Source organism: Lissotriton helveticus, chromosome 1_1 (genome assembly GCF_964261635.1).
Source record: "Lissotriton helveticus chromosome 1_1, aLisHel1.1, whole genome shotgun sequence".
Taxonomy (NCBI): domain Eukaryota; kingdom Metazoa; phylum Chordata; class Amphibia; order Caudata; family Salamandridae; genus Lissotriton; species Lissotriton helveticus.
In genome coordinates, this window is record NC_136057.1 from 1,328,652,716 (window position 1) to 1,328,941,073 (window position 288,358).

At 44.8% G+C, this 288,358-nt stretch overlaps 1 protein-coding gene across 2 annotated transcripts; it reads right to left on the reverse strand.

Moving 5' to 3' along the window:
- Window positions 1-2,762: 2,762 nt before the first annotated feature.
- Window positions 2,763-140,093, reverse strand: LOC144823680 (E3 ubiquitin-protein ligase TRIM39-like). 2 transcript variants are annotated; one of them, XM_078682416.1, is made up of 8 exons: window positions 139,594-140,093; window positions 116,085-116,180; window positions 79,792-80,013; window positions 64,700-64,722; window positions 50,599-50,714; window positions 47,835-47,855; window positions 47,664-47,745; window positions 2,763-4,305 (listed from the first exon to the last, which is right to left on the reverse strand). In XM_078682416.1, the coding sequence occupies exons 1-8, from the start codon at window positions 140,011-140,013 to the stop codon at window positions 4,302-4,304; spliced, it is 984 nt and encodes a 327-aa protein (XP_078538542.1). In that variant the 5' UTR covers window positions 140,014-140,093; the 3' UTR covers window positions 2,763-4,301. The 2 variants fall into 2 exon arrangements, with proteins under 2 accessions (XP_078538542.1, XP_078538532.1); XM_078682406.1 differs by having other exon boundaries at window positions 47,719-47,745; window positions 139,594-140,091.
- Window positions 140,094-288,358: the final 148,265 nt, after the last annotated feature.

Below are 288,358 nucleotides of genomic sequence, written 5' to 3' on the forward strand. Positions count from 1 at the left end.
ACGGAAGATATCAGGGGTGTCATGGATGTAGGTGAAGTGGCAGCCGTGATTTTGTTAGATCTATCAGTGGCCTTTGACACCGTTCTATTCCTGAGTCTGGTGGCAGCCGGGTTATCAGGCAAAGTCCATGAGTGGTTCTTCTCCTTCCTGCATGACTGGACTTAAACCGTTGACCTATTTAACTACAGGTTCTCCAATCAGTCTATTGCCACAGAGGTCCCCTAGGCTCTATTTAAGCCCTACCCTTCTCAGTCTCTATGTGGCATCTCTGCCCGCCTGCCTCAATGAGTCATTTGGTATTCTGTTTCCTACCTACAACGATGACATACAGTTGACTGTAAGATTGAGTGAAACTCCCATGATTTATTTTAACCTCTAGTCAGTATGATTAAAAATAGGGGGAGTTTTATGATAAGAGATTATAATGGATCAATTCTAAATGGTCGACATATTTCAAGTTGCGCCCCTGATGGGCTCTTCTTCAGGACCTGGGGAACCTAGTTCCCTGGTACTATTCCTGTCAAATCACACTGGAAGCTTACTCATGCAGGGAAGAAAAAATTGGAAAAGTATAGAGTTACCATCTATTACCCGCAACGGGCCCCCAAACACCAAAGACCACATGCTTTTCCACGGCAGAAAAGCCGCCGCGGAAAAGCATGTTTTCTGCCCCATCCTAATATGGCTGGCGGTGTCTGATAGACACTGCCACCATATTAGAGCTTTTCCGCCACGTTCGGAAGGCGACTGCGGCGGAAAAGCGGCGGACGGGCTTCCCGTCCGCCGATGACCCCCAGCCATCCTAATCTGGCGGGGGGTCTTTGTAGGCACCGCAGCGGTGAATCCGCATTCTCCGGGCCGGCGGTGGCTTCCGCCGGCCCGGAGGATGCGGATTCACCACAATCCTAATCGGCCCCTTAGTTTGTGAAGTGCAATTTGTAGTACGTAGTACTACAAAACACACTACCAAGTACAATTTGTTAGTCAGGCACTGAGTTTCATTTGGCTAGGTATATATCTGTTTTTTTTAACGTATAAAGCTTTTGTTTCTTCTGCCATGAGAGTAGAATGAAGCCTCTCAACTAAACTACATTGGTGACTTGCATGAGAAGTCCTATGCAATTGTTTCTATTTCGAAAAGATCACCCTAACTATTAAATGGCACCTTGTGACTGGGATGAAGCTTTTCCAGTTGTGGCCTATGCTTTTACAGCTGACCCAGAAATACTAATTTCAGAATGCACTTATTGGTTGCATAAAATAGCAGGGCAGAAAAAGTGGTGTTCTTATAACGTGGAGTCTTCTGCTGACCCTATGGCCTTGGTACATTTTAATATTTTGGGTAAAAGTAAGTATATAGCTATGGAACAATAGTCACTAAGTCTTGCAAAGAATCTAACCATTTTTATAAAAATGAACGTGGAAACATTCATGCATTCTCTTTGATGGCTGCTAGGTCCTTCAGTCCTAGCAGTAGGTGCTGGTCAGATGCAAATTAAATTTGACATTTTTAGTGCGAATTTGCATAAACAGATGGGTCCCAATTATGTTCATTCTTTGTTTGCATTTTTCCTGGTGGCAAGTGGCTGCTGAAATATTTGCTAGGCATAATAATACATAAGGTCAGCTGTTTAGACAGTAGCCAGTCCAATAGGGAAGTTCCTCTGCTATTTACATGGATACTGGCCAAATCGTGCGAACTATCTACTGTTTAGCCATTAGCCCAGTGAATAATGACGTTTCTTTGATATTTAAATGGCTGCTGAACAAATAGTGCATATTATTTGCTATTTAGCTTATGGTGAAAAGGGAAATTTCTTTGCTAAACATGACTTTCAGCCAAATACTGCTTAATCGGGCAGATGTACGACCATAGTATTTTGCGACTCACAAATTGTGAGTCGCACTGTGCGAGTCGCAAAATGCTATGTACAACAGTGTTTGAGACACTGTTTGGGATGCCCAATGGGATCGCAAATTGCATGCCTCATGAATATTAATGAGGCAGGCGCAGTTTGCGACCCCATTGGTAATGGATAGCACTCCCAGGGATGGTGCCCTGCTGGGGTCAGCAGACTACCATGTCTGGAACTGCTTTTAAATAAAAAAATTTTTTTTAAAGGTAGTCCGTTTTCCTGAAAGGAAACTGGATGCATTTAAAAAATAAAAATGAAACTTTTCAGTTTCTTTTTTTAAGGGCAGGCAGTGGTCCCTGGGATCACTGCCCGCCCTTCCCAAAGGGGAAAGGGTCCCCTAGGTACCCCTTACCATCTGGGAGAGCCTTACCACCCTTCTGAGAAGGGTGGTAAACTGCAAGTGTTTTTCTACTGCAATTGCGATTGCAAAACATTCATACATAGATTTTGGAGTCGCTATTAGGAAGGGGCGCCCTTGGAACGCCCCTGCCTAATAGCGAGTCGCTAACCCTATTTTGCAAGTCGCTAATTGATTAGCGACTCACAAAATAGGGTTGGTACATGGGCCACACTTTTTTTTAATAAAACCTTTGGTCTGCAAAAAACTTTCGTACATCTGCTCGAATGTCTACTATTTAGCACTAGGCTTGGTAAATCGCAAAGGCTTTTTACTATTTGCGTAGCTGACAGTCAGGGACAGCCATAGTGATCGAAGAAATGCCCCTTATTATATGCATTTACTCTAAGCATGGTGCAGAGAACCAGAAAGTACACGAGAACAGCAATTCACAAGAACATCTCACTCAGCAGTGACTTAGGATAAGCACAAGCTCCAAACCATGAATCTGAACACGAGCTAAATATTTATTTAACAGTACGTATTTCCCTTTATTTGATAAATAAGATTTTATTTCCTGAAAATCAATATTCTTGGAGGTTAGTCATTGGTTCATTTCATATCCTATACCATAACCCATTACTTACAAACAGCCCTCGTTTATTGTTAATCAATGAAACCATTTGATGAAGAAAAAAATGGAGAGGTCTGCTAAACAAGCAGATAAAACAAGAAAACAGTACTTCAAGAATGTGCTGCGCATGGGACTTCTAAATTCAGTGGCATGTTGCCCCTCACATATAGAACCTCGTGATAACTCAAGGTTCTGACTTGTGTTACATAATGGTGCTATTTCACCCAGTCAGGGAGGAAGGGAATTCTTTATCTCAAACCTTGCAAGATAGGTTGCCTTGCGAACACCAGGCAGAAAGCTTTCTAATGGGATTGAGAAAATATGCATCCCTGCCCAAAATCATTTATACATCCAGTCCGTGAAAGGATCACACGCAAGAGCAGTCAAGGAGATTCCTTTCAGTAAACGGATAACCTTAGATTTGCCATCATTTACAAATATCAACAGAAAACAAGATTCTTGCAGAGATGAGTCTTACAAGATGTTGTACCAAAATATCGAGGCCTAGATATCAACATTTCTGTATTGCCCAGAAGGAGTTAGTAAAAGCAAATCTACGCCTGATGGAACATATGTGTATAATATTTTGGCCACAATACTTTTTAAAGCGACATTTTTGTTATTGATATTCTGATATACAAGTGTCCAAAGGGATTGGATTGTTAGGATGCAAGGGCATTACCATGTTGTAGATTTTATGTGCATTTAGTCTGCACCGGCAATTGCCGGCTAGTTTTAGCGACTCAGGGCAGCATACCAAAAGGCCTTGAAAATAGACTGTTTTCCTTCGATATTTACATATATAAAGCGCCAAAAAGACAAATGTGACCCTTAAATACAATACAATGGACCCTTGCCTAGTATGGAGCGCGTGCTGCTCTGGAGTCACACTGGCAGGATCCGCAAAGGGTCAAGATTCCTACCACCATCCCTGATGCTAGGGCTGAAGCATGCTCTCAGTGTGCGTGGGAAGGTGGCTTGAATGAAAGAGTAGAGCTCAGACTGGTCCTTGACGTTGTAAAATGATAGTGTGCCAGCTTTGTAGTCCAGGTAAACACCCACTACGATGGGGCGGACACGAGGTGTCAAAGGAGTGCATGGGGTGGTGTTAGCCTGGTAACAATTATCTATGAGACGTATCACCCAGTATCCCCTCTGAGGCTCTAGAATTAAGCTGCCCTTTCTGCTCCGAGACTCATCACAAACCCCCAAAGTCCAGCTTGTCTTGTTTCCAACTTCCACCTCCCAGTAGTGTTTTCCTGAGGTCAGACTCTCTCGCCCCAGGACAAAGGCATAGGAATCATATCTCTCTGGATTCTTGGGAAGGTCCTGTGCTCTTACTCCATAGCCAACAGTCTTCCCGTTGTCTGACAAAATGAGCCAGGGGTTTGCGGTGTGTGGATCAAGAGTGATGTCACCTGAAAAACAAAGACGTGACACCTCAGAAAGCACAGTGACAAATACTTTACCCAATCATATTTTGTGACAAGACAGCAAAACACAGAATCGTCACCCACCGAAAGCCACCCCTCCTACAAGTCAAGCCATGCACAGTAACTACTTTTTATCCAATCCTGCCTCTGGTGCAGTACAAAAACACGAAAAACAACATCTGTTCCCACGGTAGCTTTAAGAGTTTCAAGGGCAAACAGAATAAGTGATGGTCATTAGGAAAAGACGGTTTTAAAAGGAAATGGGATAAATATTATAATGAATATTGTTAACGATTTTGGTTTGGTAACTTACAGTGGTGCACAGTTGTAATCTTATGTGAATCAGAAATATTCTGAGCTAGTGTTAAAAGAATTAAAGAGAAAAATCTGTTTTATGATCACTGCAAGGTTAATCAGAAACAAGTTGGTTCTGAATGTAACATTGCAACCTGGCGGCATTTGTGTAGTGTACATTTGTAATGCATATAATAGCTCCTTTAAATTTGTATATATTTTTGCTTATCTAGCATGTTGACTGGCGCACTTTATTTACAGGGGCTAGTGAGGCTGAAACAATATGAATGATACAAAGGTGTCAACATTTAAAATAGAGTGAGTTGATATAGGTTTCAGCCGAGGAAAAAAAAACTGTGAAGGCAACTGAGAGAAGGGGTATCAGAGCGCTTTACATAGCACCAGTTGCGTTACAAGAGGACATATTAATTTTTTGTTAGGCACGGGGAGATTAAGTGATTTTCTAAGTTTGCGCTTTATAAAACTCTGTTTTCTTTGTAATATAAGTTCGATTGGTAAGAGTTTGAATTGACAGAAATAGCAAGGAACTCTACCATTCATGCTTTTGAGCAGCTGTTGCCTCACTCTCAGTGCAAGGGAGACTTTCACTGAAATACAATTCTCAACTCATCCTCCTTGAAGACGGGCCTCAATGAGATAACTGCCTTATTCAGGGGCAGATTTACAAGCCCCTTACGACACTTTTGCGTCACTGTTGCTTTACTTTTGTGGCGCAGCCCCGGCGTTAACAATGTAACCAATTTACAACGTGACACATCTACAGAGATGCATCACGTTGTAAAGCCCCGCGTCACAGTATACCTGCGTCAGGTATAATGTATGCAGGGTGGGCGTTCCCACGCAGGAAAGCCTCGTAGAAATGACGCAGTGAAATCTACAATGTTTCACTGCGCCACTTCTAGATTGCCACTGTGTCAAAACCTTAAGCCTGCTTGAAGCAGGCGTAAGGAGTGACGTAGTACAATGAGTTTAGGCCTCCCCATGCATTGCTGGGGTTGCGTCGTGCTTGCGACATGACTCCAGCAACGCGTGACTTTTGGGCCAACAGATGCGTCAGAAAATCCACAAAAGTTATTGTGCGTTTTTAGTCCCCTTCATCAAATGTCACTCCTTTTGTTTGTGCCTTTATTTTTCTTGCTATTTTGATACATAGCTTGCGACCTCATCGTCGTCTGGTGTTCCTGCCTGGTATTCTGACGTGCCCGTAGCAGCACATTCTGCCACTGAAACGGGTATGCCTCATTCTACCCATCTGCCTAGCTGTCAGGCATCCAATATCATATTCCTGACTCCCAACTGTTGTATTCTATTTACCCCATAGCAGGTCCATAAACCCTCAAAGTCCCTGAGGTTAACTGGTAAAAATCATTAAAAGACACTAGCAAGTGAGACAGATTCAACTAAAGAGTGAATCCAGGCTTGTTTTTTCACGAACTAAGTTCCCTGTTTCCCATTGATGGGCATATCAGCTATCTGATACCTCTGCACAGGGGGTTAGGGACTTCAGGAGCTCTCAACGGGTCTGACTCCTCAGAACATAAAAGTTTGCAAAGCCAATGAATTCTTCCAAAAAACAACTTCAGGCAATGGCTCAAGTAAAAAAAAAAAATCTGGAAAAAAAGAGATAACGTCTTTTCCTGTAAACTTGTATAAATCAGGTGATCGCTTTACAAACTATCAATACTAGCATACTGGGACTACTGACAATGCCCCTAAGGCAAGGAGTGATCCGTCAGACAACAGCAACATTTGCAGGAACAGGGAGTGCATCTCTGGCTAGTTTTTTGTCTTTAGCTCCACCACAGAACTTTGGGGCTGATCACCTTATGTTTTAACACTTTTTAGTGCAGTCTCAACCACAATCCTGTGCTCTATGTTCGGCCAAAGTAACATTTGTAGTCTCTAATCTAGCCAAAGACGCCATGACATAGGTTATCTGCTTGATCCTGAGCCAGAGCCCTTAGCGTGCTAATTGGAACTGGTTAATTTCAGTTAAGAAATTGGCTTACGTAACAGGCTGCGAACATGGTGTTATTAAACCTGGAACAAGGAAATAAAGTAGTTGTTACTTATATATCAGTTGTTTCCTAATTGTCATGTAGCTTTGGTAAACCAGGCAGAGATAGCTGCCTTTTGCCAAAGGCTACGAGATGTGTTAGAAGACACCTTGTCTTTAGTTTTCAATAGACTAGGGTGACCAGGCGTCCCCGTTTTACCAGGACAGTCCCAGTTTTCACCTGCTGTCCCAGCAGATTTCCAGAAATTTAGCTCATGTCCCGGTTTTTAGAGAGGGTCGACTGAAAACTGTGGGAGGTGTTTTTTAGGTTTTACAAAACAGGGATAGTTGGGAGTTGTTTCAAGAAAGCAATTTAATTAACAGGCAAGCTACTTGATTTAAAAATTGCATTTTATGTATGTTCTTACTGCCTGTTCTGTAATTCTCTGCTGAGGCGCGCTCTCATCGCTTGAAGTAAAATTGTAGTCCTTCTTCTATTTTTGTGAAATGTCCCAGTTTTTAGCTTTAAAATTCTGGTCATACTACAATAGACCCACTATACTGACAGCCTTAATGCATCTAGCACTGCATATAGATGCCTAGTAGAAAGTCTACTGTGGCGAATGCAAAGGTTATTCTTGAAGTCCTTTGAAAGACCATGTAATGGAAAAGCCTAAACGTTTGCATACACCAGAAAAAGCCATGCACATTGATTGATTGATTGATTGTGGGTTTCTAAAGCGCTAGAATCGACTCCCGAAGGAGTATCTCTGCGCCGTAGACCACTGGGGAACCCGTCCTGCCTTTCCCTGTGAGATGGTCCCTACTGGGTATCTCCAAGGTGAACATTGAAGGGTTGTAAAAAAAAAAAAACATCTCCCTGGAGATGCAAGCGAGGCGGCCACTGGCGGGCTATGCATAACTTTCAGCAAGATACGGCATTACATACGATCCTAACCCCAGCTGTAAGAAAACGAATGGCTAGTTCTCAGGAAAAAGACAAGGAATGAGCCAGATAATTACTGAAGTGTCAGTTAATAAGAAAGTTCATTACTATCACAAGCGTTGATCACAAAGTTTGGAGGTCTACTCACAGTCTGCCTTAGTAGATTCCGGGACCTCAGGACATTCTATGGCTATGTTTTCCAGGATACAATACAGAAGACGGTTCCTCTTTTTGTGTACACCCAGTAAAACATGGGGAACAGACTAAGTTTAAGATTACAGATGTTTTGCCTTCTTGCGTTGGCCTCTACCTGGCTAAGGATCCACAATCCTGAGTAGGGGTGTAGCTTAGTCAATAATGTTGGGGGGGGGTTGAGTCTGAAATATCCCAAAAAGAAATAAAGTGTACCCGACTAAAAAGGATAGAGTGGGACTGGACTGTTGTAATTGACAGTGTTAACGATATAGTTTGGATTATGTTGTCCACCCCAGTCCATTTCCAGCATTGTAGGGCAGAGGGGCCCAGGAGAGCACGCCAGCATATGGCCATACTCAATATCACCAAACCAGGACTTGGAAGGGCAGTGAGAATAGACCTTTTAAAAGCCCAGGCCCAGCAGCAGACCACGCTTGGAAGAAAAAGAGGACTTAGTCATGGCACACTGGGTGAAAACTGCAAATTAGTACACAATGGTGCAGTATACCTAGCAGTGTGCAATGACATATGGCTCCTACAACTTCATCAAAAGAAAGTTGACCAAAATACCCTTGTACACTTCGGTGATCTACACGGTAAGGAACCAGTGATCCCTATTTTTTTCTCCCTTTGAGTAAAAAACATAGAAATGGTATCAGAAATGTAAAGATATTAGGACTGTGTGCTTTGATTCGTGTCCAAAGGACAGTGCACTTTTTTCATTCTGCTGGTGTGTACACTTGTCCTCTGCTTCAAGTGGCTGTTAAGACGTGAGCTTATATTTCTAATATGTAGCCTAATATGTAGCCTTGATGCCATTCGAATTGTCTGAGGATGTAGATTTATTCAAAAAGTTTCACAACAGATTTGTTCATTAATGAACCGCAACGCAGTGCAAAGTTGTCTGCACCGTGTCTGGCATAGGTTTTGTACTGACAAGGTATCCTTCCAGTACCAAATACTATGCTCAGACTAACTTTATAACTTTTGGCACTTTGGATGTGTGCGGTCCAGTGCAAAGTGGGAAACGTTAGCAGGACTAAAAATGTTCTTTGTTTTTACGGCACCCTTTAACGAAACTTCATTTTTTGTCAAAGAGCCCTGTCTAATATTGTTAATAGGTGAGGGGCTGCTTGGGAATGCCCATGTTATACCCATGTAATGCCCCCTTGAGGCAAAGTAAAGCAAAATCCTTGGGAATAACTCTGGACAGCAATCTCACCATGCAGAAACACGTTAGCAACGCCACAAAGGGAGCAAACTTCCAGTTAAACATTCTAAGGAAGTTGAAGCCATTCTTGCTAGTCAACGACTTCAAACAGGCTGTACAAGCGCTAGTTATCCCCCGTGTGGATTATGGTAGTGTCTCTTTATGCGGCCTCCCAAAAGCGACTACAGCCCCCCTCAGAGCATCAATAAACTCTGCAGCAAGACTCATCACTGGCTCGAAAAGAAGGGTCCACATCTCCCCTGACCTAAAATCCTTGAACTGGCTCCCGTTTGAAGCAAAAATGTATCTAAAAATTGCTTGCATAACACATATGACCTTACACCACAAGGCACCCATTTACCTTGCACAGAAATTGACAATCTCTGATGGCTCAAAGTCCTCTAGGGGTGCAGATAACCTACTACTGAAACCTCAAAGATTAAATAAAAAAAACATATAAACGATCCTTCTCTGGGATGGCACCTAGGATTTGGAATACTCTTCCCCCTGAAACCGGATTGAATTCTTCTATCGTATCTTTCAAAAAGGAAGTAAAAGCGATTCTCATGGCAAAATTTACTTGACCACTCTACCCGGCCCTGAACCTTTTTCATTTGAGACGCGCCGCTTATGTTCTTGTGATCCCATGCTTCGGTTCTTTACGACTTTTTTGTGTGTATTACTTTATTTATCCCATGCTTGTTCTCTATATTGTGTCTTGCTATTCATTATGTATAATCCACTTTGTTCATTGTAAAGCGCTCTGATATCCGCAAGGATCTTGATCGCGCTCTATAAAACCTTCTAAATAAAAATAAAATAAATAAATACATCGTTCCTTTATGTTTTGTAAAGGAAAGTAAATCCAAAATGAACATTTTACTCAGGTTTGTGCTGCTTTTGTGTTGCAAACTCAGCACAACATATTTTTAATTCTGTGCCAGAGAGTTTTAGACAAGTACCATTATCTACGTCCTTCCATAATCTGCTTCCAATACACATATAAGTTGTTTTATTTTTCTCTTAGTAATGTTTCAACAATTCCTGCAGGTCTTCAAAGAAGACGGAGAATCATGGTTAGAACCCACATCCAGATGCACCCTAATTGCATGAACAGGCAGGTACACAACAGTGTGCGTTATGAATGCATTCGAAACATGAGAATACAAGCTTCCCTCACTCACAGAACAGATACATCAGACCAGCTGTAGTGTAGCTGCCACTCACAGAACAGGCACACTTAGCCATTAGCAGTGCAAGTCTTCCTCTTTTACAGAGCAGATACACCATGTGCATCAGTTGGCAAACTTACCATCTTCACAGAAAAAGTACACCAAACAATAACTCCCACCAAAAGGTACAGCTCAGCATCAACAGTGCAGACTCCCATTCCTCATGGAACAGGCACAGCATGGCCAGAAGTACAAGCTTCCTCCTTCAGGGAAAGGGTACATTTTTGTACCTCCCCAACACTAAAGCAGGAGTACAAGCTTGCTACTGTCGCAGACTCCCATTCCTCATGGAACAGGCACAGCATGGCCAGAAGTACAGGCATCCTCCTTCAGGGAAAGGGTACATTTTTGTACCTCCCCAACACTAAAGCAGGAGCACAAGCTTGCTACTGTCACACAAAAGGTACAAGTCAGAAAGTATTAGTAAAGCCTCCTCTCTCAAATAAGAGGTACAGTAAAGTCTACAACAAACACTCTACCTGTTTGATACATATGTGTCAAGGATGTTTAATGGTTAGTTTGTGGGCATAGGTGAATTAAAGGTCACCTTGTAGATGTGGTATATGTGTATGCCTGAGGCATGAGCATGTATGTGTGCAGGTATGTGTGATAATTTGGGTGCATTATATGATATGGCTGTAGAGCATTATCGTGTAATACCCTGCTGTCAAATTGGCAATGAAGCCAGTATAAAAGACCACCGGCTTGATGGTCTTCCGTGTATCGCGTACGCATCTAAATATGGTGGGTGGTAACCTGTCAGCCTGATGGAGTACTCAGGCCCGCTGTCATGGCGGGCCAGCGGCAAGACCGCCAAAATCAAAATCAGGCCCTGAGTCTTTAAAGGTTCCCAGGGCAGAATTGTTTGAATTCGGGTTTGAGGCTGGTACATGGCCTCCACCTACTTGGTAACCCAAGTACACTGCAGACCCTTGCCCTATCTGGCACTTGCCTCGATAGTCAGGCTTACGTGTTGAGTCTTGAAGCACTTCCTTGAGGTATACCAGGTGATGCTCACAGGTGGAACTACAAACAGCGATATAATCCAGATATGTACTCTATTCACAAAGCTATGGAAGTTGCGGGTGCATTTTACAACCCAAAGGACATCACTTTGAACTGAAAGTAGCCTTCTGTGGTTGAAAAGCCAGACCTCTCCTTGGTACTTTGTGTGAGGGCTATCTGCCAATAACCTGAAGTGAGGCCAAAGGTGTTAGGATATTTTGCATCCCCCAACTTATCAATGAGTTCATCAGCTCTGGGTATGGGGTGAGGCTCAGTCTTGGGGACTGTAATAAGCCTCTGTAGTCCACACAGAATCTAAATCTGGTTTTCATCCTCTTGGATTTTGTTTGGGCACCAGAACTACTGGGCTTGCCCAATGACTACTAGAGTGCTCAACCATCCCCAACTCTAGCATCTTTGCAACTTCTGTTTTAATGATAACCCTGACTTGGCCTGACAACCTGTATATCTTACCTTTGACAGGAAACGGTCATATGTGTCCACATCATGGGTACACCATGCAGTCAAGGAAAATAAGTCAGCAAACTGCCCAAGCAAGTTGTAACAGTCCTTTTGCTGCTGACTGGTCAAAGTGGTAGAAAGTACTACTCTCTCAACTGAGCCATATTTGACATTAGTTGACATCAGGTCCGGAGAGGGTCACTTTCTTCCTCTTCTCCACCATCTGTCACCATGAACATTGTAATGTCAGATCTGTCATGATGCAACTTGAGCCTATTCACATGGATCACCATATGGGGGTTCCTTGGGGTACCTAAGTCCACCAAATATGTGACTTCACCCTTCTTTTCCAAGCTAAGGTAAGGCCCAGTCCATTTGTATTGTAGTGCTCTGGGTGCTACAGCCTCTAGCATCCAAACCAATTGCCCAGCCTGGTATTCCACCAGGGAAGCTTTTTGGTCATGCCAGTGCTTGACAAGCTCCTGGCTGGCCTCCAAGTTACTGTTTGCCTTTTTCATTTACTCTGCCATTCTGAAGTGAAGGCCTAGTACATAATCTAGGCTGTCCTGTTTGAGCTCCATAAGAGGTCTCTCCCAACCGTCTGTAACCAAACCTAAGGGACCCCTCACAGGGTGTCCAAAGAGCAGTTCAAAGGGACTGAATCCCACTCCTTTTTGTGGAACTTTCCCAGAGGCAAACAATAGACATGGCAGAAAAATATCCATCTCCTCATGAGTTTCTCTGATAAACCCATAATCATGAGTTTAATGGTTTTGTTAATAATAATAATAATAAGTACTTGTATTTAATTTCTTTAAAATTATAAAAGGGGGAACAGACAACCTTGGTAGGTGAGACATCAGAACAATTGATCAAGTTAAAATTATAATAAACACATGAATTAAAACTATATTTGTACGAGTAGAGTTAACTTTTTTTTGGTAAGTTGATTAGAACTATACACATATTCACATGCTTCTCCAAAGTGTAAGAAAGTGCTAGTGCTGAGAGGATATGGACTACGGGGTTTAAAATAGATGAACAAGGCAATGCTGTATGGTCTGGTTCAGTTCATCAGTCATTCTTGTCGAGTTCTTTTGCCACTAGATACCAATATTTTATTGCTTTGCAGTACAGTTGGATGGACAAGCCTTCAAGACGTTTTATAATGGCTGCTCTGCAGGTCCTTAATTGTTTACTCTTCAGTGTTTCTTGAAGGAGGATTTTCCGAGTGTTAAGTAGCTCGGGACAAATGCAAAAGAGATGTAGTAATGACTCATCTCCGGGACTCCAAAAAGGCAGCACTCCTTTGTTATCCAGGTCCGTTTCCATTTTGGAGTAAGGTCTTTTGAGGGGTATGATCGCAGCCTCAATAGGGTCAAGGTCCGCTTGTGTTGATTTGAAAAGTGTTCTAACCGATAAGGTTGAGGTTGCAGCGATTTATAAGATGACAGCACAGCCCATGTGTGCGATTTGTGGGCCAAGGCGGCTTTGTCTGTTAACAGCGATTGTTGCTTGATGACTTTGTTTACTACGTGTTTCAACTCGGAATAGGTTGTTATTGTGAGCCAGGCCATGTCTAGCCTTAGTGCGGAAAGCAATTCTTTCAAGACTGGAAGTACGGACTTGTTTAACCTGGATTGTAGTCTAATCTCCTGCCAACAGTGATGGGCTAGAGTGTTTTTGTCTGCTGCCCACATTCTCCAATAATATTTAACCAGTGCTTCTTGTCTTGCTGGTATCTGGTTTTGTAATCCATACTCCAGTCTTACGTGTGCTTGTGAAATGGTTGAGTCCTTTATGTTTATCATTTCCGACCCATAGGAAATGGATGGCAGGAATTCTGCTGCTATGACCTCTAGTAGGTGGTTTGTTGAGCACCTGCTGAGTTTTGTCTGCAAGGTTTTGAATGCGAATAGAAGCTGTTTGGCTTTAGCTTGCGCCCTAGGTCCAGGTGTTGATTGTAGTTGAGCTGGCAATCAAAATGTGTGCCCCCAAGTATTTATGTGTCCATCGGGGTCACTGGGTTGTTGTTTAGTGCCAGATGAATTGAGGTCGTTTTTTGTGGGGGCTGGAGAAGCACACAACCTTCGATTTTTGACGGTTGATTGCTAATTCACCATAGGTGGTGTATGCTGCTAGTTGGGAAATCAGCCGCTGCAGGCCTCGAGTCGTTTGAGAGAGTAGGACGATATCGTCTGCATATTGAAGACTTGCTATGGGAGCATTACCCAGTTTTGGAGGGTCGCATTGTGTTGAGCGAAGATTTTCCTCCAAGTCAGCTGTGTAGATGTTGAATAAACAGGGTGCCAGCAAGCACCTCTGTTTTAAGCTGTTGCTGGTTGGAACTTTATTGGTTAGACTTCGCCCGTCCCCTTTTTTTTATTTGGACCCATGCTACCAAGTGGGAGAGCAGGGGGTTATCTTAGTAGTGTGACTCCCTTATCCTGACTAGAGAGAGGCTCCCTATTTTGACAGGGTGCAAACCACTGCCAACTACAGACCCCATTTCTAACAATTCTTTTTCTGATAACCCCTACCCTTCGATTGAGATGTGGCTCTGGGCCTTCCCCCTTTGGCTTCTTATGGGGTCTATTTAGGCTTATCTGACTTATCCCCATCTTTCCCCTGAGAGGGCCATTGCCCTCCTATCTCAGGTTCACCACTGTGGGACTTTTTGGGCACCCTACTGCGTACCCACTCATCTGCTATCTCCCCCAGCTCTCTAGGGCTAGATACCCTGGAATCTACCAGATGCTAGTGTAATGACTTTGAGGTAAAATATGTAAGTATGTGAACCTTCACCACTTAATTGTATAAGTTTTCATATGTTTAATTTTGTTACCCTCAATCCGGCCCTATAGTGACTTCAGAGAGGCATCTACAGAGTCCACCCATGTCTGTGTTGCCCCCTTGTGAATGCTCCTAAACCTTTATCTGTACTCCTCAGGTGAAAGACAACCTCAATGAGTGCCTCCTTCATGAGGGTGTAAGACTCTGCTACCTCATCCTCAAGTGTAAGCAGTCTAGCTCTCCCTACTGTTGGTACCAGTTCCCAAAGTAAGGACTCCCAATGTTGTGCACCCACCCTTCTCATCCTTAGAGCTCTCTCAAAGGATACCAACCATTTGTCTTTGTCATCCCCGTCTGTCTTTTTAGGAACAATAACCTTGGGTAACCTGGGGTCAAAGGCACCACCTGTGATTACCTCTGCTTTTCTTTGATTGCTGCCATAATTTCCTGGGGTCTCAACCCCAGCTTGGCCGTCTTCTTCGCTAGGGCCCGTTTCTTCTCCTCCGGTGACAACTTCCTCTCCTAGATGTCTAGGAGGCCCAGCGGTGCTGCTAGGTTTGGTGGTTTTCTATTTCTCACTGAAGATGAGCTATTCTCACACCCAGACAGCAGTGGTGGATGACTGCTTTAGAAAGTGGTATGGCGATCAGGCGGGCACTCCACGAATGCCCTTAGGCGCAACCCCAAAGCTCGCAATTGTGGTCTGTTATAAACAGCGTTTATAACAGGCCACAATTAAGAGCTCTGAAGTGGAGGCTAAATTTAGTGTGAGTTTTAGTATCAACATCCTTAATCATGCAGGACATTCCTCTTGAAAAGGGTTCCCATTTACACTTCTTTGTCAATGTCCCTTTTAAATATGCCCAACTTTTATAATCCCACTTAAAGATTATCATGTGATCTGATTTGCGCAAAGTGTTGCAGCTTCACACCCCTCTGAGCCCTTTTGTGTGTGCTTGGACTCTTGGGATACAGTGCTTCAGAAATTGAAGTTGGATCATACCTTGTTTTCCAGCCTGTAGCATTGGTTGTCTCTATGAGAACCTGCTGATGTATGTGAGAAATATCAGACATAGGATTCAAATTCTAGTGAAATTTATCTGGCACTTTCGGGTCCTAAGAAAATCCAGGTTTTTTGACATCCCCAAGCACTGCTTTCCTGCTTCCCCTAGGGTCTGTCTAGACTGTCACCTATCTGTATGTGCAGTGTGACAGTCGATCACTGCTTCACTGTTTATGGTGTTTCCATATCTACTCATACAATAGGTCAATATTTTTTATTGTTTAGTTAATTAAAACCATAACAATTTTTTACTGTTTATGACACCGGTGAGTAAAAGAAAATGTTTTAAAATCAATTCATTAATCCAATGCATCACCAATAAATATGTCACAGGTTAATATCTTCTGTTGGCAGTAAATACTCTCTAAAATCCAGTATGATGGTGCCTAAACATATACTATACTGCTTAATTTATGGCGGGCAGGAGTGAATTGGCAATTAACAGGTGGCACTGGTATTTGCTTCATTTCCAGCAAAGGTTCATGATAATTAAGGAAAGATGTCTCTAAGTCCCAGCTGATCATGTCTACTTGCTACCAGCTTAGTATATCGTCCTCAAGATGGCTGTTTGAACAGTTCAGTTTTTGCTGGTGTTAATCCCTCTGTGGGTATACTCTATAGTTGAAGCTTTGACTTAATTGTTGATCCTGTGTACGGAGGAACTTAACCAATTTGCAGTTCATATGAGGATCAGATGGATCAAGCCCTTTGATAATAGACGCCCGGCCCGGCATGTTCATATTGGTCTGCCCAGGAAAGCTTTCCTTTGTAAAGTGACTCTTGTTGGCTAAAGTTTCTTGCAGATGCATATCAGGTGGATAAGATCTTCTTTTGGGCTTCCACATAGGCAACACATTTTTCATTCAATGTTTTTCCACCTTGGAGCATCTGCCAATAAAGGATATTTTCCAAATCGCAGAGCCATTAGCTGTTTTTTTAAGTGGGCCGAAAATGTTAAATCTAAGTAAGCTGCCGGTTTAAGAACTTTGTACTTGTTGAGTACTGTACAGGAATGTGATTTCTGGCTAAAAATACTTTTGTCTAGCAAAAGAGAGTGACGCTTTGCGGCCTGGTTTAGTGTTGACTTAAATGTTGCAAATGTCAAATTTTTGTTTCAGAGATCTAAGGTGTAAGTGGATTCAAGCGCATTGTGCAAAAACCGCGTACATGATACTCTGCACTTTCTCTAGTTCTAGCCACAAAGCCCGTTCAGTCTCGAGTCCACCGAAATTTGGCGGTACCAAACTTTAATTGATGAATATAACCTGCCCACTCTTTCATTCATTACACCAAATTCCAGACGCAATTGTGCCGGGGATGCCGCCTGAAGGAGCTGAAAGATCTTTTTGAAGATGCTGGTTGTTAGGTTATTAAGTAAAGTTGTGTCTTTTCCTTGCAAGGCTGCGCTGGCATATATTTAAGTTGGAAGAGTTTTCACCGTTATTACTGTGATTAGTGGTGTAAGTGAATGGCCTTCCAATTCTAATGCCAATGTCTTATAGGCAAAAGTTAATGCACTTGCCTGTTGAGCCATGTAGTTTTTCTGTTCTCGATGATTTATTTTATTATCAAGGTAGAATCCCAGGTATTTATAGCTAGACACATTCTCCAGGGCTCTACCTTCGAGCCAGATGCTATACGGACGAGTTGGCCGGTTGCTGATAAGCATTGTTTTTGTTATATTAATTTCTAGCTTATTTACGGCTAAGAATTCTACGAGACCCGTTATTAGCTTCGTGAGACCACTCCTGGTCAAACTGAGTAAGACAATGTCGTTGGTGTAGGAAAAGTGTGAAAGAGCTAATGATCCCAAATGCGGGGAGTGTGAGTTGATTGTATTAAGTTTTACCGAAATTTCGGCTAAAAATAGATTAAATAGATGGGGAGCCAGCACGCAACCCTGCTTCAGGCCCTTATCCGTGTTCCATTTTCTTGACACTCTTGATCCATCTCAAATTTCACTCTACCCCATGTATTACTGTAAAATAGCAGTAAACTTTTTAACATTCTTTCCGGAATGTTCCAGGATCTTAGTTCCGATCCACGCTGTCAAAAGAGGCTTTTAAATAGATAACGCAGAGATGCAAGCTCTGTTTGTTTATTTTGCATTTCTTTGCTATTAGGGTGATAGATAATATGTTAGAGATTGTACCAATCCCTTTTCTAAAGCCCGTCTGATTTTTAGGGATCAGATTAGATCCTTGGACCATTTGACCATGTCTTCCAAGATCAAGGAGGCTAGGTATTTTGATTCCACGTCCATCAAAGCAATACGTCTGTAGTTCTATGGATTCGATCTATCACCCCTTTATAAATTGGTGCCATGAATGAGCCTTGCCAGCTGTCAGGTATTTGATTTAAAAGCTCAACTTCGGCACAAAGATTCTCTAGCTGGGAGCTCCAGAAAGCTGGATCATGTTTAAAAACGGTTCGAGGGACACTGTTGGGCCCAGGAGCACCATCTTTTTTACTTTTATTTATTATACTTTTTATAGCATCTGCTAGATAACAAGAGTTATTTGACCTGGAATCTTTTAGTAAATTGAGGTTATCAGTCATGACTTTAACATAGGTGAATTGGTTGCTAGCACCTTGTTTTGAAGAATGGCTTGAAAAATCCTGCATGGTCAGCGCCTGGTCAGAAGTGTGATGCCGTGTTTTAAATTTCAGGGCTATGTAGTTAGCCCAGCCCTGTTCCTGTATGTTGGATGATAAGATGTTCCTTGGCCGGTTCAGCTGGTTTATTGTTAGCCAGAATTTATTAGAGTTACAACGTCTCGCGTTGTATATTAATTTAACCCAGAAAGTGTCTGCACTTGATCTTTTACTCTCCCATAGCTTCTTTTGTAAAGTTTTCTCTGATGCCGGACTTCCCATGAGTCATCAGTGCTGTTGTTCAATATTTTCCTAGCATATCTTATATGTTCCTTCTTAATTTTTGTACCTCACTTGAAAGTCCAGTGTATGGGTTAGAACATAGTGCCTTGTGCCGTGGTTTTGTCCTTACAGTTGGAAGATCTGCAAGAAAATAAGACCATGCTTTTACTCAGTGTTCACTAATACAGACTCTGCAAGATGCTCTTTCATTGTAACAAATTGTTGCGGAGTCAATCTGTTTGACCAATTTAGATCTTTTGAGTTTGTTGTGTTCAAATTGCCTTCATGTACTGTTGACTGGCATATGATGACCACTAGTTCTAGTGGACACCTTGCACCAGTCTAATCGACCCTTATTGATGATGGTTGTAAAGTCAACCTTATAGAAAGCTATCCTAGTGGTAGCATGAAACAGCAGTCTTCAGGCTAAGACTTCAGCAGGAAAGTTAAGCAAGTTGTTTTACCATAATTAATCCCTTGAATACCAAATGAAAGGACACCACACAAGGTATATATCAAATATATATGTATTTAATCTAAACACAACCCCAGGGGGCGTGGCCAAGATGGCGACCTGATCGGACGCTGGTCTCCGTGGCTCCCTGCCCTGGTCCCTCCTGAAGCCCCTTACACTATAGCCTAACCCCCCCGAACGCCACAAACCTTGGCTGCCAGGCGACTGCGATCGATTGTCATCCCCGAGGTATCGTCGTCTGGCCTGAGCGTCCCCCGAAACTGCTTTGGCGCCGGACGACCGTTCGGCTGCGACTCCCGTAATGGCGGCTGCCCTGCAGTGGTGATCGGCTTCGTGCCTGCCCTTCTCCGCCTCCAGTTATCGACTGACCCGGGCAGCAGCCTGTAAAGCCTGCGACTGAACTCCGACATCTACGGCTCCAGGCGGGAGGGTGTAGTGAAGCGCCAGCTGCCACCACCGAGACTCGGCCGGCGGAGTGCGGAGGGGCCGACCGAGCGTCACGAAAATTGAGGCCCCGGTCCCGGGCCTAGCGGAGACGTGCGGCCATCGCCCACGCTGCGGACTTGCCTGGCTGTCCCCGGAGAACAGGGGCGGCCCCGGGGCACATCGTATACGTCGCGCTACCCCTGGCAGCGTAGGTCGAGCCGGTCCGGGGGTGCGAGACTATGAGACCCCAGCTTCGGGACTAAGCAACTGCGGGTCAGGAAGATCTTTTGCGCAATGCCCGGGGCGGCTCCGGTGAGACAGTGAAGAGAGCCGGCTACCGCTACCGTCAGGAAGGGAGTGGCGGGGTCGGCCCGAGAAATCGGCGGGCATAGCCGGGGGGGTCGGAGCCGAGGCGGTGTGCGGCCTGAACGCCCTCGGGAGTGAAACGCCGCGGCGAAACAACGGACGGAGGTGAGGAGTGCGGCGGAGGGTCTCTAGAGAGGAGCCTCGGGGGGCAAATTCGAGCTCCCGGTGCGGGATCCGGCCGAGCCAGAGGGCCACGCTAGACTGCTGAGGTTGTGGTAGGGCCGCGTGCGCTCTGGTGGGGCCCCTGGATGCTGAGGTCCTGCCCTGCGCTTACCCTCTGTGCAGTTGACCACCCGGGGTCCGCCTGACAGCGAGAGTTGGCACCTGGCAGGGGGGCATATCCCAGTGCCTGGGCCTGGCCGGCCGCCCCTACCTGCTAACTGAGTTTCATCGTAGACCGGAGAGGAACCGCCTGGTCCCCGGTACAGCCTTCCATTGCCTTACTGCCCCTTGGTGTCCCCGTGGCTGTGGCGGCAGACCCGTGATCTCTCCCCTGCGCCACCGCCCGCACCGGCGTGGATCGTGGCTGCGCTCTCCCGCTGCGGGCTGCTTCGGGCCTCTCCGGGCTCCCTGCCCGCCACCATAACGGACAAATAGGAGGCTAAAACGCGCCACGATAAACCCCAGGGTGGGACCTGGACGCTCCCTGATCGGCTAACGGTGGCCCCTGGCTCCCTGTTGCAGACTTCTGGGACCGCGTGGACGGAGCTGCCTCCTTGCATCATAAGTTGCCTCCACCCTTGCAACCCCCGGGCCTCTATGTTCTTTCCCGATCTCCTGGAGTCTACGAGCAAGCCCGCTCCGGCGGTTGGACACAACATGGCTAACCCCAAGGGGAAAAAAACGAATCAGACACTCCCGGAGTTGCTGGCGAAACCCCAACGCAAACCTAGCAAAGAACCACCCTCTCCTGAGGCCGCACGACCGCCCCCGGAGTCATCTGAGGACCACGTGCCTATCACCAGGTCTTTCCTGGAGACTTTGTTCAATTCCCTCAGAGATGATTTCAAGTCCCTGAAACAAGAGGTGGCCGGAGAGGTACGGGAGCTCCGGAGAGACGTGGAGGGTCTTAGGGAACGCGTAGTCACCATCGACGAAGCTGACCAGACCAGGAGCAGCAAAATCGAACAGCTCCAGCAGGAAGTCCTGAGACTTACAGATCAGCAACTCAACCTCCAGGCCCATGCGGAGGACCTTGAAAACCGCTCCCGTCGCAACAACATACGGGTCCGGGTGGTCCCTCAGAAAGCAGAGGGGGCGGATGTCACTGGCTACCTACAGGACCTCTTTCGACACATCTTGGGGGAACCTGCTGACTTTATCATTCGAATCGACAGGGCACACAGAGTGGGGCTTCCCAGGCGCGCTGCCGCCCCGCCGCCGGACATTTTGGCTTTTCTTCCTGATTTCCCGCTCAAGGAGAGGATTCTTCGGGAGGCCAGACGGGCACAGCCTCTTCAATTTAAAGGTCACCCTGTCGCCCTATACCAGGATCTCTCAGCTATCACATTACAAAAGAGAAAAACATTTAAAGTGGCAACGGATTTTCTGCTGCAACAGGAGGTTCCGTATTCATGGGGCCACCCGTTCCGGCTGATATTTAAATGGAATGGAGCCCTACATCAAATGCGCTCGCTCAAAGACACGTGTGCTCTACTGGGACTTGACTGGGAGGTAGATGCGCCGCTGGTGAGAGCCTCGCAAGGGCCCTCTAGAGGTGGCTGGCAAACAGTGGGCGGCAGAGGGTCCCCGTCTTAACGTTTGAAACCCGAGGCCCACATCAGTACACAGGAGAGGGCGATTGCAGTGGCGGAGGTGGCCAGGGAAACATCACCCTCTAAATGATCTATATACCCAGTGGGGGGTTGTTTATAACGCATACCATGCTCGCGGGCCCGGGGGGTGCCGGGCGGGGGGCCACGATGGACGCCGCTGGACATGACCCCAATATGTAACTTTACCACGGCCCTGTGTGGACTGACAGGACTGGGACTATGTGTTCTTGTGGTTTGGGTGGTGGGGAGTGGGTGGTGGGTGGGGGGGATGGATGGTTGGGGCTGGGAACTGGGGTTCGCGTTTTGAGCTCCTGGGGTTGGAACGGGGAGGGGGAGGGCGGACATGGGTTCAGTTGTGGTCGGTTGGGGACAGCGGGTGGGATTGCGGGTGGGAACCAGTGTGCCAAAAGGGATTTGTCACTGATGGATTTGCTATACTTTTCATTTGCCTCTCATTGCTTCGTTCGCTTCTTCAACTGACGCCTCCTCTCCGCCCACTTCTAGATGTGTCTTTAACCACACACGATGCTTCATGCACAATCTCCTCCGGAGCCGGGGTACCCGGGGGGTCCCCTCAAGTTGCCTAGTTCATTGCATTCCTATCAGCCACGGACACAAGCCTCTGATTTTGAAATATCCCGCATGCCCTCCCTACCATGGCTTATTCTACTTTGAAGGTGCTAACCCTAAATGTGAAAGGGTTGAATAATCCTATCAAAAGAAGGGCTCTCCTTTCCTACTTAGAACACTCAGGGGCGACATTTGTTTACTACAAGAAACTCACCTTTTACCCAAAGACTGGCATAGAATGCGCTCCCGTGCCTTCCCACGGCAATTCTTTTCTTCTCTCTCTACAAAGAGAGCTGGAGTGGCTGTCTTAGTATCTAGGCACTTCCGGGGAGAGGTGGGGGATAAGGCAGGGGAGGTCAAGAGTCGCCTTTTAGCCTATACCTTTCTGATAGGTGACAGACGCCTGACAATCGGCTCCATCTATGCCCCAAATACGGGGCAGGAGGCGTTTTTAAGAGGCGCTGTTTCAGAGTCACTTCAACCCTCTGGCTCGCTCCTGCTTATGGGTGGGGACCTCAACTTGGTTATGGACACGAACAAAGATAGGTCAGGGCATCGTTATGGAGACTCGGGCGCTATCTCGGCTACCGGAGTAGAGTGGTTGCAGGAGAGAGGCCTAGTGGACCTCTGGAGGGCCATACACCCTAACGCAACGCAATTCACCTTCTACTCCCACGTGCACCGCACATATGCCAGGCTAGAACATTACTTGGGCTCCTCTGAGCTGCTTACAATCCTCGACGAGGTTTGCAAGTGTCCGCGGCCATCTCAGACCATGACGCGGTGGAGCTGTCGCTTAAAATCCCTGCGTCTCCTCACCCCCGAGGGTCGTGGCGCCTACGCGAAACCCTCCTACAAAGGCCGGAGGTCACCAAACGGCTTCATAAGTGCATTGTTGACTACTTAACCATTAATGATACACCGGAGATATCGATGTCGGCTCTGTGGGGGGCCCTGAAATCGGTGGCCCGCGGTGAACTCATCGTGATAGCCGCAGCAGAGACCAAGGACTGGAGGGCGAAGAGAGACGACCTCACCGCCCAGGTTTCTGAACTGGAGAGGGTTCACAGCCGCACCTGCGCTCCACGAGTCTGGAATTTGGAATTTGGAATTTGGAGGGGTATTTATAAAGCGCAGCGTTCGCTCCGGAGGGAGCATCATGGCGCTATGAATCCCAAAGCCCAAATCACAGAGTGAAAGGAGGGTGGGAGCTAGATAGCCGCTTTAGCCCAGTCGTCGGGAAGATTGAAAATCCAGGTTTTAAGGAGTTTTCTAAAGGGTTTCTCAAGGGTCTGAAGTCTGAGATGTCCTGGCATGCTGTTCCAGGCTTTGATAGCCAGGGTGCTAAGGGTTTTACCGCCTTTAGACTTCAGGTTGAAATTGGTGGGGGTCATAAAGTTTTCTTGTGAGGATCGAAGGGAACGACATGGATTATAGTGGGGGAAGCGCCTGATGAGATAAGCAGGACCTGTTTGGTTGAAGGCTCGAAAAGCAACAATGAGAATTTTAAAGAGTATTCTCTTGTGCAAGGGGAGCCAGTGTAAGGTCTTGAGGGCTGTGGATATTGATGATTTGCGTGGGAGTTTTAGAACAAGGCGGGCAGCGGTGTGTAAAACACTTTGAAGTTTCGAAAGAGTGGATTTTTTAGTCCCTGCCAGAAGACCATTACAGTAGTCCACACGTGAAAGTATGAGGGCTACTGTAACTGTCTTTCTAGATTCAAGGGGGAGAAAATCAAAGAACTTCCTCAAAGATTTAATTATGCCGAAGCATTTTCCTGCAATAGACGTGGCATGATGATCGAACGAGAGGTCAGAATCAAAGGTGACCCCAAGGTTTCTGGCAGAGGAGACCGTCTGAGGGGGGGCTACCGAGTTGTCAGGCCACCACAGGGCAGGGCAGAAGGAGGCATTCTTTCCAATGGGGAGGATCTCGGTTTTATTTGAGTTGCAGCGAAGATGGTTCGCGTCCATCCATTGGAAAACTGCCGTTAGGCAGTGTTTGAGGTTAAGCTCAGCTTTATTGGAATTGTCGTCGAGGGGGATGATCAGCTGAGTATCATCGGCATAAGAAGTTACGGTTATGCCGAATGATTCTATCAGACTGAGAAGAGGGATGAGGTAAATGTTGAAGAGGAGGGGGCTTAGGATGGATCCTTGGGGGACTCCAGAGGAAACCTTCTTCTCATTAGATTTAAAAGAGCCAAGGGTGACAATTTGGGACCTATTGCTGAGGAAGGATCTGATCCATGATAGGGCTGAGTTGGTGATGCCGATATCGATAAGTCTATTGATGAGGATGGAGTGAGATATGGTATCGAAAGCTGCCGTAAGGTCGAGAAGGATTAGAATAGCCTTCTTCCTTTGATCTTGTATGGATTTTATGGTATCGGTCAGTTCGATTAAAGCGGTTTCAGTTGAGTGATTGGCCCGGAACCCGGATTGCTGGGGATGGAGTAGATTGTGTGAGTCGAGAAAGGTCTTAAGCTCTTTGTGTACGAGCTGTTCTGTTATTTTACCCAAAGCGGGTAGCAGGGTGATGGGACGGAGGTTGGTCAAGTCCATTGGGGATTTGTTTGCCTTTTTCATAAGTGGCTTAACCATGCCTTTTTTCCATACGGAAGGGACAGAACCGGAGCTAAGGGACAGGTTAACTATTTCGTTGATAAGAGGATTGACCTCGTTAATGATGAGGTGGAGAATCTTGGGGGGGCAGGGGTCAGAGGGGGAACCAGATTTGCACGCAAGAATGGCTTCTCTGGTCTGAGTCAAAGTTACAGGGGTGAAGTTTTTGAAACTATTCACGGTCCGGCACGGTTGGTCCGAGTCGGGGATTTTATGAATTGGAGGGGGTGGGGGGAAATCTTTTTGAATGGAGGTGATTTCATCATCAAAATAATCGGAGATCCTGTCACATAGCTCTTGGGATAGGGGGATTTCAGGCTGTAGAGCTTTGGGGTGGGTAAAAGTTTTTACTATAGTGAACAGAGTTTTTTGCTTTTGGCTGGCTTCGTTAATGGCGTTTACGTAGTACGTTTTTTTAGCCAATTTGATGGAGGAGAGATAGTTTTTTCTCTGTAGAATATAGGTGCTACGGTCGCCATTATCGTAGGTTCTGCGCCATATGCGTTCAGCTTTCCTGCAGAGTAGATGTGCAGAGGCTAGAGACAGAGACAGAGCTGGAGACAGCTAAAGGCAGCTAGGGCTCAATTAGCCAGCCTAGACACTGACAGGGCGAATTGGCCACGCTCCGCCTTCGCCATACGTACTACGTCGGAGGTAACAAAACTGGCCACTTACTTGCTAGTGCTCTGAAAGCTAAGACCCAACGCTCCAAAATCTCCGGCCTCACAGACGACTCTGGCGTCACCCTCACTGAGGAGTCTCAGATAGCGGAGGCGTTTCGGACCTATTATGCCTCACTATACGGGGCCGAGGCTGTGTCCCTTGCGGAGGTCGATGCATATTTGGATACAGCGGCGATTACCGAACTGTCTCAGGCAAATGCAGATGCTTTAGACGCCCCCATCCGTTTGGATGAAGTGCTGGCCGCTATATCCCGCCTCCGTCCGCTTAAATCCCCGGAACCGGACGGCTTCTCGGCTGGGTTTTACAAAACCTTCAGCCAGCTGCTAGCTCCTATCCTCACCCGGCTCTTCAACTCCTTTGAAGGCCCAAGTTCCATTCCCCCGGATATGTTAGCAGCCGAAGTGGTGGTGCTGCCCAAACCGGGTAAGAAACCCACGCACTGCTCTGCGTTCCGCCCTATTTCGTCGCTAAACCTGGACCTGAAACTCTTCACCGGAATTTTAGCTGCTCGCCTTGGTCCATGCCTGCCTGGGATCTTAGAACCTGACCAGTCGGGCTTTGTGCCTAACCGTCAATGCAGCGATAACACCAAACGGGTACTCCACCTGATAGACAAGGCCCATTTTCAAGACTCGGACTCCACACTGCTGGCCATCGACGCTGAGAAGGCATTCGACCATGTCGACTGGACCTATCTACAGTGAGTCCTGACGCGTTTCCGGCTGGGAGATCGCTTCCAGTCTTGGATCGCCTGCTGTTACCACCGCCCCCAGGCTCGGGTCCGCTTAGGTGGCCTGCGATCGGACCCGTTTGAAATACAACGGGTCACGAGACAGGGGTGTCCCCTTTTCCCCCCTCCTGTTTGCCCTCAACATAGAACCCCTGGTGCAGAAGATCCGGGACAACCCTGACATCCGGGGCATCACCTTTGGCCGAGAACCCCACACGATCAGCCTTTATGCTGACGATATCCTAGCCGCTCTCGATCATCCAGCCTGCTCTGTACCCGCCTTTTTGGAGGAACTAGACTCCTTCGGTGCGGTCTAGGGCTTTAGAATCAACAGGGGGAAATCCCTAATATTACCTCTGGGCAAAAACGCCCATCTCAATGGGTCCACCTCTACATATGGGAGCGATCTCCAGTTTACCACACAACTCCCGTATCTGGGAGTCACCCTCACTTCCTCGACAGAGTCGACGATAGCACTTAATTACAAGACCCTCGCTGCCCAGATCCGGACGGATCTCGCACGTTGCTCAAAGCAACCCCTCTCCCTACTAGGGAGAGTTGCAGCGGTGAAGATGTCAGTCCTACCTAAGGTCTTGTATCTCTTTCAGACCCTCTCGGTTGCGCCCCCCATAGGTGTCCTCACGGACCTACAGGCCGGCCTCCACCATTTCATCTGGGGGGGGAAACGAGCGCGCTTACATAAGCAGCTGGCATACAGGAGCATGGATGAAGGGGGTCTCGGAGTCCCCAACCTACTGCAATATTCCAAGCCTCTCAGCTCCGCTATTTGGTGGAGTGGTATAGGCCGGAATCCGAGAAGAGATGGCTCTTCCAGGATAGGGCTATGGCTCAGATGCCCCTCTGGAGGGTTCCTTTCCTCACCCGACAACACTGGCCGCGATACCTCTTGAACTCACCTATTACCCGTATCGTCATGCGGGTTTGGGATATGGTCGCTGTTAAGAAGGGCTTGACAACCTTTCCCTCCCCGTTTACCCCTATCCTGGACAACCCGGAGTTCCCACCAGGCAATGATCCTCATGCCTTTTCGCAATGGCGTGGCACCGCCTGCCGTTCCGCCGGTGACCTTTTTGACCTACGGGGCTTTCTTCCCCTCTCAGACATTAAGCAGGGCTATGAGGTGGCGAATCCTCACCTTTTCAAGTACTTCCACTCCAACACTGGCTCACCAACCCGGTCACCGCTACTCTAGTGGGTCGACCGATGACAGTTTTTGAGAAATGGCTGCTGACTAAAGACACGGATAGACATCTTATCTCGGACATCTACAAAATGCTCACACCCCCACCCTTCCCAGGTAAAACGGCGGGTCAAAGACGTTGGGAGGCTGAACTTGGCAGGGCACTAAAACCTCAAGAATGGAGCTACATATACTACAGTGCCTCCCACACCACACGTAACACAGCGGGCAGGGAGGCTGCGGTGAAGCTGGCAATATATTGGCACCTTACACCAGCCCGGCTCCATCAAGGGAACCCTTCGGGGGGGCCACATCCTCAATCCGCTCTTCACTAACCTCTCGGAAACCTGTATCTCCAGCTATACACCATTGGCATGGACTGATCATTATTTGATACAGATCCATTGCCCTACACCGGCTATACAATCTAAGTCGGTGGCGTGTTCCATCCCGAGACGACGATGGAACAAATTAAAGCTGGATGAGTTTTTTCATCTTTTATCAGCTGACCCATTCGACATCACTGGGTCAGTCGATCAGGTATATGATAGGTTCTGTAACTGGGTCACCAGGGCTTTAGACACCCTTATTCCAATTGTATGCTGCAAAGGGGGGACTGGTAAATCCAGCCCTTGGTACGATGACTCGCTGCGGGTATTGAAGGTCTCCTGTAGGCGTGCTGAGCGGGCCTGGCGAAAATCTTACAACAGCGGGAAGAAAATCTTGTACCTGTCTACGGTGAAATGTTATCACCGGGCAGTGTGCAGAACCCGCGCCGCCTTCTATGCCGCACAATTCAGGATGAGTTCCAACCCGTCTAAGGCTATCTTCAAGGTGCTGAAAGATCTTACGGCTAAAAAGGTAACGACGAACCTCCGGAGCTCTGTTGAGCACTGCGAAAAACTAGCTGGTTTCTTCTTGGAAAAGGTCAACGCCATTTATCGGGCCTTTCCTTTAGCAACTCCCTTGGCCATTTCATCTCTTAAGCCATTAACATCTGAGGAGTTGCATTCCTTTCCTGCTCTAACACCAGAAAGCCTTGATACATTGGCCCACCAAGTGAAGTCGGGGTCCCCTGCGGATCCGCTTTGCTCTGCGGTGTTCAAAGACTTAGCGGTACATGACATCTCACCGCTATGTTCTTTGATTAATACATCGCTCACTTCTGGTGTAGTTCCATCAAAGTGGAAACAAGCTGTGGTTCGTCCTATCCTCAAAAAACCTAATTTGGATGGCAGCAAGCCTGAGAGTTATCGGCCAATCTCACTTTTACCATGGCCTGCCAAGGTGACTGAGGCGTATGTCAACACGATCCTCTCGGAACATCTTCTTCGTGCGTGCATCCTCGATGTGACGCAGAATGGGTTCAGGGCCGGTCATAGCACGGAGACGGCTCTGCTGTATATGGTGGAGCATCTTCGCTCCGTGCTTGATGCGGGTCAAACGGCGGCGCTGGTGCTATTAGATCTGAGCGCCGCCTTTGACACCGTATCGCACCCGATCCTTCTGCGTCGCTTAGAGGAAGCCGGTGTCACCGGCAGCGCTCTCCAGTGGTTCCGGTCGTTTTTAGCCAATCGGGCCTTTAGCGTGACCGTCCCGCCTTACCAGTCCAAATACCATCCTTTGGACCTGGGGGTCCCTCAAGGCTCCTCGCTGAGTCCTACGCTATTTAATATCTACGTAGGGCCACTGGCTGAGGTTGTCAGGCAATGGGGGATGACAATGGTGTCATATGCCGATGACACCCAGCTAGCGGTTACGATCAGCGGGGATGCCGATGTTGATGCCCCCAGATTCCAACAAGGGCTGCGGGCGGTCGCTGGCTGGATGACGTCCAACTGTCTCCAGTTGAACACTAGTAAGACCGAGGTCATGATTTTTGGCAAACAACCGGAACGCTGGGGAGAGAGATGGTGGCCAGGGGATTTGGGTCCGATTCCCATCCCAGTTGCCGAGCTTAAAAACCTCGGGGTCTGGCTGGACCCGTCCCTTTCGTTCGCTTGTCATACCAAGCGTACGGCGGCTTGCTGCTTTGGTATCTTGCGCGGGTTACGTCCAGTGCTCAAGTTCTTTGACGCCCCCACCAGGCAGCTCATGATCCAAGCTACTGTCATCTCCAGGCTGGATTATGCGAGCTCCCTATTGGTAGGCCTGAATCAGGCTGAGATTGGACGTCTGCAACGGATCCAGAACGCCGCAGCAAGATCGGTGGTAGGATTACCCAGATCTTGCCCCACTTCCAGTACCCTGCGTGCATTGCATTGGCTTCCGGTGGCCCAGCGGATCCAGTTTAAGGTCCTCTGTGTCGCCTATAAGATTCTGAAGGGGTCCCCAGCTGTAATTCTGTCAACTCTTCTGGCCCGCTACATTCCAGCCCGAGCTTTAAGATCTGCGGATCTAGAACTGGCAGTTGTCCCACGTTTTAAGCGGAGCAGAGCGGGTGGGCGCTCCTTCAAAGTTCGGGCAGCGGTGCTCTGGAACTCCCTCCCCCCGGAGATTCGTGCCCTTGGGGACTTGCTTGCTTTTCGCCGTGCGGTGAAAACTTTTTTATTTCCCTAGTTGATTTGGTTTGATTTTTCGTTTCGTTGTGTTGTGCAGCTGCCTTGTCGGGCGCCAGGACGCTCCTTGGCTGGAGCATCTGTGCGCCTAATAAAAACGCATAACATAACATAAAAACGCATAACAACTCGCAGCGCATTGTGCTGGAGGGGATGTGGGGAGCGAGGCACATTAACCCATCTCCTTTGGGACTGTCGTGAGGTCCGGAGCTATTGGGAGAGGGTGCTGGATGACATTGATTCCACCTTTGACACTGAAATCCCGAGATTCCCAGCCTACACTGTCCTGGGTCTCCCTAACGCACTTACCTTTCCCTTGAAATCTACCCGGGGTCGCCAAATGGGAATCGCCATGCAAGCAGCTACCCAATATGTCTTATCGCTCTGGGGCTCGACCACCAAGCCCACGCATACGGGATGGCTACACAAACTCTCGTGTTCACTTTGGGAAGGGAACTCATTCAGGCTACACTTTCACATACCACTGCTGCATTTCAAAAGGTTTGGCTTCCGTTGCTATCTCTCCTGTCCAAAGAATTTAATGAGGTCACATGCCCCAGATATCTTCGCATTCTGCGCCTTACTGAAGCTACGCATGAACCTCCGTGATCTCATGTATGATCGCATTGTCCAATATGTGAATACTTCTGTCACTGTTTCTGGCACATGGCACACTGGTTGGGGTGGGGGAGGAATGGGTGGGTTGGGAACGGGAGGGGGGTTTTGGTTTTTGTTATTACGGTTCTGCTCTCCTACACTACTTATGTGTCTCCTTAGTATCATACCTCTGCTTTGGCATATGTATCTCATCTTCTGCTCAATTTCCAGAGAAGACGCGCCTGTCTGTCTCGTTCGCCTTCTGTGCCCAATGCCTTTTCCATGCCTCGTGATGCCTATTTTTGCTCTTAAAATCAATAAAACACATTTGAAATTAAACACAACCCCAGGGCACTTTTTATGAGGTCAGAGGCAAAAGTACAATACAAGTCACACAGTTAATACACGATAAGTTGCACAGTATACGTTATGCCCTGGGGGCCTCGCTAACCATATACTAAGAAAGTGGTATAAGTACCACGTGAGAGTTAGAAAGCAGGCTTAGGGCCTGTAGAATCGCTGGGGCTACACTAAGCAACCAAAGGTTAAGAAGTAGGAGACCCATGGGAGCCGCGTGCAGTGTCTAAACACAGGCGCGGTATCCCGTTGACTTTCTATGGAGTTCGTAAAAGTTACAAAGTTACAAGTTAAGGACACTTCCGGATGGACTTGGACGGAACCCTTTCAGGCTTAGACACTAGGAGGGCCAATACCCTCGAGACTACCAGAGTACTCGTATTACCTCACCCACGGAAGCCGGGTGCATAGGTGTCTTTTGATGTCGGGTTTCGTCATCGTTTTCCATGGAGAGCTGCAAAGAAGTGCTGCAGGCGACCAGGGAAAAAGTGTCCGGGTGGATCGGTGATGTGAAGAACCTGAAAGCAGAGGGGACAGAGTCTGTGTCACTAGACAGTGACCAGGAAGGAACCAGGCGATGTCGGGTGCTTTAAGGTGAAGAAGGTGAGTTTGTCTCTTCAGCCATGAGGTCCAGGAGGCATCGACGATGACCAGGAGCTGGATTCGAGCTGGCCCAAGATGGATCTAGATGACTGCAGCGTCGGTATCCGGATTTGACCCAACAAGCCTTGGCAACCGCAACCCACGCAGGATGTCGAGATTGGCTCTGTTGCAGACCAGCAAGGTCTGTGGCGCTTCTTTGTAGGGAAGCTGGGGCGAGCCTGCAGCAACCAGGATCGCAAGTCAGATTCAAGATGGCGACTTCAGGGGCCTCACTAGCCAATGGGCAAGGAGCCGGGAAGACGCTTTGAGCACAAATGTAAAGGCAGGGCCCACGGGACACTCGCGGAGTGTGGGGGCCTGGGCTTCAGGTCAAATGATGCTCGGGCTGGAGCTTCTTGTACCCCAATGCACAACTTACTGAGGCTTCAGGAAAGGAGTGCAGGTAGCAAAATGCAGGATGTCCAAGATGTTCGGTCCCACGTATCTCGTGTCCACCACGGGTCTCAGCTTTGCTGTGGACGTGGGTCGGGGTCAGAGAAGTGTGGAAGTCCAGTTCTTGAGTCCCAGAGTCTTCAGGTTCCGGCGGGAGCCTTGAAACTGCAGACCGGCAAAGTTGCTGTTGGTGTCTGTTTGAACAGGGTGGTCACTCCTTGACCACAAGGGAGATGTCTTCCGTCTTCTAGTCAGAATAGAATGTCAAAGGTCCAAGAGTTCTGTATCAACGTTTCGTTCCAGGATAATCTAAAGTCCTGGGGACACAGCTCCTATACTTATACTAAGGATGGGGGCTGGATTACCTGCCTAGGTCCCTCCTATGGGTGGACCTGAGAAGGAGGTGGTTACACCCCTTTCCCTTTTTCCAGTTTCGCGCTGGGGCTGGAGTGCCCCAGAAACTGGTTTGAACCGGGCTATGCATGGAGCACCTTGTGTGCCCCAGGCAGTGTCTAGATGCATTCAATGAATGCAGCCCCCCCTACCCCAATACACAAAACCCTTGTCTGGGGAGGTCCTGGCACCTTCCTGGACGGGAAACCTATTGTCCAGGCCGCCCCTGCTGGAGTTTCCCCTGGCACCAAGTGGTCAGACTCGTGTCTGTGGCAGCAGCATCCATTTTGTGATGCTGAGGCTCTGTTTAACTTTAACCGGGTAAATCAGTAACTTACAAGTCTTTTCCCTCTAGAAGGGTGGAATGCTACCCCCGCCGCCAGAATTGGCGGGGGGGGGTAGTATTCCAAAGTGTTTGACACCTTACACAACATGTTTTGATAAAGCCAAACCAAAGTTAGCATTAACCGCGAGGATTATAATGCACTTAAGAGTATATGGTATGGCTATATCATAGAACAGCTATACGGAGATGGTTCCGAAAGCTGCAGAGGGGCTCAGCTCATGCTAGGGCACCCTCTCACATGAAACCAAGCACTCTGCCTCCAGGATTGTCGAGGTCTACCATAGGAGTGGCTTATAGGTGTATATGTGTCTATATGTAAAGGTAGATATAGGTATACTATATCTAAGTAAGGGGTGATTACACCACCTTACCCAGGCTGTGTGAACCGACCTGTGGTGTCAGTTTGGAAGGCAAACCAGGGGTGGGACAATACATGCTGCAGCCCCTGGTAGGCCTAGGGTACACCCATGCCCTGGGTACCTATGGTACACTACACAGGGGCTCACAAGAGTGACCCAGTAACCAATCTGGTATGCACCTAAAGTGCATGGTTTCAAGTTAGAGAGAGAACAGCTGGGCTGTGGGTCTGATTAGCAGGCCCATAGCCACATTAAAGTCGAAAAACCAGAGAATCACAGCAAAAAGTGGGGGTGACCATAGGAAGCAGACCCTACTCTCCTACACAACCCCCCCCCCCCAAACGCAGGGACATTAAACTAACCTTGACCAGTTGAGTCTTCATGTTCTAAGTGGAAATATCTGGAGAGTCCATCTGCATTGGCATGTTCAGTCACAGGTCTATGTTCCACTGTAAAGTCCAACACTTGTAGGGAAATGGACCACCTAAGCAGTTTGGGATTTTCACCCTTCATCTGATTTAGCCACAAGAGGGGCTTATGGTCTGCCTGAATCCTGAAGTGAGTACCAAACAAGTATGGCCTCAGCTTCTTCAGTGCCCAAACCACAGCAAAGGCCTCCCTCTCAATAGCTGACCAACGTTTCTCTCTAGGGGTCAGCCTACTGCTAATAAAATATACTGGCTGGTCTTGACCATCTTTATTCAGTTGTGAAAGAACAGGACCTACGCCCAACTCAGAAGAATCTGTATGAACAATGAATTCTTTGGAGTAGTCTGGACTTTGCAGAATAGGAGAAGTGCACATGGCCTGCTTCAGGTCATCAAATGCCTTTTGACAGCTTACTGTCCACTGAACTTTCTTTGGCATTTTCTTGGAAGTTAAGTCATTAAGGGGTGTCACTATGGAACCAAACCCCTTGACAGATTTCCTGTAGTACCCAGTCAGGCCCATGAAAGCTCTGACATGTGTCTGGGTGGTGGGAGCAGTCCAGTCCTTTATGGTCTGGACCTTGCTCTCTAATGGTTGAACATGACCTCCACCTACAAGGTGGCCCAGGTATACAACCTGACTCTGCCCTATCTGGCACTTGGTAGCCTTGATAGTTAGACCTGCCTTTTGCAGGACCTCCAAAACATTCTTCAGGTGGATCAGGTGATCTTCCCAAGTGGAGCTAAAGACAGCAATATCATCAAGATAAGCTGCACAGTAGTCATCCAAACCTGAGAGGACTTGGTTCACCAACCTTTGGAATGTGGCAGGTGCATTCTTCAAACCACAAACTGATAATGTCTTCCTGGGGTTGAAAATGCTGTTTTGGCTTTTGCATCATCAGCTAGTCTGATCTGTCAGTAGCCAGCTGTCAAGTCAAATGTACTCAAAAACTTGGCAGATGCCAATCTGTCAATGAGTTCATCTGCCCTTGGTATTGGGTGGGCATCTGCCCTAGTGACAGCATTGAGGCCTCTGTAGTCCACACAAAACCTCATCTCTCTCTTACCATCTTGGGTGTGAGGTTTAGGCACCAGGACTACTGGACTGGCCCAAGGGCTGTCTGATGGCTCAATGACTCCCAATTCCTACATCCTTGGACCTCTGTCCTGATACAGTCCCTGACATGATCAGGTTGCCTGTAGATTTTACTTTTAACAGGCACACAGTCCCCAGTGTCCACTTCATGAGTGCCCAGGTGGTCTGACTTGGAGTCAGAGAAAACATATGTCTGTAGGACTGTAGAACTTGTCTGCAGTCCTGTTGCTGTTGGTTAGTGAGGCTGCCTGCCAAGGCTACACCATCCTGAGAAAGCAGGCCTGGGAGAGGGTCACTCTCCTCCTCCTGTTCCTCATCTGTAGCCATGAGCAAGCCCATGTCTGCACTGTCAACATATGGTTTCAATCTGTTGACATGAAGCACCCTTTGGGGGCTCCTGGGAGTTCCAAGGTCATCCAAACAGGTGACATCTCCCTTCTGCTCAACAATAGTGTGGGCTCCACTCCACTTGTCTTGGAGAGCTGCTGGGGCCACAGGCTCCAACACCCACACTTTCCGTCCTGGCTGGTAACAGTCAGCACAGCCTTTTGGTCATGCCAGGCCTTTTGCAATTCCTGGGTAGCCTCAAGGTTTTTGGATGCCTTTTTCATGTACTCGGCCATCCTGGAGCGGAGACCAAGTACATAATCCACAATGTCCTGTTTGGGAGGTTTGAGAGGTAACTCCCATCCCTCCTTAACCAGACACAGGGGTCCTCTTACAGGATGCCCAAATAGAAGTTCAAAAGGGCTGTAGCCAACTCCCTTCTGTGGGACCTCTCTGTAGGCAAACAAAAGGCAGGGCAGTATGGTGTCCCATCTTCGCCTAAGCTTTTCAGGTAAACCCTTAATCATGCCCTTTAAGGTCTTGTTGAATCTCTCAACTAGACCATTGCACTGTGGATGGTAGGGTGTGGTGAACTTGTAGTTCACTCCACACTCTTTCCACATAGCAGTCAAATATCCAGACATAAAGTTTGCACCTCTGTCTGAGACAACCTCCTTCGGAAAACCCACTCTTGAGAAAACTCCCAGGAGGGCTCTTGCCACAACAGATGCTGTTGTGGTCCTTAGGGGAATAGCTTCTGGGTATCTGGTGGCATGATCCACTACCACCAGAATAAACCTGTGCCCAGAGGCTGTTTGGGGATCCATTGGTCCAACAATGTCAAACCCTACACGTTCAAAGGGAACCCCCACCACAGGTAGTGGTATTAGGGGGGCCTTTGTGGTGCCACCTGATTTGCCACTGGCTTGGCAGGTGACACGGTAGCGACAAAACTCCGTGGTATCCTCTGAGATATGAGGCCAGTGAAAGTGAGGGACAAGCCTGTCCCAAGTCTTGTTCTGGCCAAGATGTCCTGCAAGGGGAATATCATGGGTTAGTGTGAGAAGGAAGCCCCTGAATGCCAACGGTATGACCAACTCCTGGAAGCACCAGGCTTGGGGTCTCTAGCCTCTGAATACAGGAGCCCATCATCCCAATAGACTTTGTGGGTCCCAATAGCATTCCCTGCAGCCTCAGCAGCAGCTTGCTGTCTGAGGGGTTCAAGAGAAGGGCAGTCTAACTGCGCCTGCCTCAGATCTGCCCTGGAGTGTCCCCCTGTCCCAAGAAACTCAACCTGATCAGGCTCAAGCTCTTCTAGGACAGTTTCCTCCTGGGTCTCACAATCAGCTTCCTGTGAAATCTGACTCTCTTCCTGAGGCAAGGGGGAAGGCACTGATTCTCCTCCCGGTAGGCAACTGGTCCATTGTTTCAGAATTCAGTGCCAGTTCAGTGCTGCTATTTCTGACCTGTGACCTAGTCACAGCAAGGACATGTGCTGATATTCCTAACATCTCTACATGGGTCCTATACTCCACTTCAGCCCAGGCTGAAGTCTCCAAGTCATTGCCAAGCAAGCATTCCACAGGGAGGTCTGAGCTAACCACAACCTTTTTGAGGCCAGTTACCCCTCCCCAAGAGAAATTAACAATTGCCATACTGTGAGTGGCAGTGACATTGCTAGCATTGGTCACTAGGTAATTTTCACCTAGTATGATCTGTCCAGGGTCCACAAAGCCAGGCGTCACCATTATGACACTAGCATATGTGTCCCTGTAGGCCTGAGCCATTTTGTCATTAATTAAAGGAGTCGGTCTGTACTTGCCCAAGTTACTGGGACTCACACTAGAGGACATAGCCATGTCCACATCACAGACAAGAACAGCTTGAGTTGGTATTCTGACTAGGCCAGAACCCATCTCAGTTCCCAGGGTTAACCCTACTACACCCTTCTGTTGAGAACCACCACTATTAGCTGTACTAGGGGGAACAGTTGCCTTAGGGGCAATGGTGGCTGGAGCTGCCTCCTTCTTGGTGCAATCACTGGTTCAGTGAGTATTTACCTTACATACGTTGCACCATGGTTTCTTAGGACCTTCTTTCTTTTTTGATTGTTGGGGACCCCCACAATTAGAAGGTTTTTGGGGACCTTGAGAAGACTTCTGGTCTTTTGCTTTCTCCCCACCCTTTTGGTGTTGCTTCTTCTGATCACCACCATGGTTCTGCACCTTCTGCTTCACCCTGGTTCTGACCCATTTGTCTGCCTTCTTTCCCAATTCTTGGGGAGAGATCAGAGTCAACCAGGTGCTGATGTAATAACTGGTTCTGACAGTTGTTAAGAATTTGTTCTCTCATGATCAAATTATACAATCCTGTATAGTCATTAACCTTACTGTCCAGTAACCAGCCTTCCAGAGTCTTAGTAGCACAATCTACAAAGGCAGTCCAATCCTGAGTCTGTGTCTTCTGGGTATCTCTGAACAGCAAACTGTACTGCTCAGTGGTTAAGCCAAACCCATCTATCAGAGCACTCTTCAGGACATTGTAGTTGTCAGCATCCTGTTCACTAACTGTCAGGAGCTTATCTCTGTCTTTGTCTGCAAAGGAGAGCCACAAAATTGCTGCCCATTGACTCTGGTGTACCTGCTGTACTTTGCAGGCCCTCTCCAAAGCAGTTATCCACTTGTGGATGTCACCCCCACACTTGTAGGGAGGGACAATTTTGTTCAGGTTTTTATGGTCGTAAGACCTTTCCCTATCACTAGGTACTGTGCTGCCACCAGTGGGCTCTAGCCCACACAACCTTTTCTCTCTTTCAAGAGCCAAGGTCTCTTTTGCAAGGGCAACTTCTTGCCTCTTGATCCTAAGCTTGACTTCCTTCATCCTAGCTTTGTGCTCTCTCCTCTGAGGGGAAGACATCCTCCTCAGAGCAGAGGCACTGGAACCTACTGAGGAATCAGAATGATCAGAACCACTGGACAGTGATCTGGGCCTTCTGGTTTCATTGCTAGGCCTATTTGGAAGGTTAGAGGGGTGCCTACCATGGCCCTCTCCACCTGCAGATAGTCCTGTGTTGCCCAGGGGAGCTTCATCCGCTGCATCCTGGTCATCATCCTCATCAGAGACCAATGGATCATCTCCAGTGGTATTTTCCTCTGTTGAAAGATGGCCCCCTGTCTACTTCCTTGGTTACCTGGGTCTGATGCATTCTCTACATCATGAGCCACTAAGATATCTACCAGGTGGTTAAAGGTTGCACTCTGTCCTTTTCTAAACTTTCTGACTGCACACAGGCTTCTCAATTCATGAAAAGTGAATGAGTCATACTTAGAAGGCACCCTCTGGGTTTCTTCTTGAAGAGGTCCACTAGGGCCTGCTTCCAATGACATTTTCTAGTGAGGTGTGGTGTGTGCACCTACCTACACTAAATGGTTTCCTACTAGAACCTCTCTAGGAGTTGTAGTCAGGGTGTGCTAGGCCCTTACCACCTACAACTACTAGGTTCAGTTGAACTTATGTATATATCTAAGACTTGATTTATATGTACCTACAGGTACCTTGATATGATCTTTCAGATGATATTACAAGATTATTTGATAAAACAAATTGCAAGCTCTCATCCCAACCGCTGCACACCAATGTGAGAAGTTAGCCTGGCATATAATGTCCACTAGTTCTAGTGGGCACCTTGCACCAGTCTAATCGACCCTTATTGATGATGGTTGTAAAGTCAACCTTATAGAAAGCTATCCTAGTGGTAGCATGAACCAGCAGTCTTCAGGCTAAGACTTCAGCAGGCGAGTTAAGCAAGTTGTTTTACCATATATAATCCCTTGAATACCAAATGAAAGGACACCACACAAGGTATATATCAAATATATGTATATTTAATCTAAACACAACCCCTCGGCACTCTTTGTGAGGTAAGAGGCAAAAATACAATACAAGTCGCACAGTTAATACACGATAAGTTGCACAGTATACGTTAAGCCCTAGGGGCCTCACTAACCATATACTAAGAAAGTGGTATAAGTACCACGTGAGAGTTAGAAAGCAGGCCTAGGACCAGTAGAATCGCTGGGGCTACACTAAGCAACCAAAGGTTAAGAAGTAGGAGACCCACGAGAGCTGTGTGCAGTGTCTAAACACAGGTGCGGGTTTCCATTTACTTTCAATGGAGTTCGTAAAAGTTACAAAGTTCCAAGTTAAGGACAATTCCGGATGGACTAGGACGGAACCCTTTCAGACTTAGACACTAGGAGGGCCAATACCCTTAAGACTACCAGAGTACTCGTGTTACCTCACCCACGGAAGCCGGGTGCATAGGTGTCTTTTGATGTCGGGTTTCGTCGTCGTTTTCTATGGAGAGATGCAAAGAAGTGCTGCAGGCTACCAGAGGAAAAGAGTCCGGGTGGATCCAAGGGTGGGATCTGTGATGTGAAGAACCTGAAAGCAGAGAGGACAGAGTCTGGGTAACTAGCCAGTGACCAGGAAGGAACCAGGAAGGAACCAGGCGATGTTGGGTGCTTTAAGGTGAAGAAGGTGAGTTTGTCTCTTCAGCCACGAGGTTCAGGAGGCATCGACAATGATCAGGAGCTGGATTCGAGCTGTCCCACAATGGATCTAGATGACTGCGGTGTCGGTATCCGGATTGGACCCAACATGCCTTGGCAACCGCAACCCACGCAGGATGTCGAGATTGACTCTGTTGCAGACCAGCAATGTCTGTGGCGCTTCTCCTTTGTAGGGAAGCTGGAGCAACCAGGATCGCAAGTCAGATTCAAGATGGCGACTTCAGGGGGCTCACTAGCCAACAGGCAAGGAGCCGGGAAGACGCGTCGAGCACAAATGTAAAGGCGGGGCCCACGGGACACTCGCGGAGTGTGGGGGCCTGGGCTTCAGGTCAAATGACGCTAGGGGCTGGGGCTTCTCGTACCCCAATGCACAACTTACTGAGGCTTCAGGAAAGGAGTGTAGGAAGCAAAAAGCAGGATGTCCAAAATGTCCGGTCTCTCGTGTCCGCCACGGGTCTCAGCTTTGCTGTGGATGTGGGTCGGGGTCAGAGAAGTCTGGAAGTCCAGTTCTTGAGTCGCAGAGTCTAAAGGTTCCGGCGGGAGCCGCGAAACTGCAGACCAGTAAAGTTGCTGTTGGTGCCTGTTTGAACAGGGTGGTCACTCCTTGACCACAAGGGAGATGTCTTCCGTCTTCTAGTCAGAATAGAATGTCGAAGGTCCAAGAGTTCTGAATAAAAGTTTCGTTCCTGGGGACACAGCTCCTATACTTATACTAAGGATGGGGGCTGGATTACCTGCCTAGGTCCCTCCTATGGGTGGACCTGAGAAGGGAGTGGTTACACCCCTTTCCCTTTGTCCAGTTTCGCGCTGGGGCTGGAGTGCCCCAGAAACTGGTTTGAACCGGGCTATGCATGGAGCACCGTGTGTGCCCCAGGCAGTGTCTAGATGCATTCACTGAATGCATCCCTCTCTGCCCCAATACACAAAACCCCTGTCTGGGGAGGGGCTGGCACCTCCCAGGACAGGAAACCTATTGTCCAGGCCGCCCTTGCTGGAGTTCCCCCAACACCAGGTGGTCAGACTCGTGTCTGTGGCAGCAGCATCCATCTTGTGATGCTGAGGCTCTGTTTAACTTTAACCGGGTAAAGCAGTAACATACATGTCTTTTCCCTCTAGAAGGGTGGAATGCTACCCCCGCCGCCAGAATTGGCGGGGGGGGGTATTCCACAGTGTTTGACACCGTACACAACATGTTTTGATAAAGCCAAAACAAAGTTAGCATTAACCGCGAGGATTATAATGCACTTAAGAGTATATGGTATGGCTATGTCATAGAACAGCTATAAGGAGATGGTTCCGAAAGCTGCAGAGGGGCTCAGCTCATGCTAGGGCACCCTCTCACATAAAACCAAGCACTCTGCCTCCAGGATTGTCGAGGCCTACCATAAGAGTGGCTTATAGGTGTATATGTGTCTATATGTAAAGGTAGATATAGGTATACTATATCTAAGTAAGGGGTGATTACACCACCTTACCCAGGCTGTGTGAACAGACCTGTGGTGTCAGTTTGGAAGGCAAACCAGGGGTGGCACAATACATGCTGCAGCCCTTGGCAGGCATATGGTACACTCATGCCCTGGGTACCTATGGTACACTTTACAGGGGCTCACACGAATAACCCAGTAACTAATCTGGTATGCACCTAAAGTGCATGGTATCAAGTTAGAGAGAGAACAGCTGGGCTGTGGGTCTGTTTAGCAGGCCCTCAGCCACATTAAAGTCGAAAAACCAGAGAATCACAGCAAAAAGTGGGGGTGACCATAGGAAGCAGATCCTACTCTCCTACACAGATTATAAACAAAATGTTGTATTGAATTATCGCTTAATGGGGTGTTCTCTATATAAAAATGAGCGAGGTGCAGCATTAATGGGAGCGTTATGATAGTATAATCAAGTGTTGCTTGAGACCGTGATACATGTATTTAGGTGAGTTGTCTTCTTCGGATCTTCTGTTAATCACCCGCATTCCCTGATATTCTAAGGCTGTTACTAGCTGTTGGCCGATGGGATCTGTGCGTGTCTGCTTGTTCAAAGACTGTTGTTTTATGCTCCAAAAAGTATTATCGGCTGTCAAGATTTTGTCTTCATCAGGAGTACGAAGTAGGTTCACATTAAAGTCTCCGGTCAGGACAATATTCCATGCTGGTTCTGCACAATGTAAATATGAAATTGTTTTAATTAGAAGAGCATTGTTGTTACTTTTGTTTGGACCGTTGGTTGTGTATAATAATTCATCAGTATTACTGTTGTGCTGATTCCCTGACGCTAATATGAGAGTTTGATAAGTTGAATACAAGGATCTGGAGAAGTTAGCTGCTCTGATGTGATTTTTAGGGCTACTGCAACGTAAACTGCCAGGCCACCCTTTGCTCGGTCTTCCAAAGCCCATGTCTCTTGCAAGGCAATTATGTCACAGTTGTTCGACTCTTGAAGGGAAAGACCTTCTTCAGGAAGCTTTTTTGCACCGGCTATATTCCTGGATAGCATATGGATCGCGTTTCCATGCGTATTACTACTTTTGGCTGTTCTTTGTCAAACAATCTTCTTGTTAGCGAGGAGACCAGGAAGCCAGTTCCATTGATTAAAGCTTGACTTGGTTACTGCTTGCCAGTCTGTAATTGATCTGTAGAGAATCACATCTGCCCTGCTGCTACCCTTAGCATTCTGTAGTATGAATAGACTTGTTGGTTTGCCTGTGGATTATTAGAGTCTCATTTTGCTTGATCAGGTTGGGGTTCCGTCAGTGGCGAGGGGCAACTAGGAACTGTTGGTGTAGATAATTTTATACCCCAAGCTATATTGTTTGGAACTATTTAATATTAACGGTGTTGCCTCAGCCGACTGCCAGGTGGTTAGTGTTTGTTCTTTGGCATCTTTTTGGCTTGGGGTAAGGAACTGGACTGCCAACAAGTCGGCCGTGCTTATCAGAGTTAGATCTGGGATTTCCGTCATGAGCCATAGTATGTTACTTCTGTTGAAGATATCATGTCTTCCGTGCGATTCGTATTCCGGAGTACAAATTATCTGCTGCTAAGTGCAGTTGGACTTTGGTGCATATCTTAAGTGTTCCCTGGCAGTGCAGTCCATTGAAACAGAGTTTGTCTGGTTTATAATGTGGAATCTTAATTGGGGTTGTAGTTGCCTGTCATTTTTACCCGGATTCTGGAGGGCTGCGTGAATTATGGAAGCCTCCAGAAGTCCTGAACAGTTACTCTCTTTTATTTTGTGCAGCTGAGAGCCCAGAATGTGGTCTGGGCTAGTTAGATCTTCTGCTATTGTTAACTGTATTTTTACATTCTTAACTGACATAGTACGTTCTATTAGTCCGGTCCAGCTTTTTTGAACTAGAAGCAATGGTTGATGGGTTGGTGAGTAATGTGAGCCTGAAGGGGCCTGGATGAGCCATTTCTTATTTCCTCCATGCCAGTATGCGTTTTGATGTCTTGTGTAAGCAAGCTCACTATGTTTGCCGACTTATATGTTTCCATTTCAGCTTGGGTGTTGTCACGGGCCGTATCATTAGTGTCGCTGGCTTGTTATTTATGAAGTCTTGATACTTCTGTGTTTGTTCCTACGAACCCCTAGTTTATGTCAGTTTGGGAGGCAAGCTGAGTAGAAGGTGTTGGCGAGGAAGAACACTTCTCTGTGAGTTTCGTATTGTGTGGTGAAAATTGGGTATAGTTTGGGTATACCATCATTCTTGTGCTCCCTAATTTTATTTCTTGCTTTTCTTTCACTCTTCTTTTGTCTTCTAGATTGCAACTATGATTTTGGTTGCCCTGGAGGGACCTTCAGTTTAACCATTTGCTCTGCATCTGTTTGATCGACCGTTTCTGTGAAAGATGACTGGCTGGAGTTGTTCATTCCTGACGCGTTGGTTGGTGCTGCTGTTAAAAGCTGCTCTTTTAAAGTTGGGCCGGTATGGATTTTGTCCATGAGCTGACTCACAAAGGGTTTGTTAAGGCGGAGTATCTGTTTCAGCAAGTTTGGGAAAAAGCTTAGCTTGTCTAATATTGGGCCGAATGTGCATGCGGGTACCTCTGGGGAGTATGTGGATTGCGGTCCTGTTATTAGATTGGTTAGATTGTCCATTTTTGATTTTTTTCCGGCAATATGCTGCTCTGTAAGAGTGCTTACAGAACAGCACTAACAAAATTCAATAAACTCAAACGCCACACTTTTAGGGCCTTTGTTGCTGATCAAATTATATCTTCCAACAACTCTTCAAAAGAAGGTTTTAGGATTGTTCAGGGCTTCATCAAACTAGAGGCCTTGAAAAAAAACATAGCGCCTTCAGCCACCCTGTGTGAGGATCTTTCCAGCTTCTTTCAGGAAAAAATTCAGGCAATATACTCTGCGTTCACTCCGTCAGGTGCTCTAACCCTGCCCCCACCTGGCTTTCACTGCTCAGACGCCTTGTCTGAATTTCCTCAGTTCAGCTCTGAAGCGTCCCTTAAAGAAATGATCAAAGTCAAATCCGGATCTCCGATCGACCCATGCCCAGAAAAATGTTTAACTCTACTCGCCCCGTTACTCAATCCCTCACTCAACCAGATCTGGAATGCATCCTTAAAAGGCATCTATCCGTCTATTTGGAAAACCGCATTGGTCCAGCCAATTCTTAGGAAAGAAGATGCGGACCCAGCAGAATTAAAAAATGTCAGGTCTCTCTCCCTCTTGCCAGCGCTGGGCAAGATCCTGGAGAAGGAAGTGCAGAGACAACTGTTTGCAAATCTTGAATCTTACAACTTCCTCTATGACTATCAATCAGGATTTAGGTCAGGTTACAGCACAGAGACCGCTCTGCTTGAGGTGGCAGAAATGATACGTGGAACCTTGGATGATGGCAACTGTGCAATTTTAGTGCTGTTGAACTTGTCCGCAGCATTTGCCACAATATCACACAAGATCCTCCTGGAGAGACTTGAGCAGATGGGAGCAAGGGATACAGTCTTAACCTGGTTCCGCTCCTTTCTTGAGGGTCACTTCCAGAAAATCCTTCTACGCCCATATGTCTCCTCTGCTCACTCTCTTATCTGCGGAGTCCCTCAGAGATCTGCCCTAAGCCTGATCCTTTTTAGGTCTAGCTAGAGCCAGTGCATGTGCTACTCTGGCGTGAAATTTAGTAGCTGGTTTTAAAAGTGCTACCCATGCCGGCCACCAGCTTGCTATTACGTGCACAAGCGCTGCCATCTGGCTTGCTCTAATGGCTCATTAAGCCTGACAGTGCGCGCGTGATTCCCCTCCCCTCCCCTACCCCCTCCCAGTCAGCTCTTCATTTTCCTTTCAATTTTGTGCCCCCTCCCCTACCTCCTCCCACTTCCTCCTCGTCAGCTCTTCACGCGGCCATTGCTTGTTTTTCTTTCAACGCAGGTTTGTATTTGCCCCTCAAAGCAAAGACTCGTCTACTGAGAGCAGCAGGCAACACCGACTACCGATTACAAATGACAGTCACCCATTGCCCGAGCTGTGAACTCCCTCTACCGGTATTTTAAACGTCCCGTTTTTTTCCTTAAAGCGTACAAAGCTCATTGTCTTTTTTCTGCTCAGTTTCAGTGTACGTACTTTCTCGCTAAGCCGTTCCAGATGCTGCTTCGGTATCATTACGAAGTGCTATTTCATGGTCCCCATCTGCTCTTTATTTGAAGACGTTGTTCGCTTTTATTTCATGGCACTCTTCTGCTTGCTCTCTTAGTTTTACATGCAAAATATTTCCTTCAGTGCCAGGGACTAGTATGGTAATGTGTGCTATGTGAAACAATACTTTTGCTTTCAGTCAATGTTATTTTTAAATTGTGGCCAACCTGCAACCCCCACCCCCACACCCTCCCCCCGCCAGTCCATCCAAAAACGTTCTATTAAAACCTTAATGGTTACCAAATGGGCACTAACAGTAAACAAGCATTGGCATAGCCAATAGGTCTTGCTTTTGAGACCTTATAAGTATTTAGTTATGCAGCACAATATCATGGTGCAACAACAAAACAATTGCCAATACTGAGAATAACTCCTAGAAATTCTTTTCAAAAGACTTTACGAACAAAACATAAAAGTCTGCTTTTTAAATTGCACCATCCAATGATTTATTCAACTTTTTTTGCCTTCATTATTTTTGCAAAAAACGTTATTTTTTTGTGCATAACAATACATACAAAATATTTGAAACAGACTATATACAAAAAGATAAATACATTACAATCAAAACGTCATTCAATCGTCACACCCACACAACTATCCTCTTCCACAAATTTGGCTAGAACCATCCAAACCTCATTCATACATCAACCAACCATACTACATGAAGGTCCCAGTGGCAACACAAAAGAAGAGTAAAACATAAACTCAAGAACAACAAATTTCTCAAGTTTGTATGTCTTCCAACATGATCGAAATCAAAGATTTGCCCTTCTATTTACAAACTTAGGTCTTCAGGGTCAATACCCTCTTGCGTAACTGAAGTGTGTCAGTGTCCCCATACCGGCAGAAGTCCGAGACCGGCAGTGTTTAGGAGGACGCGTTTGTACCATCGCTTTCAAGCGCTTGTATTAGAACAACACGCAACGTAAGCTGCACAGCTTGGAGGCAGGAGGAAGCGTTCCGGGGATCCTGTTGCCCACCCAGATATGACACAAGCAAACTGAGGACACTGACACACTTCAGTTCCGCAAGAGGGTATTGACCCTGAAGACCTAAGAGTCTTTTTGGTCCTGAGGAGAACCCCATTAATTCTCGGGTTCGAAACGCGTCGACCTGGTCCCAGGTCACATAGAATAAGTTTGTAAAAGAATTTCTAGGAGTTATTCTCAGTATTGGCACTTGTTTTGTTCTATAAACACTTATAAGGTCCCAAAGGCGAGACCTATTGGCTATGACAATGCCTGTTAATATTTATCTTGCCCCACTTGCCTCATTAGTCGAGCAATGCTGTGGTCTTGTATGCGGACGACACCCAGCTGGTGTTCTCTTTTAGGGATCACTCTGAGGCTGCTTTCACCAACTTCAAACAGTGTCTGATTAACAGGTCATCCAGGATTACTGACAACTGTTTAAAGCTAAATACGGATAAAACAGAAGTTCTGTTTTTTAATCAGCCATCTCCTCCTAGAGCTGACCTCTGGTGGCCAATTAACTCAATCCTCCTCCTCTTCCAGTCCCATGGGCTAGAAATCTAGGGTTTAAATTTGACTACATCCTATCAGGGAAAGCCCAAATATGCCTAGTTTCATCCCCATGCTTCTGGAATCTGAAAACCCCGAGGAGATTCCTTCATCTCCAACCAATGGATTGTAGGAAAACAGTGGTTTATGCACTGATCACCTCACAGCTAGATTATGCCAAGTGTCTATATTTAGGTCTCCCAGCCTACCTGATTAGAAAATTGCAGGTCATTCAGAATGCGGCCGCCTGGCTCATCGGAAATGTGCCACTCCGCCACCACATTTCTCCACACTTGCGCAGCCTGCATTGGCTGCCTGTTAAAAGGAGAATTGAGTTTAAGGCTCTGACCCTTGCTTACAGTGCTACCAGAGATACTGGTCCCCAATACTTGAAGCTCAGACTTCCCAAATACATTTAGATTAGGACTCTGAGGTCGAATCACCAGGAACTCTTAGCCATTCCCTGCTTCAGAAAAGCCAGGCTGGGTGGTCGATCGTTTGTTCTTAAAACCGTCTCTCTCGGAACTCCATGCTGGAGCCCCTACGAAAGGCCAACTCAGAGCCAGTATTTCGAAAGACTCTAAAGACCTGGCTTTTCGGCTTACCTTAGAACTACCCCCATCAGGTACTACCACTCTGCACCCGTTGTCAGCACCAGGACACCCCTGTTGGAGGTAGCCATGCGCTCTACAAGATGGAATAATAATGTACCCTTGCTACCGAACTGCGGGACCGGAGAGGACTAGATTAGGTAAGTATGTTTTTATTTTTTTTATTTATGGTACTTTTTTATTTATTTCTACAAACTGGGAGGCAGTGTGAAAAATAGTTATCAGGCAGACACCCAATGTTTTCACTGCAGAGGTGCTCTGTTATGATGAAGGCTGCTGCCAGTATGCTGAACACTGCTGACAGTGTACAACAATCTGAGATCAGACATTTCGTACTTATCCTCAGTGACATTCACATTATTGAGGCTTTATGATATCAGCATAGGAAATAAATGTTCAATTTTTTCACTACATAGGTCCTTTGGTATGCGCACAAAACTGACAATGTCTAATAATAAGGTTAGGTTGATATCATTTGCTTTCCTCACAGAGATGCTATGATAGGTAGGCTGCACATTGCTGAAAGCATGTCATATGAGAAGAGGTATGGCACTCTGTACCTCACAGTATGGATGCTCCGACATCTGCCTTTGCATAGAGTATATATTAACTCACCAGCAAATCTCTGTGCTTTTCTCCATTCTGAAAGAAAGAGACAAAAATACAGTCAATAAATGAAACAAAATGAACACACAGAAATGTGTAAAATAATCACTAGTAGGTTAACTTACCCAGTTCTGTTATAAAGGATTCTGGTATAAAAATAAACAAATATGTTAGCACATATATTATGTAATGTGATGCAATCCTAATCTATGTAATCATAAAATATATTTTCTAGTTACATCTCCACATTTATTGTTCTTTGACACCCTTTTTTCGATAGTTGTGCCTTTGAGGACATCATAAAATAGGCGCTTTAATTGTAGGCTCATAAAAGTAGAATACATATATCCTTTTATACTGGTACATATAGAGGGGTTAGATGTGCTATCATATGGCGCCTGGATACCCTCTCAAGTACATGGACACCCTCGTGGGTGATTTTTGGGCTCTACAAATCAACATAAAGTAACTTAACATAAATTAACAAGTTTACTATGAATACTAGATATTTCTTACAAGATGCATGCATTTCCACAAAAGGTAAATATTTGCATAGGGTTTCACTATTGTCTCATACAATGGAGGGCTTTTTAAAGATTCTGATATAACTTAACTGAAAAGAAGATTTTATACAGGCTGCATATATAGCTTCCTGGGGGCCTAGAGCATGACTGCAGTGCCTCTTCAGTTGTTTATTAAGGTGCACAACTAAGTCCCTGGCTAGATGGAAAAGGCCACTACTGGCTGAGTTAAGGAAGGTCGAGCAATCGAACAAAGACATTGTTTGGTATGTGATGCCAATCTGTCAGGTTCTTCCTACATGAGGGGCGCCTTATTAAATGCCTACGATAGAGAACCGCTAGTGGATCTCTACAAGGGAAAATCAATGCTGCTTCAATGTGACCCTTTGTGTATAACCTAGACTAGTTCTAAGGAGAAGTCAAATGAGCATTAACTAATCATTGTGCCATGTCTTAGAATGAATCTATGGATTTCAATCTTGTATGTAAACTCGCTGGAAGCAAGACCTTAGTCTTTTTTTACGGTTTCACCTGCACTATGGCTCTAAGGCATGGATGCCCAACAGTGACACAAGAACACAGGATGATATAAGTACTGACAATGAAAATGTGTCCTATTTACCTCAATCATTTTAAATTAATTTCACATGGTTCTTTTGAACTTCAAACATTGATGCAGCCCTCTGAGACCAGTGTTGGGCACAATGTTCTCGGGAAGAGGTGTCCAGCATAGGTTCAGAAGGGCCAGATCCAAGGCAGGTGATATGTAAATACATTCTACTGAGATTCATCGTATTTAAATGTTTTTACGTGGTTATTCCGAAAATTTGCACCTTCTGGACCTACATTTCACCCCAATGTTCTAGGATATATTAGCATATGGACTGATGACAAAATAGAGTTTAGTTGGTTGACTCAGTTTATACTAAGTCCAGCTAAAGAAGTACTTTTTAACCCCTTGCATGCTCATGACGGAACGGTTCCGTCATCAGCGTCGGTGCTCCGGTGCTGATGACGGAACATTTCCGTCATGAGCCAATACGGTTTTAAACCCTTCAGCACTGCAGCGAAATTCGCGCAGCGCTGAAGGGGTTAATCTACCCAACAGCTATAAGCTGGGAATTTAGAGACCCCCACCTTCCCATAAAAGGTCAAGTGATGTCAACCTAACCAGAGTGTGGGCCAAGATACTGCTCCAACTTTGGTACCTATCAAGGGATGCAAGCATGAGGTCTTCAGATCTAGACATCCATCTGATGATTGCTTAGAAAAGAAACAGCCTATTGGATCAGCCAGTGATCATTCGGTACATGAGGGTTTGTCAGACTGTGGAGATATGGAGTTTATCGCTCTGTTGATAAGGTGATATTCGCATGTGAGTCATGTAGCCTAGTTCAAATCAATGGTCAATCTGCACACAGATGCAAATCATGACTCAGAGAAATATAGATTATTCTCTATCCTCACACACCTTACTCTTATATTGAGGATGTAATGGACTTGGTACTAAAACCTCAATGTTCCTTTATAATACATCTGAACAATTGCTGATGGTTGCTGGAGGCTATGACTAGAAGTTGGTGACAAACGTTCATTAGTGTGCCAACTCATGAAGAGATGTCCTGATGTTTATGCACTTGTCCTCTATGATCCTATATCCAACTTCACATTTTTAGTCAAAGTACTGAAGAAGGAGATTTTCACCAAGTAAGACGGTTATTACTTCACAACTACCTTGTCTATTTTAGGAGATGGCCATGAAGCAGAGTCGGCCTTAATCTGTGTGGTAGATTTGTTCCCCAGTCTATCAATGTCTGCTGTATTTAGTTGTTTTTATTTGAACCTATCAACATCCTTTGATACTATCGATAATCAGGTGCAGTTCTGATAGCAGTGAAATCTAAAAGGCATCAAGGAAACTATCTTTTCATGTGTCTCCAAACTTCATTAGGGTTAGAACACAATCACTGTCTAGAAATCCTGTATATTGCATAGGGGAACACTCTGTTTCAGTCCCACAGAATATGTTGCTTTTGCCCATGAGATTTACAGTCATTGTTTGACTTCTGGGTTATCTTAATTAAGAGTACCATCTATCTTGGCATCCCCATGCTAATGACAGTCATGGTCTTTCAAAGTCAGACCTGCCCTTGTCTGTCAAACAAATGTGCAACAAGTCAATTTTAACATGACAGAGCTGATGATCAGAGGTTCAATTAATTGTTAAAGATTAAAATAAGGAAAATCTGATACCAGTAAGAGTATCATTAAGATAGGCAGGTAGGCCATCAAGTCTTTGTTTTGTAAACAAGAGAGACATCATTACTGATTCGTGTGTGCCTTTGCACACAAAAAACGACCATTTTACCTCTGGCCCTTAACAATGTCTTCTTTAGGTTGGGATAGTGCTGGTAGAAGCTCTTCAGATTCTTTTCCTGTTCAGGAGAATCTTCTTCTGACCTCAGAGTTCTGAAATGTTCACACCTGGAGAAGAATCAGTGAAGTTTAGGCACTCATTCTAAGTAATGTGAGCACAATGCATCAGTAATCCTGCACCTGAAATTACTAATACCATGGGTTACAGTAATCCAAGATGCATGAGTAGTGCAGTATTTCAAATAGTTCTATTAGGAATGTGGAATAAGTGTAGAAATTAGTGTTTGGAATCTGCAGTCTGATAAATTGTTCCTTCACATATCTCTGCACAAGGAAGTAATCTCTAGTTATGGTATTTCCAGAAAACGGTTTAAGTTGGAGTAGGATGTTTCTTTGGGTGGTGCGTGCTGCAGCGTCAAGTTCTAAGAGAGGAACTGACACAGTCATTGGAAAATTGGTTGGGGACAAGGCTGACTGTAATATTAATGGATAGCTTTGGACTTCCAAAGAAGGCAATGGCCTCTACTGTGAAAAGAAGGAGATACCATTGAGGTAAAAATGGAAAAAAGACATCTGCTGCTGGAAAAATGCAAAAATTAAGGTGAATAGTTTCCTGTCAGAGAAAATAGAGACATCTGGGGAAAAATAATTGCACAGAAGGCTCTCCTTGCGGAGACACTATATAACTCCATGAGTTACAGGTGGACAGGCTGGGTATTTGGTTGCTAAAATGAGAGCGCACTGAGGTTAAATATTTGAAAGGAAGGGATTTATGTTGTATGCCTGAAAATCATTGCAATGGAGATGACTAAATTGTGAGTATTCAGAATGGGAGTTACAGAGCAATTCATGAGGTCAGTCCTTAATTATTGCTTGTGAAGACGTTGGTTTTTAACTCTCTGCATTCTCCGTATACCCGCATGCCTGGACGCTAAAATTTTAACCATTGGAACCTTGTTCCTCCCCCGTTTCTAAAATTTTAAAAATTGTGCTGTGCTTTTGGCAACATTTTTATTTTTGCGATTCTCTCTGTAATGAGGGTGGACTGCACCCTTTAAACATGGCGCCCTCCTTTTCTTGCTCCTAAACGCGGGTTAGAGGAAGGATTCTGCCGGCTTCCAGGAACCCCCTCCCGCGCTGACCGGCCGCTATTTAAACGACTGGATGCAAGCACGCAGCGAGGTCAGTCCTTAATTATTGCTTGTGAAGATGTTTGTTTTTAACTCTCTGCATTCTCCGTATACCCGCATACCTGCACGTTAAAATCTTAACCATTGGAACCTTGTTCCTCCCCCGTTTCGAAAATTGTAAAAATTGTGCTGTGCTTTTGGCAACATTTTTATTTTTGCGATTCTCTCTGTAATCAGGGTGGACTGCACCCTTTAAACATGGCGCCCTCCTCTTCTCGCTCCTAAACGCGGGTTAGAGGAAGGACTCTGCCGACTTCCAGGACGCCCCTCCCGCGCTGACCGGCCGCTATTTAAACGATCGGATGCAAGCGCGCAGCGCGCGCGCCAGAGGCAAGCCAGTCTGCGCCCTGGAGTGCCCAGCGGCCAGAAACTCTGCTCAAGGTGAGGCCGAAATATACAAACCACTCTCATATTCAGCTAATGACTTATGCCAGATTAGAGGTAATCCTTCTACTTGTTTGCCTCTTGACCTTTTAGCCACAGACTCGGTGAAATGTTTATTTTGTAATTTTGCATTTAGCCATGACATTGTTAAATGTCATACGGATCCCCTTATACATAATGTGCCTTCTGTGCTACCAATTCCATCCTACAAGTTCTGGAGCATCAACTGCCGCTCTTTGTAAAAAAATAGAGATCACATCTTTGATCTACTAAACTCCGCTCAGCCAGATGCTCTGTTTCTAACAGAAACCTGGCTTCACACTAGTTCTGGGCAGGATGTTGCTAGTGCTCTGCCACCTGGCTATGTTATTGCCAGAAGATATAGAGACACTGGGGAAGGCGGCGGGATTGCGATCATTTTTAAGGTCACTTATTTCTGTCAATTGGAAGCCCTTCCATTTCCTGATTGTGAAGCCGCCTTGTTCAAACTAGCGGTCTCTCCCCAACTGACACTATCGGGAATGCTTATTTACCGCCCCCCCCCGACAAACCCACCCAGTGGCTATCATCGTTTGCTGAGCGAGTAGCTCCATTTGCCTTGAAGTCAGCCAATTTTACTATCTTGGGGATTTGAACCTCCATTTAGAAGACACCCAAAATAGTTTAAGTAAAATGTTTTTATCTGACTGTGAGGCCATTAATTTAACCTTACGCAATCAAGGTCCTACACAACAGGCTGGTCACTTACTTGATCCTATTATTTGTAATATCTCGCTTGATTGCAGTGTCCCTGCTCTTCCCCTTGACTGGTCAGATCATTTTGCCATTCATTTTAGTCTGGTTGCAGAAAGCGCTAAGGAATCGACTTTTCCTGGCGCTATGGGTAGCTATAGAGCATGGACCAAGCTGAATATCCCTGCGTTTAATGCCTCACTTTCTGCTAATCGTCCAGACACTAAACTTATGTGTTCTTCTTTGAACCTGGAAGTATCCCGCTGGCTGACCTCTAATATTAATCATCACCTGCCTTTATGTTCTAGACGATACAATACACATCTTCCTCCAGCTCCATGGTACTCGGACGATCTGAAAAGACTGAAGTCCGAATGTAAACATCAGGAGAGATCCTGGAGAAAAACATATGCCTTAAGCGACAAATTGATTTACAGATCAGCGCTCAGGCAGTACCATCGTGCCTGTAGAAAGGCGAAAGCCATCTATGTTTCGGAATCCATTAACAGCGCCACAAACAGGCCGAGAGCTCCTTTTTCAATGGTGAAGAAATTAGCAGGCTCTAATACCTCTCCCACCCCTCCTATTCTGGGGGAAATCCAATGCAACGAAATCGCTGACTTTTTTATATCTAAAGTCGAAACGATCTATAACTCTCTCTCTCTCATCCGCTCATTCTTGGACACATCCTGAGCCTCCCTCTTTGGGAGAACATGGATCCCCATCTCCTGTGGTACAGATCTCTGAGTGGCCCTTGTTAGATCAGAGTTCGTTCTTCGATTGCTTGGCTAAGGTGAACTCAGGCTCTCCTCTGGACCCAATTCCTATTGATATTCTCTGACAGTTATCTCCCGACCTACTCTTGGTCATTCAAGAGCTCCTGAATTCTTCATTACGGGAATCTACTGTCCCTGAAGAGTGGGAGAGAGCTATGGTGGTCTCACTTTTTAAACAAGCATTGGCATAGCCAATAGGTCTCGCATTTGGGACCTTAAAAGTGTTTAGCCATGCAACAGTTGGTGTTGTTGCACCAAGGATATTCTGCTGCATAACTAAATACTTATAGGGTCCAAAAAGCGAGACCTATTGGCTATGCCAATGCTTGTTTACTTTTATGTTAGCGAATACAATACCTAACCAAAAGTGTGAACGCACACAGTGCTCCAAAATGATAATCATGGAAAAGCCCAACTGCAAAGCTGGAGTTTGGAACCACAATCCAAAACTCACCACTGCCTTTTCTTTTCACAAGGCCCCTGTGGGCTTCCCGTTCATTGGTGAAGGGGGTGTGATATTATAGCGCCACTGGTGTGTGCAGAGCTTGCCTTTGTGTCGGCCTGCTCCAATTAAAGGGAGAAGGTGTTGGCTTCCCCCAGTCACACCCAAGGGCACTTTTGGTGGCCCTGCGATAAAAGTGACAGCACTTTGAAGGAGCACTTTAGCAGGCTGGTGAGACTTCTTCCTAATTCATTTGCCCCCACCCCTCCCCTCCCCCCTTAATTGCTGATCACCCTCTAAGCTTCGGCGCTTCCTTACCGGGGGAGGCTGGTAATGCTGATCTCAGGGGTCCCAGCTGGGAATCCTAGCCTTGTTTGTGGAAGGAAGCGCCGCCTGCGCTTATCTGATGCTTCGAGGCCCCTGCGTCTGTCTAGGCGGCCGATAGCGTTCTACGTCTCCGAGGCCCCTTCGGAGATGTTGCTGGCAACATTAAAGTTTAAGAAGCAAAGAAAGACACGCAATCCTTCCCTAAACACCGGCCCCCTCCCCATGCCCCCACCGACCCCTCCCCCGTCGTTTCACTATCGGTCATGTTTTTATTTATTTATTTATTTATGCATTTTTATATAGCGCGGACTTTACCCGAAGGTGTCAGAGCGCTTCACAAAAGGAACAGAAATGAAACATAATGAGAAACATTACAAAAGAACAGATTACAAAAGCATACGTTACGTTACATAAGGTAATAGTGACAATTGTGAGCAAACAAAATACATGAGGTAGTAAAAATTGTGAGCAACCATATGAGCATCTTGACTACAAGTGCCAGAATTCATTGCAGAGTTAAATAAAATCCCATGACTACAACACGGTGTCCTTGATGACAGGGGGTCATCTGGTTAGTGGCCCTTTCTTCTAATGACAGACATGTTCTTTAAACAACCCAATGTGACCTTTCCCCAAAAAACCTAATTATGTGTCCAATTGTCGGAACAGGATTTGGAATGCTCTGGCGCTGGCTGCATTAAGGGGGCAGGGAGGCGGAGTTCCCGGAGTCAGCAGGGGTGCGAATCTGTTTGCAATCTGAGGTACAATGTCTGCTGCATTCGGACAGCCAATCAGCAAATGATGCAAGGGAGGAGTAAGTATTGAAGAGGCATTGTCGCCTTATTAAGGGAAATAAATAGGTTGGGTGCAAAAAAACACTATTGTAGTGAAAGTAAATAAAGAGCGTTCTGGGCGAAGCACTAATGCGATTTAAAAGTAACGCTTTTGCGGGAAATAAATAGGTTGGGTGCAAAAAAACACTATTGTAGTGAAAGTAAATAAAGAGCGTTCTGGGCGAAGCACTAATGCGATTTAAAAGTAACGCTTTTGCTGCACTGTATTATCCGAGCTTCAACATAGCATCCGTCAATGGCTTGAATGCGACTTCCATTACCATTACATTCTCTCTTTTTTGTTTGCTGATATCATACATATTAATAAGGAATGCGTGTTTTACGTTGGATTGGCAAAAAAGTATGTCATTTGGAAGAAAAAGTAAAGCGTGAGCAGGAGGGGGCAAAGGGAGAGAAAGAGAGAGAGAGCAGAGAGAGAGAAAAGTAAAGCGCGAGCCAGAGAGAGACAAGGGCGTGAACAGGGATGTAATTAGGGGGGAGGAGGGACGGAACTGAAGTGCTGGTGGGCAGAAAGGACGGCCGTGGGAGGCGGATTAGGGAGATGCGCGTGCTTGTGTGGTCACGTGACCCGCTTTTGTGGCCACGTGACCTCACATGCACTGTGAAGAAACGAAGGTGTCAGAGCGCTTCACAAAAGGAACAGAAATGAAACATAATGAGAAACATTACAAAAGAACAGATTACAAAAGCATACGTTACGTTACATAAGGTAATAGTGACAATTGTGAGCAAACAAAATACATGAGGTAGTAAAAATTGTGAGCAACCATATGAGCATCTTGACTACAAGTCCCAGAATTCATTGCAGAGTTAAATAAAATCCCATGACTACAACACGGTGTCCTTGATGACAGGGAGTCATCTAGTTAGTGGCCCTTTCTTCTAATGACAGACATGTTCTTTAAACAACCCAATGTGACCTTTCCCCAAAAAACCGAGTGTTTCTCTAATTATGTGTCCTATTGTCGGAACAGGATTTGGAATGCTCTGGCGCTGGCTGCATTAAGGGGGCAGGGAGGCGGAGTTCCCGGAGTCAGCAGAGGTGCGAATCTGTTTGCAATCTGAGGTACAATGTCTGCTGCATTCGGACAGCCAATCAGCAAATGATGCAAGGGAGGAGTAAGTATTGAAGAGGCATTGTCGCCTTATTAAGGGAAATAAATAGGTTGGGTGCAAAAAAACACTATTGTAGTGAAAGTAAATAAAGAGCGTTCTGGGCGAAGCACTAATGCGATTTAAAAGTAACGCTTTTGCGGGAAATAAATAGGTTGGGTGCAAAAAAACACTATTGTAGTGAAAGTAAATAAAGAGCGTTCTGGGCGAAGCACTAATGCGATTTAAAAGTAACGCTTTTGCTGCACTGTATTATCCGAGCTTCAACATAGCATCCGTCAATGGCTTGAATGGGACTTCCATTACCATTACATTCTCTCTTTTTTGTTTGCTGATATCATACATATTAATAAGGAATGCGTGTTTTACGTTGGATTGGCAAAAAAGTATGTCATTTGGAAGAAAAAGTAAAGCGTGAGCAGGAGGGGGCAAAGGGAGAGAAAGAGAGCAGAGAGAGAGAAAAGTAAAGCGCGAGCCAGAGAGAGACAAGGGCGTGAACAGGGATGTAATTAGGGGGGAGGAGGGACGGAACTGAAGTGCTGGTGGGCAGAAAGGACGGCCGTGGGAGGCGGATTAGGTGTAGTGAAAGTAAATAAAGAGCGTTCTGGGCGAAGCACTAATGCGATTTAAAAGTAACGCTTTTGCGGGAAATAAATAGGTTGGGTGCAAAAAAACACTATTGTAGTGAAAGTAAATAAAGAGCGTTCTGGGCGAAGCACTAATGCGATTTAAAAGTAACGCTTTTGCTGCACTGTATTATCCGAGCTTCAACATAGCATCCGTCAATGGCTTGAATGCGACTTCCATTACCATTACATTCTCTCTTTTTTGTTTGCTGATATCATACATATTAATAAGGAATGCGTGTTTTACGTTGGATTGGCAAAAAAGTATGTCATTTGGAAGAAAAAGTAAAGCGTGAGCAGGAGGGGGCAAAGGGAGAGAGAGCAGAGAGAGAGAGCAGAGAGAGAGAAAAGTAAAGCGCGAGCCAGAGAGAGACAAGGGCGTGAACAGGGATGTAATTAGGGGGGAGGAGGGACGGAACTGAAGTGCTGGTGGGCAGAAAGGACGGCCGTGGGAGGCGGATTAGGGAGATGCGCGTGCTTGTGTGGTCACGTGACCCGCTTTTGTGGCCACGTGACCTCACATGCACTGTGAAGAAACGCCAGTGGTTTCACGAGTCGGATCAAGCACTTGAATTCGATCCTATCCATTCCTGCGGAATGGGACAAGCTCGACCTAAAAACCTGGCGCAGACCCCAAGACGCTTTCGAATTTTCGGCCTATATCTTTGCTGCCTATGTTTTCAAAGATCTTGGAGAGGCACATCAACATACATCTTACCTCTCATTTGGAGACTACAGGATTCTTACACCAGTCCCAGTCGGAGTTTCGCACCCATTTCGCCACTGAGACCACCCTCTTGGGGGTTACCGAGAACTTGCGTTCTTGCCTTGATCAGGGCGAAACCACGGCGCTTATTCTTCTAGATTTAGGCGCCGCATTTGATACAGTTTCGCACCCTGCACTTCTGAAAGCACTGAAGGCGGCTGGGGTGGCCGGACCTGCATTGGCTTGGTTGGCCTCTTTTCTGAGTTTTCGATCACTTCAGGTTGTTTCTTCCAACTTTTCTTCTTGCGTCCGATCGGCTGCGCATGGGGTGCCTCAGGGTTCCTCACTGAGCCCTATGCTCTTTAATATCTATGTGAGGCCCCTGGCTACCATCGTGGAAAATGCTGGTCTTTCCCTTTACTCATACGCAGATGATACTCAAATTATCTTCTCTCTTTCTTCGGCCAAGCTGTGTTCCCCGTCCGCTCTCAAACAGGGTCTTAGTCGAGTGGCGGAGTGGATGCAGACAAACCTCTTAAAACTGAATGGGGACAAGACGGAGGTGGTTATTTTGGGCAAGCATAAACATCTCTGGGGCCCCCAACATTGGCCCTCTACCCCTTCCTGTTGCGCAGGTACGAAACCTTGGTTTTGTTTTGGATGATTCGCTCTCCATGCGGCAACAAGTGGTTAGAGTGGCAGCCACCTGTTTTACCATCTTAGGGTGGCTTCGGAAAAACCTCTGGATGCTTCCTGACTCTACCAAGCGCACTGTAGTCCAGGCCCTGGTCATCTCTCGCCTGGACTATGGCAATGTGCTTTACCTTGGAGGAACTCAGGAGATCCAGAGGAAACTCCAGCTTGTTCAAAATTCTGCTGCCCGTCTCTTATGCAAGGTCCCATGGAGATCCTCCATCTCTCCATATCTCAAAGACTTACACTGGCTCCGCATTGAAAGCCGAGTCAAATTTAAGGCCCTTTGCTTTATGTATAAGATTAAGCAGGGGTCAGCACCGGCCTATCTCCAGTCTCTCGTCCAACAATATGTTCCTTCCCGTCCTCTCAGATCTTCATCTCAAGGGAATTATTTGATTCCACATTTTAAATTGATGCGAATGGGCGGACGCTCCTTCTCCTGTCTGGCTCCAAAACTGTCGAATTCTCTTCCAGCTGCATTGAAATTTGAACCATCCTTGACGAAATTTTGCAGAGACCTGAAGACCTGGCTCTTACCTCAATGATAACTTTGGACTCACTTTTGCGTTACCTCTTGCGGCGCCGGGAGACCCCATTGTGGGTAGCTGTGCTCCTTATAAATGCAATTATAAATAAATAAAATAAATAAATGAGAAATCTCATCTGAAATATAAGTGAGTGGTTTGGTAAATACGGAAAGTATTGACTAAGGAAATGAATGGAAAGTAATTTATTGGGAAAACATTTTGGTAGAGGTTCAGCAAATACTTTAGGAGTTGAAGTCATAAAATCAGATAAATAAAGTAGAAGACATCAGATTTTGGAAAATCTAATTAAAACTTTATATGGTCTCTGTTAAAAAATAACCATGTGTTGTGTAGCATTGCCCCAGATTTTTACCATCTGTAGCTGAACCTGTTCTTTTGGACACAGGACTCAGTGCACTTTACTCTTGCTAACCTGTAATAAAGTTCTTGTGTTCTTCCTTTTTAAACATTATTAAATTAGTATTTACCTAATTGGCACATTTAATTGTAAGTCCCTAGTATAAAGTAAAGCATGTAGCCAGGGCCTGTAATTTAAATGCCAGTAGTCGGCTACAGCACTCACTGTGCCACCCTTTAAGGTAGTGCTGTCAACATGTCTACAGGTCTGCAATTGTAGCCTAGGTAGGCAGATTTTGACACAATTTCGACCTTGCAAATAAATATTTTGCCAGGCCTAAACCTTTCTTTTTAAAACTTACGAGTCACCCCAAGGTAGGCTCCATAGGATGCGGTGCTTGGTATTTAAGAAGTAAGACATGTAAATTTAAGGTTTTACGTGTCTTGGCAGTGAAAAACCTCCAAAGTTGTTTTCACTGTCACAAGTATCTCTTTCCCATAGGGAAAAACTGGGTTTCATTATTACAACTTATAATGCTGGAATATGGCGTGGGAGCAGCTAGAAAAAGGTTCAAATACTTATTTTAATGGTCATTAAAAATCCAATTATGGGGCAGATTCTGATCTAGCTAGGAAAGCCCTTCGTACGACTCCGTTCCGGAGGGCTTTCCTAGTGAATCGCGCTGTGAGAGTCCGACCAAGCGAGTACGATGCATCCATATGTTGACGCTCTCGGTTTGCTCTGATTCAGTTTGAACTCTATGGGAACCTGTATACTGAACGCGTTCACAGGCTCCCATTGCAAAAAGGGGGGAGTGGGAGGGAGGGACCCTGTGGCCGGCACCCCATGGTGCCCACCACACTGTGCATGCTTAGATCGTGGAGACCCATGGGCACTCCCCCGCAACAGATTCGGAGGGCCCCGGGTGAAGGGGGGCCTGCTATGGCCCCCTCAAAAGTCCAATTCCCACAGCCGTTTCGTCTCACTGAGACCGAGTTGATAGGGCTGTCCGAATTGTGCATCATAGTTGCTCGTTCAGAAGCCGGGTTCATTGCACAGTACGATTCGGCTGTAAACCAGTTAGACTGACAGGATCGGGTTCAGAAACGATTCGGTCAAGGCGAACGAGATCTTCGCATCTTCATGGTTGTTCAGAATGGGGGACGACTCGGTCGGAAACATAGGCTCTGAATCAGAGTTGTTCACTCTGGAACCTGTTTGGAGGCCACCCTAGCGGGATCGGAATCGGCCCCTTAGTGACAAAGTTGGATCTTAATTTACTATTTTCAAAATTACACCTTTTAAAAGTTGTCATTTTGCTGCCTAAGCCGAATGTACCTTTCTGCCAGTTTCTATGGTCATCTGACTGGTGAACGGCTCCCCTGTGGCGAGATGTAGATTGCTCCCTGACAATGGACAAAAGATTTGTGTGTGGAGAGGTGTTTACTTTCTTTGACAATGATGTCCTGGCATTATGCCTAGCCCCTTTCTGGGCTTCACAGGATGCCTACCCTGTCACTGGCAGAAGTAGCTCACACCGAGGCCTGCCTCCCTTTGTCGTCCTAGTCAGCTTGCCTCCAAACCCAGTGGGAGTGGGGAGCTGCCCAGAATTGGTTTGGAATGCACACAAAGGAGTGTTTGCCCATGATCATGGCCACACCTGGGGAAGAAGGGTTCTACCATATCAGATTTAGGTAGAGAAGGGCAATTTTGGATAGCTTACAGTTAAATGCACAGGAAGTGGTGCAAAAGTTTCCCCCCCAGGAACGTTCACCCCATTGGTTTTACCCCATTGAACAGGAACTTTCCCTAAGAACAGATGGACACTAAGCATAAAAGTGGCATCCCCACTACCTCTCTCAGAACACTCTTGGACCTGTGAATAATTAGAAGAAGGGCACTCAGCTGGCTGAAGAACCTGAAGGAAGAATTGGACCTGCTTGCAGTGAATCCAGGCCCCCAAAAGGGACTTGGAGGGTTAATTTTCTCACCTACTGTTGAGCTACTGGGACACAAGAAGCTTCCAGAGATCCTTCCAGCAACTACCCAGCTGACCAAGTCCACTTGGACCTGCTCTGGATCCTGCTACTGACCTATGCTAGAGTGAGTCTTGAACCCCAAGTGCTTTCCTGAAGGACCTGAACCCTCTGTTAGGATGAAAGTGAGCTCCTCCTATGGATTCCTGAAACATGGGGCTTCGAAAGTTTTTCCAGCTTTTTGCTTTGAGAACCGATGGGTGACTGGGACCAAACTACCATGCCAAAACTGGCGAAGGTGCATTGCAGCTGGGCCAAAGACTGAGGTGACTCCCTTTACGCACTTTTTTGCAGCAGCAAATCTGATCCAGCAGGACTTTGCAGAGAAGGTGTTAGGGATTTGTTGTAACTTGAATCTTCCTGCTGCTCAGCTAGAGTGCTTGTGAAATAGAATGCTGAGCAGCAGAACAGCTGCTCCTGATGGGGTTACATCATAACTTAATATCTTAATTAATAAAGCTACTTAAGAATCTACAGTTCCAGCTTCGTTTGATTACTTCAGGATTCTATAGTCTTGCCCAGCTGGAAGAACCGAAGCTCCAATAAAGTGACTAAGTCCAAAGATCGAAATCATCACTGGGCAAAGGCGTGAAAAGTATGTGGCCGGCGAGGGACCGCCTCTGGGCACAATATTCTAATTCCTCCTGCTCAGAGTTTTCCCACTAAAAGTTAACAGTTTCACAGAGACCTGGTCCAGCAGCTATCCGATGACTTGGAGCCCTCTTTGGTAACAGCCGGATGCCATGCCCTGATGAGGATTTTTAGACTTCCATCCCAGAGACTTAGGGGCCTATTTATAACCCAGTATGTGTTGGGTTTGCATCACGCTATGTGGTAGATGCGCAACACAAGCCTTAAGTGAGATTGATGAACCCATGCAAGGCTACTTTGCATGGCCCTGAGTGTCTCCATAAATCTGGAGTAAAGCAACGCAGTGCAAATCGATGCATTGTTTTACTCTGCCCTAGGAACTCCCATGGAGTATGATGCATTCCCAGATTAACTAGACTGCTCCTAAAAGATACCCCTTGTAAAGAGGAGAAATATCTTTATTTCTTCTCGTTACTTCCATTCTACAGCACACACAGAAAGAGGAATAAGCCTCTCAGGAATGTTTTTGTACAGAAAGGCGCCCCTTCCTGCACAAAAACAATTGTGCATGTAACGGAGGCACCCATGTACCATGGTGCAAGTGTGCCTGTGTTGGCTCTGTGTTGAGAAAAGGTCGCCATTGCAGGGAAAAGGCTGGAATGTGCCGTATTGAATTAAATATGGTGCAATCTTCCCCATTTCCTGAGACGAAGTGCAGCGCATCAAGGTGATGTGCTGCGCAGAGCTGCACTGTGTGACACGTTCATAAATCTACCCCTAAGTCCGAAGGTAAAACTTTTCACCGGGATGGTCGCTGTATCTGACCTGTGCTCTATTGCAGTTGACCTTAACTTTGTCCCATTCAAGTGCAACCAGATAACCGCAGTTGGCTTTAGCACTTTGTAGTGCTACTTTTGAACCTTAAACTTTAAAAATTCATAAATTCCGGTTCTACTTATTTGATTTTTGTTGTTTTAGTGTCATTTTATTTATTAAAATATTTTCTTTTAAATTGGTTTGGGAATTTTCTTGCATTATGTTTTCACTTTATTAGCATTTAGGTACTGCATAAATACTTTGCCTCTAAGTTTAGCTTTTGTGCCATGTTACCAGAAGTTTAAGCACTGGTTTATTTTAGTGACTTTTGTGGTTCACCTTGACAAGCATTCTGCTTATTATTTGTGGTAGGGTTCTCACAACCTTCAACTAATACTCCAATTTGTTACAGTCCGATTTAGACATTAGTGGTCAAACTGGTTGTAATGACTCCAGTTTTACCATTTTTCAGGGAAAAGAAGCATAACGTGCTAATAATTGTAGTGCCTGTTATGCATGTTCTATCGCCAAATTTTCTATCATTGGTACTGTGTTTAAAACCAGTTCTATGCAGGGGACTTCGAATCCGTGCCAAAATGGATGCGATGAATCATATTTAAATTGTCTCAGCTCTAAAATATCAAAAACATTATGACCATGCATACAGTATAGCATACATGACAACCCTCCCAGATCAAATGGGAGACTACCGATTTCAAGGCTAGTCTCCCGCCTCCTGATTTCTGCTTGCAAACCCCGATTTCTTGGCGGGCTTCAGATGGCAGGTCCTGGTCTTGTGTGACTCGGAAATATGCACTGCCAGTAACTTTCCACTGCAAGCAAGTGCACTGCATCTTTGTCACGCTTTCTCTGCCGACATAGCGACTTCTCAGTGCTCCTGACAGGTTTGGAAAAAACATATTTGATTTTATGAGATCCGATCCTGCAGAATCACACTTGCAAGTCTCCCACATTAAATTAGACTCAATGTAGGCTGCAATAGAAGTCAGTGGGAGAAATACATTCTCCTGATTATTTTTCAAAAATCTCTCACTTTTCGCTTCCAAAATGTTGTCATGTATGATATAAAAGTCAGTCATTTTGTAGGGACATAAAAAAATTAAGTGGTGGACCCAGGTAGATGTTTCAGGGGAAACAGGCCATCAACAACATCTCATGTCCCAATTCTGGAAGTGATATTTAAAGAACTTTGAAATTTAAGTGTGTAATTTAGATCTTGGCGGAGGGGCTACTCTGTCACAGTGGTGACAGATATCCCGTCCGCCAAAATATAAATCCCATACGATATAATGGAAAGGATATTCATCACCATTGTGATGGTGTAACCGGTCCGCCAAAATCTAAATCCGGCCCTAAGTATCTTTTTGTCTTCCTGGTTCTTATTTTTATATTTTTTGTAAAAATTAAGAGGTGTTTTTACATCATATGCTGAGGATCTATAGTAGTTGTCTTTGTCATATACAGATATTGCAAATATTTGCTAAAGATATTTTAGGGAGTTAAGCTACGTAATAATCCTGGTCTACTCTCTAATCTGGGTGAAGGAGACATGTTTGCCAAGAAACACTAAGGTGATCTGAGCACAGTAATACACACACTTTTACAGACATGTGACTATGTAAATCCAAGCAGAAGGAATGAAGGAGACATTCAATAGTAGTACACCGACATGCATTTTACCAGTAGCTCTGGATGGCAAACAAGTAATAGTAGTCTAGTGTGAAGGAAAACTCTAGGTAAAGATAGTTGTGATTTGCTTGATAGCTCAGTTAAGTGTCATCAACAGAGGTGAATAGTGATGCAAAAAAACACAATCTATTGGCTCAGCACTATGTGTTAATTGCCATGCTTCCTAAAGATTTTTTTGGGCTGGAATTCAAATAAGAAGATATTCGTACCTGCTCAAGTTGTTCTTCGCTTCCTAAAGGTTGAGAGAGAAAGGGAAGTAGTAAGTGTGCATGTCAAAGTTAACTCATTAATTATTTGTAATGAACAGTGTGTTAGCTTGAGAACCGTAACTGAAAACAAGGTTCAAGTACATTGCAAAGATATTCAAAGGTAACCAGTACATCAAATTTAAGCAAAATCCTATGGCTGAAAGCAGTCCAGTCACAAGCATTATATTGCTATCCTCCAAACACTCAAAGATAGAACATGAGGAGGCTGCCTCCAAAACTGGGTAGACCTTTTGCTAACGATGCAAGTTTTCTGCAGGGCAGCATCAGAAAAACACTATTACAAACTGGTTCACAGCAGTTTAAATTGCAAAAGCAAACAACACAGCAAAAGAAAAAGCTCCTGGTCCAAATCTCTTAGCAAACCACCTCTTCAAGACAGCTCAAAGACTGATAAATTCAGATTCTGCATTCCCTTTTCACCAACTACGTGGGCTTCCTCAAGTGTTCGCCCTCCTAATGAATATGCTACTTACCAGTATGCATCTGTTCTTGGCATGTAGGGCTGCTGACATTCATATCTATAGCATAGATCGCCGCCTAGTGTTGGGTCCGGATGATTGCACATTGTTGTTCTGGAAGAGTCTTCGAAGTATCACGAGATAGGTGGCTCCTCCCCTGGACTACAGTGCGCATGGGCATCGACTCCATCCTTAGATTGTTTTTAGCCATTGTGGCAAAGATGGAGTGTAACAGTGTAAGCGATGGCCATGCTAAGAGTAAATGTAAGAAAGTCTGCAGCCGCTACAGGCGCCGGGGAGGAGGGCGGGCGATATGAATGTCAGCAGCCCTACATGCCAAGAACAGATGCATACTGGTAAGTAGCATATTCAGTTCGAGGCATGTGGGCTGCTGAATTCATATCTATAGTATAGAATACATAGCAGTCCCTCCATTAACGGCGGCCGCCTGTGCCAGCTGCAGAAGTCTGAAAAAGTGTTTTAAGAACAGCCTGTCCTACAGCTGCCTGCTGTTTTGAGTGCACATCTACACAGTAATGTTTAGTAAATGTATGTGGTGTAGACCATGTGGCTGCTCTACAAACATCTTCCAAAGGAATATTACCCAGGAACGCCATGGAGGCCCCCAACTTGCGGGTGGAGTGGGCTCGGGGGGGACCGTTAAAGTGTGTTTAGCCTTTTGATAGCAAATCTGAATACACTTAACGATCCACCTGGCTATACCTGCTTTGGAAATGGGGTTGCCTTTGTGCTGGGCTGAAAAGGCAACAAAAAGCTGTTGTGTCTTTCTAAAGTCTTTGGTCCTATCAATGTAGTACATCAACGCTCGTTTGACATCAAGAGTGTGGAGCATTCTTTCGGCTACCGTCTCAGGGTTTTGAAAGAACGCGGGCAGTTCAATGGTTTGATTGACATGAAACTGCGAAACCACTTTAGGAAGAAATTTAGGGTTAGTGCGCAGCACCACCCTGTTGGAGTGAATTTGAATGAATGGCTCTTGTACAGTGAGCGCCTGTAGCTCACTAACACGTCGTAGAGACATAATGGCAATGAGAAAAGCCACCTTCCATGTTAAGAACTGAATCTCACATGAATGTAGAGGCTCAAAAGGAGGGCCCATCAACCTGGTGAGGACCACATTGAGGTTCTATACAGGAGCTGGCGGGGTCCTGGGAGGGATGACCCGCTTCAGCCCTTCTAGGAAGGCTTTTATGGCAGGCACCCTGAAAACAGAGAGATGCTGCCTGTTTTGGAGATAAGCCGCTATGGCGGATAAGTGTATCCTAATGGAAGCATATGCTAGATTGCATTTGTAAAGATGTAACAAATAACAGATGATGTTAGGAATGGATGCATCTAGCGGGTTGATGTGATGTTCTGTACAGTAAATGACAAAACGCTTCCATTTTGCTGCATAGCAGGCCCTAGTGGTGGGCTTTCTTACCTCCCGGATGATGTCCATGCATTCAGGAGGCAAATCAAGGTAGCCAAACTCTAAGACCTCAGGAGCCAGATTGCCAGATTGAGCTGTTGCAGATCTGGATGCTGAATGTCGCCATGGTTCTGCGTCAAGAGTCTGGGTGTGAGGTGCAGCCTTTGATGCGGTACCACGGAGAGTTCTAGAAACGTGGTGTACCATGGTTGGCGTGCCCACGTTGGAGCAACCAGGATGAGTGTCATCGAGTGTTGCTTTAGCTTTCGTGCCACCAGCGGTATGAGAGGTGCTGGGGGAAAAGCGTACGCAAATCTGCCTGACCAGTTCATCCATATTGCATTGCCCTGCGACTGTGGGTGCGGGAACCTGGCGGCAAAGCTTTGGCATTTTGCGTTTTCCCTTGTGGCAAACAGGTCTATCTCTGGATGACCCCACTGCTGGAAGTACGGGCGGAGTACTGATGGATGTAACTCCCACTCGTGCATCTGGTGGCTGTACCTGCTGAGCAGGTCCGCCATCTGATTGTCCTTGCCCGGGAGGTGTTCCGCCATGAGGAAGATGTTCCTCTGAATGGCCCACTTCCACATGCTCTGAGCCAGATGAGACAACTGTGGAGAGTGTGTACCTCCCTGCTTTTGGATGTAGTACATGGCTGTCATGTTGTCCGTCCGGATCAACACGACCTTGTTGCACAGATGTACTTTGAAGGACTTCAGTGCCAAGAAGATTGCCATCATTTCTAGATAGTTGATGTGCATCTTCTTTTGCTGCGTCGTCCATAGTCCCTGCACTGTGTAGTGGAGTACATGAGCTCCCCATCCCTGGAGAGATGCGTCTGTCGTCAGGATAATCTGTGGCACAGGCTTTTGGAACGGTCGGCCCTTGCAAAGGTTGTGTGGATTCCACCAATGCAGAGAGTTGTATGCCCGACCGGTCACCAACACTAGGTCGTTCAACTGTCCTTGAGCCTGAGTCCACTGATGTGCCAAGCATTCTTGGAGTGGACGCATATGCAACCTCGCGTGCGGAACTATGAAGATACAGGAGGCCATCATGCCTATCAACTGCATGAACACCCTCGCTGGAAGTGAGTGTTGTGGTCTGAACTTTTGGATTAGCGACTGGATGTTGTCGATCCTCACTGAATTTGGCTGAGCCGTGGCCGCCAGAGTATCTATTGTCGCACCCAGATACTGCCGCACATGGGCTGGCTGAAGGTGCGACTTCGGATAGTTCAGTGAGAAGCCCAGACCGTGAAGAAGGTGAATGGTGTGGGACATGTCGGCGGCACACTGCTGGGCTGACTTTGCCTGAACCAGCCAGTCGTCCAGATAAGGGTAGACATGGACGTTTTGTCTCCTGAGGTGCGCAGCTACCGGCGCCAGACATTTCGTGAACACTCTGGGGACTGTGGTCACTCCGAAAGGAAGGACCTTGAATTGATAATGCCGATTCTGAATGGTGAATCTGAGGTATTTTCTGTGTGATGGATGGAGTGGAATGTGAAAGTAAGCATCCTTGAGGTCCAAGGTTGCGAGGAAGTCTCCCTGATTGAGCAACGGAAGAACCTGCTGCAGTGTTAGCATGTGGAAGTGTTCCGAGAGAATGTACTGGTTTAGGGGCCTGAGGTCCAGAATAGGTCTGAGGGACCCGTCCTTCTTTGGGATTAAGAAGTACAGGGAATACACCCCTGTGCCTTCTTCCCCCACTGGCACGAGCTCTATTGCGCCTTTTTGCAGCATGACAAGAACCTCCTGCTGCAATAAGTGCAAATGCTCTGTGGACATAGGACGGTGTTTTGGTGGTATGTTGGGTGGAGTGGATGTTAGCTCCAAACAATAGCCGAACTGGATAAGTTTCCTGACCCACCTGTCTGTGGTGATGGATTTCCAGACTGGCAGGAACTGCTGGAGTCTCCCCCCGACAGGTGTTGGATGGTCGGGGGGCAGTGACAGGGAGTCACTGTTTGTTGGTGGCGGAGGAACGGGAGTTGTTGTTGCCCCTGCCTCTGCCCTTGGTGCTGTTGCCCCGGTATCCTCCTCTACTTTGCTTGGTGTAAGAGGATTGCGCCCCACCTTTATTGAATTGTGTTTGTTGGGACATCTGGCCTCTGGAAACACCTCTATTGCCTGAGCGACGAAAAGTGCTCCCCCGAAACAGTTGGGACTGGAGAGCCCCCATGGACTTGGCAGTCTCGGTATCCTTCTTTATTTTTTCCAGGGTGGTATCGACCTCAGGACCAAATAATCTGTAAGGGTTTACCGGCTGGTTAAGGATGGTAGTTTGTATTTCCGGCTTAAAAGCGGAGATTCTAAGCCATGCTTGGCGTCTCAGCATCACACTGGTGTGAATTGCCCTGGCTGCAGTGTCCGCAACATCTAGTGCACACTTGATGGAAGCGTTAGAGATGAGCTTCCCTTCCTGGATAAAGAAAAACCAAAGATGGTGATGGACGGAGCGTTGACAATACAAACACTCACCCCCAGTCAACTGATCTGGGTTTAATCCATCACCGTTCTTTAGCTCACTCCGCCACCCCAGTTCAGACATGGCCATATGCAAATCAGTCTGACCCTGTGCCTCATGGGAACAGTCCAGCCCGAACTGCCAAGCCATGTCTTCCCTGGACCGGAATCAAGCTTCCCAGGACCGGTTTCTGGCATTACAGCCGTCTTCAGCCAGGCTTGCTTGACTCCAGTGGCAAAGTGAACAAGGGACTCACGTCTGAGCATACCCTGACAACTTAGGGCGAACAAAGAAAAACCAAAGGTGGTGATGGACGGAGCGTTGACAATACAAACACTCACCCCCAGTCAACTGATCTGGGTTTAATCCATCACCTTTCTTTAGCTCACTCCGCCACCCCAGTTCAGACATGGCCATATGCAAATCATTCTGACCCTGTGCCTCATGGGAACAGTCCAGCCCGAACTGCCAAGCCATGTCTTCCCTGGACAGGAATCAAGCTTCCCAGGACCGGTTTCTGGCATTACAGCCGTCTTCAGCCGGGCTTGCTTGACTCCAGTGGCAAAGTGAACAAGGGACTCACGTCTGAGCATACCCTGCCAACTTAGGGCGAACAAAGAAAAACCAAAGGTGGAGATGGACGGAGCGTTGACAATACAAACACTCACCCCCAGTCAACTGATCTGGGTTTAATCCATCACCGTTCTTTAGCTCACTCCGCCACCCCAGTTCAGACATGGCCATATGCAAATCATTCTGACACTGTGCCTCATGGGAACAGTCCAGCCCGAACTGCCAAGCCATGTCTTTCCTGGACCGGAATCAAGCTTCCCAGGACCGGTTTCTGGCATTACAGCCGTCTTCAGCCGGGCTTGCTTGACTCCAGTGGCAAAGTGAACAAGGGACTCACGTCTGAGCATAACCTGCCAACTTAGGGCGAACAAAGAAAAACCAAAGGTGGTGATGGACGGAGCGTTGACAATACAAACACTCACCCCCAGTCATTTCCCCCGCCTCTTTATATTGGTCTGGTAGATGCTGCAACAGGGTCTCTAGTGTGTCGTAGTGTGCCCTGTCGTATCTAGCCAAGAGTGCCTGCGTGTTAGAGATACGCCAGATATTGGCCGCCTGAGCTGCTACTCTCTTTCCTGATGCCTCCAGTACTTTAGATTCTTTGTCTGGGGGAGGAGCTTCACCAGTGGTCTGCGAATTCGCCCTTTTGCGGGCATTAGAAACTACCAGAGAGTCCAAAGGCAACTGGCCGTTGATGTAGGTAGGGTCGCCAGGTGCCGGTCTGTATTTTTTCTCAATTCTAGGGTTGACTACCCTTGACCGTGTGGGTTCCTTAAAAATGTCCGCAGCATGCTTAAGGACCCCCTTCAGCATTGGAAGAGTCTTTACAGTCTTTTCAGCAGTTGAGAAAGTGTCAAAGAGGAAGTCCACCTCAACAGGGTCAGCATGCATTTCAACGTCGTGGTTTTTAGCTGCCCTCTCAATCAAGGCATTAAATGCCGCAGAATCCTCAGTGGGTGAGGTCTTGACGTTGTACACCTGAGGGTCATGGGCAGTGTGCTGATCCCCTTGGTCACCTGCCACAACCCACGAGTCCTGTTGTTCATCAGGCTCTGTGTTGGTAGGAAAATTGTATTCCTCGTCCTCTTCCCCGGCATCCTCTCCATCAGAATAAGTGGGTGAGGGTGTTGCAATTCTTGGAGTCTGAGGAACTATTGGTTCGACCAAGACTGGTGAGTCTGAAGCAGGCCTTTTGCGCTTCAGAGGAATTGTGTATGACTCCAAAGGCTGCGATGCTGTGATTTTTCTTTTGTAAAGCGTAAGCTTTCCAGTGTCTGCATCGATGAAATGCTCCGACTGCTCCTCCAGTAAGGGCGGTCGATGCTTCAAGCTCCCAGCCGGCTGAGTCGGCTTCGACACTACAGAGTCCTTGGGCACTGATCGTGGTGCGAAGGCCTTCGGTGCCACCTTCGGCGGCAACGTGAAGAGGATCGGCGTCGAAGTCTTTGGCGTTGGAACAGATTGCTTCGGGGTGGAAGTTGTCCTCGGTTCCGCCGTAGAAGACTTGTCCCTAATTCGTTTGAGGGAGTACGAGACCTGCTTCGTAAAGGAAGCGGATGGTTTTGTCGACCCGACAGCCGACCTCGGTCCACCAACATGGGAAGACTCGAGCGTCGATGACCTTGGCTTTTCCGTCCGAGGCGTAGGAGCATCCTTTTTAGGGGCGCTACGATCTCTGTCCGTGGCAGCAGACGTCGACGCCGACGGTTTCGGATCGGCGGCATGGACTACTGGCTTTGGGGCCCCAGTCTTCGGCTCGACGCCCTTGCTTGACTTCGGCTCGACGCCCTTTTTGGACTTCGGCTCGACGTCCTTGCTGGACTCCGACTCGACGCCCTTTTTGGACGTCGGCTCGACGTCCTTGACCATTTTCGGCACGACGCCTTTGCCCGACTTGACCGGGTCGATGGCTTTCTTCGGCTTCGATTGCCCCGACACCTCGGAAGACGACGGTGTCGATGGGGGAGCAGACGTCTTCGGTTTCGATGGCGCCTCAACCATTTTTGTCGACACCGATGGTTTCACTTTCGTTTTCGTTTTCGACAATGGCGGCTCCGCCGAAGTGTCCGTAGGCGGGCCGGAAGGCGGGGCCGTGGATGCTGGTATAAGGTCTTGGGTAAGGCCGTGTGACGATCCCTCGACCTGAGCCTTTGTAATCGAACGGGGCATAGCTCTTCCTCTGAGCTATCTTCCATGGCCCCATCATTGTCGTCTCCTACCTCGTCGACGACTTCTTCTACGTCTTGGCCTTCGATATCCGCTTCGTAGTCGTATTCGATGTCCACCGTTGGAGGTGAAATCTGCATCTGAACCTCTTGTTCGTCTGCTTCTTCATCGTCGAAGATGTCCACCGGTGCCGGGGCCGAGCGCCGGGCCTCGAGGCGCGCCACGCGCCGAAGCCGAATCGTGTTCTTCGAACGAAACCTGGAACAAGCCATACAGTTGGCTTCGTCGTGGTCCGGCGACAGGCACTTGTTGCACACTGGGTGGACGTCAATGTGGGGATACTTAGATCCACACACGGGACAGTTCTTGAACGGACTCCGTTCCATGCCGTCGAAAGTCTTGCTGCGTCGACTGGGCCTCGATCACCGAAGGGTCACACGACTCCCTGGATATCCGACTTGAACTGAGTCGGAACAGAACCGGGCACCGAACGCAAACAATACCGACGGTTCGAAAAAGGCCTTCGGGCCTCGAAAAAGTTTATGATGATTCCGAACTGGAGATAACGAAATTACATCCGAACCCAATGGCGGAAAAAAACAATCTGAGGATGGAGTCGATGCCCATGCGCACTGTAGTCCAGGGGAGGAGCCACCTATCTTGTGATACTTCGAGGACTCTTCCAGGACAACAATGTGCAATCATCCGGACCCAACACTAGGCGGCGATCTATGCTATAGATATGAATTCAGCAGCCCACATGCCTCGAACCCAAACTTTATCTTTATTTAAGGTATGCACAAAGGGGAAACAAATGACTACCCAGCTCATAGAGATCCATATGACTGATGACAAAACCCTTCACTAAAATCATCCAGTGCACTCTCCAAGACTGAATTAGCAGCAAGAAATTGATTCTACCATACCAGAAGGCTTCCCCAGTCCTAGATATTGTTAAATGAGCCTTCCTCAATCGACCCTTGACATATGATTCTTGTTAAACTCTGCACTGCTTTGTAGACCTTTCCTCCACTCTCTTTTGCCCATACCCCAACTAACCAACAGAGTGAAACAAATATGTCTACTTGCTCCATTATTTTCAGTATATAAATAGATGTTCTGACATTTAATGATGTCCCTAAAATAAGAAAAAAATATATATCCAGCCTTTTACATAAGGATAGTTAGTGCTTTCTGCAAGAACACAGAGGATCTTGCTGAAATTGCAGACTGCTGTGGTACTCCACAATATCAAACACATAGTTATCAACTACAGTAAATCTAAGATAACGGTATACAAAGGACCAAAAAAATAAGATAAACTAATAAAATTAAACCGAGAGGGAACACTGCTGCTAAAAGTAGCCCTACTGTGGCATATCGTTTGCTGCACATCAGTCTTCCAAGCCCATAAAATACAAAGAAACAGCAAAGGTTACACAGAAAAAGCATCAAGAGCCACAGCCACAGCTAGGATTGTTCTCTGCAGAACACCACAAGTAATATTCAAGCCAAGACTGGCTCAATAACACGTAACAGGGCAGAAAACTGGGCTGCCACAGAATCTCCGGCCAAAGTCCAAAGAAAACGAATGGAAAATGTTATGTCTTCTTCAGGCTTTTTCCATCCTCATTGTAAGAAACCAGGGCTCTTTGCAGATGACCCCACTTTTTGCCCCCATTTGGCAACTAGATGCTGGTTTTCAACTCTGATGGTGCACTGAAGCCTGCTAATCAGGCTCCGGTGCTCTCTTCCAAAAAAATGTTATGTATGAATTGGCAATCCTAATTGACAAGGATTTTACCCCCTTATAAGTCTCAAGTATATGGTACCAGGGGAACTCAGGGCATAGGTGGTAAAGGGGTACCCCAGGCTTCAGCATTATTTTGTGCCACTATGGGCGATCAAAGCATACTTAGGACAGCAGGCTTGTCATTGCAAACTGCAGAAACAGTGCAAACTGCTCAAACTCAACTGTGCCCTCACCATGTGTGTCACAGTCAATTTCACTATCTTTAATGTATGTCAGACACCCCTAAGGTTGGCCTTCCCAACCCAGGAGGCAGAGTGCAGTATATTAAAGATGAGGACCTGTATGTACAAGCCTACATGTTCCTATAGTCGCGATCCCATTTGGAAACTATTATAAATGTAAGCATAGGCTAACATGGGCTACCACCCGGGTATTCTCAAGGTTGGCAGCTTCATTATGGTACAGCTGAAATACGTCATGTTTGGTATCAAGAAATGTGCCTTCTCACCATTGACATGAATCTAGTGCCCTGGGTGATGTGGCATGCACCCAGGTGGCTATCTTAAAGGTTGCTAAACTGATTGCCCTAGCTTTTCTGTAGTATGTCTGGTCTGCCCACACTTTCCGATGCCTGCTGCAGCCAAGAAAGGAATCTGACCTCCTGCAGGCACTGTGATCACTCCCAGGAGTCAGGAACATAGGCTTGGGCAGGAAGGAGATCACAACTCCCTCCTCCCAAGCAGGCTAGTGAAATGACACACACAAAAAGGTGAGTTTTAAAGACTGCACTGTTTCTGATATCCATTGGCGCTGACTCCCAGTGGAGTAAACCGTCTTGCCCCAGCACATTTGCACCCAGGCAGGCAGGAAATTAGCTATGCAGGGAGGTGTACACCCCCAGAAGGCTAGCCACACCTCCAGGTGAGCAGCCCTGTCTGTACACCACAATTTGATTCCTGCCATCTTTAGGATTGACAGAATAGAGGGTTCTGGGCATAAAATGTGACCTACACCCTCGAATGTGGTTACTACTGGGGCAGACTAGTTGCAGGGACTAGCTGCCCATTGGCTACTGACTCCCAAACCCATACTGCCCCTAAATCAAGGATTTAAGGGACCCCCCGAAACCAGAACCTCAGATCTGAACAACTTGGATCAAGGAATCAAGGAAGGACCAAGTGGAGACCTGTGTCACTGACAACAGGACTTTGACCACAGTACCAACGCAAAAGAGGGATATTTTGTCCTTGTGGCACCAGACTTGGAACAGAGTGAACAACCCTCATCCTAGGCTAAGGCTTGGCACTCCCGAAGTGGGAAAACTCCTGTGGAAGTCAGCAGCACCCTCAGACTCCCATGGACTAGTGGCACTAGTCCCCTGAAAACTGCAGGTAAAAACTTTCTCTGGATCCAAAGAATCGCTGGCCATTGGGCCCTCCCTTGGATTGCCCAAACCCAGGTGGTCCAGTGCATTATGGGAGTTGTAGTCTTGCATGCCACAAAGTTCATGCCACTACTTCACTCCCTGGGGCCCAGTGAAGTTCCAGAACCTTTTGTTGTCTTTACCCCTACCAAGGCATCTTGGTCACCAATCCGGCAACTAACCCCCTCACTCGATGCTACAGCTACAAGGAAAATCATGCAACTTTCATCCGACGTCAGGAGATGTGTATCTGTTGTGTTTTTGCTTTCTGTTTCTTACAGCCCTGTGTACGAGTCAAAATCAGCATACCTGCACTCCCAATCAGCACCAGGGACAGTGTGGACAACTGTGCACCTGGACTCCATGGGCTAAGAAATATTGATCAGACTGTAGTGGCCTGCTTCACAGGCCACATTGACCTTTACACTGTACGGGTTCTACGTAACTCGAACTGCAAGTGACAAATTGTCACTAGTGGATTTTGCCACTGACTGCAACGCAATATGTTCTACGTTTTAACTTGCACTGATTTAATATTGCTTCAAAACCAGGACTGACTTAAAGATTTATTAGTGTAAATCCAAGGACCCCCTTTGGGGTATCACAATAGTATTACATGGTGCGGACTAACCCCCACACCACATAATACTCCGCTTTTCTACACTCCTTCTTCTAGGCTGACTGCCATAAGGGATTTGGAACAAAATGCAAAAAAAGAGTTCCCTCTGTTTATGCAGCAAAATGCAGATCAGCTGGAATCAAACCACCTGGATTAGAAGGTGTGATAGCTCAGTAGACTAACCTAGTGCAGAAAGCTGTGTTTAACCACATGGTCACACTTTTTAATCCTTATTGGTCATCTCAACCTTTCCTCTTTCGGAAGGTGAAACAGGGAGTGCCATTTAGTAGAGTAACAATAAACATCTGTTATTCAGCACCAAAATACCCTTTGTGGTGAATGTGCACTTCAGAAATATTTTCTTATAATGTTGCAAGGAAAGCCTTAAAACAAATTATACTGCCTCCATCTGAGCCTCCCTGGTAGACCTGGCATCTTTTGGTGTGTTTCCCCTGTCTTTTCGCTTCTGACCTCCTGATTTTGGCAGTACTCTGGATATTGTTTTTGGCTAGTTTAGTGTTTCTGCTCACTTTAATACTGCTGATCAGTACTAAAGTACAAGTGCTCCTACTGTAGATTGTGTTTATGGATTGGTGTTTCCATGATTGGCTTATTTGATTTACTACCCTAGTACCCCTGTGGGCAGAGTGCAGTGTGAGGGAAAGGTAGTACATGTGTTGGTGTTTGCTACATGTCCTGATGGTGAAATACTATGCATTTCGTTTTCACTGTTGAAAGGCGATCTCTCCCATAGGTTAGCATGGGAGCGGCTTTGTAACACTTTAACAAATGTAGTTTGCCTGGGGAAGGTGAGAGAAAAGTGGAGCTTGGTAAACCACAACTCAGGATTTAAAAATGCATCTTTTAGTAAAGATGATTTTTATATTGTGTGTTTGGAAATACCCCTTTTTAGAAAGTGGATATTTCCTTGTCTAACCATCCATGTTCCTCTGCCTGTTAGTGCATTAGGTGTCTAGGTTTTAGACTGCCAGGGGCTGGTTTGTGCATTGACACTAGACAGGGACACAAAGGGTGTGTTCTGCATTTCCTGGGTGACTTATAGCCCGGCTGATGGTCCTGTCCTACATCTAGAGTGGTGGGAGGAGTTGCCACATGCACCTGAATGGACGGTGTTTGCCTTCCACAATGCTGTCTCCATCTCCTGTAGTGAACCTGGCCGAGCAGGACAGAACTGAATTATGTGTACCAGGAGAACTTTGTTTGTGCCAACACTACAGAACTTCAAAGGGAAATGTGGTATAAATATTGGGGCACAGACCCCAGGATTTTAGAACTCTTTTGGACCAAGGAACCTGCCAAGAAGAAGTGCTAGAGAAGCTGTGAGGAGAGACTACCACGTTGCTGTGTTGGCCTGCAGTAGCTGCTTCTCTCTTGGGCAGAGAAAGGATTGTGCTGAAGTTTCTTAAATTTCTTTCTGAGTGTCTCCAAGGGCTTGAGGTTGAGCTTTTTCCCTGTTTCAAAAGTATCAGGAAGAACAAAGACTTCAAGCTCCTCTGGGTACCAGCTTCTCGAACTAGGTGTTTCATTTGCCACAGAGGAAAATCAACACAACGCCATACCTGACACCACTGTCGAAGCAACACAACACATTCCCCGACGCCGCTGTCGGCTCCATGATCTGAAGCACAGCAGAGGGCATCGTAGCACTTCGTACCACAACCCTGCTCTCACTGATAATGCTGTTCAAGGCTGCCACCGAGCCGCTGCTTCCACCATGACTTGTGGGCACCGCGCTCTGCAGCGCCTCGCTTCACACCACCGCCCTGGTATCCCTGACGACACAGCAAAACCATCACCGACGCAGCTGCCTTCACTGTGACCTGTGGACACTGCTCATGGCAAACACACAGCACCGTCCCTCTTCATACCGCAACCCTGGTCTCACCGATGACTACGCTCCAAACTGACCTCGACGCCGCTACCCGCACCGTGATTCGAGGGCACCGCTTGGATGTTACACGATGCATTGTGAAATTCCACACTGCAGCCCAGGCCCAGCAACGCCAGTGCCATCAACTCCAGATCATCCACCGATGCCGCTACTTGCTCCGTGACCTGGGGTCCCGCACCCTGCATCATCTTGTCTCGCCCGACAACCTTGGGTCTCGTAACCACAGGGCCCCTGTAACACCATCGCCACTGCCTGCACCGTGACCTGCCTGCACCACAATGAGCACTGCCCCACTTCGTACTGCAGCTCTGGTCTTACCGTCGCAGCTGGACCACCGTTACCTCCACACTGCCTGTCCCGCAACCTGAGGACACTGCTCGCCACACCGCTACACTTTGAACCGCAGCTCGGACGCTCGCCGCGCCTGTGCTCCCGACTTAAACCACAAGGAGTTTGATCTGCAACGTGAGTGACTTCAAGGGCCCAACATCTCTAGCACCGACCTCTGGACCAGACACCTGCTGACACCGGCTCATCGGAGCTCATTGCAAGGTCCCTGGTCCCCTGCATTTCTAAAGGTACTGTTTTAAGGGTCTTCGTGACACTGTAGTTGGCCCGCGACGCTGCAGCTGGCCAGAACTGTGGAATTTGTTTGTCCACAACGGCATGAGAGCCCCGACTGAGCTATTGACTTCAAGGAGTCTATTTTACTTATTGAAATTTTTATTTTACTGTATGTTGGGTTCTTATCTTTTTGGTCTTGTTTTATACAAATAAATATTGGCTATTATTCTAAAACTGGTGTGGTGTCCTTTTGTAGTGTTCTCACTATGTTACTGTATGTCATGTTCAAATGCTTTTCACACTGCCTCTAAGATAAGCCGGACTGCTCGTGCCTAGCTATCAAGGGGGTGGGCACAGGTTATTTTAAAGGTATAACTCCCTTGTCCTGACTAGGAAGAAGGGTCCCTACTTGGACCGGGTAACAACCTGTCTACTAGAGACCCCCATTTCTAACACTCCCTCTCTGACAAGGGACTATCAAGTGGCACATAAAGACCACATTGAACATTGCATACAACCCAGGACACAGGAAATCTGACATGAAACAATGATGAAGCTGTATCATCACCTGCTGATGAACGGAATCTTCAACAAAGAAGACAATGTCTAGCTCTATATGTTTTTTTTGTTTATTTTGGAAGCAGGGCACTTTGAATCATCAGCTTCTTTGGCTTTTTCTGAACACGGCGTGGAGGGGAAGAGCTTTTTAACTGAAAGATTGTGTGGTCAGGATGCAGGCACTGTGCATCCTCACTCATGATTACAAACACAGAAAACCAAACACCCTGGATGTCCCACTCGCCAGCACACACATACTGTGACGATATTCATTCATTACATCACAAATAGCACATCTACACTCTTGCCACTGACTGAACACCGTCAATGGTAGCAGACACTGTCTATCATCAATCACCCTTCATAACACTCACATAACTCAATGTAACACACACACCTTATCTAGCCTTATTATAACATATAGTGCACACCTTCCCTCGTAATGTACACCATGCGCTTTTGCAACACACGCACCACACATTCTCACTTTTATGAGACATTCCATACACATCCTCACTCCTCTTAAGGAGAGCCTACTGCACGTCCTGAATCATTATAGCAGCCGCAGAATGCATGCTTATCATAACACACACAGGAGTTTTTCTAGAGTAGACATACTCCCACAAGGGGCTCCTTGTGGCTACTGGCAGAAGACAGGAGTTTATTGTTACCCCCAACTATTGCTGGAGTACGTTGCTGCACACACACATTTGGGGAAACTCAGCATGAAACGTTTCAGTGTCCCTTATTTTAATTGTAGGCCATGCAAAATGTTCCCAATATGGTAAAGTAATTTGTGCAATTTCACGTTACCTAAATTATGTGATAGGTCGAAAATTGCATGGCTTGTTGAAGCAGAAGTCTCATAGAAGATAGCTTCTCTGCGAACCAGACCTCTTGCCAGTATATTGAGTCATTTTTTAATGTGCGGTATGTCCTTACATTCATTTTTCCGTTGAGATACTCCAAACACATTTTGTATAAGTTATGCATCATTTTTTTCATGACATTTAAAGTTAATTTGATGACAGAAATATGCGATTTCTCGCATACTTAATTGCGGATTTTTTTGAGTATATTTTTCTGGTAAACCACCACATCTCACCTTCAGGAGCTCCAGGTCTGACTTGGTCTCTATGTCTGTGATCAGTTTCTCCAGGGAGGAATGCTGCTCTTGGAGTTTGGTGAGTTTCTCTTGAAAGTTGTTCAGAAGCTCTTTCTTTTCGTTCTCCAGGCTGATGAGGAGCAAATGTTTCTGGCCATTCAAATATCTCTGGAACTCTTCAAACTCACGCACAATGTTCTCTCTCTGGATTTTGAATTTTGCCTTCAATTAAACGTTAAAGAAGATGTTACCAAGCTGGCTGACTTCTGAATGGAGAGGGGGGGGGGGTGCAGTGCTCTGGTGAGTAAGTGGGTTCAGAGGGGTGGTATTTAAGTGATCAGAGTAGTGGGATCCTGTGATTTGGTAGTGTAGTGGTGGTATAGAGGTGCAGTGGCGAGGTATGCTGCTTGGCAGTAGGTGGAAGTGGGGTTCTGTGAGGTGGTAGTGCTGTGTTGGGGTGGGCATGTTAGAGGGAGGTTCTATTGCGGTTTGGAGTTGCCAGTGCTGTAGTGTGGGGTGCTGAGTCTACTGTGATTCAATGAGCTCACTGCAACATATAGCATGGGGCAATGGTTCACCCACAACAGTCACTGGCACTGGCTCAGGGTTAAAGGTATGCCATTTGCTGGCAGTAGAGAAGCTGATGGAGGGAATGTATGGGGGGGTGGCAGAAAAGCAGTGTTTTCATTAAATTACACATGATAATAAGCCGGACATCATACAGTGATATATGGACATACACATGCATGACACATATGCACCAATAATGTAGGATATCATGTATTACCAATATCGAACATCCATGGCAGTCCCTGCATGACATCACTTTGTGTCCTAAGATCATTAATATGCGTCCCCAACAGCAAGCCATTGCAAACAATTGTCAACAGTTTCATCTGCGCTACAAATCCAGCCAAACATATTATGGTCAAACAAATCTACCAGTATCTAATACAATTATAGCATTCTTAACAAAAAACTTTTTTCCCAACCTCGCTGACCCACCCCGTATGCTCGGCCGTGAACACCCATCAGTAATATCTATACATTTTCCGCATTCGCATTGGTATGCAACTTGGCTCCAATAACTGACACAAGCACCCCGCATAGTCCTGCTTGCCCACCCAATATAGCTCATAAAGATCGCGATAACCCCATGGGCCCCGCAGCCGTTGAGCAAGCCCCCATGTGCTAGTCCGAGTCCGGCTCAGTAAGACAAAATGTCTATTGCAGCGTATTCCTCTATCATTGCGTACCAGCCCAATGAAATCAGTGTTTTCCGTAGGCCTCTATATTCCTCTCGTTGCAGCTCAGCCCCTTCCGCCCTACCCCACCTCAGCATTTCCGTTTGCCGGTCCTGCAGGGACGGGGCTCTAGTAGCCTTCCATCTTGTAGTTATGGCTCTCTTGGCCAGCAGGAGCGCAAGATTGGCAAAACAGCAGGCAGAGCCACCCTTCGTATCACGGGGCCCTAGTCCCAGCATGCAGTATTCCAACATGTCGTTCTGGCGCACCGGGGCTATATCTGTCAATATTTTACAGATCGTTGCCCAGTAGTGTCTCAGTCTAGGGCAGTCCCACATCATATGTACCAACCCCGCATCTGGGGTGCGGCAGCGTGGGCAGGCATAGTCCGCTACCTGAAACATAGCGCTCAGTCTGTGAGGGGTTAAATAAGCTCTGTGTAATATCATCAATTGAATAAATTTAAATTTAGGATTCCGAGAGACCTTCTTGGGGAACCCCAATATAGTTTCCCATTCCTTGTCTGTAAAGGCACGGCCTACGTCTCCCTCCCACTTGTCGCGTAGCGGCCATAACAAGACCACCTTCTCAGTTCGAATTCCATGGGTGAGCCATTTCGATAGTCGTGCCCCATTTCCCATTAGGTATTGCATGGTAAGTAATGCATTTGTGGCTGGTTCAGAGCCCTCGGGAGACCATGTAGTGCGTATGTATCTGGATAGATGTGCGTGCAAGAGAAACTGTGTGTTGGGGCGCCATGCACACGCACAAACGTTTCATGCGTCATTAAGACACCCTCAGAAAAGAACTCCCCTACCGTGGTGATGCCCCTCCCAGCCCACGCTCGCAGTGCGCGGTCAGTTGTCAGTCCACAGCGTGTAGGGATACCCATCAGCGGGATAGTGGGGGCATACGGTGTCTTCTGACCAGTATACCTCACTGCACTCCGCCAGTAAGTGATAGCCAATTTCAATAAGTGGGGTGTTGTCGGTAATAAAGGGGCCTGTGGTAATAAAAGCCTGTGGATGACCCACTTATTCCTATCTCTTGACGACATATCCAACTCCTGCAAGTTACGTCCCGCCAGCCAGAATGCCAGCCACTGCAATTGGTTGTCGTAGCAATATGCACGATATCCGGCACTCCCATCCCCCCTTGTTTCGCGGGGAGTTGTAGTTTCACTAGGCTAATACGTCTTTGCCCTGTTCCCCATATTAGGTCTGACACGAGAGAGTTCAATATTTTAAATATTCTCGTGGGGACGAGTATCGGTAAGTTGGTAAAATAGTAAAGGAGCCGCGGTAGCAGCACCATTTTCGTAATGGCTACTCTGCCCGCCACTGATATGGGCAGTGAAACCCAGAATTGAATCTGAGACTTGAGAGCGGCGATTGCACGCATGAGATTGCCATCCAGCAGATCCGCGGCATCACGGTAAATTTGTATTCCAAGATATTTAAATGTATCGGGTGCTATATGGAAGGTCCAGGGGCCGAATCTGAAACGCCCGCTCCTCGCAGCGCTATCAAAGAAGTATGCATTGGACTGGGTAGCATTAACAGCCGGGCCAGAAAGATCCTGAAATGACTCGAAAATGGAGGGGATTGGGTGGGGATCCGTGTCCATGTCCCTGATATAAAGAATGAGATCATCTGCGTATGCTGAGACAGTGAGGGACGTACGACCCCGCATTATTCCCTTGTAGGCGTCGAAAGCACGAAGTCCATGTAAAATAGGCTCCAGCGCCATAATAAACAGTAGCGGTGAGAAGGGGCACCCCTGCCTGGTGTCCCGCGCCACCACATATTGCCATGAAATATGATGACACGTGCACGCCCGTACTATAGGTTCGTGTGTAGCAAGCGCACCCATGTTATATATTCTTCAGGTATACCAAAACGTGCAAGTGGGTAGAACATATAGTCCCATCTTCAAGAGTCAAACACCTGTCTCAAGTCAAGGGATATACAACCTTCCCTAGTTCCCGTGCCTAGCGTGCCCTGCATGACCCGGTGGAGGCGCCTGATGTTGAGTGCAGTGTTCCTACCAGGTACAAACCCACACTGATCGGTGTGAATCAGTGTGGGAATAAACTGTTCAAGGCGGGTGGCCAACAACTTACTAAGGATTTTATAATCCGTATTAAGGATCGATAAGGGTCTATAGCTCGATATGAGCAGCGCGTCCCTCCCAGGTTTTAATAAAGAGACCACTAATGCCTGCAATGTAGTGGCGGGGAGCCCACCCTCTACCAATGATTCGTGGTACATGCATTGCAAATGTGGAGTCAATAAATCGTCATAGATCGCATAAAATTCAACTGGCAGCCCATCTGTCCCTGGGGTTTCATTGCGCGGTAAAGCCTTAAATGCCTGCCGGATCTCCACCCCTGTGATCGGTCTCATTAAGTCGTCACGTTGCTGTCTTGTGAGCTGAGGGAAGGTTAAACCATCGAAGAAGTGGTCAAATACAGTGTCAGGAAGTCCAGGCAACAGGCAGTAAAGGTGCTCATAATAGTCCCTAAACGCGGAATTGATGTCTAGTTTTGTGGTCATCACTGCATCCACATCATTCCGAATTTCTAGAATGGGTGTGGGCAAGGGGGCATTCCGAACCAACCACGCCGGAGCGTTCTCTCTGGCAGCCCGTAGGATAGCATTGCGGTCTTTGTAATGTAGGATGCTATCATCGGGCGGGGCGGTGCACCCGGCTGAGGAGGTTTGGAAGGGACCCGGTGCGCCCTCTCCACGCTGTACATGGACGTTAGGCCCTCTGTCGCCACATGGTCTCTCAGCCAGTCCTCCACAAACTCGCTGCGCTCCGGCATACCAAGGATGCGAACATTATTGCGGCGTGACCTCCCTTCCGCATCGTTCACTCTGTCCTGCAATCCCTTCAATTGCCCTTGGAATTGTTCGAGTTGAGTGGAATGTTGGTACTGCTGGGGGATAAGATCGTCCAATGCAGTTTGTTCTACTTGACCTTGTCCGCAAGTTTTTTGTGGTCCGCTTGTAGTAGCTGAGATTGGTGGACATCGCCCCGATGCGCTCCTCCAGTGCAGTCCGTGAGTCTCGTATTTCCTTAAAGATTAAATCCAGTTTAGCATCGTGAGGATCCGCACCGGTAGGGGGTTTCACATCACTATCTGAAGCATTGGAAGGGTCACTGCCAAATGTGTGTTGCATTTCGCCGTCCGCTGCAGCATCCGCTTGCTTCTTTTGATTATGTCCCATCGCGCCTCGGCGTCCGCCTGTCCGTCGCTGCTCCAGGATGGTCACTTGGGGGGCCCTTGGGGCACTACACCATGCAGCCTGTATTCTCAGGGCGGTGCAAGTCTCTCGAATCCACAAACCCCGTGGACACCAGTTCCATATGTCACAGGTCCTCAGACCCCGCACGCAGTGGCTGTACCTTCAACGTGAGCGCCGCCAGAGCCGTTATACACCATGTCACTCACAGGTACCAGATCAGACCGGTGGGGATCGACCTTACTGCACCATCAGTCCAAGCCGGGACACCACACCACAGCCCGGGTAGTCAGCGGGCGTATAGTGGCACTACTACTAGTACCTGTGTACCCCGGAGCAGGGGCGCAAATGTTCATCCACAGATTCTGCAGCTGTGCATTGATCAGCCCAGAAAACGCATTGCGCACCTAACCAAGTTGGAGGCAGTGTGTGCTCAGTACCTCAGTAAATCACCTGCCAGTTGTAGCCTAGAGCGTGTTGCAAGGAACAGCAATATCCAGCATTAGGGTGGTGGCACACCCATACAGGCTCTTGTTGCACTCCTTTCTGTCGTTTCTCACCCACAGAACCGGCAGCACACGTCCAAATCAGTAAAGGGAAGGGGGGGAAACGTCCTCCATCTCCACACCTCACAACCCCAGGGTCTCCTGCCAGCGCATGTAATCGCGCCCGGGCGACTCTCACCCCAGTCTTCACCCGCGGTTCTCCCGGATCGGGCCGGCTGCATCCGCCATTTTGCGCTCGTCAATCTATGGGGTGGCGCAGCTACTCACAGGCAAATGCTCTCCCCAGCCGCCTCGTGGAGCATCGCCAAGCAGAGTCAGCATCCCGACGTCCACACCTATGTCACCCTGGAGCACCAGCAGCAGATCAGGGATCGCGATCTTTGCTCGAGCCGCCGTTCGGTGCACCCGGCTCCGTTCCCTATCTTGCCACAGCTCCGGTCGTCCAATATCCACCCGAGATGAGGCAGAGCCGCTTACCATTAAGCACCCTCAGCACAGCCACTTGATGCTGGGAGGCTCCGCAGCTTCAGGGTAAGTGCCCGACCCCGCGGGTCCAGCGAGACTCAGGATAATTAGCTGGGCATCAGGGTTGGGGACGGAGCTCTCTCAGCTCGTGTCCACTATGCCCAGCAGTTGGCCACACCCCCCTCATTTATTCATCCATTTGTTTACAAATTCATTTCTTTGTTTAGTCATTCAGTCTATCACTCACTGGAGAATACTTCTTTAAGAGTCTTCCTAACACAATTAGAAATGTCCATTTAAAGTTCTCTATCACTACATTTAGAAACAAGCATTTGCAATGCAATCGGTTTCGCATTTGTGGAAGTTTGAGCTTTTGGAGTTGTAATTAGTTTCATTTTTTTATTTATGTTGTTATTTTACGTGGATTGGATGTATGTTGTTTGTAGTGGAATTATGTGGTTTGAATGGGAATTGCTATTTGCAGAATTGTGTGGTGTGTATTGTATTTGATTATTGTAAATATGTGGTATGGTGAATAGGTAGGGGGTGAAAGCTTTATAAAATAGATTGAAAGCAAGAATGATAGAAATTTGTAGTTTGTGTATGAAGAGGTTTAAGGAAAGAAGAAAATACAAGGAGTTTGTGAGACAAAAGAAGGAATTAGTGAACAAGAAAGAGAGGGAGTATGAGAAGTGAGTGGGGCTAAGGTTATGTAAGTTATGAAGAGAAGGGAAGGAGGTAAAGAAACGGGAAAAGAGTGAAGGAAGAGAAGGCGAGAGGAATGAAGGGTCTTGTGAGGAAGGAATACCTCACGGTAGGAAGGACAGTGGAGGGCTGCCTGAGTGGAATTTAAGTATTTGACCGAAACTGTGTAACAAGCATACATTTCCAGAAACAGATGTGCACACCTCCCTCCCAGTAACCCCACATGGAAGTTCCTGTCAGGGAAATAGGAAGCAATGGTGCAACAAGTGCAGTTGCACCGGGGCCCAGTCGCCTGTTGAAGCCTGTTTTATTTCACGACCCAGCCAGTGAGGGAAGGGGGGGGGGGGTAGTTGCTTACAGAAGGGCCCATTACACGTTTGCTACACCACTGGTCCAAGTTTATTTTATTAAACATTTTGCTCCCTGCCAACCTCACCTAGCAAACTACGTTTTCTGCAATTCAATAATGCTGGCCTTGGTTCCCCAGTTGGACCTCACAGGTGCATTGTGTTATAGATTACTCCCCATTCTCCTGAGTAGTTAATGATGTCCCAAGAAAACCACGCAGTGAAACGAGAAGGAATGTAGTCCACAAGCACCTTCCAACACTTTTACCCAAGTTGGATAACCATCTTAGCACCAGAGAAAAAGCAGATCCCTATTAGTTCTTGGATTTGTAATCAACAATCTACCTCCCACTGCACTGGATGGTTGCGATGCTGGAGCAAGCTGAATGACACTACACAACCGAAGCCCCATGACACACATGAAGGTGAAGAGCTGCACATCACAAATGAATTCTATAAGAACTCCGCATTGAAGAGACTACAATACTGAGATGACAAGACTTGAGTAACTGTGAGCTCCCTCTAAGGTTTCCTCCTTTTTACACTGATATTTCACGTGCACCACTCAAGTTCAGTAGGTCAATTGCAATTCTAGGATTTTCATGAGGGCATTGTTGGTCTCTCAGGGCGGACAGGGAATGAATCACTTGCAGTCTGCCTTCACTTGTGAATCTGGGTAACACTGAGCAAAACCACAGCCCCAGTGAATTCATCATTGGAGAATGTTTGGAAAGAGTTACGAAAATATCTTCACCCTGTCAGAAACACACTTAAGCATAAGATACCTTCGTTTAACGCCTGAGTTTGCACTGCGGGTCCCATCCTTCCCCGTGAATAACCCTGGACCCTTTAACATGTACACTCTATTGAGCGGCGGTTTCGTGTCATGATTTATTGAAATGCATCGCTTGCAAGTGGGTGATTCATGCAGTAAACATGAATGAAATAAAGTAGGTATAACTGCATGACCTGATGTATTTGGCTCTTGTCAGCATTACAAGGAGAGTGGAGAGCAAATACTGCTGCCAACATACCGAATGACTTACAAACGAAGCTTCTATGCAATCAACAAGAAAAAAACATTAGGCTCACCCCAAACACACACACACATGCACACAGTCTCTCTCACATGGAAACCAATAAGCAACAAACACGCAAAGACACACAAACACATGGAAACCAATAAGCATCAGATACAAACATGCATAACCATGGAAACTAATAAACATCCGACTCAAACAAGCACCCTCTACAAAAATGCAATGAAACCCACACTTCAGAGCAGGGAAGACGTTAAATAACACACCAATCAAGTGCGGTTAATTAACAACATGCATACTTACAAAGTGCAGGCAGATTTATGCCATGGCGGAGCGGGGAGACCCCCGGAGGCGGAGGGAGGAGGTCGGGGAGAGCAGCAAATACTGGGGAGGACGAGACAGTATTGAAGAGGTGTTGCCGCCTCATTAAGGAAAAGGTTCCGTTTGTGCCAAGTGGGGGGGAGGGCTCTTAATGCAAAGTGGGAGGGGGAAAGCAACTAGAGATTTGAGGAGCACACCGCCACGTGCAAAACTAAAGAAAGGCAACGCCCGCTTTATGCCCGGGTTATACCGCCAAGCATAAGCCACAACCAAGAGCCATCTCTCTCACGAGTTCGAAGCATGCAGCAGTATGCAAAACTAAAGAAAGGCGGGCCCGCTTTATGCCTGGGTGATACCACCAAGCATAAGCCACACCTAAGAGCCATCTCTCTCACAGGCTTGGAGCACCCCACGGCATGCATAAGAAAAGAAAGGCGGTGCCTGATTATGCCTAGGTGATACCGCCAAGCACAAGCCACACCCAAAAGCCAGCTCTTTCACAGGCATTGTTCCAATATGGAGAGAGGCACCGGAGGAAGAACGAAGGAAATAGTGCAAGCCAGCCTGAAGAGAAGAAAAAAAGCGACCATTGTAGTCAATTAGGAGGCATGCCGCGGTGCTTTATAAAAGCAGGCGCCTGCTAAAATATTAAGCGTGGTGGCCATGTTAATGTTAATATGAAAGTCGCACATTGCTAAAACCTTAAGCACAAAGCACCCAGGCGATGAGGAGCAGGCAGTCAGCATAGTGTTGAAAAGCAGGCCCTGTTGCTGGAAAGCATTTAGTGCTTGCAATATGGGAAAGCCATTTAAGAAAACAGTGCTCACAGACTGTAAATAAAACATACAGAGTAACAGCACAGGTAAAAGGGCCAGTCATCATGGGAGGTTACAAAAGGAGAAAAAGCGATTCTAAGGAGGGACTACTAAGTCTATTCACGAATAAAAAGCAGCCATTTAGAAAGTACTGTAAAGGGGGTGTGGCTTCGACGCCGAGGCAGAATGGAGGTTCCTACGTGAGCTCCGCTCCTCAGCGGAACTAGCTTTCTTTTAAGAACCGTTTCTCCGTCACCTTCGATTACCGGAGCACCGGGCTTTTGTTCCGGAGGATGCCGTGACCGCCTGGACTGTTTTTGGGGCATTTCCTTGCCCTGGACTCTCTGTGGACGTCGCTGCTTTCCTCACACATAAACGCGGGCGGCCGCCATTTCAGATTGCCGCGCTCGCGTCTCTTCACCTGCCCAGTAATTTATCACGTTTTGTTGTTCTCTTGACACCCCTTCCACCGGCAACATGTTCGAGGTTATTTGTCTGCACAATGCTCCTGGATGGCAGTAAATATTAGTCTTCTATGTTTCCAACGTTGAAAAGAACTATTTTTCTTTCATTTTTTGCATACAGATACATGCTTGACTTATTGGCTCTCTGTACTATTTCAAGTGTGCACAGTCTTCAAATCCTAACCTCTACGGCTTGAAGTGTTTTTTTTTTCTCTTTTTGTTTTTCCAATTATGCTGCGGTTGATGCCATTCCAAGTCACTGCGCACATTCATACTCGGCAATGTTTTTCCCTGTTGTCCTTTAAGGAATTTTTCTGCTAATTACTTATTTAAGCAGTTCTAATTGGTGAACGTACCTGCTTGTTAACTGTCTTCTGACCTGCTGCTTTTGTGCAACGATTTGGACTTGCACTGTTTCCAGTTTCAATCCCTATGGCTTATCCTTGCTTTTTGGCACCCATTATCATGCTGGAGGTGTGGGCGGCCTCCATTACTGGCCGCTGGGCTCACGTTTCCCTACTCTTTTACTACCATACTGATATTGCAGTCTATTTTTCTTACTGCTTACACTAAATTGGATAAGACTCAAACCTTACTGTTTCCAATACTAATGTCCCTCTTTCAATTGTCGAACAGATATACTTGTATTTGCGTTTTTCGTTGATAACATTAGCTGGGAAGACTATTATCATCAGTGTTTTCCCTGAGGACGGACTGATACCTGCATATTTTCTGAGGCCCTCTTTACGTGTTCCCTCATTTCACATTCCAATCATGGCCAGCGATTCACACCCTGCCAGGTCCTCTGTCACCGGCACGAACCCAAAGAAACATAAAAATTATCCACTGTCTCCTATTCACTCTTCACAGAATCCGGTTCTGGACTCTATTTTAGATGAGGTACGGGGTCTTCAACCTTTAATGTCTGTAACAAATGAAAAATTGAAACAAATTGAGGAAAGATGGGTTGTTATGGAAGGCAAAGTACTGGACCTGGAACAACGTGTTAGTGACTTACAGGATATCTCTACAAAGATTCCAATAATTGAGCAGGAAATTCATAAACTGAAAATTCACACAGAGGTTTTAGAAAATCGAAACCATCGAAATAACCTACGCCTATATGGTCTTCCGGAAAATGTTGTAGGGTCCAATATGGTCTTGTTTCTACAGAAATTCCTTCCTGAGCTTCTTAATCTTCCATCTTCAAACACTACCCTCAACATACAAAGAGCCCATTGTTCGGGTCGCCTTAATACTAATTCCACGAAACCATGTGGCATCATTATGCTATTTCTGGATTTTACTGAACTAATGACTATCCTGAGAGCTGTTAGACTCAAACGCCGTCTTATTTGATCTGATCATAACATCTTCATCTCGCAAGACATCTCCAATGCGACCAACGCACGTCGGAAAGAATTCCTCGACCTGCGCCCCAGATGAGACATCTTAATATTCAATACGGAATATTTCACCCATGTCTCTGCAAGATTACCCATGATGGGCGCTCACGCTCCTTTGATGACCCTGAAAAACTCAAAATTTTTCTTCAATCCTTTTCTCCTACTGGAATGGATACTAACACCTGATTTTCTGTTTTGTTCTTTTTTTCTCAGTATATCTCCAACTAGCTCTTCAATACTGCCTCTTTAAACTCATTTGTTTTCTTTCTCTCAATTATCGTTGACATGTATTACCTTCAACTTTGTTCTTTTGTTCTCTTTTTTTTCTCTTTCTCTTTTACATGTCATACTCCTCATTGAGGTTCTCGTTTTTTCTATATCTTTTATTTGTTATTATGAGATCCGCTTTGCCTTAAGTCACTATGCTCCCTCTTCACTGTTTTCTCTTTTTTTTACAGATCTGGCTGTTATGCTTTGCTCTGTTTGTTCGCTTCCTTCTCCTTATCCTTTCTATTTTTCTTTCTCTTTTTTCATTTCCTGCTCTATCCTTTTCTATATGCTTTTTTCTTCCAATTATCTCTATTTGTTCAACGTTGTTCTTTGTTAATTATTTATTGTTACTGTACCTTGGTAATGTGGGTTTTTCTGTATTAGTTTCCATATGTAATTTTTTCTTGTGGTGTGTTTTCTCTTGTTGTTATAGCCCTGAAGTGTTTCATCTCCAATTGTGTTATACCCTTCCAATCCTCCATTATGTGTAACCTTGTCACGTGGAACGTCCGTGGTCTTGGGAATCCAGTCAAAAGGCAAAAGGTATTATCTCATTTATCAAAACTCAATTCTCAAATTTCTTTTCTTCAAGAAACACATTGTACTGATGTGGAATCACTTACGTTGAAAAGGCAATGGGGGGGGGTCAAGTTGTTTTTCTCCTGCATCTAACAAACAAGCATTTACAATGCAATGGTTTCGTCTTTGGAAAAGTTAGAGCTATTGGCATTGTAAATGACAAAATTTGTATTTATGTGTTGGTTTTGAAAACAGATAAATAAATGGCATTGTCATTTACATTGCCATTAGCTTAATCTCTCGCAAATGTGAGACCTATTGTACCCTACGGACGAGCTCAGCAGCCAGCAATTACTACCACACACACACACCCAGTACCACACACACACACCCAGTGCCACACACACACACCCAGAGCCAGCCACACACACCCAGAGCCAGCCACACACACCCAGAGCCAGCCACACACACACACCCAGAGCCACACACACACACACACATACACCCAGAGCCACACACACACACACACACACACACACCCAGAGCCACACACACATACACACACCCAGAGCCACACCCACACACACACACCCAGAGCCACACACACACCCAGAGCCACACACACACACACCCAGAGCCACACACACACACACCCAGAGCCACACACACACCCAGAGCCACACACACACACACACCCAGAGCCACACACACACACACCCAGAGCCACACACCCACCCAGAGCCACACACACCCACCCAGAGCCATACACACCCACCCAGAGCCACACACACCCACCCAGAGCCAACCACACCCACCCAGAGCCACCCACACCCACCCAGAGCCACCCACACCCACCCAGAGCCACGCACACCCACCCAGAGCCACACACACACTCAGGAGAGCAAGCACAGCGAGGGGGCAGGGAAGCAAGAACAGCGAGGGGGCAGGGAAGCAAGCAGTGACAAACAGCCCCTACAGCCAGGGGCCTGTGGCATACCTGAATCACTGCCTTTCATTTCTACAGGATTAACACACATCAGAAGACAGGAGGGGACCGCGTCGCCTCATTTCTGTTTGCCTCGACTGCTGATTTAATTATCAAGAGCCGCGAGAGTGGGATGAAATGTTGGCATTCTTGTTTTAGACCTTCCTTTTAATCCCCGGGAACTAAACTGAGCTCTGGCAGCTTAACCTGGGCAGAGGGCGGCGAGAGACAGCTGGCACCTCTGCACACAAACTTTTCGGACTCTCGAAAGAGCTTAGCCCCCCCTCCACCGCAGTGTTTACCTTGCAGCTTAATAACGAGCTTCAAAAGAGTTTAACCCTTTGATAGCGGCGGGGCAATGTTTAATTCATGAGCCGGGCGCAGCATAATTGAAGGTCTAATTCTCCGCACTGTGGCTGCTTTTGTCGCCGAGAGCGCGGGGCTCTAATCCACTCTGCCCGGCATCTCTCGGTACACTTTAGATCTGCATAGATGGCGTGACATCAGCTTCTGAGCAGAGACATTGGGGCCCAGGCCCCCCAAAAATGAGGTTCTTGTGAGGAGGAAACCAACGAATTGCAAAGTGAAAGGGCAACAATGAAAAAAGCACTTTCAGCACAGGTGGAATAACAAAACAAACTGTATTTTTCTTAGCCACAGACCTAAAGTGCTTCAAAAGGCGCTGCAGTTCTAGGCACTCTGAAACCCAGGCACTCTGAAATGTCCAACCAAAACTGAAAAAGTAAAGCCATATCCGGTTCTAGCCATGGAACGACCCCTATCAAGCCGAGCCAGAGGTGAACTGCCCTCGCCCCTGCCAGGACGGTGCATTTGAATGCATGGAAGGGCCGAGTGCTGCTGACACGGCCCCAGCCCAACCAGACCTTAAGTAGGCTAACAGTGGAATGCATCATAAGGCAGTTATGGTCTGCAGAGTGCCTATCACAAGCACACATCCGCACCCCCTGGCGCTTACTTAAGGCAAGCCCCCCCAGCACCACCACCTGCCCGGAGTGTTTGGGTGCAAGTGCCATGTACTGTGATGTTGACAAGCGTAGGACTCTCTAGGCGCTGCCCCGTGCCCCAGTTGTGATGTTCACAGGTGACCGCTCAGCCCTCCACAGGGCTTGGTCGCCCCACTCACTGCTGCCGCTCCTGCCTGCCTTTGCCGCCTCCTGCCTGCAGATTCCTTCGCTCGCTGCCCGTTGCTCTTGGGAAATTTCCGCTGCTCCTGGGAATTTCCCGCTGCTCCTGGGAATTTCCCGCTGCCCGCTGCTTCTTGGAATTTCCCACCGCTGCCTCCCTGCGGCCCCACCCCCCTGTGATTCCATTCGCCGCCTCGTTCCCGCCACCCAGCTGCTCCTCCCTCCCGGCTCCTTGCTTATGACGCCCCCAGAGCGACCGCGCAGCGGACGCGCGCAGCGGGAGCGCCGATTGAGCGCCGAAGGTGCGCCAAAGGTAAGCCCGTCTGTGCCCGTCCGCGCCTGGCCCGCGCCCAGCACCAGGACCCCTGGCCCTCCCTGCCGAGGCAAGACGACCCGACTGACCTACGACGCCGCCACTCTAAACGCACTCAATGCCGGCCGGACCCACGCCTGCTGCCGAGCCACCCCGAGACGCACCCACGGACCCTTCACCTGCTGCACCTGCAAGTTCACCTGCTTCCGAACCTGCCCCGCACCCGCCAAGACAAACACCAGCAGCAACCACCTCAAGTGCATCCTGATCAACACCCGCTCCGTCCACAGACACGCCGTGGAACTCTGGAACCTCCTAGACGCTACATCACCGGACGTCGCCTTCCTCACGGAAACCTGGATGAATGCCTCCTCTGCACCCGACATCGCCATCGCCATCCCGGACGGGTACAAGATCATCAGGAGGGACCGCATCAACCAGACCGGGGGTGGCATCGCCATCGTCCACAGGAACACCATCCGCATCACGACCGACGCCAACGACTCCTTCGCCGCAGCCGAACATCTCCACTTCCAGATTCACACTGACCCTAAGACAACCCTCAGAGGCACCCTTGTCTACAGACCCCCGGGACCACGCACACAATTCAGCGAAGACATCACAGACTTCATCAGCCCGCACGCCCTCCCCTCCTCCGACTACATCCTCCTCGGGGACCTAAACTTCCACCTGGAGAACAACAAGGACCGCAACACCACCGCCCTGCTGGAAAACCTCACCAACCTCGGACTCAAGCAACTGGTCAACACCCCCACCCACTACGCCGGCCACACGCTTGATCCCGTCTTCTGTTCCAGCAAGTACATCACCTTCAGCCACGCCACTGGACTCCACTGGACCGACCACAGCTGCGTCCACTTCAGCTTCAAAAGATCCACGACCCACCACCACCCGCAACAGGTACCTCACAGGAATTGGAGCAAGATCACCGCAGACCAGCTCACCACCTCCCTCAGCCAGAGCCCACCAGCCAACACAACGGACCCCAACGAAGCAGCCCGCAACTTCACACAGTGGCTGACCGCCTGCACCGATGACCTCGCGCCACTAAAGAACCCTCCCAGCAGACCCAGAAGCAAGAAGGCATCCTGGTTCACCGACGACCTCAAGGACTCCAAGAAGACCTGCCGCACCCTCGAGAAAGCCTGGCTCCTCGACCGGACCACCGACAACATGACCGCCCTCAAATACGCTACCCGCAAGCACCACCAGCTCATCCGCACCACCAAGAAGAAATCCCTGAAGGAACGACTGGACAACAACGCCCACGACAGCAAAGAGCTCTTCACTATCGTCAAGGAGTTCTCCAACCCCAGCACCGGCACCAACGACATCACTCCGTCACAAGACCTCTGCGACTCCCTCGCCTAGTTCTTCCACCGCAAGATCGCCGACATCCACAACAGCTTCGGCGCCTCACCCACGCACCCAACCGTCGAACCAACGCCCCCCACCGCCACCCTTCGCACCTGGACCACGGTGACCACCGAAGACACAGCCCGCACGATGAACACCATCCACTCCGGATCACCGACCGACCCCTGCCCACACCACGTCTTCAACAAGGCCGACTCCACCATCGCACCCCAACTCCGGAACATCATCAACGCCTCCTTCAACACCGCCACCTTCTCGGAGAGCTGGAAGCACGCCGAGATCAGCGCCCTCCTGAAGAAACCTACAGCGGACCCCACCGATCTCAAAAACTTCCGCCCCATCTCGCTCCTCCCTTTTCCTGCTAAAGTCATCGAGAAGATCGTCAACAGACAGCTGACCGCCTTCCTCGAGACGAACAGATCCCTCGACCCCTCGCAGTCCGGCTTCAGAGCCAACCACAGCACCGAGACCGCCCTCATCGCAGCCACCGACGACATCCGGACCCTGCTCGACAAGGGGGAAACAGTGGCCCTCATCCTCCTGGACCTCTCCGCTGCGTTCGACACGGTCTGCCACCGCACCCTAGTCCAGCGCCTCAGCAACATCGGTATCCAAGAGAAGGCTGTAGTGTAGTTCCTATTATCCCAATAGGCTCTGTGCATTGGAATAATACCTTCAATAGTATAGGCCTAGACCAGACGTTAACTAGGTCTACTACTGTCGATATTAGACTTAAAGTTTTGGGTTTGCCAGCTAGCTCAGAGTTCACTAGAAACTTTCTCGACTAGGCAAGGAGGAGTTGAACCTCCCTGGATAGACAAGAAGGGATTTAGTTCCTGACAACCATAGAACATGACAACTTTGCTCTCCCCTAATCAAGAGTGTATCTCTAGAGTCGTGTGAAAACAAAAGACGACTTATTTTACTCAGTCAGTACGTGCATTCTTAGTCTCACCAGATTGTAGAGAAAAGGAAGAGACGGGCGTGTTCAATAAAAGATGTTATTTATTGATCAGTCTCTTTTCTCATACAAGAGAAATGGATCGATATTATTGCAATACTTATGGTTAAGTAAAGTGCATACATTAAAAGCAGAAGTATAAAATAATACTGTAAAAACATTGATATGGTTTCTAAGCCATATGATGGTTTAAAATGGATAAAATAGATACATACACATATACATTTGACTAATCGTACTCAACTGGTGTTTCTAACTACGCCTACCCCAGATGTACCTGACCTAAGCCTAATACGTGGGCGGGAGTAGAAAGTAGCAGTTTAAGTTAAGTTTGTTTTGCCAAGTGACTGACTAAAGAATTCTCTGCAAGGGGTTATTCAGTTCTGTACCTGGAATCTAGGATGAATGAGGGATGGTATCTCTCGTCTCTGGTCTCGATATTCCAGGCTGCCTGCGAGGGCTACCCGGAAGCGCCGGAGCTGGATTTCTCGGCAGGAGAAAACAGCGTCTCGTTCTCAGCGCGTCAGGAAGGCGGGGCTGCGCCAGCGGGGTCTGCTCTGCTCTGGGCTTCGGCAAGTCTGGCTGCTCCGATCTCGTCACCACCGCGTGTGTTTGCATAGGGCAATATCGGTAATATTTATACCTTTAAGGTGCCGAGATTGACGTAAGGATGGACATAGATACGTCAATAAGGATGTCATACGACCTGGTCGTTAGCACATTCTTTTGCTGAAGTTCTCGGTGAAATCAAAACAATCGCCGCAGGGTTTTTCCGAGGTCTGTCATAGGTTTGATTTGTTTTGAGAACTCCGTATGCCTTATCAGGGGCTGGAGGAATATCGCTTGTCTAATTAGATGGCAAGCGTTATGACCTAATCAGATAACACGTTCCTGTGCCGTAGTGTGGCTTAATCAGATAACGGTTTCTGCATCATGGGGGTTTTCTGCCTCATGGGATGGCTGCTAGTTAACTTGTTAACCAGAATAGGGTCAGGAATAGGGGGATCGATACAGAACCTATAGGAATACATCACACCCACTCCACGCTAACTATGGACATATTTATGAATCTATGCATAGTAAAACACACTGTAGAGTATCGTGTATACCTTACCACCCCAAAATACATAAATGCATTTTGAAATTATCAAATATACGGAAAAAACAGTCACATGTAATATATGCACTCAAGCTGTAGAATAATGCTAAAGTAATCACGCATATCTATACATTATCACTAATTTGTATATGAGAATTTACACATGAAATGGCTCTTAATACAGAAAAAAGTTTCGAGACCATTCCATCACAGAATAAAATAATTATGAACATACCATAATGTCTATAAAGTATCTAAAAATAGAAATTTTAGTTCTCTAAGAATAGTTCTTACTTTAAGCAGAAAATAAGTGTCCCGAAAAATTCGTAAAAATATTTTGGGGCTGCTGAAAAAATTGCTGTCAGTGAACTGGAGGGTCATGGTATTTTGCTATTCTAGTTGAAGGCCAAATTCAGGGAACGCCGTGTGCGAGCTTGCTCAAAAGTCTCTATTTCTGCTCTGGTGAGAACATCATATCATTTAGACTGTCGAAAAAGCTGTCAACAGCTTCCTGGGAGAGTTCCACTAACTCGGAAAAAGGTGTAACCATGCATTCGTGCGCATGATTGTCTTCATTGACGTTTTGATTAGAATTGCTGACAGAAGGTCGTACCTGATCAATGCTGCTTTCATCTTGAACTTCACTACCCCTTAATCGTAGTGGTGAAGCTTCCACGAATGCCGTCATCAGGATTGGTAGCCGTTGAGGGCAGCACAAAGCATGAGCCTTTATTGGACTCAACAATGTTTCTGCATCCATTGGCGCATCTGATTGTAGCGTCAGACAGGTGTCTAACACGCATTCTTCTCTGCATAGCAAGCACCTTAATACAGGTAAAACACATCGTTGCCACATTGGTCGAAATGAAAGAAACCAAGTCATGTTCAAGTCTCTAAGCCGGGATAGTCCCAGGATTTTTGATATCCGGTCCCGGTATCCAATGGCTAGGATTGTTTCTTCCCTTGTCGCAGGTGTTTTGTCTGTGACATGGTTTGCCATAACGAAATATAAGGACTAGGAATAGGATCCCTGCAATTAGTCCCAAAATGAGGGGAAGTCCGCCAAAAATCGAATGGACGAAATCTGGAAAAATACCCAGTATGGCTTTGAATGGTGTTAATGCCATCGAAAATACTGTCTTAAATACTTTTGAGACTCCACTGGTATCAGAAATATTTAAGATTTCATTCAGGATTTCTGCAAAATGTATGGGGGAATTAGTTGATAACAATGAGTGAATCTCTGCAGTCGTCCTTGCGACTAGGAGATCATACGTTTCTTTTGATGACGTGAGCCTGGTCGGCGTCTGAAGAAGCACTGTTTTCATTCTGCTTAAAGTATCTATTCGAATAGAAGTAATTTTCAAGTTGGGCCATGCCCTTGCCTCCCTGTCTGGAAGGGAGCTGGGGAACAATAAGCGTCCACAGCACTTGACCTTCGCAGTCGTAGTTACGAGATAAGGAGTCCCGGGCATAAGACTACAACATCTGCGGTCCACAATCAGAACGTAACTCCCATTATAGAGTCTTTGAAAGAATGGTTCTATCTCTGTTGCAGGTGCGCCTAGTTGGTGACATGAAAGGTTATTTGAGTTCCCTTCACAGGCTCCATGCAAACTAATTCCATTACACAGAAGTGTACCGCTTAGTGACATCGCACAATTATTGCCACTAAGAAACACTTTCTGTCCTTTATTACTGACACATGCATGTGAATAGGGCAAGTTCCATGTTGTTTTAATGTACCCTTTTCCCAATTTTTCATACATGCCAGCCTGTATATATTTTTGGCAGTATTGAAACCTGAAGGTAGATATTGGAATATTAATTATCCCATGTATTATCCATTCACTGACAGGTCGTTCTGACATTGTCACTGGTAATCTCTCGAGTTTCTCAATGCTCAGGATTGTATAATCAGCACCCTTTTGTGCCATACTGATTTGTTTATCAGTAAGGTTAAAGATATTGAATAGTGACGTTGTGTTGATTAAACGCCAAGGCACATAGCCTGAACGCAGATTTTGTAACGTCCAGCCAAGCTGCACAATAGAACGCAATTGAGACTGACCGTGTTGTAACAACAGTAAGTCTTGCGATATTATGTCGATTGCTGAAGACACAATGCTGTCCAGAGAAAAAATTCTGGAGGACAGAGTCATTAACCCATTGTCCACTACAGAAAGTGATTTTTCCAAATTAATACGGTCAATTTCCCGTGTTCTTTCTGCTGTCTCAATTTGAGTCACCTTCTAGGCCTCGTTGTATGCTGCATATACAGAGGCTGCTATGAAACGTTTCTGACGCTGTTTGCGCGGTCCCATAATGAAATCACGCAAGTCAGCACCATCAGTAAGTAAAGTTAGGTGTTGCTTAATTTCTGCCAGTGTGGAAGTTTGTAGCCATTGAATGCATAATTTGCCCACACTGTAGGTGGTTATTATTCCTGGGTGTTGTCTTTGGGAATATCTAGGGTCTGGCCTGGTCATTTTGAACCCCTGTGTTTTGTTCAGGAATCTGTCTTGACAGTTATTAGTATCTGTGGGCCAGATCAACCACTTTTTCCAATCAGGATGTGTTCTGTTTTGGTTTAATACATGATTTACGTCTATCTCTTCATCTGTAGAGCTATTGCTGTTCATTGTTGGTTTTGGAATAGACGGTTTATTTAAGTCTTTGATTTTGGCTAGGCCAAGACAGGTAGTTTGTTGAACAGTGTCATTTAAAAATATAATTTGTTCTGGGATCATGCAGGCTCTAAACAAAGATTCTATACCCTGTACTTGCCATTCTTTTGTACCCCAAACACTCTTTACTTCAACATTTTTGTCCCAATAATCAAAACCAAAAGTATTCATTTGTTCAAAGAATGAGTCTGAATATATCAATTTCGTGTTTGTTATCATGGTCTTTGTCCCTGTCTTATTTGATAATTTGAAATAAAATGTTTCAGCATTACTTGTGTTAAAACCTGAAAAGTATGAATATTTGTCATAAACGGTTCTTGAGCTTCCTTTTGGAGGGGTTGCACAATGTTCCCATTGATTATAATTTAAAACATTTCTAGGTTGTGCAGATCTATGTAGAAAATGGTTACCATAGTGGTTATAACAGTACATACTATCATAATTTGTCGAACCCTGCAAATAATCATGTTTGGTAAATTTAGCAGACATCACTAAGTCAGACATCATATTATTTATACTTTCAAAGTCCCAATCATCAGCAAATGAGCTTGGTTTTACAAAGTCACTCAACGAGATCTTAATTTGGTGTGGATATTTCAGGATTTCAACCGGACCATAAATTTCGTAGTCAGTGTTGTCCCATGCTACCCCACCCGGTATAGGATTGGCTGTGAAGTTGACTGAAGAAAGTTCTCTTTTCTCGACGTGTGAAGATGTGTGTGGTTTGAGGATCAAGTTGATTTTCTGACTTGCTGTGTCCATTTTAGCATATTTTCCCTCAATGAAGCGTCCCAAAGTTAGTACCATGATGAGCCAAAGTATGAGGATAAATGCACCAAAACCCACCCAAAATTCAATCCATGGAGAAATCAGATATGTTTCTTTCAGTTGTTTCAAAAGTACTTTAACTTTATCTTTAAAGGTTTTTGTTGATGGCTGTGTTTTTGATTCAGTGAAGCCTTCAGAGGAATCATCGAAGTTTATGAAGTAGCCGGATGCAGTTCTGTCAATTGTTCCAATTGCTTCAGGATTACTGTTTCTTGCATAGTCGTTTGTTACTTCATTATAGATTGGTGTGTCTCTGCTAAATGTTTTTATTTGGGTTTTCAGAGGTCTAAGTTCCATTGCATTGTTGCATAGTCCTTGTTGTAGTTCTGTAGGCGTTTCGAATGTGATTAGCCTCTTAGATTGAACCTCTGTGTTTGTAGCAAATCTTGGTGTTCTACTACTTTTCGGGAGTCCACTTGGCCTACTATTTGTTATCGGCCACATGATTGTGGTTTTACCAGGTCGATGGATACAACTCGGTTCTCCTTTTTACCAGCAAGCGGCGGTAGTACAACTGATCTTGTCCCGTTGATAGACAAGACAGGAACTGCTTTTCTGTAAGAAGGCCCAAATTCCTTCTTTACCGCGATCTTTTCTCTGACTAGATCCCCGACTTTTGGAATCCAGACAGGTCTTGCTGGGACAGGTGGTGGTTCTTCAGTGGTTGTTGGCTGCTGTTTCAATTTTATGTTGCTCAGGTCTTTTCTTGTTTCGTTTAAGTCCTGCAAAATAGCCAAACGATCTTTGATATCAAAGCTTTTTTCCTTCACCACTGAAGTCTGACTGTCGAGGTCTAAGACTAACATCCTAGTTCCAAACAATAATTCGTACGGACTGAATCCCTTCAGAGAATTTCTTGGCAGGTTATTTAGACTACGTTGGACACTTATTAGATGTTTGACCCACCCAGCTCCCGAACCTAATACCTTTGCCGTTATAGATTGCTTTATGTCACGGTTTTTTCTTTCAACAATTCCGTTCCCCTCAGGGTGAAATGGACAAGAGTACCGCAATGTAACGCCCATGCTGACCATGGCCTCCTTGTAAGCTCTAGAGCTAAAAGCAGGACCATGGTCCGAATGCAGCATGCCAATTGCGTATGTGCCGATAAAGACTCGCAAATCTTTTATACCAGTTCTGGCGTCAGCCGTTCGCTGGGGCCACATCCATATGAATCTCGTGCATGAGTCCACTGCAACCAAGATATATTTATAGTTACCATCCCTTTGTAAGGGACCACAGTGGTCTAGGTAAACACAGGCTAATGGTTTATCCGAGATTAGAAGGGGCGTCTGCGCTGGATGTCTCACCGTTGATACTTTCATTCTTTGACATATTTCACATTCTAAAACATAGTTCCTTGTTTGTCTTCTCATTTGTGGCCACCAGTATCTCTGTTTTAATAATGATACTGTGGCTGAGACGCCAGCATGTATAGAAGCAAGCCCTTCGTGTGCCGCTATTATCAGTCCTAACCTATGTTCCATGTTTGGAATCGCCCTATCCCCCACTCCAGGGATTCGAGCAAAAGGAACATTGTTTGCATCAGTTATGTATGAGTATTTTACTGGAAAGCCTTTCGGGAGTGTTTCTATCGAATCCTTTCCTGTAGCGCTGACAGCCTGTAATATTTCGCTGTCTATTTTTGTTTTTGACCGTGTGATGGCCGCTACGGAAGCCGTTTGCACAGCTGCCTTCGCGGCCTCATCAGCCAATGAATTCCCTGCAACGTGAACGCCATCACGTTGATGACTCAGTGTATGTATCACGTGAGTCTTTGGTAGTTCTTTTTGTAATAGAACTACTTGTTCCCAGAGCATCTTATGCTTGATTGTGCCTCCTTTTGCATCCTTAAAGCCATTCTGAAGCCAGATCTGCAAGTATTCATTGTAAGACTGAACGCAGTAATACGAATCGCACACTATGAGTGTGGGGAATTCTCGATCGGTATTTTCAAGCGCCATCTTGAACGCCAGTAGTTCAGCTCGCTGAGCTGTACAATCTCCTAGAGATTGTGTCTTAGTGATAGCTGGTTTGAATTTTCCTTCGTGCCAGCGACCTTTAACAATCGCGCACGCAGCACTGTAAGCTTGTTTACCCCCTACTGCGGGTTGTGCTGATCCGTCTGTATATATTATACAGCCGTAATGTTCTAGAGGCAGAATTTCGGTCGGCGGAGGACATTCAAATTCATATTGGAGAAATTCTTGTGTTTTTAAGTTAGGATCAAATTCGTATGCCACGTCTGTTGCAGCAAGAGAATTAGCCCATTGTATCCATCTCGGATGGAGCGCTTTAGCATTTGGAATGCTTGCTTTTGTTACAGCCTCTAGGGCAGGTATCGGTGTCACGATTATTATTCGTTTAACTTGTGCCAGGGCTCGTTCTTTTGCTATAGCTGTCTGTGTTGCAGTAAGAATTTTTTCCGTTGGGCTAAATTTCATTTCAGCCTTAGTGTACAAGTGTGATTTGAATGCAATTGGTACCTTTTCTCCCTCATTAGAGGTCAGGTATGTGAATCCGCATCTTCCTGGGATGACTCGAATCACAAGATTGCGTGTGTTATCACGTGTTTCTAATTTTGTTTTAATTAACATGTCTGTTTGTAAGGATCTCAAAATTTCTGTGTGTATTTGAGTCCAATTGGTTCTTTTAAAATCTGGTTTTATTAGATCATAAAGGGGTTTGACCCTTTCTGCGTAATTTGCAATGTATGTTCTTCCGAAATTTAGGAAGCCTAGAATTGACTGTAGGTTTTTTAGTGTTCTAGGTGCTTGGAGTACGGCACATTTCTCTAGGAAATTGTCAGCCAGGCTTTTGCCTTCACTTGATAATTCGTATCCTAAGAACAGGACTGTTAGATGGGCAATTCTAGATTTTTTAAAGTTGAATTTGTAACCCTCTGCTGCGAACCCAAGTATTATGGTGTTCACTCTCTTCAAGTGAGTATCCAAGTCATCATCTGTTAGGTATATGTCGTCGACATAAGATAATGCTTCATCATCATATGTTTGTAGTAACTCTGTTACTCTCGCTGAGAATACCCCTGGGCTATTCTTGTACCCCTGGGCTAACCGACAGAATTGTTTTTGAGTGCCATTTATTGAGAACGCAGACAAATATCTGCTCTCTGGTGCTATGTTTTGACAAAAGAATCCATTAGAGATGTCTAATGTTGTTTTGTATTTTTTGCGCACTATGTTATTCATTAGTGCAGCACTATGCGAGTTTTGCACTGCAAAAGTTTTGCAACATGAGTTAAGGTGTCGGTAATCCAAAACTAGACGATATGAATTGTCTGGTTTGGAGACCGGAAACAAAGGGTTGTTCATTTGTGAGGTGCAAGTTTCAATCACCCCCTGGTATTCTAATTGATCTAGGATTTCTTTTACCTGTTTTTTAGCTTCTTGCTTGATTGGATACTGCCTTTGTGCAGTAGGTTGTGATTTTAACTGGATTTTGTGAGGAGGAGAGTCCTCATCCCATCCTACATGATTTTTATATAAAGCAGGAGCTTGAGCTACTGCCCACTTTCTGGCAAGTGTGTATTTTTTATGAATTGGGATATGATTTGAGAAGGCAGGCATAATTATTTCTTCGCCATGAGGGCACTCCCTGACAAACTCTGGTGGCCAGTCTTTTTCAGCTAGAAGGATGTCATAGCCCTTGGAGAGATTATCCCAAAATAGTCCCCTTATTTTTCTAGTCTTATCCCCTTCTATACGTAAAGTTATTTCATATATTTTGTGAGGTTTGCTAACTCTGGTGTCTGCAGTTTCCACTTGAAGATATTCATTCGTGTCCACTGTCTCCAGATGATTCATAAGGACTTTGCGAGCTATGCTCACTTCTGCTGCGCTGTCTAGCATTGTCTGAGCCCATTCTCCGTTTTTCAGTTGTGTCCTCAGTATTCTCGGCATTGTTTACTACCTTGATACTGGCTACCTTCTTTTTTGGAAATTGTAGTTTCTTTTTTAGATGAGCAGATTCCTTGTCTTTGGACTTGGCGTGCTCTTCTCTTTGTTCTGATCGTCCTCTTCTTTCCGATTTCTGCGAGGAAGTCTGAAAAGATTGAGAGGGACGTGTATCAATGTCTTGATATCTATCAGGCTTCTTTATATTATCCCTATTTCTAAGGTTATATCTTTTCCCAGAGGGGTCACTTTGGGGTGACCTGTGTCTCTGGTTCGGAGATTTTTCTCTCCGCCGAGGAGACCTTCCTCTGGACTGGAATTTCTTTTCTTTAGGATTGGATTGTTTGTTTCCATCCCAGCTCTTTTTTTGTGATGTTGAATTATTATTAAAAAATATTTTTTCAGGACTTTCAATCAGTTGTGGTTTTACTGGTATTCCACCTAAACTATCTCTACCTAGTTCCTCATAGGATTTTTCTATAATTCTGGCAATTTCAGCTGGTTGGTCTGCTATATCTGTCTCCTTTAACCTCTGGCGGATCGCCACGTTTGCTGCTTCTCCCTTTATGTTGGCTAATAATATAGCCGAGACCTGCTTGAAGTCTTTTAGTAATTTCATACGAAGAGTTAAAGCGGGTTCTGGACCGTATTCGTCTTGAATTTGTTTTAGCACATCTGGTATTACCGAAATGGATGGAACACCGTGCGTTTTTGTGTAGATGGAAGCAAAGACTGTACCCCAAGTGTCACAGTCCTCCACGTGTGGTGCGATTCCCATTGGAAGACAGATAGTCAGAATCCTGTGTTTTTCTAACGGGGTGGTATCTGGAAACACCGCCTCTATTTGGGTGATTTTTTGTGCTAACCAGAATGGTATTTGTTCCCGTTTAGCTGGTACTTTACCTAGGCAGGATTGTATGTTCTGTGGTGTAATTTTATTTGTGTTCCCCTGATGAGGGGTCAGCTGTGGAATTTTAATTGCTGGTTGGATTGTTGAAGTCCGCATTACATATTGGACTAATTGTCTATGTATTTTTATTAATTGTTTTAGTGGTATTAAAAGGTTTGCTGCAGACATCCCATCGATGTCTGGATGTGGTGTGTATCCGGCTAGAACCGGCCACGTTGCTCCTGGGCTACCTAATGGACCGAGCCTGGTGATGTGATTATTATGTTTTAGGGCGCCATTAAATAAGAGCAGATGCTCTTGAAATTTAAGTGGTACTTCCACCTCCTCGAAAGGAGTGTACTCATTAGGAGGTTCCTCTGTTTTGTAATAGTGGAAGACCTTTGTTACAGCATTTGCTGCTGGAAAATGTATCCATGAATAGAATACCTCTGTCTGCCGATATTCGTGTGCCTCAATTACGAATATGACCGTGCCACCTCTAGGTGTCAGTCCATTTTCTATAAGTTTTAAAGTTATAGATTTTCTTGTGTTGACCGCGATGAGTATTATCTCCGCGTCAGCGTCTTGCAGTGCATTATCAGCTGCTGCGAGTTCAGTTGCTATTCTAACTGCCTCTCTTTCTCCTTCATTGTCTGACATTGTACTGTCCAGAAGGTTATTTTGTTTATTTGCAGATCAGGTTCTTATGGAAACAAAGATTAGATGCACAATATTTTGGAACAGTGTATCCTTCAACGTTGACTATACCAAGGACCATACATAGGAGTTTCCTCCTGCGAGGTTTGGCGGATATTACCTTTCACCCACTCCAGACGTCTTTGGAGTATTATGGGAAAAAGGGGGTCTGAGTGAAAAAGCACGACTGAGTTACTCTAAATGTCTTACGTTAGTTTTATCGCCTATCCAAACGCGTTGGGTGCCATGTAGTGTAGTTCCTATTATCCCAATAGGCTCTGCGCATTGGAATAATACCTTCAATAGTATAGGCCTAGACCAGACGTTAACTAGGTCTACTACTGTCGATATTAGACTTAAAGTTTTGGGTTTGCCAGCTAGCTCAGAGTTCACTAGAAACTTTCTCGACTAGGCAAGGAGGAGTTGAACCTCCCTGGATAGACAAGAAGGGATTTAGTTTCTGACAACCATAGAACATGACAACTTTGCTCTCCCCTAATCAAGAGTGTATCTCTAGAGTCGTGTGAAAACAAAAGACGACTTATTTTACTGAGTCAGTACGTGCATTCTTAGTCTCACCAGATTGTAGAGAAAAGGAAGAGACGGGCGTGTTCAATAAAAGATGTTATTTATTGATCAGTCTCTTTTCTCATACAAGAGAAATGGATTGATATTATTGCAATACTTATGGTTAAGTAAAGTGCATACATTAAAAGCAGAAGTATAAAATAATACTGTAAAAACATTGATATGGTTTCTAAGCCATATGATGGTTTAAAATGGATAAAATAGATACATACACATATACATTTGACTAATCGTACTCAACTGGTGTTTCTAACTACGCCTACCCCAGATGTACCTGACCTAAGCCTAATACGTGGGCGGGAGTAGAAAGTAGCAGTTTAAGTTAAGTTTGTTTTGCCAAGTGACTGACTAAAGAATTCTCTGCAAGGGGTTATTCAGTTCTGTACCTGGAATCTAGGATGAATGAGGGATGGTATCTCTCGTCTCTGGTCTCGATATTCCAGGCTGCCTGCGAGGGCTACCCGGAAGCGCCGGAGCTGGATTTCTCGGCAGGAGAAAACAGCGTCTCGTTCTCAGCGCGTCAGGAAGGCGGGGCTGCGCCAGCGGGGTCTGCTCTGCTCTGGGCTTCGGCAAGTCTGGCTGCTCCGATCTCGTCACCACCGCGTGTGTTTGCATAGGGCAATATCGGTAATATTTATACCTTTAAGGTGCCGAGATTGACGTAAGGATGGACATAGATACTCAATAAGGATGTCATACGACCTGGTCGTTAGCACATTCTTTTGCTGAAGTTCTCGGTGAAATCAAAACAATGGCCGCAGGGTTTTTCCCAGGTCTGTCATAGGTTTGATTTGTTTTGAGAACTCCGTATGCCTTATCAGGGGCTGGAGGAATATCGCTTGTCTAATTAGATGGCAAGCGTTATGACCTAATCAGATAACACGTTCCTGTGCCGTAGTGTGGCTTAATCAGATAACGGTTTCTGCATCATGGGGGTTTTCTGCCTCATGGGATGGCTGCTAGTTAACTTGTTAACCAGAATAGGGTCAGGAATAGGGGGATCGATACAGAACCTATAGGAATACATCACAAGGCACTGGAGTGGATCATCTCGTTCCTCGCCGGAAGAACACAAAGAGTCCGCCTCCCCCCGTTTCGCTCCGAGGCCACCGAAGTCATCTGCGGCGTCCCGCAAGGATCTTCACTCAGCCCCACCCTCTTCAACATCTACATGAAACCTCTCGCAGCCATCGCACGCCAGCACAACCTCAACATCATCTCTTACGCCGACGACACCCAGCTGATCCTCTCCCTCACCAGAGACCCCGACACCGCCAGAACCTGCCTACACGAAGGGATGAAAGACGTCGCCGAGTGGATGAAGGACAGCCGCCTGAAACTGAACTCGGACAAGACGGAAGTCCTCATCCTGGGATCTTCGCCCTCCGCCTGGGACGACTCCTGGTGGCCCCCAGCCCTGGGCACCGCACCCAAGCCAACCGACCACGCACGCAACCTGGCCTTCATCCTGGACCCCTCCCTCTCGATGACCAGACAAGTCAACGCCGTCTCCTCATCGTGCTTCAACACCCTGCGTATGCTTCGCAAGATCTTCCGCTGGATCCCGACCGAGACCAGGAAGACTGTCACCCAGGCACTCGTCACCAGCCGACTGGACTACGGAAACGCCCTCTACGCCGGAACCACAGCCAAGCTACAGAAAAGACTCCAGCGCATCCAGAACGCCTACGCCCGACTCATCCTGGATGTCCCCCGATGCAGCCACATCTCCAGCCACCTGAGGAACCTGCACTGGCTCCCTGTCGACAAGAGGATCACGTTCCGGCTCCTCACCCACGCACACAAGTCTCTCCACGACCTGGGCCCCAAGTACCTCAACGACCGCCTGACCTTCTACACGCCCACCCGCCAGCTACGGTCCATCAGCCTCGCCCTCGCAGCCGTACCACGCATCCGAAGAGCCACCGCCGGAGGAAGATCCTTCTCTTACCTGGCTGCCAAGACTTGGAACTCCCTCCCCATCCACCTTCGGCTGACCCAGGACCATCTCGCCTTCAGGAAACAACTCAAGACCTGGCTGTTCGAGCAGTCGTATACCCCTCCCCCCAAGCACCTTGAGACCCTCCCGGGTGAGTAGTGCGCTATACAAATGGCATGATTGATTGATTGATTGATTGCCACATCTGACCACTTCCACCCTGCGGGCCCCTGGCCCGGCTCCAAGGCCCCGCAGCATACCTGAGGCAGCCTTGCGCAACCCGGGCTCGCTGCCTGAGTCAGGGATCGCTCACGCACGGCCGGCCCCAGGCCGTGCACAGACCTGTCCCTCCCCATACGCGCCCTCCTCCCACGCTACAACTCCTGCGCCCTGACGAAACAACACCACGGGTGCACGGCGCCGAGACTTCCGGGAAGAGCTGTGGCACCCCAGAGTACTGAGATCTACCCACTCAGCCTGGGGAGGCGGGGTAAACCAGACATTACTGGGAGACAGAGGCCCGCTACAGAGCCATGCCTGTGCCCCGGTGCCACTGCACCTTCTTCACTAATAATGCTACCAAGCGATACTGCACGTCAGGCTGGCGGAGCTGGGGCAGAATAAGTCTCTGTGCCAGACCTTTGACCTTCTGCGTGGCCCGAACAGCCTGTCAGAGCCCCTGTCCGTCAAACTGCCTCTACAAAACTCCCCTCTCCCGCACTGGTCATCCATCGTGGACAAGGAGGCGCTCCCCACTCCCTCCATACGCGCATTCCACGTACACGAGGGTGCAACACACACACTGCTGTTAAACACACCGCTTCACACAACAAACCAGCATCACGATTGTCACAACATGGGCATTCACACTCCGTTGTCAGTCTGAGAGGCCAAAGAAAGAATGGGTACGGAGCCTCCTCTCCGCCCTCTCCGGAAGGTGGAGGTTCCCACCAGTGTGAGAGCAGGTCTCCAGTCTTCTACCCGACAATTCTTACTGTCACACACAGCACAACATACTTCGCGGCGCTATACATAAAACCGGGGCTACCTATACCTTCTCGTTATGACACCATTCGATAGGTTTCCTTTCAACACATCATTGTTTTCGAGTACGACAGGCCAAGTACACCAAACCAGAACTGCAAGGCTCAAAAGGCACTCAAGTTATACAAGGTTTAGATTGAAAATGAGCTGTCTCGGTAACACGGGACTCATGTGATAGCGCAGGACATGTACGCTAAAACAATCTCTTTAAATCCCAGCCTACCCCAAAACTGTGTGAACCTGGGCAATTGCCCGGTCTCTGCACAATCTGCAGGACGCACTGCTCGCCGATGCAAGCCATCCGTGCCTCTGTCCAGCGCTGCATGAGGCGGAAAGCGCTGCACACTCGCTTAACTTTTCATCGGAGCCTGCATGGTTTGCAGCAGAGAGAACGAGGTGTCCAAAAATACCTAACTTCTACCGTGGTGTATTAAATCTCTAGTGCAAACGAAAGAACAGAGTTTCGAAGCACTTTGAACATTCACAAACACTTTGGATAACTGCATTCTTCTTTAAGCGGCAATGCACAGCGACAAATGAATCAAGAGGCACGCATCCCGACTGAGGGAAGTGGAGGTTTCCTTTCAACACATCATTGTTTTTGAGTACGACAGGCCAAGTACACCAAACCAGAACTGCAAGGCTCAAAAGGCACTCAAGTTATACAAGGTTTAGATTAAAAATGAGCTGTCCCGGTAGACAACAAGCCGGGGTGCCGTGACAGCGGGAGGGGGGGCGGGAACGGGCACACAAACAGCGGGAGGGGGGGCGGGAACGGGCACACAAACAGCGGGAGGGGGGCGGGAACGGGCACACGAACAGCGGGAGGGGGGCGGGAACTGGCACACGCTGGTTCAAGACGGCACTACGGAGCTCCTCAAGTAAGCTACTGCCCGGCCGCCATCTTCGGACAAATGACCAAAACAAACCTTAAAAAATAAATAAATAAACCACCGCCCACCGGCGCAATGACGTTCTAAAAGGGGCGGGATGAGTAAAAATCACCGGAACGCCCACGAATCTGCTCCGGCAATGACGGACAGATCTCTCTTCCAATGGCTAGCCTCCATTTATGGAGCTAGCCATTGGAAGAGCAGGCGTGACAAAGCCCCCGTACTGTTCTAACATAAGATTTCGCCTGCGCGAACGCTGCTGCGCAGCGGACGCCAGGCGAATCCTAAAAAGGGGATGTCGCTATATTGTTTAATAAAGCTTTGGCTGTACACATTTTATCCACACAAAATGATGATGATGGACGATGGGTAATGGCAAAGGTTGTGGTACAAAATAAAACGCTAGTCTTGTTAAATATTTATGGTCCTGTTAAGCCAGATCTTAAATTTTGGAATGATATTAAAATTCTACTTTCTTCAATTGATTGCCCTAATATTATTGTTGCTGGCGACTTTAATCAATGGTTAGACCCTTTTTCCGATAGATTGTCCAAATGTAAATTTCAGCCTGACAAATCTCATAAAGCCTTTCAATCGGCCATTGCCTCTCGTTCATTGTATGATGTTTGAAAGACTTGTAATCCTGATTTAAACTGCACCTTTTTATCCACTAACCCGGTTTTACAATACTCCCAGACTTTATTATACAACATATTTTCTAAGGATTTTACTCCAATTCAATGTTTTTTGTCCTCCTCTGTATGGTATAATAAATTTCTTAAATATATAGGCAAATCATTTTACTACAAATACTGGAAAGAAAAGGGTATTATTTTTGTGCATCAGTTACTTCCCAACTACTATTATTCCCTTTCATGCCTTACAAACACGTTATCAATTACCTGACTCTTTTCACAATGAATATACTATTATTGTTAATGCTGTACAATCTCATCTAACCACTCTTCCCCTTCCACCTCACACACCGTCTATATCCCCTTCTACTCCTCTATATCCGTTATTTTCAACCCTCAGACCTAAAGCCGCTCTTATATACAAGTTATTGTTATCAAATAATATTGAAAAACCTAAGTCCCATATTGAGATTGCATGGGAAACTGATTTGTCCGTTTCTTTTCCTATCATTACCTGGGATAAACTGTGGTCCAAGTTATTTAAAGTTTCTGCTGCTGCTCGTATAACCCAATCTTTGTATTTTATTTACTATAGAGCTATTATTACTCCTGTTAGCATTGGTAAATTTTCACCAACCTCTTCTCCATTATGTTGGTCATGCTCCACTGAAACGGGCGCGTTACAACATCAACTTTATGAGAGTTCTAATGTTCTATCCTTATGGAACTCTGTTTGGAATACTTGCATGTCCATATTTAAATTTAATGCTTCTTTATCACTACAAAATGTTTTTCTAGGTTCCTTATCACCTGATGTGGACGTTGTATCTTCTGTTTCTAGATTATTCAATCTTTTTATTGCATTAGCTTTTAAGGTTATTTTATCATCCTGGAAAGATAACTCTAAAATATCTTTACTAACTTGGTGGAATTTCATTTGTGATGAACACAGGATTGCTACTGTTTCCTCCTCTTCCATTTCTCAAAAAATTAAATATGATCTTCTTTGGCTTCCTTTCACTACATATCTTTCTTCTCACTCTCCTATACATTGATTCTTTTCTTTTTCTATAATATTGTCTTACATCATTTTGGTTCTTCCTCTCCTTTTTTTCTCTGTCTCTTCTCTTCTTCCTATCTTTCTCTTTCCTACTTTCCTTTCCTTCTTATCTCTCTTTCATTATAATATTACTATTTCACCATATGTTATTTGCCTGATTGCCTTTTTTAATTATGTTATGTATGTTTTATTACGGCTTATATATGTATTTGAAAAATTTTAATAAAACTTGTTAAACAAAGAAAGTACAGTAACAGGAGCCAACTGAAAAGATGGGTGGATAATGGGCAGAGCTTCAAGTCCATACCTGAATACAGCATGTGGGTGTGGATGAGGGCCAGACTATGGCCTTGATCCTTCTGGACCTAAGCGCAGCATTCGACACTGTAGCACATTCCATCTTGCTACAGTGTCTGAATGAAGGAGGGGTATCAGGAGCAGTGCTTGGATGGATCCAGTCCTTCCTGACAAACAGATGTTTTCGAGTCCGTTTGGGTGACTGCTATTCCAGGGAGATCAGTTTGGGCCAGGGCTCGTCCCTGAGCCCGACCTTGTTCAATCTTTATGTCTCCCCGCTGGCGGCAATTGTAGAAAGACATGGTCTGTGCTTAGTGTCCTATGCCGACGACACGCAGTTGGTCATCTCCCTCTCACGTATGCCTGGTCTTGCGGCGGACATTTTCAGAGTTTGCATGCAAGAACTAGCAACCTGGATGTCCGCCAACTGCTTGAAGCTAAACGGTAGCAAGACCGAGGTACTCGTGGTGGGGGGAGGGTCGTCTGCTTGGTCGTCGGCATGGTGGCCTCCCTGCCTGGGAGGAACCCCAGTCCCCTGTCAGGAAGCAAGGAATCTCGGAGTGTGGCTGGATGTTGACCAGGCCTTTGGCCCCCAGATTGGCCGGGTGGCAGGGGTATGCTTCGGTGTCCTGAAAACCTTAAGGAAGGTATTAGATCTCCTACCTATTACAGCGCGCCGAACGCTGGTGCATGCCCTAGTCACATCGCGCCTAGATTATGGCAATTTGCTGTATCTGGGGGCCACGGGAAAGGCCATAGGCCGCCCCCCGGTGCTGCAAAATGCAGCCGCTCGCTTAGTCCTGAGGCTCCCTAAGAGATCTCCCTCTAAAGCAGCGCTCCAGGCATTACACTGGCTCCCTTTCGGGAGAAGGGGGGAGTTTAAGGCACTCTCTAAATGTCACCGCATCCTGAGCGGCAAATCCCCCGCTCCGCTACAGAATTTGGTGACTCGTTATGAGCCTTTGCGTGATCTACGCTCCTCCCGTACAGGGTTACTGAAGGTTCCAAGAATAAAGAAGGCCCGAATGGGGGGGGAGGTCTTTTAGATATCTGGCCGCCAAGCATTGGAATGCTCTACCTTTGGAGTTACGCTTGGAGCCTTCAGAGTCCATTTTCAGGAAAAAACTTAAAACTCACTTATACGGGAGGTAGGCAACTTTGAGGGTGGCTTGGACGGTTTACTTCCACTTATCATAGCGCGGGGACACGCCGGTGCGCGTAACCAGGCGCTCTATAAATCTCCCTAATAATAATAATAATAATGTCTCAAAGAGACAGCACAAGCGCTGCCTAAGCGAGACCTAAAAACTGCCTGGAATGTGTGGTTTGTAAGACTTCATATTTAAAGAGCCTGGGTTACTTTCTACTCCAGTGGATGATGCTTCCGGAACCCCCATCCTCTGCTAAGCACTGACTGATGGAAACTAAAAATGGTTGCCTTTGGCCTACAGCTGCTGCTTCATTGCAAGGGTTCACAATCCTACATAAAGTCCTCCCATCTGCACACCCAGTTAGATCTTAAAGTTTTGGAGCTGAAGGCTGTGCAAAGGCACCGGGCTGAGCTGAAGAAGCAAAGTGCCCCATTTCTCAGTGGCCATGTTAGGGTCAGGTTTAATCATCTTCGTTATAAAGTGGGGAGGGGCCCGTCTCTTCTTACATAAAACATTAATGAACCATTAAATTTCGACTGACCGCAACATGGCCACCATTGATTGCGGGTGTGAGTGTCCACAGAAGAAGTACCTTTTACCGAAAAGAGGTTCAAAACGTGCCACCAACAAAGAAGCGGAAAAGGCTGGTTCTGTGACTGAAAGCAGAAAAAGTCAGTAAAGTCCCTCCTGACTTGTCTTGAGTCTACAGCCTGCATATGTGTGTGGTTACCAATTTTTCAAAATATGTATATTCCGACTACAGAGGGAAAGAAAAAACAACCCAAGGCCCTTATTGGTGGCCATTTAGTGTTTTACTTTAACCAACTAGCTTAACCTAGTTCCTTCAGATTTCTATTTTAAATGAAGAGTTAGGTTCAGCCATAATGCAACAAGCAACAATGACGTGAAGGGGCACATAACAACGATGGGAGGGCGGCCAGGGCAAAAAACGATATAAGGCAGGCAGGTGCAAACAACAAGGGGCAAGCAATACCAACAACGAAGCAAGAAGAAAAAAAAGTACCTGAATTCCTGGCGCGAGCAGCAGAAAAACACTAATAAAGCAATTAATCAATACTTATTCCATGCTCGATCGAAGGGACAAACACAAGAAGTTAAAATAAAACCAGCACCCAGTGACCAATGAGAAGCAATGAAATGAGAGTGAAGAAGTAGCCAGCTAAAGGTAAGTAATTGAGATCTGTAAGACCCTTCTAAGTTGTTTAAGTTCACAAAAGATGTTTCAAGCGGCTGCCCGTGCGCTCCCTTAGATGAGGCCTAAAAAGACTAAGAGATACTAAATACCCTCCTCCTTGCCATACTCAGACCAGGAACAATGCAGGAAAGGTGTTGTGAACTTCCCGCACCACCATCCCCAGCTGTTGATGGCCCCAGGCCTACCTAAATATTTTTTATGGCCCATCTCAGCTTTAATCTTTGACCCCTTGGTCTTAGTCAGAAGTTAATAAATGTAAAATGAAAGCATGTAAAGACTCTGGAGTCGAGTGGGGCAGATGCGTGTCAGAGAGGGACGGATGGAAAAAAGAAGACAAAAGTATAACGGGAAAGAAGGAGATGAAAATAAAGATAGAAAATAAAAGGAAAGATGGAAGGTTACATTATAGATGCAATCAGAATATTGTGCTATAGAAATATTGTAGCCAGAATAGCAACTAACAAAATACCATGAAAATAAGTACATATAGGTAACTAAAGATTAATTATAATTAACTTCACTTATATGCACCTTAATGATAAATACATCATCACAGAGTGTTGATGTGGACTTTAGGAGAGTACATCTACACATACCGTCACAATATTTTGGTAGTCAATATTCTGGCAATGATATTTTTATTGCACAATGCTTATATGCCCTGTATTCAGACATCCAACCTACATGATAGCATGAATGACATGAGGGAAGGAAGGAAAGAATGGAAGATGGAAGAAAACGGAAAGGATGGAAGAAAAGAAGGAAGGAAAGGTAGAATGATGAAAGGAAAAAAGGATGGAAGGTGGGCATCGATGGATGGAAAGTTGGATGACTGGAAGAAAAGGTGAAGGAAAGATGCAAGAAAGGATGCAAGGCATACAAAGTACTATACAATGCATCATCTGGCATGTTTTTTCTAGGTTTCCTTGGGCAACATGCCAAACCCTCTTACATATGGTGAGGCTTGCTCACTTTGCTAGCATATTGCTATTCAAGATTTGGTTCAAAGTGGGGGTATTTTATATTTCTGGTTACTCTCTTGGTACACATGGAACTGCTGGTACATGAAATGCACATGCCCTGGCAATGTTATTCCACTTCTATATAAAATAAATCAATCAAACAACAATGTCACCAAAATAATCACCTCCAGTGAAATTATTGGATTCCCAACTTAACCTCCCAGTCAATTTGCAAACACTCACCTCAAGATTTGCAGATCTAAGTTTCTCCTTGGTGGTCCAACCCTTGAGAGTCTGAAGCTGCCTTTTCAGTGGTTCCAGGAGTCTCTTAAAGGAAGCCTAGAAAATAAACTTTCACTTTTAGGTTCAAGAGAAAGAAATGATAGGCTCAAGTCATAAAGAATCATGGCCGAGGTGGCCACAAAACATGCCATCCTGATCAACAAGTCACACAAGACCTCCTGCCAAATTATCACAGAAATAGGAAAAACCTGAGGGCCTGATTTAGAGTTTGGCAGAGTGGAGGCCCTGCTGTCGATTGGCATTGCTCTTTCCCCAGACTCGGATGGCTCAACTATTGGAAACATTTGACCAGCTGCTTGTCTACCCTGGGGCCTTAGGTCAATGTATATTGGAAGGAACTCCCTATTTATGGCAGTCCTCCCAACAAACATTGCTCCTGCCAAGCAGTACCAAACAGGAAAAAAGTACAACCAGGGGCGGCCTTAGGCATGTGTAAGCTGTGCACCTGCGCAGGGCCGCCAAACCCCAGAGGCCGCCACGCCAATATATATCCTTAATATAATAATCCTCTGAGTATGGATACATATTTTCATGGCGGGCCCTGGCAGGAATTTGGCGGCCTCCGGCTCTGTTCCACTTCCAAACACCCTGACCACCCCACCCCCCCCCCCCCTTCACTGGCCTCCGCGCCTGCGTTCCTCCGGGGGCCCACTAGATACGCTCCCTGCCCAGGGCCGCCATGAGCCTAGAGCCACCCCTGGTACAACTGACACATGCACTTTGGTTTCTTCTTCTGAAAAGCCAATAAATATGCAGAGTCGGGCAAAAAAACATGTGGCAGCGTCTCTGAATTCTTCGCTGCATTCTGCGTAATTAATGTGCCAACTGATGCGCAGAAGGCAAGGAGATCGAGCCATGCAGGCTAGGATCTCCAACTGGTTGTCTGCCTGCTGAGGTCTAAATGACCTCCTGAGTATATAAAGTATGTTGGGTGGACAGGTTGCTCACTGGAGGCTCCCCTGGTGAAGAACTACCTGCCATCATCTTGCCAAGCTGAAGTCTACATTCAGCACTAACAGATGCACTTGTAGAGGTCTAGTGTATTTTGGCCCACCTCCCGGTGGGGTGCCTACCCCGGAAACGTATGCACACTGTGTTTCACTCTCTGGCCAGGCGTGGCCAGAGAGTATAAATAAAGGGGCCGGAGTCGCTCTGGACTTCCAGCCGGCACCCAGTGACAACGTGTGCGTGTCTGGTTATTATGCTGTAGTAGCGATTGCATATATATATACTGCTGCACCTGCGGGCCTAACTTAAGGTCTTGACAGCCCTGACTGCAGAGCAGTGTATTAAGTGGGTGATATGCTTTTCTGGCCACGTTCAGCAATTTTTGTTGTTTTACTGAAAAAACTTCAAAGGCAGAAGTTTGCTTCAGTAAAACAAGTGCTTCCCCTGAAGTCTTCCCAAAACGTCAACGTATTTTTTAAAAGCAGACACTGTCCGCTTAAGGAACAAGGGCTGCTCTAAAAGTTTTTTGACATGCTGGAAATATGAATGCAGAAATGGAGGTCTATTGTCCCTCAAAGGCCTCCATTCGAAAACACTCACAAAAGTAAACTTGTTTCATTAGAATGCTATGAGGTGGCGGTTTTACTGCTTTCTACTAATATACATTTTGTGATGTGAATAATTAGTACATCAATTGCATTGCAAAATGCTGAGCATGTCACAAAAGTCGACGCATAATCTGTGCTCACCATTTGCGACCTCCCCAATAATACATTAGGGGGCATATTTATCAAAGTTGCAATGGGGTGCAAAAGTGACGCAACCCTTATGACGTGATTTATCAAGCCATGCAAGGCCACCTTGTGAGGCCCTGACTGGCTTGATAAATCCCGAATAACGCAACGCATCGCAAAACGCTGTGTTGTTTTACTTTGCCTCAGGGAGGCTTCCAAGGGTGGATCATGGGTGTTCCTAAGCAAAACCAATGGATTGTGACGCATTCCTTGATTTACCTTACGTGGGACACCTGGGAATGTGCCAAAACTGCTATGCATCCCCAGCAGGGGCGTAACAAGGAGAAATATCTTTATTTCTCCTCGTATTTTAATCTTTCAACTTACTGTCATTTAGCATTTCCTAGATCTCTTGCTCCACTTTTAAATAATTCCCCATCTTAGTATTACACTATCCCCTTTGTGCAGGCTTTATGCCAATATCCTAACCCACAATGTTGCTTCCTCTCACCCCCTGTATAACCCAACCTCATCACTTTCCCACTTTATCCCTCTGTGACAACTGCACAAGTTTCTGAACTTTCATTTCCTCTTCTTCACCTTGTCAGCTTTATCTTCAACTCGTACTCTTTGCCTCACATCCAGCAGAGTGACAGTCTTTGTAGTAGCACAGCAGTCCTTCTTCCTGGCAGAGTATCCACCAGCGCAGCAAGGTGACTTGCTGTGCTACTGGAAAAAATTATAAATATTTCCCAAGGCCTATACTGCACAAAGTGGGCACTGTATCTTTTAAGCAGTTCAGAGTCTTAAGGATATTCCTTAAACAAGATGAAGAATAAGGTGTCCCTTGTCTCGCAGTCTCTGGTGGACTTAAACCGACGACCAGAGATTTGCACCAGCCAGCTCCTCAACATACTCCTGGAACTAGAGAGAAACTCCAGTTTACCAAGTAGCCTGCTCTGCCAAACCCAAATACATGGAGGGCTGCATGACTCTGTATCTGTAGGACTCAATAAAAACAGAGAAAGCAGACGGAACCCCATAAAAGTTACGTCTGTGTGCCTTCCTTCCCTTGCTAGACTAAGTACTGAATACATAAAAATCTTTTGGGGCAAGATGAGCATTTCACCGTCGGTTTTAAGCATACATCTTGGAGGCCTATAGTGTTTCCCCACACTACGCACATCAGTGCTTAATTTGTAAAAAACTAATTGGTGCCAGGGCCCTCGCCACAAAGCCACTCCCGCTTGCACCGCCCATTACTGTGGTCAGCACTACCAATTACAAGTAACAACACAACTACCAGGAGCGTCTCCTCCTTTTGAGTGGAGGAGTGTCGTCCCACAAGCTTTGGAAAAATAGGGGGACCCCTATTCAGGATATATTCACTACTAGTAGGGACTGACAACAATTATTTTGAAAAAGAGCAGTAGTGAATTACAATGAACCAAATGCCAAAACCTAGGGGATTCAACGCCGAGTTTTCATCCACCGCTTTGCTAACTTCATCAGCCCACAACTACGTCATTTTTGGTTCCCCCCCCCTTTTTTTTTGTTATATAACTTTGTGTTATAATATCATATGTTCTTTATTGATTTATTCATTGAAATGTTTAGATGCATTTTTAACCTGGAATCTTTATAAAAAATGAAGAAAAAGAGATAAATAAATTAAAAACAGTACCTTAATATATAAATTATGGTTGGTCTCTATTAATCATGTTCATATGTCACAGTGAATGTACATTTAGTTGAATCCCCTAGGTTTTGGCATTTGGTTCATTGTAATTCACTACTGCTCTTTTTCAAAATAATTGTTGTCAGTCCCTACTAGTAGTGAATATATCCTGAGTAGGGGTCCTCCTATTTTTCCAAAATGTGTTACTCATGGACTTTCCATGAGGGGAATTATGTGTTTTATTAACTATAAATTTAGATTTGTATGTAGCTGGTTTCTGAAAAAAGTGTTTCATTAAATGTTCAAGGACACTATATCACTTTAGAAAGAAGTGTTTCATTAAATGTTCAAGGACACTATATCACTTTAGAAACCTATTCTGGGCTAACTCCTTTCTCCTTCCTCCCTTCTTCCTTGATGGGAAAAAAAAACTCTTCTGGTTTCCTTTCTATTTTTTGTTATCTAATAATCGATTCATCTATTCGTGATTTATCATGTCCACTCTGAAATCCTTCGGGTTTTCAGATGAAGACTTTGTATCCATGGTAGGCGCAGCTATCAATTTTGATGATATAGATACATCTAATTCAAATCATAATGACGATCTGGAAAAATTGCTAGATTTAAAGAAAAAATCCAGACGTATTGAACTTCATGGTAAATATATCCTTGACTACCTTAAGGCTGGAGTCATCCCTCAAGGACTCCAAATTAAAAACATTCCTGGATTGTTTGTACATGTCAAACAGTTCTTAGAGAAGTGGTCCTTAATCGCAAACAGATGTTCAAGAGATATGATGATGCTGATAGTTGAAACAGCTAAAACAGTATTATTAGAACTATTACAGGAAATACTTGACCTAGAAAGTAAGATAAAAGCACTAGATACCATACCTGATATAAAAAAGAAACTAGAAGAACTGGAAACTGAGCTAAACTCCTATACCGATTACCTTTTGAAACGTAAATTAGACAAATTTCAGAAAGATCTCAGATATTACGACAAAGAAAATGTTTATCCATATTTAGTGGATAGGTTTTATTCCTCCTCTGACCCAAATCTACAAGATCCATTTACGGCTCAAAACGAAAATAGGGTCCGAAAAGTAACCACGTTTTCGAACTCGTCTGATTCGGATAGTAACGGTAGCTCTTCTTCGTACAGAAATCAGGGATATCAATTCAACCAAAGATCTAGATCGACTTTTTTAGGACAGCGCCCCCGTGGCAGAGGCAATTGGCGACCCCGTTATCGATCACAATACAGAGCCCAATATCAACCTCGCCAATGCTATCAACCGCGAGGGCAATACCAACCCCAGTATCAGCCACAATACCAGGAACATCAGCCTCAGTATCAGGAGCATCAGCCACCCAATTTAAACAGATATTTAGAAACACGCAATGCCCGATATTGGAGGGAATGAAAACTATCCCCATTTTCAATCTGAGTAGTCAAGTACCTAACCAAGCCGTATATTCATTACTATCAAAGGGACTAAGTTATGTGCCACACTCTAGTTTAAACAAATTTGAGTTGTTTAATGACATGATGACATTCTTTAGAAAAATTCGCCTTAAAGCATTTTTCTCTAATACTGATAGCGATACGAGGGAAATTAATAAATCAGGCCTTGCACCCAAGTCGGTTTTTACCCCTACTTTAGAACAATTGACACCTGAGATCCACATCTTTGAACAAGTAGTTATGAATAAACTCATAGCTGCCACAAAATATATACCAAACACTCTGTTTAATCTCACAACAGAAGAATACGGAGCGTTGAAAACATTAAAAGAGTCCACAACCACCACCATAAAATGATGTGATAAAGGAGGTGGAATTGCAATTCTTGACACTTCGACTTATGTAGAAAAAATTGAGGAGATGTTAAGGGACACTAACTTCTATAACAGAATCACAAAAGACCCAACCGCCAAAACTAGACAAAAAATACAGAAACTAACATCTAAAGCTTTAACTAATGGTGATATCTGTAACAAAGAATACGACTATCTGAATGTGGAGACACCTAGAATGGCAAGCCTTTAAGGCATTCCAAAGGTACACAAAAATGAGGTAGATCCTCCTTTTCACCCTATTGTCACCACCATAGGGAGCATTACTGAGCCTCTATCCAAATATCTGGATGCAATCCTACGACCATATATATCCAGTATACCAGGATACGTCAAAGATACGGGCCATGTTATCAATCTACTTGAAGGGACTGCATTCAATGGAAATAGACAATTGCTAGTGACGCTAGATGTGGAGAGCCTATATTCCAACATCCCCATTGAAGGTGCCATTATAGCTACTCAATGGTTTATTAACACCTATGAAGTCGATTGTAATGCTACATTCATTATTGACTGCCTAAGGATAGTTCTGGAAGAAAACATCTTTGAATTCCGAGGGAGTCTATACAAACAAATAAAAGGAGTTAGTATGGGCGCATCTTGTGCCCCTACTATTGCCAATATTTATGTCGCATTCTTTGAGCATACTCATATTTTTAATGAGATAGCCCCTTTCGTCGAATCAATTTTTCACTGGTCAAGATATATTGACGATGTTATATTTATATGGGATGATAATGAGGATACATTAAATGAATTTATATCATGGCTGAACGTGTGTGACAGCAACCTCAGATTTACATCCCATATAAGTAACAAAGAAATGGAATTTCTTGATATAACAATCAAACATGACCAAGGCCATCTCTTCACAGATTTGTACGTTAAACCTACTGCCCGCAATACTTTACTCCACTATCAAAGTTTTCACCCTACATCTTAAAAAATAGCATCCCTTTCAGTCAATTTTTAAGATTGCGGCGTAATTGCACTAAACTCCATGATTATGATGAATGATTTGTAGCCATGAAAAAGAAATTTGAGGATCGTGGTTACCCTCATAGGCTCATTCGTGAATCATTTAAAAGGGCCCGATTTTTTGACCGTCAATCTATACTACAGGGCAGTCAAACTAAACAAAATGATCATTTGGTATTTGTTACCAGACACTCTCTCCTGAACAATAAAGTACGTCAGATCATATATTCTAACTGGCACCTACTTAATGTCAATAAGTCCAAACAGGAATCAATTCCTAAGCCTCTTTTTGCCTATAAAAGAAATAAAAACATTAAAGATCTGGTTGTTAGATCTAGAATGCCAGAGAAAGAAAAATTTGTACAGAGAAGCATCACTAGCCACAATCCTGTCATAGGAAATTTTAAGTGTGGTAATTGTAAGACATGCCCTCAGGCCATAGAAGGCAGTGAACTGACATTCAATAATGTGAGAATTGCACCTAAAACCATGACGAACTGTAAAACTCAGAACGTGGTATGCCTCCTAATATGTCCCTGCAGTAAGGGTTATGTAGGCGAAACATCAAGAGCCATTAATAAGAGAGTTACAGAACATAAGTCTGCAGTCCGTACAAAAAAGGTGAACGCACCATTGGTATCACACTTTTTAGAACACGAACATTCCCCTGAAGACTTACGTTGGTTTATCTTAGAGAATATACTAACTAGGCCAGGACTATGCCCAGAAAAGATCCGTAAAAAGAGGGAAGTCGATTGGATTTTTTTACCCAATACAGCCACCATTGGCCTAAACCTAGAGATTCCATGGGAGCAAGCAATAATATAATGAGGTTGATAAATCGGCACTCCGTATTTGCTCCAAATCAGCACTGTTATATACCTTAGATTTCCACCATACATAATACATAGTTTATATTGAATAGGTGCTACTACTGCGAAATTATAGCCTAAAGAAAAACATCTTTTTGAATTTATACAGTAATAGAGAGAGAATTATCGGTGAAATCTTCAATACAAATAACGGTGATATATGACATCCACACCTAACATGGCGGATAGATCGAATTCTCAGTATCTGGTCCTATCTCTATGTCGGTAAAATGCCTTACGTAACATTTGCCTCATTTTGATATTTCCATTGCTTCTGATATAATTACTTGTATGGTATAATATAGATCAACTACAATAATCATTTTAAGTTTTTTGACGATTAAAAAATAAATCAGCAGCTCATTACTGCGTATAGCGCGACATAATTTTAAGGATCTTTTCAACTACTACATAATTATTTGGCGACTTTCTGTAGTTCGTGGGATGCAATTCGCACCTGTGATTGGCTTTGGGCTCAGAGCCACGGGGTCATAACGACACGTCATCGGTGTGCGCGGTAGTTCGTAAACGCGAGTTCCAAACCTGTGCCCAATTAATGTGGCCCCCGAGTATATAAACAGATCGTCAAACGCACCTATTCTACAGTTCTACCCGGTTGCGGCCAGTGGTTCCCGTTCATCAGACTCCCAGCTATGGACTCGGTTAATTATTTTAAGAGGTAAGATGCGGCATAATCGAAGCCTTTTTTACGTTAAATCACCAGAATCTTTTTGCATTCATGGCCTCCTCTCTTGAATTTTAGAATTATATACCCTCCGTCACGGCCGTAATCAGAATTCAGGGCATGGACGGTTAAGGACATATCCTGCCATACTATTTAAGGTATTAAAACATCCATGTATTGGTTTATCTCTCTAAATAGAGCAGGGATATGTATCTCCGAGGACTCAAGTCTTGATAGCTAAAACAATGTATGTCTCTCTTTTTTACTATATAGAAATAAAGAAGAGTCATTTACATCCCCGACATAGCTATTTCTATCGATACACTACAAGCAACCGTGCATTATAAGGATCACTTCAAGTTTTCATTTTGACATCATCACATCAGTTCTTTGGAAGGTACTTGGTCACAACTTGTTGTTAGTGCTATTTTCAGCTACAATATCTTGGCCCTTTCTATCGTTTATATATGGGAGCCCTCTGTAAACATACATATATTTCTTGGCAGTTACCACCGAGGTCTACCATCGTTTATCTAGCCCCGCTGATCACGCCTGCCTCTGGCTCTTGAGGTTTGAATCTTCCTTGGAACTGTACAAAGTGACCGCAAGCAAACCGGTAATTATATTATGCAATAAACTGGGACTAGTAGGTGAAGAGTTAGGCAGAAGAACTCCTAGGCCATTGACATACTTACCAGATTCGTTATTTATTTCAGATTTTAATTTCCATGATACTGTGCTAGACGAGGATTTGACGTAATGCTTTTTTGAACGTATAGATATGGCGATCAGCTATTATGTGAGTAACCTCTCCGCAGTTACCATTTACATGCCATATAATTTTTGGAGCATACCCCTTATGAAATATCCATTCTATGTCTTTAACACAGATATCTATTGAACTTTTTATGAAATGAAAAGAACGTATTCCAGACAATAGTACTTCACAAATCATCATAGAGGTTGACCCAAAGATCTCCATGTCTTTTGTAAGTGATAATAAATACCAACAAAATCTGCTGCTATTTTGCCCCCCCTATTTTATTCTATCTCACTTTATATTTTCACTTTTCTATGTTTTACACTATCTCACTTTATATTTTCTCTTTTTTATGTTTTACACATATAAATGGTTTCTTGCATGATTGTAAATAATGTTAGGCTAAATGGAAGATGAATCATGGGAAAAAATATATATAAGTATAGAATCTGATCTAAGTGTCCTTTCGATACATGATGAAAAAGAGAAGAATCTTTTTTGTGAATAGACAATCAGTCAAAAAAAGTGTACAAAAATGAAATGAATTCGAATATGTAATTAAAATGAGAAGAAAATGTTTATCGAAATGTATAAACTAGGGTAAATATAAATCCAGCTCTTAGAATTTTATCTATGTATACTCACTCTTGATACTAAGTTCTATTAACATGACCTAGGCTTAGGGTTGTAGGACAATTATGTAAACTTTGTAAGATAATACAGTAGTATGAAATGTGACATTGATTTCTTTGTTTTTTAGTGATTGTTTATTTTGTCCTGTTGCAAATGACGGACTCCTGAAGAAGGCAATAGCTGAAACGCGCGTAGAGTTTTCATCCACCGCTTTGCTAACTTCATCAGCCCACAACTACAACTTAGTCATTTTTGGTTCCCCCCCCCCCCCTTTGTTTTGTTATATAACTTTGTGTTGTAATATTATATGTTCTTTATTGATTTATTCAGTTAAATGTTTAGATGCATTTTGTAACCTGGAATCTTTATAAAAAATGAAGAAAAAAAGATAAATAAATTAAAAACAGTACCTTAATATATAAATTATGGTTGGTCTCTATTAATCGTGTTCATATGTCACAGTGAATGTACATTTAGTTGAATCCCCTAGATTTTGGCATTTGGTTCATTGTAATTCACTAGTGTCGCCCCACAAGCCCCAGAGCTGAAAAATAAAACGGTAATAATGTTTATTTATTCCTCTTCTATTTTTCAGCAATCCGTCCTGAACTAAGTGTCAGGCCATGGTGGGGCAAGTGCTGCTGAGTGGCAGCAGCAGGGAGATGTGCACTTTAAAATGCGCTTGTCCCTTCTGGCCAGACATCTTAGGACGGCCAGCCAGAAATGCGCATTTTAAAGTTTTTTAACCTAGCAGCCTCAGACAGCTAAGTTACAGAAAGAGCTGACCTCCATTGCTTTTAGGAGCGCTGAGAGAACCTGCTCTATCCAATCCTGGTGCTGCTTTCACGCTGTGAACGCAGCGCCAGGATTGGGTAGCTGCATCAGGAGCTTCCTGAAGACATCCAAGGGAGAAGGACACACCCGAAGGAGGAAGACGTGGCGCTGCAAAGAAAGGAAGGTAAGTTAATTTTATTATTATTATTTTTTTTATTATTTTTATTTGCAGACTCACAGTAATCAAGTGACAAGTATTCAGGTGCTTCCAATAATAGCCACAAATAGCACCTCTCGCAAATAGCAGTTGAATACACGACCATTTAGCCCACACCCCGGAGGTCGGGCGGCAACTTTCGATCGAGCGCCTGTGGTGGAAACCAGTATATAGTTCTGAGCTTTTCAAATGGTAGTCCGGACATCTGCAGTTTTTTTTTTTTGCAGAAAACTCCAACCCCCCCCCCCCCCCCCCCCAGCAATACAGTAAAAACACAAGTTATTTGCTTCCATCAGATTACATACAGAAAAACTTAGCAGCAGCAACACCTTCCCACCCACTCCCCCATCCGCCCATGCCGGATATGTCCTTTCCAGAACTGAGTTACAACTCCCAGACGTCTGACGCCGATCTACAAGTGCAGTAATGATTAATACCTTCCCCATGCCAGCGTCCCGTTAGTCCCTGCCACCCGCCCCACACCCGACCAGGAAAGCCCACCCTCACAGTCCCCCATCCAGCCCCCGGTAACGTCTCCACTTAGACCAAACTCTACGGAATTTTTTGGGACACCCCCTGGCCTTATAGGTTACCCTTTCAGCTGCCATGTAGATATCAAGCCCTCTTCTCCATTCCTCTATATCGGGGGGGTCTGGCGCTCCCCAGTGTTTTGCAATGTCTCTTTTTGCCACTACCAGTGCCAGGACCAGAAATATAAGAAGGGGACGAGTCAGGTCTACCTCGTTAGTCATGCCCAATAGAGCTAGTTTGGGATCCTGTGAGATCGGGGCCTCTAGGACCTCCTCCAAGTCATTGAACACCTGGGTCCAATACGTGTGTATGACACTGCAAGACCATATCGTGTGGTAGAAATCCCCAACTTCACGATGGCATCTAAGGCACCTTGGGTCCTCCACTTTCCCCATTCTGCACAACCGCTGTCTGTCATAGTAGGATCTATGGAGTATATTCAATTGAATCAGTCGCAACCGGGACTTGATCGCCACCTCCCGTGGATGCATCAGTACTGTGTCCCAGTCTAAGTCTTCCATCTCCCCAACCTCTGCCTCCCAAGTGGCCCTGAGCTTTGCCAGATCCCCCAGCAGATGGTTAGTTAACGTTTTATATGTCAGGGAGACCGCCTTGCCTAGTATCTGCTCCTGCAGGAGCCTCCCCTCCAGAGGTGCATATTCAGGGATATCTATAAGTGCAATATTTTGGGCCTTCCAGGCATGCCGAAGTTGGATATATTTAAACTGCTGTGTGTCGTGGAGCCCAAAGTCCGACTTAAGGACCTGAAACGATTTGAATTCCCCCTTGGCAATTACATCCCCTATAGTGGAGATGCCAATGTCGTCCCATCTTTGGAACCCTCTCAGTTTGTGGAGTTCCGCCAACCACTGGCAGTGCCACAACGGTGTCTGTCGCGTGGGCTTCTTTTCCAAACCCATGCGACGGTTAGCCTTCGTCCACGCTGACAGTGTCACCGTCGTGGCCGGGAGGAGGGAGGCTCGTCCACAAGTTCCATAAAGGAATCTTAGTAGGTTTTTGGACGACATTTTCGCTCTTTCCAGTGCGTATGTCGGATGATCCGCTGGGGCATGGAGCCAATCATTTATTGGCGTTAGGTGTTCTGCCCAGTAGTAGGCCTCTAGATTGGGAAGTGAGATCCCACCACTGTACTGATGTCTCTGGAGCGTGGACAGTGCCACCCTGGCATGCTTACCTAACCAGAGGAAGGATCGTAAGTCCGCGTGAATCCTGCGAAAGACCGATGCCTGTATCGGGTAGTATTCATTTTGCAAAGCATATAGGAATTTCGGCAATGTGACCATTTTATACATGGCCGCCCTACCTAGGAGTGTCAGCGGGAGCTGTTTCCACCGGTTCATGTCCGCCACTGCGTTAAGTATGATCCGTTCTATGTTTCTACTAAAGGAGAGGGCCTCGCTCACGGTAATGAAAATCCCGAGGTATTGAAAGCCCTCGGTAGTTGTCAGCAGGTCGTCTGGTAGGCTCCCCCAGCGATTGCGACCCCCGGGGTCATACAGTACTGATTTGTGCCAGTTTATTTTGTGTCCGGCCATCTTGCCATAACGTTCTATTTCTCGGAAGAGCTCCGGGATCGAGGTTTCTGGTTCCGTTATATAAAGTAAAACAACGTCCGCGTAGAGTGAGATTTTTTCAGGCATCGAGTCAGTGACGCTGCCTACAAAGCCGCGAATGTCATTGTTCTGTCGGACCCTGGCGGCGAGCACCTCTATAGCAAGCATGAACAAGAGGGGAGACAGAGGGCACCCCTGCCGAGTACCTCTCTGAATCTGAAACTCTCTGGATAGAGTCTCGTTTACCCGCACCCTGGCTCTCGGGGCAGTGTAGAGGAGCCGTACCCATCGAATGAAGTTTGGCCCGAAACCGAACCTACATAAAACTGCAAAGAGGAAGGGCCAGTGCACTGCATCGAACGCCTTTTCGGCGTCTAGGGAGAGGAACCAATGGGGGTCGGTGCGGTCCCGTACTTCTTGCAGCCAGTTATGGGTCCTTCTAAGGTTCATTTTAGTGGCTCTGTCTGGTAAGAAGCCCGATTGGTCTAGATGTACTAGATCTGTAATAACTGTTCGCAGTCGGGCTGCCAGGATGGTGGCCAGCAGTTTTACCTCCGTGTTCAGTAGGGAGATGGGTCGGTATGAGGCGCACTCCTCACGCGGTTTGCCCTCCTTATATATTGGGACAATCGTAGCCCTAGCTAGGTCAGGGGGTAGCTCTCCCTTCTCAAAGGCACCGGTAAAGAGTCCCCCGAGGTGGCGTGACAGTAGGTCCGCTGCCCGCTTAAAGAGCTCTGCCGGGAAACCATTAGGTCCAGGGGTTTTGCCTGGTCTCAATCTGGCTATGGCCTCCGTGATATCATTCACCGTTATGGCCGTCTCTAGGGCAACCATGGACTCGGGAGGGAGGGTCGGCAAGACTGTTGCACCTAAATATTGTAGTGCCTCCTCTTGCGTAGCAAGATCCCGAGCCGCATAAAATGCTTCACAATGCGTGGCAAAAGTGTCGGCTAACTCCCTATCAGTAGTGACAGTGATACCGTCTGCGGTGGTTACACTGTCAATCCATCTCGCCGCCCTTTCTTTCTTGCTGAGCCACGCCAGGAGCTTCCCCGACTTGTCCCCTACATCGTAGAGCCTGTGAAGAGTGGCAAGGGCCTGGGTCTTCGCTTCTTAAGTTACCTGTTCCCTATATTGTTTCTGAACATCTAGTAGCTTTCTGAGGGTCTCGTCGTGTTTTTGGGCCAGGTAGTCCCTTTCCCTTTCTAGTACTGTCTGTTCTAGGAAGGCCACCTCCGCTTGGACTCTCCGTCTTTCTTCACCCAACCTAGAATTTATCCCATTTTATTTTATTTTTTGGTGCCCCCACCTCCATACATGCCAGCCGCCACTGACAACTACTAACCACCACACTCATACATTTGTGACAATTCTGGTTACTCCAGGCCCCCAAAGCCACCACCAGGATACAGAACTATTAAACCCAGTGGGCAGAACTCCTTTTAAAAATCTATAAAGGTTCCTTGTTCTTTGGCTGAAACTACAACATTTTGGATTTAAAGTGTGCACTATCAGCACAGACCTATCAAGCTGACTAACTTTACCCTAGTTGTCCTGTGTGAACTCCTCTGGTGTGCTGAAGCCCTATAGAAAATATATAGACACAAACATGGCCTATACTGAAGAACTTTGCTAAAAGATTGGTTTTGGTTTCATTTATCTAGCCTTTCACCATAATCTGTCCAGCAAACACCTCGAGTACTAGTTTTATGTCAAAATATACTTTTTTGTTATTGTGGTGCTTGGACGTTTGTGTTTTCTACAGTTTCCATTTATTATTTTCCTCATTTTTTGTGGTTTGTAGTTTTTAGATTTGTCGTTTTGTGAATTTGCTTTCTGGTCTCACATTCAATATTACATTATATGTATTATAGTTTTAGGTGATGTACCTTTTACACCCTTATTACACCCTCAGGAATTATTCTTGCACATTAATATTTTTACTACTATAATTATCGTCATCATCATCGCACCCAAGGCACCTTTAGGTGAGGTGCTCCTGGAGGACCACTGTAGCAATCTTAGTGTGTGAGTTAAGCCATAGCACCTTCTTATCCCCTTCTTGGGTGTTGCCTCCAGGAGAATTTCTTAACGTACACTATTAATTGATCTTTTAGTTTGCTCAAAGCAGACAGGGGTAAAAAGAGGTATTGCGATACTTATGAGACAAGGGATTGGAAATTGTGTTAGAACCTCAGCTGACAAATGGGGGCGGTGGGGATTAGTGGAAATGATTATAGCGGGTAATACATTTTCGTTATGTTGTTTATATGGTCCAAATCTGGATGATAATGAGTTGTTTGACACAGTTAATTTAGAACTTGCCTCTTGGTCCCAACCCCTTATTCTCTGCGGAGATTTAAATATTCATGTGGAATCTGAGTGCAATATTAGGGCACTAGGGAGATATAATGGTCGGAAGGTCAAGACGTATAGAGCTCTCCGAGCTTTAGTATTAGGAAATGGGTTATTTGACGCTTAGAACAAATGTCAACCTACTGACCCTGGTTACACCTTTTTCTCATCACCACATCGGAAATTTGTTCGACTAGATTATTTTTTTATTTCTTCCTTTTTTTTGGAGAAGTTTAATATTGATATTATGCCCCAAGTAGTCTCGGATCATAATCCTGTTATATTAGAAGTATCGCTGCCCTCTCAGAGTGTTAATCTAACTTGTCAATGGTCGTTTCAAAGGAGTCTGCTTCTAGATGCAAACTATTTGTCACACATGTCTAAAATTATTCAAGATTTCTTTTTGCGTAATAATGGCACAGCCTCAATTCAAACCGTTTGGGACACTTTTAAATCGGTTATAAGGGGGGAAACCATTAGTTATTCCAATTTTCGGCGTAGGAAAACCAAGGAGGATTTTACTCATCAATCCGATAAAGTTAGGCAGGCCGAATTGAACCTAATTACTAATATTAGATGTGGTCAGGGGATTGAGGAAGCTCAACGTCTCTTAATTATCGAACGGGCTGCTTTATATGCCTATTTAGCTGATCAGGTTGCTATTAAATATAAACAACATAAGGCAGAATGTTATGAATTTAATGAGCAGACTGGTAAAATATTAGCTCAAAGGCTAAGACAAAAAGCCGTTAGGAGCGATACAACAAAAATTGTTGACTTAGAAGGCGTAGTTCAAGAAACCCAAGCTGGGATATTAAAAGCGTTCAGTGTCTTTGATAAATTATTATACAATAAAATCGGATAATGCTGGTACAGAAAACAGGGATCCATTGGACTATCTGATGAATATTGATAATTCCCCAATAGCCGATGCAGATAATATACTCTTAGGTGCCCCAATCACCTGGGACGAAATTGAAACTGCTATTTTGGGGTTAGCTTCAGGTAAAGCGATGGGGCCAGATATGATCCCTCTGGAATTTTACTGTGTCTTCCGAAATACGCTTAAACCCGAGTTACTCAAGATCTTTCAACAAGCCTTCCAAGGACAATCACCAATATCCTGGTCTTTGGCTACTATAGTGATTTTTAAAAAGAAAGGGAAAGATGGAGAGGAACTAGGATCTTATAGGCCGATATCGCTCATAACATCAGATAGCAAAATTTTCTCGAAGATATTAGCTAACAGACTGGAAGACATAATGCCAACGGTAGTTTCCAAGATCCAGCACAGCTTTATAAAAAAACGGGATACTACAGATCACGTTAAACTGATTATTACTCTATTAGACTGGGCGCAGGCCACGGGATCCCAAGTCGGCTTAGTTCTGCTGGATGCTGAAAAAGCTTTCGATCGGGTTGACTGGGGGTTCCTGTGGTCTGTTTTGGTCTGGAAAGGGCTTCCAAAAGATTTTATTTGTGCTGTGCAGGCATTGTACACTAATCCTAAAGCAGTAATTCGGATAGCTACTGACACGTCTGACCCTTTTCCGTTCACAAGGGGGACAAGGCAAGGGTGTCCTTGTTCCCCCTTGCTGTTCGCGCTATATATCGAACCTTATTTAAATAGATTAACAAAAGAAAGTGGGATCCCCCGGTTGTATTACATCAAATAGATTATAAGGTCTTCGCCTATGCGGACGACGTTGCGATTATCACGACAGATGTTGCATCTGCAGGGCTCTACAAATCCACTCGCCCGCTCGCATTTGCGAGAGAGAATGGATGAGGACGAGCTATTTTTAGGTCCTACTCGCCCTTTCTGGCGAGTAGGAAATCAAACTAACTTTTGTCTTTTGTCTTTAAAAACAGAGCAAAGGTGACAAGATAACACGATTTAAAGGCATTTTATTGCTCACAAAGGAAATGAGCAATAAACATGCCTTTAAATCTTGTTATCTTGTCACTTTTGCTCCGTTTTTAGAGACGGAGGTCAAGTGGGTTGGAGTCAGGTCGAGGGGATTTTCCATGGTACTAGACCTGCAGGACTAGTACCATTTTTCGGATTTGTCGAGCCCTGATCTGCCCTACCTAAAATTAGTGAACTTGCTCAAGAATTCGGGGAACTATCTGTATACAGATTAAATATTACAAAAAAATCAGGTAATAAATTCGGCTGGAGGCAGACCGGATGGTACAGTATTTGCTTCTATAGCCTCTTACCTTGGTGTGACAATTTCAGCTAAACTGGAAGACATTGTTAGGCTTAATACAGATCCATTATTCCTCTCTGTCAATCGAAACCTTGAGAGGCTGAATAATTTACATTTATCTTTATTTGGCCGTACAAATGTTGTTAAAATGATTATGTTTCCTAAATTTTTGTATTTATTTCGCACCATACCACTTCTGTTCCCCTCTGCTTTTTTTAATAAATTAGATAGAACTGTTTTTAGGTTCTTATGGGGCTTCCGAAGAGTTAGAAGATCTTTGAGATGGTGTGTAATGCCAAAAACTAGAGGTGGGTTAGGGTTTCCGAATTTTCGCTTATATTACTGGGCAATTTTTCTAAAAACTATGGGTATCTTAATTTTTCCGGATTTTAAGTTGGATGAAGCTTTGGCACCCCCAATTTACGAAATGCTACTTGGAGCTGAAGCTCGATTATGTTTGCTCAGGTTTATAGAACCGAGTTATTACAAAAAAACGAAGTTCAAAGTATTGATCTCGGCATGGGAAATCTGGAAACAATTTAATAAAAGGTTTTGTTTTTGTATAAAACGGAATTATTATACGCCTTTTTTGGGGAACCCCCGACTTCCTGAAATCTTTAGGGACTGTTATGCAGAGGTGGAATGATTTTAAAATTTGCTCACTCGGTGATTTCTATCAGAATGGGCAATTGGTATCATACTCTTATTTACAAGATAGATATAGTCTCACAAGAGGAGACTTCTTTAAATACCTTCAAATACGTAGTTTCCTAGAGTAAAAAAATCTGCAAAATTCCAGTTCTATGAGCCAATTGGAGGTGTTGGAAAGCTGTAGGAGAAAAAGCAGAATTGGCACGATATATCAACTGATGCTAAACAGAATTAAAGATGATTTAGAGGTCTATACTGATAAATGGCGAAGATATCTTGGCATAGAGAAAGTGGATATACCCAGATCTCTAAAAATGGCTAGTACTGTATTGTTTAACAGGTCTTTTAAAAGCCAGCACTTTATGTCCGTTTTTGATTTGTATTATACACCATCTAAACTGGCGAAATGGAAAGCATTTAAAGGTACTAATTGTAGTCGTTGTGGATATAAGGCTGCTGATCTAGCCCACATGCTTTTTCACTGTCCGAAATTAGCTCAGTTTATATTAGAAGTACAAGGTTTTTTAAATAACATCATGGAGTCATCACCTGTATTATCATCAGAATTAGTGATATTAGGAGTACAATCTGAGCAAACGGATATTATAACGATGGAAGAGGAAGGCTTTTTATTTATAGCCATGTCCCTATACAGATATTGTATAACATCTCGCTGGCTAGAAGCTGATCCTCCGGCATTCTCTCACTGGCAGTCTAAATTATTAAATGTTTACCAGTTCGAAATTGCGGTGTATAGACTTAAGGGTCGGAGGAAGAAGATTTTTGGACAAACATTATGGGCACCTATAAGTAATTGGATATAATTGTTTAGCTTGGATTTACATTTTTATCTTAAAATAATGTACACCTGTTTGATTTTGTTGTACTATTTTGCACATACTGTAACGGTGACAATGCTGATTATCTTTTTTTCTGTGATGAATCATTCAATGGTGTTTTAGTTGTGTTTTATTTGTGATTCTTTTTCTTTGCTGTGTACCCATTAATCATCCACTGCCATAAAATTCAATAAATTCTTTTTTTTTTAAAAAGATACAAACATGGCCTATACTGAACAACTTTGCTAAAAGATTGGTTTTGGTTTCATTTATCTAGCCTTTCACCATAATCTGTCCATCAAACACCTCGAGTACTAGTTTTATGTCAAAATATACTTTTTTAGGTCTCGCCTACGACGAACGCGCTGAAAGCGGGTTCTCGCAAGCGAGAACTATAGTCGTCGTCTCAGCAGTCTGAGATTGACGAAGGGATACAAGACCTGGCCGCGCGCAGCGTTTTTCCATAGGATAACGTTGTGCGCGCGGCCAGGTCTTGTCTCCACGGCATGGCACGGCAGACAGGATCGCGACGCGCGCCTCTCTGGAATGCAGGGGAGTCTGCAGAGAGGCGCGCGGCGCTGATAAAAGCTTCCCTGAGCGGTGACTCAGGGGAGGCGAAGGTTAATAGGCATGCTATTCAAATGCGTGCATACCAGGGGTGCTTGAAGGTTTACTGCGCATTATTTACAAGTGTTGAATTGGTGGTTGTATAAAGTTAGCAGATAGTGAGAAGCTAACATTGTGAAAAGACGACATTTGTTTGGTGTCGTGGCGTGCTTAATTATATGCAGTGTGCGGGTTCTAACAGCGCATGCTATTTAATGTCGCCTTGCATTACGTTGCCGCCCACTTGATGACATATTGATGTAAATGGTGCTCATAGTCGGATATTAGAGTAATGCGGTGTGCACGCTGAACTATGGTCGGGTTTTACTTAGTGTGCATATTCAATGGTCTAGCTACGTTATTACAGAATGAGAACGATCCCATTAGCAATGAGCTGTGACCTGGAAAGTGATGACCATTGTGAGATATGATCGTGAATAATAACGGAACTGTTGTTTGTTCCTTATTTATTTTAAAAAAAAACAAGTGTTGCATTGGTGGTTGTATAAAGTTAGCAGATAGTGAGAAGCTAACATTGTGAAAAGACAACATTTGTTTGGTGTCGTGGCGTGCTTAATTATATGCAGTGTGCGGGTTCTAACAGCGCATGCTATTTAATGTCGCCTTGCATTACGTTGCCGCCCACTTGATGACATATTGATGTAAATGGTGCTCATAGTCGGATATTAGAGTAATGCGGTGTGCACGCTGAACTATGGTCGGGTTTTACTTAGTGTGCATATTCAATGGTCTAGCTACGTTATTACAGAATGAGAACGATCCCATTAGCAATGAGCTGTGACCTGGAAAGTGATGACCATTGTGAGATATGATCGTGAATAATAACGGAACTGTTGTTTGTTCCTTATTTATTTTTAAAAAAAACAAGTGTTGCATTGGTGGTTGTATAAAGTTAGCAGATAGTGAGAAGCTAACATTGTGAAAAGACAACATTTGTTTGGTGTCGTGGCGTGCTTAATTATATGCAGTGTGCGGGTTCTAACAGCGCATGCTATTTAATGTCGCCTTGCATTACGTTGCCGCCCGTTGGTGTTTGTAGTAAATACCTCAACTATCCCTTATCAGAGCTTCCTCAAGGGGCCGTCCAGCTCTTCGGACCTGCTCTGGAGGAGGAATAAAGAGAGGTAAGGAGGCCTTACTTTCAGCGTTGAAGACAGGGTGGTTTCAATCGTGTCTCTCACCGCTAGTTGCTTTGTCCTGACTTGTGCTGGCTCTGTTCACAGCGCCTGGGGGTAGCGCGGGCCCGTGAAGAGCCAGCATTATTTACCTTTTGAACACAATGGAGAGAGTGGAAAGACTTCTTCCAAAATTGTTCTCCGTGTGTGGCAAAAATAATTATGTATTGACATTGTTAAAACCTTCAGGAATTAAAATCAATTTCTTTTGTATAAGAATTTACATATGTTGTTTGTCTGGTCTTTATTACTTCATTGGTTTCGTAAAGTGCCTTACTGTAAATCTCTCCCCCCGCACCTTGTCAGCTGTAATCTCTCCCCGACAGCAGTCGATGCTCCTGTGCGTGCCAAGCTCGGAGAACTCGTGTGAAAACCAGGCCATAAAGTGCACGCGCACACATCAAATCCTCCTCATTCCTCCCTCGTTTCAAATATTTCGGGTTGCTCCATAGATATCTATATATCAGACTTTTTGTGTGACATTGAGGTTAAACGTGTTTGAGCGGCGGGGTCGGTGTAGTCCCGATTTGGCGATAAACAGCCCCTTACTTATACGCAGATACACTTAAGTGGCTCTGCCATGCAAGAAGTGCATTCCAGTCCTGGCAGCTGAAAACGGCTGCCATATTGAATCGGGAAATGGTTCGTAGATTTTATTTGATATGCGCTGCAGCAATAATCAGCAGATGATCATTACATGCAGATTAATTGGACTTGCTCTGATTTTGAAGTGAAAAGTCGAGGTGTAAAAGTCTTTGGAGAGGATTGTTAGGAGATTTATTTTTTACAAATGTCTAAGTTATGACACGTTAAAGTTGCCTATTATTTTAACAACCTTGTAACGTAGCCCCGGGAACCCTAGGGGTTAGGTGGCCGAAATTGTTATCAGCTGTCCGTCATTTGTGAAGATGTGGACCATGCAGCAGAAAAGCGATCTGCCAAGTCGTCTCTAGAGGACTCATGTACTCCTGCTAAAAGGGATTTCTTTAGTAGAATGTGCTTGTACTGTTCAGGAGGGCACAATTTATTGTGCAAAGGTGTGCTTGGTTTTACTAATTGAAGGTCTCGTGCCTAGAGCCATGGCATTGTACCCTATCAAATGCATTTCCAAAGCTATGCAATCCTTTCCAGCTGTGCAGGGTTTTATTTTGTTTTGTTTTGAGTAGAGTACAAAACTAATGAAAATACTTTTTCTAGGTATTTCGAATCTTGGAAAATAACAGTTTGAGCACAGAGTGAAAATGATTGCCCTTGGAAGAATTTGCGCGAGGTGGAATTAGAAATTGACATCCTCGTTGGTCAGCCGACCTTCGATCCCATGAGTTCTCAGGACACCTCAGAGTTCAGGTCCTTGCTGATTTCATCAGGACTTTCTCTTTCTGATTTTATCTTTACTCAGTTCACACTTCATCCATCTTGATGAAGGTCTCTGTAATGCTATTCTCTTCCTACTCTGTTTGTCAAGGCTTCCATGGGTGTTGGCATACTGCACATGCATTGAAGACCTGGTGCCCGGTTACCAGGTCATTGTCCTGTTCTGTGCTGGGCGCACAGTATTCGGGTGTCCTGTCCTAGCAGCACCACAGCACCACTCAGCAGCACCACAGCATCAATCAGCAGCACAACAGCACCACTCAGCACCACCACAGCATCACTCAGCACCACCACAGCATCACTCAGCACCACCACAGCATCACTCAGCACCACCACATTATCACTCAGCACCACCACATTATCACTCAGCACCACCACATTATCACTCAGCACCACCACAGCACCACTCAGCAGCACCACAGCACCACTCAACCAAACCAACACATAAATAAAAAAAATTGTCATTTACAAGACCAATAGCTCAAACTTTCCTAATGTGAGACCTATTGCATTGCAAATGCTTGTTGTTATTGTGGTGCTTGGACGTTTGTGTTTTCTACAGTTTCCATTTATTATTTTCCTCATTTTTTGTGGTTCGTAGTTTTTAGATTTGTCTTTTTGTGAATTTGCTTTCTGGTCTCACATTCAATATTACATTATATGTATTATAGTTTGAGGTGATGTACCTTTTACACCCTTATTACACCCTCAGGAATTATTCTTGCACATTAATATTTTTACTACTATAATTATCGTCATCATCATCGCACCCAAGGCACCTTTAGGTGAGGTGCTCCTGGAGGACCACGGTAGCTATCTTAGTGTGTGAGTTTAGCCATAGCACCTTCTTATCCCCTTCTTGGGTGTTGCCTCCAGGAGAATTTCTTAACGTGCACTATTAATTTATCTGTTAAAAACCTTGCTCTTGAATCTCACAACACGAGCTTGTGCACGTCAAGATACCAATGGCCATCCCTTGCTGAAGTCACACGAATTCTTTGGTTCAGGAGGGAAGTCTCCTCCAGAGCCTCATAGTCTTTTTGCTAGAAGGCGCCCACCCTTCAGTGCAGGCTTGTCAGCTCAACTCAGTCTGGCTCACTTCAGCCATGGTCTGCAAGTTGAAGCAGATTGGGCGAGTCTTCCACTTTAATATCTCTAAGCGTGCTATATTTTTATTTGCACATTTATATCAATTTTGCCGTTTCTTGCTCCCCAAGTGCTTTCACCCGGAGAATTTTCTGACTGCGACCTGGACCTAGGTCGAGAACACGCAAACACCTCAGTGGTCACTTAACTGGTTAGCCAATGGACCAACCTGGAGCCACAGGCAGTATGCAAAGTCCCTGGTACCTTCCAACAAATCAAACCTGAACCCGAGTGTCACATTTTGACCGGTGTCACAATTTATATAGGCGGCCTCCACTCCACTGAACCACCTGATATGCTTTGTAGGGTTTTACAAAGTCGTACCTGGAGGGCCGAATCCATGACAGATTTTTAAGGTAACTACATTTATCCAAATGGGGATATACTAAAAATCTGGCATGGATCAGTCCTCCAGGACCGACTTTGCAAAACAGGTAGGAAATTTACTATAAAACACTCCCCTATTTTCACATCAGCAAAATGATGATCTCGCCTAGCCCAGGTACACTTCACTCTTTCTATATCCCATCCATGGGCCAAAGACGCTAAGTTCCCCTGTGTGGATGTACACCACCCTCATACGCCCCCTTGTAGCTCTCACACACACACACACACACAATGATATGTGTCGTTCACCAACGTTCCACATACGTGTATCTGTCACCCTGACTGTGAAAAGTGTAAAAAGCACCTGTTACATGACTTAACTCCCACACGGAGTACACAATATGACAATAACAGAGACCTGTAACACGTTCTGTACCCTATTCTGAAGCCACCTTTGATGGTGGCCGGTGTAACAGTTAACTCGCGCGCCCCTACCTTGTAATCTTCAATCGCCTCGCTTATAGGAACTACGGTATGAGTTCTGTGCTGCGCCGACCGATCGCACACCACACATATCAAAGCCTGATCATCTTCACAGAATAACTTTAACTTTTCTTCGTGTTCCTGGCAGATGCTGGCGTCCGACTCCTCGGCGTTTCTGGGGGAGATCCGAAGCTGCTGAATGCTATCCACAATGTTGGCCAGCAAGGTGTTCACCCTCAGGATTCTCAGCACCGATCTGTGTCGACATTGGGGACAGATGCCGTTTCTGAATGGCTCGTCCCAGTAACTCCTTATGCAGCCGCGGCAGAAGTTGTGCCCACAGTCCGTGGTCACTGGGTCTATGAAATATCCCAGACAGATGGAGCAAATAATATCTTCTTGGAGATTCTTCTCAGGCTGTGCAGCCGCCATTACTTCGAGGAAGTGTGAGACGAAAATTCCCTTTCGTTTACTTACTAAGGCTGTCACTTACAGGAAGTGGGCGTGCCCTGAAGCTACACACCGTCTGCTGTTTCACACATGTTTTTCTAGTCAAGTTTCTTTTCATGTTTGCAAGACGGTATTAGCCGTTGCCACACACTGTATTTTGCGGTAAATGTGTTCGGAATTCTATTTTCGCATGTGAGAATATACACATGTATATTCTGCATAAATATGTTAATTATTTCATGAGAAAAAAAGGCAGCGCTCTTGTTAAGTATTTCGTTATTTTCTCTTTGGTTAAATATTTCCCCCCTTAGGTTTGTTCCCTTGCTCTCACCATGGTAAACCAATTGTGGAAGTTCAGGCAGTGGTTAATGTAGGCAGGTCCTTAGTTGTGACAAGCCTCCTGCTCTTGGCAGAAAATGTCCAAAGATTTCCTTGGTGTAAAGGTTAGTAAATATCCTCAAACCTTCATATTTTGTGGAGTATTCACACACTTCACGGGCATCCGAATTGCAGACAACCCTGCCAGGTTTCCAAGGTTCTCACATTACTACTTGTTCCAGTCCAGGGTTTATCTATGCATTCTCTGACTTGTAGTCTTTCAATATGCCACACCATTATAATACCAGGACAACAAATCCCACTCTGCAATTTAAACAAGCATTGGAAATGCAATAGGTCTCGCACCATTAGAGTTAGTGCTTTTAGAATTGTTTATGGGTTTTTTTTGTAAATGTTTAGCATTTTTGTTTCCTGTAGCCAATGGTAAAGTATTACAAATAAAAAAAGCCATAAACATTTCTAAAAGCTCTAACTGAAATGGTCTGAGAACTATTGCACTGTGTGAGGGAGGGTGAGGGTGAGTGAGGGAGGGTGAAGGTGAGTGAGGGTGAGTGAGGGTGAGTGAGGGTGAGTGAGGGTGCGGCCCGCGCTGCAGTGTTACAAGGCGCTATTAAGCGCGGCAGTGACGGGTGGCTCCTCCCTCTGGGCAAAACAGCACCCTGGGACTTGGAGTCCCCACTGGCAGCTGTGTGGTGTCTGGTGGCAGTGCGTCCTGCGCTGTGGTGTTACAGGGCGCTATGGACTGTGGCGGTGACGGCAGGCTCCTCCCTCTGGGCAAAGCAGCACCCTGGGACTTGGAGTCCCAACTGGCAGCGGTGAGGTATCTGGTGGCAGCGCGTCCCCAGTTATTAGTTTGCCTCTTTGTCAGTCTCTCTTGGCTCAATCCAGTAATTATTATCTCTCACTTGATGCTATTGGGTTTTTGTGTGTATCCTTCCACCTCCAAGCAAGTTTTTGCATTTAACAGCATGTGGCAGTACTTTAGAACTATTGCCCTCTCTGTTCTCTCCTGCTGGCTCACTCTAATATGCGAACACTGCTTGTGTTAGCAAATTCAATCCAGATCTATTGTATTTGCCAAGGCTGTTACTCAACTGTTTGCATGGTACACGAGAGGGACCATAAGGCTACAACTTGGTGCAATATAAACACAATAAATCGAAGCTAGTGTGTGCAATCCTCCCACATGGAGCACTGGAGTGCTATGTCTATCTCTGCCCTCCACTGCTCACCCCATGATAAACCTTTATAGCTGCATGTTATGTGCATAAATCTCTTTATTTAATAGAAGCTTTCAGGCCAGGAGATGTATCTTCTCAAGGCTCGTTAACTTAACCATCCGGAAAGTGCATTGGTTAAACCAGCCGCCGCTTTAATCATTCCACCAAGAGCACCTGTCATGGAGGCATTACTGGGGGCAGGGGGGGGGGGGGTGACAAAGGGGAATACGGTGAGGAGAGAGATTCATAAACCTGCAGCCATTACATGCCTCTCCACACGGAGTACGCAGTAATGGGCAATGGAAAGGGGGGTTGTTGAAAATAAGAGGGGGGAGAAAGAATAGGGGGTGTGAGACATTAGAGCTGTTCATAAGCATGCAGCCATTAATTCGTCTGCATGACGAGCGCACCTGTTAAATTGCATTGGGTGTTACATTGCATTGGGGTGACCTTACCGGAGCACAGAGCAGCAGGTGGTGCTGGTGGGGGGGGGGGGGGGATGGGGAGGGGGAGAGAGAGAGAGGGCAGGAGAAAGGGAGAAAATAGACCTGTGGCGAACTCTGGCCGCAGCTTCTATCATCTTCAGAAATATTGGCAGAAATAGTCCGCTTTATCAAGGCAAGGGGCTAGGGTGGGGCTGGATGAGGAGAATTGAAGAAGCGATCCATACTTTTGCCGTTCTAATGCCCAAGTTGCTCCGTCTGATTGTCGAATGGGTAGCGTTAAGTAAATTTTTGGTTTTTTCACGTACCTGTGTTAGTTTCGTCGTGAACCTCCGAGAGCAGGTCTGTGCAGGGGAAGCTGCCTCGGGCTGGGGGTGCTAGGGGGAGGGGGCGGGAGGCGGAGAGTTGAGGCAGGCAGGCATGGGAGGAGAGGAGGAGGGGGGAGGAGAGTATGTGTAAAGGAACAAATAACATTATGGTTTCGTCGTGAACCTCCGAGAGCAGGTCTGTGCAGGGGAAGCTGCCTCGGGCTGGGGGTGCTAGGGGGAGGGGGTGGGAGGCGGAGAGTTGAGGCAGGCAGGCATGGGAGGAGAGGAGGAGGGGGGAGGAGAGTAGGGGAGGCACGGCCTAGCGGCCGTGCAATCAAGTAGTGAGGGGGCGGAGTTGTGGGAAGGCTGAGAGAGAGAGTAGGCGGCTGGGTGCATGTGCACGCGCTTTTAAGCTCAATGCACATGCGCATTGAGCTTAAAAGTCACGGGCACTGCAAGGAATCGCCACGATTCCTTGCAAGTTAGATAAAGTGTGGATGAGCCCCTATAGTCTCGCTTGCTCGATGCGCATGCGCATCGACAGGCGAGACCTAAAAACCTGGACTGGAGCAGCTAGTGCAAGCATAGTCTATGAAACGTGACAGCTACACTTGGATACTTATTCCCACCTAATGAGATTTTCTCACACAAGAATATCTGTGAGCCTAAATTCTTTTATAAGTGCCAAAGAAACTTTCTCGAACTGGAAAAGTGTTTTTTGATTCGTAAAAAGGCTTTTTGCCTGTGTAAATAACAGGCATATAGCATTGCGAATAGGTTATTTGATACATATCACCACAATAATATGTCACTGTCTGTTTTGCCAGAATGTCCCCTTTCATGGTATGTTGGGCATGTTCCCTTGTACTGAATTCCCAACTGTATGCGTATCTGGTACCCTGACTTTTATCTTGGCCCTGGCATTATCATGTTAATCTAACCCTATGCACAGAGGCCTGGGCCTCACCTTGATTGTTGAAAATGTGCCCCTTCTGCCTTTTTCTTTGCCTTTTTTGTTGGCTATAAAACTCCAAAATGATTTTTTTTTGACACGTCGAATTTGCAGTTAAATCCTGCACAGCCAGGATACTGTTGGGCCTGGATATATGATTTACAGTGCACTGCAGTGGATTGCACAATAAGTGCTGCAGCCCACTGTTAGCTTTTAATTTACCAGCCCTGGTTACATTTAGTACCATATGCTAGGGACTTATAGGCAAATTATATAAACCAATCGGGTGTATACCAATTTCATCATGTTGCAAAGAGGAGAGCTTTACCATTGCTTAGTAGAGGTAAAGTGCACAGAGTTCTATGTCGCGTAATAATAGGGTTCAGCAAAAACACAAAAAAGTCCAGGGTGGCCCAGCAGAAAGGGCACATTTCCATCAAAGCCCCCCAACAAAAGCTAGGTTAGGCGAATCAACTCCTTGATGGCATTCCGTGCTCAGGAGATAGAATTTGGACAATTTTACTTTTCTGCAGTGGCACTTGTCTGTTCTGTGTCACTCTAAATCTATCTGTACCATTCTGTTACCATTCTACTAGGCCCCTGGACCGGGGAGCACTCCTCCTCATCTGCAAACCCTAACTTTGAGCAGCACTAAGATAGTACCACCATGGTCAACAAGGTGATGAAAACCTCTGCCTTCAAGGACAGCATCAAACAGAGTCCAGTGACAGCCATCAGTGTCAGGAGCCAGGCCCATGACCCTCCAGTGCCAGTTGGAGTTTCCATTCTGGGGCCTTGGGCAGGCCTCACTTCCAGCCGGGGGGCTATCAAGGAGTCCCTCCGTAGCTCCTGAAGTCTCTCTGGCCTCTTTTAGGTTTTTCAGAGTGGGGGCTTCACCTTCAAGTAGTAGACATTCCTTTTCCACTCCCACTCCTGCCATAGCAGGGTTAGTATCCTAAGACTGGCTTCTCGGTCCCAGGTCTGTTCTCTGAGACTGACCAGATGGCTGGCAGTTCAGGAGCTCTAGGGGGGAACCGCACCCCACTCAAGGGTGAAACACTCTCTTTGTCATTCAAGGTCTGGCTGGGGAAAGGTCTCCTGTCCTCTGTCCCTATGATAGCTCAGGCAGCACATCCAGGTCAGAAATGGCTTCCTCTGGACCATTTTACCCACCCCCCACCACCATTCCAGGGATACTAGGCCAAAGGGTAAAAAAAATCCTTCCCATGGGTCAGGATTACCCTACATACCTGTACATACCTGTCCTGGGACATTCCGCTCTGGGGGAACCCGCTTTTTCACCACTATAGTCTGGCTGGCACAGGTATCCCTCAAAGCAGTGACAGGAACTCCAGTCGTTATGATCAGGTGAAAGTGAAAGCTCACACCCTCAGAGATCACCAACTTACCTTCTGGGTCCACTTCCTAACTAAGGGACACTAGGGTGGGCTCTAACCTCTCTTTCTGGAGACAAACTCCCCCCAACGCTGCCTTGGTCCCTCCACTGCACAACAAAGTGATAATAGTGAATGGTAAAACCTACTAAACCTTAAAAAGAAACTCAAACGTATTAAATCACATGCCTTTTACATTTTGGAATATCTTAAAGTAGGAGTCATTCCATCCGGCCTGAGAGTACGTAATGCCCCGGCCCTGTTTATTGAGATCAGAAAGTTCCTGGAGCGGTGGTCACTCATTTCTAACTGCTGCTCCAGGGACTGGATGATGTTAATAATTGAAACTGCCTGAGAAATCATGGTGACTTTAGGCCAAGAAATCCTTGATATTGAGGTAAAATTGAACACATCCAATGCAGTTGAAGAGGCTCAGATTAGATTAGATAAGACTCAGGCTGAGATGAAGGACTTTGAAATATATTTGACCAATAAAAAGTGTGAAAAATTGAGAAAGGATATTAGATGGTTCACAAGAGAGAAGGCTTATCCTTACTTGAACCCGAATTACTATCAAGAAGACAGTTCCAACAGTCATGCTCCCAATTACACTAATAATTACAACAGACGTTATACTAACTTTTCAGACACCGGCTAGTCTGATTCAGAAAATGAAAATCAATATGAGCCTGGTAATGGTCATTTTAATTCCAGACCATATAGAAGTAGGCCATACCAACAGTCCTTGTCTGGTCATGGTTTTTTACCACGGGGACAGAACAGAGGGAGGAATGTTCGATGGCAACAGGACAGAGGGGGACAACAACAACAACATCAGATGACTCCTCAACCTCAACGGTATGTGAGGACTCGAAATCAACAATACTGGTGGTAAATGAGTCCAATAATAGGCTCAAAAATACAGATACTATGCCGATATACAATCTATCAACCACGGTGCTCAAGACTGAAGAGATATCTTTGCTGAGTCGGGGTCTATCGTTTGTACCATATGTCCCCTTGAACAAATTCAAATTACATGAAGATCTTTTTGCCTTCTTTCGTAAGGTAGGACTGAAAAAATTCTTCATGCATAGATCGGAAGAGGTAGAGAATAACAATTTGTCCCATTGTAAGCCTCCCTCTACGTTCACCCCTACATTAGATATGGTAGGTGCGGAATGTAACATTTTTTAACAGAATGTTCTAAAGGATATTGAGCGCATAGTAAAACATCCCACTAAACCTCGGTTTAATATGTCTAAATCAGAAAATATGTCCCTAAACAAAATTAAAAATGACCGCAATTTGATTGTCAAACCCTGTGATAAGGGAGGGGGCATTACTGTTTTTAATAAGGACTTGTATAATCAGAAGATGCAGGACATGCTATCAGTACAAGATCACTATAGACCAGTGCAACCATGAGAGTTGACCAGACTCAATACTCTGATCCATGAGATGACAAATGAGGCTTTTAGTGAAGGCTATATTTACGATGATGAGCATAAATTTCTTAATAGAGATTGCCCGATCATATCTGCCTTATATGGCCTTCCGAAAACGCATAAAAATTAAGTGAACCCTCCTATGCGTCCTATTATCTCCACCATAGGATCTAGTACAGAACCATTATCAAAATACTTAGATTCCTTTCTCTGCCCACTTGTAACGCTTGACATTGAGGCCTTGTATACCAACATTCCCCAATGTCAAGCGTTGCAATCTGTGGCTGCCCTTTTACAGAGATTCCCTGAGAACAGACCAGATGGGTTTATATTACAGTGTCTGGAGGTTGCATTGCTTAACAACTACTTTGACTTCAACGGCTCCCTATATAAACAAATCAAGGGGACATCAATGGGAGCTTCATGTGCCCCTAGTGTAGCGAATGCATACATGGGGGAATGGGACAGTTCCATTTTTTGAAAATGTCTCCCATTGGAGACGTTTTATTGATGATATATTCTTTGTTTGGAGAGGTGAAGTTGATATAGTGCAGGAATTTATCTTATGGCTCAATGCTAGTAACAACAATCTAAGATTCACTGCAAATTGGAGTGACAGAAGGGTAGAGTTCCTCGATATCACGATTGATGGCACTGAAGGACAGTTGAAGGTTAGCCTTTACAGGAAACCCACTGCCAAGAACACCATCCTGCAATTTGGTAGTTTTCACCCGAACTGCCAAAAGGATTCGATCCCCTTTGGGGAGTTCCTTCGTATCCGGCGGAACTGTACGGATATGGAATCCTTTCACATACATGGCGATGCTCCTAAGACGAGACTTTTAAACCGAGGTTATCCACACCGGTTAGTACCATTGCGTACAAGAGAGCCAAGTACTATAATAGAGAAGCCTTATTGCAGGGCAGTACTCATGCACCACGTGACCAAATTACATGTGTGATTAATCACTCCTCCATAAATTTTAAGATAGAAAATGCCTTCAACAAAAACTGGAGGATCCTTAACACAGATGAGAATGAACCCCAGTTACCTCTACCACTTGTTGCGTATAGAAAGAATCAGAACCTCAGGGACCTGTTGGTTCATACGCGAGAGAGAGTTAAGGATAAAGCAATACAGAGATCGATCACAGGTTTACCATGTATTTTGGGAAATCATAGATGTGGCGCATGCAACGCGTGTGGGTCAGCAATAATTACAGACTGTCTTAAATACAACAATGTGGAGGTAAAACTTAGATACCTTACAAACTGTAGAAGTAGCAACATTGTGTATATACTTTTCTGCCCCTGTGGTATACCATATATAGGGGAGAAAGGCCGCGAGTTCCGCTTACGATTTAGTGAGCTCAAATCTGCAATCAGGACGAAAAAAACGTCGGCAGCATTGGTTCAACACTTTTTAGAACTGAATCACACAGAGGAAGACCTAAAGTGGTGCATTTTAGAAAAAGTACAATACAAAATGGGCCAACCTATAGAGATCACACGTAAGAAACGTGAAATTTTTTGGATCTTTCATTATAATAGTGTACGGAAAGGCTTGAACGAGGATATTGCCTGGTATGTCACCAAATGATCAATTTTTGTATGAACAGAGATCCTTTTTGAATAAAGGCATTGGGATACTTACATACATACATACATGATATGTCATAATAGAAAGCATTTTGGTCTTCACAGGTCTACCAATATGTTCTAGAGATTTATTTCTTCCTTCGTTCGGAACTTTACGGGCGGCATATCCTCGGGGCGAAATTAGCACCTGTTGTAGACCATACAAGTATGTATAGCATGATGAAACATAGTTAGGATTATGTAATTATGGCATATTAGTACCCAATATTTATGACTGATATACATAGATGGAGGTCTTGTATCATCGACCAGGATGAGGCAAGAAGAAAATTATGTACTTTTTACATCTGTTAATGATGGGTGGTTCATACCAGTAACAACAAATATCGCAATTTGCTATTTTAAAATTATATTGGCCAAATACTATATAATTGCTGTTGTCGGTTTATGATCTATGGCTAATTTTTCGAGCTGTACCACTATGAAAATGTATAGAGGGTGACATATGACACCTTAAAATGATACCTTAAAACAGTATTGTATTATCGTACGATTTTAGTTGATTAGGAATAATTGTTGCGACGCCGCTGAGCATTGCTCATGGTGGAGTTTCTTGAGTGTGCTTGGTGGTTGCCTACAGATTCCAATATGGCGAGCGTGACTCCCCCCTAAAGCGATGGAAGGTATAGGCGTTTTTACGCAACTGATTGCCCATTCCAAAATGGCGACCGTAAATAGTCCTCTTTCTACGGCGATGAAGGTCGCAGGCGTCTCCACGCTAGTCTTATGGACTCGTTGGTTGATTAACAGCGGGAGGGCGAGCAGTATTTAAAGCCTGAGTAAGTACAGCGGCACAAGTAAAAAAAAAATTCGGAGGTGTCATCGGGAGGCCGACACAGAGGCGACTATTATTCGAAAATAAGGTGAAAGACTGAACACAGTATGGAGATGGCTTTTGTATTACATTAATGACTGTTCGGCGAGTCGTATTGGACTGTGCTAAAAAGAAATTGTGGACTGCTACGAATTTGGTAACCGGGCCTCATGACCTCTTTCCTAATTAAGATTCGGGTGGCGGACTGATTGTGGCTGCAGTCTGCACCGCAAGCCTATTGATAGGTAGTTGTAAATAAATTTGGTCTAAAACGGGAGATGTAACTTTATTTTTCTTTAATGACGGGACTATGACAATCTTAAGGAAGAGCCACAAGCTAAGAATGACACAGTGTGAGGTTGGCACACACTACGAGTAAACCCATGTTATCAATAGCTTATTATACGTCAGGGGACAGTATTGCCTAGTGCTAATGTGTGAATTTCGTTGTAGGTATTTTATATTCACCGCTATCTTGGACCCAAACAACTTGCTGCGAAAATACCTATACCGTGGGCTTGGCCCATTGGAATTGAGAAAGACGTTACCTTAGTTTTTAAGATTAGTAGAATCACTTAGACCTAAAAATCAGCAGATATATGTCACTAGATAGTGTGATACTTAGATGGAAACTTATTTCATTTTCTTAGCACGTCGTGGTATCTGTAAACCTTCCACCACACTGGAATAGGATAGCCGACTATGTGAACCATGCACATCTGGTGCTCTTTTGGGTAAGTCGGGAGTATGAGATTAGCCCGGATACATGACCAGTTTATTATTATGCAGTTCATGGGAAAGAGATGCACTCCGAGTAATCCATGTTGTAAATCTTTTTTAATTTCAATTGTACTTATGGTGGCGTGCCGAACCTGCACCGCGCTTCGTCTCTGTAGCGCTGTAGAGTAATGACTTCACAATAAGAATCATCTGTAAGATTCTATCAGGCTGCACTGCCTTAATACACCTTGGGTTTAAATCCAATGGACCAATTTCTTATATACATTTTCTTCACTTAAGCAGTGGTCTGATGGGGGTCTTTAAAACGTAGTATTTTAGGAAGTGTGGATAGGATCTCCCCACGTATCGATTGGACGACTTTGGTGGCTACAAAATACCCATACCAATAGGATTTTCGTGGTTAAGACTTGTATGTAAGTTTGATAGAATTTGACATATTGGATGATTGTATGTATGAGTACACCATGTGGGATGGGGGATGATGTGCATAATTCTTACAAGTGAATTTTTGGATCAAGTAGGATTGTTGATGTTTGAATTTAAGTCAATGGGTTTTGAACATTTCCTTCAAATCTATTTGGGAACCTATCTTGGGATATCTGGGAACTTTCCTTAAACTCTTTATCTCCGATTTGTGTGATTGGAGCGATATGAGGGTGATGTATCCTTTCCTGAGCTGTGGGGGGGACCTGTGTTGGATTATACAATTCAATTGAAAAAGTATTTTTATTAAATATTTGTTTAGGTACACCATGTTGATATCCTGTTATATGTATTTGTAGGTCCCCTGGAATCTACATGTGGTATATCTGACAAGGTCCTGCAGAAGGTGGTTGTCGAACATCATATAACCCACCAAAACGCGCGTAGACCAATCTAGTGCAGAGTCTCATACATTGTTATTGAGACTTCTTGAGTACCATGTTTGGATATAGTTTGCATTGATGTTTTGAGAATGAAAGCAGTGGTATGATAGCTGGTATGAGTGGTTGTGTGTGAGGTGATCCAGGGGGGTGTAGTGAGAAATTTTTTCATATTTATATATTTTACAATGATCATGGTTGAAAAGAAATATATGTATCAATGAACATATGTATGGTAGGATTGAATCCTTCATCTAAATATTTGATGAATTGATGTATTGAAAAAAAGAAAAAGATAAAAATATTTTTTATACAAATATAATGACAAACTTTTGATATAATTAAAAAGATATTTTGAGATAAACTGATTAGTCAGGGGTGTACTTTTTGAAATGTATTTGTTAAAGATGTGGATTTGTCCTTTGGTAACAGTATTATGGTCTATAAGGGAAACACTGATACTATTGTACACCCCTGTGGAGTGCCCTCCTTTGGATGGTTTCCCAAGACGGCTAGCACTGCCCTTCTCGTACCCCAACTGGTGACAGTCATACCACCTGGGCAAGAAAATGGGCACCCTGGGCTTCTACCCATCAGAACCTCCCCCTTTATGCTCCCAAGGGTTCTAGGAATCTTTTCCCACCAATCTCTTTCGGGCCCTTTGTGGAGCTTCTCTGTTTTATCCTGAACTCCTGCTAACGGGGACCTTAACCACCCTTCTTCTGTACCAAGATAAATGTTTCAACACTCTTGTGCTGATCCAAAGGTCAGCTATCTTCCCAATCTTGTGGGGCACAGTGACATTGAAATCAATTATGCTATGTCAGAACTCTGCAAAACAATTACTCAGTATCTGCTCCTTCCATGATTAAATAATAAAGCCCACAATACTCATTTACTTTACTGCTCTTCACCGCACCTACTAGTGCTGTACCTGATGATTCTGAAAAGCATATCCATGACTGGTGTGACTGCTTCTGGCTATCCCTGAAGGGCATACTTCTCTAGGGTTAGCCCGAACATCACAGCAAGGGGTTCCTTCACAGGGGCAGATCTAATCCTGTCAACTTTCCCAGGGGCAACAAAGTATCCTACCTATAGTTGGCATGTGCTGTGGGAAGCTAGCTCCCCAGTCCTTCCCTGAGACTCTATGCATGCAAAATGCCACCTCTTAGGCCTCACATCACTTGTCAATATCACCCCCCACCACATAGGTAGACACCAGGTCTTTGGGGATGTGGGCCCTTTTACCTCCTCTAGGTACTTCATTTTTACTGTCATCATCCTCACAGGAATCTGTGACCCTCCTAGCTCTTAGGCAGTGTTCTTTGTGGGTTACTTCAACCTTTTTGTCTCCTGGACCCTTGCTGCTACTACAGCTTTCCTATCCTCCAGTATGGCCCAGTTGCAGCTTCAGGGCCCTCCCTGCTGTTCTCCAGCTCTAACTGTGTCAGGCTGCTGGAAGATGCCACGCTCACTGCTCTGGACAAGGCATGGGATCTGGCTCTATAGATTCCTCCTTCCCTGGCACTGAAACATCTACAGGGTCATCGTCTTCTTCCTCTGCTTCTTGTTCTGCTCCATTCTTGTTTCATTTTTGAGCACGGGCCTGCAGCAGGCAGACCTCCTTCCAGGTTCTGAGAGCTATATGGTTATCTGGTACTCCTCTTTATTGGCCCATTTGGCCACCTTGAGAACTCTCTCCTTGCACAGCTTCTTCAGCTCTGCCATGGCAAGACTCTAAATGTTGCTCAGATCCACTTCCATTCTTTTAAACATCACCGGTGCAAAAAGCCAAAGGGTAGGAATGAGATTTAGGATAAATCGAAAAATGGGAATTAAAAAAACAGAGGTCAATTTGAAAAATAAAAGGCAATTTTGATAAAAGCTTACTAAGGGATTTGTGAGTGTAACTTACATCACAGAGTGGCCCATCAAAAACACAAGTCCTGAATCCCACTGCTGAATATCAATGTGATAAATTGGGCTATTAGTTGAAGAGGACGAGCACCCACCTCAAGTAATAATCACAATACATGTCAGGGTCAATCACTAAAGTCATTAAATAAACCTGAGCTCAACCTCCTGGTAGTTTTAGCACAGAGCCGACAGGCTTACCTTAGAGGCAATGTGTAAAGTGTATATGCAGTACTAAAACAGTTATATAGTCAAAATTCAAAACAATAAAAATCCCACAATGAATTTGAAAAATAAAGTATAAATTAAAAAAAAAAAGACACCAACATGACAGATACCCAATAAGGGAAACCAAATAAGAGAATAGTTTGTAATTTTAAGTAGAGATAGCACCAAGAAGAACAAAGTGTCAAGAGTTGTAGTAAAAAACGAGACCTATGTGCAAATTGATGCTGACTGCGATCTGAGTATGGGCCGGATACCCTAACCAGATTCGTCCTGGTCAAATATTTTACCTTTCTACTTTAGTCCTTTAAGTCTGGATTCATGACAAGAGAACCTTTCCAAAGTAAAGGCACTTAAGAGATCTGATCTTCAATAGGTCCAGGGATGTTCTGAAGTCGGTGCCTGGAGATGCCATATTTATGCCTACAAACTAGGGTTTCAGAAAGACCTCTGGGGATGCCCAAATAATGGAATACAAGTTCGGGGGGCTAACCCTACCCACTTTTGGCATTTTCAAGATGGCAGAAGTCCTCGGCCACACTAAAACTGGGGTCCGAGGTCTAAGGGTGTGTTTGGGGTGTAAACATTGTACTGTGTTTTCATGCAACTGCTCAGCTGACCAGTGACAACTGGACACAGACTGGACCCTACTGTGTCCTCTGCCTGACTCCCTGTGAGTGTATAAGTGCCTCCCCAGAGGTCCTGGGGTGCTTTAGAATTGTACTCCTTTGTGGAATGTGAGTTAAAGGGCTACAGTCAGAAGGTAGAATCTTTGACCAGAACAAATGTGGTTAATGCATCCGGCCCCCACTTTATCATGGCCAGCATCAAACTGCACATAGGTCCTGTTCTAGCGTGACCATTGACTATCATTGGTACTTTGTGCTTCTTCGCGCTCTCTATACTTAAACATTTTAAAAATAATACCTCTGGTTTCCCTTAGTGGAGTTTTTTCATTTTTGTGTCGTTTTGTTTATTGCATTTTACTCTAGTTTTCTAATCTTCTTTGGAATTTTTTATTGTTGTGCTTTGGGTCTTTCTAACTGTTTTAGTACTTTAGAAACACTTTGCACATTGCCTCTAAGGTAAGCCTGTCTGCTCTGTGCCATTGCTACCAGGGGTTGCTTATTTAATTACTTTAGTGGTTCACTGTGGCACATATTGTACTTATTACTTGAGGTGGGTTTGTACCCTCCTCAGTAATATCCCAAATACATAAACTGACTACATAAGTTTCTGGGCCTGTCCAATGTCCCCGAGTGGTGCTTCAAATAACAACATATTGTATAGCATCCTGTATTAGGGAAGTGCTGTTTGCAGCGTTTCACATCTCAGAGAGCATTTGAATGCTAGGCATGTCTCAGGGTGTTTGCATTGCCATAGCAGACAGGCCTTTCTTACATTTGCATTTACAAACTAAGGCTATTGGCTGTGGCAATGCTAGTTAAAAGACACATACACATTAGTTATGTCAATGTTTGTTATTCTTCTCTGTACTGGCGTGAATGTAGGACATTGTTCTGCATTCTGTCCATCAATTGTTGTTTTTACACATGGTATTCTTTTAGGCCAGTTTATTCCAGTGTAAATTCAGGACTATATCAAAATCTGAAACATGAAAAGTCTGAATAGATGCAGAGGTCACAGGTAGAGGTGACAAATAACGTTGTAAAGCCTTAAAGAGGGATCTCATTCAATGTATTCTGTGACAAGCTGCTGGGCATCAGTGCTCTTATGCAATCAAAAATAAGGAGAACTTCTTTACAAACCCTAAAAAATCTTTTTTTTTTAATGGAAACACAGGTCTAAGACAACTCTGCAGGAACTATGTTATCAAAATTCCATCTAGCATAAATGTAATATACATGAATCTGCGCACTATGAAGGCTGCACCTGGATGACACAGTTTAAATGACACAAATATGTAAACTAAGCACCACATTTATCAAGGTTTCATGCAGCGCAGCAAAGTGAAAGGGCAGGAATGCGTCATATTTACTTAATATGATACATTCCTGTTGTTTAATTGCATGGACTCCCTTTTGTCTGCCTAGCGCTAACGCTTGCACCCTTTCAGCAAGATGCAAGTGTGCCTGCGTTGTAAGCAGGATTGTTTTATTGTTTTTGTGTAGGAAGGGGCACCTTCCTGCACAAAAACAATGCCCTGAGGCATGTTCTTCATTCTATGCGTGCTGCAGACTGCGGCACACATCAAAAGAGGAAGTAACAAGGAGAAATAAAGATATTTCTCTTCATTATGCTTTACCTGGGGGGGGGGGTGGCATAGCATTTTGATAAGTTCCCTGGATAACCACAGATGATTAATCTGGGAATGTGCCAAAGTCCATGGTTGGACAAGTAGGAACACGCGCTCTCCACCCATTGTACACCTCCCTGGGGCAGAGTAGCGTAACGCAGCAATTTACACTGCGTTGCCTTACTCTGGATTTATCATGCCACGCAAGGTGGCCTGCGTGGCTTGATAAATCAAACTTAAGAGTTGCGTCTCTCTTGCGCCCCCTTGTGTGGACATGAGCAACGCAACTCCTACATAAATATGCCCCTACGTGTTCAATCTTTTCTCCAGCCATTTGTTACTTTCGATTAAACAAAACAATCAATGTAGCAGGACTGTCACCAGCAAGCATTACTGTGTCCTAATGGATATTCTATCAGAATATTGAGATTTTAATATTGTCCTCCGAAAACGTCGTCAACAATACTGAATACCATAATATCTTGAAACTAAGGCTACATATGTAAGTATAGACTTAGAATTCCTAATTCCATATATATGTATCTTGACTATATATATATATATATATATATATATATATATATATATATATATATATATATATATATATATATATATATATATATATATATATATATATATATATATATATATATATATATATATATATCAAACGATGTAGGTTCACCTTAGGAATGCCAGTTGTTGTTCTGTCCCAGGAAAAAAACAACGAATCCCAAAATTGCTGGCAAGAGGTACTTTATTCAAGTGAAGGTCACAGCAGCGCTAACAGATGACGCGTTTCGGGCGGGTGCCCTTGCTCACATAAAAGATATTTCCCATAATGCCTCTTTTTAAACCCCTTCATATACACCATGTGATGCACAAATAATAAATATAAAGGAAATACTTATAGGTCACATTTCAATACAATGTAAGGTACCCTTGATTACATATGTAAATAGTTGGATAACTATATCATTATTTCATTCAGTTGTTAACTATTCATTTGATATCAGCATAAATGCTTGTTTCATTCAATTTATCAAAACCGCAATAAAGTGCAATGTGCATATGTCCTTTTTGAATGTGCAAAGAAATGCCAATAAATATTTTTATACAATATCCAAAAAATATACGATTTATCCTATTGACAATATAAATAGATATAAAATCAACTTTCTTAAAACATGCAGGAAATCCATTGCCTTCGTCTACCAGGACCAGTTTAAAAGTACAATTATGCATACTAAAAACTTTTATGTTGAGGTAGAAAAATATATATTTGTAATTTCATTTATAATTTACATTTTATCAAAGTGCAATGGCATGAAGTAAACTGGACACTCTCCTGTGCAACATTCAGTAAAAAAGATTGTGCAATATCAAGCAAAGTATTTAAATGCAGTTTTGAATCCTCCTATTCTAAATCCAACTAGTTACACCTTCGGGGACATCAAGTGTCGATGGCAACCCCAACTAGTTACACATTCGGGGACATCAAGTGTCGATGGCAACCCCTATGTGACCTATTTTCAAAAAGAATTCCATAAAGTGACTGTATTTTCACAGGGAGAACCCAAGTTCACCCCTGTTATTTACAGTTTAAAGTAAAAAAAAAAGGGAAAAAAGATAAAAGTCTAATCTGGGCGTCGGAGTGAGACATGGTTGAAATATATAAATTCATTGTGGGTGGCTCGCTGGAAACACCTCTCACATCCTTAATATCGCTATGCAGTATAGCTACACCTATTGTGCCTACGGAATCTCTAGAGTGTAATCCTCATAAGAAATGATACAGATCTTCCGTAGTGTTGAGTCCATTCGGTACCTTAGAATCTAATTCTAAGATCATTTTGGACTCTAATTGTCTAAGCATCCTATCACGGTCTCCGCCCCTTCTAGGTTTGGGTACTGAGGTGATGACATAATAGCTAAGACACTGGAGGTTGTTGTTATGTACATTCTTAAAGTGTCTAGCTACCGGGTAGGAGCTATCGTTGTTCACGATTGCTCTGATATGCTGCAATATCCTGGCATGCACTGGTAGTTTGGTGCTTCCCACATACCTGAGATCACACGTGCATGCCAGGACGTAAACAGCATACTCTGTTTTGCAACCGTAATGTCCTTTGATAGATTGTGGTACTGGACTAAATGGAGTGTAATACTGCTGTGTGTTTACTCCAAACTTGCAGGCTCTGCAGCTACTGCATTTATAGAATCCCATTCGAGGTGGAAACCAAGGTTTTTTTGTTATAGGTAGTTCGGGGCAAGGTTTGGAGATATGCATACGTAGGGAGGGTCCCCTCCGAAACGTAATCTCTGGCCGTGCTGGTAAATGATGCAATAGTACTGCATCTGTTTGGAGAATAGGCCAACTTTTACTAAGAATAGACCGGATTTTTCTGTCCTGGCCACTGTATGCAGTAATGAACCGAAAGCAGCCGAACCTCCTACTGGGACCCTCTTTGCCTCCACTGGTGAAAATAGGGTTTCTCTTGCTCTGGATTTCATTTTATTGACTGCTTTTGTAAGTATGTTCTCCTTATAACCTCGTTCCCGAAATCTATCTAATGCTTGGGCTGTACATGTGTTAAGCTCATCATCAGTGCTACAGATTCTCTTCACCCGAAGAAGCTCGCCATATGGAATGTTATCAATAACGTGGCGAGGGTGGGCACTTGTTGCATGTAGGGTTGTGTTGCCCGATGTGTCTTTTCTGTGCAATGTGGTGGCTAGGTGTCCTGCTGTGTGACATGGTCAGTGACATCACTGATGACATCTCAAATGACATCACTGATGACATCACTGATGACATCATCCACGTGACAATCACATACACCTTTTCATACACTATTACAATTTTTCATCACTGTTTGTAAAATACAGAGTATCATATTTAAATCCATTGTCACAGCAATACAAGTATCTAAAAATCCACTCAGTGATTCATAGATGTATACACACATCTAATCACTTACCTATGGATTCACTCATACATCCTGTCAATGAACAATAGAACACTATCAAAAATACTTATACATCCATATCGACATTAAACAACAGCACACATCCTATTCACATATGAAGTCATCCTACTCACTTATGCAAACAATGGATCATACTTACATATTTACTTAGCAAAACACTTATACAAACACCACTTCTTCTATTCATTTAGATAGTAAGTCATACTTAGTGAATTATAAAATCATTATTACAAGTATACAGTTATCCATACAGTCAGTCATACAATCATTGTGTCTTATGTATACTTATTTATATACAACAACTGACACATACACTGCCTTTTATTTTTCTAGTTTGTTGGACCTGTACCTTTGAGAAATATATTTGCTCATCACCACAACCATAAAGAGATTCCCTCACCCAAACTGTTAGAACATGTAGTTTTAACTTCATATATCTACTGAATCAACTATTCACACATCTTTGGACAGTCACACACCCCCCACCGAACCACACACACTTTCACACTCCCATACAAATACTCAGTTAACTAATCAATAACTAATATAGACTTTCACATAGCTAGTAACCAACTGTAGAATCAGTTTACACAACAACTGACAAAGTGATACAGATATTCACACAGTTTAGTCACTATCCACTATATTTAGTGAGACATTATAAATTGGTCAAGTAAACAGTCAATTACACTGCTACTAAATCCTCCATCCAAATATTTATTTATATATATCCACTCATTCTCCAATGTAAATTGCTATATATATAATGCATATTTAAATAACGAAGCAAACCACATTCACTGGATGATGTCATCAGTGATGTCATTTGAGATGTCATCAGTGATGTCACTGACCATGTCATGAATGATCTAATATGTGACATCATCAGCCGATTCCCCAGCCACACCAGAATGTCTAACACTCAACCTAAAAATCATGCATCATGGTTGTCCTTCGACACCTACTCGGAAGAAGCAATACACAAACTGCTCTGCACCTTGAAGCCCTCTAATCACCTCATAGACCCCCTACCTGCTAATGCTGTAAAAGACTTCATCCCCCTGCTCCTCCCACTTTGGACCAAAATCATCAACAGCTCCCTTCAACAAGGTCTCATCCCAGACTCCCTCAAGGTGGGGCAAGTCACGCCTATTCTCAAGAAACCTACAGCTGACCCGTCTGACCTGAACAATTACCGCCCTATCACCAATATCCCCACCCTGGCCAAACTGCTGGAAAAATGTGTCCAACTCCAACTAACAAAACACATTGATCAATTTGACCTCCTCAACCCTCATCAATCAGGCTTCCGAGCGAAACATAGCACGGAAACAGCTATGACACACATAATTGATGACGCCATCCAAATCCTTGATCGCAATGAGTCCTGCCTCCTCATCCTTCTTGGCCTCTCTTCAGCATTTGACACGGTCAAACACGAGAACTTACTGGAGCTGCTAAGCACTAGAATGGGTCTATCGGGAACTGTTCTCAAATGGTTTACCTCCTTCCTTCATAACAGGTCTCAGAAGTTCAAGATCGACAATGTGCTATCTACACCTGTGCCAGCAGATCTAGGTGTTCCGCAAGGATCTTCCCTCTCCCCCACACTGTTCAACCTTGTCATGGAACCGCTCGCCGCCTTGCTCCAAGCATCCAATGTTCAATTCCATATGTACGCCGATGACACACAACTTTACCTAAAGCTACGATCCCCGGAAGATGTCAAACTTCTGAATTCCACACTTAGTAACACTCAATCTTGGTTGGCCGATAATCACCTCAAACTAAATGCTCTGAAAACTGAATTCCTACTCATCTCACCTCCGGCGAAAATCACCACCACCCAAACCTGGCTCAATAACCTAACGGCACTCCATGTCCAACCGACCATCGTGGATTCTGCGAAATCCTTAGGCATCACACTCGACGCCAAGCTCAACATGCAACAGCACGTTAGCAAAGCCACAAAAGGAGCTAATTTCCAAATCAACACACTGAGGAAACTTAAACCCTTCCTCCCAGCCAAAGACTTCCAAACTGCTGTACAAGCTTTAATCATCCCTCGCATAGACTATGGAATTGTGGCACTCAGCGGACTCCCGCTATCCACAACAGCACCCCTAAGAGCCTCCCTGAACGCTGCCGCGAGACTCATTACTGGCTCAAGAAAACATTCGCATATATCCCCAGACTTAAAATCTCTAAAATGGCTGCCTTTTGAAGCCAGAATACAGCTAAAAATTGCCGTTATGACACACTCGGCCGTGCACCACAAGGCGCCCAACTACCTCGCTCAAAAGTTGTCTATATCGGGAGGTTCGAGATCCAACAGAAGTACAAAAAATTTACTCCTGAAACCTCGTAGATTCCGGAAAGAAAAAACATACAAGCGCTCCTTCTCAGGAATGGCACCCAGGATCTGGAATGCGCTCCCTCCTGAAACCAGGCTTATCTCCTCCACTACACTGTTCAAGAAAGAGGTGAAAACCATCCTTCTGGCCAAGATCTCCTGAACTTTATAGATGTTGGACCAGAGACTCTGCATCGCTCTGTATTATTGTTCACCTGATTGTTTCTTGGCACTATATTCTTACCTGATTGTGACACTACTATGCTACTCTCCTACTACCGACCAATATATGATACACTTTAGGTGGTTGAATCACCCTCCCGATGCCCACACCCCGTGTTCTCTCTATCCTAAGAAATTGGTATAAGCCATCCCTACATCCAATGTTTACCTGAACTCTATTGTAGCGGGATCAATGACTTGCGCCGTCTTATATTATTTGTTACCTGATTGTATATCGGTATGTTTTCTGTACATTACTGTTATCCTATTATGATAGTGACTATTATACTGCTCCCATTATGTCTGTTCAGTTCTGTTGCCCCTACCCCTGTCTCTGCGAAGCGCTCTGATATCTGTAAAGATCTTGTTCGCGCTATATAAAACTTTGAATAAAATAAATAAAATAAAAAATAAAATCAGCAGTGGATTGCGGGTGCGTGAAATATAGTTAGTACAACTAACTATATAGGAGCAATTTCATTGGTTTTGTATGAGTAAAATGTCCAGCTAACTATAACACCACTAAAACTTATAGTTTTTTGAGTGAATTTCAAAGGTTTTTTAAAAACTAATTCCTAACTATATAACTCCTGAAACCTATGTTTTTTTCAGTGAATATATAATATATATCTCAACATCTCTTCCTTACGAGAAGAATTTGTCACGCACTCACAACATCCGATATTTTTCCAAATTCCTTTATTTGCAGCAAGGCTTCTGTTCCAGAAACTACCTGACGCGTTTCGTCAGTGACTACTGACTTGGTCACGGTTGGTAAATGAGTGATACAAAGTGGCCTATAAGCAATGTTCAATAAGGGCACATGACTCATTACATCATTGTAACAAAATGTAGCATAGCATTATGGTATTTGTATGTATACCCGGGAAACACTTAATAAACACATTTTCATATTTTACTGCATCCTGTTGATTTATTTTGTTGTTCCTCATCATCTAAGGTTTATTTATTTCCCTGTGGTTATCAATGTTTTAACTTCAGAATTCTTGGAATGTTGATCCAACGGACTCGTTTTTAGTCCTGGCTCATTTCCTGATTTTGCCCGATCAAATGTCCGCTGCCTGGCTTCCTGTCTAAATTATTTTTTACATCTTAAAAGGAGAATCCTTTGGTGAATTTTTAAACGCTTATGTAACCTACTGTTACTTGTGATATTTATTTGACTTTATATATTGCTCGGAGCTCCGATGAAGCTAGATTTAGTTTTTAAGAACATTCTCCGTTCTGTCTTTTGTAATTTAGCCCTCAGGTGGGTGTAATTATTTCAGTATCGTTTTAGATGTTTATTCCTCATTATAAAGGATATTAAGAGTACTTCCTTTAGGGTTTTTTTAAAGAAAGAGAGAGATTGCCAAGAGTTTTTTGGCCACAGGGTTTTAGTATATGCTATTTCATTCCTTTGAACTCTGGAGCATTATTGTCATCATGCCCTCTAGTGGACAAATTAGTTTTTGGAAGAGATGATTCTCCCTCCCTGTTTCACCCCAAGCCTACTACCAATCAACATGTTTTCAAATGATTGTTACATACAGTTAACAACTTTACAAACATAATTTCATGATCCTAATAATTTCTTATAAGTGTACATACAGGTCTTCAATCTGGTTGAGTCCCAAGGGTGTAAAAGTTCTGAAATTGCATATTTGGCGCAATTCTCTCTTCCTCAGATTCTTCTCTCGATCACCACCTCTCACATGTTGTGGTGTTGTCTCTAGAGCATAGAAGCGTAGTAATTTCCAATTCCCCTCATGGTTGCTCTCCATATGTTTAGCGACAGCATTGCTGCGGTCCTTGTTGATTTTCGCTCGCACATGCTCTAAAATTCTTTTTTTAAGTTCGCACTTTGTGCTGCCAATGTACTTTAGTGAGCATGGGCATTCAATGACATATACGACGTATTGAGTTTTGCACGTGATTAGTTCCTTTATTCGCCACAATTTGTTATTTGGTTGCAGTACCTCTGTTGTGTTTTGGGCGATTTGGCATACCTTGCATGAGTGGCATTTAAGGAAACCTTTGGTTTTTAGCCATTGTGTCCTTTTCTTCATATCGGTGTTTTGATGAAGACTGTGTACCGATTTGTCCCTTAGGTTTTTTGCTCTGCGGAAGCTGACATTCGGGTGGTTTCCCATAATTCTTCCCGCTGTTGGATCCATTTTTAATAGTTTCCAATTCTTTCTAAGAACTTCCACAATCTGTTTCGATTCTCTCATGTAATCCAGAATTACTGTAACCGGATTTTCTATTGGGGCATCAGTTGGTGTTATTTGTTTTGGTTTCAGGATGTCTTCCCTTTTTTTTATTGGCTCTGATCCAACATTTTTTGATGGTACCTTTTTTGTAACCTTGATGGCTAAATCTCTGTGCGATCTTGTTACTGTGTTTATTCCATTCCTGTGGGTCAGAACAGATGAGTGACAAATTCTTCTCGTAAGGAAGAGATGTTGAGATAAAATTAGACTTGGCTCTGTCGACTGCGCATGCACCGAGCAACAGAGCGCCAGAGGTCCGTGAACAGGAGCTATGTTCGGAAATATATATATATATTTATATATATATATATGGAATCCAATATATATATATATATATTTATATATATATATGTATGTATATATATATATATATATATATATATATATATATATTCACTGAAAAAACCATAGGTTTCAGGCCTTATATAGTTAGGAATTAGCATTTAAAAAAACCTTTGAAATTCACTGAAAAAACCATAGGTTTCAGGAGTTATATAGTTAGGAATTAGTTTTTAAAAAACAATTGAAATTCACTCAAAAAACTATAAGTTTTAATGGTGTTATAGTTAGCTGGACATTTTACTCATACAAAACCAATGAAATTGCTCCTATATAGTTAGTTGTACTAACTATATTTCGCGCACCCGCAATCCACTGCTGATGATGTCACATATTAGATCATTCATGACATGGTCAGTGACATCACTGATGACATCTCAAATGACATTACTGATGACATCACTGATGACATCATCCAGTGAATGTGGTTTGCTTCGTTATTTAAATATGCATTATATATATAGCAATTTACATTGAAGAATGAGTGGATATATATAAATAAATATTTGGATGGAGGATTTAGTAGCAGTGTAATTGACTGTTTACTTGACCAATTTATAATGTCTCACTAAATATAGTGGATAGTGACTAAACTGTGTGAATATCTGTATCACTTTGTCAGTTGTTGTGTAAACTGATTCTACAGCTGGTTACTAGCTATGTGAAAGTCTATATTAGTTATTGATTAGTTAACTGAGTATTTGTATGGGAGTGTGAAAGTGTGTGTGGTTCGGTGGGGGTGTGTGACTGTCCAAAGATGTGTGAATAGTTGATTCAGTAGATATATGAAGTTAAAACTACATGTTCTAACAGTTTGGGTGAGGGAATATCTTTATGGGTGTGGTGATGAGCAAATATATTTCTCAAAGGTACAGGTCCAACAAACTAGAAAAATAAAAGGCAGTGTATGTGTCAGTTGTTGTATATAAATAACTATACATAAGACACAATGATTGTGTGAGTGACTGTATGGATAACTGTATACTTGTAATAATGATTTTATAATTCACTAAGTATGACTTACTATCTAAATAAATAGAAGAAGTGGTGTTTGTATAAGTGTTTTGCTAAGTAAATATGTAAGTATGATCCATTGTTTGCATAAGTGAGTAGGATGACTTCATATGTGAATAGGATGCGTGCTGTTGTTTAATGTCGATATAGATGTATAAGTATTTTTGATAGTGTTCTATTGTTCATTGACAGCATGTATGAGTGAATCCATAGGTAAGTGATTAGATGTGTGTATACATCTATGAATCACTGAGTGGTTTTTTAGATACTTGTATTGCTGTGACAATGGATTTAAATATGATACTCTGTATTTTACAAACAGTGATGAAAAATTGTAATAGTGTATGAAAAGGTGTATCTGATTGTCACGTGGATGATGTCATCAGTGATGTCATTTGAGATGTCATCAGTGATGTCACTGACCGTGTCATGAATGATCTAATATGTGACATCATCAGCAGTGGATTGCGGGTGCGTGAAATATAGTTAGTACAACTAACTATATAGGAGCATTTTCATTGGTTTTGTATGAGTAAAATGTCCAGCTAACAATAACACCACTAAAACTTATAGTTTTATGAGTGAATTTCAAAGGTTTTTTAAAAACTAATTCCTAACTATATAACTCCTGAAACCTATGTTTTTTTCAGTGAATTTCAAAGGTTTTTTTAAATGCTAATTCCTAACTATATAAGGCCTGAAACCTATGGTTTTTTCAGTGAATTTCAAAGTTTTTTTAAATGCTGATTCCTAACTATATAAGGCCTGAAACCTATGGTTTTTTCAGTGAATTTCAAAGGTTTTTTAAATGCTAATTCCTAACTATAACTGGTGTGTAACCTATGGTTTTTTCAGTGAATATATATATATATATATATATATATATATATAAAATTTATATGGCAAAATGAAACCCCTCATTTTGTTCCTTTTCAAATTAAATGCATTAAGTGTTACCACTTTATTCCAATCAAGATGACTTCAGGTGTGCCATACTTTTGTCATAAGTAAGACTGTTAGCGTTCTAGTTGTTCTTTAGAACACTCTGGGACATTCTGTCATTGGGCTATAGTTGGGCTACATCTGGCTGATATTTGGGCTACATTTGTTTTTTTTGTCTCTGGTGGCCATCTTTGGGCTACATTGGGCTACATTGGGCTACATTTGGGCTCTAACATATATATAGCCCAATGTAGCCCAATATATATTTTTTCAAAGTTAATTTTCGTACAAACCACTGGAGCACATAGCTTGAGACATAGCAAAGGCACATTGGGCTACCAGTCCCTACAATCTTGCCAAGTTTGGTGGAAAACCATTCAGCCATTCGAGCTAAAAGTGAGTCCAACCGCCCTATGGAAATTAACATGGGGAAAACACGTTTTGAGACCCCCTTTTTTCTCGGCCCCCGCTTGATGAATTCTCCCCAAACTTTCAGGGAAGGAGCGGAGCGCCGCGAGGCACAGTTAAAAAAAATTTCAGGAAGATTCCTCAACCGGCGCCAAAGTTATTCCCAATAGAATGTTGCGATTTCCCTATGGAAAACAATCCTAACTATATATACCTACTGGCTATTGCCAGTAGGTAACATATATACATATATATATATTACCTACTGGCGGTCGCCAGTAGGTATATATAGTTAGGATTTTTTCTCTATGGGATTTTTGAAAATTCTATGTCTAATAACTTTGGCGTTTGTGGACGGAATTGGCTGAAATTTTCAGGAAAATGGCACATTTTGTTTCTGAGCAGCCCCTGAAAATTGGGGGGGGGTTCGTCCAGGGGGGGTCGAGAAAAAAGGGGGGTCCCAAAACGTGTTTTTAACATTGAGTTTTCCATAGGGCGGTTGGCCTCACTTTTAGCCCGAACGGCCGAATGGATTTGCACGAAACTTGGCAAAATTGTAGGGACTGGTAGCCCGATGTGCCTTTTGTAGGTCTCAATATATGTGCTACAGTGGATTTTGAGAAATTAACATTTAAAAAAGATATATATCTGTAACAGCGGACCGGGCAGCGCTCCAGTTCGCGTACTTTTCGCGCAACGGAGCTTTGTGAAGCGAAGCTGATTGGTTCTCCGGCGTCTGTAAACATTCCAAACAGTCCGTAGCGGCCGCCATCTTGTCTCTCGGTAGGATCGAGAGACAAGAGGAGGCCAAAGCAAAGGGGCAAATGACCATAAGAGGGCATAGTAGATCCTCCCTGACCTCTTAGGTTTGATGTACCATTTTGCCAAGTTTGGTGTAATTCCGTTCAGCCATTCAGGCTGTAGACGTATCTAAATGTCAATAATCGAACGGCTGAATGGATTTGCACGAAACTTGGCAAAATATTAGGGACTGGTAGCCCGATGTGCCTTTGCTAGGTCTCAATATATGTGCTCCAGTGGATTTTGAAAAATTAACGTTCAAAAAAAGATATATATCTGTAACAGCGCTCCGCTTCGCGTACTTTTCGCGTTACGGAGCTTTGCGAAGCTGATTGGTTCTCCGGCGTCTGTCAACATTACAAACAGTCCGTAGCGGCCGCCATCTTGTTTCTCGGTAGGATCGAGAGACAAGAGGAGGCCAAAGCGAAGGGGCAAATGACCATAAGGGGGCATAGTAGATCCTTCCTGACCTCTTAGGTTTGATGTACCATTTTGCCAAGTTTGGTGTAATTCCGTTCAGCCATTCAGGCTGTAGACGTATGTAAATGTCCTATGGAAAATTGCATGGGGAAAACACATTTGAAAGTGTTGAAATTTAGAACCAATTAAAATGTTACTTTGGTTTTGTATTTGTGTGTGATGAAAGTTAATTGGTTATGTATATATCTCAAATGAGAGGAAACCACAGCCATTTTGTGATACTACTGTCTGAGGTACATTTGTGAGGAATTTTTGGTGGTGAATTTCTGGTGTTTGATTTACACAGTACTAACACTTCTCCTACTTTTAAAAAGGTGAGTTGTTAATTTGTAAGGGGAACTATGTTGTACACTTGAAGATAATTTGAAAAATGTTTTCTGTTATTTATTTGCAGTCCTTCTGTTATACTAAATACTTGATAAAGTTAGTTTTATATTATGTATTACTAAAAACGATAAATGAAAGTGATTATTTTTTTCTGCAATTTACAGCAAGCAATTTCAAAATAAAATGGCTCACAATGAAGAGACCGTGGCAATTTCTTTTGCATTGTCCACTACATTGATTGAAATTGAGAGCACCAATAATGAAATATTGTCACAAGGAGGAGATGACTTGTATGATTTCATTAGATTGATTGAAATTGACAGCACCAATAATGAAATATTGTCACAAGGAGGAGATGACTTGAATGATTCCACTACATTGATTGAAATTGAGAGCACCAATAATGAAATATTGTCACGAGGAGATGACTTGAATGATTCCACTACATTGATTGAAATTGACAGCACCAATAATGAAATATTGTCACAAGGAGGAGATGACTTGAATGATTCCACTACATTGATTGAAATTGACAGCACCAATAATGAAATATTGTCACAAGGAGGAGATGACTTGAATGATTTTTTTGATCAATCTGTTGATGGCGAATTTATCGAATGTTTGGAGACCATAGAGTTACAAGAATCATCATTGCAGACTTTTAATGAGGAGATTCCAGATGAGATGATTGAAGAGGAAATTGCTGATGAGGACATGTTACTAGTTCTTTCAAATTTAGAAAATTCTGAAGAATACATTTATATTTAGAAATCAAAAATTGTTTGAGACATTATTCATTTTTATTTTTAATTTATGAGGTTGTAGCGAAGTGATTGTAGTATAAAATGAGACTTATAGTATAGAGTGCAACATTTTTATGTTACATGGTAAGTTTACTCATATTTACTTCCCTTCTCCCACTATATTATCTCCAATGTGTATTTGACATCTCTTCTTCATCTCCGGCCTCCTTTCTCTCACTGTGTGTCTCTGATGCATCTTATCGCTGCTATTTTGTGTAATTACAGAAGAGAGTAAAATAAAATAGTTCGGAACATGAAAAGGGGGCAAAGTAGAGTACCCCTCACCCCCTAGGCCTTCTCAGGCGGTCCCAAAAGGATCAGTTTCTGCTTTCCTGAGAGATTATGGTATGAGTTCCATATACCACAATAATTTGCATTACAACATGCAAGATATATATCTCCTATTACCAACTTTTGGAGATATTCGCGCTAAGCGCGAATATCTCCAAAAAGTAACACCTGCCCTGAGCAGTTCTTAGCCATGTTATCCAATGGGAGGTGGATAACATGGCTAAGAGCATTAGCTCGGTAATGCATGAATATCGCTGACTTTTTAGCGATATTCATGCATTGCGGCCGTTTTTTATCGCATTTGCGATAAACCTTGATAATAGCAAGGTTTATCTTCGATAATTTCTGACGATGCTTAGCGGTAAAAAATTCGTTGGTAAGCATCGTTAGCGATAAATATCGCTTAACTTTGGTAATATGCACCAACGTCTGTTAACGTTCGATTCGAAGGAAATGAGGAAGTGTTGAAAAACATTGTTTGCGCCATCTTGCCTTTTTTGAAATGCCACACTTTTGTCGTGCACGGCAGCCATTTTAGATGCCTTGACCAGACCCACTCTCTGCACGCTGTCGATTCGTAGCATGGCTCCCCACCCTCGCAAGCATCTTCCCCAGGCACTGGTCACCCCCGCTCTCTGTCTTATGCATGGGCAATAAACCTCCCCCCATCTGCGCTGCTCTTCCCTGAGAATCACACTCTGTGCCCGCCCGACACCTCCCTTTCGCCCTATTCACTACCGCACCCTCTGACACTCCTCTTCCTCTGTGTCCGATTGTCCAGGCTATCAGCTAGCCCTGCAGATGTAGTTTATGGCTCCAGCTGTAAAGAATCACCCCTCTTCAAAGGAGTTATAGTAGATCAAGGCCCACACCCGATGAGATCCGTCACACCACACGTGTTCCTACTATCTGAAAACCATCCTGTATTGTGATTGGGGAGGGGACCGAGCCTGAAGCGGAAGATTCTAGGAATGACTCTTTGTACATCAAAGTTTTTACAATTATGTGTCACATTAAAAATATATAGCACTCCAACAAAGTAGTAGGAATATAAAACTTTAATAACATATAAATATATACAACAAAACAAAAACAGTAAAAACATTTAAACAACGAAGAGACCGTGGCAATTTCTTTTGAATTCCTGATGAGGACATGTTACTAGTTCTTTCAAATTATGAAAATTCAGAAGATGTTGCCTGGGGGTGGGTCGTCAGTAGCAGTCTGTTGTGCGAATAGTTCCAAGGCAGCAGAACGCGCTGAAATCTAGATGGCACGAAAGTGATGTCTAGTAAGTTGCCGCCCAGCAAATAACGGCGTGGGGCGCCGCGGGGGTGAGTGAGTCCAGTAGGCACCACAGCTATTCTTACCGGCATTGCAGAATTACTGCTGGGGACAATGCCTGTGCTGTAGCAGGGTCACAGCAGAAACAAAAAGGATTCTGTTGAAGATGTTGTTGGTTTTCAATTTGAAAACAGTTCTGGTGTCAACTGCTATGGTAATGTAGTGGTTAATGTTTTGTTTTCTCTAGAAAATGTAAAAGAGGGGGAGGCAGTCCAAAGTTCCGTTAAAAGGGCAAAGGAAAGGATCGGTGGTTTGAACTATCACTTCAAAAGGGGAGGGGGTGCAACAATTTTTCCTACCGGGTCACACTGTGCTTTCACCGGAACTGAGATCTGCAGGATTCTAGTAATTCAAAGTGAGGCTGGCGCCAGCATGGGAGCGCCGACGTCCCGCGGATACAGTTTCGTCACTCCACGGGCGATCATGGCAGTCATTCCCCATCGGGGGTCGGAGACTCCCGCGGCTCCTGTAGAATCTTCAAGGTCGTGGAGGACTACGGTGGTGGAGTCAACCAGTGACCGGGCCATTTCTTCATGCTGGGCCCGCTCTTGCCAGGTCGATCGCCATTTTGAGAATTCGGCAGCTACCGGCGATCGCGGGGTCACATGAGCGGACGGGCTCCACCCTGCCGGGCGAGACGTTGCAGCATCGCCACAGTGGACGAACCCTTTTCGGGGCGCCTGGAGCGCTGAGGGTGCAGCTGGGAAGCCTTCACCTGAGGAGGCGGGAGAGGCCTGTTCGCACCGTCTCTCCCTCCCAGTGCACCCCACGGCGCCCCGCTTGACATTTGTTATGGCCGGTGGCGATGAGGACGGGGGGGGGGGGGTCGGATGCATGTGCAAGACATCCCCCCCAGTGTTGTCAAAGCCATTTTTGAAGAAAGAAGTGGTGCCTGGCGTGTTGCCGCTGCTATTACGAAGGAGAAAAGAAAAAATGTCCCGTCCGTCGTTGGGCCGGGCTTCCGGTGGATGTCGGCCGGACGCCCCTGGCTCTGGCCCCATGAACGGGTTCCTTGGTTTATCGGCTGCAGCCGGATCCCGTCGGCCTCGGCCCCCCGACCGTTGGTGGCCGGACCGGAAGAGCATGTGGCGGGACTACCTGAAACTCTCAAGGGCCACCGCGGCCGGACTGGGAGAGAGAGGGGAGGGTCGAGGAGACATTCCCCCCCCTGCAACTCTTCAGCGTTGTAAAGGCAATCCCCTGGCCGGGTCCCGCTGGCCTCGGCCTCTCCTCCGGCTACACCCTACGTTAGGATCTCCTGGCCGAGGCGTGGCAGCAGGACCCGCCTTATATGGGCTGCTCCCGGCTGGGCGTAGCTTCAACCCTGCCCCACCTTGGAAGTTTCCAGAGTGGGGGCGGATGTTCTACTGACTTGCATTTTCCCTAGTCTATCGATTTTTTTGGCGTGGCAGGCGGTGGGACAGCGAGGGGTGATTTGGTTTCTCTTACTGTTTTTCTGGTCTCTCACCACTGGCATATTTCTAACGTTTTCTTGTTTCTAGGACATTAATAGGTTTTATCATTACGTTATGTTATCGTTTCTTTGTTCGTTGTTTAATAAAAGTTCATGTTCATCAGTGGCCTACTGATTTTCGTTTTCCTATTCTTTTCTTTCCAGGTTGTTTCATGCTAAAATTTCTGTTAACAGGATACAGTGATCACTTCGTTATTATTGCATATGTCCTTTTCACTAGGGGTGCTCTCTGGTCGGGCCAGATGACGTATCTCTAGTAAATGGTCCGGGTGAAACAGGTGCATCAATCAGTGGGGAGTAGATAGGCATGACAGATTACAACGGGGGAGAAAGGTCCGCATTACGTACCCTTTCACTATTTGCAAAGATTTTCCTACATATATTTGCAAACAGGGAATACCTCCAAAAAGAACCAATTCCCAAACAGTCAATGTTTGGGGAAACAATCAATCAATGAGGAACGAAATAGGCACGACGTGTTAAAGGTTTGCGTTACCTACCCTTCACTATCTGCAAAGGGAGAGAGAATATTCCTATTCTTCCTCGTTTGCAGGCAGAGAAGATTCTTAAGAGAACCAACTTCGAACAATTCAATGGTCGATTCAAACAATCAACAAGGGGTACTGTGAACACAAATGAACGCCGCTTATGTACATACACATTGGTATTATCAACAGGTTGTTCCTAATGTTTCTATTTTAGGGAGGTCAAAAAGAGATCCCATTAGTGGCCTACTGATTTTGCTCGATTCCTTTTGTTTTTTTACACGATTTTTCGCTATCTGCAAAGACTAAACAGAGTATTGCGACTCTGTGCTTGTTTGTAAATAGAGAATGAACCAAAGAGAACAATCAATCAAATGGAGAGAGAAGCAGGCACGACGGATTACAACGGGGGCAAAGGCCTGCGTTAACTACCCTTCACTATCTGCAAAGAGAGAGTACTCCTAATAGAAATGAGGGGTGGGGGGCAGCATTCAAAGCAGATCAGTGTGCATAAACACGAAAATGTTTTTACTTACCACGTACTTGACATTCGACAGCTTATGATATTTGCTATTAAAAAACCATTGAAATTCACTGAAAAAACCATAGGTTATAGACCATATATAGTTAGGAATTAGCATTTACAAAACCTTGAAAATTCACTGAAAAAACCATAGGTTATAGACCATATATAGTTAGGAATTAGCATTTAAAAAACCTTATTTTACTCACACAAAACCATTGAAATTCCATATATAGTTAGTTGCACTAACTATATATCGCGCACCCGCAATCCACTGCTGATCATGTCACATATTACATCATTCATGACATGGTCAGTGACATCACTGATGACATCTCAAATGACATCACTGATGACATCACTGATGACGTCTCATTTGACATCATTCTTGTGCTAATACGATAAACCTCTTCAGACTCTAATATAACCTTAGATACACTCAGTGTATACAGACACTCACACACTGCCACTCATCCATGGAGTTACTCACACACCCAGTCAGTCATGCAAAGAAACAATCTCACCTCCATTTCTTCAACTATACAGTTATACACACCTTACTTATTGAAACATACTAACTCATATTTACTCTCTTATACAATCCCTGATACAAGTTCACAATGATCGATACAACCACTCACTCATTCAGTGGCTCTCATGCACAGTTATTTATATATGCCAACTCTCACATGTACTGTGTTTTACATATGTACTTACTATGACATGTAGCATTGAGATATCCATTCACTCATCAATACACTCATGCACACAGTCAACTGCCCATGTAGCTGTTTCCACATGCACTCTTGAACTCATACACCTAGTGAATACACTGCTCACACATCTATGCACAGAGTCACACACCTTCCAGCCACCCCCACACAAACTCAATCTCCCATAGAAATACTTGGGTAACCAATTAATAACACATATAGCCTCTCGTATAGCTAATGATCAACACATGCAGCAGTTTACATCACAACAGACATAATGATGCACAAATTAAGACAGTTTAGTCACTAACCCATGCATTCAGTGAGACACATTTAATCACTCACTCATACAGTCAGTCACGCACCTACTAAATCCTTCATCCAGACACTTATACATCCACTCATTCTTCAATATGTAAGACATATTTTAACTTTACAGAAACATACAGTCACTGGATGTTGTCATCAGTGATGTCATCAGTGATGTCATTTGAGATGTCATCAGTGATGTCATCAGTGATGTCACTGACCATGTCATGAATGATGTAATATGTGACATGATCAGCAGTGGATTGCGGGTGCGCGATATATAGTTAGTGCAACTAACTATATATGGAATTTCAATGGTTTTGTGTGAGTAAAATAAGGTTTTTTAAATGCTAATTCCTAACTATATATGGTCTATAACCTATGGTTTTTTCAGTGAATTTTCAAGGTTTTGTAAATGCTAATTCCTAACTATATATGGTCTATAACCTATGGTTTTTTCAGTGAATATATATATATTTGAAACCACTGACACACCAATAGAAATTTCTAAACACCCACTCAGTTATTCATAGAACTATACACACATCTAATCACTTACCTATAGATTCAGTGTTATATGCAGTGAATAATCAACAGAACACTATCAAATATACTTATACGCCTATTTCAACATTACACACCAGCACACATTGTATTCACTTATAAAGACATCCTTCTGACTTATGCAAACAATTGATTATACTTACATTTACTCACCTATACACTTATACAAAAACCACTTTATCTATTTATATAGATAGTAACTCACACCTAGTGTGTTATAAAATCACTATTACAAGTATACAGTTATCCACACAGTGACTCATACAATTACTAAGTCTTAGGCACACTTAATTAGATATAACTGTCACATACACTGCCTTTTCTTTTCAAGTTTAATGGAGATGTACCATTGAGAGAAATATTTCATCACCACCACTCTGAGGAAATTCGGTTCCGACTCCATTTTGTGTTTCACCGCCATTTTGTGTTGCCCTCACTCAGGCAGCCTGGCAAACAGAAAACTCTTGCCCTTCGCACTGCCACGTATCAAAAACCCCTCTATCCTTGTGGTGAAGTCGATTCCAGGAACCAGTCCGACTCACTAATCCTTATCCAAACTGCCTGTTGGCCTTCAGTATTCTTGTCTCGACTCACTAATCCTTGTCTCAAATCATCTGTTGGTTTTCATTGTCCTTCTCCCCGCCTTTTCCTACCTTGCAAATTGGCCTCTTTTGCAATACACAAACATGTCTACCACTGTTGATTAAGTCAGGGACACCATTATTGAATCACCTGTGGGGTTATTCAAAACATGACCTGAGGGGTGGATAATTTAATCATGTGACGTCTTGTTTTCCCCAAAAACATATCTTTTCATTGGTTTAAATTTTGCGCATTGGGAGTGTTCTTATGCGGGTGTAAAAGAATATAAAAGACTGTGAGCCCCGGAGTAAGTGGGCAGTCTCCTGAGAACATACCATTGGTGTACTTCTAGGATCACTGTGCATAGCTGCAGCTAATAAATCCTGTTGTCTACGCTTAACAGAGTGTCCCGTGTCTCTGTACAACAAAGCAGGTGAACTCGTAGATTTAGGCATGCCCTGCGCCGCTGGGCCCTTAAAGGCCTGGTTCTTCAATTGGCGCCCAATGTGGGGCGGCTTCAAAGGTCGTGGTCAAGCCCGAGGGTCGTGAGGAGCTACGTGAGAAAATTCCGGAGGAAGCGCACCACATAAGTGACCCCTGCATGTCAAAAGTGGACCGAAGGTCTTTACAACGCGGCTTCTCCTTTCCGATGGCTGCTGATGACTGCCGCCCTGACCGCCGCCCTGCTTTGGTTCGCGTTGGTGATGACTGGCATTTCAAGACGATAGACGGGCCTCTTTTGGTGTGAGAGAACAATTTGGTTAAGTAATTGTGGGTATCTCCCACATCTTTGTTTTTGATTTTGCTTTGATTCGATTGTTGCAATAACTGAAGCCGAGGGGTGAGTACATTTGTACTGTGTTAGTTGATTAACCCCTTGATGTTAGTAAGAGGCCAGTGAAATAACGATGCCTGGTTTCAGTAAGTTCAAAAGATGGTATTGTTGTTGTTGTTTAAAAGATTCCCGACTAGAAGACACTTGTCCAGTGCCTTCAGTAGGGACTCAAAAATATGAAGTTTATTCCAAACATGGAACTGGTCCTATCATCTTTGTCGACCTTTGGGAAAAATACACTAAGAATGATGGTATTTTACAATGGCCGAAGGATGGTAGTTTTGAGCCATGTGTGTTGGACAATTAGAGGAAAGATTATTTAGGAGAAAAGTCCGGCCGGCAATGTTTGACTCATTTCGCATTTGGCGAAAGGAATCAAAACAGAAAGAAATAAAACAAGCAAAAAGAGATAGAAAGGAAAAAGAAATGTCTGTTATACAGGCTGCTCAACAATTCAAATACAATGAAACTGATCGTGCGATTGAGGTTTTAGATAGACAACATCGTATGACAGTAGATATATGTTATGCAGCTTTGCCTACTTCTCAATTATTAGATGAGGAGAATGAAAAAGATCCCTTAATGTCCCTTATGTTGTCTGCTCCACAGCCTTATGTACCAGCTTTGGTTCCTCCACCAGTACCTGCTATATTACCTGTTATACCTCCACCTCCACCTCTGCCTGTGCCTCAACCTATGATTCCAGTTACTACTGCGCGTCTTGTTGTAATACCTCCAGTAACGACACTCGTCTCTACTCCTGTGACACAAGCTTCTACTCCACAATCGGTTAAAGATAGTGGGTTCTTTTCAGCTTTTACTCCTTTTATAAATAAAGTACATAATTCCCCTATTATGAAGAGAACTCTTAGAAGTCAGAGTCATCTTGATCTTCATGAAGCAACGATACTCCAATCTCAGGCTCAAAAATGGATTACTAATGGTAATATGTATGGGTCATCTGATATCCAAGATTCAGCTATGCAATGGCCTACATCTACTCAGCGTTTTGTCTTTAATCTCATGTGCGAGATATTGATTCAAATGTGGGAAAGTGCAATCCAGGATGGCCCACCTAGGGGATTAATAGAATTAAGAAAGGAAGTAGCTACTGGAGCAGTAATAGGACAGGATTATAAAGACGCAATATCGAATTTAGTAGCATATAGAGATCTTCTGTCTTGTAAAAATTCAGGGACAGGAGGAATTGTTACAACAGACAAATGATATCCTATGTGAGAGGTACAACCAATATGGCGCGATGCTGTGCCAGGGGATAACCCCCCTGTGCTTGCTCATTTTCAGCAAGTTTGGGTACATGTTCCGTGGAAAAGATCCGAAGTTATTGCTTTAAAGCAAGCATTACCTGATCCGCGTAAAAATACAGCAGGATATTATAAAGAATTAGTGCAAACATTGTCCTCTTGCACACTAACATATCAGATATAGATATGTTGATGGGTCAAGTAGTTCCATCCGAGATATGGAATACAATTCGTAGAGAGGATCACGCTGTTGAATTAGGTGGTGATTGGGCTGCTATCCTACAAACAGATCAAAGACAAGTGGGTGGAGCTAAGCCAGAACCAATGATTACAGAATAGCCCAGCAGAATAATAACACTTATGAAGACTCTAATGCCAGCACAAGCAGTTAATTGGGATAAGTTGTCCGCCTGTAAGCAAAAGAAGGATGAGTCTGTGTCTGATTTCTTTGCACGTTTCGAGGAATCATTTGTTGATCACAGTGGGCAAGATATGGCTACACCAGGTGGCCAGAGATTGTTTGTAGATAAGTGTGTCTCTAATTTATTGCCGGAATTGTCTACAAGGCTCAAAATGTCCGAAAATGCGTGGCCTGTGGCAACACCTTCGGGAATTTTGACGATGGTTCAGTATTATGAGAATAGGGATTTAGAGGAGAAAGAGAAGTCAGAAAAGAAAAATAAAGAACTCAAAACGAAAGTTCTTTTGCAGCAAGCTTATCCTCCTCGTTCTGTTCAGCGTTCATATCAGCCACTTCCCCAATTCCAGAGGCTGTTACAGAAACCTGAACCTTTTGTTCCAAGGTCTCCACTAGGTCCTAATCAATGTGCTTATTGTAAGGAGGAAGGTCACTTCAAGAATAGTTGCCCGGTTTTGTTACACCGTGCTGGTGATACGTCTGGGCAACGTGGCCGAGGAGGCCATTAGTTAGCACCTAGGGGAAGGGGACAAGGTAAATCATCTTATGATCAGCATCAGCGTTCTTTCTCCCCTCAAACTTCTATGAACTATTTTGATCAGCAAAATACGCAATCTGCTCAATACTACAATGATAATTATTATAACGAGAATGAGAGTCAAGATTTTCGTACTAGCTAGGACAGCCATAGACAAAGTGAGGGAGTCATATTGGTTCCAGGGGACCAGAACGGGCCTTATGTTGAGGTAGTAACATTAGGTGTTTCAAAGCCATTTTTATTGGACACTGGTGCAACGAAGAGTTCTATCATCCACTCTAAACTCCCTGGGGCACCTTTGTCTGGCTTAACGAATATTTCCGTAGGATTTTCTGGCGCCCCAGTTAAAAACACAGTTTCCCAACCTTTGCCCATTTCGATAGGTCCTTATAATCTAGAGGCTCCACTTATTTTAACAACTGGTTGTTGTTAAAATTTGTTGGGTCTGGATTTATTAAAAAGACTATATGCGACACTACATTGTTCTCCTTCTGGTGTACACCTCACTTTAGGTAGGGAAGTAATTTCCCCAGTGTATTTGTCTAAAGATAAACTTCCCCCTGAATTGCATTCTCTTCCTACTACTCTTTGGGCTACGGGTCCTAATGATGTTGGCCTCTTGCAAATTCCGCCTTACTTTGTCACCCTCAAACCTAATGTTAAGTTACCACGCATCCCCCAGTACAAAGTTTCCAGTGATGGTGAAAAAGCTCTTTTGGCTATTATTTATGATTTGGTTCAGAAAGGTGTGATTGAGGAGACTAGAGGGAATATATGCAATAGTCCTGTTATACCTATTCTTAAACGTACTGATTCTTCCCAACCTCCCGTTTATCGCTTTGTGATCGATCTCCGGGAGGTCAACAAGATTGTTGTACCCCAATTTCCCGTTGTCCCAGATATCACTGCCCTATTGACAACGGTACCTGCTTCTGCTACTTGGTTTTCTGTAATTGACTTGAAGAACGCATTTTTCAGTATTCCCATTGCCGAAGAAAGTAGAGATATTTTTGGCTTCTCTTTAGGAGGCCGAAGCTTCCGATTTACAAGCGCTCCTCAAGGCTATTGTGAGAGTCCCTCCATTTATAGTCAAGCTTTAAAAACACAGCTCGATACTCTCACTTTACCTTCAGGTGCCACTCTTATTCAGTATGTAGATGATTTGTTGATTTCTGCTGATTCTGAGGACATTTGTAAACAGGCTACTATTACACTGTTACGACACTTGGCTGATCTTGACCACAAGGTTTCACCCTCTAAGATGCAATATTGCCAGCAAAAAGTTACCTATCTAGGTCATCTCTTGTCAAAGGAGGGAAGACAATTAACTCCAGAGCGTATCCAAGCAATTGCTCAAATGTCTGTCCCAAGCACACAAAAGGAGGTACGTGCTTTCTTGGGTATTACCTCTTATTGTAGACAGTGGATTCCAAATTTTTCTCTGCTAGCAAAACCTCTGTTGGCACTCACTCTTAAAGATACACCCCAACCTCTCCCTTGGACTGCAGAATGTCAGAAAAGTTTTGATGACTTACGTACTGCCTTGTGTTCTGCTCCTGTGTTGGGTACTCCTGATTACAGTAAGCCCTTTACACTTTACGTCCATGAGAGAGAAGGTTGTGCATTGTCAGTTTTAAGACTTCAATTTGGGGATAAGCAACGCCCATGTGCCTATTTTTCAACCACATTAGACCCAGTGGCCAAAGCATTACCCAGTTGTTTGAGAGCCACAGCAGCAACAGCAGTGTCCATTCGCCAGTCTGCTGGACTGGTATTGGATAATGCTCTTGTTGTCATGGTGCCACATGCAGTAGATATCCTTCTGAATAGGACAAAGACTCAGCACCTCACTAGTGGTCGTTTGTCAGGGTACGAACTGACGCTTTTGGCTAGTCATGTACATATTAAACTATGCAATACCCTAAACCCAGCCACATTGTTACCGATCCCAGAAGAAACAGATACTCAAGAACAGCATGATTGTTTCTTCCGTACAGAGGAGGAGACAAAAGGTGGAGTTGATCTAAAAGATACTCCACTCTTGAATCCTGATGGAATCTTATGGGTTGATGGCTCTTGTTTTAAACTCCCCAATGGTGACCTCAGCCTATGCAGTTACGACTTTGTATACAGTTGTAAAAACTGCACGTATTAGATAGAATTCAGCTCAGGCAGCTGAATTAATAGCTCTTACTAGAGCTTGTGTATTGGCTAAAGGAAAAAGAGTGAATGTGTTCACCGATAGTCAATACGCATTTGCAGTGGCCCATAGTTTTGGCCGATGGAGGGAGAGAGGATTTCTCACCTCCCATGGTGCTAAGATACAACATGGCGAGTTGGTGAATGACCTTTTCGAATCACTTACCTTGCCTACTCAGATAGCAATTATCAAGTGTAGTGCGCATAAGAAGATTACTGATGATGTGGGTCAAGGAAATGCGTTTGCAGATCAAATAGCGAAAGAAACAGCTAGAGACGTTACAAGCCGCATGTATGTTGCAGGACCTGCTAGATGGGTCAGACAAGGAGGGATGTGTGAGGACACAATAGAAAGTGTGAAAATGATTCAGGAAGAGGCTACAGAGAAAGAATTGAGTGAGTGGAGAGAGACTACAGGATGGTTAGACGCAACAGGGTGTTGGACAGAATTGTCGGGACATCAGCGCTGGTTGCTACCAGATGCCTATATACTTCCAGTAGTTACCATGGCACATGGTCCAGCTCACATCAGCGCTAAAGGAATATGCAAACTTCTGGCTCCTGTATGGCAGAATGAAGGTATTCCTAAATGTGCAGACAATCTAGTTAAACATTGTATTGTTTGCTTGATGCATACTCCAGGGAAGGGAACACCAACCCCAGCAGGTCATTTTACTCCTCCAACATATACTTTTGAGGTGTTGCAAATAGATTATATTCACATGGAGCAATGTAATAATCTCAAGTATGTCCTTGTGGTGGTATGCACCTTTTCTAGATGGATAGAGGCCTACCCCCTAAAGGATAATACTGCTCTATCTACAGCCAAAGTTCTTTTGAAGGAGTTTTTCCCGAGGTTCGGCCTGCCTCGAATCCTCTGGAGCGACAATGGAAGTGAATTCATAGGTCACATAATGTAGAAAGTATGTGCAGGTCTTGGAATAAGACAGAAATTGCATGCAGCAAATCACCCTCAGTCAGCAGGCTTAGTGGAATGCTATAATGGTACTCTTAAACTCAAACTAGCAAAAATACAGGCCAGCACGGGTCTTGCCTGGCCCGATGCTTTACCCTTAGCACTATTGTCCACTCGAACAACTGTTAATTCCCTTATGGGACTCAGTCCCTACGAGGTTGTGTTTGGACGCCCACCAAATGTTTGGGGAGTCCCAAGGCCAAAGAAATATTCCGAGATAGAGTACCCATTGTTAATTGATTATTTACATGACCTCACCGCTAAATTGCGTGTCCTTCACCAACAGGTATAAGACGCCTTGCCTCAGGCTTCAACTGATCCTGGACATGGCATACACCCAGGGGACTGGGTGTGTGTGAAAAATTTGCAGCGATCAAATAATTTGGAACCTCGTTGGAGTAGGCCTTGCCAGGTCTTGCTGACTACACGAACAGCTGTAAAGGTGGTTGGCAAAAAGAACTGGATCCATGGTGTGCATTGCAAAAAGGTACCTTTGCCTTATGACCAGTGGGTCCGCGAAGGTATTGGCGATTTTGAAGGTGAAAGGGTCCCCCGATTTGTACCTTTTAGCGATGCACACCTGTATTGGACTCAGTCTGAAAAAGAAGATGATGACATCTTGCAGTTAGCTGTCCCACCACATCTGAGGTTGAACACAACTAATCCAGAGACACTTTTTCAGAATCAGACTATGCCGAACAAAACTAGATACAATTTGAGATCTAAAGTAACTAAGGACAATTTAAAAAAAAACAAAAAACTTTTTTGTGCTTTTTGTGATATTGACCATCTAATTAGGTTGCAGGGTCGTGGTAAGAGCCTTAGTTTGTGACCCGAGTCGTGGCAATAGGTCTGCGGGACTTGCAGTGTCATAGGACGGCTAATAATCACGACTAAGTGAAGAAGGAAAACTACCACGAGCAACATCTAGAAGATGGATTCTGCTATGTTAGAGAAAAATGATGAAAAGAATATAATGAAAAAATATTGCAAATTATTGTATACCAGATGCAGTATAACATTGTGTATTTTATTCTCTTTATGTATTATATTAGCGAGTGTGGGTTGGATTGTTCACATTGTACAGCACAAACATATATCTAACTCCCAGCCCATACCTTTTTGCACTACTGCTTCCCCACACCAATTTCGTACACTACCAGAGCATGAGCAAATTAGGAGAATGGAGTATCTCAACAATTCCTTTATTCAATTGTTACACCAGCATCAATTGATGATCATTACCACCATTTGTTGGGTTTGTGGACTTTTACCCCTTAATACAGATAAAGGAATGCCATATTTAGTTCTCCCCTTCTCCCTAAAAGGATCTGCTTGGGCTTACACCTCTATGTTTGCCAATGCCTATGAGAACCAACATCGACATCCTGTTGGTCCGTATAGGGATGGAGTAGACGTTAGCCATGACGGGCTAATAAAAGGAATAGTGGCTATGTCAAAACACTACAACAAATGTAATGAATTTCCTACTGACGAACGACAAGCATACATTGATTGGAATGTGACACATTACGTCACTAGTCTTACAGACAGAGCCAAAAGGAAAAAATCCCCACCTATATATATACTGTACCACACCAAGATCACCTATGTCTCCAAGGAAATAGTCAGAGTCTTAAGGCCCAATTGGGAAAGAGCACTTGTAACGTTACATATACCTATGCATCCCAAACTTCTCCACCGCTGGTAGCATCTCATGGAACATATTTCGTTTGCCATGATAGAGCCTGTACATGGCTACCAGACGATTTCTCAGGAACTTGTTATATGGCGTTTCTCCTCCCTCCGACATATACCGCTCCTTCACGACATCATAGAAATAAGTACAAGAGAGGTGTCTTTAATCAAAAAGACACAGCAGGACAAGAGGGAGGCGACTTCCTTAAAGGATTCCTCCCATTTTGGGGCCCTATGGCCAATAGTAGAAATATCAGGCATCTCATTCGAGTAGTTGAAGCAACAATAAATGAAACTGTCCGAGCGCTGAGTAACATCACCGCCGAGCTTCAGGCGGATCGCCTTATGACATTACAGAACAGAATGGTGTTAGACGGCATTCTTGCAGACCGTGGTGGAGTCTGTAAATTGATCGGATCCAGTTGTTGCGTTTACATACCTGATAACGCACCTACAGTATACCAGGCCATCTCTAAATTACACCACATTGCTGAGTCCATCCACCAGGACGAAGGAAGTTGGTCTCTGATGGGATGGTTTTGGGGATTACTGTCCACATGGGGATGGAAGATACTGACTTTCATGGGAATGATTTTAGCCATTGTCTTTTCATGTTGCCTCTGCCTACAATGTGGTTCCGCCATCTGTGGCCTTTGTGTCACCATGTGTGTGCCAAGACCTATTCCGCAGAAAACAGAAAACATACAAATGATGTTGCAACAACAGCTTAAAGATAATATGGCTATTGAAATAGACTCAGATTAACGTGAGTTTATGTATTGCCTGGGTAATGGCAAAAGGAGGGTCTGAGGAAATTCGGTTCCGACTCCATTTTGTGTTTCACCGCCATTTTGTGTTGCCCTCACTCAGGCAGCCTGGCAAACAGAAAACTCTTGCCCTTCGTACTGCCACGTATCAAATAACCCCTCTATCCTTGAGGTGAAGTCGATTCCAGGAACCAGTCTGACTCACTAATCCTTATCCAAACTGCCTGTTGGCCTTCAGTATTCTTGTCTCGACTCACTCATCCTTGCCTCAAATCATCTGCTGGTTTTCATTGTCCTTCTCCCCTCCTTATCCTACCTTGCAAATTGGCCTTTTTTGCAATACACAAACATGTCTACCACTGTTGATTAACTCAGGGACACCATTATTGAATCACCTGTGGGGTTAGTCAAAACATGACCTAGGGGGTGGATAATGTAATCATGTGACGTCTTGTTTTCCCAAAAAACATATCTTTTCATTGGTTTACATTTTGCGCATTGGGAGTGTTCTTATGCAGGTGTAAAAGAATATAAAAGACTGTGAGCCCCGGAGTAAAGGGGCAGTCTCCTGAGAACATACCATTGGTGTACTTCTAGGATCACTGTGCATAGCTGCAGCTAATAAATTCTGTTGTCTACGCTTAACAGAGTGTCCTGTGTCTCTGTACAACAAAGCAGGTGAACTCAGAGATTTAGGCGTGCCCTGTGCCGCTTGGCCCTTAAAGGCCTGGTTCTTCAACACCCATAAACATATACACTCACTGAAACAACTGTTATAACATGTAGTCTTAACCTCATATACCTACTGAATGAACTATTCACACATTTTTTGGCAATCACACCCCCCCCACCAAACCACATAGACATTCATTTACCCATACAAATACTCAGTTAAGAAACCAATAACAAATATAGTCTTTAACATAGCAATTAAGTCAAAGCAATAAAGACTTTCACACAGTTTAGTAACTACACATTATATATAGTGAGACTCACACATTTATATTTATATATCCGCTCATTCTTCAATGCAAAGTAGTGGATTTATAATACATATTTAAATATCAAAGCAAACCACATTCACTGGATGATGTCATCAGTGATGTCATTTGAGATGTCATCAGTGATGTCATCAGTGATGTCACTGACCATGTCATGAATGATGTAATATGTGACATCATCAGCAGTGGATTGCGGGCGCGCGAGTTATAGTGAGTACAACTAACTATAACGGGGGAATTTCAATGGTTTTGTATGAGTAAAATGTCCAGCTAACTATAACTGGTGTGAAACCTATGGTTTTTTCAGTGAATTTCAAAGGTTTTTTAAATGCTAATTCCTAACTATAACGAGTGTGAAACCTATGGGGCCTTATTTACGAGCCCCTTGCGCCTCCGGAACATCACTTTTTGTGACGTTCCGGTGGAGCAGAAGACTGAGTGATATTTATCAGGCAGGATTAAGCCACTTTTTGTGGCGTAATCCTGCCTGATAAATATCAGTCCCTTTAACGCAGTGTCCTGCATTAAAGGGGCGTGCAATGGGTGTTGCTGGGGGCGTTCCAAGCAGCATCCATGGACTTGAGTAATTTATAGCATCCTCAAAGTCAGTCTTTCAAAAATTCCAAAGTATAGGACATGATAATCCAAATCCAAATGTTTCTCAAGAAAAGTAATAAACCGTGTCCGTGGGTCATATCTGCCCAAACGCCGATATTCCGAACGTTTGAAAATCACTTTTCTTGAGAAACATTTGGATTTAGATTATCATGTCCTATACTTTGGAATTTTTGAAAGACTGACTTTGAGGATGCTATAAATTACTCGAGTCTGCCCAAATTGTGTGGGTAAAATTGATACCTAGTCACTTTGAATAAGAATGTACTTACGACTCGTCTAACATTTGCATGAAATATCTAGTTATATGACAACCGGATACCGACATAACGTGAAGGAAATAAGAACGCCCTGAAGAAGTTCTGTTGTATAGAACGAAACGCGTCGGCTGGCTGTGGTACATAAACTTAAGGAAAATAAAAGCATTTGAATATACACCAAGATTCAGCGCTTCAATAAGGACTCTAAGTGATATGATTTGATTGGACTTGTTGTGCAAGTGGTGCTGTGCCAAACTTTGGAATATTCTCCACTACTCTCTACTACTCACTCTCTGCTACTCCACTACTCTCTAATACTCTCTCTCTACTATTCATTCTCTACTACTCTACTACTCTCTACTACTCTCTCTCTACTACTCACTCCCTACTACTCACTATCTACTACTCTCTACTACTCACTCTCTACTACTCACTCTCTACTACTCACTCTCTACTTCTCACTCTCTACTACTCTCTAGTACTCACTCTCTGCCACTCTCTCTCTACTACTCTCTCTCTACTACTCTCTACTACTCACTCTACTACTCACTCTACTACTCACTTTCTACTACTCACTCTCTACTACTCTCTACTACTCACTCTACTACTCACTTGCTACTATTCTCTACTATTCTCTCTCTCTGCTACTCACTCTCTACTACTCCCACTCTACTACTCACTCTCTACTACTCACTCTCTACTACTCACTCTCTACTAACTCTTTACTACTCTCTACTACTCACTCTACTGCTCCCTACTACTCACTCTACTACTTACTCTCTACTACTCACTCTCTACTACTCACTCTCTACTACTCTCTACTACTCACTCTACTATTCACTCTACTACTCTCTACTACTCACTCTTTGCTACTCTCTCTACTGCTCTCTACTACTCACTCTCTACTCTCTATTACTCACTCTCTACTATCTACCTCTCTCTACTTCTCTCTACTTCTCTCTCTACTAGTTTCTACCTCTCTACCTCTACCTTTCTACCTCTACCTCTACACCTCTACCTCTCTACCTCTCTGTACACGCACACATATACATATATATATATATATGTATATATATGCATATGCATTTATATATATGTATGTGTATACACGTATATATATATACATACATATATAAACATATATAATCTGCCTATCTATATAAATACAAATATAAATGCATGCATACATACATATACATATATGCATACATATGCATGTTATTTACATGAAAGTTTGAAAAACACTAATAAAAGCAAAGCTAAAAAGCCACCTCATTACAAACAGAATGGCTTTAACTTAAACGAGGTCGAGATCAATTGCATTTTCAATGCTTGTTTACTTTGGTTCCATCAACAAGGCATTCAGATGAGTCATACATTTGCCATAAATTCTGAATGTTAGCACTCTTGTTGCTCATTAGATCACTGTAGTAAAGCTACTGCTCACCAGGGAAGTCAGCTGCAGGTATTCAAAGTGCATGTTTCAGTCTGCATGTCAGAATTTTTTAAATGAAATAGAAGAGGATTTGAGAAGTCAAAATGTGCCCTAATTTTTCTTTCTTCAGCACTAATCATAATTTCTATGGCAAAATGAACCCCCTCATTTTGTTCCTTTGCAAATTAAATGTTTTAAGTGTTAACACTTTATTCCAATCAAGATGACTTCAGGTGTGCCATACTTTTGTCATAAGTAAGACTGTTAGCGCTCTAGTTGTTCTTTAGAACACTCTGGGACATTCTGTCATTGGGCTATAGTTGGGCTACATCTGGCTGATATTTGTGCTACATTTGGGCTCTTTTGTCTCTGGTGGCCATCTTGGGAGACTTATTTGTTATGAAGTTTCCTAATTTCCTCATTTACTACAGTCTCCTCAGTAGGAAATACTTTCAGTTTTCTACTTTGATTCCATCAAGAAGGCATTCAGATGTGACACACATTTGCCATAATTTCAGAATGTTAGCACGCTAGCTGCTTATTAGATCACTGTAGTAAAGCTACTGCTCACCAGGGAAGTCTGCTGCTGGTATTGAAAGTGCATGTTTCAGACTGCATGTCAGAATTTTTTAATGAAATAGAAGACGATTTGAGAAGTCCCTCAAAATGTGCCCTAATTTTTCTTTCTGAAGCACTAATCATACTTTCTATTGCAAAATGAACCCCCTCAGTGTGTTCCTTTTTAAATTAAATGTTTTCAGACTTACCACTTCATTCCAATCAAGATGGCTTCTGGTGTGCCATACTTTTGTCATAAGTAAGACTGTTAGCGCTCTAGTTGTTCTTTAGAACACTCTGGGACATTCTGTCATTGGTCTATACTTGGGCTACATCTGGGGGATATTTGTGCTACATTTGGGCTCTTTTGTCTCTGGTGGCCATCTTGGGAGACTTATTTGTTATGAAGTTTCCTAATTTCCTCATTTACTACAGTCTCCTCAGTAGGAAATACTTTCAGGTTTCTACTTTGATTCCATCAAGAAGGCATTCAGAAGTGACACACATTTGCCATAAATTCAGAATGTTAGCACGCTAGTTGCTTATTAGATCACTGTAGTAAAGCTACTGCTCACCAGGGAAGTCTGCTGCTGGTATTGAAAGTGCATGTTTCAGACTGCATGTCAGAATTTTTTTATGAAATAGAAGACAATTTGAGAAGTCCCTCAAAATGTGCCCTAATTTTTCTTTCTGAAGCACTAATCATACTTTCTATGGCAAAATTAACCCCCTCAGTGTGTTCCTTTTTAATGGATGCTAAGGCACCTCATGAATTTTACTGTAATTTCCATTGAAATGAATGGCAACTCCATGACGAGCTGACCTTGTCATTAGCATGGAAGTGGTTAAATTAAATGTTTTCAGACTTACCACTTCATTCCAATCACGATGGCTTCTGGTGTGCCATACTTTTGTCATAAGTAAGACTGTTAGCACTCTAGTTGTTCTTTAGACCTCTCTGGGACATTCTGTCATTGGGCTATACTTGGGCTACATCTGGGTGATATTTGGGCTACATTTGGGCTCTTTTGTCTCTGGTGGCCATCTTGGGAGACTGCATGTCAGAATTGTTTAATGAAATAGAAGAGGATTTGAGAAGTCACTCAAAATGTGCCCTAATTTTTCTTTCTGCAGCACTAATCATACTTTCTATGGCAAAATATACCCCCTCATTTTGTTCCTTTTTAAATTAAATGTTTTAAGAGTTACCACTTTATTCCAATCAAAATGGCTTCAGGTGTGCCATACCTTTGTAATAAGTAGGACTGTTAGCGCTCTTGTTGTTCTTTAGAACACTCTGGGAAGCTGCAGTAGAACACAAAGGAATCAACTGACAGTCTCTGTCCTTGTTGGATGTACATGTTTTACTGAGAATGTCAGATTTCATTCTCACATGACTGAGAAAGATAATGTGAATTTACTGAAAATATGTGTGGAATTGAAATAACAGAACTGACGCAGGTGAAAGTTAATAACGAGCGGTTTATTGATAGCTCGTAAATCCCTGAGGAGAAAGACCCCAGCCACAGCTGACAGGCTGACAGTTCGCCTGCCCTCGTCCCTCTGCCACAGGCGCTCCACTTAGAACGTTGCCTGCCGTGACATTCCAGCTGATGTCACAGCGGAGCGTTCCACAGCGGTGACGGGGGAGGAGACAAACAATGGAGTGGTTGGCAGTTCCCCCTGTGTCGGAAGATACCACACATCCCCCTTCCCTGCACAAAACAAGAAAAACAGTACATAGGGAAGGAAACATTAGCACATGCTTTGATGACTATTCAGTAACATATTGCTCCAGGTACCTAGGCCGACTAACTACCCTTTGGTTGGCCCTGCGGGTAGGGTAGGGTTCCCCAGTACGCCCATTCATGGATGGGTTGCCCTTTCTCTGGGGATTGACTACTCTTTTGTCCTCTATGCCTTTGTCCTCTTCAGGGAAGCAACACCTTACTACTCTTCCTAGATTCCAAATCTTCCCCTCTTGAGTTTTCACAGCATTTTTAAACAGTTTGACAATCCTTGTGGGTTTGGTAAACTCGGACCAGCTCGCCCTGCCAGTAGGTGCCCTGATTTTTACTGCGTCTCCCACTTGGAATCCTACATCTCTTACCGAGTGCAACTTGTCATACCTATCTTTCCTGTCTAACATGGCTTTACGCTCCCTGTCGACCCTTTGCGATTCTCCTGAGTGTCCAGTCCACCCTTTATTCCATCCCATCCACCCCGGCGAAAGTTTAGTGTTGGGTTTTCTTGCCCGGAGTAGTTCGAATGGAGCAATGCCGGTTGTCTGGTGAGGGGTCAGTCGGTAAGCTTCTAGGCGCTTCCTTACTTCTTCCTTCCAATTCAGTCCATTGATTCTTGCCAGTTGGATGCTCTCCTTAAGGGTCTTGTTGAATCGCTCGACCATCCTGTTGGTCTTAGGATGGTATAGAGCGCAGTGCTTGTGTTCGATTCCATTGAGCTCAAGGAAATCCTTCATTTCTTTAGAGCAGAGTTGCACCCCATTGTCTGTCAACAGGCTCTTGGGTAATCCTTCCCTGAGGAATAATTCCTGTAGGAACTCAATAACCACTTTGGTGGTGACCTCAGACACTAACTTCACCTTCGGCCATCTAGAATATAGATCTACTAGCACCAAAATGTAGGAAGTGCGAACTTCACCCGACAGCGGGCCCACAATATCCATTGCCACATCTTCCCAGGGCCTCAACAGGGGTTGTCTACATTGCATGGGAGGCGTGTGTTGTTTCAACACCTTGTCGCTGATGGTGCATGATACGCAGTCTCTTACTTTCCTCTCAATCACATCGTCCATGCTGGGCCACCAATAGTCCCCTCGCATACTCTGCTTCGTTTTTGAGATGCCCAGGTGTCCTTCATGGGCCAGGTCTACCAGGTACTCCCTCAAGTTTTTGGGAGGTATCAGTCTTGTGCCACGAAACAGGCATTCGTCATTCACGGGCAATTCATCCCTGACCATCCAGAACGGGCGTAGGGTCCCATCCTGTTTGCCTTTGTGCTTCCAATTTCCTTTTACCCTCGCGTACACTTCCATCAACTGGTCATCAGCACTAAGGGCCTCTTTCCAACTTTCTTCTCCAACAGCTCCTTGGGTAATCACACAAACTTTTTCCGCTTGTGACTCTTCCTCCTCGTGTTCATTCCCTTCGACCGCTTCCTCTTCCTTCGTTTCTCCCACAAGGCGTGAGAGGCAGTCTGCTGCGAGATTTCTTGTCCCAGGTACATATTCAACGTTGAACGTATACTCCTGTAGATTTACAACCCAACGTCTGATTCTACTGGAGATTGCGTCGAGCCCTTTCTTGTTAAACACTTCGACCAGGGGCTTGTGGTCAGTCCTCAGGTTGAACTTAGTTCCCCAGACGAAGTCCCGGAACTTGTTCATGGCCCAGTGCACTGCCAAAACCTCCTTCTCGATTACGGAGTAGTTGACTTTGGACTTCCTAAGGGATCTCGATGCGAAGGCTATGGTTTCCTCACCCCTCTCTCCTACTTGTGTGAGGACTGCCCCCAGTCCTTTGGAACTCGCATCTGTTGTCAAGGCCGTCTTCCTGTTCTGTACAAAAGCTTTGAGGCTTGGGGCTTCCGCAAGTGCTTTCCTCACGTCTTCGAATTCTTTTTGGCACTGCTCATCCCAGTTGAACACCACATCTTTCTTGAGCAACTGGCGTATAGCATAGGTCCTGCCTGCGAAGTTCTGAACAAACTTGCTGTAGAACTCCAGCATGCCCATAAACGATTTTATTTCCTCCTTGGTCTTTGGTGGAACCAAACTGATTATAGTGTTCTGGAGTTCTGCTTTGGGCTGAATGCCGCCTGGCGTTACTTTGTGTCCTAAGAAGTCTAATTCTTTGCATCGAATCTTGCATTTTTCTATTTTCACAGTAAGGCCCTGTTCTCTGAATCTCGCCAGCACCTGTCTCAATCTTGCATCGTGTTGTCCATTGTCCGCGCCGAAGACCAGTACATCGTCCTGATAGCATAGTACCCCAGGAATGTCTCTAAGAATGTTCCCCATGAGTCTTTGGAATACCGCTGCGGCAGAGACCAGACCGAACGGAATTCTTTTAAATTTGAAGGCTCCCATTGGTGTGACGAACGCTGTGAGTTCCTGTGAGTCCTCATGAAGCCTGATCTGGAAGTAGGCCAATGTTAAATCTAGCGTCGAGAATACTCTCGCTCCTTTCAGCAGGCTCATCATCTGCGTGATGTTGGGCAGCGGGAATTTGTCGACCACCACCTCTTTGTACAGTGCCCTGAGGTCGATGCATAGACGGACAGACCCATCTTTTTTCTTTGCTGCGACAATCGGCGCCAGCCACTCCGTCGCCTCCAACGGTTCAATTACTCCTTGGTTGCATAGATTCTCCAGTTCTGCCCTGACTGCCTCTTGGATAGCTATGGGGAGGTTTCTTACTTTTGCTACTACTGGCACCGCCTGCTCCTTCAGTTTTATTTTGTGAGAATAGTTTTTTAGGCACCCTAGTTCCCCCCTGAACACTTCCTTGAACTCTTCCTCGATTCCCCCTAATGCCTCACCTACCTCTTGCACCAGAATCTGAGGGGTCTTGTTAGGGTTGAGGTATACTCCAAGTTCCTTTTGCGCCTGCCATCCAGGTATGTTGTCCCCCTCTATGGACACATAAACCTTAGAGACTGTTAATCTATCTTTGTAGCCTGCGGTGCCCCAAAAATACCCTTTCATATTGATAGGTCGACCACCATAGCCCCCTGGTCTGACGTCCATTTTGCTCAACTTGAGCTTTCCTTTGGCCACCCTTTCAAATTCATTGGCATTAATGATTGTTATCTTTGAATATGAGTCAAACATAGCCTCCAGCCCTGTCTCTTCAACCTTTATCATGTCTTTCGGGTTGCTAATTTGTCCATTCTGTACCTGCAGGACAATCTCATCACACACCCGTGCAGTGTTATCGTTCCCTTGCTTCTTGTACTCCTGACCACTCCTGCAGTATTGCCTGAAATGACCCTTCCTGCCACACTTGCTGCATGTGTATTTCAATGCAGGACAATCTTTGTCGTTCGCCATATGTCCTTGCTTGCCACACCTATAGCAATTGCCCTTGAAGCTCCACCCTCCTTTGCTCTCCTTCTGTTCTTTCTGTACATTCTTCTGCTCTTTCACAGCTAATACAACTTCACTATCTGCCACTACTTCGCTCACATTGACCTTGCTTTCGCTGACCTTGCTCTCTTTGTCTTGTTTGATTTCACTAACACACTGCATCATGTGTTCTACTTGCTTGGCTACTATGAGTACCTCCCTTAGTGGTAGGTCGTCTTTTAACCACAACTCCTCACGCACACGCTGAGTCCTGCATGTTAACACAAATTGGTCTCTGATTCTTTCCTCACACGCCCCTCCAAATTTGCATGTGGCAGCCAGTTTGCGCAAATCTGATACGAAATCTTCAATCGATTCCCCTTCCTTTTGCCCTCTTTTTCCAAAATGGTACCGTTCCATAATAGTGCTAGTTTTAGGAAGGTAGTGTAGATCTAGTTTTTTAAGGCTAATTTCAAATTCGTTCAATCCTCTTGCTTCATGTGCACTCAACTCTGGGAGGTGTTCTAACACTTCCTCCCCTTCCGCCCCCATATAGTATGACAACAACGCTACTTTCCTTTCTAACCCTAAATTGGGCCCACACACAACTGCATAGTTCAGGAAGACCTTCTTCCATTTCTTCCACTGTATGGCGGGTTCCCCATGGCTAGTTAAAATGAAAGGTGGGGGTGTTACGTTTTGCATATTTTCCCCACTTGCCTTGGGTCATTGACACACCTATAGTTACACGTTTGACCTGCCAATATAAAACTAATTTTTCCTAGGAAAAAAATAGTGCTTAGAGAATATACTGTGAGATAATAACCCAAAGGACCCTGCTTGCTTATTCCTCACTTAAACCGATCTTCACACACATTTGTATGCAGCAGAGGGGGGAATCATTACATTCAGCATGAAGTACATATTTTTGCATATGCTTAGTTTCAAATGCTTTTGGAGTACAAGTACTATGGGTGTTTTAATTCAAAAAGGGTGGAACTTGAAAACTAGTGAAGAAAAAAAAATAGTCGTTGAGTCTATACATGCAAAATACTAGTGCAATAAAACAATACAATATCAAGATTGTCCGTGGGTTTTTCATAATGCAGCAATGACACACACTGGCCTTTTTCCCTCGTGCCCACTAGATGGCGCTGTTACACTAGGAATTCACTTTCCCCAGAGTCTTTCACAGGTGAATGCCCATCATTTATTTCTCTTCCTAATTCCTCCAGGGTTTGCAATAGTGGGATCGTGCTCTTCCTCGCGCTCTCCTTCGCGCAATGCTACACTCTTAATAATGTTTCTGCCTTGCGCTTTTCTCACAAGTTGCCTTTATGCATTCCAGGTTTCGCCCAACTGTATCTCCCTCGCCGGCTAGTTGTACAAAATTCCCATCAGTCTTACTTGACCCTCGTTGTCCCTCTCAGGCAGCGTGTCTTAAGTTTCTATGCTGCTGTCATCGCACCATTTCACCTGTCACTGCTCCGCTTGCCATTAAGAATAATGTGAGCCTTGTACTTCTTTGTCACACACGAAACTGTGATCAGTAATCCTCTCTCTAATTCTCCATGCACCCAAAGTCACCCTCAGACACTTGCCTGATTTAATTTCGATAGTCTTCTCTACCTCCGTTTCCCCAGCCGCGGTGGAAATCCTTAGGCTGTTCTTCCCTCCACAATGTACAATATCCCGGAGAGTACAAATGACCAGCGATGCTTCAGCTGTCTTTCCGTGTCCTTGCGCGTGTTGGGGTCAGCTCCTCAATAATCTTCCGTTTGCCCTCGTCGCCAGTGTGGAATTGTAATAACAGGACTGACGCAGGTGAAAGTTAATAACGAGCGGTTTATTGATAGCTCGTAAATCCCTGAGGGGAAAGACCCCAGCCACAGCTGACAGGCTGACAATTTGCCTGCCGTCGTCCCTCTGCCACAGGCGCTCCACTTAGAACGTTGCCTGCCGTGACATTCCAGCTGATGTCACAGCGGAGCGTTCCACAGCGGTGACGGGGGAGGAGACAAACAATGGAGTGGTTGGCAGTTCCCCCTGTGTCGGAAGATACCACAATATGCTTTCAGTTTAGCTTATAGATCCCCTTCCAAACCACTGTGGGAAAAGCATGAGATAATAGTTTTCTTTCAAACATGATTCATGATATCCCAGCAGAAGGCTTTTTCACATGGTAAAATCACCTTAGAACACACCACAATTCCTAAAATGAGTATGGTACCATCAACAAATGATTTATAATGTAACTAAAGTCCTAAAACCTTCTATTAACTGCAATGCTTTTTAATGAGGTGTAATCATGTATATTGGTCCCAAGATGGCTGCCAACACTTCTTGGATGAAGTGCTGACAGCCAATCAGATCTCACGATGAGATGTGTGGTTAGGCTCCGCCCAGAAATATATATATTTTTTCTTTTGATTTTCTCAGGAACTACTGGAGGGATTTATACCATTTAACCAAAAGGGTGATCTGCGTACTAGACCCTACCATTTTCCCAAATTTGGTGTAATTCCGTTCAGCGGTTCGGGCTGTAGCCGTGTCTAATCGTCCTATGGAAATTAACATGGGAAAAACACGTTTTGGGACCCCCCTCTTTTCTTGGCCCCCGCTTGACGAATCTTCCCAAGATTTTCAGGGAAGGAGCGGAGCGGAGCGGGCAATCTTCTTTGAGAAATTCGCGAAGTTTCAACAACCGGCGCCAAAGTTATTTCCAATAGAATGTTGCAGATTTCCTATGGAAACTAGGTCCTAACTATAACTACCTACTGGCAACCGCCAGTGGGTATATATATATATATATATATATATATATATATATAACAGAGGAGCCTATCTCTATCTATAACTATAGCAGAGGGACAGTAAATAACTATCAGAAAACGTTTTTAAAAAATAACTTAAAATGCCCCTTACAAATTATCAACTTACTTTACAGAGAGGTGAAGAAGACAAAATGCGAAAATCCTTTCAAGATGTACCTCAGGTAGTTGTAGTCAAAATGGCCGTGTTTCCCTCTCATATTTATACCTACCGCCAGTAGGTATATATATATATATATATATATATATATATATATATATACATATATATATATATATATATATATATATATATATATATATATATATATATATTACCTACTGGCGGTCGCCAGTAGCTAGTTATAGTTAGGATTGATTTCCATAGAGAAATCGCAACATTCTATTTGGAATAACTTTGGCGCCGGTTGAGGAATCAGCCTGAATTTTTCAGCAACTTTGCCTCGCGGCTCTCCTCTCCTTCCCTGAAAGTTTGGGGGGATTTGTCAAGCGGGGACCGAGATAAAAGGGGGGTCCCAAAACGTGTTTTCCCCATGTTAATTTCCATAGGGCGGTCTGTCGCACTTTTAGCTCGAACGGCTGAATGGATTTTCACCAAACTTGGCAAAATTGTAGGGACTGGTAGCCCGATGTGCCTTTGCTATGTCTCAAGATATGTGCTCCAGAGGATTTTGAGTAATTTAGGTTCAAAAAATGTTATATATCTGTAAGCGCGCCCCGGTGCGCGTACCGGGGAGCGCTCCGGGCGCGCCACGCGACTTGCGCACGGGAAGCTGATTGGCTCTCGGGTGTCTGTAAACATTCGAACAGTCCGCAGCGGCCGCCATCTTGTGTCTCGGTAGGATCGAGACACAAGAGGTGGCAAAAAACAAAGGGGGAAATGACCAAAAGGGGTCAGGGTACACCCCCCGACCCCCTAGGTTTGATGTGGGGGCCATAAAAGGGTCCCTCGGGTAAAAAAAAAACGTTTTTTTTTTTTTCGATTTTCGCGGGGGAAGCGTCCGGTACGCGCACCGGGGAGCGTACCGGGGAGCGTACTTTGGTGAAAAATAGTGAAAATAATAGTGTAAAATAATCATTTTTAGTGATTACAGGTAGGGTAGCTCTGAAAAGAGCTTTTGGGTTCTGTGGCTGTTTTAGGTACCTACAAGTACATCCCACACACACCCACACGCACACAACCCCACACACCCACACACTCCCCACACACACTTCACACACGCACACCTCCACCCACACCCAAACACCCCACCCCCCACACCAACACCTTACACATCCACACCCACAACCACACATCCCACACACCCAGACACACACACACATCTCACCCCCCAACACACACACAACGCACACACAGATACCTCACAGACACACCTCACACATCCCCCCCCACACACACACGCACACCTCACTGACACACTCATACATCCCACACATACACACACATCCTACACACATACCCCCCACACACACCCCACACACACCTCACACACCCACACTTCCACCTACACCCAAACACCCCACACACCCACACACACACCTTACACACCCACATCCCCACCCACACCCCACACACCTATACACCTCATCCCCCCCAGACACACACACACACACATACACACCTCACAGACACACCCCGCACATCCCCCACACACACCTCCTCCACCCCCACACATGGGGAAAACTCAGTGAAACACTAACATAATAATTTAAAGTGCTTAGAGGTAGGGTATCTCTGAAAAGAGTTGTTGTGTTGTGTGGGTGATTTAAGTACCAACATGTAGGTACCAATGCAGAGTCTTAAATTCAATGTACACCGTTTACTCTGTAGATAATTTGCATGTTGTTATAGAAGTTATTGTGGTATATGGAATCCATACCATAGTCTGTCAGGAAAGCATAAAGAACATGGAGGCAGGAGATGAAAAAGAGATGTCAAATACACATTGGAGATGATATAGTGGGAGAAAGGAAGTATCTATGAGCAAAATTACTATGTAAAACAAAAAAGTTGCACAGTATACTATAAGTCTGACTTTACATTATAATCAATTTGGTAGTAGTTTAAGAATTACATATAAAAATGAATAATGTCTCAAACAATTTTAGAATTATTAAATATAAATTTATTTTTGAGATTCATTTTCAAAATTTGATAGAACGTCTAACATTTGACTGTCCGAAATGTCATCTTTTTGAGTGAACATAACTTCCAACATTTGACTGTCAGAAACGTCCTCATATTGAATTAACAAATCAACAGATTCTACACATTGTAGAAGTTCATGGTCCCGTGATTCATCCATGAATTCCAAGTCATTGGGTTCAATGATTTCCTCATTGTTCATCTCTAGGACAATTTCAAAGGAAACGTTCTGTTCTCCTTCCATTTTTGTGCTGAAATTTGCATACAAAAAAAAATCTGTAGAAATATGGCACTGTTGGGTTTAAGTTCAGACAGGTAGTTTTGATTTTTTAACAGTGAAATTAACTTTGGGCAATGTATGCTAACAGGCAGGAAGTAGAAATATAAAAAAGTGCCTGTGAAGAAACGTAAGTAAACTCATAATTATAGCAGAGAAGCCTAAGTCAATCCATAAATATAACAGAGGAGCCTATCTCTATCTATAACTATAGCAGAGGGACAGTAAATAACTATCAGAAAACGTTTTAAAAAAATAACTTAAAGTGCCCCTTACAAATTATCAACTTACTTTACAGAGAGGTGAAGAAGACAAAATGCGAAAATCCTTTCAAGATGTACCTCAGGTAGTTGTAGTCAAAATGGCCGTGTTTCCCTCTCATTTTTCATTTATATTCATGTACATAACCAATCAAATGTCAGGAAAAAAAAGTAGAAAATGAAAGTAACATTTTAATTGGTTGTAAATTCTAACACTTCAGATGTGTTTTTGTGAAGTAATTTACCTCAGGGTATTTAGAGAGGTCTACAGGCTAAATGGCTCAATGGAATTCCATTGAATTTGGGAAAATGGTAGGGATTGGTATGTAGTATGAGCTATTCTATATTTGGTAAAAGTGTCTCCAGTGGTTTTTATGTAAATTAACTTTTAAATTTTTTTTAGAGTGCTTCCCGGTGCGCGCCCCGGTACGCGTACCGGCAGCGCTACGGCAGTCCTCCATTTTGTTTTCGGTAGATTTAAGACAGAAAATGGAGGACAAACAACGTTGGGAATGGGTATAAGGGGGCATCGTAGGCACTCCTTGACCCTCTAGGTTTTCTTAGGGGGTCTTAGGAGGCCCAAATAGGCAAAAAAAAACGAAAAAAAAACATGTATTTTTCGCGGGGGGAGCGCCCGGTACGCGCACCGGGAAGCGTACCGGGGAGCGTACTATGGTGAAAAATAGTGAAAAAAGTTAGAAAAAGATAATCATTTGGAGTGATCAGAGATAGGGTAGCTCTGAAAAGGGCTTTTGGGTTCTGTAGCTGATTTAGGTACCTACAAGTAGGTACCAATGCACAGTCTTAAATTCAGGAGGAATATTCTATTCCCCTCATCTGAAAAGTGCACACCATCTCCCCTGTAGATATCTTGCATGTTGTAACGCAAGTTATTATTGTATATTGAACCCATTCCATAGTCTCTCATGTAAGCAGAAACAGATTTATTCACATGTTTCCGTGCTTTCTCAAATTGTGGACAAAATTGATTGGACCACTTCCATTTCTGTCTTTGGCATATATTGGAATATACCAAGGCAGTTTGAGGAAAAAGTGCCATCAATTGATCAAAGGTGTCCTTTAAAAGCATTTCCAGACCTACCCCAGTCAAAGTGCCCAAGTCATTTCCTCCACAGTGCACAATTAAAAGGTCAGGGTGTGGCAAATGCAAAAAGGTTTTCACCAATGGTATCAATTGGTGACAATTCAATCCTCTCTGGCCAATCCATTTAATCTTCACATTTGGTAAGTCAAGGTTGTGAAAATTTCTGGTAGCTGCATACCTTTGAGCCCAGTGGATATAGCTATGTCCAATAATCCAGACAGAATACATGGTGAGAGGAGATTCTGATGCAGTCAGATGAAGTGTGGAAAAGAAATGGCAGTTGGAACAATAGGAGTTTGCAAAAAAAACCTGTGGAGTTTCAGTGCTCTTGAATCATAAGCAATGATTGGTAGAATGAGATAGCTGAAAACTGAAAGTTAGGGTGCATGGTTGTGTTCTGTGTAAGAAGTAATTTGAATGGTTAAAAAAAAGTCATTTAAAGAAACCTTGCACCAGAAAAGCTGGTGTATTCGCAGGTCAAACATCCTTGATGAGGTGATTTGCAACATTGTAGAATAAACTTTTAACCCTGGGAGCTCAGTGAGGAGGGAGTTGCTATGGTAACAGGTAGAAAGGGCTGAGGGGGAAGGGTGTTGGTTTGAAAATACAGAGGGAAGAGATTTGATTGGTTACCATGAGCAATATGTGTGTAGAATTAGAGGTTTTCTGTGCCTTTATGGTTTGCAGTGCCTGGAGAACATACCTTTTGCTCTGCTAAAGAAATATTGGTGTGTGTATGTGACACTGTTCTGAACCTCCTAAAATATTTGTAAAGGTGAGTTATGATTCATTTAATATACATAGAGACTTGTTTACTCTATGGAGAAGATTTGGAAGCAAATTGTGGTTTTTTAATGTTGCTTTGTGTCATGCTTTTTGATAATGCTTGGTAAAAAGTTTTTACTGCATAGAGTAATTGTATTTTGTAAAATTGTGAATTTTTAGTCGTGACATGGAATTCTTCTACATAGGACCTGTGTTGTGTTTTGTAAATGTGATGTCAAAAACGATTTTGGGAAAAATGAATGGCTTTTACATTTTTTAAAAGGAATAAAGAATGTGTGCATGTTTAAAGAAATACATTTGACTCTTTACAATGATGTTACCTGTGTTAACTCAGTGTAGGAAGCATATTGAGTTTGTTTGCATAGAGGAATTGTATTTTGTAAAATTGTGAAGCTCCATGTGAAAGCTTTTGCCTCAGTCTTATCCCTGTTGTGAGGCAGATGTTTGTACATCGGATCTGTGCTATTTTGGGGAAAATTAATGGTTTTTACATTTTTGAGTATAATGTGGCGCAGAGGTTTAAAAAGTGACGCATCTAACTACATGCGTCACTTTTTAAATATGGTGCAAAAAAGTACATGTTTGGGCTTTCCTGGGGAGCGTAGGATGTGAGGCTTGTATCTAAGAGTGCAGTGGACTAGGCTCCATGAAGCCTATCCCCGTCTGCATTCTTAGACACAGGTGTCAATTTGACTCTTTACAATGATGTTACCTGTGTTAACTCAGTGTAGGAAGCATATTGAGTTTGTTTGCATAGAGGAATTGTATTTTGTAAAATTGTGAAGCTCCATGTGAAAGCGTTTGCCTCAGTCTTATCCCTGTTCTGAGGCAGATGCTTGTACATAGGATCTGTGCTATTTTGGGGAAAATGAATGGTTTTTACATTTTTGAGTATAATGTGGCGCAGAGGTTTAAAAAGTGACGCATCTAACTACATGCGTCACTTTTTAAATATGGCGCAAAAAGGTACATGTTTGGGTTTTCCTGGGGGGCGTAGGTGGTAAGGCTTGTGTCTAAGAGTGCAGTGGACTAGGCTCCATGAAGCCTATCCCCGACTGCACTCTTAGACACAGGTGTCAATTTGACTCTTTACAATGATGTTACCTGTGTTAACTCAGTGTAGGAAGCATATTGAGTTTGTTTGCATAGAGGAATTGTATTTTGTAAAATTGTGAAGCTGCACGTGAAAGCATTTGCCTCAGTCTTATCCCTGCTGTGAGGCAGATGGTTGTACATAGGATCTGTGCTATTTTGGGGAAAATGAATGGTTTTTACATCTTTGAGTATATTGTGGCGCAGAGGTTTAAAAAGTGACGCATCTACCTACATGCGTCACTTTTTAAATATGGTGCAAAAAGGTACATGTTTGGGGTTTCCTGGGGAGCGTAGGTGGTGAGGCTTGTGTCTAAGAGTGCAGTGGACTAGGCTTCATGAAGCCTATCCCCGACTGCACTCTTAGACACAGGTGTCAATTTGACTCTTTACAATGATGTTACCTGTGTTAACTCAGTGTAGTAAGCATATTGAGTTTGTTTGCATAGAGGAATTGTATTTTGTAAAATTGTGAAGCTCCATGTGAAAGCTTTTGCCTCAGTCTTATCCCTGCTGTGAGGCAGATGTTTGTACATAGGATCTATGCTATTTTGTGAAAAATGAATGGTTTTTACATTTTTGAGTATAATGTGGCGCAGAGGTTTAAAAAGTGACGCATCTAACTACATGCGTCACTTTTTAATATGGTGCAAAAAGGTACATGTTTGGGCTTTCCTGTGGAGCGTAGGTGGTGAGGCTTGTATCTAAGAGTGCAGTGGACTAGGCTTCATGAAGCCTATCCCCGTCTGCATTCTTAGATACAGGTGTCAATTTGACTCTTTACAATGATGTTACCTGTGTTAACTTAGTGTAGGAAGCATATTGAGTTTGTTTGCATAGAGGAATTGTATTTTGTAAAATTGTGAAGCTCCATGTGAAAGCTTTTGCCTCAGTCTTATCTCTGCTGTGAGGCAGATGCTTGTACATAGGACCTGTGCTGTGTTTACTAAATGTGATGTCATAAACGATTTTGGGGAAAATAAAAAAAAAATAGATGCGTCTGTTTTTAAACCTCTGCGCCACATTATACTCAAAAATGTAAAAGCCATTTATTTTCCCCAAAATCGTTTTTGACATCACATTTAGGAAACACAGCACAGGTCCTATGTACAAGCATAGGCTTCATGAAGCCTATCCCCGTCTGCATTTTTAGACACAGGTGTCAATTTGACTCTTTACAATGATGTTACCTGTGTTAACTCAGTGTAGGAAGCATATTGAGTTTGTTTGCATAGAGGAATTGTATTTTGTAAAATTGTGAAGCTCCATGTGAAAGTGTTTGCCTCAGTCTTAACTCTGCTGTGAGGCAGATGCTTGTACATAGGACCTGTGCTGTGTTTACTAAATGTGATGTCATAAACGATTTTGGGGGAAATAAAAAAAAAATAGATTCGTCTGTTTTTAAACCTCTGCGCCACATTATACTCAAAAATGTAAAAGCCATTTATTTTCCCCAAAATCGTTTTTGACATCACATTTAGGAAACACAGCACAGGTCCTATGTACAAGCATAGGCTTCATGAAGCCTAGTCCACTGCACTCTTAGACACAGGCCTCACTACCTACGCTTCCCAGGAAAGCCCAAACATGTACCTTTTTGTGCCATATTTAAAAAGTGACGCATGCAGGTAGATGCGTCTCTTTTTAAACCTCTGCGCCACATTATACTCAAAAATGTAAAAGCCATTCATTTTACCCAAAATCGTTTTTGACATCACATTTAGGAAACACAGCACAGGTCCTATGTACAAGCATAGGCTTCATGAAGCCTAGTCCACTGCACTCTTAGACACAAGCCTCACCACCGACGCTCCCCAGGAAAGCCTAAACATGTACCTTTTTGCACCATATTTAAAAAGTGACGCATGTAGGTAGATGCGTCACTTTTTAAACTCTGCGTCACATTATACTCAAAAATGTAAAAACCATTAATTTTCCCCCAAATCGTTTTTGACATCACATTTAGGAAACACAGCACAGCTCTTATGTACAAGCATTCCATGTCATTACTGAAACCTCACTATTTTACAAAATACAATTCCTCTATGCAAACAAACTGAATATGGTTCCTACACTGAGTTAACACAGGTAACATCATTGTAAAGAGTCAAATTGACGCCTGTGTCTAAGAGTGCAGTCAGGGATAGGCTTCATGAAGCCTAGTCCACTGCACTCTTAGACACAAGCTTCATCACGTACGCTCCCCAGGAAAGCCCAAACATGTACCTTTTTGCGCTATTTTTAAAAAGTGACGCATGTAGGTAGATGCGTCACTTTTTAAACCTCTGCGCCACATTATACTCAAAAATATAAAAGCCATTCATTTTCCTCAAAATTGTGTTTGACATCACATTTAGGAAGCACAGCACAGGTCCTATGTACAAGCATTTCATGTCATTACTGAAACCTCACTATTTTTCAAAATACAATTCCCCTATGCAAACAAACTCAATATGCACACAGGTAACATCATTGTGAAGTACATAACACTTGACAGAGGTATAATGTGGCGCAGAGGTTTAAAAAGTGACGCATCTACCTACATGTGTCACTTTTTAAATAAGGTGCAACAAGGCACATGTTTTATACCGCCAATGCATCACAAAAAGTGACGCATCAGTAGTGCAAAACTGACGCATGGCTTTATAAATGAGGCTCATCTTTTTCTTGCACACTATTCCAGTTTAGTCCTGTCCACTGCACTGTTGGGACACAAGCCTCACGTTTTGTGCTCCCCTGGAGAGTCTTCATCTCATCTGCACTCCTGCTTAGGTGTGAGAATCGTATCACATGGGGAAAGCCCCATGTGAAAGCGTTTGCCTCAGTCTTATCCCTACTATGAGGCAGGTGCAAGATTTTGACATAACAGTTTCCTAAAAGTGACGCAGTGAAGTTTTATAGATTTCACTGTGTCATTATTACGAGGCTTTTTGCAGAGAAATGACCTCTCTCTGTACATTACACTTGACAGAGGTATAATGTGGTGCAAAAGGTTTTAAAAATGACGCATCTACTTACATGCGTCACTTTTTAAATATGGTGTAACAAGGCACATGTTTTATGATGCCAATGCGTCACAAAAAGTGACGCTTCAGTAGCGCAAAACTGACGCATGGCTTTATAAATGAGGATCAATTATGTCATCTGTGTTACCTGAGATTAGGAAGTAGATTGTGCGGATGAGGTGAGACATGTCCAGAGGGACAGAGGAGGTGAGGTTTATGATCAAGACTGTAGTGGGAGAGAGGGCTTTCCCGGGAAGCATAGGTGGTGAAGCCTGTGTATAAGAGTGCAGTGGACTTAGACACAGGTCTCATCTTCTTTGTACCTGTGGACTGAGCTGTCTTCCACTATACTCTTCAATACAGGCCTCACCTTTTGTGTACCCCTGGAGAATCCTCACCTGATCTGTAACCCTGAATAGATTGTTTGCTTTTTGTCATTGCTTTGTTGTTTGGTAATAGTGGTCTATAATGTGCTATTTTTTTCTTTAACACAGATTGAAATCAAGATTTCAAGAGTTAGCAAACATGCCCACAAGGGAAAGGACAAGAAAACAACGTAACCGAGAAAAATCAAAAACAGCAACGGAATTACAGTACTCTTCCACAACAAATACTTCAAAAAACAGGAACCAAGCTCTTGGTAAGACAACTAAGTCTTTTATTCAGAACATATGTACTTTAAAAAAAAATAATGGACAGCAGTAGAAAAAGAAAATAAGAGAGTAAATTTGAAAAAGAAGAAGAGAACCTCAAAGAATCCTACAACTGGAGCAGGAGAGAATAATATGTATAGGAATAGAAGGCAGAATCAGTTTAGAGACATTCGTAGACGTATGTTTCGCAATAGGGTGGTTTTAAATTTGTTAAAAAACATTAGGAAAGGTAAACAGAGAGCTGCTTTTTATAAGAAAAAGAAAAGTGTAGAGAAGATTGTTGATCAGGCTTTTGAAGTTAAGAAAAAATTATTTATTTTAATAATCAATAGAATTTGGACACTTAACAAGACAATTGATGTTTTCAAATCAAACAGTAGATGGAAAAGAGTAATTAATCGGACTAATGTTTGTAAAGTTTTTTCAGGAGAATGGATGCACAGTTCAAGTTGTGAGCCATTTTTTAATGAGGAGAGTTACTTCCAGGATAATGATTTAGTGCATGCAGTTGACACCTGTGGTCGAGCGTATGAAGTGAAAGACGGTTGTCCGATTGAAAATGAGAAACTTGTTCCTAGAGAACCAGAAGAGGTGTTAACTGATGAAGTTTTAGGGAGATATACTAAGGGTCCAGTGTACAATTGGAAGTGTAGTAGTATTTGTAGTGTGCGACAGGAATCAATTGATTTGTTTTGTAATTTCTTACGTACATATAGTAAGAAAAGTCTAAAGAAGAAAGTGAAGTTGTTGCAAGACTTAGATCCTTGTAGAGTGAGAGAAAACACAGGTTTGCAAGGGCATTCACTGGCTTGTCTTTCTAGAAAAGTCTGTCAGAGTGTTTTTCATCATTTTAGGATGTTAGCAGTGCATCATACCAAAATGAGGAAATTAGTGAGAATGTTGTATTATGCAAAAAGTCCAGCACTTAAGCTTAAACAATTAAACAGTGCTCTTTTGCATGGAACTGAATTAGATGTGAAGAAGATTTGTGAAGAAATTGAGATTTGTTATTTTGGTGAAAAAGAGGACAGTGTAGAAATTGAGACAGCAATTCAAGGTAATGTGGAAGACAATGTACAGATTTCAAATACAGAAAAGTTTGAGCAGGAAATTACCAGGTTTAAGGTGAAATCAAGTGAAAGGCCGAATTTTACTTGTGTGTGTTGTCGACGAAGTCATTATAAGCATCAAACTAGATTAGTTGATTTATATGTAAAAAGCGAAAAGATGAATAATTATGAATGGAAAGATTTAGCAACTTATTTGTGGGTGGAGAATTGTTTTGATTTGAGTTCTGATCAGCGTATTTGTAAATATTGTTATGATAAATTAAATCAAAACAGAATGCCTGCTAGAGCTGTTCATAATAATCTGGAGTTGGTAGACATTCCCCCTGAATTGATGGATTTAAATACATATGAGTCTATTTTGATTCAATGTGTCCACCCTTTTCAGGCAATTGTTCGCATGGAGCCTAAGATAGGGAAATTGCCTCCTACAGATTTGCAGAGAGGATTAAAGGGAAGAGTTGTTTATTTGCCTCTAGATTTAAAAAAAAATATTGATACAATTGGTATAGAAAAAGTAGAAGAGGAACCTTTAGTTATTCTAGTTAATGGGGTTCCGACAAAGAGTAAAGAAATCTGGCAAGATTTAGTGGATGTTAGGAAAGTCAAAAAGGCAACGTTGTATTTAGTCAAAAACAATGAGTATTATAAACATGTATGTGTTGCAGCAGAGGAAACAGCTGCAGATGAAGACAGTGATTGTTCAGTCGGCCAAATTGAAAAAGTTGATGTCTCTAGAAGTGAAGAAATATATGAACATTATACTGTTCATCCTTTACATTCCAAAGAAGTAATGGGGAATGCAATGGAATTGTTTCAAATGAAAGCAACAAAAGGGAAGAAAGTTTGGAAGCTCGTTGTTTTCCACAGCTATTTCCAACAGGTCGAGGTGGACGATATGACGATCGACCACTTCAAATTCCTGCATCTGAATATCGAACTGTAAGATTATATGCTGAAGATCCAAGGTTTCGCCAATGCATTCCCTATTTGTTTCATCTACTGTATAAAAGTGACTTGTCTGGGCTTTCTTATGCAGTAAACCATATACTGAAAAGTGGAGCACATCTGCAAAATGTTTCGGCGAGGGACTTTATGGAGAAAGTGAATCTGCAAGATAATATTTTGGAATCTCATCTAATCAATCTCATGGCATGTCAGCGTGGTACAAACGAGTATTGGTACTGTCGTCATTAGGAATTGAAATGTATGCTAAGAAACTTAGGAACTCCTACATGGTTCCTCACTCTTAGCTGTGCCGAGTATGCATGGGATGACTTACTTCAATTTCTACGAGAGGCAAATGCAAATATACAAAATATAGAATTCAAAACACCTGGAGAACTGTGTTCTTTGGATCCAGTAAATGTATGCAGATATTTCAATCATAGATTTGAAGCTATGATGTCTTTTATTACCAATAAAAAAAATCCTCCCCTTGGAGAGGTTTTGGATTTCTTTTGGAGAAAGGAGTATCAAGCGAGAGGTGCTCCTCACATACATATGTTGTTGTGGATTAAAGATGCACCCAAATTTGGAACAGATTCGGATGAGCCAGTGATGAGCTTTATTGAAGAGTATTCAACATGTGCTGTTCCGAAAACTACTGAAGAAAACAGTTTAAGGCAACAAGTTTTACGCCTTCAATCCTATCGTTGTGGAAAGTACTGTCGTCGAAAATTTAGAAACAAGGACAAGTTCTACACAAAATGTCGTTTCGCCTTACCACGACCAGTGATTTCTAAAGGAAGAGTAAATAATTTGATGTCTTCTCTGCGACATACTGTGACGAGGAAATCACCAAAAAATACATACAATTTAAAAAGAAACGAAGAGTTCAAGTACATCAACGACTACAACCCAGTGATTTTGTCAATGTGGAATGCTAACATGGATATTCAATTCGTTGCTGACAACTCTATTGCTATGGCTCGATATGTGACGTCTTACATCACAAAAAAAGAAAAGACAGAACTGAAGGAAATGTGGGAGGACATTTCACATAAAAAGAGTCTAAGCAAGAAATTATACAGTTACAGTCTGAAGATGTTGTCGCATCGAGAAATTGGAGCATATGAATGTTCTGATCGATTGTCATCAGCAAGTCTATATGCCAAATCTAGAACCATCATTTGGGTGAGTCTAGGTCTTGCTGCAACACGAAATCGAGTTTTGAAATCTGTACAAGAAATAGAGTATTTGGCGGAGAAAGAACTAGAAAGTACAGATATTTTGAAGACAAACATGTTGGATACATACTATCCAAATAGAAGTCCTCACCTTGAGAACGTTTGTCTCTATGAAGATATATTTATAAGAGGAACATCAGAAAAGATATCAACGATGGAATATATGCTATCATTGGGTGTGAAGGATGTCTAGTGAAACAGAAAAAAGGTCATTTGATTAATCATCGAAAATTGAGTTGTGAAAATCCAGACAAAAGAGAATTTTACTATTTGGCTCTTTTGCAACTCTTTAAACCATGGCGAGAAGAAGAGGAACTACTTGGAGATTTTCTCTGTTATGAAGACTCTTTTAATGCTACGAAGGATACCATAGAATGTCTTGTTTTTTCTAATTATCTGCAAATGTTGAATGAAGAAATAGAGCAAGAATCAACAATTGCTGCAGAGATTGCGAGAGATAGTTCTCAAGGCAGTCAGAGTTCTGCTTCATTGAGTCAGGATCCACTAGGAGGACCAATTATCCAAAATGAAGCTGCCACTGCCATGGATGAAGTGGAAAGAGCTATGGAGCAAGCTCAAGAGGATGTAATTAATTTAGAAGATTTGGTGAAACAATTAAACCTTGAGCAGAAACTGATATATGACGAAGTCACAGAACAGGTTGAACATGGATTGAGTCATGAGAAGAAAGAGTGCTCATGTACATCATTTAAGCCTGTCCAACTGTATGTGAGTGGAGAAGCAGGAACTGGAAAAAGTTTTCTGATTAAAGCAATTGCATCTTATCTGCAGAAAAGGACTGAATCACCGCTGTCTTGTGTTGTTACCGCTCCAACTGGGCTGGCATCACATAATATTAAAGGGATTACTTTACATCGTTTACTGATGCTGCCAGTGGAGCATGATAACAAATTGCAATATCACAAGCTATCTGGAGATGCGTGTTCCGAAGTTTCGAGAATCCTGAAGAAAATGAAACTTCTTATCATTGATGAAGTAAGCATGGTGTCAAATATAATGCTTGCTTTTGTGCATTTGAGAATGCAAGAAATTCTTAGAACAGACTATGATGTTTTATTTGGAGGAAAACATATTATTGTTTTTGGAGATCTTCTGCAGTTGACTCCAGTGAAAGGACAACCTGTGTTCAAAATGCTCACACATGAAGATACCAGGAAGTGCCTAGGAAGCATTGGAAACGTTAATATATGGTTAAACTTCAAATATGCAGAACTGCTTCAAAATATGCGGCAGGCAAAGGATGAAGATTATAAAAATATTTTACAAGATGTAAGAGTAGGAAAAATAAGTCAGCAAGGGAAAGAAGCTTTACATGGATGGTTAATTTCTAATTTGTACCCAAATGAAAACATTCTTCCAGAGAATATTTTTTAGAAAATTAACGAGAAGAAATCTGCCATATGTTTGATGCCTACTCTGAAAGAATGTTCCATGTTCAACAACAAAATGCTGAAGTTAGAAAATGAAGAGATAGTGAAACTGGAAGCTATAGATAAAATAGAGCATATGGGAGCAACAATTATTTTGTCAGAAAATTTGAACTCAAAATTGGATTCATTGGAGAAGACTATATCTAAAACTGCTGGTTTTGAAAAGACTCTGAATGTGTGTTTAAATTGTCGTATTATTTTGAGAAGGAATTTAAATGTTGAAAGAGGTCTGGTAAATGGAGCAATGGGTAATGCTGTTGGTTTTGTGAATTACAAAAATAGAGATGGAATTGAAATTTTAAAAATTAAATTTGATGGCATTGACGAAATAAAACAAATTTTTCGTTGTTCATCTAGATTTTGGCTTGTGAAAGACTTATATGTTCGCCGAAAACAGTTTCCTGTTTGTTTGGCATATGCAGTGACAATTCATAAATCTCAAGGTTTAAGTGTAGATAGTGCTTTGGTGAACATTGGAAGTTCTGTGTTTAAAGAGGGTATGGCATATGTGGCATTATCACGAGTGAGAACTTTATCAGGATTGTACTTGATTGAGTGTGATGAAACAAAAATTTGTGCTGATCTAGATTGTGTTAAAGAATACAATAGGTTAAGAAGAGAATATGCTCCACATTTGCCTCAATATCCTCTGATTGAAAAACGTGTGGTAGGCCGAAAAAGAAGAAATGAGAGTAATTGCAGTAAGGTAGTAGCAAACAGACAAAAAATAGATGAAACTGTAATTGTAAGCAGAAACAAAAATGATTCTGTTGAAGATGTTGTTGGATTTCAGTTTGAAAACAGTTCTGGTGTCAACTGCTATGCTAATGTAGTAGTTAATGTTGTTTTTTTTCTTCAAAATTTACAAAAACAGATTATCGAAAATCGAGAACAAACATTGTGCTGTTTATTGAATTCTGTGTTAGAGAAATGTAGTAGTGATAGAGGAAAAATAGAAAGTGTTTCAGAAATTAGGAATCTTGTAGACATATGTTCAGGTCAAAATACATTTTCACAGATAATTCAGCAGGATTGTCAGGAATTTTTAATGTATATGTTTGATGTATTGGAAGATGAAGGAGTAGATATAAAAAATCTTTTTAATCTTTCTTATCAATGGCAACATGACTGTGATAACTGTGCTTCATCAATCATCAAGTACTACTAGAATAGACACTGAAAGATTTATATATTTGACTTTACCAGACTGCAAATCAGTGCCTTTTAATAATCTAGTTAAAGCAGCTGATCACAATATGGTGTGTACCCAATGTAAGTCTACAATGCTGTCCACATTATTTCTACAAAATTATGGTCACTATGTCATTTTAATGTTCCAACGATGTAGACCTGATGGAACTAAATTGACAACTTCTATTAAAAATTTCTTGGCTTCACAGTTATCGATATCAGGAAGAACCTTTGCAACTGTAGCTATTATTTTTCATGATGGTCCTTCTACAACATCAGGGCATTACACATGCTATTTAAAAACTTCTAAAGGTTGGACCCAATGTAACGACACTCATTTGACTTTCAAACAACGTTTGCCTTTTGGCTTTATAAATTCATACCTAGTGTTTTTACATTCCAAATTTAGGTAAAAGTAATTGGCATATGAAGACGGGAGTAGTTCATAAAGGTTATTTTGCTGTTTAAAAATATATTCTGAGTAAAAGTGTTCCAGGCAATATAAAAAATTGACTTGTCATATAGGTACTGTAATTGGATCTCATAATAAGTGAAGTTAGTATTATACAAAATGATGAACATGAGTGAGTCAGAGATGGTTATACAAATAATTAAATATTGTGAAAATGTTGTAGAGCCTTTCTTTCAGAACGTCGGGAAAAAGATCATTTCAGAGTGCCTTAGAATTAATTTGAACATATACTCATACATCTGACACTATTTGGCCAAATGGAAAGGTGCAGGAATGAGTAAAGAGTCATGACTGAAAAAAGGAGTATATGAAAATATTGAAAATATTTCAGATGTTCTTGGAGCTTTTCTTCTAGAAAGTCGATGAAATGGATTTTTAAGTGAACAGCAAAGTACTTTCCAACAAGAAAAGGACCACCATGATACAGTATTTGGCCTCAAGGAAAAGTAAGTCAATCTAACTTTAGCGTACATTTGTCATTTGTCAGTATCTAAGGTTTTTTTAAAAACACAATCTTTTAGATTGTGTTTTTTTTTTCCCGCTGTCATATGATGAGTAATTTGAACTCACTCTTTTAAGTGAAATTCAATATATTCTGAAAACAGCAAAAATAAACTTTGTAACATGTTGTACAAGTTATTTTATACTTTGGATTGTGTAAATTAAATTGTATTCCCATTCTCTGACATTTACTTTCCTTTTTCCATCCTCTTTCAGCTCTTTTTACTCACTTATAATGTCTTTCTCTCACTCTCTGTAACCCCCGTTCCCTTACTCCACTTCTTTGACAACCCCTCATTTTCATTTCAACTGTGTGTATCCCGTCTCTCCCTTGCATAACTTTTCAGCTTTCAGTCTTTCTGCTTTACTTCTCTTTTCCGTATTTTCCTCTTTTGCTCTTTTAGTAATTCCTGTTTACTCACTCAGCAGTATTATTGCACTCTATCACTATAAATCACCCACTCTCCTTAGCTTATCTTTGTTTGCTCCTTACTTTTGACCTCTTCTCTCTGTTTTTCGTTCACTACTTCTATGTCCTCAGTGCCTCACTCTACTTGTGTTATGTTCACTTGTGTTTATCTACCTTCTATCACTTCTTTTACAACAACTTCACTGCTCCTTTCTCATCGTTCTTCATCCCATTTCTTTTACTCTGGTTCCATTACTATCCCTCATTTCTTTTCTTTCAATGTCCTTCTCTTTACTTTCATCACCAAATTATTTTTTCTCAGTACCACTGTTTTAGTCGTCTTCTCCTTTCTTTCCTTCTTTTTTCTCACTTACTCAGTTCCTTTTCTCACTCATTGTACTCCACCTCACTATCTTTTTCTCTTAGTGTGTCTACCTTATAACTTTCTCAGTCCATTTTCCTCAATCGTTGTATATTATCCTGTCTCCCTTCATCCTTTCACTCTATGACTGTTCTTCATTTACTCTCAGTTATCTTGTATTCCTCATTCTTCCAAATGCATCCTTAATTAGACCGTTTTCTGTCTCAGTCATTATCTTTTTACTTACTACTCTTTCCTGATTTAGTTTTGGTAACTCACATTGTTTTAGTATCTTTCTTACCTTCATTTCATTTCTCTGTTCTTCTCTCTCTTTTTCTCAGTGAATCTATATGCCTTACTCTTTGTAATTTGCTCTCCTTCTATTTCTTTTCCCCTCTTTTTGTCCTTCTACCTTAGTTTATTTCCCTTTCTGTGTTCTTCACTCTAACTTTATTTCTAAATAGAGCGTTATGATTTTTAACCTCTTCATTTGGATCTTTTAATTTAAAATACATATTTTACTAATTATAACGTATTTTTTCTTCTCTCTTTCACAGATACAAAGTGTAGTTAAAAAATGTAGGTGACATGTGGGGCAGTCACTTTTTTTTGCCCAGCAGGGATGGAGAAGTACTGCCATATATAATGCACTTTCACATGCCTTTGCCTAGGTTGTTCCCGCAAGAATCTCCTAGGCTGTTCCTCCTCATCATCTTCTTCCTCCTCTTCTTCAACTCCTGGAAGGATCTGGGGTGGTGGACCTTCCTTTCTGGGTGGTGGTGGTGGTGGTGGTGGTGGGGGTGCACCAGTTGCAGCTACTACTGAAGCCATTTCTCTGCTCACAAATAGCTCTTGCTTTCTCAAAGAAGAAAGTAAGAATGAGGAAAAAAGGAGGGGGCTTTCATCATTTGGAGAAAAAAAAAGTTGAGAACCAATGAAAAGTGTTATTTTCAGGTCACATGTCCCGACGCGCTTACGCTACACGCCCCGGCGCGCTTACGTTTCGCGCTCCGGGTCGCGCCACGGAGCGCTTCCGGGTGCGTTTACGCAGCGCGCCGAAAGAACGCATCACGCGGTTACGCGATACGTCACGCTTACGCGGCGCGTCACAATGTTGTTTTCGTTCGCGGCAATTGCGCTGACGGGGCGATCACCGTTACGCGCACCGGGGCGCTGAATAGAGTTGCGCTTACCGGTGCACTACCCAGTGCGCGTAACGGGAGCGCACCAGGGCAAAAAAAATAAAAAATAAAAAAATAAATTGTATTAAAAAAATATAAAATACATTATTCATTTTAATGAAGTATCTATTTTACAGCTATTGATATTTGCTATTAAAAAACCATTGGAATTCACAGAAAAAACCATAGGTTTGAGACCATATATAGTTAGGTGAATATTTTAATCATACAAAACCAATGAAATTTCCATATATAGTTAGTTGCACTAACTATATATTTCGCGCACCCGCAATCCACTGCTGATGATGTCACATATTACTTCATTCATGACATGGTCAGAGACATTACTGATGACATCACTGATGACATCTCAAATGACATCACTGATGACATCTTAAATGACATCACTGATGACATCTCATTTGACATCATTGATCACATCACTGATGACATCATTCTTGTGCTAATACGATGAACCTCTTCAGACTCTAATATAACCTTAGATACACTCAGTGTATACAGACACTCACACACTGTCACTCATCCATGGAGTTACTCACACACCTAGTCAGTCATGCAAAGAATCAATCTCACCTATATTTCCTCAACTATACAGTTATACACTCCTTACTTATTCAAACATATACTAACACATATTTACTCTCTTATACAATCCCTGATACAAGTTCACAATGATCGATACAACCACTCACTCATTCAGTGGCTCTCATGCACAGTTATTTATATATGCCAACTCTCACATGTACTGTGTTTTACATATGTACTTACTATGACATGTAGCATTGAGATATCCATTCACTCATCAATACACTCATGCACACAGTCAACTGCCCATGTAGCTGTTTCCACATGCACTCTTGAACTCATACACCTAGTGAATAAACTGCTCACCATCCTTGTGACAGAGTTACAGACCTCCTTTCAGTGTAATGTAACCCTTGAAACACATATTCAAAAAAAGAAACTAAAATGTTCCCAAAAAAAGATATATCCATACCAGTTACAACCAATTCAGTATTATCACGATCTATATACACATCCACTCATTCATCAATAGTTCTATATAGTTACTCATACATATACTCACTCATCATATGTAGTGATACACCTATACATCCTGTTACACACCGACAGTCATCAAAAAGTTACTCACACACATACTCACACATGCAAATAAACTATTGAACATCCATTTATTTGCATATACAGCTACACTACCACCTTACTTCTAAGGAAACTTACGCATACTTACTCTCTTAAACAATCACTTATAGAAACACATACTTATTTAAACAAGAACTCTTTCAATCTCTCACTCTCACATATACTCACTTATATACATCAATACTCACATATACTAGATTAGAACAAATGTAGTTAATGATAAAGATACTAGTGTGACAGTCATTCACTCACTAACACACACATATACACACTCATCCACCCATACAGTCCTGCACATATGCTGTCTTAAAAACTCATACAAACAGTGAATCAGTCACCAACCCATGCAGCCAATTATACACAAAATGAAACACTGATACAAACATTTAAATATTTAAACAATACTCGCTAATCTATATATTCACTAAGATACACTTAATAAGCCAGTTAACCAATCACTTTTTTTTAAAAAAAACATCCATTAAGACACTTATTTAAACATGTATTCTTCCATCGACCTTTACATATACATATATAAAACATATTTATTTTTCAGAAAGACACACATTCACTGGATGGTGTCATCAGTGACCATGTCATGAGTGATGTAATATGTGATGTCATCAGTAGTGCATTACACGCGCAAGTTATAGTGAGTCCAACTAACTATAACGTGGGAATTTCAATGGTTTTATGTCAGTAAAATGTCCAGGTAACTATAACTGGTGTGAAACCTATGTTTTTTTCAGTGAATTTAATAGGTTTTTAAAATGCTAATTCCTAACTATAACTGGTGTGAAACCTATGGTTTTTTCAGTGAATATATATATATATATGTATATATATATATATATGTATATATATATGAAGAAGAAAGGTTGCCCAAAAGGAGAGGTCACACGTGGAAGGGAAACAGCATACGGCCCCTAGCAGTCACACCGCAGCGCTCCCTGTTCACTTCTCTTGCAGTCTGCCAAACGCGTTTCGAGCCCAGGTGGCTCTTGATCACTGGCCTGCGTTGAATTACAGCGAAAACAGCATTGTTTGGCTTGGTAGCCTTTTATTGCAACATAAGTCCCGCCCCAAGGGGCGTAACCTCAGGGCATGCTGGTTGTGGTAGTCCGCATGATAACAGACTGGAATACCATCCCTTGTGTGGGTAATACTGTCCTCGCTTGCAATAACATCCAAGTGGAGAAAATGTTAAAAATTGTCAATAGTCGGAATTGTCAGGTAAAAGCGCTGTGCTGCCACCAGTATCACCCCAGGGGTCAGGCCCCCTCCACTCCATTGTGTGCCCGCGGTTGCGAGCACTGGATCCGCCCATCAAGCGGCGGGACTACTCCGCGGCCGGACAAGCCGCTAAATATGAAGAAGAAAGGTTGCCCAAAAGGAGAGGTCACACGTGGAAGGGAAACAGCACACGGCCCCTAGCAGTCACACCGCAGCGCTCCCTGTTCACTTCTCTTGCAGTCTTCCAAACGCGTTTCGAGCCCAGGTGGCTCTTGATCACTGGCCTGCGTTGAATTACAGCGAAAACAGCATTGTTTGGCTTGGTAGCCTTTTATTGCAACATAAGTCCCGCCCCAAGGGGCGTAACCTCAGGGCATGCTGGTTGTGGTAGTCCGCATGATAACAGACTGGAATACCATCCCTTGTGTGGGTAATACTGTCCTCGCTTGCAATAACATCCAAGTGGAGAAAATGTTAAAAATTGTCAATAGTCGGAAATGTCAGGTAAAAGCGCTGTGCTGCCACCAGTATCACCCCAGGGGTCAGGCCCCCTCCACTCCATTGTGTGCCCGCGGTTGCGAGCACTGGATCCGCCCATCAAGCGGCGGGACTACTCCGCGCCCGGACAAGCCGCTAAATATGAAGAAGAAAGGTTGCCCAAAAGGAGAGGTCACACGTGGAAGGGAAACAGCACACGGCCCCTAGCAGTCACACCGCAGCGCTCCCTTTTCACTTCTCTTGCAGTCTGCCAAACGCGTTTCGAGCCCAGGTGGCTCTTGATCACTGGCCTGCGTTAAATTACAGCGAAAACAGCATTGTTTGGCTTGGTAGCCTTTTATTGCAACATAAGTCCCGCCCCAAGGGGCGTAACCTCAGGGCATGCTGGTTGTGGTAGTCCGCATGATAACAGACTGGAATACCATCCCTTGTGTGGGTAATACTGTCTTTGCTTGCAATAACATCCAAGTGGAGAAAATGTTAAAAATTGTCAATAGTCGGAAATGTCAGGTATAAGCGCTGTGCTGCCACCAGTATCACCCCAGGGGTCAGGCCCCCTCCACTCCATTGTGTGCCCGCGGTTGCGAGCACTGGATCCGCCCATCAAGCGCGGGACTACTCCGCGGCCGGACAAGCCGCTAAATATGAAGAAGAAAGGTTGCCCAAAAGGAGAGGTCACACGTGGAAGGGAAACAGCACACGGTCCCTAGCAGTCACACCGCAGCACTCCCTGTTCACTTCTCTTGCAGTCTGCCAAACGCGTTTCGAGCCCAGGTGGCTCTTGATCACTGGCCTGCGTTGAATTACAGCGAAAACAGCATTGTTTGGCTTGGTAGCCTTTTATTGCAACATAAGTCCCGCCCCAAGGGGCGTAACCTCAGGGCATGCTGGTTGTGGTCGTCCGCATGATAACAGACTGGAATACCATCCCTTGTGTGGGTAATACTGTCCTCGCTTGCAATAACATCCAAGTGGAGAAAATGTTCAAAATTGTCAATAGTCGGAAATGTCAGGTAAAAGCGCTGTGCTGCCTCCAGTATCACCCCAGGGGTCAGGCCCCCTCCACTCCATTGTGTGCCCGCGGTTGCGAGCACTGGATCCGCCCATCAAGCGGCGGGACTACTCCGCGGCCGGACAAGCCGCTAAATATGAAGAAGAAAGGTTGCCCAAAAGGAGAGGTCACAAGTGGAAGGGAAACAGCACACGGCCCCTAGCAGTCACACCGCAGCGCTCCCTATTCACTTCTCTTGCAGTCTGCCAAACGCGTTTCGAGCCCGGTGGCTCTTGATCACTGGCCTGCGTTGAATTACAGCGAAAACAGCATTGTTTGGCTTGGTAGCCTTTTATTGCAACATAAGTCCCGCCCCAAGGGGCGTAACCTCAGGGCATGCTGGTTGTGGTAGTTCGCATGATAACAGACTGGAATACCATCCCTTGTGTGGGTAATACTGTCCTCGCTTGCAATAACATCCAAGTGGAGAAAATGTTAAAAATTGTCAATAGTCGGAAATATCAGGTAAAAGCGCTGTGCTGCCACCAGTATCACACCAGGGGTCAGGCCCCCTCCACTCCATTGTGTGCCCGCGGTTGCGAGCACTGGATCCGCCCATCAAGCGGAACATATCCTGCACACGTTGTTCAATCTATATACATCTGTTCAGGTAAAACCAAGTTCCTCCAGATACTGAGTCCCTGTTACATAATAATTGCCCTACTACAGACAGTCTTTACCTGTATCAAACCCTTTACAGTCACTGAACCTAAATTGAGAAAATAAGTGGATATAAGTAGAAATGTGGCTATTATTAACACTGTTTTACTCTATGGAGAGAGTTTACACTGTACACAGAGAAACTCCTATGAGAAATATACCACAGGGTATTAAAATGTATCTACTAAGAACAGTGTACACTCAATGCAAAGCTGGTCCAAACAGTGACTATTCAATTAAAATAACCAACATCTGGTGGTGCTAAAGATCATACGACCTGCAGCCATTGTACTGTGCTGAAAACTTTACAGATAGCCAATCTTCTGAAGCAAAACAAGCACATGTACATAGATTATAACCTGGTGCACACAGTATTCTATGTTAAGTAGAAATTGTCATGCTGAGGCTATTCTATCTAATAATTCCAGGCTGCTTACAATACTTAGGGACATATTTATGTGAGATGTGCATCATGTGTGCACCATGCGTGATGCAAACCTCTAAGTCAGATTTTTTAAGCAACGCAAAGCCACTTTATGTGGCTCTGAGTTGCTCCTCAAGTCTGTAGTAACACAACGCAGCACAAATCACTGTGCTACTCTGCCCCAGAAAGGCGTTCCATGGGTGTTGCGTGGGTGTTCCCTCATAACTCCCATGGTTGTCGACCCATTCTCAGATTTACAAGATATTGGAAACCTGGGAATGCACCAACATCTTCCAACTTCCATGGTAGGCGTGACAAGGAGAAATATATGTAATTCTCCTTGTTTCTTCCTCTTTCTATGTGAGCTGCAGAGTGCAGCACACATAGAGAGAGGAATATGCCTCACAGGATTGTTTTGTGCAGGATGGGGTGCCTTCCTGCACAAAACCAATCCAGTATGCAACACAGGCACCCTTGCACCACTCTGCAGGGGTGCCTGAATTGGCGCTAGGCAGCAAAAAGGGAGACAACGCATGGGGATTTACATGAATGCGCAGTTTTACCATAAATATGGCACATTCCTTCCCTTTCCCGATCATGCAGTGCAGCGCAGAAAGGTGACTTGCTGCGCTGCACTGCATAACCTTCTCATAAATGAGCCCCTCAGTATGTAGTACATAGAATCTTTGCTGGAAACCTTTTCTGTAGTACGAAATGACTTGTGTGGAACATAATGTACACAAGTCGTCAACTGTCACTTGCACACAGAGTTACTCTTCAATACAGAGATTTATACCATGTTCAAATCCTCTTTACACCTATGGTGCATTAGAGGGCACATGCGTTTTGTAAACCCTCACACCCATTACCGGGACACAGGCGAATACAAAATTAGGTTCAAAAGTAAAATGGCAGTTACCCACCACTATGTACACTTCAAAACAAACTAGCCCACTCATTGAATGATGTCATCAGTGATGTCATCAATGATGTCATTTGAGATGTCAACAGTGATATCATAAATAATGTCATAGAACAAGTCATGAGTGATGTGATAAGCATTAAGCATAAGCAGTGCATGGCGGAGGCGCAGTTTATAGTTAGCTCTGCTAATTTTAACTGGTGAATTTCTGCGTTTGTTTTTAGTAAAACTAAATTATATTAAAAAACAAAGGCTAAATTACTTTAACCTTTGTTTTTTAATTCAGTGAATTGCTAAGGTTGCTTTTTAAAAAAAAAAAACATTTTTATCACACATAAATATAACAGTATTTTAATCTTTGGTTTTGTCAGCAAATATATAATTATGTAACTTAACTGTTCTACAGGATTTACCTGACTATATTGAGGTGCTTAGACAGTTAGCTACAACAGATATTTTAGCTGTAAAGTAATCACACCAATGAGAAGAGGCAGACCATATTGATTTGTAGACCCTGGTCGTACCTGGAGCCCCAAACGTTCCTGACAAGGTTCATAGATTCTGTGGAACATCAATTGACAAAACAAGTTGGCATGGAACCTTCCAAGCCACCAATTGGAGATTCCCTGAGAAAATCAATTTGTTAGGTTGACTCTTCTAATTGAAAAGTAAGTTATGAAAGCAGAAAAAAAGAATTGAGACATTCACCAACATATGTAAGAGATCGGGATGTCAAATTTGAGAAGACCAAGGCGGAGTTATTATTATCAATCACTTCAAGTGATTTCGGAAAGAAAATGAGGGATCATGAGAAATGGAAGACGTATAGGAGAACTTGACTGCAAGTCTTGAGAAAGACGGATGTCTCGCTAATGTGAGAGGATTTGGTCTCCAGCTGCCGAATAGAGGTAGTTGTTGATTCAGCAGGGAGGCACAGAGACCTATTGTTAGATTTGTCAGCCTTAGGGTACTGTCCCCAAAACCTTTTGCATGCTTACCTAAAATTTTACTGAATTCATATTTTTTTTAAATTAGGACTCTGTTACCACTGCTAGCCAGTGCTTAAGTGTGTGTACTTACTCCCCTGAACATGGGTTTGATTGGCAAATACCTAATTGCCTTATTTAATTCACTTATAAGCCCCTTGTAGAGTGGTATAAAAAACTAATAAGTGTAGGAAAGTAGGATCTGTTTCTTATGGTTACTCCCAATTTTTGCTTGATGCTGCACTGTTTTTGACTAGTCTGACTGGGATCCTGCTAATCAGGACCCCAGTCTATCCGCTTTCTCCTTCAAATTATTACACATGTACTTTGGTACACTCCAGGTTGGATACTGGGGTACCCTTATAAGTCCCTAGACTATGATACCAATGTACCCAGGGCATATGTACCCCAGAGGCCTCCCATGGGCTGAAGCATGTATTGTGCCACCCATGAGAGGCCATGCAAAATGGAATTACAGGTCTGCTACTGCAACCTGTGTTAGCTGGTGCTTGCACCACTTACTTAGATATAGATTCACTATATGTATTAGTCACTACACTTAAAACGTATAAGTAACCCCTATAGCATGCCTTATCAATCCTGAAGTCAGGGTGTTGGGTCTTAGTGAGAGGGTGCACCTGCATGAGCAGAGCCCCTCTGCTGCCTTCGGGGAACATTCTCCCGGGTTGTCTGTGACTCAGCCGGACATATAGGTAGCGGTGCATTATAACCTCGCGGTAAATGCTATCTCGAAAACGGCTGCATTTAATCATATTGTGTTTGGTATCGAACACATTGGAATCATACCTCCACACCGGTAACTGGTATTGAAGGTATGATCCCACCCTTCAAAAGCAAGTTTTGTGGGGGTCACTGGTCTAACCGGTGCCAGGCTTCTCAACCCGGACAGCCCAAAATGGATGCTGCCGACCTGAGACACATTTCTGCCCTCCTGCTGCTGAGGAAAGCTCGAGCAGAGAAAGGCAGCACAATAGGCATCCTGTTACAGGGAGGTGTGACCACCTCCCAGACAGGATTTAGTGTATTAGGGCTGGGTGGGTGCACTCTGAGAGTGTCTGGAAGTCTGCATTGGGGGCACGTTTGGTGTCCCTGTGCATAGTGCAGCTCAAACCAGTTCTGGGAGCCATTTGCTCCTGCTCTGGTGCAAATCTGGACAAAGGACATGGGTGTAACCACCCCTCTGTCATGACCCTCTCCTAGGAAGGTCCCTCAATTCTGTGCAACCCTCTCCAGTGTGTACAAAAGGGCTTACCTGGCTGTAATACTTTAGATTTTACGTGGAAAAGATTCTAAAAGAAGAAACCACTGACGTTCGACCGTCTGGACACTCTGGACTTTGCTGGACTGCGACTTGGCCAGACTTCGTCTCCCTCTCCGTCCAAAGCTTTGTCTGTGCCCTTGCTCCATACAGGCTCTGTGCAGGACCTGTGGTGCACTAAGGACAACTAAAGAATCTCCCTTGGAGTGAAGGATTCACTCCCCGGCAACTGCAGGCACCTTAAATGCAACTGACTGGTCTGCTGCTCCTGAGCTCCTGCAGACTCAGAAGGTTTCAGCAACACAGAAGGTGGGTTTTCGTAGGTCCCTGAGCTTGATCTGCCCTCTTAGCATATCTGAGGCAAGTATTCCTCATGGGGGCTGCATAACCCGAACCCCTGTGCACAGCGTTCATTTGCAAGTGCATATGCTTGTTGGCAATTCCTGAGCTTGTGGATTGGACTCTGTGTAGTCCTGACCCAGAGCAATATGTGCACCAAAGAACTCTGGCCTCCTCCCACCGAGTGCTCCGTGGGCTGGTACTTTTCAATGTTGCTCAAGATCCCCTCGCGACTCTTTGCCATTCAGCCTGTGAGTCCTCCCGAGGGTCATCTTGATTTCTTTTGGGCTTCCCTGGTTGCTCCAGATGTGCCCTGACTCCCATTGCTTGGTGTGTCCCCTGGACCTTGCTGGTCCATACCGTAACCTGCTTGACCTTCTTGCGTGGGTTGCTTTTGCCAAGGATTGTTGGTGCTCCAGACGGACACCGACCCCTCAGCACTCGACATCCTTTGTGGGACAGTTCACCTCCAGCTCCTGGTCAACTTCAATGTCTCCTGGTACTCGTGGCTGCAGAGTCAAGCATCCCTTCTTTAAACCTAAAGCACCCGACATCGGTGGGCATTCGTCTACCGAGCCCCTGGTCACCCTGAAGCGACCCAGACTCTGTCCCCTCTGCTTTCAGGTTCCTTCCTTCAAGAATCCAGACTTGGATTCCTTGGGACCCTTTTCACCTTCACTGCAGCAGTACTTCTTCACAGCCCTACACTGAGAACAACGGCGATTTCCGACGCCAGGAAACAACCTTTATAACACAGTCAATACATCGCACTACCTTTACAACGCAATCATTACATCGCAACACCCTTTACATCGCATGTTATTACAACGCAGCCATTACATTGCATGTCACTACAACGTGTGTCATTACAACCCATGTCACTACAACGCAGGCATTACATTGCAAGTCATTACAACACATACCATTACAACGCATAGTACCATTACACTATCCGACATTTACTCTATTGTTGCACTCACTGAAGTTAGAATAGTACTTTTTACCCCTACACTATCCAACACTTACCCTACTGTTGCACTCACTGGTGTTAGAGTAGTAATTTTTACCCCAACACTATCCAACACTTACCTTAAATGTGATGTAATGGTATGCGTTGTAATGATACGCTTTGTAATGGTATAATGCGATGTAATGGAATGCGTTGTAAAGGTAGTTTCTAAAAATGCGATGTAATGGCATGCAATGTAAAATAATGTGTTGTAAAGGATGTTGCGATGTAAAAACTGCGTTGTAAAGGCATGCGTTGCAAAGGCATGCATGGTAACGTCATACATTCTCCAACGCCACTACAGACCTATGCACCCGGCTCCTCTGGAATAGGTAACTCGAGTACTACCGTATCCACGGTTAGGGTGGCTCTCCAACCTCTTAAGTTCCAAAGGGTTTGCTCGAAGTCCTCCTAGAAGGGTCCTTAAACTTTAAAACTGTAACCGCGACTTTTTCATAGAATTGTACGGAGTCCGTGGTCGTGTTAGCACACTGCACCCGTCCTCCGTGAGGTCCCTATCTACTCACCTTGGGTGGTTCCTTGGGGTCCCAGCGATGCAACGTGCTCTAGACTGTGTCTTGACTCAAGTTGTGATTGTTATACCACTATTTTAGTATATGGTTTGGGCTCCCCCGGGACCCCACTGTGTACTGTGCTACTTACCACTGTTCTATTGATCTCGTATTGTGTGCTTTGTGTTCTGTCCTTGTGTAGAGGATACAAGAGAGTGTTATATTTTAATAAATACATCATTTTATATAACTACTGTGTGGTTCCCCTTTCATTTAATCAATATAGGAGGTGATTTTTGGTAAAACAAGCAGCTTTACATTCCTTCAAGATTAAGCGTGCATCATAAGGGCCATTTGGACTGGTGCAAGGTGCCCACTTTAGTTAGTGAACAGCATATACCAGGTCAAATTCTCACACTAACGGCCTGTAACTTAAATGCTACTAGTGAGCCTGCAGCATGTATTCTGCCATCCACTTCAATCAATTAAACAAGCTTTATTCGATTTCAGATATTACAATCATAAAAGCATATACATATAAAACAATTAATCTAAAATACACCTATATACATCGGTCTACTTTATCACAATAACAGTTTCAAACATTACTTCTCATCTTGTAGATCAGGCTAAAAGATACCCAATCCACAAAATTCAATAATTATTTACTTTCCTATTTTTCCTCACGTTCTTTAAAAACCCTGCCATAGAGCTGATACAATAAAAACTATCCAACATCTTTAAATAGATGAAGGCAAGCTGACATTGTCTCCATCCTCCCCTTTTTAGTAGTGGCTTTAACCATCTTTGTCTCTCTGTGTGATAATATTTACAGAATAATACCACATTTATTTATTTATTTATTTATAGAGTTTTATATAGTGTGAACGTGACCCACAAGGGTATCAGAGCGCTTTACAGTAGAAGAATATTAAAGGATGAACTAGACTACAGTCAACAAAAACAAATTTCCCAGTTTGTAAAGAAATAGAGATAAGAAAAAAAAATACATAGCAAACATAGAGGACCAGAATAGACACACGCATATACATATATGTATATACATAAACATATGTATACACATGTACATACACACAAAACACACACATGGATGATCAAGCGTATCAACATCCAGCTAGTATTGAATTGCATACAGTTATAAGGCAACAAGGGTTGTGATGAAAATCTTAAACTCAAATACATCCTGTACTTAAACTTAGGACATGAATTTGATTAGTAGTATTTTTACTTCCTTTCTGAAAATAATGAAGGAGGTGATTCCACGCACAAGTGGTGGTAGAGAGTTCCAAATCTTTGGTGCAATCCCTGAGAAAGCTCTACAGCCTGTTCTCTTCTTCTGGAAGGATTGGGGTTTCAGAAGGAAAGTGCTCGCACTTGGTAGTTGTCTACAGCCTCCTGATTTTTCCAACTTTAGCGCCAGATAACTGGGTGTACTGTTGTGAATTGTTTTATGCATCATGCAAGCCACTTTAAGGTGTATTCTTGCCTCATAAGGCAACCAATCCAGTGCTTTCAATGTTGGTGAAAGGTGACTGATCCTTTTAGTTCCTGAAACCTGTCTAGCCGCAGCATTCAGGGCTGCTCTCAGCGGAGCAAGTCTGTATTTAGGGAGACCAGCGAGGGTGGAGCTTCCGTAATCTAGTCTTGACAGGACTAGAGCTTGTACTGCAATTTTTAGATCAGTCTGAGGGAGGAAGGGTTTGAGTTTCCTTAATATAGTCATCTTGTGATTAGCTCCCTTGGTGGCAATAGAAATGTGCGACTGCATATTCAAATGTTTGTAAATGGAGACACCTAGTGATTTTGCTGAGTCTATGATGAGGGGGACACAGTCAAAGGAGATTAGATGTTTTAGCCAGAGGTCTATCTTAGGAGCGTGATTTGGAGGTGAGATGAGAATGAATTCAGTTTTTTTGGTGTTCAGCATCAGGTGGTTGTTAGTGAGCCAGCTTTGCGTGTTCATAAGCGTAGTGTTAAGAGCAATGATGTCATCAGGTGAGGTGATTTTGAGGTATAGCTGGGCCTCATCCGCGTACAGGTGATATAGAATGTTTGCCAGAGGCTCCATTAGGAGATTGAAAAGAATGGGTGAAAGGGACGATCCCTGAGGCACACCAAGAGTGACCATGGAAGGTTGCGAGAGCGAGTTTTTCATCTTGAATCTTTGAGATCTATTGTTCAGGAAGGAAGTGAACCATTGTAGCACAGTGCCCGAGAGGCCCATCATTCTTTTCAGTAGAGACAAGAGGTTGCCGTGCTTGACCGTATCGAAGGCGGAGGACAGGTCAAGAAGAATCAAAAGGCATGATTCATTACGGTCAAGCATAGTTAGTATATCATCCAAAATGTGAGTGATTGCAGATTCTGTGCTGTGCCCTCTTCGGAATCCAGATTGGTGACAATCTAAGAGGTTGAAGTTCTCAATGTGATTGCATAATTGAATTTGAACACATTTCTCCAATAATTTAGCCAAGGTGGGGATGTTGGTTATAGGACGGTAGTTGTTAGGATCAGTTGGGGAGGCGTCAGCTTTCTTTAATATAGGAGTGACCTGACCTATTTTAAGACAGTCCGGGATGACACCTTGACTCAGGGAGGCGTTTACAATTTTTGACCATAAAGGTAGTATAGAAGTTTTTAAGATCTTGAACAGGGCAGAAGGCAGGGGGTCCGAGAAATGATTGGAGGGGTTGATTGCTTGGAGAGTGTTGTCGATAGATTGTTGAGAAATTGGAGAGAAGGTGTGCCAGGAGGCATTATTTTTTGTGACTTCCCTTGTGTTATTAAAATGATTTTCAAATAAAGCGCCCACTTTGGATCGTGCTTTGTTGCGATACATTACGGAACGGACAGTGGCATAGATGTCAAGACCAATCATTAATGTTTGGATATGAGACCAGGTAATGAAGTGTTCCGAATCTAAATCTAGTCAGCAAATATCTTTTGTATCCACTCAATACATGTTGCAGATATGGTTGGATACTGCATGTAATTATGATCTGCTGATGTCTAATCACAGTTGGTTTGTTCAAGGCAAGGGTTAATCTATTTTCATCTAAGTGTGCCATGATGATCCTTTTAAAATCTTTGCATGTGATAGCCTGCAGGGAATCTGGCGTGGAGAAATAATCAGGGTGGCCGATATCATGCATGAAATCTTCCACATATTTTAGCCATGGGATTTTACGAGTGTTATCTAACGTCATGGCATCCCTCATTATGTCCCTGTTTAAGGTGGTGTTCTCCGTGGTCCCGATTCTGTGCCACAGGAGAACTGGCTGGGCCTTGATTATGTCAGAGATGTATGTGACTCCCAGCTCAGAATGGCAATTAAATACAGGCGCGCTTTTTGGGACACTCAATAGAGACCTCAAAAAGGCATTTTTGGTACGCTGGATTGGGGTACTATCTTGAAAGCCCCAAATTCCTCCCCCATAAATGGCTATAGTCATGCACTTTGCGCGGTAGATTCTCAGCATAATTGCCAATGGCCTTTTCCCAAGCTTTTTAGTGAAGTTAAAAAGAGCTGCTATAGACTTCATATATAAACAGTTCCTTGCCTTGACCGCTGACACCCATGACCCCGTCCTCTCAAAAAGAACGCCCAGATAGTTAAACGAATTAGTGGTTCCCACTTCACTTCCCCCTGCATAGAATTTCTCCATTGAATATTCTTAATTGAGCCACAAGACATTATAAAACTTTTCTTGGCGTTTAATCTTAAACCGAGCCTGTCCATAGAAGAAGAATAAAAAGAAAGGGCCCTCTGTAACCCAAGTTGACTACGGGCCATAAGCACCGCATCATCGGTGTAGAGAAGGAATACAATGGGACGAAAGTTAACATAGGGCGGATCCCTGGTGTGTGGCACCAACTCCTGCTCTAGAGCGTTGGTATACATAGAAAACAGGAGTGGTGCCAACACACATCCCTGCCTCATGCCTTGTTCAACCTTAAAAGTAGCAGTGCACTCTCCCATACTGTCATAGCGGATTTTGCCCTAGCTCCAGTATACAAATGCTTTAAAAATTTTATTAAAACAGGGTCGACCTTTAATTCCTCCAGCACTCCCCATAGCTTTTCATGGACAACACAATCAAAAGCTGCTGAGAGATCAACAAAGGCCAAATAAAACTGCTCAGATTTTGCATTAGTATATTTGCTCATTAAGATACTTAAATTTTAAATCTGCTCGTTTGTGCCTAAGCCTGACCTAAAACCATATTGGACGTCGCTTAAGATATCATATTCTTTGGTCCATCCCTGTAGACGGTCTAAAATGAACCTGCCTGCCACCTTCATCAAGGAATACAACAAAGAGATCGGACAGTAGCAGGCAGGGTCATTGCGGTCTCCCTTTTTAAAGATAGGGACAATGATTGACTCAAACAGGTTTTAATAAATCCTTTCTCGCAACCTCCACTTAATACTCTTGTTAAAATGGGACCCCAGATCTCCAAGTTTGCTTTATATAGATCTATAGGTATCCCGTTGGGACCGGCCGCCTTCCCACCTTTACTCGCTTTTACTGCTGCGTTGACATCCTGTAGCGAGATGTCAAGTATAATGGGGGCGAAGGGTTGTTCCATATTCCGGGGCTCTAACCTCTCTAAAGAATTCTCGTTGGGTTTCTGTATTACATACACACTAGAGAAGAAATTGACCCAGGTCTGTTCGTCAATCGCTATCTCAATGGTTGGTGCATCCATAGAGCTTACAAGAAAGGGAGCATTTACCGCTGCCCAGAACTTGGCACTGTCCCTAGAGTCTGCTGCCTCAATTAAATCATTCCAGGATACATACTTCAACTCTTTGATCCTCTGATTCCTGGCTTCTCTATACGTTTTCCTATGGACTCTGATCGCAGTCAAGTCTCTTTCCTGACACTGTAAGGCTGTCTTTAGATTTTTAAGACTAAGTGTACATTTCTTGTCAGACCACCCTTTCTTGTTGGTATGCCGGCTTCTTGGTTTTTTAGACAAAATGTCTCTGGTGATCTCTGTAATACTATTAAAAGCAGTTAAAACCTCGTCGTGCGACAGGCTGTCACTCAAACAAATTAAAATAGGGTCTAACGCCTTAGTGATTATTTCAGTGCTTAACTTCGCCGGGTCTCTGGTCCTCCAACGGACAGCATACCCGTTCTGCCTGCCCAGAGCGATATCTTGTAGCCATGCTAACTTGTCTCCGTTTCAATTCAACTTCCCACTAGGAACTATTATATTTACGCGCTGGGCCAAATGGTCGCTCATCTCTATAGGGTGGATTTCATATCCTCTCACAAGGCCTGCAAAACGATTTCGAATTATAATAAAATCTATAGTCGTATTGGCTCCTCTCCCTACGAAGGTATGACCAAAGTCCACAACAGGTGCGCACATACGGTTTGAGAAGCCCAGATCATACCTAAACATGGCTTCGTTTAGGAGTTCGCCCTTAACAGAATGTTGAAAGTGTGATAAATGGTCATCACCTTCCAGGGTTAATCCACAGTTCTCGGATCCAGCCACATGACACAGATAGGTGTTAAAACCCCCTCCCCAGATAGGTACGATTTCTAAATTGGTCTCTGAACCTGGATAAGAAAAATCTTTGCTCAGCTTCTCTACTAGAGCTCCCAGGTAAGTCAATTCGATATTATTATAAAAATGAATCAATTTCAGGGCGTAGTTTTGCTCCAGCTGCAATAAGACGCTCTGAAAAAATATTTCTGAGCTGACCATCTTGCTCCTGTGTATAGCTAGTAAATTAGATATGTACACACATAGCCCTCCTTTAGGCCTACCGCTGGTTGATTGAATGGCGGGAGTATGGAAAGTCTTGTACCCATTTATATGGACACTATCAATCGTCCAGGTCTCTTGGAGACACAGGACATCAAAGTTCTTAACAAAAGTCAGCCATTCTTTGTCAATAGCCTTGTCCTTCAGGCCCGCCACATTGCAGAAAAGAATTCTACATTGACCAGTCTGGGTTGTGATCGAAGTCGCAGTCCCACCTCCGTGGATACAGGGGTCACCTTGAATATCAATACTACCCTCTACCTGTGTCTCTGACATTAAGATCTGCGAGATAGTATTTGACACAATGTCCACCTTATTGGTTTTAATGTGTGGACATTTACTCCCGTTGATTAAATATCAATCGTTCTTGTCGAGAGAGTAGAGGGGGGCAAAACTATTTGACGCGGGCACTCTAAAGCTTGACCCTTCTTGACGCCATCCCATTTCCCCCAGTGGCCTTATGCTGTGTACAAAATGTGGTTTATAGAAAAAGCCTAATGGCCAAAGTGGGAAGGAATAATGGTATTCAATCGTGAAAAAACTTCTCTAACTAGTTGAGATGAGCCCATGGACAAAACTATACAGTCACCTTCGTATGATTTAATACTATTTCCCACCCATGCGATCCTCCTCACCATCTTAAATTCCTGAAACAGTGTGGTTGAGAGGCCTGTATTAATTCCTAACCACCTAATGGTCTTGTTTCTTAATGCCTGCCAGTTTTCCACCGTTGGATTTGTTAATGGTGGGGCGTTGACCAGGACAATTGTGTCGCTGCCAGGGGTAGATTTAGAGTTTGAACATCGGAATATTCTCTAACATCATGTTTGCCTCCCTTACTACTATTAGCTCTGCCACTTTGTTCTATCCTTGTCTCCTTACCCTCATTATCTGGGGCTTGTAATCCTGTTTGGGCATCGCGCTCAACATATCTGTTGTTAGTAAGATTGGTAGCGAAACCTCTCTGGTCATCTTGTGCCACCCACCCATTTGCCCCAGGGATTCTCTTTACCGCAGGCTTAACTGGTTCTGCATTAGGCCTAACAGATTGTGGTAGTCCCTCCAGGGGTTCAAATTGACCCTTTATTGACCTGATACCTGGTTGTGATTTCCCCCCAAAAAAGTCTCTAATCGAGATTCAATTTTTTCCAGTCTTAGGCCAAGGGTATTAATAGATTGCATCACCTGATCCTTAAAATGTTTTATGACATTACAGACCTCGGCAAGATTATGGGAATCAGTTGGAACTTTCTTGCTCTTCGGGGGTACCTGACCCCTTGGGTGTGTTGTCCTTGCTCCCCTGTCCAGTCCCAGTTATCTTTTTTGTCTGCATTATTGGGGCTCTAGGTGAATTCGCCATGGCCTGATGTACTGTTACTAAATCGCTACTGTGGGTTTTAGTAGTCTGGGTTTTTAAAGAGTTACAGCTTTCCTTCTGGGGTGAGGTTTCATCGCGCACTTCATGCTCAATTAAGATTGTGTTAGCGGTATCCAGCACACATCCATTTTTAGGTCGCAAGTGGGCGTCGCTGGTCGATGTTTCCTTCCCTACCAGGATGATGTTGTTAGCATCGCTACTCTGTTGCTAGCATGGTCCTGTGTTTTAGAGTGAAGGGAAATTGCAGACTCATTATTTATAGTTTCCTCTACACTCGTGATCTGTCGCTCAATGTCTCCAACAGCCCCAGTTAAATAATTTAAGAGTGTCATATTAATTTTTCTATGTTTGCTGGGTACTTTGGTGGTCTGACTCGCAGTCTGCTTCCTTTTCCCCATGCTTCCCCTTCCAGAAATATTCAGGATACTAATATCACAGTATGCGACGTATGACACGCTAAATACAGAGTGCCTTATGGTATCACTAAATTGTACTAAATTCCAAAGCGGAAGTACTTACTTCCGATTACCACAAGCAGAATATCGGTCAAGAGATTCGTTATAAACAAGCAACAATTACTTTTGAAAAGCTACCAAGATAGCTCCCAGAACGCTAAGGCCCTTTGTGTTTGGAGCAGTTTTGGAGCTGGTGGGATCGCTTGCCGTGACTCTGCATCACTGAACTCGAATTTCAGTTAACCTTTCGCTTCGTGGCAAGGACAGGGCGCCACTTGTAATCTAACTCATCAGGGTGTAGTGGGGCCAAGCAGGGCTGCGAGCAGGAGCAAGGACTCGATGTTCCAGGAGTCCTTGCTGGCCGATTGAAGACACCTGGCCGCTCTCCCTGCTAGCCCCGCCCCCTGTCACCGGACCACGGTAAAGGCACACCCCTGCTAGTGTGCGGTGGAACCCTTTGTGTTTGGAGCAGTTTTGGAGCTGGTGGGATCGCTTGCCGTGACTCTGCATCACAGAACTCGAATTTCAGTCAACCTTTCGCTTCGTGGCAAGGACAGGGCGCCACTTGTAATCTAACTCATCAGGGTGTAGTGGGGCCAAGCAGGGCTGCGAGCAGGAGCAAGGACTCGATGTTCCAGGAGTCCTTGCTGGCCGATTGAAGACACCTGGCCGCTCTCCCTGCTAGCCCCGCCCCCTGTCACCAGACCACGGTAAAGGCACACCCCTGCTAGTGTGCGGTGGAACCCTTTGTGTTTGGAGCAGTTTTGGAGCTGGTGGGATCGCTTGCCGTGACTCTGCATCACTGAACTCGAATTTCAGTTAACCTTTCGCTTCGTGGCAAGGACAGGGCGCCACTTGTAATCTAACTCATCAGGGTGTAGTGGGGCCAAGCAGGGCTGCGAGCAGGAGCAAGGACTCGATGTTCCAGGAGTCCTTGCTGGCCGATTGAAGACACCTGGCCGCTCTCCCTGCTAGCCCCGCCCCCTGTCACCGGACCACGGTAAAGGCACACCTCTAAATATCCTAACTACTATTAAAGTATCCCAGCGACCAGCTGCGCGGGAGTGCGCCGGAAGAAGCCCGGGACAAGGGCGGGACCGTCTGTGTCCGTCAGGGGCCGAAGGAGGCTGGGCTGGGCCAGGTCTCTGACACGTTTTGTCTATTTCATTTTACGTTGTGTTGTACCCCTATGGAGTAGTCAGGTGGGTTTTGTGAGTAGATAGATATATTGAGTCCTTTAGTCGATATGACTACCTCTCTTCCTTCTAGTGTGAGTGTTTCCTTCCTAGGGCCACTCGATAAATATTTCGAGAAGGCTCACAAGGAGGTTGATAAGGAACTCCTCTTAGCCGAGAGACGCGCTGAGCGTCGTCGCTCCATTGAACACCTTAAGAATCTACCGTTGTCCACCCAACCAGTCTCAAATACCACACAGGAAATGGTTGTTCAAGGGAAGACGGCCATTGATGTGGATATGTCAGGTATGGACCAAATTCCCATTATATTTAGGGCTCCCAATATCTCCCCAGCTCGTTCTAGCATTAACAGTGAGGCCCATTTAAATAGCTCATCTACCGCTTCCATTAGCCTCATTGACCTTAATACTCCAGTCGTCCAGACTATGGTACCTAATTTACACTCAACACTAACTAATCGGTCTATGGACTGTGTCGGTCCTAGTGAGATCATTCTGTTATCTAATGTTAGTGATTCCGGCCCTAAGTCTTCCAAGGCCAAAAAGGTTGTGTGTTCTCCGCCTAGGAAAAAAAGGAAAAAGGGGGGAGTTAAAAGAAAAGGTTCTAGCCATCAAATCCTTTCTCCCTTTATAGGTAACCCCAATGCCGAGTTTATGGCATTACCTGTGGTTGAGGCACCTTCGGTCACCCTACACCACCCTACTTCGCCAGAGGTTGTTTTAACTGGGCTTAATAAGGAGAGTTACGACATTTTTGAGAAACTCATTAAATCTCACATGCTACCCTAACTGGAGCGTGTGAGGATTTTGGGCGAAAAAATGGATCGATTTTTGGCATCTGCGGGACTACCCATTCATGTGAGCTCCGATAGGCAGGCTGGTACACTTTCTATGCCTAGTGTTACAAATATTGTGCCTAGTGCTTTAAATATTGCTTCTGGGTACCTATCTAAAAATAACCCCATCGAAGGTATTACTAAACCTAAGGCCCCGGATTTGGCATCTAAACCCCCTCATGCCATTAGCTCGGCCACTAGCTCGGCTAAAGTGAAGACTATGGTGGTCTCTAACAAACCACCTAATGAGGGATTATCACCACATGTAAAACAGGGGGCTGCTAAAACTGATATCCCTAATCACAGACACTCCCTAACACGTAGGAATATTGTGGAACTCCCCCCTGACTCAGCCAATTTTGTAATTATCCTGACGGGTGTGCCCTCAATCTCCAATGGGAACCGGGAAAATAATGATAACTTAAAAAACAAAGTCATTTTCTGGCTGAAAACTAATAGACCCCTTCCTGCCCATCTTAATGGGGACATTATTTCAGTCAGAAGATGCAAGTGGGTGGGTTTACGCCCTAAGGATATAGAGGGTGACACAGTGATCATTAACTTTAGGGATCACAGAGTCGTATCCCACCTTACAGACTGGTATGTAGGTAATAATGAGGGTGGGATTTCCACGCGGAATCTCAGTTATTTTTATCCTGAGAATCTGCTTAAACCATCTGGCCAACATCGTTCTAAAAGAGAACAACAATCTCTTAAATGGTCCAACTTTACTCCCAGTTTTTATGGACCACAAATAAATCCAGAGGCTTTGTTTCGTTCCTACGAACAATCAAGTTATAACAGTTCTTCACATACCCCAAGTTGGGTTAATCCCAAGCCCCAGCTTTTTGGCCCCCCACCTATTCCAATTTTTCCATTCCTTAACAAACCCCAGTTTTCTGGTCTTCCTCCCATATCAGTTTTTCCACACTCCATCCAGCCCCAAAGTACCTATCCCAATCGTAACAAACAAAGTAAATACACTCAGTCTAATGAGTACTGGAACATCCCGCTGAGGAACCTCTATGACCCCTTATCAGCCCTGGAGTCTAACGATTGACCAGCTATTCCATCTTGGGTTACAGAGGGTAATTTAGATTGTACGGGCACTGCTGATGCCCCAGCTAACTCAATATGTTATGTCAAAACCCCAATGGATCAAACAGCCCAATGTGTTAAGGGGAGTTATGCTTATTTGTGCGTGACTGATGATATTGAAATGGTACCAGTAACACCGATATCTGTTGACCCATTTGTTGAGAGTGTTAAAACAGTGCCAGGCATGATAGTAGAGAGAGCGAATGGGGTGTCTGGTATTCAGGGTGGGTCTCATTGCTCATATAATGACGATACAAATGGAGTTGCATCCTTGCAAGAAGTAGTCGATCTCTTGAATATCGATCCCCTCTCCTCTGTTAAAGATATATCTGGCGTCACTGCACCCAGAAATGGTACTATTCTGGGTTGTTGGAATATAGCTGGCCTTGTGTCACGCATTTGTATTCCTGACTGGATCAATTTTATACGTCAAGGTGACGTTTGGTCCTTTCAGGAAACCTGGGCACTCCTACCACTGTTCCTCTCTGGCTACCTGAACTTTAGTAAACCAGCTATCAGAGGACTTAGAGGACGAGCTATGGGTGGCCTGACAGTCTGGGTCCGTCAATTTGAGGGAGTGACAGCAGAGGAAGTCTTTATTGACAACCCAGACGTTCTAATAGTTAGCATCAAATCTACTAGTGGGATGAACCTTTTGTTGATTAACATATATGCTAGGGGCATCCAGGGTGGCAGGGTTTCACCTGCCCTTCTCCGTCTGGATGATTTTTTAAGTGATGCTCCGGTAGCTGGTCATATGGTTGTAATGGGCGATCTAAACACCTGTTTCGAACCATTGAGTTCGGATGATGGCCTTATAACAGAGGCAGAGGATCTGGCTTGGGGGATTCCCCAACTTGTCCTCCCCTCGATTAAAAAATGGTCTCAAGCGGCTATCTTTATTAAAGGGTTGTGCCTGGATCGGGGATTACGTGCCCTAAATGGTCGAGTACGTTCCAACAGGTTGGGCAAACATACCTTTAGCAATGGTAGACATAGTAGTCGAATTGACTATATATTATTGGATGTAAAACTGTGGCATGTGGTAGTGGATATGGAGGTAAAGTCACGTCCGGAAAGTGATCACGATCCACTGGTGGCGGAATTAAGGGATTTCAGCTTCTCAGGGCCGGTTAAAAGCCTGCCCAACCTAGTCCAGGAGGCAGTTGTACTCACTAACGATTTGAGGAGGGTACGATGGCCAAAGATTTCTGTAGATGCTGAAGCACGCAAAAGTATCAGATCCTTGGTTTCTAACTCCCTGGCCATAATCTCTCAGTGTGATTCACAGGATGCGATTAATACAATTATCACTGACACGCACACTAGCTTGTTCATGTCTTTAAGGAAACTATTTACAAAGTCTGTTTCCAAAAGGGGTATTAGGGGGCCTAAGAAATTCTCTAATTGGTTTAATGAAGAGTGCCGTCGGACCCATGTAGAATTGTTTAAAGCCATAAAACTCAAGAATCTTGTTTTAATTAGGTCCTGTAGGAAGTCTTTTAATGTTGCTAAACGTTCTGCTAAGGCCAAATGGGATGAAGAACGATGGTTAACTCTAACTGAAGTATGTGGCTCTAGGAATATGCAACAATTTTGGCACCTACTCAAATGGGGCTTGTCCCAGGACGACCGTCCAAGCCCAGCCTCGGTGGACCAACAACAATGGGTTCGATACTTTGAAGAACAATTCAGGTGCCACAGTGACGCGCAGGAAAACATATGTTGGCCACTGTCGGATGACCCCTTGGAGTTTACGGTCAGAGATGTTGAAGCAGTTCTGAAGTCTATTCCAAGGGGAAAGGCACCTGGTCCTGATTGTATTCCTGCCGATTTATTCCAACAAGATCATGACCTCTGGGTACCGTACTTAGCCCAGTTGGCAAATGCTTTGGCCACAGGTGCTAGGGTTCCCGAATCCTGGGCAGGTGCTGAAATCCTGCCTATTTATAAAAAAGGTGATCGGTCGGTCCCATCCAACTACCGGCCGATCAGTCTTATCGACGCGGTGCAAAAAATCATAGCCCGTCTTGTTCTCGCTAGGATTCAGGATTGGATAGAAGAGCATAATGTTTTAACCCCTCTTCAAGCAGGTTTTAGATCCCATGTGAGCACTTTAGATCAGGCCTTCCGATTTATGCTTCTTTACTGGAAGACTGTTGTCTTGGGTAACGGTAACCTATACGCAGCCTTCGTGGACTTGAGGTCTGCTTTTGATCTCGTCCCGAGGGCTGGGTTGTGGAAGTGCCTATTAGAACAGGGTATGCCACCTTCCCTTGTTCGTCTCTTGGTGATCCTACATGCACATACTTATGCCCAGGTCCGCTGGGGCAAACCAGGGGAGGTGACGGATAGGTTTCCTGTGGCCAAAGGTGTCAGGCAAGGGTGCGTGTTGGCCCCTACCCTTTTTTCCTTATATATTAATAGGGTTACCAAGTATTTTGATAACCATCCCACGGACGCTCCGACTTTGGCCGGAATGAAAATTCCCTTGCTCATGTTCGCTGACGACACACTCCTGATTTCAAAAACCAGACAGGGCCTTCAACAAGCCTTGTCGAGGTTTGAGTGTTTCTGCAGCGAACATGAGCTTGAAGTGAATGTGTCTAAGACCAAATTCATGGTTTTAAGAGGGCACAATCAAATTAGTGCAAGGGTAACTATGGGGGGTATTCCATTGGAACAAACCAAGTTTTTTACTTACCTGGGTGTTACTTTTAGCGAGACCCTCAGTTGGTCCCATCAAGTTGAGCTCATGGCCTTAAAGCATTTGCAGATAGGTGGTGCGCTGATTAAAGAGTATAAAGGCTCTTTTACCCGGCCAATTTCACCACTAATCAAGATATACGGCTCCAAGGTTCTACCCTCAGTTTTATATGGGGCGGAGCTATGGGGCTTTTGCAAACTGGATCCTTTGAGATCAGCCCAAAACAAATTCCTCAGGATGGCAACAGGTCTGCCCCAGTCAACTCCGCGGATCCCGCTTTTATATGATCTCGGGTGTCAACCGGTGGAGGACCAAGCGAGATTCCGTCCATTGGCATTCTGGCGACGTCTATGGACAACGCCGGAACTCCATTTTTATGCCAAGGCTTGCCTAGAGGTCAAAGATCGTCCTGGTTCTTCAAACATAGGTTGGTTTAAGGATTTAAGCTCTATCCTTTCCGCCCTGGGGTATGGTGATTTGTGGTCTGGTCCTGAATTAGCAATCTTTCCCTCCAAAAAAGACCTAAAATGCACTATTGGGACTGGGTGGTTTTTAATAGACATCTGAGTCTGTGTTCCAGCAATCTTACAAGTCTATTCATTGCTTTTAAAGACATATCCAAGCTTGAACAATATTGGGATATGATAACAAAGCCCCTCGATCGTAAATTATTCCACCAGTTCAGATGTGGCGCGCTGCCTCTAGGGGATTTCACTAAAAAGTGGGGTTCTGGTGGGACAGGGCATTGTCCAAATTGCCAGGGTCAAGGTGAAAGTCTAAACCATTTTTTGTTTGTGTGTCCTTTGTACACAGCCCCAAGAGCAAAATGGTTAAGCCCGGTTTGTAGATGTCTAGGTACCTGCTCGGCTGTTGAAGCAAGTAGAATTTTAAAAACTAACCTGACCCCAATAATTGTTGTGGGGTTAGCCAAATATTTTGGGGTGGGCTTGGTTGCTTAGAACCAGGTTCCTTAAAAGTAAATAGCGGGGGGTTTAATATTGTCTGCCTGCTTACCTGTTAATGACTAATTCACTATACCTGATGTCTATTGGTAATTTATGTGGTAATGCCAATTTTGTATTTATTCATAGAAGCCTGTATAAGTAATTTAATTTTGGTTTTAGATGTTTTTACAATGTATTTACTGTATTTTTATGTCTTTTATGATGCACCAATCGAATAAAGACTTCTTGAATTGCTAAGGTCCTCTAACCCAATAACAGGTAAAAGTACTCAAATAAAATTCCCAGTGTAAAAGAGTAGCAGCAGCAAATAGAGTTATGTGTAAACAACAATGGATTTAAAAAACAAAAAAAAAAAATTCTAGGCAGTCACTCAATTTGTTGGCCCAATGTGCAAAAGAGCTTAAGTCAGAGATCCAGTGTAAAGATAGCAGCAGGAAATGGCGTTTTGTGCAAACAGCAAGTTAATTAAGGTGCTACTAGGCAATCACTAGAATTACGAGTCCGATGTGCAAAAATACTTGGATCAAACTTCCAATGGAAAGATAGCAGCAGAGATTAACTTTATGTAAAAACAGCAGTTGGTTTAAGTGCTTCCCAACGGTCTTGCAGATTTCTAGCCCGATGTGCGAGAATACTTGAAACAATGTTCCAGAAGTGGGATTACTTCCACGAAGCCTCACAGTTCAACCCAATCTAGAAAATGCATTTTTTTCTTCTTTCTCCCAGTCAGCCCTATCAAGGTTCCTCCCAACTGTCTTGGATGGCATCATCAGCCTGACACCCCAGCGCCTACGCTTCCCCAACACTGTGCATGAACAGCTTGAGACCAAGCAAGGCTTTTATGCCATTGTTGGCTTCCCGCAGGTATTGGGGACAATTGACTGCACACATGTCCTACTTGTGCCCCCTGCGGACACTGCACACATTTACGGCAACAGGAAGTACACACATTCCATCAATGTGCAGACAATTGTGGACCCCCGGGGGTTGTTCACCAATGTCGTAGCCAAGTTCCCAGGGAGTGTGCATGATTCCTACATCTTCTGATAGTCCATAATCAACCAGCGGTTTCAGGATGACACATGTGGAAATGCACTGCTTGTTGGTAAGTACTAACTGAACACACCACACACCTCAAGTCCACAATCATGGAACTCACAAATGTGAAAATGCGCCTGTAGCAAATTTCATACAACATGCCTAGTAACATGTCCACCTACCACACACAACAACCCAAGTGACTGCAGTTACAGGGGCTAGCCTTGTAGACAAACAATCCCCAAAGGCACAGCCCCTCTACCATACATTTGCAAATGCTGGGAGATGTGGGAACCAAGTAGTTGCGATGAAGGGTCTGGACCCATGAGGAAAGGACGAACACAAGGCCGAGTCTAGCGGTGGTGTCCTGTATAGTCCGGAGCTTGCAATGCACGGACTTGTCTATTCGGGCATATAGCGCTTTACCGTAGTCCAATCTGATGGTAATGACTGCGTGGGTGACTGTCTTTCTTGACTCGGGGGGATCCATTTGAAGGTCTCATGGATGATGGAGAGGGTGTCGAAGCAGCTTGAGGCCACGGCGTAGACCTGTTGGTTCATGGAGAGGGAAGAGTATAGTATGATGCCTAGGTATCTGGGTTCATTGGTGGAGGAGGCTGCCTAAGGCGGTGGCCCACCAGGTGTTGTCACATGCTGATGGGGTGGTTACGAGGATGAGGACTTCTGTCTCCTCCGCATTGAGTAGCAGGCAGCTGTTGATCATCCATGTCACAACTTCCTGCAATCCTTCCTGGAAGCCCAGTCTGGTGGGTGTGGGTACCTTAGTGAGGGAGAGTATAAGCTGGGTGTTCATGTAGGTGGGGAAGTCTTTTGGGTGTCTTGATGTTGCTCTAGTTCTTCTCCAGGCGTCTGAAGATGCATCTGGCATCTTGGAGGTCGGTGGTGACCGAGCCGGCTTTTCTTGCACGCTGTATGTTGGAGTTGCATAGCGGGGCAAGTTTATATGCGCAGTTGGAGATCCATGTGTGGAAATCCCTGGCAGCGCCGTCGGTGTTGGCTGCAGTGGTGTGGGTGTTTCTGTTGATGGTGGATTGGAGCAGGTCCTCGGTGACTCAGCTCCAGTTCCTCTTTGTGGTGCGGGCTGTGGGATTGAGTGGCTTGGGTTCCTCGACGAGGAAGTGTACACAGTGGTGGTCACTCCATGGGGTTTGGGTGGTGTTGATAAAGTGGACTCTGTTTCCACATGCGAAGATGGGGTCGAGGGTGTATCCTGCCTTGTGAGTCAGTGTGGTGAAGAGTTGGATCAGTGTGATGTTTGTAAGCTTTGGCCAGAGGGTATTGGGTTGGAGTTGTTGTGGTTTGTGAGGTGGAAGCTCAGGTCGGAAATGAGTACGTAGTCCATGGAGTGGATGGTGTGATGTGTAATGATGTTGATGGTGTGGGTGAAGCAGGCCTGCCCTCTGGGGACTCTTCAGGCGAGGGTGCCGGGGAGTGTTGCTTTGTGACTGCTCTGGATCTGGAAGTGCAGGTGTTGGGCGGTGATGAAGGTCTGGCGGCAGAGGTAGCAGGAGAACTGGACGTGAGTTGTGTCTGGTGTGGCCTATTTGCAGTTGTACGTTCTCCTGGCTTTGACTTAGAAGAGGACAGGTGAGTCATAGCACTAGAAGGTAGGAGATCCAGGGTCCCTGCTTCTGTTTACATTTGGCTCGTGGACAGGCACATACGGGATTAACTTTGACACGCCGTTGGAGGGCCAGTGATGCAATCGCGCAGCCCCCACAATAAAATAGGCTAGGGGGTAGGGACGAGCAGCTGTGAGGCAATGTCATTTGTATTGATGCTGGTTAATTGTCTGAAACTACACATGGCTAACCTGAATTCCAAAGTAGCACAAATCATACACCACAAAATATAAGCACTGCAAACACAGCATGCACAACAACTTATGGACACATCTCTCCATTACATGTTACCGGTGATCAAGGATATGCACTCTCCCCATGGCTGATGACACCCCTCCGAGCCACAAACACCAAAGGCCCAGAGGCATTATAATTTGGCCCTTGGACACATCAGGGCCATTGTAGAGCACACTTTTGGCGTGCTAAAGTCACGTTTCCAGTGCCTTGACATCTCAGGTGGCAGACTGTTGTACAGTCCGGAAATAGTGTGCAAGATAATCATAGCATTTTGTGTGTTGCATAATATATGTGTACGCACCAATGCCCCATGGATCCAAGCACCAGATGCACTATACGATGCTGAGGTTGATGAAGAAGATGAGGCTGGTGCTGCACACCCCACAGTTTCTGCTGCAGGAACTGCCCGAAGGAACCAAATCAGAAACAATTTCTTCAACTGAGCTCATCACAATGTGACAGTCCTTTGTAAAAGTTATGTGCAAAATGTACCTAAGCACAGTTTGTGCAATAAAACAACACAACACACATACCTTGTGTGCATGTTTATCCTCTGCATAAGTTCCTCTGTCTGACAAGTGAAAGTCAAAGATTTTACTAGTAAGTATTGTACAATTGAAATGTTGAGGGTGGGTATGTCTTTCATGGTCAGAGATGCTTTTTAGGATATCATTTGTGGTCAAATATGCTTTTGAGGGTGTCATTTTGGGTCAGATCTGCTTACTGGTTGTCGTTTGGGGTACAATATGCTTTTTAGGGTGTCATTTGGGTTCAGATATGCTTTTCAGGATGTGATTTGGGATCAGATATGCTTATTAGTTGTCATTTGTGGTAAAAAAAAAGCTTATTAGGGTGTCATTTGGGGTATGAGATGAAATTACATCTAATACTGTTTATCTGTGTAACAACTTGCACGTAGCGTGATAAATCTGGCTGCGTAAATGGTAACGTGATTTTTTTTCATAATCGCGATGGAAAATCTATGGCTACACACATTGAACAACACGAAATATTACCCCTAGGCCAATTTCCGTGCAGAAATTCACCGCAAAGTCAAAAAATGGGCCGCAAACACACAGGAAGTGATGGCTGCATGCTTCCTGCGTCCTGGAGGAGTGCTGTGCACTTTCACTTTTTCTTTTGAGCAGATTGCTGGTGATTGTGGAAAGTGTTGGAGATGTATGGTGTTGTGTGCTGCAGATTTGTGATTGAGAGAGTGTTGCTGTGTCCTGTGAACTGTCGATAGTGTCTCCCTGAAGTGTTGGGTACTTGTTTTTATATGTTTTTTGTGTTCTTGTCCTCAATCTTGTTGGGTGTTTGTCTAAGGGGTAGTTTATATAATCACTATTTATTGGGGCATATATTGGGCTTTTTTCCTTAGGAGTGGGTTTAGGTGTGTGCCGGGAGATGGGGGGTGTGGGTAGGGAGGGCAGGATGTCAAGGGGGCATTGTGGGTCTTCCTATGGTTGATCAAATTTAACCTGTCCTTGATGGTGGAGAGTGGGGGTCGTATCCTTTCTGGATATCCCGTCCATGTGCGGAGGGTCAGGTGGGAGTGCGTGGGAGCACAGATGCTGCATGTCTTGGGTGTGGACATGACTGTCCACCAATGGGAGCACCGATGGCAGGATTGCGTGGGCAATGAGGGTGACCAGTTGGACCACCTGGGAGTCATCATTGCCTACAGTGTGGTAAGTTCAACCTCAAAATTGATATATGAACATTCATACGAAAAGCCAAAAATGTGGTGTGTGAAAGAATGGTGTATATGTGCACAAATATGGTTGAGTGAGGCGTTAGATGTCATGCCTTCATGCCTAACGTTGCCACATTAGAAGAGCAATGCAGCACCACATGTACAAGCATAGTGCGCAGGCTTGCGTTTCCCCCTGCGCTGGCGCAACACTTAGCACTGTAGTGCCAACGCTGGCACCCTTGCACTAAAGTGCATGCAGGGCAAAGATTGTTCATGTACAGGAAGGGTGACTGTACATAAAAAAATCCAAGGCATTGTTTTTGGGACATGTGTGCTGCACAAAAGGAAGATTAATAATGCATTCCTCCTTGTTTTGCAAAGTTAGGTATGCTGCCCTTGTACATAGTCTTCGTGTTACAATGGATGAGATAGGAATAATTGTTTCATTGAAATAGTACATCTCAAGAGTGTCATACACCACCGACAGTTGTGACACAGCTTTATGCGATCTGCAGCGATGCTACCGCCCACAGAGCGTGTATAACATCATGTTGGGTGGAAAAATGGGGCCTTGGGAATGTGTCACACAAGTAGTATGTGTAAATTCGTAAGCATCATGGTCTTGTTGGCCTAACTCAGCATTCCCAGGTCTTGTGGGAATGACAGGCAAAGTAGACACAATCATGTAGGCAACATGGACTCCAACAGTACAGACACAGAGCATTGTCAGTGACGGTGATGAATGTTATGATGATTAGGACATGTCTCACAGCTGGAAGACAACTCATCACATGGGGATATCAACACCTTCAAGGACCCATACACCACTGGTGAGTTCAGCCATTACATATTGGCATTGTGAGATGTGATGAATGTCTGGGTGAAATCATTGATGTTGTAGTAGGCAATATGGGTGTGCATCACATGTACCTTGCCTCAAGAGTGATGATGTTTTGTAGAAGTGTGAAGTGTGTACAAATCAGTAAGTGAAGATGGAGACGCTTCCCTCTTACCGAGGCCAGCGAGCAGCAGTTCGGGGCAGGACTCCAAGCCCCAGAGACCAGCGAGGCCGTGAGTGGACCGCCAGCCCCTCCCCTCATCACCACCCGGGGGCTACTTCAACCTCTTGCACTTCCTGCTTCGTGGGAGATGCTTCGCTCTTACCAAGGCCAGCGAGCAGCAGTTGGGGGCAGGACTCCAGGCCCCAGAAACCAGCGGGGCTGTGAGTGGACCGCCAGCCCCTCCCCTCTCACCACCTGGGGGCTACTTCAACCTCTTGCACCTCCCGCTTTTACCGAGGTCAGCGAGCAGCAGTTGGGGGCAGGACTCCAAGCCCCAGAGTCCAGCGGGGCCGTGAGTGGAACGCCACCCCCTCCCCTCTCACCTCCTGGGGGCTACTTCAACCTCTTGCGCCTCCCTCTTCGCGGGAGATGCTTCGCTCTTACCGAGGCCAGCGAGCAGGAGTTGGGGGCAGGACTCCAAGCCCCAGAGACCAGCGGGGCCGTGAGTGGACCGCCAGCCCCTCCCATCTCACCACCTGGAGGCTACTTCAACCTTTTGCACCTCCCGCTTCGCTCTTACCGAGGCCAGCGAGCAGCAGTTGGGGGCAGGACTCCAAGCCCCAGAGACCAGCGGGGCCGTGAGTGGACCGCCAGCCCCTCCCCTCTCACCACCTGGTGGCTACTTCAACCTCTTACGCCTCCCGCTTCGCGGGAGACACTTCGCGGGAGACGCTTCGCTCTTACCAAGGCCAGCGAGCAGCAGTTGGGGACAGGACTCCAATCCCCGGAGACCAGTGGGGCCGTGAGTTGACCGCCAGCCCCTCCCCTCTCATCACCTGGGGGTATTTAGCTATCTGCGGACTCCCGCGTCGCAGGACGCGCGCAGGCGGGCGGCGGGCTAAGCCCGGGCAAAGGGCGGGCCAATTGTGGCCGTCGGGGGCCGAAGGAGGCCGGGCTGGCCCCCCCCATTGCATCTGGCGCACTGCCCTACATGGACCTAAGGTACTGTTAATCATAATACAGCCACCTCGTGGAGATTTTGAACTGTGTCTGTGAACCACCAAGCGAACCCCAGTAACACTGTAATCCGATTAGAAAGAGGGGTGGGTCTCCATTAACGGTGCTAATGGGAAAAAAGAAAGCCATGGAGGGCGGGGGAGTACCCACAAATAAAAAGGGGAAAAAAACTAAGAAAGCGCCCCACGCAGCTACTAATTGTGTTCTATCTAGAATAGAAGCTATTGTTAGTGAGAGTGAAGATGTTCTGGGTGGTAGCATGAACATAAATCCGGCCAACGACACCTACACACTTGACGAGGCTCTATCCCAGACGCAAAGAAGAGTAACCCCTTCTATGTTTAATACGCAAACCCCACAGAGATATTCCAATTGTGTAGTACATAGCCGACCCGTTATGATCAAAGAGGGACTCCATCCTAATCTACCCCCAAATCAACCTTTGGCTGGAATCCCTAGCGGGACGCAACAGGATTGTAATATTGATACCCAAGTACCTTGTTCTAATAGGTTTGCAGTCCTTGAGCATGTAACTGAGGACGTTACCATATTGCCACAGAGGGTTCATAATGATATTGAAATTATTGATAATGTAGCTAGCTGTGGTTCATGTGGGTCTACAAATAAGGAGCTATTAGAGAGGATCAAAGTGCTCGAAAGGGACCTGGCTTCCCTAAAAGTTAAGGTTGAGGTTCTTATAGGTAGATTCAACCATCCCCCTGCTATATCTTCTCTGCCACTGCCACCTGTACCCACTATTCCAGCAAACGGGGTTAGATTAGAGAACCCTAAGGGAGACTCAATCAGGCCATCTCCAGTGGCAGGTAACCGAGCGCAGGGTACCTTGGGCACAGATATTACACACCGTAACACCAGATCATATGCCGATTCTGTCATCGATAGGGGTCCCAAGGGGAGGGCCATGGGCCATGCCACCTCCAATGTAAGCCACTATTGTCCGACCACCCATAAGGCAGTCCAGAGCAATCAACCAAGCAGCTATGCTAGAATGAGAATACAAGGCGACACAACCCACCTAGCGAACAACCCTCCAACATTATATTTGACCCAGGTCCCAAAACTTAATACTGCCAGATGCTACGAAAGTAGCAAATCTTTACACAACAAAGCAATACACTGGTTGAGGCACACAAGGGGTTGTAGATCAATCAAACGGGAGGACATGGCAAAAGTGAGGCGGGTTTCATCGGGCAGCTCCCTGACTGAGTGTATTGAGTTACAGCTATACGACCCATTGATAGCAGAGAACTTACTGGCACTAGAATTCAGAACATCCCCCCCGAGCATTCTTCTATCCAGATCCGGCACTTTCCACTTTGGTCATCGGCCCGGGAGGGGAGGGATTCGGGCCTGAGTGCAGTTGACTGACTAGATGAGGCGCGGCCAGTAAACATCATTCTCGATGTAGTTGGGTATATGTGCAGGGAAATTGATATGGGCCCTAGTAGTCAAGGGCCAGTAGGAGATGCAAGGGACAATAAAAAAGGCAATACTGATTTGACTGCACCTGTGGGGGTCAGCGATGCCCGGTCAATTGCAACAAATGCAGGGGTGATTCACTTCCTCTCCTGGAACATAGCAGGGTTACAAAAAAAACTGGCTCTTCCGGAGTGGAATGAGTTTATTGGCAAATATGATATCTGCCTGTTCCAGGAGACATGGAGTTTGGTGCCCCTGCACAAGTCAGGGTTTACCACATACTGTATTCTGGCAATCAGCTCAGGCAAAGGGTGCTCTTCGGGGGGTCTCCACATCTGGATCAATATTGCACTACACTGGTCCATCACTAAACATAACTCCCCATCTCAGGATATTCTACATCTGACAATAAGAGGGGGAAAAAATGCTGCCCATATGGAGGTTTTTAATGTATATGCGAGGGGATCTCCAGGGGCCCAATCATCACCAACCATAACCGCCTTAGAGTTTGAACTGTCCTCTACCCCCCCACCTCTGGTATCATTGTAGCAGGAGATTTCAACTGCACTTTTGAACCATTGAGTGGAGAAGATATTCTGGGTTTCGGAGAAGAAGACAATAAATGGGCTATCCCAACATTAAACATAGTGCCAATAAAGAAGTGGACCCCCAGGGCTACAAATTAACGCCCTGACCCTAGAGTACAATCTAAGAGCCGTAAATGGCAGGACGCGCTCTGATTCCAGCGGGGCGAACACATTCAATAGGATTAGTTCCCCCTCACGGATCGATTACAGTTATGGGGTGACCTTCTTGACATGGAGGTTAAGTCCACTCTGGACAGTGACCACAAACCCTTGTCCATGCAGATCATTCGCAGGTGGGATACTACATCCATTGTGACAGTTAACGCTCCGGTGCTGTCAACAAAGTAGGTAGTACCGTCTAATTGCAATCGACGCCTTAAGTGGCACAAGGTTGCCTATCAGGGAGAGAAACTATCTAGCATAAGGCACCTTATAGAGCAGAAGATCATCGAATATGACCTACTCAACACCACCCATCAGGACATGCAAGATTCCAAGTTCGCCAGGATTTACCAAAACACAATAGGAAGGTTAGGAGAGTTTTTTACCACCAAAGACTAGAGAGGACAGAAGGCCTACCCCCCTCAACCGTCTAATCCGTGGTACTCGACTACATGCAGAGAAATGAGACAGGCACTATCTATAGCTCTCCGGGCAAAAGACCCCGTAAAAATAAGACTAGCTAGGAAGGACTATGCTAGAGCAACAGAGCTAGCTAGGCGCACCTGGGAAGAATCCCACTGGCAAGATCTTAAATCTGCCGCACAGCTGAAGGACTCAACTGTGTTCTGGGAGCTAAATAATAAAAGCTCTCGGAGGGGAATGAACCCGCTATCAAATCATATAACAGGGCGCCAGTGGTATGACTACTTTTTTGGTCTCTATTGTGGGGAGGAAGAGAATCCGTCTCCTAGGTCTGGGTCGCCATTACCCACCGATAGGGCGCCTATACCAGTTGAAACATTTGGGATTAATGAAGTAATACTGGCCCTAGCAAGCATAGCGCCAGGAAAGGCGGCAAGTCCCGATGGCCTCCCTGGCGATTTACTCTTGCACGACCCAAAGCTCCGGGCACAATTCATTCTGCTCGTGATGAACCTCATTGCCAGAGGACATGCTGTTCCCGACTCCTGGAAGGGTGCCGAGGTAGTGACCATCTACAAGAAGGGGAATAGGGAGGATCCTGCCAACTACAGACCGATTAGCTTAATCGATGTAGTACAGAAAGTGGTTGGCAGGGTTCTCCTTATGAGGATGAGGTCCTGGATGGACGATGAAAACGTCCTATCACATTTCCAGACAGGGTTCAGACAGGGGATTGGCACGATGGACCAGGTTTTCAGATTCTATATGATTTATTGGAAATCTGTAATCATTGGGAAAGGCAGTCTTTATTTGGCATTCATCGATTTAAAGACTGCATTTGACCTGGTCTCTCGTGCCAAGCTCTGGCAGGTGTTATTGGATCTGGGCATTCCCCCCCGATCTTGGACTTCATTAAACGCCTCCATGAGGGGAACTACGCCAGAATTAGGTGGGGTAGTCAGGGCCAGTTGACAGAAAGGGTGGCGGTGGAAAGGGGGGTACGCCAGGGTTGTGTATTGGCCCCGACTTTGTTCTCTCTCTTCGTTAATGGGGTGGTAAACCATTTGAGGGAGGACCCAGCCTATGCCCCAACCCTGGCAGGCGAGAAATCGCCCACCCTGCTCTTCGCCGATGACACCCTCCTGGTTTCCAAAAGCCCGATGGGCCTGCAAAAACTTCTAGATCGGTTTAGCCAGTTCTGTGACTCATGGGGCTTATGTATCAATACATCTAAAACCAAGTTAATGGCATTGTCACCATCCAAACGGTTTAGGAATTGCATTAAGTTGAATGGTACTCCATTAGAACTAGTCGACTCCTTCGACTATTTGGGCATACGGTTCAACAAATTGATGAAGTGGAATTCACACTTGATCAAAATGCTGCTCAACCACAAAAGGGTTTCGGGGGCAATTCTAAGACATCAGCAACTCTCTTCCAGCAGACAGTAGCCCGGCCCTCGTGGTGTATGAGGGTAAAGCCCTACCGTCGGCCCTATACAGGGCGGAACTATGGGGATTCGAGACCACCATGGACCTAGTGAGATCGGAGAATAAATTCCACCGAGGTCTGGTCTCCCTTCCTCCATCCACCCCATTGATACCACTCCGCCAAGATTATGGGAAACATTTAATCAAAGATATTGCAAGGCTCCGACCCTTACTATTCTGGGTGCGCCTGAGAAGGACCCCAGAATTGATAAACTATGCCACTGCCCTTAGTGAGCTTATTGAGCTGGATATAGACAACAAGATCAGATGAATCTGCAGGCTTAAATAGCTGGTTTCTGACATCGGACTGGCTGAGGCATGGGAAAGCCAGACCACGCCATCAAAACAATTAGTTAATGTTAGAAACGGGACCTCCGGCTGGCCAAGGCTTGCGCCAAGGTCAGTCAGGGATCACCATTTCCAAGGTCAGGGCTAGGGAGTCACACACCAAGATAACCCCCGCTCACCCTCTAGGTAACGTGGCGCGAGCAGCAAGGCTAATCTCAGAGGCGATGTGTAAAGCGTTTGCGCGCGCACCCCAGCGACAACAACCAAAGGCCCACCACAAAGGAAACTCCACACAAGGTTATATCAAAAATAGCCTTTGTATTATAATAATAAAAACACATTAGATAACACACACACTTTACAATGTGCCAACAGGCACGGGCAAGATTTACAAGGGATTATGTACAGGACAGGGCCACCTGGACCACTGTCAGGGGTATGCACTTGTTAGAAATAATACTTGTAGGTATAACACTTTAGCACATCAACATATAATGACTGTAACACAGAAATAGTAAATGTAGCATACAACCAGTAACTACTGGTAAAGAGAAAATACCTCCTACGCCACCCTAGTCTCTGTAGGGAAATCACGCAGGGAGCTAGGACCTATGGAAGGAAAACCTATCACCTCCTACGCCACCCTAGTCTCTGTAGGGAAATCACGCAGGGGGAAGGAAACCTAAAATAATCACCTAGGCAAGTAACATTTAGCAAAGGCAATTAAACATCAACATTCCTCTCAGCAGGTCACTTTTAGCAAAGGGAAATAAAAGAACAAGGCATTACCTAAGCAGGTCACTTTTAGCAAAGGTAATGACACAACCAATCCTCTAAGCAGGTCACTTTTAGCAAAGGGGATAAACACATAAAGAATTACCTAAGCAGGTCACTTTTAGCAAAGGTAATAATAAACAAGAATTGCACATGTAACATTAAAACACATTCAGAGGTGCAGGTTAGAACTTTTGCGCAAGAATCATATAGCAAAGAAATCACAATGCGCAGGGTGCATGTAGCACAACACTCAAACTGTCCCTCAGGCCAACTGGCCTCGAAAGGGGCGGAATGCCCTGAGTCTCAGTGTCAGGGAGGTCTGCGCAGGCAGCACAGACACAAAAGCCTAAACGTAGCAACTGTCCACTAAGTGCTGGACAGTTGTAAATATGCACTGGGCAAACGTTGGAGCCGCGTGGGCTCAAGAACACAGGTGGGGAGACACAGCGTGGGAGCCTCGGGGCTACAACCAACTAACTGCCTGTGTCCCCCTAGAGCCTCTCAGGGCTCGCAAAGCAAAATAGGCAATGTAGAGCTTCAGCGCTCTTAATCAATTAAAATGGCCCCCAGAGCCTCTCTGGCTCGCAATCAATGAGGGCGATGAGCCTCGCTGGGCTCGAAGAACAACTGTGCCCCCCACGAGCTCCTCTGGCTCGTAAATCCTCTATGGCTGGGGCGGGAGCCTTCCTGTGGCTCAATAAATCAATCACATGCCCCTCAGAGCCTCGGGGCTCACTCGAATGCCCCAGAGCCTCTCTGGGCTCGGACACCGCTAGGGCCTCACTCGGCCTGCACACAGAAGGGGAGGGGCGGGCACCGACAACGTGCCCCGACGCCCTCCTCCCTTCCTCTACTCTCCCGCCTCACTCACCGGCTGGGTCGCTGGGCGGCTCGGGGCTCCTCTGCCACTCCGGGGCTCTCCTCTTGATCGGGAGCCTCGGGACGACGCGCCGGCCGCTTCCTGCTCCTTTGGCCTGGCTGGATGACGCGGCGGAAGGCTCGGCCGGCTGGGCCAATCCCAGCGCGGCCGGGCTGTGACGTCAGCGGCTGCTTCCTTGCATCCCCGGGCTGCGGCGGTGATCACGGGCGATGCCGGGTGGGCTCCGGCTCGCAATCAATAAAAGAACACGGGGCAATGCCGGGCGGCACCGGCTCCCCAATTAAGAGATAAAGCGAGGTGGCACTCGCTACGCCGAAAATCGGCGAAAGTCAGCGAGGTGGGCACTCGCTAGGCAGACAAAGCGCTCCAAAGCGCTAGAATCAAAATACAGCGCACCCAGCGCTTAGGGGTAAAAATAAAGCGCTCCACAGCGCTAGTGGGCAAATAAGCGCTCCCAAGCGCTAAGAGCAAAGCAAAGGCTCCAGCAGGGTCTGGAGGCAGGCAGGGGGGCAAGGCAGGGCCAGAGCCAGCACACTGGGTCTCCAGGCAGGGAGACAAGCCAAGTGGCGGTCCTCCTGGCCCCAGCAGCAGCAACAGCCCCCTCTGGCAAGGATCCACAAGTAGAAACATTTCTGTGGGGACACAGCCCCATTTTTATACAGCGAATTCCTTTGTTAGGAGGTGCAGGGTGGGGGGAAACCAGTTGCAGCTGGCTTGGGAGTACCCTTGATGGCCCAACCACCCCTTTCATTCACTGGGGAGGCTTGGGTCATTAGACAAACCACAGGGGGGCGGAGCCAGCATTGTGTGGGGAAAAACCCAGCCCATCCAGGACACAGATCTACTCCTCCCACACATCACTCATGCTGATCTCACCCTCACCACCGGGCAGACCCATCCAGACTTCCTGGAGCCTGGCATGCCAGCCAGCTTCAGCCAATCACGCTCCACTATCCTCACTGCACACATACATCAATGTCCAGAAGTAGCACTTCCCTTCTAGACACATACAAGCCGCACATACCATTGCGCAGCATTCATTCTCACGAGTTCATACATACTAAACTCGAGCCTGCACTCCCCACACATCAGGAACTACCAGGGCACACGCATTCCCCATGCATTCCTATGGGAGGGCAGGCCAGCCATACTACACGCACGCACTTTCACTCTGGGACACAGGGGAAAAGTGCGCCAAGACCCAAAAATCACTACACAGGGTCACAAATAAAGGCAAAAAGATTAGGGGTGAACCTGCCCTAAGGCCCAAGTCTAACACGACCCCCTTCCAGCCAAAACGCAGGGCAGACCGATCACCACCGTGATGGGCTTCCCTGCTTGGGGCGATAAAACAAGGACGCGGGCCCACAACTGCAGGGACACCCTCCTGTTTTACGCCACGGTGAACCCCTAGGGTTCCTTCTAAAACTACTGTAGGGACTAACTGGGGTACCCCACTGATACTCTCCAGCTGCCCTCGGCCAGGACCAGGCCCTAGGCCATTCAGGTACCACTGGATCCTGCCTACTCACAAAGTGGGGGGTAGTAACCCCTGGCACATAATAGCCACTCTCCACCCTTCCTGTCTGCAAGACAGGGCTAGACTGCCACTGGTTCTCCAACCTAGGGTCTACAACCTCAGGCGGACCAGGAGTCTCAGGGAAGGCTCTCCTCCCCCTACCTCTTCTTCTAGGGTTCCTCCTCCTCCTGCGAGGGGTCCCCTCTAAACAACATTCTCCCAACCTAGGGTTTAACCCCTCAGGTTGCACCGGGGTCAGAGGTGGGCTCTCCCACCCTCTGCACCCCCTTCCAGAGTCCTGCTCCCTCCCAACCGGGGCGGTACCTCTGGATGAAGAACTGGTCAGGACACTGATTACAGTAGTCCCACCCTTCAGGTCAGGCGGATCCTGAACCTGGCCTTCCAACCTCCGGTCTAGAACCTTTGGTGGAACCAATGCCTGGCACTCCAGGACTTCTGGGGACTCACATACTATTCCCCAATCACTCCTTTCGCTGGACTCCTGTACCCTCCCCACTGGAGCGGTACTGCCAGACTCTAGAACCATAGAAGCTCCGGCTACAGATGCTCCAGGTCCTCCACACACTAGGAGATCTCCCTCAAGTGAACTAACAGGCAAGCCTAGGTTCCCATCCTGGTGTTCCCTAAAGAAACCATCCAGGCTCTGTGACAGGGCTTCGGGCATCTGGGGACTCTCGGTCACACACTCACTCCCGCTCCACTGAGACAGGCAGTCAGCCCCTACACCCTCCTCACTAACCTGGGACCTAGCTGGGCTACTCTCACCCTCCTCCACCACGCTGGGCTGGAAGACACCTGACCCACTATTGTTGAAATCACTCACTAGTGACTCTAAAGAACCTCTCGCACTGTCCCAGCGATCTGCTTCCTTTGCAAGCTCCCAAGGATCAAAGGTCAACCCCAACAGGTGTTGCCGCAACTCCGGCCGACAATGACTGAGCACCTTTTCCTTGAGAATAAGACAAAACAGTTTGTCAAAATCATGTTCCGTGGGAACCTCTAACCACTCAATCAGTGCACACTGACAGTCCTCTGTAAACTCCTCCCAAGACTGGTGAGACAGTTTCCTACTGTCCCTGAACTGCAACCTATACTCCTCTTCTAGGGAAACAGGTACCATACTCGGGGAACTGGGAGTGGGACTGTCTACACTTATATTTAAAAAGCTGCCACCACTGGACTCCACCCTCCCTGGGGAATCCAGACAATCACAATTACACTCAGGGGATAACCTACTCTCCCTGAACAAGGCCCTCTCTTCCTTCCTATCCAACCACTCCTCTGGGGACAGGGCAAGGGATGGGGCGCTGACACTGGACCCAGCAAGGGACTCCCTACCTATGGGGTCCTCACTATCTGCTGACATCCATCCACTGTCATCCTCATACAACTCACATTCTTCAGGGCTCTCCACAGACTCACCATCCTCATGACGTGCGGCCCGGGCCCTCTCTCTCTCACTGTACTCAAGATCCCACTGACCCTTTTGCCATTGGATCAGGCTGTCCCTAAGCTGGGACAGAGTATCCGACACACTCACCTCCATGCCTCCCTCTTCACAGAATCTGACCAGCTCTGACCTACTGTACCTAAAAAGACAACAGAGATCAAAAACAGGCTCCATTTTGGCGGACGTTCTCAAGAAGAGTTTGACACAGGGAACCTGGGGGTCTGAGCTTACACAGGAGTACACAATTACACAATTCAGCAAGATTCCTATCTCAGAACTTGCACTCCACTGTCCAGCGTAACACACACTCATTCACACACAACCCTCCCCTCGGACTGGTAAGGCAGTTTCTACCACCCCTGATTATCTCAACCTGACCACTAGCGACACAGGTACCAAACTCTGGGAGCAGGGCGGGGAAACAAGGTACTGGACAAAATACAAATGACACCTTTCAGGAGAAGCAAAACTGAACTTCCCTAAAAAACAATAATCCCAAAAATGTGGTTATCTAAAATTGCAGAGTTTTGAAGTGTGGCCTGTCGCCACTGTGGTACAACGCAAACGCAAGTCCAATCCGCACCGCTAGCCACCAATGTTAGAAACGGGACCTCCGGCTGGCCAAGGCTTGCGCCAAGGTCAGTCAGGGATCACCATTTCCAAGGTCAGGGCTAGGGAGTCACACACCAAGATAACCCCCGCTCACCCTCTAGGTAACGTGGCGCGAGCAGCAAGGCTAATCTCAGAGGCGATGTGTAAAGCGTTTGCGCGCGCACCCCAGCGACAACAACCAAAGGCCCACCACAAAGGAAACTCCACACAAGGTTATATCAAAAATAGCCTTTGTATTATAATAATAAAAACACATTAGATAACACACACACTTTACAATGTGCCAACAGGCACGGGCAAGATTTACAAGGGATTATGTACAGGACAGGGCCACCTGGACCACTGTCAGGGGTATGCACTTGTTAGAAATAATACTTGTAGGTATAACACTTTAGCACATCAACATATAATGACTGTAACACAGAAATAGTAAATGTAGCATACAACCAGTAACTACTGGTAAAGAGAAAATACCTCCTACGCCACCCTAGTCTCTGTAGGGAAATCACGCAGGGAGCTAGGACCTATGGAAGGAAAACCTATCACCTCCTACGCCACCCTAGTCTCTGTAGGGAAATCACGCAGGGGGAAGGAAACCTAAAATAATCACCTAGGCAAGTAACATTTAGCAAAGGCAATTAAACATCAACATTCCTCTCAGCAGGTCACTTTTAGCAAAGGGAAATAAAAGAACAAGGCATTACCTAAGCAGGTCACTTTTAGCAAAGGTAATGACACAACCAATCCTCTAAGCAGGTCACTTTTAGCAAAGGGGATAAACACATAAAGAATTACCTAAGCAGGTCACTTTTAGCAAAGGTAATAATAAACAAGAATTGCACATGTAACATTAAAACACATTCAGAGGTGCAGGTTAGAACTTTTGCGCAAGAATCATATAGCAAAGAAATCACAATGCGCAGGGTGCATGTAGCACAACACTCAAACTGTCCCTCAGGCCAACTGGCCTCGAAAGGGGCGGAATGCCCTGAGTCTCAGTGTCAGGGAGGTCTGCGCAGGCAGCACAGACACAAAAGCCTAAACGTAGCAACTGTCCACTAAGTGCTGGACAGTTGTAAATATGCACTGGGCAAACGTTGGAGCCGCGTGGGCTCAAGAACACAGGTGGGGAGACACAGCGTGGGAGCCTCGGGGCTACAACCAACTAACTGCCTGTGTCCCCCTAGAGCCTCTCAGGGCTCGCAAAGCAAAATAGGCAATGTAGAGCTTCAGCGCTCTTAATCAATTAAAATGGCCCCCAGAGCCTCTCTGGCTCGCAATCAATGAGGGCGATGAGCCTCGCTGGGCTCGAAGAACAACTGTGCCCCCCACGAGCTCCTCTGGCTCGTAAATCCTCTATGGCTGGGGCGGGAGCCTTCCTGTGGCTCAATAAATCAATCACATGCCCCTCAGAGCCTCGGGGCTCACTCGAATGCCCCAGAGCCTCTCTGGGCTCGGACACCGCTAGGGCCTCACTCGGCCTGCACACAGAAGGGGAGGGGCGGGCACCGACAACGTGCCCCGACGCCCTCCTCCCTTCCTCTACTCTCCCGCCTCACTCACCGGCTGGGTCGCTGGGCGGCTCGGGGCTCCTCTGCCACTCCGGGGCTCTCCTCTTGATCGGGAGCCTCGGGACGACGCGCCGGCCGCTTCCTGCTCCTTTGGCCTGGCTGGATGACGCGGCGGAAGGCTCGGCCGGCTGGGCCAATCCCAGCGCGGCCGGGCTGTGACGTCAGCGGCTGCTTCCTTGCATCCCCGGGCTGCGGCGGTGATCACGGGCGATGCCGGGTGGGCTCCGGCTCGCAATCAATAAAAGAACACGGGGCAATGCCGGGCGGCACCGGCTCCCCAATTAAGAGATAAAGCGAGGTGGCACTCGCTACGCCGAAAATCGGCGAAAGTCAGCGAGGTGGGCACTCGCTAGGCAGACAAAGCGCTCCAAAGCGCTAGAATCAAAATACAGCGCACCCAGCGCTTAGGGGTAAAAATAAAGCGCTCCACAGCGCTAGTGGGCAAATAAGCGCTCCCAAGCGCTAAGAGCAAAGCAAAGGCTCCAGCAGGGTCTGGAGGCAGGCAGGGGGGCAAGGCAGGGCCAGAGCCAGCACACTGGGTCTCCAGGCAGGGAGACAAGCCAAGTGGCGGTCCTCCTGGCCCCAGCAGCAGCAACAGCCCCCTCTGGCAAGGATCCACAAGTAGAAACATTTCTGTGGGGACACAGCCCCATTTTTATACAGCGAATTCCTTTGTTAGGAGGTGCAGGGTGGGGGGAAACCAGTTGCAGCTGGCTTGGGAGTACCCTTGATGGCCCAACCACCCCTTTCATTCACTGGGGAGGCTTGGGTCATTAGACAAACCACAGGGGGGCGGAGCCAGCATTGTGTGGGGAAAAACCCAGCCCATCCAGGACACAGATCTACTCCTCCCACACATCACTCATGCTGATCTCACCCTCACCACCGGGCAGACCCATCCAGACTTCCTGGAGCCTGGCATGCCAGCCAGCTTCAGCCAATCACGCTCCACTATCCTCACTGCACACATACATCAATGTCCAGAAGTAGCACTTCCCTTCTAGACACATACAAGCCGCACATACCATTGCGCAGCATTCATTCTCACGAGTTCATACATACTAAACTCGAGCCTGCACTCCCCACACATCAGGAACTACCAGGGCACACGCATTCCCCATGCATTCCTATGGGAGGGCAGGCCAGCCATACTACACGCACGCACTTTCACTCTGGGACACAGGGGAAAAGTGCGCCAAGACCCAAAAATCACTACACAGGGTCACAAATAAAGGCAAAAAGATTAGGGGTGAACCTGCCCTAAGGCCCAAGTCTAACACGACCCCCTTCCAGCCAAAACGCAGGGCAGACCGATCACCACCGTGATGGGCTTCCCTGCTTGGGGCGATAAAACAAGGACGCGGGCCCACAACTGCAGGGACACCCTCCTGTTTTACGCCACGGTGAACCCCTAGGGTTCCTTCTAAAACTACTGTAGGGACTAACTGGGGTACCCCACTGATACTCTCCAGCTGCCCTCGGCCAGGACCAGGCCCTAGGCCATTCAGGTACCACTGGATCCTGCCTACTCACAAAGTGGGGGGTAGTAACCCCTGGCACATAATAGCCACTCTCCACCCTTCCTGTCTGCAAGACAGGGCTAGACTGCCACTGGTTCTCCAACCTAGGGTCTACAACCTCAGGCGGACCAGGAGTCTCAGGGAAGGCTCTCCTCCCCCTACCTCTTCTTCTAGGGTTCCTCCTCCTCCTGCGAGGGGTCCCCTCTAAACAACATTCTCCCAACCTAGGGTTTAACCCCTCAGGTTGCACCGGGGTCAGAGGTGGGCTCTCCCACCCTCTGCACCCCCTTCCAGAGTCCTGCTCCCTCCCAACCGGGGCGGTACCTCTGGATGAAGAACTGGTCAGGACACTGATTACAGTAGTCCCACCCTTCAGGTCAGGCGGATCCTGAACCTGGCCTTCCAACCTCCGGTCTAGAACCTTTGGTGGAACCAATGCCTGGCACTCCAGGACTTCTGGGGACTCACATACTATTCCCCAATCACTCCTTTCGCTGGACTCCTGTACCCTCCCCACTGGAGCGGTACTGCCAGACTCTAGAACCATAGAAGCTCCGGCTACAGATGCTCCAGGTCCTCCACACACTAGGAGATCTCCCTCAAGTGAACTAACAGGCAAGCCTAGGTTCCCATCCTGGTGTTCCCTAAAGAAACCATCCAGGCTCTGTGACAGGGCTTCGGGCATCTGGGGACTCTCGGTCACACACTCACTCCCGCTCCACTGAGACAGGCAGTCAGCCCCTACACCCTCCTCACTAACCTGGGACCTAGCTGGGCTACTCTCACCCTCCTCCACCACGCTGGGCTGGAAGACACCTGACCCACTATTGTTGAAATCACTCACTAGTGACTCTAAAGAACCTCTCGCACTGTCCCAGCGATCTGCTTCCTTTGCAAGCTCCCAAGGATCAAAGGTCAACCCCAACAGGTGTTGCCGCAACTCCGGCCGACAATGACTGAGCACCTTTTCCTTGAGAATAAGACAAAACAGTTTGTCAAAATCATGTTCCGTGGGAACCTCTAACCACTCAATCAGTGCACACTGACAGTCCTCTGTAAACTCCTCCCAAGACTGGTGAGACAGTTTCCTACTGTCCCTGAACTGCAACCTATACTCCTCTTCTAGGGAAACAGGTACCATACTCGGGGAACTGGGAGTGGGACTGTCTACACTTATATTTAAAAAGCTGCCACCACTGGACTCCACCCTCCCTGGGGAATCCAGACAATCACAATTACACTCAGGGGATAACCTACTCTCCCTGAACAAGGCCCTCTCTTCCTTCCTATCCAACCACTCCTCTGGGGACAGGGCAAGGGATGGGGCGCTGACACTGGACCCAGCAAGGGACTCCCTACCTATGGGGTCCTCACTATCTGCTGACATCCATCCACTGTCATCCTCATACAACTCACATTCTTCAGGGCTCTCCACAGACTCACCATCCTCATGACGTGCGGCCCGGGCCCTCTCTCTCTCACTGTACTCAAGATCCCACTGACCCTTTTGCCATTGGATCAGGCTGTCCCTAAGCTGGGACTGAGTATCCGACACACTCACCTCCATGCCTCCCTCTTCACAGAATCTGACCAGCTCTGACCTACTGTACCTAAAAAGACAACAGAGATCAAAAACAGGCTCCATTTTGGCGGACGTTCTCAAGAAGAGTTTGACACAGGGAACCTGGGGGTCTGAGCTTACACAGGAGTACACAATTACACAATTCAGCAAGATTCCTATCTCAGAACTTGCACTCCACTGTCCAGCGTAACACACACTCATTCACACACAACCCTCCCCTCGGACTGGTAAGGCAGTTTCTACCACCCCTGATTATCTCAACCTGACCACTAGCGACACAGGTACCAAACTCTGGGAGCAGGGCGGGGAAACAAGGTACTGGACAAAATACAAATGACACCTTTCAGGAGAAGCAAAACTGAACTTCCCTAAAAAACAATAATCCCAAAAATGTGGTTATCTAAAATTGCAGAGTTTTGAAGTGTGGCCTGTCGCCACTGTGGTACAACGCAAACGCAAGTCCAATCCGCACCGCTAGCCACCAATGTTAGAAACGGGACCTCCGGCTGGCCAAGGCTTGCGCCAAGGTCAGTCAGGGATCACCATTTCCAAGGTCAGGGCTAGGGAGTCACACACCAAGATAACCCCCGCTCACCCTCTAGGTAACGTGGCGCGAGCAGCAAGGCTAATCTCAGAGGCGATGTGTAAAGCGTTTGCGCGCGCACCCCAGCGACAACAACCAAAGGCCCACCACAAAGGAAACTCCACACAAGGTTATATCAAAAATAGCCTTTGTATTATAATAATAAAAACACATTAGATAACACACACACTTTACAATGTGCCAACAGGCACGGGCAAGATTTACAAGGGATTATGTACAGGACAGGGCCACCTGGACCACTGTCAGGGGTATGCACTTGTTAGAAATAATACTTGTAGGTATAACACTTTAGCACATCAACATATAATGACTGTAACACAGAAATAGTAAATGTAGCATACAACCAGTAACTACTGGTAAAGAGAAAATACCTCCTACGCCACCCTAGTCTCTGTAGGGAAATCACGCAGGGAGCTAGGACCTATGGAAGGAAAACCTATCACCTCCTACGCCACCCTAGTCTCTGTAGGGAAATCACGCAGGGGGAAGGAAACCTAAAATAATCACCTAGGCAAGTAACATTTAGCAAAGGCAATTAAACATCAACATTCCTCTCAGCAGGTCACTTTTAGCAAAGGGAAATAAAAGAACAAGGCATTACCTAAGCAGGTCACTTTTAGCAAAGGTAATGACACAACCAATCCTCTAAGCAGGTCACTTTTAGCAAAGGGGATAAACACATAAAGAATTACCTAAGCAGGTCACTTTTAGCAAAGGTAATAATAAACAAGAATTGCACATGTAACATTAAAACACATTCAGAGGTGCAGGTTAGAACTTTTGCGCAAGAATCATATAGCAAAGAAATCACAATGCGCAGGGTGCATGTAGCACAACACTCAAACTGTCCCTCAGGCCAACTGGCCTCGAAAGGGGCGGAATGCCCTGAGTCTCAGTGTCAGGGAGGTCTGCGCAGGCAGCACAGACACAAAAGCCTAAACGTAGCAACTGTCCACTAAGTGCTGGACAGTTGTAAATATGCACTGGGCAAACGTTGGAGCCGCGTGGGCTCAAGAACACAGGTGGGGAGACACAGCGTGGGAGCCTCGGGGCTACAACCAACTAACTGCCTGTGTCCCCCTAGAGCCTCTCAGGGCTCGCAAAGCAAAATAGGCAATGTAGAGCTTCAGCGCTCTTAATCAATTAAAATGGCCCCCAGAGCCTCTCTGGCTCGCAATCAATGAGGGCGATGAGCCTCGCTGGGCTCGAAGAACAACTGTGCCCCCCACGAGCTCCTCTGGCTCGTAAATCCTCTATGGCTGGGGCGGGAGCCTTCCTGTGGCTCAATAAATCAATCACATGCCCCTCAGAGCCTCGGGGCTCACTCGAATGCCCCAGAGCCTCTCTGGGCTCGGACACCGCTAGGGCCTCACTCGGCCTGCACACAGAAGGGGAGGGGCGGGCACCGACAACGTGCCCCGACGCCCTCCTCCCTTCCTCTACTCTCCCGCCTCACTCACCGGCTGGGTCGCTGGGCGGCTCGGGGCTCCTCTGCCACTCCGGGGCTCTCCTCTTGATCGGGAGCCTCGGGACGACGCGCCGGCCGCTTCCTGCTCCTTTGGCCTGGCTGGATGACGCGGCGGAAGGCTCGGCCGGCTGGGCCAATCCCAGCGCGGCCGGGCTGTGACGTCAGCGGCTGCTTCCTTGCATCCCCGGGCTGCGGCGGTGATCACGGGCGATGCCGGGTGGGCTCCGGCTCGCAATCAATAAAAGAACACGGGGCAATGCCGGGCGGCACCGGCTCCCCAATTAAGAGATAAAGCGAGGTGGCACTCGCTACGCCGAAAATCGGCGAAAGTCAGCGAGGTGGGCACTCGCTAGGCAGACAAAGCGCTCCAAAGCGCTAGAATCAAAATACAGCGCACCCAGCGCTTAGGGGTAAAAATAAAGCGCTCCACAGCGCTAGTGGGCAAATAAGCGCTCCCAAGCGCTAAGAGCAAAGCAAAGGCTCCAGCAGGGTCTGGAGGCAGGCAGGGGGGCAAGGCAGGGCCAGAGCCAGCACACTGGGTCTCCAGGCAGGGAGACAAGCCAAGTGGCGGTCCTCCTGGCCCCAGCAGCAGCAACAGCCCCCTCTGGCAAGGATCCACAAGTAGAAACATTTCTGTGGGGACACAGCCCCATTTTTATACAGCGAATTCCTTTGTTAGGAGGTGCAGGGTGGGGGGAAACCAGTTGCAGCTGGCTTGGGAGTACCCTTGATGGCCCAACCACCCCTTTCATTCACTGGGGAGGCTTGGGTCATTAGACAAACCACAGGGGGGCGGAGCCAGCATTGTGTGGGGAAAAACCCAGCCCATCCAGGACACAGATCTACTCCTCCCACACATCACTCATGCTGATCTCACCCTCACCACCGGGCAGACCCATCCAGACTTCCTGGAGCCTGGCATGCCAGCCAGCTCCAGCCAATCACGCTCCACTATCCTCACTGCACACATACATCAATGTCCAGAAGTAGCACTTCCCTTCTAGACACATACAAGCCGCACATACCATTGCGCAGCATTCATTCTCACGAGTTCATACATACTAAACTCGAGCCTGCACTCCCCACACATCAGGAACTACCAGGGCACACGCATTCCCCATGCATTCCTATGGGAGGGCAGGCCAGCCATACTACACGCACGCACTTTCACTCTGGGACACAGGGGAAAAGTGCGCCAAGACCCAAAAATCACTACACAGGGTCACAAATAAAGGCAAAAAGATTAGGGGTGAACCTGCCCTAAGGCCCAAGTCTAACAGTTAAGGAAGCTTATTGGGCGTGGGTCCAAGGGGAGGGGGCACTCAGTTCCAGTCAGGGCATTCTGTCAGAGCAGTTCCTAGATCACAAACCTATCTGAAAATTGGAACCCTTCCTCGATTTTATTCAATCCCAAAGACAAAGGTCACTCTACTCTGTGGAGGAGTGTGGCTCACTGATTAGAGCGGCAGACCCTGATGCAGAGGTCTGGCCCGGGACCAGGGTTCAATTCCCGACGCGGCAGGGTCCTGTGCCCAAAATGTCCACGGACTTGATAATTCTCGCCTCGGTGCCGATTCTAATCATGGGGTCCCACGCTGCAACTCTGGGCAATAGTTGCTTAATCCCACTACGGCGTCCCACCCGCTGCGGGATGCCTGGCTTTCACCCTGGGGATACCCAGTAGGGGTTATCTCACTGGGAAAAGCCAGGACGGGTTCCCAAGGCAAGCGCCTTGATGCCTTTGGGTGATACGTGCGCTATATAAGTCGCAATACATACATACATACCTGAGGCTGAGGTTTAGAACTCTTTCTCTTAACGAATTTATAGCAGGGTGGAAACAGCATACGGTGAAATCCACTTCGTGCCCTGGTTGTGCAGCTCCCTCAGAATCTATTCCCCACTTTCTCTTCGCCTGTCCTGCGTACAGATATGCGAGAAGAAAATGTCTGAAACCGGTTTGCACCAATTTGGGAGCTGGGAATTACAGGGAGGTGCTGCACATCTTAAAAACGGACACATCCTCCCTCAGTGTAAAATGTGGGGTAGCTAAATATTTGGGTTGTGCGTGGTTCACCAGAAGCAAGCTGCTGAGGGACAACAATAACGCTACCAATTAATAAGAGTTAGGCTCCCTTTGTGGCCACTGCTGTCCCTATTGATTATAAACTTGCCTGCTTTTTATTGTTTGTATATACTATTTATGCATTTTGGTACTCTTAAGATATGTTTTTTACCTTTATTGGTTTTATGGAAATTTGGTACTGATTTTTAAAATTGGCTTTGTTTTTAAAGTGATGGAATTGGATTGTACATACTTTTATGATATTTTATATCGAATAAAGTCATACAACAGCAATGCATATGTCTTCCAGATGTAACTTTGCACATCCCCAGTCGGTGAAACCCATGCAGGTGATATCTATGGGTTCTCTCACTACAGCACATGCATGTGGATTACATAGCGTATAGATAGGAGAGGAGACATGTGAGTGGTGTTGCTGATGAGTATGACCATACATTGAATGCATGTACATCCTTGACTGAGATGACTGTGTAAGTGGGCCCAATCATGCACAAGGAGGTAGTGGTTTTCAGGCCGTGGGTTGTCAGACACAGGTCTGCACAGTACTATTGTAGGTATGCTGCATACCAGTTTCACAGAAGTAGCAGGGCGTAGCTTTAAGCCAAGGATATCAATGGCACGTTCCCCAAACACCTAGCAAAGATGGCCCTATGTATCTCATTGGCATGTTTTGCCACTGCAATGGTGTTGCCAAGCTGTCTCCTTGGAGTCATTCCCCTTGTAGACTCGGGGGCAAATGTACAAGCCCCTCTCGCCAAATTGGTGACATTACTCCGCATGCATTTACCCTGCATACTTTTGCTCTGCAGTTATTTCTGCGCAATATATTTTACAACGCAGGCCTCTACAACGCTATTTGTTAAAACGCATTCACCATTATAACACAATTACCAATATGACCCCAGGGGGCTATTACTTTGGGGAAGGCACTGTCACAGTTTGGGTTGTAAAGCCCTGCATTGTAAAATTGTCAGCGGAGTAAGAATTGCGGATCAAAGACATGCAGATTTATAAAATTTGAGTAAACTACGTTTCCCCCTCTTGCCAGCACTGTGTCACCTATTGTGAAATTGTGGTGGAGAGAGGACCTTGTACATGTCACCCTCAGTCAGGGTATGCCACAGCACCATCATTTGACACTGAGAGTCTCATTTGGTTGTGACACATGTCAGTCTCCCCATCATGTTGTTACTGCTCCTGGATTCAACATTTCATTGTCCAGGTCACTTTCTAACTTCACAATGTTACGTTACAGTGTAGGCTCCCATGTTTCACTCACCTTGTGTTTCTTAGTTAAATGGAGAACATTGGCATAGTCATAAGGACTCACATTTTGCCATTGCTCTTATTTGACAGAGGAGCCCCATGCCTTTCAGGTGAGGAAGGACCGGTACCTCCATATCTGCAAGGTCTCAAAGGGATTTCACAACATGGCACAGAGGACTAAGAAGACCGGGCAGCTGGGAGTTGGAAGTCGGTGCCCGAGGCAATGACCCACGGTAGGCAGAGTGTCACACAGGTCATCCCTGGCCCCTCTAGCGACAGGCGTGGCTAGCGGCGTGGACAAACACATCCCCTTTAACACCACACACACAAGGGACAATGCCACCTGCACCAGCAGATCAGGTGGCGCCGTTCACTGCGCGGGACCACCACACAGTCATGGACAATAATGTTTTTCTGACAGAAATTCATCGGGGAAATGGCAGAGCATACCAGGCGCCGGCAGCCCTGGGTCTTCCATATTGACCGGACATTTTGAGCTCATTCCCCCTCTTCTCCCCCAATGTTATTTCTTGTTCTTATTTTGTGTTAGATACGTATTTTAAGTGTTAGGTAGTGTAGTTGTATGGTTGGTATAGTTAATATTAGAATTTAAGCTAGTTTTAGCCATTTATTCTTCTATAGTATTTGGGGATAAGTTTCCTTTACCTTTGGGTGAGGGGTTGACGTCTTTGTTATTATATAAAAAATAAAATCCCCAAAAATATATATTTGTGTAGGATAACTGTGTAGTTAGTATATGTATAGCTTAGATGTCTTTGTCCAGACGCATGATGTGCTTTAAGGGTGGGAGGGGGGTTGTTGTCTAATATATGTTGTTGCGTGTTTATGAATAGTTATGGTAGATAGTTTAGGTTATCATTCACTTTTTTCCAGTTAGTTTAGATTAGGTTAGTTGTAGTAGTGATTAGTGTGGGTAGTTTAGTTTGTACGTTCATAATAAATGGTTACTACCTTAGAATTCTGGTTGCACTTATGTCAGGGGTGATTTGGTAGGGTGTTGCTTTTTACCTTGCATGCAACTTATTCTATCAGAGGACAATCATTTGAATGTGTATGTGTGGTCATGACATGTTACTTAGCTGGACGGATAGTGTCATGATACTTTAGTTATGAGCACAGAAAACTTGCATGGGTAACATGGTGGCAAGTAGGAGTTACGGCCTAGTCTAGGGACACTCTTTTGTGAAGTTTGACATCTTAAGTGTGACTCACGGAGTTGGTCAGCACATTGTTGTCCATTTACAACACAACGTAGGGACATGGGCTTGAGCACATATTGACAGTGCAACTCTTATCCATCATGAAGATGGATATATGCGCCAGGTTCCACAGATTCCGTCCACCCCCTGCATGCCACATGAGCCTGGCGCAGAGTCCATCTACCATGCACAGACATTGGCACACTTGCTGCATAGTGCAAGCGTGTCAGCATCATTTGAATTGGATGTTCCTGTGCATGGGGGCTCAACCTCCTGCCCATGTAGAATGTTGTGATTTTGCGAATCAAATGTGCACGGCATATGGCAGAACAATGGGCCCGATTCACAAAAGTGATCTGAGACAAAAGTAATTTAGGAGTAGTAAAATTAGGAATCCTAACGTTACTACTCCTAAATTCCTTTTGTTAATACCGAAAGCCAGAAAGTTAGGATTTTGTCTCAGATTACTTTTGTGAATCAGGCCTATAGTTCTGCTGCACACAGGAGGGGAAATGTAGCATTGCTCCCTGTAGTGCCAGTGTCATAGCCACTTCTCCCAGCTGCTAATTTTGGCATTGGCTCAAAGGGATGCCACCCTTGAAATGGTGGTACAGCATCTGACTACATACTTATTGCAGTGCACTACACATCCCTAGACACATTGCCCTATCCGCTCACACTGGTCACAGCATGAGAGGGTTCCTTATTGATATTTATTTATTTATTTATTTTTAAAATTTATAAAGCGCAGCATATGCCCTTGGGCGTCTTGGCGCTAAGACTCACAGGAACCTCAAAATGCTCAATTTGCCATTTTAATCATGAAAATAGTAAAGGTGGCAGGAAACCTATTGGTCAAACAGCCATGTCTTCAACAGTTTTCTAAATTGTAACAATGTGGGGGTAGATCTAATTTCCAGTGGAAGCGTGTTCCAAAGTCTGGCTGCAGCATTGGTGAAACATCTGTCTCCCCAAGTAACTGTCTTTGTTCTTGGTACAATAAGATGGAATGCTTTTGTAGACCTTAATTGTCAAGTGGGGTGATAAAACATGAGCTTCTGCTTAAGGAACTCCGGCCCTAGCTGATGGATGGCTTTAAAGGTGAGGCACAGTGTTTTAAATGTTATCCTGTTTTTCACCGTCAACCAATGATAACTCCTGATTACCTGTTTAATCAGTTTATATTTGGGGGTCCCAGACAGCAGCCTTGCTGCCATGGGCGTCCGCAGAAATTTTTCCAGGGGGGGGCAAAATGTTAACTTCATCACCATCCTCCGACATGATGTGTGCCAGGTGGGGCACAAGAAACACTGGGGCGCAGGTGGAGCCATAAGGGGGCAGCAAGCAGGCCGCATATGATCTCATACACCATAGGGTTGTTGTGCCACAGCCATCTCTTTCTTTTGTGGGACCCCAAAATCCATACCTGCCTCGGTCCCTAAAATTACCCCCTAGCACCCCAAAACCCATACCCACCCTGAACCCTAAAATTACCCCACCCCCCCTAAACTCATACCCTCCCTGAATCCTAAAATTATGCCCCTGGCACCCCAAAACCCATACCCACCCTGAACCCTAAAATTACCCCCTAACACCCCAAAACCCATACCCACCCTGAACCTTAAAATTACCCCCCCTGGTACCCCAAACCCATACCCACCCTGAACCCTAAAATTATTCCCCTGGCACCCCTATCCCTAACCCACCGTGAACCTTCAAATTATTCCCTGGCACCTTAAAACCCACACCCACCCTGAACCCTCAATTTACCCCCTGGCACCACAAAAGCTGAACACTCCATTCTGATTGTGTATCGCGCCGTCTCCCTGCTCAGGAAGGATCTGCTGGTCTGGATCGGCTCGCCCTGGTCCGGTTATGCTCGCCCTTCTCTGGAGCTGTTCTGCCTGCCCTGTCCCTCTTCCGGACACACCGAGCCTGCCTCCGTGCACACTGCCTGGACCTACTCTGTCTGGCCTGGTTCTTTCTCCTTTGGGCCTGCTGTCTTCACTGGCGGAGTTAGAACACAGGTCTCACTTCTCTGAAGCTGCTCTCCCTCACCCAGACCCCAACTCCCCCTCCACTTGCTCTCTCATCTTCCTTCCTCCCTCCTTCTAGGTCTCTCTTTCCCCACTGCTTCTCTCTCTCTTTCTCTCCCCCCTCTTTGTTCACTCTCACCCCCACCGTATATGTCTCCCCGACCCCACCAAGTCTTCCTCTGTCCTCCCTCTCTCTTCCTCCTCCTCATGTCGGTGATAGGGAGCCCGGGGCCCTCTCTGAAAATGGTAGCTGGAGGTGACGTTAAGTGTGAAAGCACCAAGGTGTGAACCAGGAGAAGAGGCGGGGCAGGGGGTGGGCGGTAGGTAGAGGGTCAAAGGGGACACTGGCTCTCAGAGAGGTGAGACGGGCGGGGAGCAGCCTGAGGACAAAAACAACACCAGAGCAAGAGGCAGGCGCTACTCTTTTATTCAAATGTGACTATTCTTTCTGCTTGGTAATATACTTAACAGCAACTGTTCTAGGCAGTCAATCACTATAATCCAATAATTATTTGAAAAGACTTTGCCTCAATCTTGTTATTGTGTCAGAGCGCGCTATGAAGTCTGAGGTCTTATGGCGCTTCTGACTAAATTATGAGATGGAGGGGGGCAGAGGGTACTCAGAAGGATCTAGAAAAGAGCAGAGTCCCAAGGTGTTGTCTAGATGTGACATGCAATGAGATGCACAGGAGTTCACCTAGAAGAGAGTGCCAAAGGGACGGTGCAGGAAAATGAAGCCTGAGTCTTGTCCTACTGAGCCCTGAAATGCAGAGGAGCTTCAGACTAGAACAGAGAGTGCGAGCTGGAGAGGAACCGTGGCTGGAGCACCATGTGTAATGCATAGTGGCATGGGCGTCCGCAGGGGGCAGGGCCGACTTTAGCGCTGGTGGTACCCAGTGCAACAATGTTAGTTGGCGCCCCCAATGACCACCTCCACCACGGATTCTCTCACTAGCACCCTTTAACAGTGACCAATTATCCATAACCACTCTCTCTCAGATGCATTGAATTCGTTATGTAGCGCTCCTCATACCATTAAAGTATGTCAGAGCACTTTGCATCACACACACATTACACAGACAATCAATCATACTTGCGTAAATCAGTGTATAGGAAATGTTACATAAGCCAAAGGACAAAGGGGCATATTATTAAGGCCTAGCGATATTTTTATCGCCGCTTTTGCATCCGTTTTCAGCCAAAATGCGACGATAAAAATATCACTTTATTTACAAGAGCACGCTAACGCGTGTTCAATGGGATTAGCGCTGGTTTCAACATCGCATCGCCTTGCATCGCTAATGAGATGCAAGGGAGGCGAGTCCCGTGAAACAACATGGGATATCATCACTAACCCTGATTCTCTCTATTTTCAAGTGTACCGCTAACACACATAGCGATATTATAATCCGCGCAAACCCGGGTTTTTCGCCGGTTTATAACGCCTGCTATTTTCCTTACTAAGCCATATCTATAATGGGATATGGATTGTTATGCTGAGTCCACGTCTCCCATTATAGATTAGGTTTTCCCTAACCCGGTTCTCTATTGCTGGAATTCCGGCAATTTCGACTCTTTCCGATGTTTTTGCCTGGATTTCTATCGCCTGGGCGATGCGCCTTGCTGATAGTGCGCTCACCAGGCGATAGAATAAGGTGATATGCGGCGTTAATTTTTTGCACGCTAGCCACGGCCGGCGATAAATATCGCTGGCCGTTGATGATATGCCCCTAAAAGTGTAGGAGTCACATGTCATCCATGCTTGTAGGCAGTATAGTTTAGGAGTACTTAGTGTGGAGAAGCACAAACTCAGAGTCGAAAAAGAAACAGCATAGTTGGGAGTTTTCTTTAATAATAAGAATCCATTTCTACCCAAATTAACCTTTTTTGCAACATTAATCAATGTTCTATACTTAGCAGAGTGTATGCACTTCTATGATGAAAGTTAATACCTCACTATTCTATAATAGGACTTTAAGTTATAAATTGCAAGTCAAAAACCTCAACTACACAAAACTCTGATCTCTAGCCAAGAAGAACATTAATCACAGGAGTTATCTTTACACTTTTGTGGGGCCCCGTAATTGCAGGAGGAAAGGAACGCAGGTGCTTTTAAAATCATAATTAAGATATGTAAAGACGGCGCTCCCAGGAAGCCAGCACCCGGTGGGTCAGCCGGCCCTGGCAGGCGGGCAATGAGGGGTGCTCCAGGTGGGGGCAAGCGCCCCTCCTTGCCCCCCCCCTGCGGACGCCCATGCTTGCTGCCGCATTCTGGACCAGTTGTAACTTAGCAACCACCCGAGCTTGAGCATTCAAAAATAAACCGTTACAGTAGTCCAAGGCGGATAGTACCAGTGAGCTCACCACCGTTTTCCCTCCATTGTCTGAGAGGAATGGAATTATTTTTCTTAGTAGTTTGAGTTTGAAAAATGCAGTGGAGGCTACTTGATTGGCATGGTTAGCGAAGTTTAATCTCTCGTCGAAGATAACTCCAAGATTTTGCACCTTCTGCACCGGAGACGGCAGCGCCCCGAGCAACGGAGGCCACCAGATTGATGACCAGATGGGAAGAAGTTTACCAAAAATGATCACCTCTGTTTTCTCGGAGTTCAGCCTTAAACAGTTGCAGGCCATCCACTCCTTAATTGCCAACATGCCTTCCTGAAACCGGGCTGCCACCTCATCTCCATCATTATTGATGGCTAGCACCAGCTGCGTATCATCGGCATAGGTAGTGAGGCTCATCCGGTAGATCTTAATAACCCTAGCTAAGTCCGACACATAAATGTTAAAAAGTGTCGGACTTAGGGATGAGCCTTGCGGCACTCCACATGGTAGAGCCAGGTCCACCGATCTAAATGGCCCCAGAGTTACTGCCTGCGTTCTTCCTGCCAAGAAGGAGGCAAGCAGAGCTCTGGCCATGGAATGGATACCCAGCTCTCCGACACGGTCAATCAAGATCGAATGATTGACCGTGTCGAAGGCCGCTGATAGATCTAGCATAATCAACACTGCCGTGCCACCCTGGTCTCTAATGGCCCTGATATCATCAGCGGCTTTGATGAACGCAGTCTCTGTTCCATGCATTTTCCGAAAGCCAAACTGTGACTCATCAAGCAGATCATTCTGTTCAATGTACTCAGAAAGCTGCATATTCATTACTTTCTCCACCACTTTGGCTAAGAAAGGTAAACTAGCAATAGGCCTGTAGTTTTTTAGTAACTCTTTATCCAAGCCTGGCTTCTTCAAAAGAGGTTTTAATAGCGTTTTCTTTAACCTGTCCGGGAAAACCCCAGATATGAACATCGCATTACAGATTTGTATTGTAAAGTCACTTATTAAGTCGATTATGGGGGAAAAATCTTGGGAGGACAAGGGTCAAGAGTAGAACCAGATTTGATTAACTTAATAATACCTATAATTTGATCCTCCTTTGCCTCTTTAAATTGGGTGAATGAGCACTTGGTTTGTTTGTTAGATAGAATAGGTGCCAAATTGGTTGATTTATTAATCGTAGAAAACTCGGTGTAGATGTCATTCACTTTTGAGAAGAAAAAATTTGCCAAGGCATTGCAAAAAGTCTGAGAGGATGGGGGAGCCAGATCGGGTAGTTTTCCAGTTAATGACTTCACCACCTCATACAGTTGTCTGCTGGAGTTTTTGGCGCTTTCAATTTGCTCCTCATAAAAATTCTTTTTGGCCTCAAAAATCATTTTTTTGTACATGGCCAATGACTGTTTATATATAGTTTTATATTCCCTATCATAGGCTTTACGCCATATTCTCTCATGATTCCTGCAAATCTATTTTTGCTTTCTCAATGATTCCGTAAACCAAGGTGCTGAGGGCGTCTTCCTATTTTTAGAGATAGTTTTTAATGGAACAGATATCTCTACCGCCGAACTTAACCAGTCTGAGAATTGCTGCACGGCTACGTTAGACTCTCCGGAAATGGTCGGCCAGGTGTCAATTAAAGATGTTCTTAAAATCACTGTGTCAATATCCTTCCAGACTCTAAAAGGTTCCTGCGTTGGGGGATTCTGGTTGGGTTTGTTGGCCTGGCTAATACTAATGCTACTCATGATAGCAAAATGATCGGACCAGGTAAGGGGCAATATTTCCTTTACTGTTATCTCATTTATATTTGTGAAAATGCCGTCCAGTATGTGACCAGCCTCATGTGTAGGTGCTGTCACCAACTGGGTTAAGCCTAAGGTGGCAAAATCCGCAATAAGAGATAAAGTTTCGGTATCATTAGAATTATCCAAATGGAAATTTAGATCCCCCATTACCATAAAGGTATCTTCAATTGATAAGGCATTGTTGGGCCACAGGAAGGGGCTGACTAAGGACTTGCACTTTGGGATAAGTCCCTATTGCCAACCCCACTTCACTGAAGAAGACATTGTGGTTCCAATAATGGCTGGTAGACATACGCCATAACGATTCTTCATCTATGTGAATATGGTGTGCTCCATCTTGGAATGTGAAATGCAATGAGCCCTATCACAACAAGCTTTGTCCACCCCATAGAGTGTGAGTAGATCTACAAAGTCTCACTTTCCAGATCGACTCACACTCTATGGGGCGGACAAAGCTTGTGGTATGCGACTGACTTGGACATATTTGCACACATGCCTTTTTCCATCATGTACGTAGGGCTAAATTGGAATCTTGCTAGAATGTTGTATTTGAGCAATGAGGGCACGGCTAGTTCACACATACCCGGTCATCTCACTGCCTATCTGGGACACAGTTAAATATGGACATTTCTCATATGTCCCTTGGTGTACGTTTTGATGGATTCACTGGGCCAACATTTTTACAGACTTCTATACTTAAATGGTCATAGACAACACACACCTGTGTAACTTAATTTTTTTTTAATGCGCATTGTCTCTGTTGGCGACTAGGCCAGTACTTGGCTCTAACAAGCCCCACATTCCAGAAATGCCCAGTGGATGGCCTGACAGAGTACTTCAGGGGTGACATGTCCAGAGGAAGAGGTTGAGTTCAGTCAGCAGGCTGATTGCGGTGTCATAGGGAAAATCATGGCAGTCCATACTGAGGTCCAAGGTGAGTATCGAAGAGTGAATCTGGGGACAGTGGAAGCTGATGTTCTGGGGCACGATGCTAAGCACTGATCCAAGGCAAAACAGTCTATTTGGCACGGATGGATGCTACCTCTTTCTTTTTCGCAATAATGCAGATTCATCCACATATTCTTCCTCTGAGGTTTCATATGCCTCACATGTGTGTGGTGGTAGATTGGCTACAGCATTGTGAGGCACGGACACATCAGGGTGCAGAGATGTGGATGTAGAGGCAGCAGCAGCATTTATCTCTGCCAAACCTTGATGCAGCAACGCAGTAATGATCTGCTGCAGGACATGGAAAATTCCAGCTACGTCTCGTTGGTGTGCAGCCGTGGCAGCCATTTGTTTCCCTTGCATCTGTTCCATGTTCTCCTTTATCACTCGCATGCGGGCCAATTCATGGTCGACATCGCTGGAGCCACTCTGACTTGACAGTTGTTCTTGTCTCTAAGTCATGACTCCAGCGATGTCAGCCATGGAATGTCAGAGAGCATGAAGTGGACTATGGGTGTCTGTGATGATCTGTAGGTGGTCCCGAATGGCACGCGGATACCCACGTACAGCATTGAGTTTGGCCACCAGGCTGTCAAACCCCACCCGCACCTGATCAGCCATCTCCTGTTGGACCTCTACGGCACGGGGTTGAAATGCCAGAAGTGGGTCCTCAAGGTCCTGGGAGACAGCTGTGGTGTTAGGTGCTTGCTGGGGGGTGGATTGTGCAAGGGGTGGAGTTTCAACGATGCAGCTGGATGGCCCTGCTTCCGGAGATGGTGTGCTAAATGGGTCTAGCAGCTATTGGAGGGTGTCCTGGTCGATGGTGGCGAATTCCTCATCTACATCAGTGAAGAGTGGGACAGGCTGCTGTATAGGAGGTGACGTTTCTCCCTCTGCAGTTAAATGTGTTTCAAGTATAATCATGCATTGGATGAGTTTACAAGCAGCCTGCATGACAATGTCCATTCTGACTGTTTAGGGGGAGATGCCTATTAGATGCTGGATAGTGATTATTTGTACAACACCACGGATCTGCCGTTGTAGTTGTAAATTATCATCTCCCAGTTTACAGCTTTGCCAAATGCGAATGGCCAATTTCTATACACAAGCGGTACTAGTTGTGTCCTCTGTTATGTAGTGAAAGTGATGCAGTTTGTACCATATTGTTGTCAATGTTGATTAGCTCAGATGTATGTGTCTGTGCACTGCATTGTGGGATAGTCACCCCTGCAGCTTTGGTTTTACTGTCCCTTATCCCTTTCAGCCAGTGAGCCTTTCACTTATGTGCATTTACAATCATGAGATGTTGCAAGCTGGAGTAAAAATGGGTCTTGGTCAGAGTTGGGACACTTGTGCATTGTTTGTCAGCAGATGTCTTCTGTACATCAGGGGTTGTATGTACACGAGGAGTGTGACCTGCTCCTTAAAGGATGAACAACACACTCAGCAACTTCAGTGACCATGGCCTGCACCATGTTAAAATGTTTAGGGTGAAATCATGCAATTCATCATGCACTATCACTTGCCTTGTCAGTGTGGCTCACATCGTCACCTTTGCTGGGTAGTGCACATATGCATTGGTTTGGTGCGAGAATGGTTATGTGTGAGGAGGGACCCCTTTAGGCAGATTGGCAATGATGGGCTAATTGCTGTTTCTGTGTTTGCTGCACAACGCAGTACACATGTACATCCAGGTAGCTTTGGCTCGTGGGATTTCTCTTGTGTGCATGTAGTCAGTCATGTTTTTCCTTGCATGCATTACTTACTGCCCTCCTGTTGACTTACCCGTTGTGAGTATGGTGCAGCATGGATTTCTATTGTTGTTTAGCAGTCTGAACAGACAGTGACAACACCCATTACCCTCAGCGTTGGCCCCACGTGTGGTGTGTAAGTGGGCCTAGAGTTGATGGGTGTGGATTTCCAAAGGGGTATTAGTGGTGCTCAGGCCCTATCCCCCCCCTCCCATCAGATGCAAATGGCAGGCTGATGTGTGTTTGTGTACTTGTCACACAGATGGTCACATGGTTGATACATGCTGTCCTGGTTCCGATTATTGAATGACGGGGTTTGCGTGTGGATGATAACAAACATGACTTCATATTTGGTCACTAACACAGTAGACTTATCAAACAGACAGGTTTACATGCTCATCTTGGTGTAATGGGCAACTCACACCAGGACTGATGTGGAATGCTGTGTTCTGTATGGCACATCTGTACACTTGTGGGTGGAGGAGTGCATTTTGACGTAAGGGGTGATGGTGCCATTTAGCTACTTGTCATTATTTGGTGCTACTTTGCTATTCTTGCTTGTTGTCATACGTAGGATGTCATACTTCTTTACAGGGTCATTGTAGTTTTGTGAGTATGGCACACAGACAAGTCCTGTGGTACACATTTGGGTGACACATTCCTGAAATGCATAGTCCATGCACTGTAGTGTTGTAGGCATATCACCCCTGCTCATAGTATGACATCACATTTGGACTCACGTCTGCTGAATGTGTGCATTTTGGGGTATGCCCCTTTTAGACAGATGGCTACATGACCTCTTTGTTGTGACAAAGCATGTGTTTATGATATGCAGACTCACTAGATGCTTTCTCACTTGGTGTACACAGGACTGCATCTCATGAACAAGCAAGGGGGCACATTGACTGGAGATGTGGCAGGGTGTCAAAATGGCCCCCTTGCCTCAACACCACGCATATACAATTCGTCTGCACAAGGCCACATCTCTCTGATGCCAAAATGAGGATGCACTGTGAATGTGACTGATCGTGTGCATAGGTATGCATGCCACCATCAATCTCAGCACACATCCATCATTGTGCCCATGTGTCTGAGTTAGGTGCAAGATTGTGTATGTACAGTAAGGTCCCCCTTGATGCACATGCACATTCTTGCACATGACTCAATCACACGGGCACATGGATATGTGTAGTGTTGAGGCAAGGGGGCCATTTTGATACCCGCATCTCCAGTTAATGTGCCCCTTTGCTATTTCATGCTCCCTTATTTTGTGGTCTGATGTGAATCTTGGACTATGTTTGGGTTACTTTCTGTGCACATTTTCAAGTCTGTGAGCCCACCAAAATGTGTCTTGCAATGTACTGGTTTATCCAGGAAATGATCTGCAGTCATTGTGGGTGTGCACTGAGAGATATTTAATTTGGCATGAGTGCCATTGGGCCCATCCACCACATCCCCCCAGTCCCTGGTTGTTAATTAACCTGTTGCTGAAGTGTCTGGTCCTATTCAGCAGTATCCTGTCCCGGAACATTAACCACCGTCTCGTCGCTGAAGACAGCGGACACCTGTTTCTCCAACGCATCCATCTCCTCCTGTGGCGCTGGACTCCCACCTCCAGTCTGCATTGCTGCTTTAAGATTGGCACCATGTTATGCCTTGGCCTTGTGCTTAGCATCATGCCAGCGCTTCTTGCGGTCATCGACTGACCTCCTCACCTCTCCGACAGCATTCACCTTGGCTGCGATGGACTGCCATGTTGCATTTTTTGTTCACAATGACACTGTGGAGCTGACAAAAAGCTGTTGTTGTTCTGTCACCTCCGCAATCACAACCTGGTTTTCCTGCTGACTGAACCGGGTCTTCCTCTTCCTCTTCTATTTCCACTTCCCCTGGGTCTCTGCCTGGTCCTCCTGGGTTGTTGTTTGCTTCGGTACTGGGTCCAGCTTCCTCCATGGTTCTTCTATTTTTTTGGGGTGTTTGGGCTACAAAGCAGGTGTTTTATAGTGTTTTTTCTGGCCTAACATCAAAAAAGTGGCTCGCTAGTTGGCCTATCGCCACTTTTTCCATGTTTGCGTCAGGATTTTTATCGCCGTGCCACTGTTCTTAACGTGGGAAAGTTCACCTGGTAAGAGAAACGATCACCATTTAGCGGCGTGTTGTAAATACGCCGCTAACACGGTGATAGTTTTCCGCGGTACAAGGCGATAGAAAAAAACTGCCGCTAACTAGCGTTACCAATAGATATCGCCAATTCTTGTACATATACCCCTTTGTTCCATCCAGTTCATTTTGGTGTCCCTCGAGACTCTGCTTTCAGACCTGCCCATTTCATCTTGTACCTAGCACCACTTTCACTTCTGATCAGGAGACATGGATTAGTCTCATATTGCTATGCATATGATGACCAGTTGAACTTCTCTTTTGATTCAGGTCCTAATTCATATATAATCTGTGAAAGCCCTAGACACTTTCAATCAGATATGAATTCTAGGATAGGGCATAAACAGCTAAAAATAAATCCTAATACAAATTAGACCATCTATCTAGGTGCTGCAGCTCATAATATCAAGTTCTGGTCATCTACCTGCATGAATGAACATCCCAGCTCTTTCACCCATGCCCGCAACTTAGGCATCATTTTTGATTATCATCTTTGGGCCCGATTCACAAAGGTAACTTACGAGCAGTAAATACGGAGTATGGAGTGACTGAACTCACCCTGTGAAGTGCACCATGCAAAGATTCTACCCAAGTGCGGAGATCCCAACCTAGAGCGAAGACTCTGCCTTTAGTGAAGAGACTCTGCACTCGAAACTTTACTACTCATAAGTCTGAATATTAGGAACTACCTAGAGTCGTTCAGAATCCTAAAATCTGACAACTCATTGTATTTGGCGTCAGTAAATGTTTGTTGGCAGCTAGTCACATAAGAAATAAGAACGGGCTAACATTTTAAGAGTTCTAAAAGAAATGTTAAAACTTTAAAAAAAAGTTTACATTTGTTTTGCACGTCTTTTACAGTTTTTATTTAGATTGAATTATCTAATTAATTTAGCGGCACTGGAGCTCAAGTTGGTACTGCAGGGGCTAATGGAATAGCTATCTTTGTAGTGTATTGGCAACCGTTTTTAATGAAATCATGTTATAAGTGTCAAGACCAAAAGTAGAAAACCCAAATTGTACAAACATCTTGCTTTTAAGTTTCCTGCTATTGAAAGATTTGTTTTTAAATGTCTGTACTAGATGGGTCAATATTGCAATGTGTATAAAGATCTGTTTGTGATACTTTGATGATTCTTTTGAATCGAATAAAGATTTTTGATTTAATCATAAGTTACATTTGTGAATCAAGCCCTTTGATTCCATCATCGAATCTCAAAGCTTTCATTCTCTTGCTTCCTACTCTTTTGTTTTAAGGAAAATCAATCCTAATCTCCGAATGTCTTGCAGTAATTCTTTAGTTTCAGCGTTTATCTCATCCACAATGGACTATTCCAATGCATTCTATCTGGGCCTTACTCTCTATCTGAGTAATCAGCTTCAGCAGATCCACAATGCAGCTGTTCAGCTAAATCTGAATCTTCCTTGAACTGAACATATAATCCAACATCCTCATGTTCTTCATTGGGTCCCATACGCAACCGCATTCTTACAAAATGCTTTGCATTTGCCATAAGGCAATTACCCAAAGTGGTCACAATTCATCCAAAAGGGTCTTATCAGATATCAACTGTCTCACTCTTTATGCTTCATAGATACCAATCGTATGATCATTTCACTGATCAAAGTAAATATCTACATGGTGATAGATTGTTACTGTCCTTCTTTCCAAATTATGGAATTATTTGCCACTATCGATCAGAACAATTGGCTTTCTCATTGTTTTTAGAAAAGCTACTAAAACCTGGCTATTTCCTTCCACTGTTTCATGTGTTGTTTGTGATTTCCTGGTGCCTGAATATTGTACTCGTCTCTAAGGATGGCCGTCTGACTTCTAAAAAATGCTAGCAAACCCTGGGGCAAAGAATGCAGTTGTCCTACCAGTTTCACAGCATTTCATTGCAGGAGAGCCTGCTGCCAAGGGGAGACATCACAGGAACTCAGCAAACATTTATGCAGATAGTCAGATCTAAGCACAGGCCCTAGGAACAACAAACATCATATCTGCTCTTTTAGCTGATTTCATTTTGTCAGATTCATAGAAATGAATGCTCACCACAATACAACTTAAGTGAGCAAAAAACACACACTTTTGAAGGTACAGTCACATGTCACTAATAGAATAAAACTTGGCAGTCCTTTGATCTTGCTAACCCACATGTTTACACCAGACAAAGGAAGTAAGCAGAAAGTAGGTTTACAGAAGAAATGGAAACACAACACCCTAAAAATTAATGGAAGGGGATAAGGAAATGGGTTGTTCAATGGAGAAAAAATGTATGGTAAGAATATACATTATAGTTCCATGTATGTTCAATTTACTTGGTGGAATTCTACACCTGCTCCAATTGTCTATGCAGAAAAATGTACTCACTTGTATACTCAAGTAGGGCGACCAGATTTCTAAAGCTGAAAATATAGACATATTGTCACGATTCGTGGTTGCGTTGGGAACGCAGCGTGAACACTGCCGAGTCTTAAGCACAGTCGACAATGATCGGGAAAGTGTCTCGATACTACAATTCCCATGATCCTTAGCAGCCTTGATGTCGACGTCGAAGAAGACCGGAAAGCTTTATCCTGGCTTCCGTCTTCCTCCGCGTTGCCAATTATTCTGGAGGCAGAATTCTCAGCACGGGGAGGCGCTTCTTGATCCTTGGTCCCAGTCTGGTAAGGGTATGGTTACACCAATATTTGCTCTGCTGTAATTCCAGTTTGGAGACCATTCACAATTCTCTCAGAGTTAAAGAGAATCTTTTGTTATTCTACTTTGGGGCCATTTGCATATCCCGCTTACATTTTGGAACTATATACTTAAATAACTTTGCGGGTATTTTTCCTATCTGCTGATTCGTGTCCTTAAGGTGAATTTGACTACAACTGAGTTCCTTCCTGTTGGAAAGGCACATGTTGTAGTCTATTGAAGGTAGCAGGGACTTTGTTGTAAGTTTAACCTTAATCATTTCCTATCCTCGTTTGGCAGAGCATGGTCATATGCTCATGGGGGGAAAAGAAACAAAACCTTGACTTTTAATTACTCATTCATGAAACTTTATTGTTCCATCTTTCATTCAATTGGAGAAATGGTAGAGTGGTGAAGTGATGTGTGTTAAGATTAAAATAACACTGTATGATTTCCATGTGTGGTGTTAATCTGGTCTAACTCTATTGCTTGTATTTGCCTTACTAACAGGGACCTGTGGTTGAGATTTCCCTGATTCCCTCATACAGTCCCTGTGAAGCATTTTTAGGCATTTTATTGGGCAGGTAGAAACAGTATGGGATTCTGGAACAGTGGTTCGATAAAGTTGTTGGTGATCATGGAGGTGTAAACTTCGTTGTTGGATATAAAGATATATATATATATATCTTTGTTTTATTTTCGTTACAACATATACTTACTCAGTTGCATCTACTCCATGGGTCACATCCTTGTGCTGCAGTGAGAGAGAGAGTGTGTTTATGATGTGCTCCGCTGTAACATTATTTTCCTTTACAGGCAAATGTGTACATTGTTTTTATACTTAGTACTAGTGGCGTGATAGGTGGAGAGATAAATTGGAACACTTATGGAGTAATGTATTTATGTTGTGTTTCTCTTTTTCGTGTTTAGGTCTCCCTTCCTGCTGTCCCCATCCTTCCCTTCCCTCGCTTGATCGCTTTACTGATCTGTGCTATTATAGCAAACAGACTTGATACTATCAAGAGGTGGACATACTTGAGCATCGATCCGACCCCGAGCAGTAGATTGATCTGACAGAATAATTGTCCCACGGGTTGGTCTCCTCCTGATCAGATTCTTTGCCTCTTATTCTTACTTTAGAGGATATGTTGGGCGCTTTACGTGTGGTACAACATGAATTAGTTGCATCAAGAGCAGAGACGGCTGCGTTACAGGTTAAATTGGGACGCATGCAGAAAAACCTGTGTGATGCAGGGAGTAGCTCTCCATTGTATGCTCATCCCATTACAGTGGAAATGCCCATTCTGATGCCTTCAGCACCCTCCCGAAAGTTATAATGGAGATGCCCAAAAGATACAGGTGTTTATTACACAATTGCTTTTCACATGCAAGTCTAAAGTATTTGCGACCAATCAGGTGAAGGTGACTTTTCTTATTTCATATCTTGCAGGAGATGCAGCACAGTGGTCAGTGCCATTAGTGCAACGTGATGATCCCTTACTTTATGACTAGGAGGCGTTTAGAGCAAAGTTCGAGCATATATTCAATAGAAGAGATTAGTAGCAGAGACAAAGCGGCCAGAAGATAAACAGTATGCCTTATTTTATCAGGGTTTAAGAGATGACCTAAAGGAACTCATGGCAAAAGACCTCCCGGAGACTGCGGTTGATGGGAGAGTGCTATACTCAGGGCCCATAGGTTATTTGTCAAGAATGTTGGACATGCACTATGATATGGTTAATTAGGAAAGGATCGAGTTCTACACCTTTAAGGCCCCTCGGTATGGAATAATTCTTGGATTGCCATGGTTGGAAAAACATGATCCTAGCATACATTGGGCAAAAAGAACGATCATCATGGAGTCTGAGTATTGTGCAAAGACCAAGAATCTCCTAGTTTTCCCTCCAAAGCTTTGTCATTAAAACATTGGCTAGCCACAGTGGCGGAGAAGGATACAGGGCTGGTGGATCTGTGCAAGGAATACCAGGAAGTGTTCAATTAAATAAAGGCAGAAGAGTTGCCTTCTCATTGACTATTTGATTGTCAAATAGATTTAATCCCTGGAGCTGTGGTGCAGTGTAGAAGAATTGATGCACTAACAGAGAAAGAGAATGAACACTTAAGATGCTACCTGGAGAAATACCTGGCATTGGGTTTATTCGCCCATCTAAATTATCAGCTGCGTCGTCTTTATTCTTTATCCCCAAGGCAAATGGAGAGTTACACCCTTGTATTGACTTTCAAAGCATTGAATAATATCACGATTAAGAACAGATACCCCTTGCCTCTCATTGCGGTCCTTTTGGAGCAAGTCAAGAAGGCGGTGATCTTCACCAAGCTGGATTTGAAAGGGACGTATTATCTTGTACGTATGAGGGCTGGAGATGAATAGAAGACTGCATTTAAAACATACTACGGATTATATGAGTACATGGTTATTCCATTCGGCTTATGTAATGCCCCCGCAGCTTTTCAATTTTTCCTTAACGAAGTATTGAGGGAATTTACGGATCATTTTGTTGTTGTATACATAGACAATATATTCCTCCAAGACAGTACAACATGCACACCATGTTAAAACAATTCTGAGAGGTTTGAAAAAACATAACTTGTTTTGTAAATTAAGCAAGTGTGAATTTCATGCCACTACCGTGGAGTTTTTGGGTGTAATACTCACACTTGTAGGACTAGAGATGGCAGAAAGAAAAGTTGTGGCAGTAAAAGAATGGCCAGAACCCCAAAATATCAGGGATATTCAATCCTTCTTGGGGTTCACAAACTTCTATCGTCGATTTATACACCAGTTCTCCAACATGGTAGCCCCCATCACCAAGTTGTTAGGAAAGAAAACACCTTTCTTGTGGACCAAGGAGGCACAGTCAGCTTTCAACGAATTGAAGTTAGCGTTCTAACTGCACCGGTTTTAACTCATCCTGATCTGGAATGACCCTTCATATTGGAAGCGGATGCTTTTGAAATTGCTATAGGAGCGGTGCTACCTCACCGTCATGTATCTACCGGTCAGCTACACCCCATTGTGTTCATGTCACTGAAGCTAAAGGAGGCTGAAAGAAACTATATAATTGCCGAAAATGAGTTGTTGGTGATCAAGGCGGCCCACTCTGAATGGAGACATTTTCTGATGGGAGCAAGAAACCAGATTACTTATATTACTGATCATCGTAATCTTCAATTTATGAAGTCTGTCAGACATTTGACACCCCCGCAACTACGTATGATGCTTTTCTCTGAGGAATATGATTTCATAATTACCTTCATACGAGGAAAAGACAACAAAAAAGCAGAGGCTTTAACACAACAAGTATCCATAAAAGAAGAGGAAGAAAAACAAATACATTCTATCTTGGAATCCCACAAGGTTATTTGTGCGATTCAAACTGATACCTTCTTAAGAAAAGTGGCTTGAGGAATACAAACCTTTAGCTGGAGAAACAGGTTAAAGCACCATGCAGAATGGACGATTACAAAAGGGTTCATGTGAAAGGTAAACAGGTGTTGGTCCCCAGTAAGAAACCACAGAAACAAGTGATCCAATGGTGTCATGAGATCCCCAGTGCTGGACATAATGGAGCAGAGAAAACCATTGACAGAATTCTCAAACACTTCTGGTGGCCATCGATACGGCGAGAGATTGTAACTTGAATAAAGAGATGTAACATATGTATGCAAATGAAAACTAATCATACGAAACAACAAGGGTTGTTGCAGCCGTAACCCACCCCATAGATGCCTTGGGAACACATCTCTATCGATTTTATAGTAGGTCTACCCAAAGATCAAGGATGTACTACCGTGGTTGTGGTCATAGACTATCTCACTAAGATGGGCCATTTCATTGCATGCAAACAAGAACCTACAGCCGGCCAACTAAATTAGTTTTGATACACATTGTTCCATTACATGGTCATCCAAAAAAGATTGTATCTGACAGAGGACCTCAGTTTACCGCTCAAATCTGGAGGGTGTGGTGTGCCGTCTTAAAAATCTCTTTGGCTCTGTCAACTAGCTTCCATCTTCAAACCGATGGACACACCAAAAGGTTAAATCAAACTTTGAAACAATGCTTACATTGTTATGTAGACGGTAACACTAATGCTTGGGTCAATCGGTTATGGCTGGCGAAAATTGCCTACAACAGTGCCAAACATTGTTCTACTTAACACACACCCTACTACAGCACATATGGGTTCTATCCAAGGTTTCTCCCATTTCTACACCCTGGTCATACTGAACGTAATGCCAGAAGTACAAAACTGAGTGGTACATATACAGGAAACCTTTAGATAGATGCAAAGAAAGTTAAAGAAGGCAAAGGATCAATATAAGAAGATGGTGGATTGCCATTGTTGACCCCGTCCGCTGTATATGATAGGGGACGTTGTATGTTTGTCAACCTTAAAACATTCAGTAAAAAAAGAACAGTTTGTTTAATCCTTAATACATAGGTCTGTCCAAGATCCTTAAATGCATCAATACATTGGTAGTGAAATTGGCATTACCATCCAGTTTATTCATCCATCCGGTCTTTCAGGTAGCCTTGCTTGAACTTTCCAATTCTCCTGTAAAGAAGACGCCCGTTCCTATATGGTTTAATGGCGAGAAGGAGTACGAGGTACGTAAGATACTAGATACCAAAATGAGAGGCCGGAGGAGATGGTATTTGGTATGATGGAAGGGCTATGGAATGGAAGAAAATTCATGGGAACCAGCAAATGGGATACACGCCCCTAAATTAATAGATGCTTTCCATTGGAGATGCTTGCAAAAACCTTGATTCTGTCAGTGTTCTATTAAAAGGGGATGGACTGTCACGATTCGCGGATGCGTTTGGAACACACCGTGAACACTGCCCGAGTCTGAAGCATGGTTGGGCATGATCAAGAAAGCATCTTGATACTAGAATTCCCATGATCCTTGGTGGCATTGACATCGATGTCGAAGGAGACCGGAAAGCTTTATCCTGGCTTCTGTCTCCCTCAGAGTTGCCGATAAATCTGGCGCCGGAGTTCTCAGCACAGGGAGGCACTTCTTGTTCCTTGGTCCCGGTCTGGTAAGGGTGCGGTTGCACCAATATTTGCTCTGCTGTAGTTCCAGTTTGGAGGCCATTCACGATTCTCTCAGAGTTGAAGAGAATCCTTTGTGATAGTACTTTGGGGCCATTTGCATATCCTGATTACATTTTGGAACTATATACTTAATTAACTTTGCGGGCATTTTTCCTATCTGCTGATTCGTGTCCTTAAGGTGAATTTGACTACAAATTAGTTTTTCCCTGTTGGAAAGACACACATTTGTAGTCTATTGCAGGTAGCAGGGACTTCGTTGTAAGTTTAAACTTAATCATTTCCTTTCCCCGTTTGGTCATATGCCCATGCGGGGACAAGGGACAAAACCGTGACTTTTAATTACTCATTCATGATACTTTATTGTTCCATCTATCATTCCATTGGAGAAATGGTACAGTGGTGAAGTGGTGTGTGTTATGATCAAAATAAGACCGTATGATTTCCATGTGTGGTGTTAACCTGGTCTATTGCTATTATTTGCCTTACTAACAGGGCACTGTGGTTGAGATGTCACTGATTCCCTCATACAGTCCCTGTGAGGCATGTTCAGCCATTTTATTAGGTAGGTAGAAACAGTACAGGATTTAGGCACAGCGGTTCGATAAAGTTGTTTGTGATCATGGATGTGTATATATATATATATATATATATATATATATATATATATATATATATATATATATATATATATATATATATATATATATGTTATTTTTGTTACAGCATATACTTACTCAGTGGCATCTACTCCAGAGAGAGGGTGTGTGTTTATGATGTGCTCCACTGTAACATTATTTTCCTTTACATGTACATTTGTACATTGTGTTTATACTTAGTACTAGTAGAGTGATAGGTAGATTGATAAGTTGAAACACTTATAGAGTAATGTATTCATGGTGTGTTTCTCTATTTCTTGTTTATGTCTCCCTCCCTGCTTTCCCCATCCTTCCCTTCCCTTGCTTGATCGCACCACTGATCTGTGCTATTATAGCAGACAGACTAGATGCTATCAAGAGGTGGACATACTTGAGCATCGATCCGACCCCGAGGAGTAGATTGATCTGACACATATTAACAACATAGACAAAGGGCAGCAATTTGGCCAACCAACAGAAGAGAGACAACAATGTAGCACTCTAATTTTTTCTTGCTCTACTGATCTTGTATACGTCTCGTCTTATCACTGCCCACTGTGTTCCCCTTACTCTGAGAGCATATACACCAACGCATGTTGTTCTCCATTCTTTAACAGCCTGTAGCCTTTGCATACCTCACTCTCTCTGTATGTGCCTAATCTATGTGTGATCTCTCAAGTTTCCCAGGTCCATGCCCGAGTAGCTTAACCAGTTCAGGTTTTTGTCTTTACATTCTAGGGTTTTTAGTCCTTATTTTGTTCTGGTATAAATAGGACTACCCCTGAATGTGAAGACACACAAGGACTCATTGAGCTACTCATGCATGGACCTTGGACTATTGACAGGTATATGCTCTTCTTTCCGGCTAATGTTCCCATAGATGTCAATGAAGGCTAATGTGTTTTGGAGGGTGAGGAATATTTGATGGCTTATTGACTACTTGGAAGTATTATGGAAGCGTTTTTCCCTGAAAGGTGCAAATGAGTATTATTTGGGTGATACCCACCAAACGAAGAAAAATAGGGAGTGGAAGCTACAAGAAGTATTAGGAAAGACATTTCTAAACATGTTCTTTATTATGTATGAACCAACTGTAAAGCTTTTCTTTAAAAAAAAAGAAAAAAGTTACTCAGTCAGTCAAAGTAGCTTTATTCAAGATAAAACTCATAAAAGCAAGACAAATTATCCATAGTTCAAACAGGGTTACATGAATCTAAATAAAAAAATGGTATAGTTAAAATAGTAGGTAGAAGGTATTAAAAACAAGCAGCAAATGGAAGAAGTGAAAATCCAATTTCATAAAATACAATAAATAGAATCATTTAATATAAAGTTAAAAAGTAGTAAAATCGATTGATAGATAGTCGATACATGGTCAAAGACATCAATTATATACATTATTGAGAAGCAATCAATTGGCCTCGGGTTGAATTCTGCCTTAGCACCCATACCCATCCCAAGTATTTGGCTTCTGCTATTGAAACAAAATGGCATAGTGCTGGTACAAGTTTTGTCCCTAAAAAGACCCCTGCCATAGTGGATGAATCAGTGTCGCTCCAAACCTGGAACACAATCTGTTCCCAATATTTTTCCTTCAAGATTTTCTTAGACGGGAATGAGACTTCCGCAGGGCTATCCCAGAGCATTTGCATGCCCAGAGCTACCAGACTATTTCTTAGTTGACCAAGCCAGCGAATCTTATGGAAAGAGTCTGATTTTATAACATCTACTAGCTTACCCGTCGTGCGTTGCTGCGATCTCAGAAGAAAGGAAATTTAAGGAAACTTGTTATGATAACATTCAATTTACATTGTGTCATTTTTATTGAAACTTATTCATTTTAATATGGAAAACATTTTAAAGTGTTGTTTTAATTCTGTTTATTTATTCGAGTGCTTGTGGATACACGTTATTTTTTGTTTTTCCGTCTGGTGCGTACACGAACAAATCAGAAGGTTTCCGGACGCGTGAGCTGGCCACATACAGTTGTCCATGTGATAAGCACGGATTCTCCAAATCTAGTCCACACACTTGCAGCGATTGTCCTTGTGCTTTCTTGATGGTCATTGCAAAAGTGAGTCGCACCGGAAACTGTAAACGTTGCGTACACGAATAAATCAGAAGGTTTTCCGACGCGTGAGCTGGCCACATACAGTTGTCCATGTGATAATCACGCATTCTCAAAATCTAGTCCACACACTTGCATGGATTGTCCTTGTGCTTTGTTAATGGTCATTGCAAAAGCGAGTCGCACCGTAAACTGTAAACTTTCATTATGGGAAAGATTATGAGGGCCCGGGGTGGCCGGGGGGCCGATATTTACCAATTGTTTTTAGTTTTTTTGCCAGAAACCTTCGCGGGAGTGTACTCAACAACTTTTAACAAATTGTATTTTTTAATTTTATTTTTTAAATGGTTTTTTTTAAATAATTTTTTTTTTAGCCACAAACGTTCGCGGGAGTGTACTCAACAACTTCCCAAAGTTTCATGACGATCGGATGAATGGTGTAGTAATGCATAAAGGACAAACGGACATACTTTGGTTTTTATATATATGTCAATGTCAAATGTCAATGTCAAAGGTTCTTATATAGCGCCTTTTCACCGAACCCGTCCTGGCTTTTCCCTGTGAGATAACCCGTACTGGGCATCCCCAAGGTGAAAGCCAGGCATCCCGCCACGGGGGGGCCGTAGTGGAGATTAAGCAAGCTATTGCCCAGAGTTGCAATCAATCAATCAATCAATCATGCCATTTGTATAGCGCACTACTCACCCGGGAGGGTCTCAAGGCGCTTGGGGGGAGGGGTATGCTACTGCTCGAACAGCCAGGTCTTGAGTTGTTTCCTGAAGGCGAGATGGTCCTGGGTCAGCCGAAGGTGGATGGGGAGGGAGTTCCAAGTCTTGGCAGCCAGGTAAGAGAAGGATCTTCCTCCGGCGGTGGCTCTTCGGATGGGTGGTACGGCTGCGAGGGCGAGGCTGGTGGACCGTAGCTGACGGGTGGGCGTGTAGAAGGTCAGGCGGTCGTTGAGGTACTTGGGGCCCAGGTCGTGGAGAGACTTGTGTGCGTGGGTGAGGAGCCGGAACGTGATCCTCTTGTCGACAGGGAGCCAGTGCAGGTTCCTCAGGTGGCTGGAGATGTGGCTGTGTCGGGGGACATCCAGGATGAGTCGGGTGGAGGCGTTCTGGATGCGCTGGAGTCTTTTCTGTAGCTTGGCTGTGGTTCCGGCGTAGAGGGCGTTTCCGTAGTCCAGTCGGCTGGTGGCGAGTGCCTGGGTGACAGTCTTCCTGGTCTCGGTCGGGATCCAGCGGAAGATCTTGCGAAGCATACGCAGGGTGTTGAAGCACGATGAGGAGACGGCGTTGACTTGTCTGGTCATCGAGAGGGAGGGGTCCAGGATGAAGCCCAGGTTGCGTGCGTGGTCGGTTGGCTTGGGTGCGGTGCCCAGGGCTGGGGGCCACCAGGAGTCGTCCCAGGCGGAGGGCGAAGATCCCAGGACGAGGACTTCCGTCTTGTCCGAGTTCAGTTTCAGGCGGCTGTCCTTCATCCACTCGGCGACATCTTTCATCCCTTCGTGTAGGCAGGTTCTGGCGGTGTCGGGGTCTCTGGTGAGGGAGAGGATCAGCTGGGTGTCGTCGGCGTAAGAGATGATGTTGAGGTTGTACTGGTGTGCGATGGCTGCGAGAGGTTTCATGTAGATGTTGAAGAGGGTGGGGCTGAGTGAAGATCCTTGCGGGACGCCGCAGATGACTTCGGTGGCCTCGGAGCGAAACGGGGGGAGGCGGACTCTTTGTGTTCTTCCGGTGAGGAACGAGATGATCCACTCCAGTGCCTTCTCTTGGATACCGATGTTGCTGAGGCGCTGGACTAGGGTGCGGTGGCAGACCGCGTCGAACGCAGCGGAGAGGTCCAGGAGGATGAGGGCCACTGTTTCCCCCTTGTCGAGCAGGGTCCGGATGTCGTCGGTAGCTGCGATGAGGGCGGTCTCGGTGCTGTGGTTGGCTCTGAAGCCGGACTGCGAGGGGTCGAGGGATCCGTTCGTCTCGAGGAAGGCGGTCAGCTGTCTTTTGACGATCCTCTCGATGACTTTAGCAGGAAAAGGGAGGAGCGAGATGGGGCGGAAGTTTTTGAGATCGGTGGGGTCCGCTGTAGGTTTCTTCAGGAGGGCGCTGATCTCGGCGTGCTTCCAGCTCTCCGGGAAGGTGGCGGTGTTGAAGGAGGTGTTGATGATGTTCCGGAGTTGGGGTGCGATGGTGGAGTCGGCCTTGTTGAAGACGTGGTGTGGGCAGGGGTCGGTCGGTGATC

Coding starts and splice junctions, on each gene's coding strand:
- LOC144823680 (XM_078682406.1), bottom strand. CDS start 140,013: ATGGCGGCTGCACAGCCTGAGAAGAATCTCCAAGAAGATATTATTTGC. Junction 50,715..64,699: donor GCGAAGAACAACTTGAGCAG/GTACGAATATCT, acceptor ATTCTTCTCCAG/GTGTGAACATTTCAGAACTC. Junction 4,306..47,718: donor AAAAGCACAGAGATTTGCTG/GTGAGTTAATAT, acceptor TTTGTTTTTCAG/GTGACATCACTCTTGATCCA.